The following is a 288358-nucleotide window of genomic DNA, read 5'->3' on the forward strand; positions in this document are numbered from 1 at the left end:
TTGCGCCTAGTACCTGATGATACACAGTGCTTTGGGGTAAGACAGGAAGGATCCTTATCCTACTTGCAGACTTACAAACTAAAGCTTGTGAACAGATCTGCAAGTCTTAATTACTCATTCTATAATATTTTGTGTATGTGTGTTTCATGATCTGGAAGCAAAAAATGTCGCAGTGTCTTTCAGTAGCAGTATCAGTTGGTTGCCACTGTACAGGAAGCTATGCTGCTCATGAGTTTTATAGGAGTTTCTGAGCCTTCATGGTCATGAATTGAACAGTGAGCTGAAGTTTCAGAACTAAGCCCCTCTTCTTCCCCTGTGCTTTTACCATGTTTCTGGTCATTTAGACGAATATGCTTGACTCTGCAAATGTAATGAGCTGAGAGATGTGGCTCAGCAGAGAGGTGGTAACTCAGCATGCCTCAATAACCCAGTCCCTTTGGCTCCAAAACTTTGGAGAGTTGTCAATGACAGAGGAAAAAATTAGCCTCTTGCTATGCTTTCTGTGGAGCCCATTGCTCACAGAAGCAATCACCTTTTGTATTTTTGGCTCTTGTTCAGATTTCTTTGAGCTAAACTAGGGACCTACTGGGTAAGTATTTCTGGCTGATGCCTTTGTAATATTTGTCTGTTGCACAGGAAGGCAAATTCAGGAAGAAAAATAAATGTATATCAAAAAGGATACAAGGGTCCATTTATACGTATCTATGCATGTATATGCAAATTTGAGGGGGTTCAAAATTCTAAAAATGTGGATTTTAAGAATATGTTTTTCTTGGCATTAAAAATATTTTTGTTTACTGTCTTAAAGAACACATGCCACTGAAAGTCACAGTAGCAAGAAGAAGCCTATGACCAACTAAGGATTGACCTTGAAGGAAAATAAAGTTATTTCCAAGAAAAAGAAATTAAGGTAGCAATTGATAAAAAAAAAAAAAAAAATCAATTTTTTTTTTCCTTCAGATGTCACCTCAGTTGGAGAATAAGGAATTAAAATCCATAATACACATTTCTACTCCTGCCTATTTTTTTTTTTTGAGAAATTATTTAAACAATGATGGCTTTCCATTTGAGACTGCTTCTGTAGTACTACACTAATTATCAAATGTATATAGGCATTGAACATTCCCCTCCATCAATATTGATGTTGAATTTATGTTTTAAAAAAGATGCCAGTTTGTACCATGTGTTTCATAAGCAAATGCATTGACACTTGCTTCAGGATTCTGGTTTTGCATTCTGTGGCTGAAGGCCAGGTATAAATAAATTAATCAGGTTATTACCTTGGCCCACACTATGAATTACAACTCTGCACACAGAGAGCAGAACATCTGACACTTGCCCTCCTGACCTGCAGAACGGCTGAAGAACTGGCACAGAAACATGGGTATGCTTTCCAAGAGATTTGAAAGTCAGCCAGCCCAGCAGAGCAGACCACATGCTTGAATCAAGGCAAGCTAAAATATTTTAACATAGGCCTATCAATGAAGGTCTTCGCTCTCTCCTCTGACCTTTATACCTTAGGTGAGAACTGTCTCCAACCATTGGTCCTTTCAATCCATAGGAAACATAACTGGCCATGACTACTGTTGTATAAATACAGAAAATACCACCTGATGTGATTTCAATGCTTTTGGTGAAGGCAAATTCAAGGGGTGATATTTGAGAGATTTGGGGTGCATCAGTTACAGCATTGCTAACCAGTCAAGGGAAGTGAGTGTCCTACTCTGCTCTGCACTGGTGCAGACTCACTTTGAGTAGTAAGTACAGTTTTGGGTGCCACAACATAAGAAAGACATAAAACTATTAGAGAGTGCCCAAAGGAGGGCTGCAAAGATGGTGAAGGGTCTGGAGGGTAAGAGATATGAGGAGTGGCTGAGGTCCCTTGGTTTGTTCAGCCCCAAGCAGAGCAGGCTGAGGGGAGACCTCATGGCGGCCTGCAGCTCCCTCACGAGGGGCAGGCGCTGAGCTCTGCTCTCTGGGGACAGCGACAGGACCCGAGGGAACGGCATGGAGCTGGGACAGGGGAGGGTTAGGCTAGGTGTTAGGAAAAGGTTCCACACCCAGAGGGTGGTTGGGCACTGGGACAGGCTCCCCAGGGTGAGTGGTCACAACACTGAGCCTGTCAGAGTTCATGAAGCATTTGGACAAAGCTCTCAGACATACGATCTGATTTTTGGGTGGTCCTGTGTGGAGCCAGAAGTTTGACTTAATAATCCTTGTGAGTCCCTTCCAACTCAGGATATTCTAAGTTTCTATATTTTTGTGCATTGTCAAAACGGCATAAACACATTTGAAAAGCAAAGTTGAAAATAAGCCATTCAAAACAAGCCTGTCAAAATAGCCAAAGGCTTAGTATGTATTAATCACTTTTGGCATGCAAATACCCCTCTGACATCAGTAGAGAAAATACAACAATACATCAAAATGATGGCAATAAAGCGCCACCCACTCATCAGGTGGAGAAGATATAATGTGGAGAAGACCCAGGGAGGTGTACAGAGGTCTTCTCATTGGTGCTTGGTCACTGTCCAACATGAGAGGGGACTTAGTCGTATGATCTCCTGCACCCCTCTCCCCCTTCCTTGCTGCAGGGTGAGTACTGGAATGAAGTCACAGCACAGCAGGGCCTAGGAGCACAGCTCACTGCTTTCTTTTCTGATGGAAATTTTGGTCCATGCAATGGAAGTATTTATTTGTGAAGAGGGAATCAAAGCTGGAATCTAGAAGTATCTCATGACACCCAGCCCTGCAGAGAAGGACTTGGAGGTTCTGGTGTATGAAAAGCTTGACATGAGCAAGCAGTGTGTGCTTGCAGCCCAGAAGGCCAACTGCTTCCTGGGCTGCAACAGAGCAGTGGCCAGCAGATCGAGGGAGGTGATTGTCCCTCTCTGCTCTGCCCTCACAAGGCCCCACCTGGAGTGCTGCATCCAGGTCTGGGGCCCCCAGCACAAGAAGGATGTGGGGCTGTTAGAGTGGGTCCAGAGGAGAGCCATGAAGTTGATCAGAGGTCCGGAGCACCTCTCCTATGAGGAAAGACTGAGAGAGCTGGGGCTGTTCATCCTGAGAAGAGAAGGCTCTAGGGAGACCTCATTGCGGCCTTTCAGTACCTAAATGGGGCTTATAAAAAAAGATGGAGAGTGACTTATTACAAAGGCAGATAGTGACAGGACAAGGAGAAACAGTTTTAAGCTAAATAGATTTACATTAGATGTTAGGAGGAAATTCTTCACTCGGAGGGTGGTAAGGCACTGGCACAGGTTGCCCAGAGAAGCTGTGGATGCCCCATCCCTGCAGGTGCTCAAGGCCAGGCTGGACAAGGCCCCAGGAAACATGATCTACTGGGTGTCATCCCCGCCTATGGCAGGGGGGGTGGAAATAAATGATCTTTAAGGTCCCTCCCAACTCAAGCCATTCTATGGTTGTATGATTTACTATGTATTGCTTTTATGGTATAGCACAATAGTTGTGCATAGCATTTTGATATATTAAGTGAACAGTTCTTATCTCATAATTTTATGATGTAAAATGAAATATATGTGAATATAAATAAATACATGTATGGGTGTACTTTTAAACACATAGAACCCAGTGCTGACAGCACAGAAATAAGGTTTCTCACTTGCTTAAAAGAGCTTAAGGTTTCTCTCAGTTTCTCACTTGCTTAAAAGAGCTGTCAGTTTTCAGCCTGTCCGGGGGAAAGAATAAAAAATAAAATCAAGTACAATGCTGAAAAAAAAAAAAAAAAAAAGGGAGAGTTGTTGTTAATGATTAGACTTTTCAAAATCTCCAAGCTGCGCAGAAACTGAACAAGTTTTTCAGAAAGAGAATGTGGATGTAAGATCTAATGAAGATGAACACTGAGCATTTCAGCTCTCTGTCCTTCGAATGGGAATATCACTTTCTCACCTCAGAGAGGTGCATGTTTAGGTTTCATAGCCAACAAACTGGGATGTCTAGCAGGAAAGTTTCTTTTAAAATTAAGGATTCACAGGGAAAGAAGGATATTGCATAAATAATTCAGTATCAACATAAAGGAAAAAAAAAGAGAGAGAATAAAAATTAAAAGCTCTGTTCAAGATTCTTCTCATCCTTCTCCTTGAAACCTGTAGAAAAATTAGCAATAAGCAAGCGAAATCAAAATTCATTGCAGACCTGTTGAAGGCCACCACAAGGGAAGTCCTTGGAAAGTGCCAGAGGAAATGTAACCTAGAGAAAGATTTAGGCTTCTTAAAAGAAGACTTCACCTCTCATCTAGCCTACCATTAACTGGACTTCCCTAGTGATAACATGCCCCAGTCATACCTTCTATCATCAATATAGTTTAAATGTTCATTTGTATTTCAGTGCTGGAAGTGCCACAGAACCTTCTGGGAGTCTCTTTTAACCCATACTTGTGAACATTGCTACAGTATAGTAATGCCCAAATGTTGTTCAGAACAAGATAGTAATATTTCTAAAACAAAATATGGAGTGCGTACAGTTTTGACATCCATAATATGTGGCTAAGCAAGGAGCAATATGCAAGTTCCAAACTTCTGTCTACTGGGTTTTGAAGAGATATGATGATTTTTGAAGAGAGAAGAAGTGCAGGAAGGAGATGAAAGCAAAGAAATATGTATTTTAGTCTTTAAAAGGACCCAAGCACATAGACAAATCAGCAAGGAGTTCTGCATTGTAGAGGAAAAAATGTGTTCTGTAATATTTCCTTAATATAAGTTAAAAAGAAAAAAAAATGTAAATATTCTTTGAAAGACTAGAGGAGTCCTCTGTCCTAACTTAAAAAGAGTTTGATTAATCACTTTAATCACACTTACTGCACTTTTCTACTCAGCTGCATAATGATTTCTATGCTTATGCATGAAAATGCCATATTTGTATTGCTTACAACAGCACAAGTAGCAAGCTCAAAAAAATACAGGACTGACTTCACTTAATTGTTATCATAGGTAAGGCTTAGGCTAAGTCATTCATCCAAGGTACTTCCAGATGGTGATTCAGAGAAGGTGGGTGAGGCTCCAACTCTAACTTACTTTCAGAGGATATTTCTTTCTCCACAACCACAGCAGAAGTTTGAAGAGACTGTTCTCATAAATCTGGTACCTAGGCATGACTCCTAATTTTGGTAGTTGTAAATGCTTTCAGTAGTTTCAGATGCTCTTCACGTGTGCTTTCCTTAGGACTGTGGCCAATGTGCAGAATGCTCCGTTGCTTAATGAGAGGAAGGAAACTACTGTTTGGCTCAGTAATTTGGATCCATTTGTGTCAACATTGCCCATCACCTCTCTTGCCACTCAGGAAAGTGGAATTCCAAATAAATCAGACTTCATTAATTAAGCCAGAATATGTTTTTTGGAACTATTACTGGATTACATTCAATAGGAATTGCAAATCATCTGTTACATGTCATAGGATCTTGCCAAAATATTTTCAAAAGTAATCATTTCATGGTGCCTGACTAAGTAACACAATTTGAACATCCCTTCCCAAACACATGCTGTGCCTTTTTAGATATAACTTTTCAGCCAACTGTTTCTCTGTCACAATCTCCTCAACTCTTCCAAGAAACTTCTCTACATAAAATTATCCAACCTTTCTTCACTGGGTGCACGTGTTTATTGGGCACTTGTTATCTCTACAAATATACCTGCTTGACACAATGCAGTGCCTCGTAGAGAAACTTAAATGAGCTCTGAAGAAATCAGAGAGGTATCCGCATCTGCATTAGACCTCTCTTTACCCAAGACTAAAGCATCCAGCCTTGCAAGTGTCCTCATCTGCTCTGCACTAGGGCTGCCACTCTGGCTCTGGTTCCTAAAGTAGATCATTCATTAAATTGTGCTGTCTACGTACCCCTTCCCCTCGGATTTCAAAGCAATGTTTTTTCCTCCTATGGAGACAAAATAAGTGGGAGCTATCAGAAGCCTGCAAAAAAAATATTAGGCTGAGTTTTATTTAGAGAAAGTAGTGAACACAAGACAACAAATCCCATGGAAACAGCCTCAAGGCAAATGTGTCATCTGGTGTCTTCATGCCCTCGGGTGGTAAAGGCTTCTTCCCTTTCCACATTTACAGACACGGAAAAGGGAGCCAAGCAGTGATACAATACTTGGAGCTGTGCTACAAGAAAGAAATGTGACTGTGAGGCATAAATTAACACTAGAGTGAATAACTTTAAATTATATTGAGAAACTCATTTTAGCACAGTGGAAGTTTAAGGCTGACATTTAGTTTAAACGTTGTCTAAACTCCCTCTTCCATGAGGATAGGTGGGTTCCTTGCAGATAACTATCTAGGGGGCTGGAGTTACACAAGATGGACACATGGAGGAAGACAGGCTCTGTAGAACTACTCCCTTACTCTTCCCTGCTAAGGGCTGCCACATCTTTCAGATCTGTCATGCGGGTTTTCCTCTAAGACCCAAGACAGAAAAAAGTCTGCCTATAGGTTCTCTTCAGCACTGGGAAGCTTCTCACACAGTCAATTCTTATGCAAAATCCTTTCTATGAAGCTTCCTTCAGCCTTCTCTCAAGATGTGGACTGAACAAAGGGGTAGGGGGGGGTTATTATTGTTATTATTATTTGCTTTTGCTTCTGCCTGTTTTCTATTCCCCTCTGTTAAAATTTTACAAGAAGGCCACTAATCAAATCTAAATTTAAATAAAAATCCTATTGCATTATCTTTTATTGTTGGTACTATTGTTCTCATAATGCTGAATAATGTTAATGGTGTGCAACCAAAGGATAAAGTAAAAAAAAAAAAAAAATCAATCTCATTCTGGCATTTCTTGTTTCACATTGAACTTAGGACAGATTTTGCTAGATCAAGTATGGTCTGGTCTATTTTATTGCAAAATAATTCACATTTTCTTTTTCATTTTCTGCAAAGGCTACAGATAAGCAATTATTTTATGCAGAATACTAAACAAACTATAGCCATATACATATCTACATAGCCCACTCATTAATACATTCATGAGATAGAACACTTATGCATTCCAAACATTTTTGCAAGTAATTTATACATTTTGAACAGGGATGTTGCATTTTCAATGCAAGGTCTAATTCTAAAGAATGCTACCCCCCTGTATCAGTGCAGTTAGCATTTTGCCAGCCACTCCTTCTACATCTTTGCTTTCATCCATTTCTACATGCCTTTTGTCTTTGCATTTGATTCTATTAGCACTGAGATCAATCACAAGATTCCTGCTGGGAGCAGAGGGAGATGTCTAAATCCAGTATTTATGATATATAAATCCAATATTTGTCACCATTCCTCTCTAACACCAGCTGCAAACCAGTGTCTGCTCTTCTAACTCATCAGTTTTAGATATTTAACTGTTTACCTCTTCTCGTGATTTAAAACAAACAAGATAAAAATATGAACATGAAAAACCTTTCAAATAATGTTGCCTTGTATTAACACCGTAGAATTTTTGCATTCATTTTCTAATTTAATTTCATATATTCACAGTTGCACTACTTTTTTAGCTACACAGTCCCCACAGGACAAAAGGTTAATTTCTCTCTGGTTTTTACAAGAGCTGAGCAAGCAAAGCTCATATTCACTGGATGTTTATGAGTTTTCAGAGTGCACAAAATGCACCAACTTACAAAAACATACCAACTGCAGCCATTCAGATGAGGAAAACCAACTTGAAGATCTGAAGATTGTAGAACGGTCTACCCCAGAACTTTCTTTTTGTGAAACTGTTCCTTCATTACTTACTGTGGTGACTCTTCTTGAGAAATACACTTCTGATAGTTTTCATATTGGGTAGAAAAAGTTAAGTATATTTTTTCTCTTTAATACCAGCTCACTAGCAAAAGGAAAGTAATTAAAATCATATCTATTCTCATATCATTTTTATTGTCTGAGTATGTATAGTACATGTAAGATTGCTCATCTTAGTAAATATACTTGTAAAAACACTTTAATTATGAATACTTGCCACTGGATTTCATTTTTAATCCAGTTAAGATTGATGATGGATGACAGACACGCAAAGTAAATACCATTTTAATCAAAACAATTGTTGTAACTGAACTCTGTTATTTCACTACTGTCATCCCCTTCAGTAACATGGAAAATGAAAATTATTTCTCTGATATTTCCAAACTTGGAATTTCAAGACTGTCACTACTATGAATTAAACAAATCTTTTCATTTGCTTTTTTTTTTTTTGATTCAATGTTTACTCTTGTTGTAAAACAGATTCCATGGGAAATATAATTTTAAAATGTCTTTTTTGTTAGACTGGTAAATTAGCACACAATTCACTGATGTTTTAAGTTCCTGTGTTACCACAGTGTTTAAGATAATTCTGAACAACACATACAATTTGTATGCATGTATACAGCCCCATCTTCCAGGTTCCTAAATTAGTCCCAGGATTACCACAGATTTCATTAGGTGTTGTTTAGACCAGGGTTGTTATTTCCAAACAAATGATAGAGAATGAATCAGCAGTGAAGATGGTCTGTGGATATGAATTTGATATAATCTGGAAGGCTGGAGGACTTTCCAGAATACTGGAAAATCGCTACAAAAAACAGTGTGCTTCCCTAGGAGTGACAAATTGATTTGAGGGTTAAAATGAGGACCACAATCCACAAGGAGTGTGTGGCTATGTACCTCACTGCCTTATCAACATCACCTTTATCGATTATAAATATTCAAAACCTATAAAGCAGACAAGTGCTAGAATTTGGCTTTTAAAAACAATAAATGTTGGATTGTTTTTACTTACCTTCCGATTTGTCTTTGGAGAAAATTAGAGTCATGCTTTTGAGTTTTTCACTGCAACCAGTAAGACTAATAGCTGTTTATGGACTCTTTCTTTTTGAAATAAGGGATCTATCTCCTGTAACCACTTGTTTCCTGGAATGAAGGCTTTGACTGAAAAAATAACCACTGCACAACTTGAGATCTATTGTTCCCCATAAAGAGCTGGCAATTCTGAAATGCAGTGCAGCTTTCCAGAAATAAGAGGGAAACTGGAACTACATAGGGGTTTTATCAGATAACATAAAAGAAAACAAAAGTGTTACCATCCTTGTTAGTAGGCACAGAGAAAAACAGGAGCTGCTTGGTAGCCGAGTACCTCCTGTGCTTTAGGGCTGTTCAGAACATGGGATTGTTCCCAGTGTTACCTTAGTCATCTCCAGTGCTGGACCTGAGAATTTTCTAATACACACTGGCCCTCAGAAATCTGGGGACAATGATGAAGACAGAGAGAGACAGTATCTGTGAAACAAGGAAGTATATTAAAGCATATTAAACTCTCATCTCTATGCCTCGGTATCTCTAGGTTGAACTAAAAACATATGGGGACAGCTCAGGAGCTCCTGATATCAGAGCTTGTAAAAAGAAGACATTCAGTTGACTCTCTACACCACCAGAGAAACGTCCATTCACCCTTGAAAATAAAAAATAAAAAAATTTAAAAAAGTCAAAACATATACTAATTGTCTTTTTAGCATACATCATTTCTGATAAATTTTACTGCTGGTTCTCTTCTACAACCTAAATAGAAAATGAGTTTTAAGCTCTGAATGGGGGTGCTGCATGTGGTGAAGGTGTTGTGTGATTGTCATCTTCCAGCAGCTCCATAGCACTGACTTTCACATATCACCACCACTTGGGATGCCTAGGAAGAGGACAGTCACCTATCTATTATGCTGTATGGATGCATGGTAGAGTCTAATTCAGTTTGACTACCACATAAAAATGCAGCTTGTGCTAGATGCTAATGACAGGCTTCTGCAATTCAATGCTTTCAACAACAATTTATTATCTTGGATAGAATCTAGCAGGGCACAAGGCATTTTATTCATGAGAATATATTGTAATAAAGGAGAAATACCATCAAAATGCAACTGCTGTTTTCATGACCAATCTGTGGGGGCTTCCACCTATTTAAAATTTTAATACTTTTTTAGAGCTCCCAGCAGCACTAGTGACTAAAATGTAGGAAAATGGCTCCTAGGGCAAACAAAGGGGCAAGGACTTTCAGGCAAGGTGACAAAGCAGAAAGAAAACCAAGAAGTCTGTTGTTCTTCCAAGCATAGCAGCCCTCACTCCTGTTATGGGATTCAGCTTGCAAATACGGGGCTGCCACTTACCAGCCTTCTCCACTACCATTTATTTATGTCAGGGTTTTATTCTGTTCAGTAAAAAGGGCATATTTAAAGATGAAGCATACTGGATATATATACAGAACACTGCATAGCAATGGTTTTTGCTAGGTAGATGCAGGCTCAAACTGATCTCTGGTACCTGCAAGAGACTCACACACAACTATTTGGCAGCGGCATAGCTCACTCCCACACTGCAGACACCCAAACTGCGACCAATGGCATGGCCAAGATGGCTTACGCATCACTCCAGAGACTGCAGAGGAACACATCCATGAATAATATGACAGGAGGGTGGCAATTGCTGAGGAAAAGGTGGAGAAAATAACAGTGGGCAGTCACCTCTTCAGCCCCCATAGCATCACTGTTTGCTGTTTACAAGTCAGCTTCTGTCATGGGCCCATGCAGTGCAAGGCACCCGAAAAGAATAGGAGAGGTGTGAGATCAACATAATGAAATGTGGACTTCTAACCCTTGTTTCTCCCTGCTTATGAAACAGCCTGCCTCGGTGAAATTCAAATAAAAGGAATGGCCTCTTTTTTAAGCTTTTAATAGCTACTCATAAAAAATAACAATATTAAAAAGAAAGGCGTAACATGAAATTGTCTAAATGGAGATACAATTTTGTCTTGCCTGATACACGAGTTGAACACTAATGACATCTCAAGAGTCCCATCTTAATTCCAGTCAAACCAAAATCATAATTAATTACTTCAGGAGGCTACTAAATGCCCACAGCACTGGAAAGTCTGTGGAAATCACTTCAGTGCTTCTGTGCCTTAAGTACAAAATCTCAAACATGTAAATGATTAACTACGTCTTGTCAGTTTTCCATGGAGAGACTGGCTTCTCCCAAAATTTCCTACAGAGCCTCATTCTCACAGTGTGCAAACACACACGCACACACACGCACACACACAGACTGTTTGCATGAAGTGGTTGCCACAGAGCTGATTTTACAAAGCAACATGCAACATAACCCATTAGAGAATATTGGGAGAACTTGTGGGAGCAGGGGGATCAACCCCAGTTCAAGCCACTAGTGTTAGTGAGTTCATGATGCACTTTTGGTGAAACCATCCACAATCAATTACTGAGGTATAAATAGGAGTGTGGAAAGCAACCCCCTTTAAATAAACCAATGATGCACTTAAAGCAAGGTCCTTTAAGGAAAACTCTTCCTTACTTTCCTTTCCATGGGAGAGAACTGGCTCCTATACACTTCCACACATCCTGTGCAGTCCTGGGGACTTAAGAACCAGCTTTGATCACTTTTCTTACTGTGGCAGCTTTCTGGTTAAATAAGAGGCCTTTAAACTAAAGAAGGGATAGTATGAAATACACCTAACGTCTCCCCTTTAAGGAAAATATTGTTTAACTGAGAGTTGCTAGTGAAAGCAATGACATGCATTCAGATAATTCAGAGATGCATTCAGATTGCTCAGACACTAACTCATGTTTGCTGCAGCTGCAGCCTCAGGTAAAAGCCCTTAAGATTTAGGGAGCATTGCTGAGTTTTTCAGAAACTCCATGTTAACATTTTCTACCAGCTCACCTCCCCGAGTCTCACATTTTACAGCTGAGGCAGGAGAGCCTGCAGACCTATCGGGACCACCAGCAGTGCTGCCTGCTGCCCAGTCCTGCCCCCATGCTGGGGGTGGCACTGGCCCAGCCCCACATTTCAGCTGCTCACTAAAGCACTGCCTTGGGACTGCCTTTGGCACGGAACACTGCACAAACTGGGCTGACACGACTCTTTTCCATCACACAGCTTTTGTCACGCGTCAGTTGAAAGCAGCATGCAAAACAAAGATCAACTATTATGTAAAAGAAAGGAAAAAAAAAATCTTAGGGCTTACATTTAAATCTTTAAGCAACTACCAGGAAATCAGACTGACTGTACCGTAGAGATAACCTTAGAAGTATGATGCCTGTGTTCTTCATTTCTTTGAGTTGCATTTTGCTTTAATAACCTGGTAAAACAAAGTATGAAATAGATTCCGGCAAACGAACAGGTTATTTCATATTAAATTAACCAGTATTTAATAACTGCTTGTTTCAGATACTATCTCCTTTTATAAGCCAGGTTTTTGAATGTTCAGAATGTATGTATTTCCAACCCTAAAAAGGTTTCTTTTGTCATTTGACAGAAAGTCAACCTGCATTGGAGCACAAGAGCAGGAAACCAACACAACAGAATTCCCTCCCAGAAGATATTTAAATTTTATGTAATAAGCAAGGCCTATGACAAAAGTATGTGTAATGTAATGTAATTGTGTCATTTCTCAAAGTTTTACATAATGATTTTCTGTTTCTAAATTGTACTTCATTACTAGGAGCAGGAGAAGGTAATTGTTCTCTGGGTGCTGCTGATAGCTCCTAAGGGTACAATCAGTCCTGCTGAGACACATAATTCATGCACTGTTTGCTTCTGATACAGCTACATTTACGAAAGCAGTGCTGTGATTAGATTCCTCTGGAATAAATGTGCCTATAAATCCCTGTGTTGTGAGTATTTCTAAAAACTACATCCACTAAAGGACTTGGGCCACTAACATAAGGCTGAGGCACAGCTAGCAGGCCTCCAACCAAACCATAATTCAATAAATAAACAAATAAATCTCATCTATTGCTTAACCCTGGGCACAGTTTCACTCACGCAGCACCTTCCTGTCTAACTCCAGTCCACTGGTGCCTGAGGCACTGCCCCAGCTCCTGCTCAGCACAGACTATCCGAGCTTTTCCTACATATGGGAATACAGTCAGGGCATTAAGCCCTCCTCTGCTAAGCTTTTGGAAAGATTGAATCTGATAGGTATTTAACACAGCACAAGCGGAATCAGATGTCTTCAAAAAATGCAACCAGGGACACTCTTATAAAAAATAGTTGCCACTTTAGCTGTCAGGAGGTGATCACGAAGGGAGATTGCCTTCTGAAACACCTCAAGCCAGAGGAGAACAGTGCTCTCAGCTCCATTGGGCTAAACACTGCTCTACATTACAATCCAGGTACACAAAGAAATTACACAAACAGAGCAGAAGGTCAGATTCATCTCTCCAAAATAAGACATCTGCATTGGAGCTAGCTGGAGAAAGATCAGTGTTTTAGGGAATAATTCATCTTACTTAAGGAACGTACCTAAAACTCATGATGTGTTTCACTCCTTAGGGTTGTCTTTCCCATACCAACTGTAATGGGAGCCCCCAAAAGCTAAATCAGATGTAAATGTATGCACTGCAGACTGCTACAGTTAGCTGAAATCAGTCTTGCACTAAGCATATATTAATAATTTAACTAACCAGAAACACAGACAAAAGTGAGTCGGTGCATTTTTTTTAATATTATTTATGTTATCATTGGACTGAGCAGAGAGCAGAAAGATTAAGTACTGAAAAGGCATAAATATTTCCTAACCATGGAGAAAGTCATATTCAAAGTATATCCTTGTAGCATATTGATTTCCATCAATTCCACATAGGCCATTAATATAAAGAAACCAAATTCTGAAGTCAATAATTAAAAATAAAAAATAAAAAAATAAAAAATAAAAAATAAAAAAAGTATATGGGAGCCTTGATAAGCCTATAGGACTCCTATGGGAGTCATAATAGTTTCATATGAGGCAGTGTAGCCACTAAAGTTCAAACTGGGTTCCATGGACACAAATATAATCAATTTGTTTCAGTCATTTCTGACTCAGCCTTGAAAAAGATGGATTTATTTTCATCTTCCAGTATAGTCAGATTCTCAGAGCTTTCCTCCCATTTACGACCAAACTGTATACTGCTCGGGTACACCTGTGCTGAGTTGTTCTTTCCACCACTGCCTGTTTCCACCATGCGTGTAATTTAAGAAAAGACCACCAGTATGAAGGCATATTTCCATTGTTTTTACACCGTCTGGTAGCATGAAACCTCAATGCAGAACTGATTGAGACTTTATGGACAGTATTATATTAAAAACATTTAATAATTCCCTCTATTAGCCAGACATCATGTATGCAGGCCATCCACATGAAGACAGACTGAAGGGTATGTGATTTTTGCCTGGTGCAGTGATCTGTTCATATCTTTACATTTGCAAAATTTATACCAAGATTTCCAAAATGATGACATAGGAATTTTTATCCTTTCAAGCAAATCAGAACTACACATCTGCTTTTAAGAAAAAATAACAATGCCCTGTGAATCACCTCTTGTTGACACTAGTCTCTAATTTTGAATATGTCCTCCCCCACCCCATGAATCTTGCCAGTAAAACCTTTCACTCGCTTTGGTACATAGTCTGACTTCCAGGACAGCATCACTGACTGTTTTCCGAGTGTTCAATTAGCTGGTACTTCAGACAGGCACATAAAGTAGTTTTCCTGCAAATGAGTCATTTAAGAAGAGCCAAAGATGATAACTATCAAATGTCATAGAGGAAAAAAAAAAAAAAGGGAAAAAAATGGTCGGTAAATCCCCACTAGAAGAAACAAAGATAAACAATCCTTAATTGAAAGAAAGCAGGACTCAAAGACCAGCACTCACGTTTCTTTGGTTTGAGCTCTGTTTTCTCCCTGAGCACGCACCAGCTGTGGCATAGCTAATATTGACTGTGATCATCTTTTATGGTCTAATTGTTGCCTACATTTGTGGCTGCATAGGGCACCACCCTGGGCCACAAAACAGCCTATCCTGGTGTAGGTGGAATATAGCATGAAGTATATAGTATATATAGAGCAAGGTAGAAGGCATGTGAGCTCATCTGGCCATTTCACAGAAAGGTAGGGTGCTCCTGTGCAGCCTCCATCTTTCAATGCTATCACAGCCCTGACACACATCAAGACTTTTTCCCCCTTTTTTTGATGTCTCACAGTTGCTTTAGCTCTAAATCAAACTCCTCCACATTCAGGCATAAGCGTCTGCCATCTTCAAACATCATCAGTGGCACATTCTCAAAAAATTACCCAGAAAGGAGGAGGAGTTAATGTATTTGATTCCTAGTTTGACAGGTTGGGTCCTCTCAAAGCTCTCAGCAGTCTGCAGCAGTTATGTTGACAACAAGAAGCCAGGAGCACAAATATTAAAAAAACAAAAACAAAAACAAAAAAAACCAGCACTGGGTAATCAAATGGAGGTAATAATTTACCTCACCCAGCAGACAAGAAAAATTAAAAACCTCAGAGGAACACCTGTGAACCCCTGGATCATATTCAGTAACCTACTGTCATCTCCCTTGCAAATCCAGACTTATGAAGGCTAATCGTGCTTGTCCCAGTTAATACATTGCAACCCCAAGGAGGACTCTGAAGATTTAGCTTCTGAGATCTCATATGCTAATTGTCAATCCCCTGTAGGAAAAGGAAAGATAACGCCTGTCTCTGCCATCTGTCCAGTATCAGCAGTGCACTGCAGCTCCAGTACCATACCAGATCCAGTTGTGCTCCTTAATATAAACAGGACCACAAAGAGACATAAAACCTTACTAACTTACCCCATCCCTCTGTATTGTGCAACTGTAGACCGGAAGGGAGCTGAGGGCTGAAATGGTTTAACGAGAGCTGACTTGGACTGGAAGGAGACAGACTGGGCGTCCTCCTGAGGTCCCTGACATCCCTATCTCCTGTGATTGCTCACTGGTTCAAGTAGTGTAGCTCCTATCTGTACACCTAACTTCAGACTTCAACCTATTAAATGAAGCAATTTAAAATAGATAAGAAAACATTCCCCAGCATTCCATTCAACTGGAGGATGTCTCCCTCTTTAAAAAGATCTGTTCACTTAGGCGACATTCCTAAGCTATGCTCAGGCACTCCTTTCCTTAGAAAAGTTATAGTACTGGTTATTTTCACTAAAAGTTAGTAATATTTATCATTTTCACATGTTTTTTTTTTTATTTTTATTTTTGGATGTCAAGACCCTTAGCAAAGGTAAATAACTGCAAAATTAACCTTTAAAGAAGTGCAGTTCAGCATACAATGGTTTCAGTTCAAGGGACATTGAAGTTCCAACCCCACTAGACCAGGTTGCCCAAAGCACCAAGATGACCTTGAACGCTTCCAGGGATGGGACATCCACAGCCTCTCCGCACAACCCGTGCCAGTGCTTCACCACTATCAGAGTAAAGAATTTCTTCCAAATATCTAATCTAAATCTACACTTTTTTAGTTTAAAGCCTTTACTCCTTGTTCTATCACTACATGTCTTATAAAGTCCTTCCTCAGCTTTCCTGTAGGCCCCCTTAACATACTGAAGGCCACTATAAGGTCTCCCTGGAGACTCCTCTTCTCCAGGCTGAACAACCCCAGCTCCCTCTGCCTGTCTTCATAGGAGAAGTACTCCAGCCCTCTGATCATAATCATTGAAAATCACCTCCCTTGACCTGCTGGTCACACTTCTCTTTATGCAGCCCAGGATACAGTCAGTTTTCTGGGCTGCAAGTGCACATTGGCAGCTCTTGTTGAGCTTCTCATTTACCATCATCCCCAGGTCCTTCTCATCAGGGCTGCTCTCAATCCGTTCTCTGTCCAGCCTGTGTTTGTTCTTGGGATTGCCCCAACCTATATGCAGGAGCTTACACTTGGTGCAGTTCTAGTAACTATTTGTTGTATGAGAAATTGGTTATAAATGTGTAATTTCGGGCTTCGAGGAAAATTTTAAAGCCAGGTATAAATTAACAACCTAATACTGCTGTCACTGAAGTCTGTTAGAATGTGACTAGACTCTAAATGACCACTGGAAGTTAACGTTTCCCCACAGAAATTCAGTGAGTCAAGCACTATGCTAATTCTTCTCAGTTATTAAGGACAGACATCCTTAATATCAATAGCTGCAAAATGCTCCCACATATGGCAAGCTGTGTGAGTGTGCTTGGGGCATGCGTGGGTAGGGGGGAGGTGGTGTTGTATTTGAGCATGCAAGCACAGAGAGGTGTTTGTAGAAATATTTTTTGTTGCTTATTATTTGTTATAAATAGCTTTATTACCCCAGAACCTAGAAACCCAACATCTCGTAGAATCACAGAATGCCTTGGGTTGGAAGGGACCTTAAAGATCATCCAGTTACAACCCCCTGCCATGGGCAGGGACACCTCCCACTAGACCAGGTTGGTCAAAGCCCCATCCAGCCTGGCCTTGGACACCTCCAGGGATGGGGCATCCACAGCTTCTCTGGGCAGCCTGTGCCAGTGCCTCACCACCACCAAGTGAAGAATTTCCTCCCAACATCTAATCTAAATTTCCCCTCTTTCATTTTAAAATCATTCCCCCCTGTCCTGTCATTATCTGCCTGAGCAAAAAGTGTCTGTAGAGCATGTCCCTGTGTGACATGCTCTACAAAGTTGGAAGGCTGCTCTAGCCACCCACAGCCTCAGGGAAGAGGCAACAGAGCATTAAAGGCATATAAGAACCGATCAGACAGTATTGATTGGCCTGATAGACAACAACATCTGCATGCCAGCAGCCTCATCATCACTATGTCCTGGCAGAAATTACAGGCACAGAGAGATATTTTAAGGTGCCATCCAAGAGGGGATTACAAAGCTGTTCTGTACGTGCTTTCAGAAGCTATTCTGCAGCGCTTTGGCAACATGAGCTTTATTGGTACACTTTTGAAAACTGGTGAGCAGGCAGTCTTGACTTTCTGGGATGACTGGGTGCAGCAACCAACATCTTCAGTACAAATGAGAGATGCTAGCCTGGCTAATATGACTGATTATCTCTGTTTGCACGTTTTAGTTGTTGTGGATACCTTGTATGACACCATGTGAGGAAGAGACACCTCAGCAGCTTTAGTACCAGAACACAGGTAACCACCTTAACACACCACTTCACCTTAGAGCTTGCAAGAAGGTGGTTATTTTAGGACAGACATGGTATCATCCTCCTTTGGCTGTATTACTTTTATTCAGAGCTTGCTTAGTTTTTTAGTTTGTTTGGTTTTTTGTCTATTTGTTTTTTCTTTTCTTCTGTACAGCACTCAAGAGCCTTAGGTTCCTACTGCAAATTGGGGATAATAATTGTATTTTTTTCTATTTCACTCATTCAAAGACAAGCTCTGGGAGGCAGGCACTGCCTTTTAATATTCATGTGTGCAACAACTGTGCAAAAGAGCCCAGATATTGGTAAGGGCTCCTAGAAATTCCTTCAGTACAAGTAGTAAAAGCAATAATAAGGTAATCCTACCTCTCAAAATATCTTCAACAAGTAGACATGGACTATAGTATTATCAGTCATGTCAGGAAGAACCTAATGGCAGTTTACCCACAAGACCTGTTCTTCTCACTCGCTACTGGCACTCAGGGGCGCCTAATGGCATGTTAGAGGCAGAGCAACAAGAGAAGATCAATGTGACACAGAAAGAAAAAACCTAACCCAGTGGTGTGTGGAGAAAGCATTCAATCAAGCACAGGGGAAGCAGCTGCTTTGTCATCTGCAAGTCTCTGTAAAATACCACAATATAAAAAGAATAAAAGAATTTTAAAAATAGCACTCCATTTTCCCTTCTTTAAAGATTTTTCACCCCCATCATTTTCTCTTCTGCAGAGTTCTCACCATCAAAGCATTTTAGCTTTAATATTAAAGTGACATATCACTTTCTTTGTCTTTCCTTTTATTTTAGGGGGAGGAGGGGATTTGAATACTTTCCTTCATTGTTGGATTTATTTTCTTCAATCTAAAAATGGTTTTGAAATTCTAAGCAGGTTGAGAAGCTCTGGTAGAAATTCAACAACTTTCTATTTATTTTATAATAAAAACAAAAAAAAATCTATTATATAAACCTCTGTCATACTGTGCAAAGGACATTAACAAACCCTTTGCAGCTCTTGCACTGAAAGTCTTTCCACAGGTAAAGCAGGACAATGCAAAAAAGGAAGCTCACCTACCAAGGTCCCGAGTCTGGTTGTCTTACAAATACCTTCCTCCTGGCACAGACAGGCATCCTCACTTTGGCAATAGGATATTCTCCTGCCAGTTGTCATTCTGAACCTGGGTGAGTGTGGCAGTGGATGGTTACCACTGCCTCTTAAACAGGCTCTGGAAAACCATAGCAGGCCAGACTACTCTTGGGGCAAGTCATTTGGTAATCCTTCTACCGGAACTTGAGTGTAAACAGCTGTAGGTGTGTTCACTTTTAAGGGTAAATCACTGCTAAAGCACCATTCAAGACCTTACTCAGAGACCAAGGGATATTATACTGATGCAATGAGCAACGCAAATGACTCAGAGATCAAACCATCCCCACTGGCAACTACAAAATGAATAGCTTAACAAGCAAATATTTTTATTAAAGGGAGAAAAACAAAAATGCCTCTAGCAGGCGGATAAACAGGGTAACAATAAGTAATCCTCAAAGTACAACTGTAATGTATAGCCTTTTCCTCTGCAGAGGGAACAGCTATGCCAGCTGGGCGCCTTTCCCCTTCTCTGCCAGCCTTCACTGACGGGGCAAGACTTTGCAGCCTTTCAATGCCAAATTTCAGTTGGGCAAGCTGGTTTTGGGAAGCCCTTGCCTCTGCCCCAGCTGCTCCCCGCTGCCTGGGGCTGGGACAGAGCTTTGTGGTTCCTGTCTCTCTGCCACCACTCTGCCTAACCCCTGTGGTGTATCTGACGGGTTCAACTCTGGTGCCCTGGAGGCTATGGGCACAAACTGGAGCACAGGAGGTTCTCTGAACATCAGGCAGCACTTCTGTGCTGTGTGGGTGATGGAGTACTGGCACAGGTTGCCCAGAGAGGCCATGGGGTCTCCTCCTTGGAGATCTTCAAAAGCCACCTGGACATGGTCCTGGGCAACCTGCTCTGGGTGGCCCTGCTTGAGTATGGCTGCTACCCTCAGCTGTTCTGGGACTATATGGTTTCAGCTGGAGGAACAGCCCACAAAGTCACTAACAGGCCACCATGCCATTATCCTGACAACTCACTGACGTGTCTCGGGGCTCAGAGCAGGGGAAGGAGCATGGGAAGGTGGATCTGGAGAGCGAGCACACCCATGGTGTGCACTGGAAGTCCTATCAGGCTTTGCTCCTCCATGGCCATGCAGAAGCTCTCCAGCTTCTCCCGCCCCTTTCCCCACAGAAGAACAGGGCCCTTCCCCTCAGTCTCCACTCACCAATGCTCACCAGTCCCAGCCACAGCTGGCACCTGCTCCAAAGACCTCAAATGCCAAATGTCAGGGCACAGATATGCCCCTATATCTGGATATGGGGAATATATGGGCCTATTTGGGCCCACCTCCCAAAGACACTAAGAGTGGTGGTTTTTTGCATGTGTCACATACACAGCATTGAAATATTGCTGGGTTGTACAAGGGACTTAGCTGGAAATTGCCATCTCTGGACCCTTGTTCCTGACTAGCCCATACAGAAAGCAGATGTCCTTCACCTGTGAGAGCAAAGGCACCCAGCAAACAGCCCTCAGGGCAAGATGACATGATGATGGCTTTCCCTTGTCTCAAGAAAAGCATCTTCTGCATGGCAGGCGAAGAGGAAACACATGGGGCAGAAGGCAGGAGCCACATGTGGGAGTCCCCTAGCAGAAGTGAGAATAAACACTCGCAGCCAGATGCCCAACCACAGTCACGATGCTGGGACTGGAAAGGAAACAAGAAAACTCGATTAGTGTCATACTTTTTCTTTCTTTTTTTTTTTTTTTTTTTTTTCACAGGTCCAGGAGCTCCCAGGGGGGTGAGAATGTAGCCTCCACAAAGCCTAGACAATATTGTGTTTTATCGAGGGCAGAATAGAAAAAAAATAAAATAAAAAAATAAAAATTAAGGATTCTTAGTTTCCAATGGGAAAATCATCCCTGTCTTTTATTGCAAGTATGACTCAATGAAGAATGCTGCTACCGATAAAACCTCACACAAAGCTCTGAAAGAACAGTACACAGGATCCTTAAATACTAACATTATAGGGCTCAGTTTATGTCTTCACTGCAGAAAAATATAAGGCATATATTATATAAGGCAGGACTGGTAAGTTCTGAACCAGCTCCTCTAACAGTGCAGAGATCTCAAGAGCAAATAGCATCATTATCAATAAAATAAAAATAACTTTTCATTTACTGCAGTTTTTGTAAGAATGCCTATTCTGTTCACAGAAATCTGCTGTTGATTGAAAAAGCCAGCGGTTTTCAAAGTAGTGACAGAAATTACCTGCCTTTCTCTGTATGCAGTGTTTGCTTTCTCCCCTATGATTTAGCTGCCTTGATAGCAAAACTGTTTTGACTAAATTACTGCAGCCTGCTTAGGCAGACAGTTATATCAATATAAAGGAGGTAATATATTTATAGGCGGTACCAACAAATATTCACATTGACATAATGGTTATACAGATTTAAATACATTTGTACTTCTCCCACAGTCACTTCACAGAGGTAAGACTTCTGAATAAACAATAGCTGTATTAACCATGTACAATTGTCGGTAAACTTTTATATCAGCTTCATTTGATTACTAAAGTTGAGATGAAAACTGTCGTCCAGGCTTCCAATGCATGAAAGTCTAGTAACAGCCACAAGAGCTTTTAAGGTAAAAAATGGTATTTTGCTGATGGAATTATTTTAACTCTGGAGTTAGATAAATTTCCGACTGTGCAGACTGACAAAATGACACATTTGGTGGTTCCACTTTGACTGCAACCACTACTGTGTTGCTTGATCCTGTCTTTCTTCTTTTAAAGATTTTTTTTCCAATGAAACAAAAACAAAAATATGTGGAGCCTGTCTTTCTGTTCTACCTTTGAGCAGCACTACGACAGCAAGAGGTTAGCTCACAATAAAGTGAAATAACCCATAAACAGATATATTGCAGCATAGCTTGCAATTATCAGTTGATAATGAAACTGTCAAGGGTTATCTAAGAGGAAAACACATCTGGCCATGCAGAGCATCCCAAGTAATCCATAACTTTTTGTTACCTTATCACCAAACAGTCTAACAAGTATTCAATAACATATTAAACTGAGCTCATAATAGAGGCTATATGTCAAAACATTCTTCAAAAATTTACTAATGAAATTTTTATAACATAAAATATTCTTGATAAATCAGGCCATTAATTTGGTCATATTTTCTTAAAACAATATTTTCTTTATTCTTTATTTGTAAAGAAATAATAATTTATTTTCAATAAAACATATTTTCTTAAAAAAAAGGAGCAGTAGCTGTTTGAAGCCCAGGGCGTGCAGTAGCCAGTCCAATCAAGATGAAAGGAGGAGCAGGGACAATTTGCCCATTTCAGAGAATGCTCTTTCTAATCACGATCAAAGCTATTGAAACCTTCTTTGTAGTGCAGGTGAGAAATTTTTCAATTAATGGTTCCCACCTACCCAGTGGGAAACATTGACTTGCTAAAACTTTTTGTAGAAAAGACTTAAATTTAACTGATTTCTTCATAGTGAAAAGAAAACAAAAAAAAAAAAAAGGGAAATGTAAGTTTTCAAATTGTTGTATGGTTTTATCTGGGAAAAAAAGTTACAATTTGTTTATTCAAGCTATTTTGTTTTGAAATTTAAATAAAAACACCATTCTTTCACCAGAACTGTGTGATCTAAAGATTTTTAAGCACTAACATTACTGAGATTTAATTATGCATTGCCACCAAAGAAAACATTTTTTTAAGCTGAAAATTCTTCCACTTGCTTCTCTATTGTTTGTTGTTTCATGGTTTTTGTTTCATTTTGTTTTTCCCCTTAGAATTAGGAGATTTTTAAATAAATTGAATACTTTGATTCAATGGACATAGAAGTTGCACCTGGAGACAACTGTCAATGCAATGTTTCAACATGCTTTCATCTTTCTTCACCAAAACTAGTTTTCAGCAAAATAAATAAAATTTCAAAAGATAGTACAACTACTCTATGCAATTTTTCTTATCAGATTTAACCATGTTATTTATCTTTTAATCCACTAACGTACTAACATACTGTCTGCTTCTTATCTTTATTTTGATCTCTTCAGGTTTTCTACAGAAGCTTGGCTTCAGAAAAATACCGCCAACACATGAGAGAGGTCAAATATCTGAGTGCAGAAAAATGGGACACCCAGCTCATTAATAAATTTCCGTGCAGGAGAGGTCACTGCGCTACTCTTGCTGAACCATATACACGTACAAAGTGTTGCAAACTTACCATGAATGTCTTTAGGCATAAGAAAGTAGTTATTGTAGCATTTCAAAGCCACAAAACTTTATGAAAATTGTAGATATTAAATGTTATTGGTTCTACTAAATCTGAGATCATGCAGGCTGAAAGTTTGTTTAGAGAGAACTAGAGAGATATGTCCCCGTAACTCTGAGAGAGTACAGCTTTACTGCCACCTTTTTCCAAAGCACAAGCTAGGGCCCTTATTAAAGGAAGCACATAAATTCGTAGCTTACTTCACTTACTCATAAAAGAATAAAACAAGTTTGACTGTTTAACACGTTCTTCCATTTGGAAGGACACTGACAGCCAGTAGATTTTAATCTGGGTTTTCCAGAAAGAAGATATCTGCTTTATCTCTTTTGATACACCTCTCAGTAGAAATAGACTTTAAATGAACAAAATCACTTCTTTTTATCTTCCAATGATGTCTTGAAAAAGATGTGATGGTAGAGGGTTATTTCATAGCTGAGAGAAAAATAAAATAAAAAAGAATGGGATCACTATTTCATAGTCCATCAAAGTCTTTCTAACCACCACCTTCTTCTCTGGATTATGACTTCCAGTTCTACTGCCAATAAATTTCAGGAGGTTTATTGTGGTTGCAGCTAGGAACCTCAGCCCTATTATTGCTGGTTATCTCAGTCTCACAATGCATTTGATGCAACCTAATCCATGAGTAGTAACTTTACCATTGGTTGGAACCATTATAGTCTCTCTAATAAAGAAACAAACATAAAAATAGTGAAAAAAAAAAGAACAACTCAGGTGACAGAGTCCACATTATAGAGGTCACAATCAGAAGTTTTCTATGCAATAAGCATTATCAGCAAAACCTAAATTAACTATAACTGAGAGCACAATACCATCAAAAGGAAATAGTTCAAATAGAACAATGACACCCTAGCAGTAAAGAACAGTTCGTTGTTACGCTCTTTTCTCTGAGGAGAGAGAAACTAAATGCCTAGCTCCATGAGCAGCAGAGATGATGCAAGCTGGTTTCCTACAACTCCGTATCTCCAGACTGTGTTCTCCTCTGGATTCTGTGATGTCTGACAACACCACTCCACACCAGCCTCTCCTCTGCTGGGGCATGAGCCTTCCACCTCCTCCACTTGACCAGCTGTTTTCACTAAACTTGTAGGGGGGTTTTGATATCTTTACCTTTCTGACAAGTCTGCATGAAATCAGCTCACATGTCCAAAAGTTTTGGGCCAGTACAGGCAGGACTTTGGGCAACTGATCAACAACCAGTCAGACAAATGCAACATTTTTTCATAAGTTTTGTTTTCCTGTTTTTTCTACCTGTCATCTTCCAACTCATGCTGCTTTTGATTTATCTGTTGGAAGGGGAATAAATTATATATCAGAGAAAGGGGTGAGGGAGGGAAATCATCAGCTTTCCTAAAAATTACAGAGAAGAAGTGTGCCTGTAGAGGCAGTGAGCAAGAGAGATGCTTTAATTTCTGTGCCATGGATGTGCCATGGGAGAATACTGAGAGGCAGATGGCCAGGGAACAGCAACAACATGTTAAAGAGAAGCCTCTGGGAAGACTTTATAGTGGCCTTCCAGTACTTACAGGGGGCCTACAGGAAAGATGGGGAGGGACTCGATCAGGGAGTGTAATGATAAGACAAGGGGGAACAGTTTAAAACTAAAATATGGTAGCTTTAGATTAGATATTAGGAAGACATTCTTTGCAGTGAGGGTGATGGAGCAGGTTGCCCAGAGAAGCTGTGGATGCCCCATCCCTGGAAGTGTTCAGGGCCAGGCTGGATGGGGCTTTGACCAACCTGGTCTAGTGGGAGGTGTCCCTGCTCATGGCAGGGGGTTGGAACTGAAATATCTTTAAGGTCCCTTCCAACCCAAACTGTTTTGCAATTCTATGGTTCTAAGGGAAACTCATGTTCCACACCTGAGAGTTGGAAAAGAGGTAAAGCCTCTTGACATCTACATCTAATGCTGCCACGAGAAACCCATTCCTTAGTGAAGACAGTGATAATTTACTTTCCAACAGCATGAAAGCAAAACTCTACGTTGTCCACGCCAGAAATGGTCTGAATCACATAGCTGAGAATGACAAAAGGAGTCACAGACACAATAAGTGCTCCTTATCCCCAAGCACTTCCATGACTCATCTGCTGGTACATTTCACGTCTAAATGATTCTCAGAAAACTTCTGAAGCTCCCTAAGGAAGAGAAAGAGAGAGAAAGAGAGAGATTGGCAATAACATTTGCCATTTTAATAGCATCTGACTTCTTTGAGCTATTCCATGCAAGACAAGGAAAGCTGTCTGCTTTCATTTACCAACAAACTAATATGAGTGTAGAAAGAAGCAGTTTTTATAAACATGGATTCCTTTTGGGTGATGGATTCTCCATATGGGATATAATAGTGTTTGAATGCCACTGCTGCTTAAAGTGAAGGCAGAAGCACTGCCTGCCCCCGCTGCAGTAGCTCCAGAGCTACCAGTTTCTCTCTGTCTCCAGCACCATGTATGACCATGCTTCTTGCACTTGTCTCAAAGCAAAGGGAAAGGTTGTGGAGCACTGCTGACTGACTCAAGTTCAGCTTGTGTTACTGTCTCACTGCTGGCCTGTACAAAATTAATTTGCCTTCATAACATTTCATTATTTCATTAACAATTAAACTCAATCTCACCTAGCTCTATGCTTGAATAAGATGTATATCAGAGGACCACTCTAGTTAGAGATGGGCCAAAATTAGTGTCAAACTCTATGTCACATTAGGTTTCCAGGGTGTTGAATTTTGAGGTGTGAATCCAGACTGGTCTCACCAATACTTTGCAGCAGAAGATGAGCAAACAATTTGTCCAAATATAGGAGCCCCATCTCCACCCAGACAGAAATACTGAATTCAGCCACTCCTCCAGCATGGGAGATGTAAGAAAAGGCCCACTTTCTCTGTGTGATTGCTGTGGAGATCAAAAAGGCATCCATAAATCTTTCTTTCAGCAGCCTGAACAGACATGGGTGAAGGTATCAAAGGCTAGACATGAGCCCAAGTGGATCTCCTGTCTTTGCTCACAGAAAGACATGAATGTGCTGTTGGTATCTGTGCCCTCAATGGTAGGTTAGCACTTACATTGAACTGGACTCAGCAGAAGTCGTGCAGATATTTGCCTTTAAGAATCTAAGCCCTAAAGCTGCAGAGACGAGTTCCTGTATTGTCCAACAGTGAAAACTAAATTGATTTGGATTCAGGATTTAAAATAAAATAAAATATAAACTCTATTTAAATTAAAGAACATAATTAAAAAAAAATAGCTGTTCCATCTGTTTCTAACTAAAATTTACTACCTCGACCTTAAAGTCAAAATTTTAACAAAGATTTGAAGATTGAGCTAAATTAACTTTTCTTCCTGAGATATAACCCAGAAAGAACTGTGGCATGTGATTCTTTGGAGCATACTTGTGTTCTGAAAGGTTTTTTACAGAGCTGAGAAATCAGGCTTAGCAACACAGTGTTTTCCATTTTAAAGTACTTCAAAGGCTATGCCCTGGACTACGGCTCTGCGAGCTGCTGCAGGACTTGCCTCTTCTCAATCCCCTGCTTGCCAGGACTGGCAGCACTGACCTCCCCAGCACATTCCCCAGCTGCAACCTGCCCCAATGCCATCCTGAAAAGCATTCCCAGAGAACACTGAGATGGGAAATTACGTTGCACAGCCATGTATCAATTAAACACAATAGCCCTGCAGAAAACACGAGGCAGCTTCTGGAAGAGTGAGCCTCTTTGTGGTATGCTGTATAGCAAACCACTCAACCTTTAATTTCATCCTGCTCCCAGTGCTGTGGGGCTCTGAACTTCATCAAAAAAGATGCTTGTTAATGACTCAGCTCTGGGAACCCTGACTGATTTAAAGAAGAAAATGTATCCTTTGAAAAAGATCTAATGGGAATCTTCTCTTTCAAATCACTCCTCAAGATCTGTCTGTGCTGTGACATCCATCAGCGAGACTACAATTGTAAGGTGTGATGGCAGACGGACAACCCGCATCCCCTATCAAACATGTTTTCAGACAATTCAGAAACACCACGCTGGGTGTATAGTTTATGTAATCTCCTTTATAGTTTATGTAATCTTGTCATATCATTCTCATCTCCTTTCCTTCCTTATTACCTCCTTTCATTTTAAACATATTTGTTGTATTTTTTATGAGCCCCTGCCCTCCTCTGGTGTTAGGGCAGCATGAGATGCTGGCCAGATTGCACTAATCCTGCAGCTGAAGCTCTGCACTGATAAGTGGTTAGCTGCCTATGCATATATACTTAAATGCATTTATAAACACCCACAGGTGAGTTTGTATATAGGCATATATGTGCATGCACACACCTATACAGCCCTCCCCACATACCCTCTCGGTTCCCAGAAAAACTACCAGGAGCTCCCTACAGCAGAGCTCCCAGAGGTGAAATGATTCACATCATTGACATGGTAATATGTAAAAATCTTAAAATTCAAAAGTAAACAAGACAAATTCCCTTAGGTACATTTTTAATATCTGACAGGAAGAACGTTTGTTTTTTAAGGAATATGAATTAATTCCCCTAAATATACATAACTACTTCACTGGAGAAATGGAATATACTTAGAAGGATCAAATAAGAGACTAAATCTGCCAGAAGAACTCTCTTTAAGGAAAATGTTCAAACACATAAAACTTTTAATACTTTTTTTCCCTTGGAAGCCACACAAGATAAAAGCAAACGTGTCACCATTCTAAGTGAATTTTAAAAGGTGAAGAATCACTGCATGTTTTACTACATCTATATACATTGTAGAATTACTTACAGCATGAAAGATGTTTGCCAATAAAATGGTAAGTAAAGCACGAGAAAATAAACTGAACATACTTTGGGGCTGTTAGGACCAGGATTATTTATTGCAATGGTTGACAGCCAGACCCTTTGGAATCAGTTAGAGCTTCACCACCCTGACTTCACCCAGGCATCTGCGCTGGGACATGGGGCCAGGTCTCAGTCTGATTACCTGGCATGAGTACTTCAACTGGTAACACTGGTGGATGGAAAAAATAAAGGCAAGCAGTAGTGAAGTGTCCTCTCATTGCTGTATTAGGAACATAAATCTCCAGTAAGTTCACATGGTTGGGTACAGCTGGATTCTGGCCCTGTTTGTACTGGTCACCCCAGTAAAGTTGCTGGTGCATCTGAGAGCTGCTTTACCAATTACCCAGCGAGCTCCCAGTTCACTCACTGTGCCTTGAGCCTGTGGCAGACTACCAGCTTCTCTGTTTGGATGCCCAAATTCACATGCTACCAACAACTTTTCCCTAGCACTGAGTAACAGTGGATGAGTTTCGCCCTTTGGCCATGAAGAGAAAGGGCAGAGCAGCACAGCCACTGTCCTGTTAAGACACCAGGCAGCAGTTTGATAGATTCCTGATCCTGGCTTTGAACACCTTACCACTTTTCCTCCCCTTTTGAAAGCTCTTTAACACTTTCACATCTGGCTGAATGCTACATCAGTGGCAGATTATTTAGCAAAAGCAGCAGAGTGGAGCTGAGGAGTACAGCCAGGGGGTACAGCAGAGATTTAGGAAGTATTTGGAGGCACCTACTCAGAGGCTAGCCCATGTCAGAGCATCCCTACCCAGCACTGTGCCCCTCTGTAGGATTTCCAGCCACATACCAGCAACCAGGTGGAAGATAAGAGCTGAAGTAGTAGTTTCATTCCACATGGATGTTTTATTGACAAAGCTGAAGTCCATAAGCCCAGGGAAAAAGTGAGTTTCACACTGTCCACATAGCATGAAGCTACCTTCTAGGGGGAGACCTCTGCAATGGTCTGTCTTTACATTCCCAAATAACTTTTCCTTTATCAGGTTAACTAGGAACAGTCTCAAAATTTACTACTATCACAGTCTGTATAAGAGAATATCAAGGTCAGACAGCCAATTTGTAAAGCTGAGTTATGCTAAACTGAATACTATGCTATAAAATAGTATACTAAAGCCTTTGCCACTGGAAGGCCTTCAGATACCTTACTCGTTATGTGTCAGAACCAATCTGGTCAGGATCACTTATCACCTGTAAATCAAGCTAACAAATTAGACGTACACGGTAAAATGACTTTATTTTTGTTAGAGGCTCTTACGTGTCACACAGATACAGCAGCTGCTAAGAGGACTGCAGTAGCTGCTGTGGCTGAGATGCTGTCAGCTCCTGTTTCAAGTCATTTGAGGTATTCTGAAAAATCAGCATCAAAAGTACATACCAGAAATCATGTTGCAATATACTCACCAAAGATAAATAAAAAAAATACCTGTCAAAGAGATATAAGAAGTGGAACAGCTGCATGAAGTTGATGATTTTAAAATATACAAAAGCTATAGAAATCGGGTGTTAGGGAGTTAAAGTCTGTTTGGGGAGAAGCTTGCAATGCTGCACAGAGAAAGGTCAAAGCTCACCTCCTTCCATCTGTCTTTATTCTGGTTGTCTACTCACTTCTTGGACTACATGGTGTGTTTGTGGCTGAATCTTCTGGATAAGCTGCAGATTTTCTCTAAAGAGTGTCTTACTTCCTTGAGACAAATCCAAGCTGGCACCTTGGACTTCCTGAGCTGGAAGGCATCCAAACACCTGGGTCAGTCTCTGGTGACACAGATATGAGAAGCTGCCCAGCAAAGTACTTGCCACTGATGCTGAACAACAGAGCTGTGGACCAACTCCAGGTTTTTATGCACATGATGAATATTTTGCCTAATAGAAGATAAAATACTTTGCTATCATATATCAGAAAAGCTCTTGAGCAGAATTTAAACAAGCTTATTTAAAGAAGACTTGACAAGCTTCCAGATCAACATAAGCCAAGTGATGTTCCAAAATATGTCCTCAAGATCACTATGACCAACAGAAATTACTTCAAAATTACCTTATCTGTGCATTTAGGTCATAACTCTATTCAGACTGAATTAGCTGCCATCAAATATAACCATGACATAGAATCGCTGCCTTCATCTAATATTTGCTGTCTCCTAGAGTTTGGGGTTTTCTTTATTTAATAATTTACAGAAAGGGACAGATGTTAGTGTCCTTGTAACTAGCAGGCTTTCCATAAATTCTTAAGCCCATATTTCAGCTTCAGCACTGCTTAGGTATTGCTTTTACTGCCAACAAAAAAACAAATAAACTTTCCCCGTTCTGAGAATAAATTCACTTGATGGTGTAGCAGCTTCCACCTCTTTACGCCATCAGGAGGAGAAAGAATCATCTGCTGATGATTAAAATAAAATAAAATAAATCTCCTCAGAGGGGAATTTGAGGTGTATTAGGCAATCATGCATCACACAGACTCCCAAAAAATTCTCTCTCTGCTATCCTGCAGTAAAGCCTATGTCCCCAGAGTGCATCTGCCTGCCAAAGGAGGAAGCCATAGGAAAAGGATTTATTTTTGTCCCTGTTTAAATAATCACATGCAGCTAAACGTGTGCCATGCTCTGCTACATGGGAAGAGCGGTGCCGTGCTCCACGGACACACATTGCTGCAGAGATGGTGAACAGCAAGAGGAGGCTGGGCTGGGCTCACCACAATCCCTTAAGGTGGGACAGGGATGAACCTGATGTGTCCTCTGCGAGGCCCTGGTGGTCACCAGACACTGCTCTGGCTACACTTTGTGCAGCTTATTTGTGTGAGGAAAAATAAAATCTATCAACTTGAAATAATGATTAAAGAAATCTAAAGGAAAGGAAAGTTTCTATGCATCTTACAATTGCTGTAGTCTCATGAAGTTAAAAAAAAAAAAAAAAAGTATACCATTTGGTGCAATGCAGAGTATTCCAAGGGCAAGAACTTTTGTTCTTCAGAATTCTTTTTATAATGTCACCTCTGCCAGGAATGATTTAGGAGTTTCTAGATAAAGGAACGAATTTCATCAGAAGCAGAGAGATCACCTCAAGACTCTCTTCCAATTCTTGATGAATAAAATCCCCAGCCCTTTCCAGCAGCTTACTGCTCCACTCAGAAGCAGGACTTTAAAGCAAGGGAAATTATTTCTGAGTCTCAGTCTAAAGAACATCCTAAAAGAATTAAGAAAGTACACATGAGCGTACTGAGTAGAGATGAGCTTGTTGACTAAGCTTCAGACACTTTTAAAAGTGAAATTCTCTTAAATCAAGTGTGTTCAATGTACCTCTCTGAACTGTTATTACTGCATGGCACCACCATGCCCGCTGCAAGTGGGAGCAAATAGTCCCTCACATTTTCAGAAAGTGTCATAGCACTTCAGGTGTCATGCAAGTAGGAATCCTCTCTATAAAACTAACTGACACTTCTTCCAGTGCTAGACACAGCAGACTATCAGCTAAAAACTTAAATAAAGCCAGCTCCAAAAGGATTTAAATATAAATCACCCTCACAGCACAGAGGAGGTTCCTACTGAGTCTTGCTCACCAGGCATTTCCTTCTCAGTATCAGTTAGTTCCTCTTAGTAAGCACAAATAAATGGGCAAAGGAGAACTAGAGCTGGGAAATTATTTGCAATTTACTCCTGCAGCCAACAGAAGCAGCTGCTAAAAGAGTACGTGAAAGGATTTCTCCTCCATTGCAACCCTTCTAGCATAGCTCCAGTAAGGGAAAAGGAACCCTAAACATCGCATGCTCCCAGCCACGAGTCACCACAAAAGGCAATACGCTGGGGTGCCACCGATCCTGGCCACATGTTCAGGGAATACTGCTTAGATGACTGAAGAAATGGAGAAGCTTATCTTGTAAGGGGACACCACTACAAATTGGCCTACCAGCCTAAAAAGAAGCAAAGATGCCACATCCTGAGACCGGGTGTGATTGTGTTACAAATACATAAGGGAGAAAACACAAGAGAGAAGAACCTTCCAAGCTCACCAACAGTGTTGGCATATGAAAAAATGGTTATGAAGAAATCAGATTTCTAGACATCCAGAGACTGAAGTTCTGGAACAGATTTCCAGGAAAAAAAAAAAATATATATATATATATAAGGAAAATCAATCAAACAAACAAACAAGCAAACAAAATAGTTTACAAGGTAGAGCCAACTGTGTTTGCAAAAGGGAATTACTTGGCTTGGTTTCTTGCAAGGAAATCCACCTCGGTACTTTATCTGCTGCTCATTGCTACTAATAACCTATAAACAATTCTAGGGAATCAGAGCACCGAAAGGCTGTTCGAGAAGAGCATTGGTCACATCAGCCTCTACATCAAAACACAGTGCCAGCATAAAGATTTTTTTGCACTCTTCTGCCCCTCCGCCTTCACTGCTGTAAGTTCTGAGTGGCAACTTTGTGAGGTATCATAGAGCATTATATGCAAACAGCACAACATATTTAGGAAAAATGTATCTGAAATATCTAAAGATGATGAAAACATGCAAAATGAAAGTTTTAAATGTTCATTTAGGGAAAAGAGCTATCTACAATGCACAGTATGCTGAAAGGCAAGGAATGAAATTAGCATTTACTGCTGTATTTCAAGAGCCTTTGATCATTTCTTCTTAGCATATAATTTACATATTAATAAGGGAAATGCCATTTGTTTGTCCATTGCATTATCACTGTCTGATAAGCAAGTGTCATTAATACGTACAAATAAGAATCTCCCACCTGTCTGCTAGGACTCATAGCCCAAGGTTCTTTACAGAGGAGTCACATCCAGCCTGTTTCATACTGTCATGATTCAGCTGCCTCGTTAGTGGACACCTCTCCTTCCTCCACGCCAAGTCAGCAGAGAAATAGCTTAATGCATGCTGGGTAATAGCACAAGTCTTGAGATTTTTAAATCTAAATGCTGCTTTTCTGTGAGACCAAAATAGAGACGTGCTGGAATTGTACTCATGTGCCTCTTCAAGCTGCACCCTGTAGTTGTGCTCCTTAAAAAGGAAGGAAGCTAAAACCCAACTTTTAGTGAAATCAAGGCTTGGGAAAAAAATAAAAAGGAAAAAAAAAAAAAAAAAAGGAAGAAAGTCCAGGACAGTGACAGAATCGGAAGCTTTTGGTAAGCCTGAAAGCAAGGCTGACTGAGAGCTCACCAGAGCCACAGTTTCCTTCTGGCAGAAGATCTGAGTCACAGTAGACACCTGAGTCCCTTGGCGTTTGGTCACTCAGTCAACAGCAAAGATCAGGGTTAATGCTATGTAGCCGACAGAGTGGATATGAGGAAAAATATTTTAAGACTTTTTGGTCAGACTGAAGGTCCATTTGTTCCTGTAGCCCTCCTCTGGCAGAGGCTATTAGCAGATGCTCCTGCCAGGGAACATGGCCCATAGAGAGCTCTATTGACCACATATCATCTTCCAGCAAGCGTGTCTGAGGCTGCTGTGTGCCAATTTGTTCTTCATGGCCTTTCTTCTCCAAATCCATCCCATCCGCTTAACACATTCCTACCTTTACAGCTGACACTTCACATGGTAATGAGTTCCTAAGCTGTATTACAAGCTGTGCAGAAAAAGTACATGTAATACAGATGTCTAATAGTACCATTACACTGCCCGTACTGCAAGGGTTGTGAGATACAGGGAACAATCAACCCTGACTAGCCTTCTCCACATACATCTCAGTAGTTTGTTTCCCAGGCTAAAGGGCATAACTCATTTAATTTCTCCATATGCAAAAGCCATTTCAGATTCCTGGTTAACCTTACTGTCCATCTCTGTACCTTTTCAATCTCTACAATATCTTTTCAGATGGAAGAATCAGAAATGAATGCCTTATTCAACACCCTGAATATGTAAGCAGTGAGAAAAATGATATCCATTCCTTTCCTTGTCACTTCTAGCATTCAGCTTTCCTTTGATTCTCATTGATCATTATAATGATTCAGAAAAGTATGTATAACTTCAAATTGTTATAGCTAATAAGAAAATTATCATTTTGTACATATAGTTGAGATTGGTTTTCCCATGTGCATTACTTAGATTTTATGGGCACCAGATTTCATCTGCCATTTTTATCTTAGAGTCAATTAATATCAAGCAATGATATTAGAATGAAGAAACAAAAGAGCGTCCTTTAAGGAATGAAGAGCATCCTTCTGATGCTCTTTACAGTTGGTTTGAATTTTGGCTGCTCAAAAATATCTTGTTTGACCAAGTAGCAGTTGTCACCACATCACCCACCCCTTTTCTCAGCTCATTTATGAGTATACTAAACAGCACAGAACTGGGGCTATGGACTTTCCACTCTATTGTGAAAATGGAGACCATTTACCCCTACTCTGTGCCTCCCTTCATTTAACCAATTGTTAACCCGTCACAGCTTAATCCCATCCAGAACCTTTGGTAAAAGGCATTGTTGAAAGTATTTTTGTAAATTTGTTATTAACTGCATCACCGTTACCTACACATTCTTCAAAGAACTAGATCAGATTTGTGAGGAATGACTTCAGCCTACAAAATCTGTTTGAACTATTTCCCCTTATGTTGTATTTCACATCTCTACTAACTCTATCATTTGTTACAGCTTTTACTGATTTTTCCAGTACAAAAACCAGACTTACTGTTCTGTAGTTCCTTAAATTCTCTCTGCAGCACTTTGTTAAAAAACTGGTGCCATTTCTCATCCATACAAAAGGGGAAAAAATTAAAATAAAAATAAACAATAGGTTGGAAGCCACAATTAATTGTTCAGCAAATTCAGCCCTGAGTTCCAAAGAAAATACTGGGCTCATGCTATCTGCTGCTGCCACTTTGATACTACCCTTTCCACTGATTTTTCAAAAACCTCTTCTGGTGACATTTCATATTGAGAGCGTTCCCCAGGCTCACCCCTGAAAAAGGAAGGTCTTACAGTAGAGCATCTTCCACAGTGGCCGTCATTGAAAATAATTCACTTTAACTTTTGTTCCCTACTTTCACTGGGCTCCCTACAATTTCCTTCTGCTGTTTGAGATATCAGTAGCTTCACCTAAAACCAGTTATTCTAGTCCATACTTCATTTTTCATTTTCTAATGCTGGTAGAAAAGTACTCACATTCATATGATTTTTTCCAGTACATATGCATTTTATCTAGCTGCCTATTTCTATGTCTCATTCTTAACCAGACTTTATTTTTTTAATGATGATTGATAAAAACAGGGACCTTATTTATCCACACATGCTGTTATGCTGCTTCATGTTTTATAGTATCCTGTATTTAAGTGTGTAATCACTTTATCCCAGAACATTTAACAACTCTAATGATGAAAGAGAAAAGCACAAAGAATAAATTCAAGACAGCCAGCACTTTCACTCTTTTGTACATTAGCTGTTCTCCCCTGAGCACCACCACGACCAAAAAAAAAAAAAAAATCTGTATTTAAATTAGAAGGCTAGACTATGTTACTTAAGCACAGCCTTAAATGTGAAAGGAAGATATATATTTCTGCTCTGGGTTTATCATTAGTCTTTGAACATAAAGCAAATGTTCAATGTCATGTTTATATTACCACAAGCTCTGAGAGACTCCTGGGAATTTGCTCCCTGCTCATCTGAAGTGGGAAAAGTATTTGAGCTATCATTTGTACAGCAAGCCAGTAGTAGGGAATGAAAGCATTAAACCATGCTTCTAAAACCACGTGCAATACCTTGGTTGAAATTAACACCAGCACTTCAGTGCTCACATACAAAAAGGAAACACTGAGTTCTCCCTCTCTCTAATGTTACTTTTTCTTTCAGAAGTTACCAAAATTGGATATTGTTTTCATGATGAAGCTGACAAATGATTTCTACTCACAATTCAGCATCCCCAAATATTTGTCAGCAGCATTTTCTTCTCATTATTCTAAATAAGTATTTTCTAACAGCACTTTGTTGAGACCTATGAATCATAATGGCATTCTTATCCAGGCCAAAAAATATGATGATGAGCTTTTTCAGATACATTTATGAGTATCTATTGAGAAACAGTTGTGCGGGTACAAGCTCTGGAGAGCACCTTTTTAGTGATTTACCTCTGTATAGAATTCCCTAGCAGCTAAAATCTATGATCCTTTCTGTCTGCTAACCTCAGCAGGACTACTTGTACAATTAAGGATTAATTGTTTCAGAAGGGATTGCTTACAATGCAAGCAAACATAATGAACATGTAAGATGTTCTTATATTCACATGGTTTTGGCCAAATCATCAACTGATGTACTTAGCACAGCTCCAAAGAAATCAGTTAATTGATGCTGAAAGTCTGGTTCCTACTATTTGTGTGATTTAGAGGGAACATGATAGAGAGGAAGAGATTTTTGTCAAAAAAAAAAAATGTCTCTACTAACATATGACAATTTTACTCAGCAGACTAGTAAGAGAAATAGGCTGGTAATGTATGATTTATTTCATTTTTCATTAAGATCTTTTTAAGGCTATTAAAGACACTGATAAATCACAGGTTAAATGTCAATCCTCTGCCCTTGCTGGGATTTGAAACTTTTTGAAAAATAAGAAGATATAGAATTTAAAAGTAGCTGTAGAGTGGCAGTATTATTTAGGATATATAAGTTATTAATAAATAATCAGGAGATGATTTACTGGGAGTCTATATGGATGACAAAAACGTTGAGGTGCATCAAGTCTGAAGGGGCCTGAGGGATTAAAAAAGGTGTAAGTACATAAGGTAGTTACCATTTCTAATACAAAGGGACCCTGGAACACCCTGCTCTTAATAAGAGAGAACACTGTCCTCAGCTGCCCAGAGTTTAATATACTGTGTTTATCCTGGGTTGCGTTGTAACAGTATTTTCAATTCCCCTCATTTTGCTTTGTCTTTTCTCTTTTTCCAGAAACTGGCATCCTTCTCTCTTACAAAAGATAAGACACTCCTGAAAAAAAGTTCAGGGCTGAATTTGGTTTCTTGTGCTTTAAATGGTTTTATAAGAGAGACAGGAAGCTCTGTCCTCACCTTCTACTGCCTGGTGTTAAAAAGAGTTTTCCTAATGCTGCTCCAACTCTAAGAAAAAAAAATACAATAAAACTATTGCCACAGCCCAAATATGTCATCAGAGCTAATTCAAATCCAGCAGGACACCCAGGACACCTGCAAGTCTTTGAGGCTATAGTTAAGTCTTGCCGGTGTCATTCAGCAGAGGACTCTCGGCATCGCTGGCTATCTCTTCATGTGGCCTGGGGCAGAAGCAATAAGAAAAGCTATGAGCTAAGTGCTTGCTTCAAATCAGCCCTTGTGTATGTGCTGCCAGAAGGGAAAATGACTCACAGCACATGATAGTCCTGAAGTGCAGTGGAGAGAATGGCTTTTCTTCTTGTACCCTTCCCAGCACACGAGGACGCTAGAGCTTTTCCTTCCTTTCTTCCTTCCTCCCACCTTTCCACCCCTCTTCCCCTTCTTTCTCTGCTTCCTTCTGCTATAAAATCTCCATGGGCTGGACCACTACCATTGTGCCTCTGTTCAGAGATACCCTGTGCAGCTGCCAAGGGTTGACCTCGGAGGAGCAGCTGACTGTAAAGGAAACAATATCTCTTTTAGTAATTTTTCTCACCATTATCTCACATTTCTATGGGCACAGCAACTTCAGAGGTGAAGAAGTCTTGCATACCAGCATTTATAACGAAAATATATATATATATATATTCTCCACTGACCTTGGTCTTCTACATCTGTGGGAGGTGTATGGAACATAACAGCAGCGCGTGGAAAAGTTCAATTCAGTCAGTCACGGCTTTCACACGGTAAATGCATGTTATTAACTATAAGCTTTCATTTTCTCTCGTGGGTTCACAGGAGCCTCATGTGACACTTATCTAAGGAGAAAACAGAACAGAACAATCTTTCAAGAAAAGAACACCATAAAGCTCACAATTAATTCAGCTCTAAAATATGCAGAACACAGGCCCAAAAGCCAATTTAAAATCTTCAACATAAGATCAAAAACTACTACAAAAGGATATAAGTATTTTTAAACAGGAATGTTCTCTTTAGGAGTCAAACTGTTTCACAAGTTGACAACTTTCTGTGTTCAAACCCAGTAGCTTTCCTTTGAAGCAACATTTCACATAGAGATCTGATGGAATCATTCAACATTACAAAACAGGAAAGTATTATTAATTATTCTTATTATTTTGAAAGTTCCAAAGCTACAGTCACAGTTAAAGGTCTCAAGATGTACACAGCCTAAAAATAAGAATTAAAATTAAAATTAAATTTAATTTAAAAAAAAAAAAGGACTAGATCCTTCCTTATAGATAGTATAGCTGACACATTAGAGAGCAAGTAGACAAAATATGTCTACATATGCAAAACAATGCAATGATAAGGAAAAAAAAAAACATGAATTTGCATCCTGTTTCACAGGGTCATATATAAAGAAATAGCAGGTCTACCAAGTATTTGTAGAAGTTCCCCCTTAAACCAAAGCATGGTTGTATTCCTGCAGGGACATTTGAAATAGAAGAAATGCGCTGTCAGACCCTGCCAAACGCAGCCTCGTCATCTGAAAACAGCATGAGACAGAAGGAAATAAAAATCAGTCATCTACAAAACTCAAAGCACTGGCAAGTCAATCAGCCAGATGATTGAACCATATGTGTATAAACACACAGTCAGCGAGGGGCATTAGCAGAATAATATCTTGTCATTTTAGTGTTACTAGCACACGGTAGGGGTATTAACTTAGCTAAACTTAAAACTGTGAACACATAGCAAACCTAAAGCTCAAGTTCTCCTTAAGATCAGACACGAAGTGGTGTTTAGACTTTCCATTAGACTGCTACACAGAAGTGAACTTCATACATTTTTTTATCAGATCTTTTTACTTTTGCACTCCATTTCTCCAGCACGTGTGTACCTGCTGCAGAGCACTGTGAGTGCCACAGCCTCACGGGTGCACAGGTGGATGCTCTGCAGCCAGCTCACAAAATCTGCTCTGCAGAACGTGTGACCACATCACAGTGTTGTTGTTATCTCTTTGGCATTAGTTAACAGCTTGCTGGAGCAAAATGCACACTTCGGGTTGTTCATGACATCATCTATCATTTTATACCACTAAGCCCTGGTCTGGGGATGTCAAAGGTATGAAGTCATCTAGAGGCCCATAATATTTATATGTTAAACACGGAGAGGTTCATACTCAGCAGCTAAAAGTATAAAGGAAAAGTCACTTTTTTGAGAGATCAAAAAAATTGAAAGCAACGGTTGTAAACTTTTGTCTCCAGCACCTCCTCCATTTGTTCACTATTAGATTAGCAAAATGATTTTTTTTAAAGGTTTTTGCTGTTTAAGAAAAATGAAGTGATCTATGGCTATTTCCATGGCTCCTGCAGTGGAATTTACCTATGGGATTAGCTCCCCAGACATGAGATTGGAAATAAGGGTGCTGCATAGGATGATATACCATGCTGTCAGGATGGTGTGATGCATTCACTGCTTAAAAGTAAGAATTTATTCGGTGACACTGTTGCTTTCTGATTATGTGACACCGCATGGTAGCAGGGAAAAGCAGAAATCAAAGGGAACAACATGAATAGAAGAACAGTGCAGCTAAAAGCTTCAGCAGAAACACTGAAAAAAAATAGGGGCGGAAAGGATATGGGAGAGACCTAAACAGCATGCATCTCCATGAGTAACGGTTGCCAGAAAAATGGAAGGATTGTCAAAGGATGGGCTTAATTCTGGAAATCTCTAGCTGTGAAGCAGTGGATGTGCTTTGCAAGTTTGAAGTAATCTGGGCAGAGGAAGCTAAATCTGCAACAGCAGTACATCTTTTGAAGGAACTCTTCCTTCTATGCAAAAGTGACATTCCTTCCTGGCTGGGCACCCAGAGGGTGGCAAGCAGTTTTGCTCATTCCCCTGTCCCACAGAAGTACCTTAATGATGATCACAGACCCATCCACCTTTAGGCAACCTTAGAACAGAGGTAAATAGCAGACGTTTTCCTTCTACATCTCTCCCTTCTCCTCCCTTTCATGCACATGTCATGGTGTTGTATCTCCCGGAGAAGCCCTGGGGCTGGCACTGACACCCCAGGAGCAGAGCGTACAGAAAGCTACACAGCTGCTGCCGGTGCCATGTGTGGGTTAAAGAAATTTCTGTCACCGCTGGGGCCAGACAGTTTAACAGTCTTTGTGAACGCTGTGCTTGCTTTCTTAAAAAATATTAGGACTCTGTCATTAAATGCTCCCTGATTTGCGCAGAATTAAACTACATTGTGCTGTAATTTTTGCTTTGTTTTCTTGCATATTGTTTCTACTGTTGGCACAGTCTTTTGAGATTTGTCATCTGCACCCTGAGCATTAAAGAACTCACTGGGACACCACTTATCTTAATCTTTTTTTTGACAGTTTTCATATACAAAGTCCCCTGCATAATAGCAGGTTCAATATTGTTTAAAAAAAAAAATTAACTAGCAGTTTTCCACAGAGTAAGGCACATGTGCAATATGCTTGCTAGATTACTTGCTCTGTCCTTGCCTGTACAGGACATATCCAAAAGAAGATTTTCCCCCTTGGGCACACCTTCCATACATATGTAATTAGTTAATTTTCGCACATGCATGATTACAGGAGGAAGACTGGACAGATATTTATGTTCACAGGACATCCTGCACAGCCGTAGGAACATCTCCTCCTTTGAGACCCCATTTGCACTTCAAAATCAATCATATTAAGGAACTCCAGGCATGATTCACAGTGAACCCAAACTCTGATTTATAGCAGACCTGGAGTGCAATTTGTCTCCTGCCACCTCAGCTGTCCACAAGCTCAGCACCTAGGGTAAGCAAGTCTTCTCCATTCCCTCCATACTCCAGGGAGTATCTTTTGATACAGGTAACTTTCTGATCGGTGATTCGTCAGCATCTCTTTTTTTTTTAAGGACAAGCTGAGTCATTTCCTGGATGTCTCTGCCCACTGATTAAGAGCCTAGATCACTTTCTCAGACTAAATAGCTAACTTCAAAGCAATTAATGTTAGGACAGATTAATCCTGCCCTCAGTTAAATCACTGTTCTTCAGTTCAGGTACTGTTTTCATCTTGGGAAAGAAATTTCAACTTAAATCTCGGGGAATCCTGGCAAAGTAACACTCCTCTGAGAGTCAAGAGTCCCAGTGTCTCAGGTGTTATTCTCTATTCCAACACTATTTATGTTCTAGAAACCAATTAGAAAGAAAAAAAAAAAAGGAAAAAAAAAAAGCAAGAATAGTGATAGGAGGGACACCTGCCTCCCAAACCATGTCTTTTATCACTACACAAGTGTGAGATCCCTTTCCTCACTGTGTCCTGGGAAGATTCCAATCCCAGTTCCCCACTGGTCCAGTCTCAATGGGACAACTGCAATCACTTAGAGCAGTTACTGTCCCAGCACCAAAGGCACTTTCATTTGCAAGAAGCCTTGAATCTCATTATCCCACAGCCTGTTTGAGAGCTAAATTATGACATACAGAAAAAGCATCTCTGTTGCTCCCACAACAAAAACATGAAGGCTCATCACCTGAGTCCATGAAACAGTTTTAGGCTGCAAATTCCACTCTCATCTAAGTATCAAGATGACGGGGAGGTAGTGAGACACAGTTCTGCTTTCACAGGCAGGTTTCAACATATCTCTGTAGACTGTCTAATGTTAACACCAATCCTAGATGCCAAAGATCCCTATTAAATTCAGAAAAACAGAAAATTCGTACGTAATGTGAGCTTACAAATTATGTATCCAAAATGAGTGCTTAACATTGGGTCCAGTGTAGTGAAAGAGAATTTGGGTGCCTGCTCCTGAATTGCTGAATACACTTTTCTTGGAGTCTGGAGGCACCTGGTGTGGAGATCACAGATAGGTATCAATGATGCCTTTTGCATACCGTAAGCACATTATCCATGAAAGAAGCTGTAGCAACCATATTTTCAATCGATTGACTTTGGTATTTGGACAGAACATTCCTTTAAATGCATTATTGTGTAGACAACCTACTGACCTTTGGATCTTTAAATAGGAATATTTTTTGCCCATGCTGAAGAAAAAGCATAAACATCCAAACTGAGAATTATTTGCTCACTGCACTGCAATAGCCTCATACCATGTAAGTGAATTTGTTTGCTTTTTATCTTACACAAAATCACTATTAGGAGAGGAGTTCAGAGGGTCTGTTGGCTGGAGGTCTATTGGCAGGGAAAATAATTTTGATATTTTGCCAACAGGCAAAGATTTAAGGGAGAGACTTAAAAAACAGTGGTAATAAACCCTCCCAACTCCCAGGTGTTAGACAGCTCATTGCAGTGCAGTCTGAGGGAGACTAGGGCTGGAGGAGATGAAGGTATAAAATAACCTGTAGTATGAATAACACTTCGGAGAATCCTGCTTTATGAAGTTGCAAGGTTTTCCTCCATCCTGCCTAGTAGGTAAGTCTACAACATAATTCAGCACAGTGGTACCCAAATTATTCACCTATCCTGTTTACTGGAAACAGTGTAATCATATTATTGTGATCATATCCTAGATATTCTGGTCCTCAACAAGAATGGCTCCCGCACTGTCCCAGCTATCCTGCTCTGGAAAATGAAGCTTTTCAACATTGTTTTGTGCCCTGAGCACTGACCCTTAGTGCCACTGGAAGTACCTACAGGCAAAAGGGAAGAAGAAGCAACGCATTCAAACATAAGCTGCTAGCCCACCATAGATTCTCTTGACTAAATAAAAGACTAAATAAAAGGGCAGAGAACAAGAGGAACTATAAAAGTTTTACAGAGAGGGGAAAAACTTTGGTATATCCCGCATGGGCAAGGACAGAATAAGCCAGGACTGTTTGCTGTAAATGACACATTCTCTTACCAAGTTCTTGCTTGAACTTTCTCTTGCTCCTGGAAATTTGATCTAGCATCGCTCTTATTAAACCAGAACACCATTCAGAAATGATCAATAAAATAGACCAAACAATCTTTATTTAAACATCTGAATTTGAAGATTTACGAATGAATAGTGTAAAGTAGCTGACATCAGGCACCTCCATTGGTAGCTAGAAATCCCCACAGGATGGCATTCCTGAACTAGAATCTACAAAAGGTAAAATATATTCATCAAATAAAAAGGGTTGCTTTTCCTATTTTGCACTCAGAGAATGAGAATTACATTTCAAAGGACTGAATGTGCTTCTAGCTTGAGGGAACAGATTTTTTTTCACCTTCACTAAGTAAAACATGCATTTATGCTGAAATCTTTCATCTGTGAAGCCACTGCTGGAGTTACATAAAGCATTTGACTAAGTACACAAAAGCCCATGAACCCCCCATTCAGTATTTGGGTGATTATGTTTGCTCACACAAATTGTATCTTACTTTTGTAAACAGCTAGAAAAATGATGTCATTTTGAGGGGAAGTTTATACATCAATATTCAGGTATCTTGTTTTGCAACTCTTACTTCCAGTTATTAACTAAGTCCAAGTGATCCTAAACTGAGCCAGCAGAGCTGGTCTTACATCTACCTAGCCAGAACATTGCACCTGCATAAATAGTGGCTCAGCATAACAGAGGGCCTAAAAATCTGAATAGAAGAAATTTATATATATAATAGATTTTTTTTTACTGATGTATTAGTTTTTAATAATTTAGCTCATCTATAGAGACTAATGAACAGCATACTTAATTTTAGAATGGTAGCTGAGATACTGTAGCTTACAACACCATCTGAAATCAGTTCTGTTTCATGCATTCACATTAATAATAAACTGTTCGACTCTATTTTCCTCTGTACCAGAGTTATGTGTCAGGTCTGTGGCTGGAGCCCATGTCTACAGTTGTGGTCCAGGTCCATGAAGACACAGACACAAAGACAGACAAGCACAGTTGTTCTCCTGCAAAGTCTTTAAATCTTGTCATTGAGAAGGACATGAACTACTGGATCTAGCTATACCAAAGGTAAGGTATGGAAAATGAACCCAGGAATGGATACAACTTCTATACAAATATATTTCCATCTTCCTCTTTAAACCTAAAGAGAATAAGGTGCACATAGTTTGCAGAGTTAAAACTCTGAAATATGTTCTTCTTTCATAATGTGTTTTTTCAGTATTTCTCAATCTCAGAAACCACAAGAATTTTGGGGAACAGCCCAGTCACTGAAGATCATTAACACTTCCTCTAGCACTAGCCTCAAAACCAACATATGAGAGATAAAGAAGAAGAAGCTTTTTCTCTGACATTCTTGCTTTTGGCTGATTTGTTTTTGCATGCAGATATGTTTATAAGCAACTAATAAATATGTTAATTTTATTCAGAAGTTTACTAATCCATCTAATTCTAAGGCCTTTGTGGCTTTGGTGGAATTAGTGCAGGGATTCAGAAAGGATAACAAAAGATTATTTTGATGAGTACCAGTCAACATATTTCTAAAGACAAGAAATCTAGCCATTCTTTAAGGAAAACAAAACAGATAAAGTGAAATTTACCTTCACAAATTTTAATACTAATGCATTCCCACAAGTGCTTAAAATTCCAGTTAACTAGAGAATTTCATTGAGAATAAAATAACATCTTTACATTTGTCACATTTTTTTTTTACTTATAAGCATTTCATTTTATTAATAACAATCTGGTAAAACACAGAATGGACTATTTTATTATTTTATATATTTTACTTTCACATTTTGCTGACAGTTCACATTGACTTCAGTAAGAAGTATGTCTCTATAATCAGACTAAATGGCTTATTGTATTTTTCTGAAATACCTATACATGCAGAATTGAATATTAAAAATCTAATTACAATCAAATTAATATTTCTATTAGTCACAGAGCTGACTTTTTTAATATGTGATATAGGTAGGATTCAACACTACTTGCTACCCAAAAAGTGACTTTAATTTATGTATCTGACTTAGAGATGAATCTGGCTCCATATATATTTAAACAACTGTCAACTTCAACCTCCATAATGTCCTACCATAATTAATGTTCACAGTATTTCATGAGCAGACTGACTTTATTTGCAGTTACTTCTCTTTTTTAGCCTTACTGTAACAAACTGTTCTCTCTCAGTGAAAACAAAACAAAACAAAACAAAACAGAAAAGAGGTCAAAAATCCAAAGTTTGTATCTCAAGTGATGATCACCTCCAAAACAGGTCATGTGTATATTAACACAGATACCTTCATTTGGGCTACTCATTTCTTAAGAATTTCTGATGGCAATGAAACAAAATGTAGAATTCTAATGAAGAGATGCAGCCCACCAGAAATAATATTTCTATTCAAATCAAATAATTTTATTTCAAAACCAAGTACAAAACCCTAAGTGAACTCAATATAGTCTAAATTTCCAATAGTGTATGTGGACTACCTTATTAATCCACATATATTTTGATATTTACCATAGAAGCTTAAATCTCATTGACCATCAATGAGATTGAGGGCTCTGTAGGAAGATTTTGGTCCTTCAAAATGCAGTCGAATGGAAAATCCCACTATGTAACTACATGTATTTTTAGTAGGTAAATACCTTTAAGAATCCAGCTATATTTAAAAAAAAAAAAAAATTCTTTGAAAGCGTGAGAAAAATTACTGAGACCAACTCAGTAACCAAGCTGTCTGAACAAATAAGGTGCCAGAGTTTTCACAAAATATGCATATTCTCCTCGGTAAATGTTAGGCCAGATTTCTAAAGATATGCACTAAACCCAAGTCAACATTGCCAGTCATTGATTTCAACAAGAATATGTTACCTCGGCACTTTCTTTAATCCTGCCTTAAGAGCAGCTGCTGGCATATAGGAAAACCATATCTGAATTTATGCTAATTTAATGTTAGAAGAGGTGGAAGGAATAATAGGAGATATCTAAACTAGTTTTAGATGCCTGAATCTGGTAAGTTGAATCCTGCCCTAGTGTTTTTTTTCACTCCACTTTGAAAATTCGCTTTTGGATTTTCTTCACCTTTGTTGTATTACTGCCTTTGGGTCTTGGTTCTGTTTCTTGCCTCTGCTACCAAGCTGTATCATGCCTGACCCAACCTCACTCACTGACCCAAACCAAAGCCCACTGGAAGATTCTCTTTGATATGAATGATCTTTGGATCAGACTGTAAGGAAAAAGCAGTAGAAAGGCAAAACCATTCATCAAGATTATTCAGGAACAGCAAGCAAGTCAGTTTACTCCAGTCTCTGAAGGAAAAGTTATCCCTTAACACTGCCAATGCATCAGTTAGCCCACTTTGGTCCAGAAGGTCAGCAGTTTTTTGATCTCGTATCTTATGCTGTCACAGATAATTTGACAAATGCATCAAAACTGATCTTTATGGCTGTTGTTCACTTCTGGCCAGTAGAAAGGTCAATGAGAGGTGTATCAAAAATCTGTACTGCAAGAGTCTTTCTGAATTCCAAAATTCCCTCTATTATGGAGTTAGTTAAAAGTTTAGAATCATAGAATCATAAAACCACAGAATGGTTTGGATTGGAAGGGACTTTAAAGACCATCCAGTTCCAACCCCCTGCCATGGGCAGGGACGCCTCCCACCAGACCAGGCTGCCCAAAGCCCCATCCAGCCTGGCCTTGAACACCTCCAGGGATGGGGCATCCACAGCTTCTCTGGGCATCCTGCTCCAGTGCCTCACCACCCTCAAAGTGAAGAATTTATCCATTCCCATTTCTCCCATCCCTACACTCCCTGACAAAGAGTCCCTCCCCAGCCTTTCTGTAGGCCCCCTTTAAGTACTGGAAGGCCGCTGTAAGGTCTCTCCGGAGCCTTCTCTTCTCCAGGCTGAACAACCCCAGGTCTTTCAGCCTGTCTTTGTAGGAGAGGTGCTCCAGAACTTTGATCATTGTCGTGGCCCTCCCCTGGACTCAATATAAAAGATCCATGACCATTTTATTAGATTTTAGCAATACTTAAAATATTGCTTTTTAAATGTGTCCATTCTTGTCACTGAGGCAAAATCACATGATTAACTGACTTTTTTTCCACTTCTGACAACAGGATCAGTTTGTTTAGCACATGAATAGTCAACTATTTCTAGTATCATACACCAGTACCATGAGAAAGCAATTATAGCGGAGGCTGCATTCAGTGACACTGTATGAAAGTCTCTCAATTTTTCTACCCTAAGATTAGTGGAAAAAATTTCATACTGAAATCAAAAATAGTTTGTTCAGTGCATCGAAATAGCTTGTATTCTTCAGAATTGTGGGTAAGGGAAGCCAGAAAATAAAACAATCTGTTAAATGTGTTATCAACAAAGAGAAGCTGTCAGTCATGGTACTGCACTGTACATTACAAAAATGGAAAAAATTTGAACCCAGACTCAAAAGCATCCATTTATTCTGCATATATGAGAAAAACAAAGCTGTTATATAGATATTTTACTGATTTCCTTATATTAACAGAATTCTTCTTGAGAGGTAGCTGTTGACAGAACAAGAATCTAGAATCTGGAAACTTGTTTGCAAGTTCTAGTCAGAAGTGGTCCGCACCTGATGAAGTGGATGGGTAAAGATGAAGAAAAGCAACAATTAAATTCTCAAAAACTCTGGAAGCGTATCTGAGAGCTTCCAACTCTGAAGATTAAGGAGGAAAAAAATAGGAATAGGAAGCACCATTGCATTTAAATTTGCAAACAATTACCATGTAAATAATAAGTCTGTTTAGAAAACCCATCCACAGTTGAGAATCATTTCTAAGCAGACTGGAGGAAAACAATTTGCATTTTTAGTTCAGGTATGTCTGCCTACGTATTTACTCATATCTATCTATCCATATGAATCTATGTGAGTTAAACACACAAATAAGAAATTCATTAAATGAAACTTTGATGGTTTTTACATAATTTAATCAAAACCTAAGGTTCTTTATCATTTTCTCATCAGAATGAATAGGATATAGACACAGTAAAATGTCCCATTATTGGAATTTCATTATTATGCAGTGCCATGCATTTACTATTATAATGTAAAATAACATAAATATTCAAATCTCTCTGTCCAATGTGGAAATTAACAGAAATACATATATATATATATTAGCAAAAGGAAGGGAAAATAATAAGTTCCAGAGCTACTCTGTCTTCCTCACAAATGCAGAGTAAATGGATAATTTAAATCTCAAATCAGTTTCCATTTTTCCTACTAGTACTACCTTAATGAACATTTGGAGTTTAAATCTAGTTAAATAATGACATCTTATGACATGTGACCTTTGATCTCCTACATACATAACTGTTATACTACCCAGTTTTATTTTCAGTATGAAAGTTAATCATGTTAGTGCAATATCCTGTCACTCCATGCCATGTAGTTGAGTTACAAAAGTTTTGCATGGCTTTTGTTAATAGAGGAGTCCATGTCCTTAATAATAGATACGGTCATCCTAGGACAGTTCATCTAGCTTAAATTCCTGTCTCCAGATGTGGACAATAGAAATTGCTTAGAGAAAACACAAACATACAGGACTTGAATGAAGTGATTTCTCCAAGCTATATTTGCCAAGTAACTAGCTGAATTCTTGCGACTCCATCTTCAGAAAGTTTTACCTACACCCTGTCTAGAGAAAGAGGGAGGAGGAAAACGAGAATGAGAATAAACAATGTAATGAATGTTCAGCAAGGGGAGCCCACAACAAAGTAAAAACACTGAGGGTAAACCTATGTTAGGGTGCCAATGCAGCCAAGGAGAGTGGTTTTGAAGAAAATCTTCATTTGTCACCATTTTGTGTGCTTTGGTTTTCACTGTGGAATGGTCTCTGACCATATTAACCAGATCCTTTTTGGATGAAAATAAATCTGAAGATGCCCTCTAGGATAATAACCTCAGCCCCAAAAGAGTAAGCAGTCTATAGGACCACCCTAGGCTTAGTCTCAAGTATGTGGGCATAGTGTAGCCACTGAGTCCTCAGCAGCAAGCATTCTGCTCTACAGGTATAGCTAGTGGCTCTTACTACTTACCCATGAGGATGGAGCCAGAAAAGCTCCCAAATGGAGCACAGGCTGGTACAGCCCACCCCCAAAGGTGACAGGGTGACCAGAAAGGACTGTACAGACTGTGCTAAAACCCACAATACCTCTGAGTTGACTGAAACTATGCTAGGGAGCAAGGACCTGCCTTCAACATTGCATTGGGCAGGGGAAGATGTTTTTCCAAAAATATTTTTTCTTCTGTATTTTACCTAGTAACTTTGCTTTACTAGAAAAATAAAACAAAATAAAATCTAGGCAGATCTATTCAAAAGCTCTGACTAGTTCCAGGTCCCATTACAAAAAAAGAATAAAAAAAATAAAAAAAAAAAAGTTGGGGGGGACACGACGTTTTAAATAATGGATCATATAAGCCAGTTCTGACAATATTTATTACTGCAATTGTAAACACCTTTAAGCTGAAGCACTCCTTTTGATCAGTGAAATGAGAGTATAATCCACACGTACTCTTTTTCTGTGAATTGCTGCCAGTTTTCCCACAGGACACTGGGATGATGCTTACTGCAGCCATATGCATGATTGGCATTACTGATGTACCACTCATGCATCATGGTCTAAAATAAAGAGAAACTGTCTATGCCACATGTGATCAAGCACTGTACTGAAAAGATGTCCAAGAAAATGCCCATTTGACCTCCCCAGAAGCATCATTGTTAAAAAAATTGCTGAAATAATATCGATTGACTTTTGCTTTTTATTTCCAGAAATGTTAAAACCTTGACTGGGAGGAATCGGGCACATATGAACTACAGTGAAACAAATCTTACACTTCAAAGATGAAAATATTCATAGCTCATCGCAATCCATCTCCTGGCTTGCAGACCAAGGCCTTCAGGGAGCATGACAAATTCCCATCACCTTTTAAATGCCAATTTTGTGTTTTGACCTATGGCTTAGATAACTGATAAAAATCATATATAACCATGTAATTCCCTAGTGAATGCAGATGCTGAAAAGAATAAGTTACTTGAGTGAAAACCTTCATGAACTTAAGCAAACATAAAAATTGCTTCCAAATCCACCTTTCCCTGATAAAACAGAGGTTAGGCAATACATTGCTGGGTACTTTAGAGAAAAGATTATTGCTCATTGTTGTTTTATGCTAATTTTACTTCATTTAATCACCTAAATCCCTTTTTGGTAAGTGGTAAGTACATTTATAAAGCTCTTTCAGTTGCAAAGATGAAAAGCACTAGCTAAAAATGCTATCATCATTTTCACTGCAGAGGATTCAGAAGATGTGATTTTTTTTGTCTGAGAGGAGCGTGAAGTATAGTCTGAGGCTACAGAACATAGCTTTCAATACAAACATAAAGTCATTACTAAAAAATTCAACACAGATCTAACGGAATCATTGGCACTAAGAAATTACACACCTAAATACTGCAAGTTACCCATATTTTCTCTCTCTTAGCAATGTATGAACTGGAGAAATCCTACTGGACTCAGTTATTCAGAAATACAGCCCTCTTTTTCCAACTTTGGCTAACTTTGCCAAGAGGGGGTCTACACCCACAGTAAACTGCTCTCTGCACTGGGGGTTGTTGTGGACCACCTGAATAGCCCCTTGGTATTAACAGGGATAGTGGCTTTACAAGTCCACATTGCCCATGACCCACTAGGAAGGCTGTAAAGTTCCATGTGCATTACTGGCATGATTGTTTTGACCTACTTCATTCCTACCAGCATACGATGGCAAATTTAATGTGCCTCTAAATTTGGAGTAATTTTCATGCAGCAGATAAAAAAAATATGAGCAGTAAACTTCAGGCACTTTCACACAGATGGCAATGCGGTGTGAAATGTTATTCCATTTTCCCACACTAAGATAAGAAAGTATAAATGTCAAGTTAACTGGAGGTTTTCCTTTGGGGAAAAAAAATGCAAAAAGTTAGACACCATTGCCTAGATGGTGCTCAGCATCCCCCATTTTGTCACTTGTTATACAATCCTGTTTTTTTGCAAGCCAGTAGTTGATTCACTGGAATGTGTCACTCCAAACCACTATATTTTGCAATCTCTTACTGCCATCTTATGCCATTTTTTGTCACTGCACAACCCATGGCTTACTAAAAATTGTTAAAGAAATGTTTTCTCACGTATATCATTCCTTTCATAAGCATGTGTCATCCTATCAACTCATTATCATCTGGCTCTCCTTTCTGCACCCCCAATTCTGCAAGAAAATATTGAACACTGAATTCTCTTTGAAGTTGATGAGAACTGAGAGACCCCAGCACCTTTAAGGATTGTGTTCGAAAGGGTAATAATAAGCTCTCCCCTTCAAAACTGTTTCTTCAGTTGCTCATTGCTTTTCGAACATTTCCCATTTGCACTCCATGTTTCTCATTCCAGTACTGCACCGGGACTACAAAGTAAATGAAGACAGGCCTGTATTCTTCCCTCTGTAAAGAGATGGCTATAAATGGTGACAACAGACTCACAATATGCATTGTTCATGTCAAAAATATTTGGAAAGGTTGTCATTTTAAACAGCTTTAGATGCTAGAACAAAATGAGTGAAACACAAGCAAAATTAGTAGTCTATAATGTGATCTTTTAAAACAGTGGGTTTGTTTTCTTTGTCTAAAAACTCGTTTAATGACTTGGGACCTCTGTGCGTGTCCTTTTTCTTGAATTTCACATTAAAATTCCAGTTTATATGTAAAGGAACACTGCTGGTGTTTTTCCAGCAAAGCATGAAAAGTCATCTTTAAGTATTAAAGTGTGTTTTCTTGTTTTCTTGTCCCATCCACTCTAACAGATTTTCCACTAGCCAAGCACTATCCCCAGCACTATCCATAAAAACCAATACATTTTAGTTCTGTTTGAGACATTGATGATTAGAGTTTAGTAAAAAATATACCTTGTGGCTGGTATATTAGGTCAAATAGATTCATTTTTCTCCCATTCAGTTGTGGTTTTGTTCTGGTTGCTGCACTGATGAAAATTAAAATAGAGCTCAGCTTCTCAATACAGCTAATGCAAACTAACCTTCCAATTCACAGCAAACTCTGCAATCACATTTTATGCCACATAAAGTCAATTTTCTTCAAATGCATCGACTTCAACCATTCCCAGCTATCGTACTCCCAAAGCACAATGTTGCAAGACGACTAACATTTGTATTGATTTTTCAATATGCACTAGAATAACTTCTTTTAAGCACACTTCAGTGATCACTCTAAATGACAATGCAATCAAATGAGAGCTGCACAGTATTTCTGTCTGGTTCTCCCTAACACTAGAGCAACTTCTGTATCTCACTTAATAACAACACATTCACAGGAGAATCAACTAATGCATTAGGGACCTTGCCATCTAAAAGCAAAATTATATTCTTCTGTACTAAGATTCCTGAGAGATATTAATGTAAACTTGTTTTACTAAAAAAGGACAAATTGATGGCATGTTCTCCACTCTTAGACATCATTTGGCGCTTGTCACTACTCTTGCTCTGTGGCATACTCCAGTGTGGGGAAATCTAAACAGCTCAAAGTCCCATTTTTTTGCTGACTTACAAGGAGGAGTGCAGAATCTAACCGTGAAAACTTGCCATACATGTCAGATTGATGTAAACAGAATCATATGATTAATCTTGCACCTACCTATTTTCATAAGTATTTGTATAACTCCCCATGTTGTGTATTTTTAAACATAAGAGACCTAATTTGCCATTTCAGGTACAAAACAGGGACCCATTGAAAATGGATATTAGAGTCATTAGGTCATTCAAAATACCAGTTTCTTTCTTTCTTTCTTTCTTTCTTTTTTTTTTTTTTTTTTAATCTAAGCCTAGTTAAAGTTGTTGTGGTCTTAATTCTACATAAAGATGAAGAGCAAAAATTAAGAAAGGTGGTGTGTTAACAAGGCCAACCTCTTTCTCATTGATAACACTGGTCTCCTGAAAACTGTGGGGGAAGACAGAAGATATGAGGGAAAAAAAATCATTTCTTAAACAAAATGTAATATGATACACTGTTTTGTGCTGAGGGAATAGAGATTATTCAGAGAAGAATTCAACTCCCAGTAAGGTCCATAGATGTTACAGTACCGAGACCCACAATAAAATACTTTGCCATTTTGACTTCAATAGCAAGCAAAAACATACTCTAAACCAAAGATGATGCATTTATAAGGCTGAAGGGTATTCTACACATCCCTAGGTTTATGTAGAGCAAAATGGCCATGGACATTCTATATTAAAAAAAAATAATAGTTTCATAGCACAGAAAATAGCCCTTCCGTTGCACTTTGTAGAATATAATTTCTTGCTTGGAAAAAGAAGAAAAAAAAATCAGAAGAAAAAACAAACAAAAAAAAAGAAAAAAAAAAGGAAAATGAAAGTATACAAAACAAGTGATGCACAATGCAATTGCACACCACCTGCTGACCAATGCCCAGCCCATCCCCGAGCAGCAGAGGCTCCCCCAGATAATGCCTCAGCTTTTATTGCTGAGCATGGCACCTCCTGGTGCGGGCCATCCCTTTGGCCAACCTGGGCCAGCTGCCCTGGCTGTGTCCCCTCCCAGCTCCTGGTGCACCCCCAGCCTCCTCGCTGGCAGGGCAGCATGAGGACAAGGAAAGGCCTTGGCTCTGTGCAAGCACTGCTCTGCAACAACTAAAACATCAGTGTGTTATCACCATTATTCTCATCCTAAATCCAAAACACAGCACCATGCCCACTACTGGGAAGAAAATTAACTGTATCCCAGCTGAAACCAGAAAACTAGGTAATCTACTTTGTGTGTTGAGTTATTGATCCCAAATCACATTACACTACTACTACTATTTCAAACCCTAGAAGAATCTTCTCTGCTAACCAAAAACAAGATGAGGAGACACAGTTCCCTCTACTCCATCTGTTGGCAGTCGCATGGTTTGAGGACAGGTCAGGAGGCTGCCTGATCAAGGTGCCCCGGTGGTACGTAACTGCTGTGACAAGCATTTCTACCTGGGAACAACCATACTGCTGCACTGAGAGTCTCCTCTGGGACTCAGGAACACAAAGATGCCTTAAGGCACCGTCTGACAACAGGAACACCACCTGTGTCATGTAGGGTGATACTTGGGGCAGCTGCTCAGGATGGGCGCTGTGGTCCCTTGCAAAGGCTTATAGCTTCAGGGAGAAGAGTTCTCACCAGCAGAAACCTGATCTCCCCTTGTATTAGAAGGCACGCTGAACTTCTGCCAGAGACATTGCTTCTAACAGCTCAGATAACAATCAGTCAAGAAGAGGAATGTTAGTGCACACCAGTATGATCACTATTCATGGTATCACTGCAAGCCCCATCACTGGGTACAGTCTGAGTGCTAGTCTAGGTCTTTGACATCAGGCTTAACTTTTCAGAAGGAACAGGGTTAGAATTTGCAGGAAAACCTTTTCTGAGGAAGGACATGAAGAGTGTGTTAAGACTGTAAACTTCATCCTCCAAGAAATTCCAGGAATGTGGAAGAAATCTATGAAAGGTAGAGAGAAATTCAGTGGATACGGAAGTGGCTTGAAGGCTGCACCCAGAAACCCAAGTCAAGGTCTTGATGTCCAGGCGGAGGCCGGTGACGAGTGGTGTCCCTCAGGGGTCTGTCCTGGGACCGGTACTGTTTAATATCTTTAACAGTGACATAGACAGTGGGATCAAGTGCACCCTCAGCAAGTTTGCAGATGACACCAAGCTGAGTGGTGCAGTTGATACAACTGGAGGAAGGGATGCCATCCAGAAGGATCTGGACAAGCTTGAGAAGTGGGCCCATGTGAACCTAACGAGGTTCAACAAGGCCAAGTGCAAGGTGCTGCACCTGGCTCAGGGCAATCCCAGACAGGAGGACAGACTGGGAGTAGAACTCATTGACAGAAGCCCTGCAGAGGACTTGGGGGTTCTGGTGAACAAGAAAGCTCGACATGAGCTAGCAGTGCATGCTTGCAGCCCATAAGGCCAACTGCGTCCTGGCTGAATCAACAGAGGAGTGGCCAGCAGGCTGAGGGAGGGGATTGTCCCCCCTCTGTTCTGCCCTTGTGAGGCCCCACCTGGAGTGCTGCATCCAGGTCTGGGACCCCCCAAGAAGGATGTGGGGCTATTAGAACAGGTCCAGAGGAGGGCTACAAGGATGATCAGAGGGCTGGAGCTCCTCTATGAAGAAAGGCTGAAAGAGCTGGGTCTGTTCAGCCTCAAGAAGGCTCAAAGGAGACTTCATTGCAGCTCTTCAGTACTTAGAGGGGGCTTATAAAAAAGATGGAGAGCAACTTTTTGTTCGGGCAAACAATGTCAGGACAAGGGGGAATGGTTTTAAACTAAAAGAGGGGAGATTTAGATTGGATGTTAGGAGGAAATTCTTCACTCATAAGATGGTGAGGCACTGGCACAGGTTGCCCAGAGAAGCTGTGGATGCCTCATCCCTGGAGGTGTTCAAGGCCAGGCTGGATGGGGCTTTGGGCAACCTGGTCTAGTTCAAGGTGTCCCTGCTCATGGCAGGGGGGTTGTAACTGGATGATCTTTGAGGTCCCTTCCAACCCAACCGTTCTGTGGTTCTATGATTCTGTTAAGGTGAAAACTAAATCAACTGGACTGAGTAGATGGAGTCAAAAGGCATAGGATATAGCCAAACCCCAAGGTCATCAATGGCAAGAATTTGAACTTTAATCATGGAAAATCTGAGGGGTAAAAAAATTAAAATTTGACAAAAATTGGAGAGAAAACACTGTGTCATTATCTGTTTCTAAAGTCAATGATCTCTCTAGTTTTCATTCCCCTGGGTACAAGAAAGCACCAGCAGTCTCTTGCTGTCAGCTATCCTGGTCTGAATCTCCCACTCCTGCTGCTTTTCATCCAAACTCCTGCATGCAAAATCTCAGCTAATTTCTGAATTGTCACACCCTCTCATGGCTATTCTTACATCTCTCATTCCCATCATCTGCAGCTTACCCTTTTAACATGTGCAATTTAAAGCAAGTATCTGTTATAAGCTTTACCATTCATCAGTATATTCATCATTTCAGATCAATAGGCATCATTGAAAATAATCTTAAATAAGTAATTTACAAGATCCCTAATAACACCAAACACTAGTTACACTTTGCTGCAAATATTAAAAAAATGAAATGCCATGTATTAAAAAAATAAAATAAAATAAAATAAAATAAAATAAAATAAAAATAAAATAAAATAAAATAAAATAAAATAAAATAAAGGTCAATGACTAGCAGAGATCCAGAGAGTTCTGTTTTTGCCTTGTCCTCCTCCTGCTATGCAATAGTGAGATCTCATTTGAGTTGACAGCTTGGAAATGAAAAACTAAGGAAAGGAAATTTTCAGTCAGTATATAGTCAAATTATGGATTTCCTTGCCGCAGGAGATTCCTGCTACAAATTATAGGGTCAAGTCTAATGACTGCCTGGGTAATTTTCTGAAAGCTAACATTTGTTGCATTGCATACCTAATTAATCTTACGCTTCAACACATTAAATGCCCCACTGAAAAAGAAGCTGTTTTTTGTCGCGGTGTTGTGAGACTAGGATAGGTTCAGTATAGTTAAATAAATAAACAACATGTAATAGAAGAATCATTTTTAATTTTAATTATATATTTTTTTCTAATCCAAGGTGTAGATGGACAATTTTTAAGTATTGATTTCTACAACATCTATCTTCCATTGTGTAATTTCCATTACATTAACAGAACCATAAGTGAGCAGACAAATTCCAGGAACGGGACTGATAAAAGCTGTTCGGGGAAAAAAATACAGCCTTGGGCCCGCACAGTTAAAGATTGTTGGTAAATCAGACCATAGACATGAGCAAAAAAGTGTGTCTCAGAACTAAGTCTCAGAAAGAAGTCCACCTGGAATAAAAAAGCAAACAAACAAACAAATAAAAAAGCAAACAAACAAACAAAAAACCTCCTTTTTTTGCATTTTGAAGCTGGGACACAGGTCTCTGAAATCAGTCATGAGGAAGGGAAGTCAAAGAGATGGTGCATGGGATAGCTCATCTGAAATTTAGGAACTGTGCTTGTAGAAAGAGGGAGACTGCATCTCTTAAAGCAGTGTCTCTTCCTTGCTGCTGGTTATCACAGAATCACAGAATTGAAGGGGTGGGAAGGGACCTCGAAAGATCATCGGGTCCAAACCCCCTGCCAAAGCAGGTTCCTTAGAGCAGGCTGCCCAGGTATGATGTGTTGAGTCAGTGCATTACTAGCATCACCTGACAAAAAGGATGTAAACGAGCAATAGACAGTTAGGACAGGTAAGGCACTGGGAAGTGAAAAAAATCTCTACCATCAGAGGGGATTTTGAGAACCAGGTAGCCAAAAAAAAAAAAACATCAATGACTGCTTGGAAAAGAATAGACTTGCTAACTTTTAGCCTCCTCTAACTTGTATTTTCTATTAATCTACATGGCATACTATTTCAACTAATTTTGAAAACAATCAGAATAATTAATCGATAAATATCTGATGAAGAAGAAGAGTAAGAGGCTCTCCATACCACTAAATCTGTCCATCAAGGTAATCCAGTTTTCTAAAAGTTCAGCCAGCACTCTTTAAAACTTCTGAAAGTTGCGTGACTTTTTACAGAGGTCAGGACACAGGGATTTCTTTTGGCCTTAAAATACTGCATTCTGTAATTCTCCCCCGTTGTATGGTTGCCGCCACAAAGCTCCTTTAAAGTGTTTCTGCTGAACATGTAATTGCTGGAACTGCCAGGTTCCCGGTGGTCAAATTACAGAGTCATATTGCCTTGCTAAAAAGGAGCATTTGTGGGCAGTTAACATTAAGATGGCTAGCAGTGCTTATATATAAGAAGTATACATGTGCATTCATTCACAGCTGTTCTGGATGCCTAAGAAAATATAAAATTATAGACTGGGGAAAATATGGATCATTTCCTTCATAAATCATGAAAGTTCTAATGACATTTTAAGTAACAACAAACTGAGAGGAGTATTAAACTTATTAAGCACGTACGTTTTAATTAAAAGTTACTTATAGTATTTTAAATTACACTTTAATCTTCAGATCCTACAAAATTAATATTTTTAAGTTATCAATTTATATATATATTGTTTCTTTTGGCGCATAATTTTTGGCTCAGATTTATTGCCCACAACAAATAATTCCAGACCACTTCCTCACAAATGTACTACTGAAGACCACTGCAAGGAGTCATTTAGCCTTTCTGTAATGTTTGTATCCTTGAACACAGACTGACTTTTTTCTCTTTTAGGCGCTGCTGAACACAGAACACGAGACATTTCAGTGAAATCTACCACAGAAACTAGATTTAAACCTCATTTCTACTAGTCTTAATTTAACTTTCTCTCTGACAGCTCTCCGCATTAGTAATACTGATACATCCCATGATTTAGGGCTTCATTCAGTTGTGACCAAAGACAACCACAGCCTTTTAATTGATTTCAGGAGCAACCGTATTAAGCTCGTTACAGTTTTACAGAAACCGTCAATAATGATGTTATGAGGGCTTTTTGTGTGGTGGGCTTTTCCCTAGCAGGCTAAATCTATCAGCTCATTTCATCAATAGCTAGCTACCGCCAGAGAACAGAAAACAATTTCGTTGTTCCCATTATACGCTACATTTGACTTCAGAAAATAAAGAAATCTCCACCTTTATTAACAGGACTAATTTAAAACTAGAAGAAGTCAGATCACATCTGAGCCCAGCCTGAATCCATGGTTTTGAAGGGGCTATTTCTAAAATCACTTTATCTGGTCAAATCAGTATTTAGGTGGAAGACAAGGAGGAAAAGAAATGACTGGTGTCTTTTCTGAGCCTGTGAGGTGCTGAGCTGTTTAAAGGAAGGTAAAAATGTGATGAATTCATTCTTACTTTCAAGCAATGCTGTCTCTTCTCATGCTTGGGCAACAAATTCTGTTCATAAGAATGGTGTCTTCCAGCTGGCAACATCTAGAGCAGAAACAGACTGGCTTAACCCTTTTTGACCAACCTCCCTTGCTGCAGAAATTATTAACATCCCTTGGGAATTCTGTAGGCAAGCTCAGGAAGCTGCGAAGACTGGAGGCATTTCTCTTTCTCTACAGACCTCAGTGGGTTGTTAAAGGAAAAAACTTGGTTTTACTTTAAAGTTCTGACTAGTTTCATCAACTGTGAGCCCTACTGTGTTCCCTTCAAGGCTCAGTATGCCTGTCAGTGATTTCCATTGGGAAGGAAAAAAAAATCTTTTTCATGGGAGTATAAAAATTCTCCTGAGGACTCACATTTCCTTAACGTAGGAGGTTTCATAGAAATCATCTAAGTTCTATATTGGTGCCAGCTTATCCAGTAAATTTTGATCTTGGAAATAAAATGCCAGCAGGGGCAGGGCTACCAATTTTGCTCTCACTTCCACGCATGGCATACGGTTTTGAAAAGGCTGACAGTGGATATTTATTTGCCCTACAGAGTGATTTTCAAGGTCATGTAGAAAGTGGGTGACTGACTTTGCAAATAAATATTGTAAGGAATAACCAAGTAATACACACAAGATATGACATAGGGCTTCCGTTCATGAAATGTTTTACAGCACAATAAGTTAGTTTAACAAACTTAAAAAAAACAAAATCTTTTTTCTAACAAAAAATCAAATCCCATGTACAATTAAGCACCACCTCCATCTCTTCATAATCTGTAGTTAAATTTTCAATTTTTTAGTTGAACGGTAAGTTAGCAGAATGCTGTTCTCAATTATGTTAACTTTTCCAACACTGCTTTTCCAACTGTGTAATCCATCATTTTCAAAACTGCTTCCTACTCAAATTATACAGCTTGTTATCTGTAGATTTGGCTTTATCTTCCAGTTCTGAGTGACAGCTTATCAGTATACTTAGACCAGTGCTTTGCGAAGCACCCCTAAAAAGACTGCAAAGTAAATGTGGCTATAGTTATCCCATTATCTTTAGTGTACATTGTTCTTATAGGGCATACTGACTACTCAGTATAGAGTAATTTGCATCTAAGGTAATTTTGTAACTGGCCTTGGAAAAGGTCTTCTAGGATACATCCAATTAAGCTCCTCACTTATAATACCTTTTTGTGGCAGTTACACAAGAAACACGATGTTCCCAGAAAGTTAAACATTGTACAGCATCGAATTAGGAAGTGCATAATGCTTCCTAATAACACATAATTTCATTGCACATCTGCATGTATGTGTGTAACTACTATAACGGATTTTTTTTTTGGCTGTTACAGGCTGTTTTTCATAAAAAGGCAAATCAATTTTAATCAACAGTTAAATCAGAATAGTTTTAAACACACAAAAACAACCTGGAGAGTATATCGTTTGGCTTCATTACATTATCTTTAAAAGCTTTATTGATTATTTCTTAATGAGTGGCATTCAATATTTAGAATGTGTCTATTTATACTGGTACATTTTCAAGTAAATTTTCTGCAAATATCTCAGTGAAACAAAAAGCACTGCTGTGACAGAATAATTTCAAAAGCATTTTAAACTCCCTCTGTAATGAAATAATTTATTTCAGAGGAATATACATTTACCTCATCTGTACAGATAATGAATACCTAACAGGTATTTCATCTGAAGCTTTAAGTGTTCAGCATGTCTAGAGGGAAAAACAGATTCAAGGGCACAAGACTCCAAAAGTCATGATGCATGCAAGTCATTGATACCTCTTAAAGTAGAGGTGATATTAATGATGGGAAAGGCATTTGGTACAGATTCTCTCTAATGACAGGACATGAAGCACATGCTGCATGATGATCAATGAGGGAAAAAAGACAGGACTTCAATTCCCTTAATATTTCTCTTCCTGCCACCTCCAGTGAATTTGCATCTGATTTGTAAAATCAGGTCTTGATGTCTTTACATGTCATGTTTTTATCTAGAAGGAGAGTATAGCAATATTTATCTGTATCATTTCAGGCAGATATTCTCACACAGATTCTGAAGGCTGTAAGAACTTATATAAACATACAGCACTGTTTGATTTCAGCCTCTGTGGCAGATTCCAGATTTCAATTAACCAAAATAAAATGTACCACAAATGTAGACAATAACAACATACTAGAGACCTCTCAAAAAATTCTCATGCAAATGAGGTCAGACATACAGGCCAGTACTAGCAGGATACACATTCAGAATTTTGGGTTTAGATTTTTAAAATAATTTGTTGAATTTGAGAATTTCAACAAATAATTTTGGAGAATGGAGACTGTAGAGTCTGCTGAGGCTGCAGCCCAGGGTGCTGCTGGTCATCTTTGCTGCGAGGGCACATTGCTGGCTCATGTTCAACTTGGTGTCCACCAGTTATTCCAGATCCTTTTCTGCAAAGCTGCTTTCCAGCCAGCCAGCCCACTGACTGCATTGGTTATTCCTCCTTAATGGTAGGACTTGCTATTTGTCCTTCTGGAACTTGATGAGGTTCCTGTCAGTCCATTTCTCCAGCCTCTTCAGATCCCTCTAGAAGGCAGCACAACCCTCTGGTGTACCAGTCCTCCCAGGTTTTTATCCCCAGAAACCTTGTGGAGGGTGCACAAGTGGAGGGTCCACCCCATCACCCATCTTATAAAGAAAACCGTATTGGCTTCAGCCTCTGGGGTACCCCATCAATGACTGGTCTCCAGCTGGATTTTGCGCTGCTGATCACAAGCCTCTGAGTGTGGCAGCTCAGCTAGTTTTCACTCCATCTCACTGTCCACATGCCTAGTTTGAACTTCATCAGTTTTGTGTGAGGGTGCTATGGGACAGAGTTTTGAAAATCCTGTTAAAGCTACAATGAACACGTCCACTGCTCTCGCTTCATCCAGAGAGTGAGTCATTTCATAGTCACTTGGACAGGCTGGAGAACTGGACTGAGAGGAATCTCATGAAGCTGAGCAAGGGGAAATGCCAAATTCTGCATCTGGGGGAGAATAACCTCATGCACCAGTGCATGCTGAGAGCTGACTAGCAAAGAAAGTCCAACAGCCTTGTGGGCTGCATTAGGAAGAACAGTGCCAGCAGGTCAAGGGAGGTGATCCTTCTCTGCTCAGTATTAGTGAGGCCACACTGGGTTTCAGCTCTGGGCTCCCCAGTACAAGGAAGGTGTGGACTTAACTGGATTGAGTCCAGCACAGGGTCACAAACACGATGAAGGGATGGTGCATCTTCCACATGAGGAGAGGCTGAGAGAGCTGGGACTGCTCAACCTGGAGAAGGGGAGGCTCAGGGGAATCTCATCAATGTCTGTAAATGCCTGAAGGGCGGGTGCAAAGTGGAAAGAGCCAGGCTCTTCCCAGCGCTACCCTGTGATAGGACAGGAGACAAACAGCACAAACTTAACCACAGGAGGTTCCCTCTGAACATCAGGCAACACTGTGAGCATGGCTAAACACTGGCACAGGTTACCCAGAGAGGCTGTGGGGTCTCTCTCCTTCAAAATATTCAAAACCCAACTGGACATGATCCCAGGCTACTAGCTCCAGCTGAGCCAGCCTGAGCAGTGAGTTGCACTAAATCTCAAGAGGTCCCCTCCAGCCTCAAGAGTCTTGTGATTGCGCCCCTGCATCAGGGATACCTTCCCTGCACAGGACATGCATCCCTGCGCCCTTCCGAAGGAAGGGGTGGCACTTAACGCGACTTGGCCAGCAGACATTAGCAGAGCCAACACGTGCTACAAGACTCCACTGTGGAGAAAGGGCCGGTTTGTCAGGAAGGGCAGCACCAAGCTGGGGCTGGTTTGTGACCATCCTGCCTGGGTGCCCACAGAGGAGGCACGGTGGCACTGCCCAACCCAGGCTTCCATGCACAGGGATGGACAACCTCCCTTTCCCTTGAGTTCTTCGGTACGGAGTGTGCCTCTTGGGCTCTACTATGCCTGAAAAATAGGATAAAAGTTGAATCATAGAATCATAAAATCATTAAGGATGGAAAAGACCTCCAAGATCATCTGGTCCTACCACCAATGTCACCCACTAAACCATGTCCCTAAGCACCACGTCCAACCTTTCCTTGAACACCCCCAGGGACGGTGACGCCACCACCTCCCTGGGCAACCCGTTCCGATGCCTGACTGCTCTTTCTGAGAAGACTGAAAACAAGCCAGAAACGGGGCAGCCTCCCTCAGAGGCCGCGCGCCCCGCCCGCCATTACGGGCTGCCCCGCCAGCTGGGATGGCGGCGCCCCCGCGGCGGCGGGCGGGGCAGCTCCCCCTCGGCACCGACCATGTCGGGAAAGCGAGGGGGGTCGCGAGAGTCGCGACATGGCGCTAGGAGGGGGGTGACGTCGGTGCTTCCTTCCCAGGGTGCAGCGGTGCAGCGGTTACCATGGAGCCGGGAGGGCCCCGCCGCCATGGCGCTACCCGCGCCGCTCCCCGCCCGCGGTTTCGAGCTCGCCCCGTCCCCGGTGCCGTCCCCGGTGCCGGTGCCGCCCAGCCGGGAGCTGCATGTGAGCGGCAGCGCGGAGCTGAGCGCCGGCCCCGACCGGGCCCGGGTGTCGGTGCGGCTGGGCAGCAGGAAGGGGGCGGCCGGGGCGGCGCGGAGCAGCGTGTCCCGCAGGCTGGAGTACATCGCGCACAGCGCCCGGCACCGCGGCGTCCCGGTGAGGGGCCGCCGGGGAGGGCGGGCGGCTCTGTAAAGGCGCCAAGGGGATAGGTTTCCTCCTGGCAATCCTGCGGGTGGTGTTTGGGGATTTTGTGAAGCGGTTCTGGAGGGTTCTGCACCCGGGGCTCTTAAAAACAAAACGTGACAAAGCAGATCCTTGGTGGGTAGGTGGCTGGGTTTGGACTTTTAAAAACAGAACAAAATAGATCTTTGGTGGGATAAGTGGGTGGGTTTGGACTCTTAAAAACACAACAAACCAGATCTTTGGTGGGATAACTGGCTGGGTTTGAAAGTTTCTTACTCCTAAAGTCCCCCAGGAAGCCTGTGCCATTTCCATGCATTCACAGATGAGCTGGGGAAAAGGGAGATGATAACTTACTCCCAAATTATTCAATATAGTAATAAAAGTATTGCAGAAGTATTTAGTGATAGTGCATGATGTTACAGTGGAATTCAGTATCTGTAAATACGAAGTAAGAGTGAGTTACTCAGCCTAAACAGTGATGTGCTTACAGTGACAGGGCATGCCCACAACTCAAATGCTACATGCATTTGAAGATAAGTACTGACTCCAACTTTTCTTTCCCCTCCCCAAAAACTAGGATTTACTGTTTTATTTCAAAGTGGATGGCAATGCTGCCTGTCTTTTCTGTAATAGCTGAACAAAGCATTCCTTCAGGAAGAAGGAAGGGGATAAGAAAGACCCTCTAGCCCCCCTGTTTCGGGAAGGGTCACATTGCAGCCATGGGGCTAGATGGCAAGGAGGCTGCTGTGGGCCAAAGCTATCACCTGTGTTTTTCCCTACACACAGCTGTGGGGTGTCTGTCACATCACACAAGCCCTGCTCACACTGATCACAACCGGGAGGAGGATTCATTCACCATCAGAATGACTTGCTCAGTCAGAAATGGTGCATTTCTGTGAGGGATTACAGGCTGAGTGCCTTCGGTTTCCATCAAGTGAGTTGGTAGGAGCTTAGTCATGGATTTTCAGAGGAACAGGGGAAGACAAGGCAATTTATCATTTGTCCATTTTTATTAGTAGAGAGAAACAATAAGCCTTGTACCCACCACTGTGGGGAGCTATCAGGTCATGGGGTATTTTTATCCTGGATGCAATTAAATAGCATTTCAAACTGTGGGAAGGTGAGAAAAAGTAGTTGCAGCTGTCTGCCCTACAAGGAACCTGAATAAGTGACTGGTTTTTGGCGTGAACCTGGCTGAAATGGGATTGCGGGGAGCATTCGACTTCATGGTAGGTGACACACAAAAGGAGTACACAGGCTGTTAAGTCAGTGAGTGTGCTTTTGAGGTGCTGTATATACTCACACAGGCTGGTAAAAATAAGTGCAAAATGAAGTGTGATCGGGACAAACATGGTGATATTTGGGTATATGCAGAGAGGAATGTAACAGGGGCATGTAAACAGTGGTGTAAACTAGGTAGAAAGTGGACTACTTTTGTGTTGTGAGAGCAGAACATTCAGTGGGTTGTTAGTTTCACAGCGCTCTCTTGCTGTTTCAGGCATAGCACATGTTGGAGACGTGTTCTGTCTGCAGACTGGAGAGGCTGTGAAATGCTGCTTAAGTTCTGGGCTTCTCGGCGTTAGCAATGTGTTAGCTCTGGGGGACAACAAGGTGGTGTGTTTTTTCCAGAGTAGTTCCCTATGGTGTAATTTTTAGTGCTTTTTTGCATCCGATTGTAAACCACTAGTGCTGGAGCTTTCATTTGCCCTCTGGCTTTTCTCCTGACTAACAGATCTCACTGCTGGCAGTTTGCTCCTAACTGCATTTCCTAACATCACTTGTAGCTAATGCCTTTCTAGACCACTGTAAAATTCAGCTCTCTTCACAATCTTCATATGGTTCTAGTTCTTGCAAGGCTGTCTAAGGCCCCTTTAGAAATCAGCAGGTTAGACCATATATTTATTTTTTAATTAATCTGTAGAACCGTTTCCTTAGCCGTTCGTGCTGCTGCTGTAGGAAGCCTGTGAGATCAGGAGTGCGTAACCTCTGCAGCAGCAGGAGTTTGCATTAGCAGCTTGTCAGGATGCCAGGGGCTGCACCTAATTTCCATATATATTTACACAGGTTTTTAATCAGAAGTAGTTGCACATAGTAGCATTTATTTATAGAGTGCTGTAAGTATCTACTGCACTTAGAGCACAGAATCTGCTTTGAGGGCTGCAGGGAAAGTACAGTCAATGGGGAAACCAATCTCTTACTGAGCCCAGCTGTTCAAAAGCAGCATTTTTTTTTCCTTCTCTAGAAGCAAACTGATTTATATTTACAGCTTGCAATTTATGTGGGGGGTGGTGTGGAGATAACATTTGTTTTCTTTAATCATTGTATCTAAAAATTATCTTTGGCCATCTTGTTTAAAAATAGCAGTGATTGTACAGGTTAGCTGAGGCTTTAGAGAGGGGGTGTTACTTAAGGAAAAAAAACCAAACCAGTTCACAAACTGTATCCAGCAGGCTCTGTCTTTACTAGGCTGTGTCCTTGGATATACATGCACTATTCTCCGTATTTGGAACCTGTTACTCAGGAGTCACAGCCATGGATGCATATCCATATAGTCAGTGGAAAAAAGGTACCCGCAACAGTGATAGTTTATATCACTGCTGGATCAGAAAATACCCTATATAGGCAGCATACAGGTGTGATTCTGTTAAGAATCATTCAATGGTTTCTAGGGGTAATTGAGTTATCATATAAAAATAATGTTATATATATATAATCATTTATTTTTTATACTGTGTCTCTTGGCCCACAGATTTAGAAAATTGAGAGAACTATTCCAGAAGTCCAGGACACCTGACACTCTGGAAGTGTAGTTTTTCTTAAGGCACAGTGAAAACTACTTTTTTCCTGTGGTTATTGCTATCAAATGAACAGTTCTTGAGTCAAAATATAAACAATAGGCATAAGCAGTAGGAAAAAAAAGTCTTTTGCTTTTGATGTAGTCAAAGCCCTGATTTCAATTTAAAATTCTGCCATCACCTCTTTGTCTTCTCTGTGTACTTGTCTGAAGATGGAACAGGCTCCTGAAAAGGAGCAAAGCATCTGGCAGAAGATGTATCAGAAGAGGCCACATCGTTATGACTTCAGCAATTAGGTCTTCCCTTTGTCTTCAGTAACACATACGGCTACTGTCAAATCTGCTGGGATACAAATTAGCAATGAGGGAAATTTTCTAGTAGATGGCACAAGATGGTTTTTCACTCTCAACTGCATCAATCTTGCAGTAGTGCCTAGAACCACAAGATGGCACTGCCCTTAAATAAACAGCAAGCGAGTGAAGCGCAAAAACAAACAGAAAAAGAAGCAAACAAAGGTTTAGAAGAAGACTGACCTGTTCAGAGGAAAAATATATTTTTTAAAGGGATTAAGGAATGGAGACAAGGAAAAACAAATGCACCTTTTCTATTTTTACTCTCAAGTTTTATTACAGTATCGTTATTTCTGTAAAATAGGAGTTTTATGTGTGGTTATTCCTATAAGACATGGATATATATCGCTAGAAAAAAAAACTTTCCTGATAATTGTATCAACAATTGATTCTATTATAAAAAGTATGGTTTGCTCCATCTTTCTCTAACGAACCACAGCCAGCCATGCTTCCCAAGTACCTCAAACCTATGACTGTAAAAAGGGGAAATATGGCTTTTAGGGACCAACTGTCTGTGGTCCTTGCCTTTGTTAGGAGAGATTTTCCAAAAATAAGGATGTTCCTTCTTGTATTTGAGCCTTATTCGTCAATCATAAAATTGAAAACTCAATTTTTGTTTTTCAAAAAAACCAAAAGCTTCTTGTAGGCACTGTGCAATGATAATTATAGGTCTGGTTTCCATGTGATATTTTAGAAGGAAAATGCTTCTCGTGATTAATGTCATTTCTAAAAAAATATGCATTCCACACAATAAACTTGAAGATTTGAGTCCTCTGTAGAAAATATTCTGACACAGAACATCCTTTGAAATGTGTCAACAATGAAAGCAAATATTATGTTCCTATGCAAATACATTTAGTAAGTAAAACTTTTTCAGTAATTTGGAAGGCTTGGTATCTGCTTCTCCACAGCTCCTGACTATTAAATTCAAACTCATACTTAGAATTAAACTGTAAACTGTGCTTTCTGTTATGTTGTAGTAATTTTACAATAAACTGTTCATCCAAACTGTTTACCAAAGAGGGCAGTGGGTGAAAGAAATGTTTGACTGCTAGCAAGTTGGTCAAATATTCAGAGGTAGCCAGAGTTGCTCCGTGTCGTAGTTTCATATCTTGCTTGTAAATCTTAAAGTTTTTGCTAGTGCTCTGTACGTACCTTATATTGAAAATATAGCTGGTATTAATGCAAAAGGGTCAAAGTGGAATAACCTCTTTTAAGGGTTTCCTTCCTGCTGAATAACCATTGATTAGTCATTGTTTAAATCACAAAAACGACTGAAACATCTTGGGTTTTGTACCAGGTGAATTGACAGTTACACACTGATACACAGAGCCTCTAGCTAGCAGTTGCTTTCAAGAACTAATTCTTCTCCTCGAGTGAATAGCAGCAAAATTGCCTTATAGAGCTACTGTATAATTTACTTTAAATGATATCAAGAAATCTTTAATATCCAGCCTTAACTGACGAGATTTGCATGGAAAATTCCAAACTTGTGTTGCTAAGTTATAAGTTACAAGCCAAAACAGTTCACCTTTTACAGAACGCAGTGTACATACATTTCCAACAGACCCTTCATTTCTGTCTTTTAAGATTATATTCTTGTATTTTGTTTTAGGAAGAAAATATGACTGTAACAGAGGATTTTAGTAGACTAGAGAACACCTACCAAATGGAAGCAGAGGTACGTATTCAACCCAAGAAAACAAAAAATGTAGCAAGGACCAAGGAAAATTTGCAGACTCTTTCCTTATAACTAGATGTTCTCTGTAGTAAAGGCAGCATAGTCCGAATAAGCTAATGAAAGACTGCAATTTAAAGCAGAATTCAATCGTAGTCTTCTGTTGTGTGCAGAACTTGTTTTCTGCTACTGTAGCATGGAAAGGATTATTTTCTTGTCAGATGATTGCGTGCTGTGATTCTGTGATGCAGCAGGAGGGACTCTAAGGTTGTCATCGTATGGTGGTGTAAGCAAACCTATGGTTCTGCTCTCTCCTCAACCCCTAGATGCCCCTGCCCTCTACTTTTTTGACAGAATTTGTACGTACGTGATGAGGTAATAGGCAAGTTTGGAAAGCTGCTCCAATTAAAAGCTAATCTGGAAAAAAAAAGTGATTATTTTTTCCATTATTTTAGCTCCGTAAACTGGAGACAGTGCAAGGCAGAGGACAAGAATGGATGGGGGACAACTGTGGCATGGCAGCCCTAACCTATATCTGCTTAAGCCACAGTTGAACAGCACCTGGACTTTGGTCTATTCTACATTACTCTGCCATCAGCTTGCTGCAAGTAAAGCAAAGCTGATTGTTTCCTAGGTAATTCACTTTGAATTCTGTGGGTAAAAAGTGCTGTGTGAAAGTTAAATATTATTAGAATAATCCCATTTTCTTCAGAATCAGCTCAGGGGAGTTTATTTTTGCACATCTGTACTATAGCAAGAAGTAAATGCACTGAAAATATTCATTAGGGGAAATAATGTGTTTTCAATCAATGAATCTTTTCAGATTTAATCACTTCAGTCACTACCCAGCAACTTCAGTGATTCTTACGAAGATTCTTATAAAGATTCTTATAAAAGTCTGCAGTAAAACTATAGCAGTATTATAGAGTTATAGTTTACAGTCCCCTAAATCAGAGTTCAGCCTCTTTAATTTGCATGTTTGTTTTAAGATATATTCTCATCTAAATAACAGCGATAAATATACAAATAAATGAGAATTTGGAGAACAAAATTAGATTTTAAAATGAGTCCTCAGATACTTAAATGTTATCATTAATGTCATCTGCTGAATGACTTTAACTTTGCAATTTAGACACCTACTATCATGAGAGCTTCAATTATCAAGTCTTTTAGATAAGCTGTACTTAAAAATTAATACAACTACATACAGTTATTATTTAGGCTACAAACAAGCTTAGGGCTACTACTTCAGCCCTATGCGGTAACTAAACCAATCGTCAGCCTTCTCCTGCCATCAATTTTATACAACAAAGATTGTAAGTAAGTGGAAAGCAAATTACGTGGGCCAAGTTTACACCAGTGGGCAGTTTGGACCAGCTGTAATTGTTGTTCAGAAGTTCTGTGGTTTCACAGGGCCGGAACTTGAAAATCTGGCCGCAGTACTGTTGCTTTGGGCTGCTTGAGTAGCAGTACGGTAGCGCTTCATGCAGAGGTTAGTTTCACCTTGACTCCCCCTTTATATAAGCACTAGTTTTGTTAGTGCAGCTTCATAAAACCAATGGAGTTCCATTGACCAGTGTGTGAGACTACTTTAGCAATACAAATGAATTTTAAATTAACTTACACTGGCTTCTGTACTAAAGAGTTTGCCGTTGTATTTATGTTACGTATCAAATCACAGAAATCATGCATTATTTCACTCTCTACACTCTCTTTACCATTTGTCTACTCTAACAGTTTTTAGAAGACTGAAGAAATTCCCGGACAAATAGCTGTTTTAGGGTGTAATTAAGAATTTGAGACATACTTTCAACTGTAAGCAGATAAATTCTAATTCATGCTTTAACAAAGGAAAATACACAGAAGAATGAAGTTTTGTAGGGGATCACAAAGCTCTGTAGTATCTTAACCATAACAGTTCATCTATTGCGTGATGATCTCGTGGGACGATTAGATCGTTCTTGTGCATATCTTAACACACTTGCCTTTTCGTAAAACACAACTTCTTGTCCTTTACAGCCTTACCCAAACCTTACAATGTGTCTGTAATGGTTTTGCATTCCTCATATTATTTTTTCACACTTTTTAACCTTAATCACAATTTTATTGAGGAAATTGAAAGACTGCTTTGCATTTTAATGCTCAGGTATCCTCTGTAAATCCAGGTGGAATTTATTTTATTGGATCTAGCTCCACATAATTTAAGTGAAAACTGTGATTGTGGCTGGGGAAACAAAATTCACAAGTGTTGCTCGGTTGTTTTCTGCCCCAAGGGCACCTGATCACATGCTGCTTTTTTACCAGTAAAGCTCCTGAGTGCCCAGAGCTGCCCCAGTCTGAGCAGTTTCCCTCTTGGTTACAGCCCACCATTATTTTGTTTGACCAGACTTCTGTTTCATCCCCTTGAGGGAACTAATCTTTTAAACACTGGCAGCCATCTGGCAGACGCTATGATGGTCCACATAGTGAGACCGTACCGTCAGCTTTCCACAAAACACAATTAGGAGTTTTCTTGCAAAGCAGCATGAGAGGCTGTATGGGTTTTATATGTGGCAAGAGCTCTCACTGAAGAAAGAAATCCAGGTTTAGTCTCATCTTTGGTCTTAGTTCAGGGTAGCACCGCACTTTCCAGAAAGTGATCCAGCCACCGAGTTACAGATGAAGGTGCGTACTTGGTGCAGTTTTGCACAGCAGACCTGGCCATTCGTCCTTGCAGAGGTGGAGTTGCCCCGTCACTTGGACAATTTTTAAGGCCCTAAGCCCAGCTTGTGCTCTGTGGTGTGATGAGGTACTGAGCCAGAACAAGAATTCAAGCCAGGATGAGGTACAGTGAGAGGCTACCAAGGGTAACAAGACGTGCATTAATTACTTTGTGATAATTGTCAGTATCCATTTTTACCTTACCCTCTATATGAAGTAGTCCTGTCTCACTGAGGGATTCAACTTCCTTGAGTGATCCTACTTACCACGAGGTAAAGGAGAGGTTTTCCCACAGGACGTTACTGCAGCACAGCTGACAAGCAGTAGCCCCTTGAAGCTTCATTTCTGTGCAAAAAGAAGTGAAAGAGTCAGGGGTACGAGATGGTGACCCTGGCTTGGTGATGAGAGCACTGCACTGCAAGGTGAAGATGAAGACTCTTAAAAAAGAGTTTGGGAACTGGGATTTCTGCTTCCTGAACAGTAGCAGCTGGGCACAATTACTTGACTGCTGACAAGGGTGCTCTGCTACAGAGGAGGGCTTGCTCCTACCTGGAAAGCTGCCACCTGGCTGGCACTTCCCTGCCGGGAAGGCTGTAGGGCTCTGGATCCTGGGCTGATAGCGATGCCTGCTTTGTAGCAGTTGGGAAAACACCCAAATTCCTGATGTATCATCTGTATGTAATGCTTCTTAATGCCAAAGGCACAGACAGCTAAACGTTTAAATTGTTTTTCATCCTAGACTGAAGTGACTAGTTCTCTGTAGGCACTGGGGCGAATCTGTTCACCCAGCGCAGGATTTTGAGCAAGTTAGATGGGACTGGGCTAGGCTTCTTTTGGTCTCATACTTTAGGTTTCTTGAACTTAATGTGTGGAATTAAAATGTAATTTTCCTTCCTGTCCGATGTTTTCCACATCATTTTGCTTAGGCTTCTGCGTAATTAACATCTGGTAATCTAAGTTCAAATTTAAAAGGGAAGAACTAAGATGCGTCTGATGATGTGTCACACACAGTACTTGTTCATTCTTCAAATTGTCTACATACCAAGAATGCCAGACTTCCTCACAAAAGAGAATTTTATTAATCCTCAATTTTAAACTGTTTTATAAGCTTCTTTCTGTTGGAAAACAACTGATAGTTTCTAGGGCTATATAAAAGTGTCTAACTCAATAAATGTTGGTGGTATATACAGGACTAGTATGTTTAGTTAGTTTGTACAAATCTGTCTTTACATTGATTTAATTACAAGTGTTGGATCATAGGAGAAAAGTTTTAAAAAAATTTACTTGTCTGACATGTGTTCGTTCCAGGTCTCTATTATATTCAGTGATTTTGGAAAAATGCAGAATGTTTGCAATTTACTTACTGAAAAATTAGGGACTTCTGTTACCATCAGTCCACCTCATTTCTACCACACGCCAGAAGCCGTAGACGCCCTTCGGTAAGTTTTCTCTTATGCCACAGATTTTACAGCCTCAGATAACATTTAATATGAATACATAATTTATACTGTTTGTAATGGGAGCAGTTTCCTTCATACCTATTAAAATTTATGTTCAGATCTCAGCATTTGTTCTAAATATAACTTAGAAATTAATGTTGTTCAGCCTAGAAAGATGCATCTTGTTCTTTTTGCAGTGCCACTGTGCAGAAGCAGAATGTAATAAATACTTTCTCACTGATTTCCATTGGAAGTATAATCTGCTGTGAATATTAGGTCAACATAATTTGACTTTGGTTACATCAGCATGTGTAGATTTAATTTGAATTTATTCATGGAGGTACAAATGTGTTACCAGATGTTGATAATTGTAAGTACCCTTGCCAATTCCCATTACTTTTAGCTACTGACATGCTCTGAAGTGAGCCATGTACAGTGCTTGCTCAGCATCAAAATATGCTACTTTGAAGCTCATGGTCTTAATATTTTAGGTGTTTACTAATTATTTGAATTTTTGCATATCCCACTAATGTTGAAGAGGGTGGGAGAACCAGAGGAACGTTTAATCTTGGTTTGGGGCTTGCCCTTTAAAGAAATATGCCTGGGCTAAGAAGGGAGCTCAGCTCACTGCAGGTAACGTTTCTGGAGATGTCAGAAGTGTATCTCAAAGGTGTCGACACAAGAGTCTGGAAATCAGGCCAGTGAGTTCACGTAGGTGCTGGCATGACTTACAGCTGGGCACCCAGATGTTTGGAGCAGGGCTTGGACACTTGCTCTGCACCACACACCACCAGTGCCTGCAGCATATAGGTGTTTGAAATGCTTGATTACAGCTGATGAGGATGCTCACATTTTCTCCTCTCAGTTTCCCCTCAAACTTTCAATCTACCATCCAGAAGGTGTGGAAAGGTGTGATGGTCCTTACCCCATGCAGTTACAAGAACTGAAACATAGGAAAAAAAATGTTTGGCATGAATATTTGTGCAAGTTGACCCTGCTTGTTATTGTGCTGCATTCTCTGCCTCTCAGCCGTCAAGTATGCGTCACTGCTGTTGCAAACACACGGCAGAAAGCTCAAGAAGTATGTCGACTGCTTGGCCAGTCACTGGGAAAACCTTTATTAATAAGAGAAGAAGAAACAAAAGAATGGGAAGGACACACAGACAGTCATCAAGTTAACTCCCCAGATTCACTGACTCTGCAGGAAAGAATCCAGAATGCTACTGCTTATGCTTCTTGTAGAGTGTTTGCTGTGTTTGAGATAAAGGGAAAAGAGACCAGAAGAAAGAAGTTGCTCTAAAAACTTACAAATCTTACACATTTTCTTAATAAATTTTTATACTTTCTTCATTTTTTTGTTTTCCACTTTGTTACAATAGCAAGTATGGTTAAGACAGGATATTAAGAATATTGTTTAACTACTGAGCAAAAGTAGAAAGTTTCTTAATTTGCCTGTCCAGGTGCAAAAAATGACATTTAATAGTTTTATGTCTCTCAAAGCTCTTCCTTTGCACGGATCATTTGAAAGCAGCACAGTGCATGCTTTTGTAAAGAGAGTAGTCAAACTATTGCAGGAATACTTTACTGTAGCTCTCACTAGAAATATTTCAGTTCCAGTTGGCCTTTAGTTAGGTCTCTCCTCAAAAATTAAGATTATTAGTTCTTCAAATAGAGTATTTAACTGTTTCATCTATTCTGCTCCCCACCCCCAGTTCAGTTAATGATGGTAAACCGAACATGCCATTTGTTCACTTCTAATGAAATGAATTCTTCAACATAAAACTTGCTTAGGAATGTTTTATTTCATCATAGGAAAAAAATATACATTAGCTTTATCCCGGTGTCTGTTTGCTCGAGTTTAAAAAGGAACCATGTTGTCCAGATGCACATTACATGTACAAATAGTTGAATACTTAGTCATGAGGATAGATTTTTTTCAACCACGGCTGCATAATGTATTTTGATCCATCATATCCACTGAAATAGGCTTTCATATCAGGGTGGTGCACCTGAGAAAATCATATTTCAAGTTGTATTAGCAATGAATACAAATTGATACTTTAATAATTTAAGTTACTAGAGTTAACTTTTTGAAGACTCCTGATTAGTTTAAATGCATTGTGTATATAGATACACTTTCAGTGGGATTTTCCACACTTTACTGTAATTTATGGCATAAGAACAGTGGCTTTCTCAGACTGTCAGTGCCCTGCAGATGTTGAACACATCTTCTGAGACGTTACTGGCTAGATCTATACCAGGGTTGATGATTTAACCTCAGTGCTGTTTCTTATTGAAGTAGTTTCCACTCGTTTGTGGCTGGTACAGCTTCTTGTTATTTTTTTCAGCTGGATCAGTTATCTAATCCAACTAAGCAGACAGCAGGAACACTAAAGTAGTCAAGGAAATGGTGAAGACACACCAAGTTGATGGTCTTCTATACCACAGTGTCTAACTTGAAGATCCAACGCTACAAAGCGCAACCCAAGTTACGTGCTTTGTTATGATCTGGAAAGCCTACAGTGAGTGGGTTAGATCTGTGAACTGGGAAATGGTTAGGGCAAATTGAAACATTTTCTTGTCAGCCTCAACTCTTTAGGAAGTAACTGACTATTAGGCTGGAGGACAGGCTGTGGGAAGGCAATCCGCAGACCTTTTTGAAATTGAGGTATCGGCATGACTCATCATCTGTAACTAATCTCACCTAGACAGTTTTCAACTCTCTAAATTTGTGAGCTTGTTACCATCAGTCGCCCTAACAGTCTGTGGGAAGAGTAAGCTTCTCTTGTGGGTCAATAAAGCGATCTGATAACTTAAAGGCTAGCTTTCACAAGGTAAATGTTTGTGGTGAGGCATTTGTTTCTCCCCGTGGACTGTAAAGGTCACCAAAGGTAGGCAACTGACTGATATAATAAAAGGTGCATTTTTTAAACGTGAGTCAGAGGGCTCAGAACCCAATTTTAAATCCTTATGTCACGTATCCGGGTTAGCATAGTTCCTACTCCTTTGTTCAGGCACGTTAGCACATTTTATGTTACAGTCACTGGCTAGAGCAGAAATGTTTTAAGGAAGGCTGCCTTCTGGATCAGAGCCTTTGACTAATTGAAGAATCAGGTGCGCCTTGTGTAAGCTAGAAATCAAAAGCGACCAAGACTGTGATACACAAAACAGATTTTTAGGCTCACAGAGAGTTTTGCAGTTAGAGAAGGGAGACATTATTCCATCTGGGCAGCAACTGAGCAAAAGCTTTTTGAAAAAAAAGCAAAAGGAGATTTTTCAGAGTGGAATTGTGAAACCAGTGTGTTTTGCTAGATCCAGTAGAAAGGGATGAAAGGAGTTGCCCAACTTTGATCGGTCAGTGAAATCCTAAAACAAAAGTCCTTGTCTGCAACAGCCTGTACATAACGGAAGCCAAAATGCTAAGACTTAAAGGCGAAGGAAAAATTAGGCAGTTAGATACTTTTAAGTAGACAGCACATGGTTTGAGTCATTTATCACCTTCTAAAAACATATATTTGAAAGTACAGCAATAGTTTATGCGTCTGCTTTCTCTATTAGTTTCACTACCTTTGTAAAATAAATAGTATCCATTAAGCCAAAGGTCAGCCAACTTTTAAACACAGAGGATAACAAGCAAGTTGCAACGGAATAAAAATAAATACTACCTCTAATCCCATAATAATCGTTATCTCTTCCTCAGGAATGTAAGCAGTAGATTTGCCAAATCCATTTGCTTTGTTAATTAGAATTCGATAGTGAGGAGTATCTTTTACATCCTGTAAAAATAGAAGGAAAATAAATAGCCTCGAGAGGAGATGACGACTAAAGACTACATTATATAATCAGTTAACTCTCACTAGACTTACAGGGCCTAAAACCTCTCAATGTATACTTACAACGGGTTTATTTTTATGATCGTACCAACGTCAGTTTGGAAAAATAAGTATAAAACCATCAACACTGTAATACATGAAGTTCTTCTTCTCAAATCTTTTTTGATTTTAACAGCCAAGATATTAAGCAACCTTTTTGTTCATATATCTTGCAAGAAATATGACTTAGAATATCCCTGCTTTTTGTAGATAGGTCCCACAACAGTTTGTTAGCCCCCCCTTCTACCTTCACAAGTGGTGACACTGGAGAGAAAGGAGCAAATTCAGAGCATAACACCACCTCTTACAGCCTCAATCCTAATCCTGGATAAAGCTGAGGCAACTACCACGTATATCTAAAGGTCCTCCAGCCAAGAAAGAAGTGTAGCTTATGATTATTTTTGTAGTGCCTATAAACCCCAGTCACAGGCCAGGGTCCCACTGTGCTGACTGCTGCCCATAAATATTCCCATCAAAAGTAACCCACAATCTAAACACGAAAAAGTGATGGATGAATACGGGCAGATAAATGGAGTTTATGCAGCAGTTAGTATTGATCAACGTGACAGGCAGTGGCCTCTGCTCAGCAATGTGGTGATGAACTGCAAGGCAGAGAAAGGCTGGGCTGAAAGCCTGGCTAATAATGCCGGGGGGGTGGGGGGGGGTTGCAATGACCAAGCTTAGCAGCTGCCTCTTAACGGTCAGAGGACATTTTGCATAGCTGATGTACAAAACATGAAAAAGCAAAGGGAAGTTTAAAATAATTATAAAAAAAATACACTTTAACTACAGTATCAATATTGAATTTAAATCCATAAAGATGAGCACAAGATGTCATTGGGAAAACATTAAAATATAAGATACATAAAAAGATTCAGAATGCCTGATGGGGAATGCATAGGTGTGCAGTTGGTGACAATGCCACCGAGAGGAGAAAAAAAGAGGGGAAGAAGCAAGGCCGCAGGTGTTTTCGAAGCCAAAGATGAATAGCAGGTGGATAAAATTGCAGTGGGGAAGGGACAAAATGCACCAAACAGTACTGAATGTCTGCTCCCAGCTGAACATGGATTCTCGTCTACAGGCAGAGCTTCTCATTTTTTCTTATTTTCAGTCCTTTTTGGCTTACTGATTAGTGCCTTCCTGCCACTTAGGCAGCACATCAGCGGCCAACCCACAGGGTATGTAGCACTGTATTATCAGACCAGCACTGTCAACAAAGATTTAGCATCTGATTTTCAAATGCAACAAGGACTTTGGCTAGTGAATTTCAAAAGCTTCAAGAATCCTAGCAAAAACACATTGTTAAGTAGATTTATATTCCAACTGTCCAGATGCCCCAAAACACAGCTTTCTCTATCTGAAATTGTTTAAACACAAAGGCTTACTTGCACTCCTTAGGTGCAGTGAAGATGTTACCAATTGAACCTATGCTGGAAGATCAGATCAGATACTTAAAAGCTTTTCAACTTCAGTAATACACCATGAGAAATTTGCTCTAACATTATAGGTTGACACTGCTGCTTTAAATGCAACACTGCATATTAAAAGTAAGTTTAATTTGAGAGACATCTAGTACAACCCTGACCGGTGAAGTTTAACCAATCCGTGCTGCAAAAGCAAAGCTCTCCTGTGACAACAGAGAGAGCAAACAAACAGCTTTCTCTCAGCTGCACAGGTGATCGGGGATCAAGTACTCCCTATTAGGCTAGCAGGAAGTCCATAGCACTGTTAGAGGTTTTTTAACCTGTGTTATTGAGTGTATGCATTGATAAAATAAGAGTTTAATACAGTCAAACCTGTTTTGCTGGAGGATATTTGTGTTGTAGCCATTCTTCTGGAGCTTTAGCTTTTACATCCCATCCAACAATGACTCCCGAATAACCAAGTCTTTTGTGAACTATCACCTGTCCCACACTGAACTGGATGGATTCAGGCTTTGGACTGCGAACCTGAGTTGATTCTAATTTAACAAAGAAAGAGACTTGTAAAGAAATGTTTTATCAAGCATATTCAACGTTTAAACAGACATTCACATTCTTTTGATTTCTACCAGAAGAGAAGTGACAGTTAAATTGATAGGCAAAGTAAACAAGGAAACATGTACTTTATTTCTTTTCCCCCCAGAATATTACTACAGTTTTTGACAGACCAGCATCCACTAAGGGAGGTATTTTTCTATTTGTGTGCCTTTGACATCACATACGGGTCTTAACAGAAAGCATAAACACATGTATGTATTGGCAATTGCTGTTTAACTGCACCTTTATATTCAATATTTCACAGTGCTACACACAATAACTAATTTTGCCATATTTTTTTCCAGTTTGGGTCACAGAATTTTTCTATTCAGTCTGACTGCAGGGATTTTTTTTGTAGGAGCAGACTAATCAATGGTTTCTTTTTCCTCTTAGGAAGTCGTTCTAAATCCATTCATTTGAATCAAGTGAAAGCTATACCACTGTTGTTCCACACACCAGTACAAACTAGGCACACTCAGATCTACTCCATGAAATAGATGGATACATGTAGTACATCATGTTGATACCCTTACACAACACAGGGCAGAAAGACTTCAGATTTTACATGTCCTGTTTTGCTGACTGAATACGATCAGACAGGAGGAAAAATACTAACATTTACAAGAAAAGTTTTGTACCCCACAAAAGACCTTAGAATGCAATACCACCAGCAAAATACAAAAGGATTGCAAAGACTTTGATACCTGCAAAATAAGAATGGTTTTCTGCTTCATTGTTGGCACTTTTAATTTTCTTTTCTCCGAAGTACCAGTTCCTAAAATGTAAAATTAATAACCCAGCATTCAAACAAATTCTTTAGCAACTGAGTTTTAGGATAATCAGCCTTCAGGTTATTACTTTAAGCCTTTGTCTGAATAGAGGAATAGTGCAAAGCCTTTGACTCAAAATTCTTCACAACTTGAAGCCCAAACAGAATGAGAGTTTTACATTAACACCACTTCTAGGGAACATACAAGACAAAGAAATTTGTTCCAACAGGAGAAAAGAGTATGAATATAACTTTGGATATGTAGCACCACAGCTGTATTATAATTTTTATGTCAAGGAAAACCCATTTACTTTATATAGGTGAGCTTGATACTATTCTTACTTCCAAGAGAGATTCTTCTGTAAATTCTACTGTGAAATCTTTAAAGATTGGTTAACTAAAGTATGGACAAGGTATCTGGCCGCAACTCCCACCTTTAGGCTACAGTAAAAGTATAATTTCATCTGAATTTCACAGGTAGGGGACTCAAGGGTTTTTTTTTTTTGGTGGTAGGAGCAGCAAATTTATTTGGGTAAATGTTCTCCATCCATACCAGTTAGGAACCTGTCAGTGCCAAAGAGCTAGTTTGTCCTAGCCTCCTTCCTCTTCTATCCTCTTCTGTGGTGTTTACCACTTTCCCTTTCACTCCCTTCACCCTGCCTGGAAGAAATTTAGAGTAGCACAACTGTGCAAACAATACTTAACACACACACATGCGTGCAGAAAAAAAGAAAAAAAAAAACACTTGGTTTAGCTCAAACCTGTAGGAAGAATTCAGGTTGACAAATACCTTTTATCAGGAGCAGGAAGGGGTGAATAACCTGACTTGTCAGACTACAATGTTGAGAGCATAGCTTATTAGCTTCTTTATTAAGAAGGCTTGGAATGCTACAAGCGCCACCATATTTTTAGGATAACCAATTCTTTATAATAATGTAAGATATTCAGAAGAGGTAAGCTGCTCCAACAATGTACGAATAATCAAAGGATCTTTTGGTGTTTAGAGGTTTTAACTCTACACATGCCTGAAGCGTCCTGCAAAGTTGCAAAGCAATTTGTGGTGAACCTGAGAAAAGCACAGTTTCTGTTGTCTTTTGTACATCCCCTAGGCTTTCCTGGGGGCAAAAGTAATTCTGAATTTTCCACGGTTCAGAGGTACTCCCTGACACCCCTGATCATTGAACATGAATCAATAATAAAGGACCTTTGAAGATCCAGACAAGGTAAAACCTTTGGAGTATTTCTACTGCACAAGAATTAAATCTCACAAACAAGCCCTTTTAACCTCCCTGAACAAGTTCATGTAACAGTCATCTTAAACTAAAGTGGTACATATGCAAATGGATACAACCTTACTTCTTCTAGACCAACCCATTGTCATTTATTCAGTAATCACACTTTCCCTTCATCCTAAACCCACAGATTTCCCATCTACATTTTCTAGAACCACCGTACACAGCGTAAAATATCCATCCCATGTTGTGGGATCTGATCCTGTAAACGTATCACGGTTTACAATCAGTAATGTGGTTAATCCTACAGACAATCAGATTTCAGAAGCAGATAAATTTAAAGTAGAGGATAACACATATAGAATTACTGCCGTGATTTATGTTTAGTTTCACATGGAGTTCCAATTGCATGTTTGTGTAGAATACGTACAAAAGCTTTTCTTAAACTGGTAGGAAGTCCCAAATCAGTCTCAATAGGAAAATGAGAAGCATTTCCCCTTTGTTACTCATTTCACCCATGCAGCATGCCTTCCTGTTTAAAAATAGACCATGTTTGAAAGATACTCTTTAATGCAGACAGTATGCAACATCCTACCTTGTCTTCAATAGCCACAGCTTTAAACGATCTGCCCACGCATCCACACTCAGGTAAGACTTGGTAAAGCTGCTCCCACAAGCAATTAGCCTTCAGTAGTAAAAACAATCACCATGTTGTTTGAAAAACTTTCTATCGTGTTTTTTTTTTTTATATATTTACTTATTTGCTTTTTTTAATATTTAAACTTTAAGGTTTCACTTCTGTAGCAAACAGGAAAAAGAAGTCAGTGGCCAGGAACAAGTTCCCCCCAAAGATTACTACCTACACTGCAAATGAATGTCCTTTCAATCATCACTTGTACCAGTAAACTGTATGTAAATTTTGGAAAATGCCATTTGTCATGACAAAGTTGCTTTTTTTTTTTTCTGTAGTCAGACCACAGGAGTTGCCAAATTGCATCAGATTCCGCTGTTTCAACTGTTACTTGAGAATACTGAGCACAAGACATTTCAAAATTTGTGCACATAATCAAAGGACTATTCAAAAATAGTAAAGCAAATTCTGCATAAATCTAAATGGTTAGTAGTTGACTCATGCCATGAAACCCTGAAAGTGTTTTAAATCTGGGTCCTCGCCCACAAAGACAGACTTTGTTCTTTTTTAATCCAGCTTAATCTTTTGCTCTCATTACTTCACGGACTTGAGTTCTACAGATGAACCACACAACGAATGCATTACACAGACCATATTAAAATTCTAAGTCATACACATCTCCCTTTGCATGGTGCATCTTCAAGATGCCAACATTTGCCAATGGTTACCACTATTAAATACTTGGACCTGATGCACTATTCTTCACTTTACATTTAGAACAGATACATGTGGCCCTGTCAGTACATAAATTCCTAATTCATATACAATATTGGGACTATTTACCTAACTCCACCGTTACGACTGCCTTAAGTAATTTTCTATCTAATAATTTCTGTTGCTTGAGACACTGTACTGAGTCACCTATGCAAGAAAATCTATTTTAAGAATAAGTGTCAAAAAGTAATGGAAAGTTTAAAATAGTCTTACTAATAAAACATTTAATTTCCTCCCCTTTTAAAGGGATTTAATCAATAGTCACAAATATTGGAACGTCCAAAAGTAGAATGAGGTTAAGACACAGCCATGCAGTCATGCAGATCATGCAGATTATACACAGATTTTTATGGGAAGAAAACAATGGTTGTTATTCAAATGCTGAAGGGCCGCTTTAAACAACTAAATACAGTCATGTTAAGCCACAAAAATGTCTGAGGTATGATTTGAATGTTGTTTTCCTGCAAGAATGGGCAACACATTCCCACTTTCCAGGACAAAGTGTCATTGGGGATGAGAATGAGAACTCTTATAGATGAATATAGTAGGGAAGGACAGACTTACAACCTTTCAGTTATTTGGATGCGCTGAGCGGAGTCTGTTCCATACCACTGGGATAGGAAATACTGTGCAGGAAGCGCAGACAGCAGCATGCAGAACTGCAGAGCTGCAGCTGCATTGATGTGAGGCATTCCGACAGGAAGTTTCTTCAAAGACTCTTCCCTGCTCTCTAATCTGAAAAAGAGGGCAAAAAAAGGCAAAAAAAATGCAGCAGCCAGCTTTGCTGGGTGTGTGTACTTAAAAGTTTGCTTCAGATTGGTTTGTTGCTTCACAAGATAATATACAGGCTGTCCACACACATTTCAGTTACATCCAGAGCATTCCTAAATTACGTCTCACTACATTAAATTTGAGGGCATTTATAGAAACTAAAAGAAGACTAAGTAGACTAATTAAGCGTATTAAACACATCTGACACATCAGATTGATGGCCTCAGAAAAGTCTGCTTCAATACAGTGAGTATTGCATATACAGAACCAAGGGATTTTTCTTTCAGATCAGAAGTGTGTATGGCATTATACCTGGACAACAATTATGTGCCATAGTCACATCACTAGACTAGGAAAACATCCAACATCACCGTTCATTCCAGTGGCACGTGCCGCACCTTTCCAATGCGGGAAGATACTCGTGACTCTTCTCCCCTTCCCCACCAAATTAAGACACTTGCCTTCAGACAAGGAGAGCATTTACTGTCCTTTTGCATCTGTAAGAGTTCTTCAAATCAGAACCTGAACTGGTAAGAGATAACCTCTTACCCAAGCATTCACAGACTGTACAGGCTTACCACAACCTTCAAAACATAACCTACATCGCATGCACTCTGCATTCTCTTTTATTAGTCTCCAGCAGAGGCTGTTGTTATCTCTTGCTCTCTAGCAGAGTATTCAGCTTGCAAACAAATACAAAATGTTCAAGTTGCTTCTAGCTTTTGCTGTCCAACTTACTTCAGTTACAAAATAATGCAGGTTACTGTAACATATGCCGTACAGGTGCCTGGGGGAAGTTAGATTTATGAAAACTGCCTAGAAAAGATAGTCAAGATCACAAAATTATGCTGAAGGACACCTAAGGAATACCATAAAGAAGACGAAAACATACACGCCTATGACAGACAGACGGCAGAAATCACGTTTTTCTCCTCTGCATTACCTCCTTTAGAACCTATTGAGAAAATAATGATAATATTAAATGTTATCAGCAGTTGTGCATCTCCAGCACTTGTTTATTTGGGAGGAGGGAAGAAAGGAAGGGTCCAAAGAGTAGCAGAGTGGGGAGCTGTCACCAGAGCAGCAGGCGGCCGCACGTCTCGGGGGGCTGCAGGTGCCCCCCGTATTTCTGCGAGCAGCCCCCCGAGCGAAGGACGGGGGCAGACGGAGGTAGCCTGGCCCCAAGGTGGATCCTCGGGGAGCCAGGGACCCGGCGGGGAGCGGCAGAAGCGGGCAGGTGAGGCGAGGGCTGCCAGCCGGGCGGCTGAGGGGAGTCGGCGGGGCGCTGTAGCAGGTGCCCCGCTCCCCCCCACTTCCCTCCCGGCCACCCTCTCCCGTGCCAGGCGGGTCCGTCCCTCCTCACCCGGCAGTGTCCGCGGAGCTCCCCGCTTCCCTCGGCGGTGGGTGCCGGTGCCAATGCCGGGCCCCGCTCCGCAGCCCGGTGAGGGGCCGATCCCGCAGCGGGGCGGGCCGCGGGGCTCCCACTCAGCAGCGGCGGCGGCGCCGCCCTCGCGGCAGGTGGCGGCCATTGGGGCCGGCGGACATCTTGTGCGGCTGAGGGGAGGCAGCCCGCCGGTGTGCCCGGCGCGTTAAGGGAGGATGTACATCAATAAAACGGTCTTAAACTGTCTTAATTTGAGAGATCCGTGTCTTTCTTTAATCCCTACCATACGTAAAAGAAGCACTGAAATCCCGCGCTTTGTGTTGGGTGGATTATGGTACTTTAAAGTGTGGAAAAGCTGTCCAGAGTCTTCCGCAAAACATTGGGGGAAATTTTGTGGGTTTTGACCTGGAAGACGAACCCAGAGGTGCAGCCACCCCGTTCCAATGCTGGGGTGCAGGCTGAGGGGGTCTCCCCAGCTCCCGACACCTTACGGGGTTGCTTGGGCCCTGATTCCTCCTTTAATGAAAACACAACAAGACCAACAGTTCAGCAGACTGTACACTCTTACCCTTCTTAAGAGGAATATGAAGAAAGAACAAAAAAGTTCCATTCTATTTTTGCAGCTTAGTTTTAAATAAATATGCACTACTCCCCTGAGCATTCATTTAAATAGTTTTTTTTCCAGGAAAGCAAAACAGCCGGTGTACCCTGCTATGAATAGAAGCCAGAAGAAAGTCCCCTAGTATGAGTTTTATGCAAAAAGCATCACGGTTTAACATAAACTTTAAACACAGAATCACAGCGCATCTCAGACCACCCTCCTGGTGGTTCAGAGAGTACTTCGTGGTGGTCCATTGGCTGGGCTTTGTGGCAGATGGATGAATGTGTAATGAAACAAAAGTCTGCGGCGCAGTTTCAACAGTGCGCGTGTTAGACTTCAAACACAGCCTCCCCCTGGGCCTGGGATGGCTGCACTGGGGTCGAAGCCTCTGAGCAAGTCTCTTCTTTGTCAGGGATTTCTTTGGTGCAAATTCAACAGCGGTCAAATTTGTTGATGACACCGAAATCAGAACGGGAGCCAACAGAGGAGGACAAACTCAAACTGCAAATGACCCCAGGGAGATTAGAGCAACAGGGAAGTTACAGACAATGGGGGAAATTCGGGAGCAGCAAATGCGAAGTCTTACCAGGGAGAAGAAATGTTCATCTCTTCTCGCTCGCTGAACACATCTCTGTAACGTGCAGTACCATGAAAAAAAATAAAAAAGGTTATCGAGCCACACCTAATTCAGTAATGTACCTTACTTTTCACTGTCTCTTCAGTGAGTAACATATTGATATTTACACTTTTCAAATAGCAATAGTAATAATAATAATAATAAAACTATAGAAAGCACTTTTTCCTGCATGCATATGGTAAAAGTGACAATGGTCTCAGAAATAACCTGAAAAATGCAAGAGCAATGACATTTGATGGCCTGAACTACCTCTTGCTTTCCCTTGTGTCTAAAATCAGCAATGTATACTATAACTACCAGCCCAATACAAAATATGTTAGACAGCTAGAGTCATTATGCCTCTTCTGTAGATACAAGACAGTCATATAGGGTCTCCCATGCTGTGCTGGACAGAGCAGAGGAGTGGCATTATCTTTTAAGTAGAGCGCATTGCTGGCTGGAACAGTTTGACTTGCTTGGGCTGAATTGAGTTTTCTTGGGCTATGGATTTGAGCCTGGGGCCCATGAAAGATAATTAAGAAAAGCAAACATAATATCCAGAGGCTTACATTCAGCATCCTGGAGCATGCAGTCAAACAAGGATAATCCATTTTTCTAGTGCAGAAAGTGCTTTGAATTCCTGTGCCTTGGCTATGCAGGAAGCTGAAGAAAAACATGTCAGGATTTGGCCCTGTTTCTTTCACTTCTCCCTTGCTTGATGTTCTTCTGTTCTCCCACAGCCTCAGGGTCTTCCCAGAGACCTTCCTTGCTGTGGGCTCTGCCTGCATTTGTCAACTCTAAGTTCGTACAAAGATGATGAAGGGTTGGCAAAAATTACAATAGCAATTTCAAGACAGCATTGTTGGAAAATAGATCATTTCAGAACTATCGTCAGCCCCAGGTTTTAGTTTGCTGATGGATTTAAGCCTATGCAACGTGGCAGGTCTGCCCAGGTTAAAACTCATCTAAGTAATGACCCAGACTAGAAATACTAATTTAACATAAGAAAAATGTTTTAAAAACATAATTAACTGAGTTGTTTCTTTATAGGTAAAATATAGTGTAAATAGCTTCAGTTGGATAATTTAGCCATTATTCTTCCACCCAATTAAAATTTCATTATAGGGGGAACACAGCATTAAGTTTTCTGAAGGTACTTAGGAGTAGTTTATCATGAAGGTATCCCAGAGCATGGCCAACTCAACAAAAGAGAAAATCTATGTTTATTCCCTACCTTGCCGTCGCAGTAACAAGAGTGAGTTTAGGACCTATGTAAATAGGAAAAATAAAAAGAATATATTTCTTCTAGGAGTCCCACTTTCCTTCCAGCCCTTCCAGCATCATAAGGCAAAGCAACTTCAAACAATAGGATGGAAGAGAAAGAGAAACAGAAAAGCACACTTTTTTTTTTCTGGAAAACCTCTTTCTCCAAGTGGATGTTTGGTGCTCAGACTGCCATGAATAACGATTTTAGCATTTAAACGGACTAGCTGGATGTGAAGGTAGCAACTCTTTGAGGAAGAAGTGATAGAGAGGTTGAGGTGATACTTTTCCTGTTACTTGAAGAGAGACAATTTCCTGCAGGACAGCATATTCCTCTCTCGTGGTGGAAAGGTTATCAGTGCAGCGACAAAGTTTCTCTGTATAGTAATGACGTGAAAAAGGTTTAAGTTATCAGTGAACTGCTGAGGAAGTTATTCAAAAAGGAGTATTTTACAATTTTTTAGCATTTCTTGGCTCACACCACTGTTCTCTGCAGTGATCTGGGCAATGAGGGTCTGCCCAGCAGGTAAAGAGCAAGGCTTCTAATATAAATAGATTGTTATATATATACTTACATGCTTTTTCTTTTAAGGAATAGGCACATCACCTCATGTAATGGGCTGAATTGTGTTTTATTGGCTTCTGGAAAAAAAGAAAAAAAGAAAAAAAAGCCTGTGACTTGTAAGCATCAGTGGGGTATCAGGTGGTTGGAAAGCAATCTAAATCCACACTTTTTTTGTGTGAATGGTACATAACGTGGTGAAGAGGTGTTGAACTTTTTTTTTTTTTTCTCCCAGCATCAAGTCTTTATGTATTCTTGGCAATGGTAGGATTTGCAGCCAAGGTCACTAAAGTCAACCCTTTTTCTCCTGGATTACATATGTACCTTTTCAAAAATGAGAAGATATTTTCTCCCTCTCATTTTTTTTTTTTCCAGCCTGGGAACAAAATATATCCTGTACTGCCATGAAGACCAGGTGCTGTTTTGTAGGCTTCTTTTATGTAGACAATAGAAAGACTGGGGAAAACAAAATGAGAACAATTTGCCATCATAGCAAACAAGTCCAAAAAAAAAAATCAACCAAGCTTGTAACTGAGTGACAGCAATACCAGCCTTAGCATTTTAAGGGCACTGGAAGCCAAACCACTATTGCATTTACAGTCCCTGTGGTCTCACTTCTCTGCTGACTGCAGTTTACCATTCTAATTGCTGGCCAAGATTTATAGATTTAACCATGATACTGACTGAGCAGCCTAACAATGTTCATTAAAGCAGAGCTAATGCTATTTCTGATGGAAAGTCAAGTTCAGTGAAACTCAAACCTTTGAAAACCAGGAAGGAAATATCTAATGTACGTATTCTACACGGGCTTAGCCCCGTAGAAGAGTTGACTGAAAATGCTCTCCAGCTGCAGTAGGTAGCCGAAGAGCCACTTTGGAGCAGATGGACAGAGCTGCGGTTGCAACAGGAGATGAGCCTTGCTTGGAAAATCAACGTATGGGAGTAGGGTCGTACACTTGGTGCCTCCACATGGAGGTCCATGGGTTTCACGTCAGTGGTTCTGCTCGCTCTCCTTCCCAGGTAGCTGATGCTATCTGGCTGCTGTAGTCCTCTTACAAAGGGTTTTGTTGATGTTTTTGTGAGCATCGATCTCTTTTATGATCAAGAAGAGATTTCCAAAGAGAGTTAGGGATCATTTTGTTGAACTTGTTTGCACTTGAGGTAGTGCTAAGCAAAGATGAAACATGTTATCTAAATGCTCCTTACCCTCCTGTGCACTTTGCATTAGTAGAATGCAAATTGATAACATGAGACAGAATATATGGCTAATGTACATGCTAGCGGGCCTGGCAAAACAAAAAACAACATACCACCACCACAACAAAACCACAGATCCATGACCTTGGCAGTTTACTCAGATGTCATCACCACAGCAGGAGGCACAAGCCTGAGTTGTTCACCTTTTTTGGTCCAGCTCTGTCCCTCCACCCGTCATTCTTTCCTTGTCGAGTTAGCAAATATGTTTTTTTGGCTGTCTGAAGCGCTTTTCTATTGAAGTGACTCTTCGTCACCCATCACCCTTAAGATAAAAGTACTCCTGCATCCTTTCTCTGTGTTAGCTTAAATTTGAAACTCTCGGGGAGATTGGAAGTCTCTAGGTGGGATTCAAGCAACTTCTCAAACATGCGGACACCTTCCAGAAATGCGAGGTAAATCAAATTGCAAGCTGCTGCTGTTAGGAAGCAGGTTGTTCCCCATGCACTTGAGCAGAAGTTTGTGGTGTGGGAGCTAGAGACCAGCCACCCGTGCACTGCACTGTGACCCGGAGGCATGCAGAGAGGAGGACCATCTATCTCGTCCTCCTTCACTGGAGCACAGTGAGGTTTCGGTACTGGTCTGACTCAAAGGACGTCCATGGTCTGAGCGACTGGGTTCCCGCACAGCATCGCAGCGGTTTCCCCCTTACCAGGCAGCAGTTTCTGCCCCGACTTTCCTACCGCAGCTGGGCCACCGTGCAGCCAGGCGTGCAAGGGCCACCATGCAAGAGCCAGCGCCAGAACATGCACAGGCAGAGAGGCAGCCCAAGCACCACTGCCCAGTCAGTGCAACTGTCTGGGAAGGGAGTCACCTCTTCCCAAACCACTTCTGTTTCATCCTGGAGAAGCCAACACAAAATGCTTGAAGAGAGCTTTGAGCACCACCTCTACCTTTCACTCAGCAGTGACTGAGAGAAACACCTCTGAGGGCTGCAGTGGTTAAATGTTTTCTTTTCCCTGGAGACATGGAGCAGCCTGTGCAGGATGGTGTCTATTAGAAGATCTTTCCAGAGACAAATGCCGGACATCCTTTTTCAAGCCCAGGGCTTTCACTATCACCATGTCCACGAAGAACTTTAAATTTTGGTGCTGCTGAATTTCACGCAAGCCCAACCTGATACATTTGCATACGACGGCAGATGCCGCCATTTTGTGGTTACTTAAACAGGCTCCTCTCCCCCAGAATGGGGGCACGCCCTGACAGGAGACGGCAGCATCAGCGGTCAGAGCTGCTTCAGTATGAGCAGGCTTGAACCATGTCCTTGTTCCTCAGTGGATGGTGACAAAAGTGGGGCTGTAAGGTCCCTAAAAGCGAGGGCAGTCGCAGCCCCTGCCAAAGCAGGCTCTTTGAGTGGTCTTAAGAAACGATCATAAGAAAGATTGTGCCCCACAGCACATTTGGGTTTTATTTAATTGGGTTCCTGGAAACAGTCTTGGACTTGTGTCAAAGAAAGCAGAGGGGTTTTTTTGGATGTTTCAAACGGCTGTGGAGGGGAGGGAGAATGACACAAGAGCTACCATCCATTTGGGGTGATCCCAGTTTGAGCTGGGGGAAGATCCCAGGTTTAGAAAGCTATTTCTTTGCAGAAATTTTCTTGCATACATAAAATCTCTGGGTTTCTGCCATTCTTTTTCTCCATGAAGGAGCAAGAACTTGCAGATGTACAACCATACCAAATGTCTCTCACTTGATGAGATAGGCAGAGTTTCACAAAGCTGTGTGGAACAACAGCGACTGCCAAGATGTAGAGAACTTTGTGTCCTGAGAAGTTCAAAAGGGCCTCTTTGATGAAGACTGGGTTCTCCATAAACGTGGTGCAATCTAATCACAGGCACAGAGGGAAACTGGATTCTCCACCGACCTGTTAAGCCTGGATGAGGGTGTTCCTCAGCAAACTGTATTTCTGCCATACAGGTGCCCATGAGTCTTCCCTGGCAATAACAATCCTCTAAGAGAGGAAGAGGATGCTTAACAAGGAGTCGGGGCACCAAAACAAGTGCAAAAATAAGGACCAAAACTCACAAGAATTTATATAAAAACTTAAGTTTTGTAAAAAGGCCAGACTACTACACAGACTAAAGCATTTTCTTGGAACACTTCCAGAGCCAGAAGAACATCATGGTTTGATAAATTAGCATGTAAGAAGAAAACCTTGTCCATAGTGCAGTTTCTTAAGAGAAAGCTTATATGAATTTTCTAATCATTTTCCTAAATAATTGAAAACTCATTTCCCTTATAGCTTTAGTTATCAGGAGACTTTAATATTAATGCACATTTTCCGACCTCAAACCCTTTACAACCATTAAACAGAATAAAAATTCCAAGTGCTAGATTTTCACTCCTTCCCAACGTACTTGTGTATGAGGAGTTATCTGATGCCAGTGAAGGACAGCAGCTGTACATCAAGTGCTCCTGCACCCTGGTCTCCACGTTAAGGCTTTGGTTGGGTAAAATTATGCAGTGCAGTGAAAGTTGCTGGCATGATCACAAGATAAAAAAAACACCTCTGAGTAATTTTGTTCTGTAAGTGCCATTAACATAAAACCTTGGCGAATGGGAAGTTTCTGACAGCTGTATTCCCATTTTTAGCCGTTCATGGCAGCTTGCCCCAATCCCCTTCATAATAATGAGAATTGAAATTTTGAATTAGGGTTTATAATATGGGGAAAAAATAACCCCACCAGATTCCCCTACTGTGAGATGTAAATCAAGTAATCCTTTCTAGAGTTTTAGCCATATTCTAAACTAGCTTTACATTTTAAGTCATAGTCTTTATTCTTTCAAACATCCTTGTTCAAACACAAAATCAGAGACCTGAAACAAATTGCATGTTAACAGATAAGGCTGCATGGCACCTTGAATGCTAATATTTACTTTGAACTTGGTATCTTCAGGTTTCAAACATGCCTCTGCAGAAATGTGACGCTGATTGAATTGATTACCTGCCTCGGCTTTTGTTTCCTCTTTCTCTCTCTCTTTTTTTCATTGATGTACCTAAAAGATAGTACATCAGATAGGACCAAGTTTAGGTAAAACCTCCCCATTTCTGAAAGGAGAAAAAGAAGCATGAAGGAAATTTGCACGCTTGTTATCAGATTAGAAACAGCACTCCAGAATTCTCTATCCTGTCTTCCCTTCAGCTAACACAAAGATTTCAAAGCATGAGAGAGGATTCATAAACCCTTACTACACTTCTGTCAAAATAAATTAAGCCTGTTGTGCAGAGATCTGGCATGCAAGGTTCCTCAGAGCTAGAAAAACAGCCTGAGTGTTTGGGCTTTGAGCTTCCTGTCCACATTAGCAAAACCCATAAAAATTACATTCTGCGTGGTAATTTTATGAACAATGAGTCAACTATAAGCTATTTAAATTCCAGTCACCTTCTACATTGCTTGCTGTATTTAGTTTTCTGGCACTTGCTTTATTTCCACATATGCTTCAAACAGAAACATTGATCAATTTTTATAGCCGTTACACTTTGCTTATTTGTCTTTGGGAAAAAATGACAAACACGCTCTTTTGTAAAGCGCATATTGATTGCCAGGGCAGGAAAAAACAAGAGTTTTCATACAAGAACTTTTCGCTTTGAAAACAAAATGGCCACCTTCAATGCTAGTACTTACTTTTCCTTCATTTAAAGAGCATTACGATCCAACAGGAGTAAATGGTTTTAATGAGGTAATGAAGTCTTAGTACTGGGGAAGCTGGCATATTCTAGCTGCCAGACTCCACCATTTCACAATGTCTGCTAATCCTAAACAAAATCTCGATTCCTACTTGAAGTAGAGTAACTACAGTAGCTTTCAAAAAGTCACCTGTCAGACACGATGACAGAGAACTAGGATATCATGGTATTTTAAAGTTTCTGTACAAAGTTATGCACTAAAAAGACCTTTTGAAAAGAAAGACCATAAACTTCCTACAAAATTATCCCGTGTTCATACCCTAGAAGAACCAACCAATCAAAGTCATTAACTACTCAGATACATGAATGGTAACAAAACTAAAACCAGGCCCAACACTAAAATCCTGGACCCAGGGTAGCTTGGTTTTGGAAAAGCACACCACTACTTGAACATAGTAATACTGGAGATGCGTATAAAATAGAAACACCACCTCCAGTAGTCCATGTACATGTGAAAGGAAAAACACATTGCATTTTCATAATTCTAGAATTCATTCTCTCAAAGCAGAGCATGTCAATGACTACAACTCGCACAGGTACTTGAGGGAACAGAGAAATTTTCCTAAACAATGCTAAAACAACTCTTTCTTTTGCCATAGATTCCATCACAGCCAAGTCTGATATGCACAGGTCTTACAGGGATCCCAGTTGCTACGCCATGACTGTCCGGTCCCGCTGCTCAGCAGCACACGTACCTGCATCTGCTAGGCTAGAAAGGATTTCTTCTACCACTGTCTTGGGATTTCAGATAAGGTAATAAGGAGGAAAAGATCATCTGCTAAGCCAAGTAACAGGTGACATTAAACAGAACCCACACGGTGCAGTATTTGAGATACCAAACATTTCTTTTGTATACCTATTCAGCAGAAACAAGGCAGATATAAACAAGCAAAACCCTGTTACTTTCCGAAGACATCCTTTATTGAGCTTTCTGTGCACCACCCATTCAGGGCAACCAGGCTGCAGCCCTGAACTCTGCGTGCGGGGAGGCAGGGACCTTCTCTCTGCCTGGCTGGTTTAGCTTCTTCTAGAGTTGTCGAGAAGCAGATTTCCACCCATACTGGAGGTAGCTCTGGTACAAACAGCTGTCACCTGAGCAGGGATGGCTTCCTGCAGGATGAGGGCTACCCTGCTGTACATGCGAAAATGAGCTAAGAGGACCGGGCAACATTGTGTCTTCAGTGCCAGATGCTACTGCCTTTATATTGCCTCCAGATCTGTGTTTTTTCAGTAAAAAAAACAGACAAAATAGCAAATTTTGATCTCTATCACAGATTTCTTTGGCTGCAATTGTCTCTTGCCACATAATGCACTAGGCAATACCAGATTCCAGAAGGAATCAAAATGAGCTGATTTTAGGCTGTTTTGAAGAACACATACAATTGTCCCCAAACACAGTAAATCACTAGATAGAAACAAACACTGTTGGACAACTTAGAAAAACATGTTTTCTATTTATTTAAAAATAAGTTTGTAGTTACTACATTGCAGTGACAGTAATTCTTACACATACATTCTAGTTTGTATAAAAGGATTCAAAGTATTATGCATCAAAACTAACATAGAAAGTGTCCACATAACAGTAAAGAAATTTCCAATCCTTATGTACAAAAAGAAAGGGCACTGTTATCCTGGTGAGATACTTCAGGTTATAACATGATAATCCAGATTTCTGGAAGGAGGAAAAAAAAAAACTCAATAAAGCTAAAGAATTATAGTTTTCAAAACTGTTACTCATTACATACAACAGATTTGTGTTTTACATAATTCTGTACAAAATAAGTGTAATTTTTTTAATCTGAAAATGTGTCAGTTTCAAAATTAACCTTTCAAGGTCATTTCCGTAAGGTTGAGCTCCGTTCTATACATATTTAAGGATTATGACAGAATTTAATACACGCATGATCATTATCCAGTTGTCCGCCACAGTTCTGCAGTTTTAGTATGGTCCAAAAATGTAACTTCTGTATGGTCTCAGTCTATCAGCAAACCAACAAACGCAGTTGTAAGCACAAAATAGTACATGTACATCATACAGGCATGTGCACACACTAGGTGCTTCTATTTCTTCCTACTCCTAATTTTTATGACCTTGTTCTTTGTTCTTCCAGGGTAGAAACTGATAGCATAACACTACCTTCCCTCCTAAAATGTATTATTTGCAGTATTTGAAGTGAATTTCCTGATGTATTTATCTGCATTAAAAAAGGATCCAAATGCCTACTTGCCTCACTATCTAACCCCTAAAAGCTAAATTTATTCACCTTTATTTTATTGCAGCATATAAGGTTTCTCTCTAGAATGCCCTACAGCCATTACAGTTGGGGGAGGGAGTGCTAATCTCATTTTTCTGCAATTTAAGATGCCTTTCAACCTAGCTTTCCTGGAGTGTTTCCTTCTCTAACACGTTGTAAAATGACATGGCCAATTCCCACATTAAAATTAGCACAAACGCAAGAGCACCTAGGGGTTAGCTCCAGTTTAAAGGCTACCTGTTATTTCCCCCAGACGTAGTAGCAAGTGTACAAGCTGTATTCCTGATTCAAAAATAGTTAAATACAGACGCCGTCATTACCAGATTTGTTATTGGAAACACACTGTCAGCTTTGGCCAATTTTACAAAATGTAGTACAGTTTATTCTGCATATGAACAAGCACTTATTTACAATAATTTACAGCAGAAAACTAACAGCCCTTTTATCAGTTGAGTATCCAAGTCCCCTTGGAAACCAATCTGTTACAAGAACTTCAGGGAAAAAAGAAGCTACGTAGTAATTAGTAAACAGAAAATGAGCTTTTGCTGTTTCTAGGTGAGGTCTGAAAGCCCTACCTTCTGCTTCACAGCGTTGTTGCAGAGATGCATTAAAAGTCTTTATAATAAACACTCAACAGTGTTATAAAAAAAATGAAAAATAATGTGGACAAAATGCACTACTTTAGTCAGATAAGGACTCAGGACACAATGCAATTGTTGTGATATGGCTGTATCTTGATTGACCAGCAGTATGTTAAAATTACCTCAGCAAGATTCGTATGCTTCAAATTAAATGCAAATGTCGATGAAAGTGAGCTTGAAATCATCTAACCTCCAACCTACTATTTAAGTACAGGGTGAAAGGGTCTCCAGTTAAGCCTATTGCTTTTGTAGAACCAGCCAACCATTTAACATGTCCCTAAATTCAAATTAATACACTAAAGCATTTACTTGTGGTCCTTGGTCCAACTAAGGTGGGAAAAAGATTTACCAAGGTGGTGCAAAAATTGTAACAAGCTTGACATTACCGAATAGACAGACTGTTTGCTTATGTTGTATGTAATTTTTTTTGGTAAGGCAAAAGAATCAGAATTGGTACTTGAAAAATATTTGTACAGCAATACAGTGAATAACTTGTCTCTACACTACAATTTATTTTTTATCGATATTAGTATGTCCTACGTGCTGAATCAGGGTCCTTTATCAATTAATAGTTTTACAAATATTAAGCCATAGTAATATTTAACTCAACCAACTCAATCTTACAAGTCTAACAACAAACTGATCACATGTACAAACTGGACACTGTACAAATAAACATATGTAAATATATATCACAGCAGTCTAATCACTGGAGGAAGACTTTTCTCTGTAAGGTTGTATCACTGGTCATTGTGAGTGACAATGAACTCTAGTTCAATTGACAATAATGATCAATATAGTGGTAAAATTTTAAGTTCATTTCCTGGATAACACATTAACAACAGAAACAAAACGTCTGAAGAGCTGTTAAATATGTAGGCACAAGTACAATGATTTCTGTTAAACATTTAAAGCACACTGGTATCACAGAAACACAAGTTACTTCCTCGTCTGTAGGTAGAGAACAGGCTGCTATTGAGATACCACTCAGTGGTAAATACCAACTTTAACGTTTCCCAGTATACAGCAGAATTATCGGAACAGTATCCTCATATTTATGTCAAATATAAATGAATTTAATGAATAAAACTGTATTAATCGCTGCCAGATCTGTAAGATCATTTGACGTTTGTATACGACTATGAACCTGTGTAATATTTACAATGGGTATGAGAAACAAGCATGTAAGATTTTGATACTCCATTTTGTGAATTAGCTGTTAGGTACTTGAGATGGCATTACATAACATGCACATAGCTACAGTTCTTAAATTATTTCAGAACACTGACCAATAGTTTATTGCTCACATTTAAAAACTTAAAACTTTGTAATCAAAAGCTCCTGTGTCCATACAGTATGTCACAACCTCGAATAATACATTTTTTCCCAACCGAAATGCACAGTCTGATGGTGACTAAAGTCTCATAAATAAAGTTTGCAATCTAGTGAAACTAAATTACAAAAATAAAACTTTTAAATAAATCTGGTATTAACTTCTAATTTTATTTTTTTTAGTGTCGCTTTTATTAAAAACTATCTAAATGACGCACAATTTATTTTAAAAGGAAAACCATTAATGTATCTAATATGAATTAAAAAAATACTGGCTAAAGTCACCGGTATTACTGGGTGGGAAGCAGTAGCCACGTTCTGCAGGTAAGGCCTTCTATTCTTGTAAAATTAAGATGTATAATTTTCCACCTAGTGTTAAGGGAACGCGTATTATTTCAGTCTCCAAAACTTACATACAAGGTATTTTCGATATATAAATATATACATAAACATGCCATATAAAACATTATTACAAAGGGAGTAAATACAAGTTGGATTTTAGATATAATCTATTTCATATATTACAATGCAGATAACATCAGGAAATTACACATTTTCAAATGATTGCCTTCATCAGTGAGAACTGACAAATTAACAGGTAGAATCAATTAGCTTTGACTTATGAAGCTGTATTGCAACTGTATAACCATAGCTTTTTATCTTACCACGTGATCAGTGATTCTATTTTAATTGAATAAAGACATACTTGTTTAAAAAAAATAAATAAATATACCCACAAATGAAATGCAAACTGATCCCTGTTCCCCAAATTCACAACCAAAACAATTCAAAGAGGATCTGGAAAATATTTTAGTCATTTTTTGTAACAAAATCCATAGTGAACTAAATAAAACTGAGTACAGTGGATACCAGTTTGCCATCCACAATAGCATATTTCTGTTCCTCTTGGTGCCAAATATCAGTGTTCTTTGCTCAAATATTTTATTTTGTAACAGAAAATAAAGGGTGAAGAATTCAGCCCCAAATAAGTATACAGAATCTGTGCAAATTTAAGGTCTTAATTCTGTATGCCCTCCCAGATATTGCAGATGTTGTTTGTTAAGAAAAAAAAAAAGGAAAAAAAAGAAAAAAGAATCATTGTAAAGTAAGGGTGTACAGAACTGAGGTTTCATTTCAGGTTTATTTCTTCAGCTAAGTTAGGGTCACACAAAAATCTGTAACACTACCCAAAGTTCCAAAATAATGTATAAGCAGAAAATTTTGGTTACATTTTTGTACCATACCAGATTTCAGAAAATATGATTACTTCCGTATTTTTTCCTTAAAACTGGACAATATTTTTTTTGAAGTGATAGAAAATGGTATTAAAGTTTGTTTGTAAAGGTATAAAATAACTAAATGTACCATAAACAAATAAATAACTGCTTTTCTTTTCCATAGCAGTACATATAACAATACATTCCCCTAAGTCATATAGTTATCATTTACAATAGACAACTTAATTTCACTAAGGATGCAAGAAATAATAGAATACAAGGCACAATCATTAAATGGAATTTTTCTTTAGGGTGAATATTGACTTATGTCAGCGTGATATACCATAAAAAGTGCAGAAAAACGCAATGTGCAATGAGACCACTGTATAAAACATGATTGCATAAAAAGTGATTTGGCCTTTTTAACCTTAATAATTGAAAATAACCAATCTTCCCCTTAAAATTAAACTATAAAGTATGACATTTTAAAATTTATTTTCAATTCTAGTGCTATCTAAAAAATCCTGAAAAAAATTTATTTACCTGGGAAATATTTTATACGTGTTTATGTATATATTAATATATACACATACACTCTTCTTTGTAGGTCATTTTAGCCTTTTAAGCATGTCTAAAGTTGTAGAAACAACAATCAATCTGGATCAGAAAGTAAACATCATAATTCCATACCTGTCCTGTAATTTCCTTGAATCCTTTAACCAATTATACATTTTGTCTAAAACATCTCTGTCAAAGGACCCCACCAGTGCATTATTTTCTACCAAAAGTACCAAAAAGGATACATTTCAGAACAATGTTAACAACGTACTATTTAAAACAATACACAGCTTTTATCACTGCAAATTGTATGCTGTACTGACACTCAAAAAGAAAAAAAGGCTTTCCACTGCACTGATTCTCAGTCTTTGGCACAATAAACAGAGATTTAGTGATTGATACAAGAATCAAGGTCTGAAAAATTAGACATTAGTCAAACTTTTTCCAATGTGGATATATATATATTTGTGATTACATTTTTGCTATGTTTGGCAGAACTTGGATAAACCAACAGCCTGCTAGGCTTCTTTTGCAGTTGAATGTTCCGTCACTACTGAAATTAAGCATTTTCAGATTAGCAAAGTTTGGTATTCTTGTATTTGTATTTAATAGAAATGTAAGTAAATTTACTGCCACTTTTTGCCAAAATCTGCCTTCCTAAGCGACTTGACTTTACAATCAAAGTGTACCTTGCTTGGTCAAAAATAGACTTCTGTTTTCAGTTTGTGGCATTAAAAGTTCTGTCACCTTTATAATTACGTAGAGATACTACGCACTACTTGAGTAGAGTAGCTCTCAATTCTGTAAGTCAGTCAGAAATTGCTTCAATTATTCTCAACTATGAACAAAATGACTGTTGAAATGCATAACCTATTTGGAGGGCAATAAATAGCAAAAGTTTAAAATATATATTTCTTTCAAAGAATGTTCGTTCAGTTTATTTTTTGCTAAATTTTTCTCCCAAATCAGAACATATTCTTCTAACCCATAATAGCAGCAGGGAAGCAGAAGTCTGTTCTGCTGTTCCTTAACTGTACCTGCTTCATAGCATTCTGAAGTAAAACCCTTGGTAAAAGTTACCAACCAATTAAATTAGCTTTTGCTTTTTCAGTCAACTTTCGGACTCTGCCTCTGCTAGATGTTCCAAAAGTTAAGGAGGTGTCTTCAAACAATAGCTGCCTTTGCTCTTCCTCAGAGTCATCTTCATTGTAAAAGGCTGTCCTCCTACCCTGGTTTCTAGTTCTCATGTGAGGTTCAGAATCTTTAAGCTCCTCAGACCCTTCTTCCATAGGCTCATCTATCTTTTTCCTCCTGCTTCTTGTTTGCATTTTAACGTTTGCAGGAACTAAAAGGTCCGAGCCTGGCTGATGCGTCTTTATCTTTCTTTTTGGCTTTCTACCCCCACGGCCTTTTTTTTGTAACAAGTCTTCCTTCATATTATTTTCAGAAAGAGAATTGCAAGCAGTAGAAGCAGAGGCTTCTTCTGGTATATCCCTTGTGGTCTGGACTGTATTCTGCTCTGCAACCTTCTGCTGTTCAATAATTTGTAGCTTTTTTGGTTTTCTGCCTCTTTTCTTGTGCACCACTTCGCAGCTACTGTTATTAGTCTCCACCTTCGGTTTCCGTCCAGGACCTCTTTTAACTGGAGGTTTTGAAGGCTGCCCTCCATGTCCGTTTACCTGAACGCTTCCTGATGCCAAAGCGTTGTTCTTGCATTCCGCTGTAAGAAAAATGAGAGCACGGATCATGCAAAAGATTTGCATTTATATTCATTTTCACACTGTCCTAACAAAACTCTTCATAAAATATCTGAATGGATTCAAAGTGATTATCAATCTGTCCAAACCCAAGAGACAGACACAAAGTAGAACTTAGTTTCATGTCAGTACACAATGACGATTAACTGTCTCAAGGTAGCTTGAGACAAAGAAAAAAAAAAAAAGCCAGAACAGAACAGGTAAGGTATTTTTCTTGGCTGATGCAACACAAGTGGCCAAAAACTCATACTTGGTATCTGCAACAGCAGTTTCTCAAGAAGCACTGCCATAAGGATTAGCAACGCTTCGCAGTAAGTCAGCTCTGGATAAACAAAAAACCTTCTTTCAGCCCAAGGTAGCATCCTTTACAATGAGTTCATTAGACCAGGGTTATTTCAAAAATAAGTGAGGACAAGTGTAAAAATTTGGGAGACTTCAAAAAAGAACATACACGATCCACACAAATTTCTTACATGATAAGACAAATGTCAGAAGGCATTTGCCTGGAGAATTGTACAAGCTATGAGATTTTCTTAGCTGAGTGTTACTGAACTTTCTCAGTGGGGTATGTCACAAGACCTCTTATGGAGGTGTTCTGGTAACATCGCCCTTGCGTAAATAAAATATGACCAAGAATAGACCAATACAATGAAAAATATGACCAATCATAGCCAGCAATGTGCTGCAACCACTTCTTTGAGTGAGTGTCCATGCACACTGTGGTCCTGCTGTGACTAAGCGTGCCCCATAAGTCTACTAACAGCACAAGGTTCCACTTTCATGAGTGGTCATGCAGGAGAGAGGATCAGGTAAACAAAATCCATCTATCTGTGACATTACCGATCCTCCGGTCACAGGATGGGTACATATTCTGCCATGCCATACAGTAACAACTGAGACCTTTGCGAGAAAGCTGGCAAGGAATGGACAGACGATTTAACCGATCAGACCACAAGTTGCGTGTTCAGAAGCATGGAAGGGTAAGAAAGAAGAAATAATCCTCAGGGATAAGAGGGCTACAGGCAGTAACAAGATTAATTAGGTGGGGCCCAATTTGCAGACTACCATTTCTCCATCTCCAGAAAATAAAAATACTCAAGAGGATCTAGCTCTTCATAACAACTTTGTAATACTTCAAAGCTCCTTCATAAGCAGGAGAGCTTTTATGTCTGGGAGATCTAATTTCAGTCTCCACAGAAACCTTGTGTTTGAACATATTCAGACATCAAAAGACAAGCGAGTTCAGTCAGAAGATTACATGAAACTGAGTCCGATGAACCCATACAAATATGTTCAGCAGAAAGAGTAAACACTACACAGTTCTATCTTGCTGTGACAGAAAATGAAGGAAAAAATGCAGCTGGAATGCTCCCATATTTATGCTCATGGTTGTGGGGAGTGACATCACACTCAGTGTTAATGAGCCAAATATAACCTAAACAAACAAATGCAGGTAAAACCCACAGGGTTTCAAGTGTGACCCTGCAAAAGACTGCTTTGGGGTTTTAGAACTCATAAGCTAGTTGTAATACATTGAAAGTATTACCTTTGTAGTAATTTAAAAGAAGGTAAAGATAATTTAGCATATCAAAATTGGCTAGACAGCACTTATCACACTGTGTAAATCATGTTGAGAATAGTCAAAACCATCGACTACTTGGCTAATTATCAAGAAGGACACTAACCGTAACGGAATTATTCCATTAGACTTCCTTATTCTGCTAAATCACGGTACATACTAAATGTTCCACCCCCAAAATATCAAGTCTAAGGTGCCACAAGAGCTACTACGTCAATATCAAGGTGTGTGTGAGGTAAATATTACAAAAAAACTCCATACCTTGACCTTGTTGATTAACAGTGGAGGATTTTACTTTGCGTTTGATTTGCTTCTCTTTCTCAGGATTTTCTTTTGTGGAATTATTCCTAGTGTTATGACTGTTATCAGATTGGCTAGGGATTGGTAAAATATTCTGATTCTTGGAATGTTTGGTTGAATTCTCCAGTACTAGAAGAAAAGAAAAAAAGAAAACTTATGTATTTTTAGAAGTACTTTATACCATGTCCAATCTTATCTGGCTAAAAAGAAAGTCACTCATGTTCTTCTACAAGCAAGCAACTTGAATCAGTGATCTGGAAGTAAAAGTTTCCTGCATTAAATAACATAGCTTAACCTTTCTTCTGACAAACCTCAAGGCCGAGCAGCTTGAAAACAGCACCCAGTCTTAACTGAGACAAATACATTTGATTTTTAAAAAAGTACAGCTTATATTTAAAAACATTGTTTGTGAAGGAGAAAGGAAAAAAAAAGCAAAAACTGAAGAAACAAATACCCCCAAAATCAACTTACCTGACTTTCCTGTCCCTGCAGTAGTATTAGGTTTTGTAATTAAAGGCTTTATCATTAAAGGCTTTCCCCCTGAAGAAGTAGATGGTTGCTCTGTAGCAGCTGCATCTGTTATACCCCTATTGCTTCTAGTCCGCACAAGAGAAGAGGTTTCAGCTGCTTTTCCATTCATCTGAGGTGGAGCATGTCTCAGTGCTGTTGATCGTGCAGGTGCAGAAGATGAAGAGGAGGCAGAAGTTTCTGCCTTCAGTTGAGGTTTTATTAATCTCCTCTTCCTTTCAGGGCTGCAAAAGGAGCAACAATTTGAAATCTGGATGACCACTTTCATATTTTACAGGAATAAATAAAATTTAGTGCTAGTGTCTGAGACTGTGGAAGAAAAATGATCATCTCTGTATGAAGCAAGTTAAAAATATGACATTTTTTGTTGAAATTCATGCGGTTGTGAGCCTCTGAAAAGTGAATCTTCAGTGAAGGGTCATAAAAAATGCTATATTTATATGACAGAGCATGATGCCATCACTATCCTAACGATGCTGATTTCCTGTACATGTTTAGCAGTTATTTGAATTTTAAGCACTTACACTAGGACAACTCTAGTTAAAGTTTAAAAATCTTCCACAGCAGAGGGACTTGCATTTCAAAGCTATCATTCTGCAATACAGGGAATAGTAAAAGGAAGTATTAAAAAAACACCGCACTAAGTTCTGCTATTTAGGAATGTCAAACTTGCGCAGCATTTCATGAATACAGTAAAAAATGAATGTACCTGGATGCAACGCTACTGGAAACTGAGCTGCTTCTACTTCTTTTTTTCCTCCGTTTCTTTATCGTATTTCTTTTATGAAAACGCAGGGCAGATTTATAATCTGATAAAATAGAACTTATGTGTTCTTCAAAGAAAGCAGAAAGGCGCAAACTCATGCTGTAGATCTAAAAAAAAAAAAAAAAAAAGAAATACCAGGGAATGAGGAAGTTTTCTAGTCTTCCAAAGTATCATCTGTCATCTTACTTATTTACAGTTGAGCAACAGCTAGGAAAGGATACTGGTTAATATGGAAAAGTTTTAAGGAAATTTACAGTTTCTCGCAACAAATTTACACTAATCCATGCAAAGGTTTGCATTAAGTATTTTCATGGTTGGAAATGTGTACTATGACTGAAGATCATACACACAAGCAAAATGAAAAATCAGAAGTGACATGTTTCCAGCTGTCACTTTCCAACTGCCTTTCCAGAATGTGTTCCTTTCTAGCTTCTGTGGAAACAACAGAGATCCTTAGTGGAATTTACTTTGTCATACTGAGGGTCAAGAAAACAAATCTTCTGCATTATGCTGCACCCATATATCCTATATTTGAACATCACTTTATTCCTCTTATGGATGGATTGATACTACTGGTGAGTTGGTTGCAAAAACTACAATAGATGAGTTAGAATTATGTAGACACACATTTTTATTTTTTTCCTCCAGCCTTGGATGGTTTACAGAGACAACCAGTCAAATTCAGTTCAGATCACAGCTAACTAATGGCACACAGTTGCTATTAATTCTGGAAACAGAAACTCATAAATGAACTGAGTAGATAAATTAAGAAAGGAAACCACAGTCTTGGAATATGAAACACAAAGACAATATTGTAGCAGTAGCCTACCTAAAGACACAGGGAATTATCTGAGTGCCAGCCTAAACAGTGAAAGTGACAGAAACTGAATGTGTTTCTGGAGAGGACATCCAAGGAAGTTTTGTAGGAAGATCTGTAAAAACTAGACAAAAACGTTATGCCTGATGTGTCAAGAATAAAAAGCTGATGGGTTTAGGATTACTCTTCCAGAAAAGCATCAGTGATGTAAGGTAAGATGTTAAAAATATCACTGAATGACAAGAGTCAGAATAAAAACAAGAGTCCAAATAAAAACAGCCATTCAACAATAAAGTATTGCAAGCCTATGCATGAAAGTACATAGGTTCTGAAATATTACAATTCCTGACACCAGAACCTTTCTCTATTGCTTCTAAGTAAAAGAGAGAAGAGCTATAATCTTAATTCTAAACCAGTCAGTTTAGAAAAATATGAAAAAAATACCAAAATGTCATTTAAATCAAAAATGGAGCTGAGACTACGGCCAGCATTCCCGTCTTGTTTTTAGGAGAGAAAGAAAAAATAAAAAAAACAAGCTAGATCTATCCCCAAATCCCCGCACTTTGATGTGATGAAAGGACAAGGGACTCGAGTTGGACAATTACTGACTGAAAAGAGATCAATCACTGATCAGTGCCACCTACTTGCTAAGGCCACCTACTAAGACATTTTGTACATGCATTTTAAGACAATGAAGTCCTGATGATTTATTTGCTGTTTAAAACAGCCAGGCATGGAAGCTAGTGAGGATTTCAGTCTAACATCTAAACCATTGTAGCAGAAGAAAAGCTACACAGTAGCTTTGGACATGCCTAAGGAGCCCTGAACAAAAGCTACGTTTGTACCTTTCACCTCTAACAGATACTGCACCTACATGTCAATGTGAGAGAAAATATTAAAAACTTTACCACTGGCAGGGCATTTCAGTATCAGCTCAGTAACAATGGCTTTGTAGGCTCGAGTTTTACATAAGATTTCTGAGAAACAGAACTGTTTAAGGGACTCTTTATAATATCAAAATATTCACTAGTGAACTACATAGAATTTCATTATTCTTTATTCTCTGTGATAATTCAGTTTTGGGCAACTTCTAAAGTGGAGGAATTTGGGAGTATGTAGGTTTGTGAATCTGCATGCACATTGAAAATCTGGTTTCTTCCCCAAAATATAATCACATTTCTACAGATCTTTCCTTCAGTGTGGCTCTCCCTCTAGATCCACCTTGAAATACTTTTGAAACACACTTGCACAATATTAGATTTCAGACATTTAAACAGCATGCACTCCTTTAAAATACAAAGTTGTAATATTTTCTCAGAAATATTCATGTCTGACAATGAGAAATAAACTTTTTTTTTTAAGTAATCAATTATGTTATCTGTTTTTCTGTCCTTTTTTTTTTTTCCCCCAACTATATTCTTTCATACAAAAAAATAAAGTCTTACCCTTGATCTTTTACTTGGTGTATAGGCCTTGGAATTGCTGAAAATAAGTCTCACATCTTTACATAGCTCCATTGGTGACTCATAGTTACCAGCTTCCAGTGTTTCTCTAACAGTAGCAAAATCCATAGGAGTGTCAATGATATCTCTATAATCCTGTTAAAAAACAGCAAAACAACCTATTACAATTTTTTAAGGCTTATTTTCATTTGGATGCATTTGATAAATCTATTAAAAGCAAACCGTTGTCCTTAAAAGTACATATGGAAAACCACTGAAGACATTTGCTCCTTCCTACTCATACATAACCTCACAGACATACTCAAAAGAACCGAATTTAGAAGTTAAATGACACAAGATTTAATTCATTTTGTAAAAAGATTTCTGGATATACAGAGCTCAAAAATTTCTGGCTCTTAAAGGTTAAGTACTGACATACTGTCATGAAGATAACTGATATAAAAATGAGACTACAAGCACTCTGGATGGTTTAACAACTCAGTGGTAGTACTAAACCTAATACTGTTCTCACATACTAGCTTTAAAACGTGAAGTTATAATATTTGAAACTACTGACAGTCTTGGTGCATCTCTGCTGAAACCTGAGCAGTCTCCCAGATGGAGAGCTGACAATTTAAGAAAGTAATACTGAAATAATGAAAACTCCACAGGCTTAAATACGACCTCGTTCAAATCAACCACTGAAGTTTTTTCTAGGCTGGGGAAAGAAACAGGAGAGCATCCACATAACAAGAAGCTCAAATACCCATATGACAAGAAGGTGAGGTAATCCACCAGAACACATGGAACCTGTGCAAGTACCTCTGAATGTTAAAGAGGTCTGTGACACTAGGGAACAGAGCGTTTCATGCCCAAGCCTAGTAAGGTGTTCTCTATCAGATCATCTGAGGATCTGAATTGCAAAAGGTGGCTCCTTGTAGCTAGCCACAGCATGAAGTTTAGCTTACTTCGAAAATTTTGGTGCCCAATGGTTTGCCAGAGCATCAACACAGACCTACCATCAACTTCCAAAAGATGAGCTTTTCTTTTTTCTAACTCAGACAAATAGTTTCCCCCAAGCTAATCACCTCGGAGTGGTATTTTAAAGAAAAATTTACGAAAACCTTTGCTTTGTTATTTAAGGTAAAACTAGTCTAGAAAAGAGATCCAAGGCAATAAGACTTTTTGTTAAAATATTCTGTAGTTACATCTGAACTCCAGTGAAATCACCCAGGCAGAAAATGAAATTGGACAAACTCAATTGTTATTACAGCTAATATAATAATAAAATATCACTACAATGCTTCAGTCGGTACTTCTTCCCCAACAGCCCCGATGATTGTGATATGAAAATTACTCGTATTTTCTACACGTCCAAAATGAAAACCAAAAATGTGCCATGACAACATTTGTCACAACAAGATTTCAAACATATTCCATTCATATATGACTATTTTTCACTCAGAAAGGGAAACAAGTGTCTTAATTGCAAATGTTGTTTACTCAACAACATAGTCATCCCTTAACATAAAACATTTTGCTACTACAGTATTTAAGAGAGTAGAGAAGTACAATTTATTTTGAAACTACTTTAAAGAGACAATGAATATCACCATCAGGTGACAACCAAGCAATGACAGAAAAGTTCTGTGAATAACGCTGCCTGAAGTTTCAATTAAATGAGTTGAAGAAATAGTCACAATGAAAGAAGCTAACTGTATTACAATCAGCCTTCCTGTTTGAGAACACTCACCGGATATTCAAGGAGATCCACTGGTTGTCGAAATGGTTCAGAGTCTTCGCACTGAAAAATGAGATTCAACAGCTCCTGACACTGCTTCTTCCATGACTGAATGTCATACGACTGGGCTCTATTACGTAGCCTCCGCTTCGGCTGATGATCCTGAAATGACAGTATGGTCTGTTACTTATTAAATAAACTAGCTGTTTTTACAAAATCAAATGGAAAAGGTACCTGCAGGATAAATTCTAATTCATTAATTAGTAATGTGCAACAGCACATACAGAAATGCTTTTATACTGCACAGCTCAGAAGAGTAACACTTCAGTCACTGTAAGTTCAAAACTTTCCAAAAGGTGATTACACAATAATAAAACATTTTCAGATTTATATTTGTTTGTTTACAAACGCACTGTGAATTATTTACAGCACTATAAATCATTTTAAAAAAAAGGGAGTATGATTTTACCTTTCTTTTTCTAGTGGAAGTTCCTGGCACATTTGTATCTTTCTCTTCTTCCTTTGAGCAAGATAATGAGTCGCATAAAAAGGTTAAAAAAATATAAGCATATATGAGTAGGTGAGTTCTTTTATACTTCACTTTATAATTTGAGTCTTTACAATCCTATCCCTATCTCTTTGGAAAGCATTTAATGCAACTGTCAGTTTGAGAACCTCTCAGAAGTCTAAAGAATCTCCAATAAACAGTTAACGCTCTCTGCAGTACAGAAGGAGAGGAGGCTGGATTTTTACCAGTTTCCAAGCTAACAAGAAGAAACATCCAGCTGTCAGTACACTGTACTTTGTTACAGTGACTGAATACCATACTTTTACATCAAGTGGGAAAGAGGCATCAGTCCCATTTCTCAGGTCTAGCAATGCCTTTGTCTAAGACATAACCACTTACCTCATCAGAGTCAGACAACACTTTCTTCTTCATTGAATTGTATAATGGAATGATGTCATAGCAAGTCTGGTCTCTGTGCAAGAAGAAATACACACTAACATTTATTTTCTGTCTTAACCTATGGAATCAACTGTATTTTGCATAGAGTAAGGAAAATATTTATGAATTCATTCCTCCCCAAAATGATAAATTGTTTGGTGCCAAAAGAATACTAAGAGGTCCACAGTACTAGGAAAAGCTAATCTACTGTTCAAAAAGCTGTAAAATATTTTTTGTATTCCATAAAATATAGAACATTTAACAGTGACATTTCAAAATAAAAAACCATAATCCCTTACCATGAATTTATTAACATTAGAAAAATCTACTATTATACCATCTACATAAAAGGTTTGGGGGCCTATTCAGCTTTATAAGAAACATTACACTGGATTTAGTGTGTATAGGTGTTTATGATATTTGCAATGTAAGAAATTAGAAAAGTAGTATTTATTTGTCTGAGGACTAACACTGTTATTGTATAAACCTACATAATTAACTTCACAAAACAAAAACAGAATTTTGTTTCTTGTATAACATGGCAAACTCCTACACAGAAAGGAAAGTTCAAAGGTGTTCTACTATTCAGAATTGCAAGCCACTAGGAACAGAAAGAATAAACGCCCAGCAACTCCACACTGGAACTCTAATCCATAATATTGGCTACTATGATTAGCAGTGGGACTGGGTGTGGAGTGGGTGATTAAAAAACACATCAGGCTGAAAAAAAACCATCACAACAACAAAACGAAAAACACATTTTGCTTTTAAGATATATAGTTAATTTTAGATACTAACCCCTTGATTGTCAGAGATATCTAGATATTTCACTCATTAGAACCATGGGGTTGACCTTTGGTGGTCTAGGTAGAGTCAGAAGCCTAACAAAATCTTTGAAAGCCTGGGCTTTGTATGCATCACTAGTTCACTGAAATTAGTACAGTAATAGGCACAAGCTATAGGCTGCTATTAAATAAGAATAACTACATGGTGCATTAATTTTGATGTCAATTAAAACTACACACTTAAAATCCCCAAACTGCTTAATTAATCAAAAAAAGAAGCCACGTCGGACAAAGATATTAAAGAACAGAATTATTAACAGTGAAACCTTTCAGATGCATATCTGTCCCTAAAAGTGTTTCAATAAAATATTAACATCTGAAACAGTCAAATATTTTTCACTGTTCAGCCAGTATCAGAAATCAATGACAACAAAGATCTCAAAGATTTATGTACAGTTACAGAAGTCTTAGATTTCCAAATACATAATTCTAATGTTTTTAATGAACACATTTAATGTTTTTCTAAACTAGTAATGTATCTTGCCATTTTTACAAAGTAGGAACAGCAGCATTTACTACATACAAGCAAATCAAGACAGTAGACATAGTAGGCTCTTACAAACTTTAGGTCTGCAGATGTCTGCAGATCTGAGTGAGAACTCTGAAATATTTCTCACTGACTCCATTTTTCTACAGGCAGTAATGAAAAAGAAAGTTTGAGATGACTATTTCTTTTGACTACAAAGCTTCCAATTTTAATTTTATCAACCATCATTTTCAGACTCATCCAGTTGTAAAGATTCTAGAATTAAATTCCCAGTTATATTAACACAGGCAGCATTAAAACTTGATACTAGAGCTCTTAACTTACCTGTAAATATATCTATTGTTCCATGAAGATACTAAGACCCACTTTTATTATTTAGCAAAAAGTCTATAAAATACACTGTTGAAATAAAATGCCAATCTATACCAATCAATATATTATAAAACTTCATCTTGTTTTGCAACCTTATGTACTCTCGTTTTGTAAACACAAATTTGCTTCTTTTCTATCCCAACAGCAGACAACTGGTTTATTCAAGCTGCAGAACTACCTCACTTTAAAATTAGTATTTCAAAAAGCCAAGTACCTTGATCAGAGGCAGAAAAATAGTAGACCTACTAAGCAACTCACTTTATGAAGTGCAGCAGAAGATCTGTGACAAATTTGGCAGACTTGACAATAGGACTCCCTGGCTCGTTAAACGTGCGAGTGTTATGCTCTATGTATCGGACTTCCCACATTAATGAAGAAAGTCGCCTGTGTATGAAAGAAGTGGAGAAGGGATGAGGAAAAAAAAAGTATCAAAAAGATTACATTTCTGAAAATGTATTACAAAACAGGAGAAGTATTAAATCGTTCTTTAAATCTTATTATCCCATTCACCACATTTTGACATTAAAAATAGAAAACATACAGGCACAGACATATTGCCCTATATGACCAGCAGAAGGCAGCTTCCTCAGGCTCTTTTTATTAAAAAATATATTAAATTTATTAAATAAAAAAAAATATTAAAAGAACATATTTTTTCTGATAGGTAGACAAGACCAACATTCCTCACATAGCTCTGATTTAATGACCTAACTACAGAATTGCCACAACATTGTGAGAAACAATGCACAATCAGAGAAAAAGTGAAAAAAAATCAATCTAAAAAAGATACAACAAAAACAAAAATACGTTATTTCAAATAAAAGCTCTGACAGCACAGAAATCACAGATATAGACCACCTTCTATGTTCATACTAGAAAATATAATGAAAGAAATGCTGTACAAGGGCTTTAGAGATTGAAGTGGGGGATCATTTAACATATTTAAAGTAGCACAAGCATTTAGATACCATTTTATCATTTTTATGAGCCCAATGTTTAGCTCTACATGATGCCAGAAGTGACAGGGAATCTTTTTTTCTTTTTTTTCCTGGTGTGTGTTGTTTTTGTTAAAAACAAAAACATTCAGGCAGCCTAACACTCCTGTTTCAGAGGAGGAAAAATGTTCTAAGGTAAGCCTCATGAAAAGCTACTTAAGACAACTCAAACAATCTTAACAGTCCCTCCTACACAAATTAAAGAAAAAAAAAATCACTAGAAAGCACAATACAAGGCAAATAGCATCTAACCATGCCTTGGCAATCCTACAAACTAGTAAAAAGTGATTTACTGAAGAAGGTATGATAGTGACCAAAAATAATTGCTACTGTTTTTGACGAGAGAAAAAAAAACACAAAAAAACACAAGCGACTGAAAATTCCTTGCCACCTCTGACTGCAAAACATTAGAGAAGTCAAAGATGAATTATATCTTATCACACAATTAACATGGAACAAAATGTATGTGCATTATGGCATCATAACATAATATCCAGGTTACTTTTGAAAATGAAAAGTGATTTTAATTTAGAATGCTATTTTTAGTTAGTACACTTGAAGTGCTACAAATTAACATTGAAATTTGGCTGAAAACATTATCCACTTGTGTCCTACAAATGAAGTATTAGAGGGAAACTAAATTCCAAACCAGAAAGTTTCCAAGATCCAAAGGAAACAGAAGTATATTAAAAGAACATGCTCCTACACAGATAACATTTATTGCAAATAAAATACAGCAATTGCAATCATATTTTAGGAAAAGATCAAAACTGTATCAAAAAGTTAAAACTTATTTTTGTTGCTATCCAGCCATTTAAAATTTCAAGGCCAATTATTTAAGCAGCTATTTTTCATCTAATGTCTTATGCAAATTTAAAAACAACAAAAAAAATAAGTCTATTAGGACAAAAACACTTTACATGTGTCTATGGTTTCTCTTACTAAAAAAAGCGATAAAGTGCACTCACTGTTTTGCAGTTTGAATCTGACATGGAGCAATTTGCATAATTAGGAATTTATACCACGTAATTCTAAAATGCATTTAGGAGAAGAGATATTCAATCCTTTTTAACACACCTTATAAGATAGAAACCTAGGTCAAGGATTAGACAAACAGAAAGAGCACACCTGTACCCATTCCAAGTCAGGTATTATGAGACGAACAGCTACCAAAACCACAGTTGGCAGTATTTCACAGCAGTACCTGAGACTTGAATCTAACCTGTAAAACCTGCTTTCCAGTCTTTGTTTAATGGTACTGAGGTCCGTGGGATATGCCACGACAGTGCAATACATTGGGTAAGCTTGAAGATCCACAGGTGCCACAAACGCAGATGCAATATCTACACAGAAGTTAAAAGGAATCAAAGTTATATACCACAGAACAGTCCTTTTGGAGTCTCAAGAATTTCGCCTCCCCGCAGCACATGACTTTTCTTCATGCTTGAAATGCAGGGCACTTTCCCAAAACCAACAACAATAACCACTCTACATATTCTGAACATTTTGTAATATTAAAGTGCTTGCTGACGTGTATGCTGCAAGTACAATCGCTGTACTGAGTACCCATTCTGTTGTGCATGAAGCGCCACGCTCTTCAGAGACATGGCGAGTGCATGCAAAATATACGTGTTTGAAAAGTAAAATTAAATGTATGAATTATACATTACAAAGATATGCAATTCAGCATTATTTACAAGACAGGCTCATTTCATTTGGTTTTATATTGCCACTCTTCCAATTTCAAACAAGGCAATTCATTAAATTCTCACCATAAATGTCATCGTAGTATTTCGATCTCATTAAGATATGAGGAAAAATCACTCTCAAAACACAATCTCCTGTCCCCTCCAAAGAGCAAAGAAGCCATCTCATACCAATCCACCATAATGCCAGAAGACTGCTGAGAAAGCTAAGTCTATGCACCTACACATTTCTTTCCTCCTGTGCTTAGAAGCATCATGCATGCTTAAACATGTCATTTGAACATTTTATACCTCAAGGGAAAATGCGGTAATAGAAAAGCATCAAAAGCCTTTAAAAGTCTTCCTTGAATGTCTTTAAAAACAGAAAATTTGTTGTTGCTAAACAGACTGCTCTTCTTCTAAAAGCTGTTTACTTACTCTTATGAATGTTCTAGCAACTGCTGCTTTGGACCAGTATGTACCACATATGCTATAGTCAAATCCTAAACTAAGCAGTATGCCATACAATGTAACACAAAATGTAAAACTGTTACTCTTAGATGAGACAGTGAAAACAACCAAATCTTCATTTTCTCATTTTTTTATGTCATTCTGTAAATTTAGATTACTTCACTATGTAGGTATTTTGTTTCCTTTGGAAGCAAAAGGAAGCTTCTTACTAAGTGTGTCACCGAAGAAGTCATAATGTGGGATATTTAGGTATTAGAAGTATTTCAATAGTTTTCTGGGATTTGTGAAACTTGTCACTTTGAGTAATTCAAAATCATAAAAGTAATCATCTGTGACAACCTATATATATGTAATTTATGACCACTGTTACCCAAAGAGCCAAGACTGCCGGCTTATCACAGAACACACAAGAGATTTGTGATTCAGCCTGTACTTCACAATGTCAAAAATCAAGTAGTTGTTTTTATCAAGACCCAAACCCCTAGTATATGTCAAATTATCTACCAAAAAACTATAGTTACCTTTGAAATTAAGAGAAACTGTAGGCTTTTATGTGTACTTACTATATGAAACATTTAAAATGTGCTAACAAAGTTCTGTTCCAGTTAATCAGGAAGTAAAAGGTGTATTTTTCCCCAACATAACAGTTACTGATACTGGTAATTTCAGAAGTACACATGAGCATAGTCTGTAAAATGTAATACAAAAATGTTTCTTATAATATCCAGGATTTACCTAGAGTCATGAGTTGGTTTATCCCTGCAATAATTCTGTCACACTCCTCATCTCGTGTCCTGGAACCCCATTCTCCATCCAGAGGTTTGTAGAGCAGTGTTCTACGCTCATCATCTGTTAAAGGAACACTAGTTCCTAGTTCTTCTGGAAATACAGCTAGAATGTAACATGAAAACTAAATAAAATACAAATCTTTGTATCTTGTGAAATACATAGACCCATGTAACTAAGAAAAATTAATTCAAATATACATAACATCCTTCTACTAACCAAGACAAACGCATAGTTCTTGATTTGCTCAAAAACATTTTTGATGCATTCAGTATCCCTTCTATTGTTGTATGTAAAATTTAAATCTTTATGATGCAATTTGGTGTGCAAGTCCTCCATTAAACAAGATTTACTTTCTTCAAAATAGCTAACCGTAGAATTTATTTTAGAACCAGCTAAGGTAATCCTTTATCACAACTGAAGTTCATGTTGCTTGTTTTTCTTAAAACCCTAAATTCTTGGTAATGTAACTAGGATTTGCGGTTGATGATTTTCAGATGGAATTTAAGATAATGGCTTTGATGTTAGACAATAAAACAGTCTCCATTTAGTGGTTCTACCCTGCCAGTTTTGTGAGGTCAAATGCTAAAAGCAGAGCTACTGAGCAAGCAAACTGAAACACCATCACCCTGGCTTTCTTAAGGGCCTGCTGACTTCGACTAAATTCGTAATGTAACAGCTAGATTTTCAGTGAATGATGCACAGTGCTCCTCTTTAACGTTTTTTTGTTTTTGCTTTTTTGAAAGGAGGTGTAACAAAAATCAGTATTTATGGACACAGCAACAAATTCAGGTTCAGTTGTCTGCCTGTTTTAGTTACTTACTTTAGTCATGTTATCACACTAGCTTCTGTATTTGACTTGTAAGAGGTACTCATTAGAAGAAGGGTTGAAATTAGAATTAGAAATTAGAAGAAGGGTTCAACAAAAAGTTGAAACGTGCACAACTTAAAAGAATAAAAAATATTTATGGTTACTTGTGGGTGACAAAATTGTCAAAACCTTCCGGGAAAACACAAGGAAAAAGAGGCTAATTTTGTGTGTGTATGTTTTTAACCAGACTTTAATAAAATCTTCAAAAAATCTGAGTAAATAAGAAATATAATATTCTCATCATGATCTGTAAACAGTGCCCATGTTATACTGCCCACTCTGTACAATGCCTAACTGCAACAACTTCTGAACCAGACAGGCAGCAAATCCTACTATTATCAAACTCTCTCACTGGTGCATCTTGAGTCTTCAATGCATTGATTACCTGCTGGCAGGCTAACAGCTTGCAGAACAGTCAGCTTCCTTACAGCTGACATGGGCACAGGTCTATCTTCAAAGCTAACTGTACGAGAAGTTAATTGCAGCTCTATGTCATCTATTTTGAGGTTTTGTACCTCAAAATAGATGGTTAAATCTAGTGGTTAAATCTAACATCCGTTTTGTTTGTCTAAGTATGGTTGTATGTCTTTCCTAAGGGAAAGATCACAGTTTGTTTATGTTGATCCGTATTTATTTTAATAATTCACAACGTTATTTAGATGCAACTGGTTTGTGGTACTTCACTTCTTAACAGGTGAAATCACACAACATTTTTTTACTTCTTCATATAAACTCTTAAAGCAAATTAAATTATGAATGTACCATACCATTACTTGGTATCAGCTCCATGTCCCAAGGACTCATCTTCTCGGTATCCCCATTGTCCCAGCTTAAAAATAACCACATTTAAATTATCTACTAATATGGCTTAAACGAAGTAATTATTTAATGTCTGTAACAACTTATTTATTAGAGAATATTAAAATAAACTGGTACAGTGAGATGCATGATTGAATTTAATAAAAGGAAGTTGCTCAGTCAGTACTTCAAATGAAATATCTAATTAAAATAAAAGATTTTAGGTAAGTTTGCTAACCAGACATTGTAGCACTGAAACAAGCTGTCAGGATAATCGGGCTGAAGAGGTTCCTGGCTTTCAATTGTTCCAAACCACCAAGCATCATCTATTACTGATCTGAAACGATCACCTAGGTAAGAACACAAAATAATTACATCAATACAAGGCTCCTTCCTTCCTCCTCCTCTGAAAAGCAGTTTTCAGATACATTCAGCTAGATCTTGAGTTCAGAAACCCTTTTAAACATCTGCAGCATCGACAGGCAATTATGAATCATATTCTTAAAAAAAAAACAACTATTAAATTATTTCTGAATGCTGCCTTTAAACCTAAATGAAACAGTTAATAATCAGCATAAATAGAAGCAATTGATGATTTGCAAATATATCCACATAACTTTTATATATGAATTTATTTCTCAATTTCATATAAATGTTATATAAATATATATTTATATTTCATATAAATGTTATATAAAGATATAAATGTCATATCTTTAAAACCACAATCTACTTCTATTAAATACTACACACTATCTTAAAATAACTGCACACTGACACCCCTGTACAGGGAATACTTCTACATGCTGCTGAACTCATCCTCCTTGGTTCCTGGTGTTCTTCAGCTGTGTGTATAAACAACTTCTAAACACAACTTAGACAATTATTCCCTTTACTAATGCAGGCAATGTGACTGATAGAAGAATCAAATTTATTAATGCTTCTTCAAAAGGTTAGCAAAGTCACTTAGGATGATTTGAAATGGTTTCACTACTGCAAAGTATTCATATTGCTGAGCAAAAAGGTCAGAAGTGTTATTAAAAAAAATTAGACATCAGAATACATTACACACATCATAATTTCTAACTTTTTTTTCTGTAAAACAGGCTACAAAATTTAGAAACAACTTTTTTTTTAGTGGAACATTCAGTTAACTCAATCCAAGAACAAATGGAATTTAAATCTGAGATTCCCAGACCAGCATTTTTTTGTTTTCATGGGATTTGAAGTCTATAGATACTTTCTCACATTCTGTAGGGCTTCTTTTCCCAGTATGTCCACAAAAGGGGGAAAAAACACAACATTCTGCTCAAATTCTTGCTGCAGTTGTCTGAATTATTAGCAACTACGTATATTCTCAAAATGTTCTCAAAATGTTTACTGATTTTTTTTTTTAATTTAATGGATTAATTACATTTATGAAATTCTAGGACAAACACAAAACTTCCACTATGCCCTAGTTGTGCTGAATGTAAAAGAACCAAGTCATTCATACCACAAATATCTTAAAAGCAAGATCAGAAATGTAAACAAGGGCTGATGATCTATTTTAAAGGAATAAAATAGTCGGCAGAGCTCTTAAAGATCAGTCTCCCAACCAGTTTTACAAAGAAATGTGAGTAGACACAATTGTGAGTGCCTTTCCAGTGCTAAGCAGTTCAAAACCACTTAAAGGACTGTATACACTGGCAGTCACTTTGGATTTCTCAAAAGCCAGAGCATTCCAGTGCTAAATAAGAATGCTAAAATAAGTGCATGTGAATGAAAATGCTCACAGAACAGTTTCTTCAATCATCATCTCTCTCCAGTGACCTCTGTGTCATTTTATCGGTGGGATACAAGAAAGCCATCTACGTGGACATTAGATGGAAACTTCTAACTAATGGAGGGACTTCGCGTAATTTTCCAAAACTGATTATCACCAGATGATGTTAGCTTGGTGGAGGTTTAAAATATATGTTGAACTTAAAGTAGCTGATACATAAGAGACACGTACACCTATCTTATATGTACACCTATCTTATATGTATAGCAAAAGCTCAAGGAATCCTATCAGAATAGGTTTTAGCCCAGATATTTGTATTCTAGTTGAACTATAAGACAATGATATGCAATAAATAGAATCTGAGTAGAAATAAGAACCCAACACTTCTCAACTTTTAGAAATGTGCTCTTTTTAAAAGGATTCATACATTTAAATCACAGGGTCCCTTAGTATTAGAAAATATAAATGCTGCAGATAAGTAAATATTCTTCCTCTCACCACCACCAAAAGCCTACCACAAAAACAAAACAAAAAACACATAAAAAGCCCACCACCAACAACGATTGTTAAGAGATCAATATTTTAATGACTTAAAGTGGAGCCAGAAAATTTAATATTCAGTGACTCTCTAAAGGGTAGCTCTAAAAACATTGATTTGCAGGCTAAGCGGCAGAAATCATAAAGGAATAAGAAATGATAATGACGGTAGTCCTGAGAAAACAAACCAGAACTGCATGGAACATTTATATATTGTGTTATACACTGCAACAAAACAGGGCAGGGTTTGTTCCAAGTAAATAAGCATACACTAGTAAAGTATCTATAGTGTCAAGTAGAGACCAGGGTAGCGTTTCAGAAGATTCCTGGAAGAGCTGTAACAATTTTATCAGTGTTTTTGCTATCTCTGCCTTACCATTTTGTATGGTCTCACAAAAGGAGACTATTTTACTGCTACTCTTACCACCCAGAAGAGGAACTGAACAATGAACTCTAAAACACAGTTGTCAGAGTTATAAACTCTGTATTAGTGTTGACCTGAAACTCAAGTTATTTGCACTGAAGGCTTGATAAATGCTTCTGGTACTTACAAAAATACTTTCCACACTTCAAGTTTCTGGAAATATACTTGCCAGCCTAGGAAGGAGATGCTACCCATGCTCAGAACCTTGAGCCCTTGTTAGAAGGGCTAACAATTTAAATTTCCTCCACTACTCCTGAATTTCTGTCATGACAATTGACTTCTGGCTAGGCTGTTCACATATGAGGTATGGCACTCATTCTTTTACTGCTGCCATAAACTTGTGGGAAAACATTTACATTGTGGCAGAGGAGACCACAGATCCATACCTATCAAGAAACAGCAAAGCATGGTGACATCTTAGTAGGTGTTAACCAAGCTTGACACTTAAGGGATCTTTCAGTTGTAATGATCTTTAAAGAGGAAATTGAGGGACATTTTCCTACTGATTCAGAAGCCAAGAGTCTTTATCCATATTCCCTATAGATCTGAAGGCTAGCTGTTCTTTTTGACAAATTCATGTAAAGTATTAATAGGGCATTACGTAATTTATATACTGCGAATGCATACACACACTAAGCAAGGATGTCATGATGTGCAAAGGACAGGATATCAATTCATCTTTTCTGGCAGAAAAATCAGGTAAAAATCAATAAGAAAGAGCATCTAACATCCATCTGTGCCACCTCTTCAAGCTACTTAAGTCACAATGAACTTAGGAGAGGACATCAAAAATGAAATAATGCGTATAGATGAAGGGATGCAGTGTATTTACAGAAACATGTATTATACCAGTTCCTTCTGAACAGGCAATCAGATGTACCATCAGGTTGTTACAATAAAATCCTCCACTCTTTTATATGATGCTTTGCCTGAAGCAGTAAAAAGTGCCACCAAGTCAGCTGTGTATATGCTAGTCACAGCTCCTGCATACGAGAGCCGAAGGAATTGAATGCGTACATCAATCATTGCTAGTTTACAGAAGATGTGTTTAACACTGAGAATTGGTTTAAAAAAAAAAAAGCTAGGCTATCGATATTTCACTTTCAGGAGCTTGTCACTACAAAATATACTGAGATACTAGAGAGGACTTAAAAGGTGTCTGGAAATCTACAAACATGGTATCAAAACCAAATTTCTCTCTTAGGGGAACAGAACTCATGTTGAACTCCGAAGAATCAGTAATACTTGCTCAATCTTTTAAGTTTCAGGGACAATCTAAGGATGTTCGTAGGAATAAGAACATGTATTTCATGACCTCCAGAAAAAAAAAAAAAACAAAAAAAAAAAACAACCTTTAGAGAATCATTTTGCTGTACTGCACCTTTTTCTCCCCCTAGTTAGATTTCATTGTTAAAAGGTGATCTTTTCTACTGCACAGAAAAGATGACTAGGAAGCTGATCTGACTGGAGGACTTGCCTGTCATTAACATTCTCCAGTATACAATGCTTTACTCAAACAAGTCAAAAATAGATGGGAAAGGCATTGTCTTTGTGCAATCTAGAGGATATAAATACCAAATGGTTGAGAAAGTGTTTCTGTATTTTCAGAAATAAGCAGGCCTGAAAATCTGGGGAAAAAACCTCTAATAACAATGCAGTTTTAAGAGGGCCTTCAATCATAGATAGGATAAAGTAAGTTATCAGTTACCAATAAACACCTGAACATCATAATAAACACCAGATTTCTAAAAATTTATTCTTCATTCCTCCCTGCAAACACACAACTGAGATTTGTTTTTGTACTTTCTTTTACAAAACACCTTTAATATTTTGTTTGCTTGCCTGTAGCTTCAGTCAAGGACAAAGTGGGACTCCATATCCAAATATGGCCAAAGCTTTTCCTCCATTTCCAGCATAGTATTAAGGATTTATTTACCACAACCTACTTTGTAATAACTTATCATGAAACCAGGGAGACGTAAAAACAAACAAACCCTTAAAAAGCCCAAACAAACTCACACAACTCACCTATATTCCATCGTCTATGTTTTGCATCATCAAACTGCTGCCTCAAAACTAGGAAATCTATGACATCTGGCATGTCATGGTACCTAATCACAACAGAACACAAAACTAATAAGCAATACAATAGCAAGAGCAGGAAGTAAAGCATAATTTAACATTTTGAATTCAAAACTTCAAAAGCAAGAGTTCCAGTCATGACACTGACTTTCACAACAACCCAAAATTACAAAAAACGTAATTTGAATATACTAGTGCTTACTTCATGGTGAATGATCCTCCAGTTAGTTTACCCGTATCTGGGTCAAGAAAAGCTAGTTTAAGACAGCATAGTGTAGGCAATCCCACTTCATACTTAATCCCAACTATCTTCATCAACTCTTGCTCCTGGAATCAACAAAATATTACATACCATCACGGAAGTTACGATGACTAGCAACTTTCTGAAACGTGAAAATATAGGTATACTGAAAATACCGTATTTCTGCCAAAACATGTCAAAATCAAATATTAGAAATTTAGTCTTTCAAACCAAATTATTATTTTGTATCGTAACTTGTTTGAAAAATGTTATGAGATGTAACCAAAGTACACATAAAATCAGCATAAACTGATAAAGCATGATTTTAGCATAACTTGCTAAAATGGTTCAAAGAAAAAGTACAGATTAAGATTTGATCTCATTTGACTATTAGGTTAACTTTTTCCCCTTATACCTATCTAAAATATTAAGAGCACAGTATTAGAAATATGTATCAAGAATCTTTCTACAGTTAGTTTCTAAACTTATTTTTATATTCAGATGCCAAACAAAAATGAAAAAGAAATCATACCCGTAATTCCATTTTATGCCATGGCTGTTTTTTGGGATTAATACTATATATTTTGTTCTTCTTAGCCATTACAACATATGCTTCATGACCTTGTCGGAAATAGTAGACCTAAGAGTGAAATGGGACAGTTATCTTAGAAGTTATGAAGACTTTTAGAAGTCAAAATGCTAGTGTATTGCTGCCATGTAATGCATGTATTCTCTTTCATCGTCAATTCTTTGCTGTCTGTTTTTCCTGCATAAGTCACAGGTTCTCAAATAAAATTAAGTGGACAGTCAGAGCAGGCATCACAGAAACTTTTCCTCATTTACAGAAAAAGTGGGAAAGGATTTACAACACCATTTTCAATATGAACACAATATCCTAGATTGCACATGCGAAATCAGAACAACATCAAGAGCAAAACCAAAACCATCTATTAATCATTACACTACAGCACAATTCAGTGACAGTAACATAAATCCCACTAATACACCTGCTCCTTCACCACTGTAAGACAACCCTAAGATAACAATCAGCCACCACTAAATTGAGTTAATTGCATCTTTTTTGAACAAGATATATATTCTAGAAGGAAAATTCAGCTACTGGCTATTCTACTGGTAAGATCTTGGTGTTCATTTCCATACCACCAAACAGCCTAACAAAGACAAGAACAAACTAAAAATAGATGTTTCAAGTGCTTATGACAAATCCTTTCAAACCCATCCATTACAAATTTCCACAGACTAGACTCTTGTTTGTTTTACCTGATCCTGATACCACTTGGATGAGGGCTTTTGTTATAAACCACTACTGCAATAAAGAAGTAAGCCAAAAATCTTACACTTACATTCAAGGAATGTTTCTGAAATGCAAAACTGAGCTTTTTGAAACTAATTAGAACAAAGATCTTATAAAGAAGTATATTCTAAATACAATGCAAACCAAATACAAATCCTCTAAAAAGGTCCCAAACCATAAACATGAGATTTCTATCAAGTAGGATAAAAGAAGAATAACTTAAATGCAAAGGCCTAAAACAACAACAACAAAAAGTAAAGAGCCCTGAATAAGTTTTAAAATACATTTATAAAGACCAACACTAATATCTGTATTTCCACATGCTTCACAAAACTATTGTATCATAAAATACCATAAAGAGTATCTGCCAAGTTTCTACATTAACTGTTACTGAATTTTCTTGCTGTCATATGGCATTTTTTTCTTTTAAATAGAGGACTCTTAAGCTTTACTTCACACCATAAACTTCTTATAAACTTGCTTTTCAGGGTATTTGACATGCACAATACCCTGAAAGCAAAAAAAGAGCACAGCAGTTACAGAAGGCATGGAAGTCAATGCACTGTCAGATCCCAACTGGCAGGAAGAGGAACAGAGGCTTCTAGGAGACTCCTCTAAAATAATAGCAACTTAAATTACACTTTCAACATTGTGATAATTGTTTCCTACACCTTAATGGTTTTTGTTGTTATTTAACAACAACAACAAATTCAGCTGAGTGGATCAGGCTACAAATTGTTCCTTCTACGTTTACTGTTTCTGCTAAACCTTCAAAAATACATTGTTTACAAAAGCAGGATATTTTTCCTTTGAAAACTGCTCCATGCATTGTGCCTTCCATCAAAACAACAATTCTGAAAGACATCTGTGGAAAAAATAATTTGTGCTCTTTTCCAGGAAATTGTATTTTTAATCTTGATCAAGATTTTGCTTCTGGATGTCTGTGGCAGTACCCAGACACAAATGTTCTTTATCGCGTTAAAAACAGAATATTACAAAGACTATGTATTGTACTTGGGTAATCAGCCAGGCAAACTAGAGTCCCGTGTCTTTTGTATGTGTCCCCTATTCCTCAAGACACATGACAAAGGTCTTTAAATGGCAGTATTCAAAAAGGGAAAAAGGATGGTATGTGCTATTCTTATATACTCGGCATACCTAAATATAGCACTACTGTTGTTTCTTACTTGTTTGCACAGCTGTAAGAGAACAAATTTGAAAACTTTCTCCTTCCAAATCTTACGAAATGTATCAACCATCCCACCAAAATGTTCCAAGCCCACAGGAGACTTCTTCTCTCATCATATTTCTCTAATTAAACCTATCTTTTATTTCTGTGGATCTCAAAAGTAACTTTCTAGTGAAAAGAAGCTATTTATCATCATAAAGCAAATCCATGAAAAGCAAACAACACAGAGAATTTTAGACTAAGCAGCTTGATTACTAATGTATTCTCTATTGATGCAACTAGTCCTACTTTCTAGATGCAGCATAGGAAATTTCCTGTTCACCAATATAAAGAATTTTTCAGCAAAAGAATGTAGCCTACTTAAATACTCCTAGTACACAGTGCATAAGCTATTTAGCAGGTGCCAAACCAAACACCGGAGTTTATCTTACTAAACTGGGGTATGATGACGAAGTCTCCTGGGTAATGTGGTACAGATAAATCCCTGGCTGCTTCACCGTAACCAGATGCTATCAGGCACCAAATGTATTTGTTTGGATTTGATCTTTTGAACAGCACAGTCTCCAAAACATGTTTGCTGGAGGTTATAAGTACGTAAGCATGTTCTCCATTGCAACTCTGACTTGAATTCCTATTTCCCTTGCTCACTAATGATGCGAACATAATTCTTGCTCAGTTATGCTGCAAACTGGATCAGTGAGGTTGTCCAGTAAAAACAAAAGCAAAACTTCTTGTACATGCAACCACTGCTCTCCATTCAGTTTCTAAGGTGATACCAACAAATGGCTGCAGCTCAGGAGCAAAATTAATCAACTTTGCCACCAAGTCAAGTATTTCTCCAACTATGTTCTAAAGATCTGACCTACACAAGAACTCTGTTTAGTACCTCAGAAACACACTGCTCCCCAAAGAGCCAACAGACTACACATTACAGAATAAGCCAGCTATTTCCTCTTATTTTAATCTGCGGGAATTTAGGAAACATGCATGCACAGGCTCTGGTGTTCAATATTATTTTCTACTTCATAATACTTATTCATGAAATTCACCATACTGTTCACATTTCATATATTCCAAAGTAGAAATTGGTGAGTGTCCTTTTGATATTATATTCTGAGACATCTGAGCCATGTTTACAAAATGTTTTTAGTTTAGTTCATGTAAAATGTATATATACAAAATTATTCTTGTGGTTTTCTGACTTAAGAGACTAGCAGAAGTTTTCTGGCATTAGCCACGTATGTGAAAAAGAACAGCATCACAGATTGTTTTCAGATTAAATGAAGTTTTTGAAAAACACCACCATCACCTTTTTCTTCCTCTCTTCTTTAAAAAGGTTTCATTCCCAGTTTTTACTTCAAGTCCCAAACAGAAGTTTTCCAAACAATACTTAAATTTGTATTTAATTTCTCATACGTATTCTTCAAGGTACAAGATGCTCTACCACAAAGGCCTAGTTGTACTAGATAAAGCATCTCAGCTTGTATAAGTGTGCCCCAAGTCACACACTGAATATAGTACAAGGAGGAATGTTACTGTAACAGCACGGAAGACAAAGGTCAAAGCACCATTGTGTGCAGAACATTTTTTAAGTATGGGAAAGACTATTTGAAGCAAATGCAAACTTCATCCTGATCAAAGAATGTTTTGAAGAAAATCCAAAATATTCCAATAATAAGTGGTACTAAATTTCTGGAAAAAAATGCAAAGACAAAGACAAAAAAAAAGACAAAAACAAGCTGAAAGAAGGAAGAACACAGTGGAAAAACTACAATACCTCATCCCCCATCTGCGGTACAAATGGACATCGACGAGGAACAGTGTCTGTAATCCATGCTGAAGGCAGCCATTCTTCCAGTGTCAAACCATTTTCTGCCAGAACTCCTACAGCCAGCCTCTAAAGAAAATACACACAGAAGATTACTATGAGAAAAAAATAACATTTGGGGAATTCCTGTGTTTTGGGAACTGCTTTTTAAAAAATTGACTGCCATTCCTTTAATATATTTAAAGTAAAAAGGAAAGTGTGAAAATAAATCTTAATTACAGCTTACAGTAAAAACATCAAGACCAAAAAAAAAAACAATCTAAAGAACTAAGTTGTTTTTAAATATCAATCTTTTGCATTTAAGATTGAATTTAAGAATTATAACTCATGCCCAGAAAAATAAAACTGAAATACATCATTCTTTTTAACCAATTAGACAAAATATTGAAAGACTACAACAAAAATTGTTAAATATGATCTAAAAAATTGCATGCATGCCTTCACTTTTAACCTTTTTGTATTCAGAAGCCATAATCACAAATGTGTATTTAGCAACAAGATTCAGTAAGCAGAGAACAGGTTCTACAGTTACCTTTCCCATTCCTTCTCCTTATTAAAGGTATGTTTCAAACCTCCATCCCTCAAAGATAACAGGCAGCAAACAATCAGGCATCTCAGGAGGACTGAAAACTATTTTTGATCAAGCTTGATCTAACTAGTGAGATAATGTGTCTTAGGCTGAAAAAGAGTCTAACTAGTGAGATAATCACATGGTTGCCTTGGCCCACAAGACACTACAACTATACAGTTTCCTCCCATTAAGGAACTCTGTAAAATGGGGAGAAATAGATTAATGAGTGTACACAGAGGTAAAGCATGTGGAAATGACATGGATTAGGTAAATAAAGGTTTCTGCACAACCATCCAAGCAAGGTTGCTTTAGAATTCTTAACAGAACCTTGTACGTGTACAGAAAGCTACATGGCCACTGACAGAAGACCCTGCACCACCAGACTGCAAATATAATACTCCAGATGTCATTCCAGGGCACAAATTCAAACATGGTTTCACCAGGATGGGACCTGCTTTGAGCGCAACACTGGAATTTATCGCAGGAAAAAGCGTACACACAACTAAAAACAACAACAAAAAATCAAAACAGAACCTTTCCAGTGTAATAAATCACTAATAAAAAACGCGTTATGGATTTTCAGGTTCAAACAGGTCTGTCTTGTGAAAAAATGATGTAATGTCAGAGCTAATTCTGTCCAGCTCATTGGTGAATTATGGGAAGGAAATAAGAAACAATCTTTAAACAAATTCCTCCCTTGTTATAATTTCACACATTAATCAGCAGTTTACAACCTCCTCAAAGCCGAGCCTGAACTCAGGCCACCACAGTTAATAATCACACTGAATAAGGAAGAGACTAATCCCCATGAATTTGTCTAGTAATTTCTGAAACTCTACTAAATCCCTTACTAATCAGCTCCATAACCAGATTCTATACTCAAGTTTGGTTTCAGGTTTGGTTTTGGGGGGTAGGAGTAGAATGGGGAAACGATCTTTTTTGAGTTTCATGCCTGTTGTTGGAGGTTTCACTGCAACAAAATAAGGAAGGAAATCATTCCGTATATATTTGTTTCTAAACCATTTACAGGCTTATAAAAGCTTTTTATATCATCTCTCTCCAAACTCTCTCCCTGTCAGAGTAAGCATGTTTGAGTCTGCCCTACCAAAGAAAAAAACCCTGTACTCTTGTGCAAATATCACACATGATGGAATTGACAAAAAAAAAAAAAGACATGATTGCTCAGTCTTAAAAAGAAGTTGTAATAAAGTGAGGAGACTGTCAAGTACAGCTGAAAAAAAAACAGGCACATGTTACACCAATACTCAGTATATCCCTATAAAAGGAATATCTGGTCTGAGATAACATGGCATTAAGGACATCAAAAATGTCCCGTAAGTGAAATGTCTCATATTTAGAAAGCATTTAAGTACAAGAATCTATCATCTGACTTACAAGAGTCACTAAAGACTAGTAAAAGACACGTTTTCAAATTACACAATATTAAGTTGCATACATAACCAAATCAGTCATCTAACTTTGTCTAAGACAGTAAGAGTGAACATCCTTTAATATACGAAGTGCATCTAACCTTTTGTTTTCTCTCTTTGGGTTTCCTCTTCTTTGGTGACGTTGATGGTCCATCTTTCTCCTCACTGCCTTTCTTCCTTTCCTTTTTAATTTGCTTCTTTTGTTTTTCAGGTCCTTCCTCATCTTCTGAACTACTTTCTGCTTTCTTTGTTTTAAGTTTAGGTATTTTCTTTGGTGGCTGCAGATTGATTCCTGCATCTGCTGTCCAGTCAGAATAATCACTAGAGTAGTCACTATGTATGACATGCAAAAGATAAAAAGATATTAAAAAGCAGAAGTTAAAAAGCTATTCAGAGTACATAAGTTTATATAATATGATCCAATCCAAGATTAGAGTTAACAGTCTAGATAACTATAATTTGTTTAAAAACGCTTCCTAAAAACCTATATTCTAACTACAAGTTAAATGGTAGTAAAACAAAAGCCTTGAAATCATTCAATCTTGTAAGAAGCATCTTTTAGTATAACTAATAAATCTTAAATTCACTTGGTCAGTTCAAGATGATACATTTTAAAGCCTGGATATTGTTCTCATGACTTCCGTCTTTGAAGAACTTTGAACAAATATTAACAAAAAATATCTGCTCAGGAAGAAACAAAGAATGGGTTGAAATTACTTCAATCTTTGCTTTAATTTCAAACCAAGGGCCAGTAGAGGAAGTCACAGGAATCTACTATTACAGGCCTGAAACGTGCCTGCAAAGCACAACCTTCCTGCAAAACCAATGCGAAGTACTTCTGCGGCTGGCAAACAAGGGTGAAACATTTCCTGAATTTTAGTTAGTCAATAATACAGATGAAATCGAAATCCTGAAAGTTTTAAGTTCTCTGTCATCTTCTAAATGTACATGTTTTAGTTATTACTTAACTGTTTACAGAGAAGACAAGAATATTTAAAATTTATAAGCAGGACTTTGTAAGGTATATTGTCACTTACCTAGAACTGCCATCGCTGTGCCATGCTCTTTCATCATCTTCTGATGTTCCACCACTGGCAACAACTACTTCTCCTTCCTAAAAAAGGAGTGGGAAGGAGAGGGAAAGGGTAGGGAGAGGGAAAGACAATGCGTTTTCTTCAGAATTCAGAATTGATTAAGACTCTTCTAGGCTTTACATATCTTATAAACACAGAGCATTAGAAAAGTTTTACATTGTTAAAAGACATTTTAATTTGCAGATATTCACTTTACTTTAACAGACTAAATGAAAAGAAATAAAGTATCTATGCCTGGAGAGATGCACAATGGAGAGCAACATTTTTGAAGATATAGGCAATGGAACCATAAGTGCTTCTCAATCTCCATTTAAAAAGGCTAGCTTACCTTTTGAAAAATGATTTCCAAACTTTTTAAATGTGGTACTTCTCCATCTTTTCAATTACTATCAAATGAAAATTAGGACAAACCTTAAATACTCATTTCTCCACTGTAGCTACCTCACAGAAGCACAGGCTGGAAGGGACCTCTGGAGGTCATCTTGTCCAACCACCCTGCTCAAGCAGGGCCACCTAGAGCAGGTGACCATGCTGACAGACTATACAGGCCATACTGATTAGGCTCACATATCTAGGAAAGATTTAACACCACACACATTGACTTTGCAAAATGCTTTTGCAAAATCCCATTTGCTGATTTTTTTTTTTTAGGCAAAACTAAACACATGCAACAGGTTTTGAAACATGAGCCAACATCTACTTTTAAAGAGATGAAAGAAAGCCCACAATGAAAATGTAACCTGAGTTTCAACTAAGAACTAAGTTTAATTAGCTGAAGCAGAAGCTTAACAAATAGAAATGGAATTTATAAGACCGCCTTACGACTAAGGATCTTACATCTGAGGAACTGTGTCCATTTTCTAACTCTTCAGGAGGTCGTGCAGTTTCTTCTAATGCATATCTTGTACGGTAGTTGTGCTGGTTAGCTTGCTGTTTTCTTGAGTCACTAGTGTCTAGTAAATGATCATGAGAATGGTTCTGTGAAGACATGAAAATCAATACAGATCATTTTTGAGTATACTTTTTTACTAATACATAGAATTTTATTTAGCAGTAGTACTGGAGGAAGAAACTTTTGCAGTAGCAAAAGGATGCAAGTTTCAACATTAGAAAAATCAAAACAAGTCACACATCCACAACTAAAGCTGATGAATAAAACACATGCATGAATATCTGAATATAAGCACCAAGTAGTTCAGTATATTCTGGGCAAATTAAAATTTATTCCCAAATATCAATAACAAATTTGTATCTTAATCATTAATACTCATCATTCTCAACAAGGTACACAGAGAGTTAACCGATAGGCTGCTAAGAGTTTATAACAGCTCAAAATTACACTAATGAAAATGCCCAGCAGAAAGGGGACTCCTACAGAGAGCTCTAGCATGTGTTATATTGCACCTGAAGGGTCAGATCTGTTAGAAGAGAGAGACCATACAGTAATGCATCCCTTAGTCGTCCCTGTATGACAAGAAATGGCCTTTAAATGGTAAGATGATGCACAGAAGAGTTCAACTGAATGCAAGTCAGTTGTAAAGAATCTGAATTCTTACAAAGCTTAGAATATGTAACACAAACACTTGCTCTAAATACTTGAATGTAATCCTGTATTAGTCCCCCACCCTTACAAAAATTTAAGCACTATGATCTCAATTTCAATAGTTCTGTTTAATTTTTTTGGCATGTGTACTTGAATTTTGGACTTGATCAATCCCACTGAAATAGCTTCTGTACACTTTCCTAGATGCCACACAAGGTGGTATCCTTCCCCAGTGCTCTAATTCTTCCGGAAGGGAAATCTCAGATATCTATTAAGTGCTGATATGTTTAAATAAACAACACCAGAGATGAAGCAAAAAGAACTGGAACAGACCACAGAAAGGTGCTGGTATTATCTGAGCATTCTAGTAGGATAAGTTGCTTGTACCTACTCCTCTTACATTTTTTCTTCTGGAGCAGTGAGATCTTTCCTGTCCCAAATGATGAAAGTTGCTACATAATGTTAAAATTTCTCACCAAAAAAAAAAACTACTTTCTGTTGAAAACTGTAGTAAAGCTTGGCTAAGCAGCTGTGTCTAAGATTTGGTTTTCCTAAGCTGAATGCAGAAGACTGACGGTTACAGCTCTTCTCCCACTCTCCACATTGAAAGATGCATGCCTTTTTCAGGAATGACTGCGCTTCTTCACCTGGATAGATCTGTGCAATTACACTACAGTTTTCACCAAAGCGCATAGGACCAACACGCACTGCTCTATGCTCTCAAAAGTGAAATCTCTATTTCTTTTGTTCTGTCCAGTGAAAACTGGGGAAGTCACCAGTGTCCTCTTCCTGAAAAGCTGACAGCACAGCTACTGGAAGACACTTCTATCAGGATTGCTCAAGTAATCAGCATTTCAAGATTGCCCACACTTTTGAAACCTGGGGCATTCCTTCTTCTGGATTCAAACTGGCAGCACATTGCAGATCTCCTCAAGCTGCTTTGACCTTACTCAGAACAGCTTTAAGGCAGCCCTAAGACTAGCTGCTGAGCCCACCACACAGTATGTTCTGCCCCCCAGCCTTCTGGGGCTGCTCACTTCTTGTCAAGCTCTCAAGATCGGTTGCTGAAGCAGACAGGACACAAAAGCCAACATTACAACAACTTGCTTCTGCTACTTTCATAGAATGCTCGCTGGGAATCACTGCTTTTTTATAAAGCCCATGCAGCTCCTAGCATCATGAAACGCTGCGTGAGGAAGCACAGACAACACAAATGGGATCACATAAACCCAATGAAACCAACCAGTCCAGTACTGTTTATAATAGCAAGGATGCATTTTGCAGAAGTTACATTACAACTACACTATTTTTGTCTTCTTTCTAGAAATAAAGCCTCTAAAGTTGTACACCCACACTTCTACTCAGAAGTAAGGTTTCTCAAATGGTTATTATAAATATAGCTTTACACTACTTACACTGGAACTATGGATTCCCCGAAAAACTGAGGTGCTTTGCACTGCTGTTTGGTTTTGGAAAGAGTTCTTCTCTTTTGGCAGTTCAGAGGTTCACAAAAAATAAATAAATCACTCCCGCATGGAAGTGCCTATCAAAGCAAGTAACATCACTGTATACATATTGCATTGTGGTGATGCCAAAGCCTAACAGACTGCTTTGGGAAAGATACAGTATCAAAAAAAGAATTTTAAAAACATTGGTATTCATGACACAATCACTGAAAGGTTGAGGTTGGAAGGCACCTCTGGAGCTGATCTTGTGCAGCTGCCCTGCTCAAGCAGGGACCAGGAAAGGGACCAAAAGGTATATATCTTTCGCATCTTGCCAAAAAATGTAACTTAACATCACTCCTACTCAACACAGCTTTACCAAAACATGATTAGAAGCTGTAGGTCAGGCAGATTCTCATTTATTCAGTGGTAGTTGAGTGGCAGTAGGATAGAGTATGAAGGTTTGACTGGAAAGAGGAGGTATTATAAGCTTTTCTGGCAAAATGGAATCCATCACCAAACTCTGCAACAATGACTGAGGAAACACAACTGACAGGTTTCTTTTTTCAGTATATACCCTGAAGAAAGAGCTTGAAATTGCACTCTTAACTCTAACGGGAAGTTTGAAAATAAAGCCAAGATTACCTATGATTTGAGGCTCAATCATCACTTTCTCTCTCTCTGTGTACTTTGATGAAGTCATACTTGCTGACAAGTACCTTGTACCATATCCAAGGCTTCCATTCAATATTAGAGCACATCTATAGGTACATTAGAAATTACAGCTCCTGTCAAAACAGTTTTTCTGTGAAATACAAGTAATGGTATTCCCTGTATTTGAAAGGGACAAATGTGTCATCTGGACGGAGCTGAGGGACTTGTTAACACCATTTATGAAGGATCAGTTGATACCCTGGAAACTCACTGGTGTCTGAACAACTTCCACATCAGAGAACTGAATTCTACTGTCCTTAAGACTCTTGAGTCTACCAGGAAGCACAGATTTGCTGTGATTTTATACAGGGTTACAGTAATTTTGAGAAGCTAAAGCTAGAAAAATTTCATAGCATTTCTTCACCAGCAAGATCTACTCTCTGAGAGTTGTTCCTCTTTCCTCAAGACAACAGGAATTAGCCTTTACTAGCAAGTCAAATGGCAAGAGTCACAAACGTGTCCAGTAACAGAACCTCAACATCAACAGATGCTCACAGCCTCTTTGAGACAAAGAAAGGAAATTCTGGTGTTTTTGGGGGTCTGTATATGATTTTCCCAACATTGTGATCGAAACATTATGATGAGAAACATCAGTTTGCCAAATTGTCTATGTAATTGTTATAATTACTGACTAGATAGGCTATTTAAATGCTTCTACCCAACCAGAACCAGTTCTCTGGAACTTACATTTGTAATGAATGTCCATTCTTATTTTTCTGGAGAGATACGTTTTCATTACTGAAGTTGTCAATATAAAACTTTATCTTAACATTCTTCACTGACTGAGTTCTCCCCTTGATGACAAATAAAATACCCCCAAGCTGTTAGTGCATAAAGCAGTTTTTATTTCACAGAATCCCAGAACGAGTGAGGTTGGCAGGGCCCTCTGGAGGCCATCGGCAACTGGGCTGGGGCAATCCAAGCACAAATATAGGCTGGGTGGAGAACGGATTGAAAGCTGTCCTGAGGCGAAGAACCTGCGGGTGCTGGTTCACGAGAAGCTCAACATGAGCTGGCAATGTACGCTTGCAGCCCAGAAAGCCAACTGTATCCTGGGCTGCATCAAAGGTAGCGTGGCCAGCAGGGTGAGGGAGGTGATTCTCCCCCTCTACTCTGCTCTCGTGAGACCCCACGTGGAGTGCTGCGTTCAGCTCTAGGGCCCCCAGCACAAGAAGGACATCAAAGAATTAGAATGAGTCCAGAGGAGGGCCATGAGGATGATCATGGGGCTGGAGCACCTCTCCTATGAAGACAGGCTGAAAGACCTAGGGTTGTTCAGCCTGGAGAAGAGAAGGCTCTGGAAAGACTTTACAGCGGCCTTCCAGTACCTAAAAGGGGCCTACAGAAAGGCTGGGGAGGGACTCTTTGTCAGGGAGTGTAGGGATAGGAGAAATGGGAATGGATTTAAAATAAAAGAGGGTAGGTTTAGATTAGATATACAGAATAAATTCTTCACTTTGAGGGTGGTGATGCACTGGAGCAGGATGCCCAGAGAAGCTGTGGATGCCCCATCCCTGGAGGTGTTCAAGGCCAGGCTGGATGGGGCTGTGGGCAACCTGGTCTGGTGGGAGGTGTCCCTGCCCATGGCAGGGGGCTGGAACTGGATGGTCTTTAAGGTTCCTTCCAACCCAAACCATTCTATGTTTCTATGATATCATTTGATACGTACTCATTTCCAAATCCCTCTAGGACTTATCTCAAGGAATTTTAATTATTAGTAAGCTTCTCACCAACCCAAGTCCTCCAAAAAGAGAGCTTTAAGAAAGAATAAACAAATTAAGAGTATGAGTTTTCTCTTTGACGATGCTATCACATATCTTTATGGTTTAAGAAGGATTTATTTAAACATCTTTAGTTACTGAATTCACCAACACTTACTGTATGGAAAATGTATTCACACACTTGAGTGCAGAGACCTTGACTGTTTTCTATTTCCTCAGAACAAAGGTGGGAAGCCACTGAAGGATTTGTTACCAAGTTATCTTAACCTTATGTTCAGGGCATAGAATCCAGATGAGAGATCTTTCAGATCAGAGATAAACGAAGGGCACACTCTTCTCTGGGTCAACATAAGAAAATGAAGAAAGGTTTTCCTATGCTAGCTTCCACTCTTTAGGATTTTAAGGGTACAAAGATCCACAAAGAAAATATGGGAGTCCAAAGAGTTCAGTGCTGCCTTTAAATTTAGGAGACTAAAAAAAAAATTTATCTGAGGAAAGTTCTTTAAAAGAACATCCACATTAAGTTTGTTTTGTTTCAAAGATGTAATAAAAGCAATTGCTGAAATTGAAATGCTGGACCAACTAGTCTACTCTGCTATTTTTATGTCCCAGTGATATTTTAGGAGAACTATAACCCAATGAGAAATTTAAGGGTAAGCTGGTAGGAATTCACAGAGCAGGAAGGATTTTTTAATTGAGCTGTAGCTAGAGAAAAGGGGAAAACTCTTGAGCAATGCAATTGTTTAAATACACTGAAGAAAGTCTGTAATTCAACACCAAAATACATCCCTTCAATTCAACAAACAACTTTCTTAAAATCTGAATTTGTGAGGGCCCTCTTCTATTATTCCTGAGAGAAAGAAAGAGTTACCATGTTTATGGTACCCTGGTAACCCACCCATTGACTCTGCCACGGCCATGTCCAAAACAATATAGGACAAAGAGCTTCACACTTCTGTGTACAAAAACTGGCAGATAAATAAAACAAGCTATATTTATTTAAATAAAAATATTTTCATATTTAAAATCATTCAAATCTAGGGCACTTGTTTTTAATTTTAAAAATTAAAAATGTCTTAACATTTTTCACCTTGAATCCTGTGATTTTTACTTTTCAATAGACAACATGCAGGCATTCTTGGAGGCACAAATTTTACTAAGGTTCTAATTAAGGGTTGAAAAGTCTCATCTTGAGTAAGTGTACTACAAAAGCCAAAGCATGGGTTCTCCTTTCAAAGTTGTTTAACATTTACTTCTTAAATTACACAATCTGGCTCGTTATTTGGCTAGAAAAGCACAGATATGCATGTGATGCATAGATAAAAATTTGTTTTAATAAACAAGACATAAAAAGATTTTTGTAAATATGGAATGTATATCCTTCCTATTTTCTTACCAGTATAATGATGTAAGATTAATTTTTAATACGTTATATGAAAACATCAAGTCAGTTACGATGACAGTTTCATTTTTAGTACAATGCATTCCCTTCTATCTATTTTATCTATCCTGTTTTCCTCTTTTTTGAAAAATGCCCTCCAGATCCAGCAAAAAACATGACTTAGAAAATCCCATAAAAATAAATACCTACATCTTTATTTGTAATGGGAAAAGTATTTAAATGAATTAAAGAACTATGACTTAAGTTTTAATTGAACCTTTCTACAGAACAGCATGTCGAACAGTAGATAACAGCATTAGGATGTAGTGATCAACAGTGACAGCCAGCCTACAGCAAAACTTGTTCCCAAAGCTAGATTTACAGGGTCCCCACTTCAGGGGCTTCTAAGAGCAATCCCAATTTATTTAGAACATAGTGAAACATCAGTATAAACATGTGTCCTCAATCTGGAGAGGTAAACAAATTCCTGTACCCGTTTTTCAAATTCAAAACTGAGAAGAGTAATATAAATTCACGTGGCCTAAGAAATTCAATTTATTTTTATGCTTCTTACTGTGATACAGTACAAATGACTATTTACCTTAGAGAAAGTAGGTATTTTGTTCTCTCTCTGAATGTGACTCATTACATGTTTTCTTTTCTCTTCTGATCGATACACCCTTACTTCTTCTTCTCCCTTTGCTGTTCTCCATTCTTCCTGCCTACTGAAAATAGAAAATTAAGATGTTAACTTTAAAGCAAAAACACTACCACTGACAGAATCTCTTACAAATCACAGAATAAATGTTCAATGGTTATGACGTGCTTTGAACAGTAGTTTCTTTCTTTAGAGACAGAATTTGGCTTCAAATACCCTTTCTGAACAAAGAAAGATTTCAAGTGGCAAGGATTGAATACATGGTTGTGTTCTGTTCAAAGGACATCTGACTTAACTATTCCCAAAGCCATGACTCTAAATTCGAAAGCAATTTTCTTGAGAAATATTCACAGAGTATCTAAAACATAATTGAAAAGTACTCTTTCTTGTTCATTTACAAGATACCAACTTTAAATCTAAAGAAAATCTGCATGTTTATACACCAGCATTGTGTCTTAGGACAGTAACTGTCCTCTCTTAAAAAGATTTCAAAAATTTTAAGCATTCACAAAAACCCTTGGTTATTTAAGAATTTCAATCTTGTTTCAAAAAGCTAGAGCAGTCTGAGTATAACTAGTAGGGTTTTTTTGCCTTATTGATATAAGTATTCATCACAAGACAATGTTACTGAACAAAATAAAGTTATTTCAGGTTTGAAAAATCAAAATTCATCTCTGGCACTTAATGCCATGTGTCAGTGTTCCGGTTTAAAATGTCAGAAACAAATGCAGTTAAAACATACCATAACCTTAAGCCACAAATCCGAAAACATTTAGGCAATTAGATTCCACTGCATATACAAGTTAAATTACTCTGTCATTTATTAAATGGTTATTTTTTATTTGCATGACTTGTGTAAATCGATGGTTTTACAAGTGACGTGCAAACAGATTTTGTAAGAATTATGAGACCAGAGAACAGGTAAATACCACACAAATAATGCTGTGACAACGTGACTTTCAAAACCGTTCAATTTAACAAAATTCACCAAATTAAAATTCACTGCAAACTGGGCCTATGTTTACCTGGCCACACCAGAAGATAGTTCAGGCACTACAACCCTTCGACTCCAAGCGACAAGGTCCCGTTCAGTGGCTATTTCACTTCTTGGTGCATTACTGTGCATCTGACGCACACCTTCAATTTGTCCACTACGTCTTAATCCTATATTTGGGGGTGAATGAACTTCAGAGGTAGAACTTACAGATCCTAAAATGTCAAGAAGTGATAGCTGTACTCAAATGGAAATTTTACGGGCAACAATTAAAAAGAAAAACTTGAAAGAAAAAAGAAGTATTTAACCTACCATATTACTTCAGAAGAAGGCAAATGTTAAATTAACTATTTCAGCATTTCCTATAACTTCTAAAATGTGCACACTGGAATATGTATAGGGCTGCAGTACACCATTAAAAGATATATATATATATATATATATATATATATATAAATAAAAGGAGCAGATGCATCAACACTCAAGTGAAGCAAATATCTCATTGGTTCACTGCTGTTTAAAAATGCTTTTGAAAATGTTTACAAGAAGCTGACCAGTGCTAATGCACTCTGGACCCATTTTATAGAACTGTGGGCTATCTCACTCCATTCACATACTCCTCAAACTATCTTCTACCTTCAAAAAAACCCAAAGCCACAACATTGAGAAGTACTAGAAACAACCAACCAACCACAACAACAAAACATCCAAGTTCCTCCAAACATCTACAGTTATAGCAAAGATTTCAACATTTTTTCACACTTTTCACACACATTATTCTTACTTACTTGGATAGATTCCCAACCATGATATTTTTTTTTTTGAAAGCATTGAAGACTACCCCGTAATCTACTGCAAGATATTAAAGCATGGAATAGCTGTACTGAGAAACAAGTTGATCTGTCCCTTTTTCTCCCTATTTTCTTATTTGAGACAATTCAGGTTTCCCTCAAACAGATGACCAATTCCAGATTAAGCAGCAGAGTGGTTAAGCCTAAGGGAACACAGTTACTGCAAGTTCCTTGAGCGAGCATACAATAACTTTAAGAAAGATAAATTTGTAATGTTTATAATTCTGAGATTTTGCAGAAGAAAAAATAATAAATGGGAAAACTGAATGATTTTCTGTCATCCTGTACCTACTTTCTAGTAGTTGAACAAAGTCATGCACAATAATATGTGATTTACATTTTGCAATTGTCAGCTGGTTCTGTTGAAAAAACAGAACACCCTCTCCTTACGTAATTTACCTCTGCTTATCCGGCTGGTACTACTAGTTCCTGCCTCCCCAGAACGTCTCTGATCCTGCTCTTGCTGAAGTCTTTGAATCATGCTATCCAACGGACTAACTTCTTGATTTGCTTGTTGACTAAGAACTTGATTCAATCCTGTAAAGACACAAGACAATAACACAAAAATGTTGAAGAACCTTCTATCACAAACTGTTCACTTATGTTAGCTTGTCAATTTGCAAGTAGAATATATAATCACATGCTTAAGTACTAGCTAAAGCATATTTTTAACATCTTTTTTGTGTGTTTGTTCTTGTTTATAAAATTGGACAACTTTTTCTTAATATCAAGAGCGTTAAGTTTCCTGGAGCAGGGTGAAGATGATCGCACATAACTACTGATAAAGGCTTAAATTTTATCAAGTGCAAACAAGATACAGAAGCTTAATACAACTGTTGTCAACTCAGTCAATGTAAATTATCCAAATGTGCTCTTTGTCTGCCTCAAATGCACCATAAAACACTTTGGTAAAAATTTAAATGAAAGAACTACATCAAGACGGTCTAACTGAATTACAACAGTATTATCTATACTAGAGAACTGCAAGCAGTCAGAATGCTTGACTGAGTTCCATGGAGGCAGAATGATGACACAGGTAAGTAATACTGATTTTCTTTGGTACATAGAACAATCCAGGAAACCTCCTTTAAGGCAGGTCTCTTGAGTAAAATACTGGAAATAGTTCTAAAAGAAAGGATTACAAGCTGACAGTACTGTTTCAGTGCAGCAAACTATCTTTTGAGATAGCATGTAAGCATAAACAATGCAAAACCTCTTTTTATATTCACAAAAAAAAGTTATGGGAGAAAAAGGCAAGGATTACAGCACTGATTTGAAAAGAAAGTCAGATACCTCATTACAAAATACATGGTGGAGTGGAGTGGAAGGAAACTCTTGTTAATAGAAGCAGAACTTCCAAAAACCTTGTAATGAGGGACGACAATGTTCAAAGAAACAAGCTACAGAAATTATTTTCCCAGTATCATTCCAAAGAGATATGGTATAAACTTTGCAAGATCAAGAACAAGATACTACAGCAATTGTGCTGTGAAATAAACACCTTTGATTATGGCTAGAAGGAAGCAGCCATTTCTTAAAGGATGATGTTATGCAGACAGAATGTAAATATTTAAATGCTCTCAGAGTTTCAAAGTTAATTTAGTTGAAGTCAACTGCCCCAAAGCAGCAGAACCTTGAAATCAATGAAAGAACTCTGGTACAACCACAGCTGGGTGTTTTCTGACTTGTATAGTAAGGCAGTCAGATTTATTTGGTGATCTTATGAGCAGACATACTGTCTCACAAAAATAATAGGAAATACTATAAATAACCCAAGAATGATCTTAAAGAAACTACCACCTAGACAAAAGGAATGGTTTTTTAAGTATCTAGCTTCTGAAATGTTGCCTTCACAAATTCAAAGTTCAAACAGATCAAATAGTAAAGACACTGGTGTAAACTTGATTTTTTTCCTACATATTTGGTTTAAAAGATCTTCAGGTAACATCTAAGGAGTAAATTGAGCAAGATTATCTGAATTCCCCCTACTCTTCTAGGCCCCTACAGAAAACTTCTTGACAAGACATAAATTGCCAGTGCTCTGAGGGAGATCCATCAAATCCCACAATAAAGTCTCTGAGAGCAAGAACCTTCGTTAGTGGAGGGGAATATATGACATACACCAGCACAGTTTAGCTCTGTATAAGACTGCATATACTGTTGCTAAACTGTAAAGATGTAGACAAACACCCTTTGTCTCTCCATCTCTCTGTCAGCCCTGCTGATGGCTTCCTGCTATTAAACAAAATGCTATGGGTATCATCTGGCACTCATGTGTCACCATTAAATTTAATACTGTTGAGTCTGTGTACACGGTCTGACTTGTTTCAAGATATTATATTGGAGAACATGCCCAGGACATTTTCAGATTTGGAGGACTGAAGAATGTCATGGCTCTATGCTGCAACTGTAGCAATGAGGTAAAATCATTTCTTGGAACTCTAATTTTGCTTCAAAGGCATTAGCTGAAAATTTAAGAGAGAAAACATGGCATATGTTCACCAGAAAGGCTTTTTTCCTTCTTATAAATGCTTCTCAGGTAGCCTTTCTTTCTATAACTTTGGAGGACATGTTGAAATGCTCCTTAAAAATGATTATGTAAGTAAATATTCAGTGACTTGTCACCCTCAGGTCTACAAATGAGGATAAACATCTCTTCTGGGAACAACACTGACAGTTAACTTTCCTGGAACATCTGACATACCACAGACTTCAATATACATAAGCCACTATTTACAGGTGCACAAAGCTTTCCTATGTTTTCAAGGATATCCAAATATTAAACAATGCCTATCTTGAAAACATTTACAGCTACTGTCACCAGTTGCTGTTTGCTCATTCATACTGATATTGAACTAGTAAAATGTAATAAGTAGGCATTGTTTTTTATATCCCCACTCATGTGGACCATATTTAAGCAGTTTCCAATAGCCACTGGCCCATAGTATGCATGTTCCTCACACATAGTACACATGGAGAATATGACTTTAGAGGAATGTCCTACATTTTTGCATTCTCATCAAGCTTTGAGAGCTCTCAAACCAAACCTTATATTGAATGACTGTCTTCATCTACAGAAGAAGAAAATTTTGCATGTTTCAGGTGTCCTCTTGTTTTTCTCTTCTTGTAGGTATTATCCATTCCAACTGATCTGTGGAAGATCAGTCTATTTCCTAGGCTTTTTGAAGTAGGAAGTCTTACCCCAAGGAGATCAATTGTAAGCTCACTCAACATCATCTACTGTTTCAATAATGAAACGAGCTCCAAGCTAACTTATGTTGTACCATCAGCTAGGACTGACTTGATGGATGACAACACTGTAAGTAAAATAGTCTATCACAAGCAATCAGTGTCAAGCTTGTCAATGTTATGTGAATGACTAGTCCCAATAATGAAGAAAAAGAACAGAGTGAGAGGGAGAATGTAGAGCACCTGTAGGCAACTGCATAGGCTACGGTGTACCGAACTGAAGTTTTCCATACCTGAAGATGTCACTCCCATCTGAGGAATAAGTTGTTCCTCCCTGCAGTTCTCACGACCAGGAACTAGCCTTTGATACCTTGCAGGATGAGGGTTGCCATCCACATCAACCAAAAATGGGGGAGGCATAAGGTGTGGAGCCTGCTGTGTCTGTTCATCCAGGACGAAGTTGTTGGCGTCACGGATAAGGGGCCGATAATCACTATGAAAGAACATCTGATCTGCTATCTGTAAACAAAGTCATTTTGTAATTTTTTAAAGAACCTATTAAAAACCATACAGAAGATAACTGCCAAAAGTATTTTTAACAATGTTATTGATGGTCACTTTTGCATAAACAAGGTTACAAACTGATCTGTTCATCTCACTTTCAAGGGGAAAAGTAAATTACTTTTTTCCCTCTAGTATGCATTTTCTATATTCTCACAAGGAGAATAACCCACAGGTTTGAGGGTGGGGAGCATTTAAAGAGCAGAGGAAGGGGGCAATATATAACTACTTGTAGACATTTGGCAGAACATAGCATAGATATATTAAATAGGTTACATATATTGATGTATATACATCTGATAATGAAAAATGTGTCACAGACTTATGAGCTATGGTGTAGGAAGAAGAGAAAAAGGAAAATATTTATCACATTGCGTGACTGCCAAATATTTTAGCACCAAAAGCCAAACATGTATATTCTTATTATAAAGCTAGATATGTGAAAATGTCCCCATAGAGAAAATAAAGCTGAACTAAAGTTGAATTCTTCAAGCTCAAAATTATTTATTTTCAGTCCACCTGCTTGCAATTTATTCTAGGTGGCTTTCCATTGACAGTGAAGACTGAGGAATTCTTTTGTCCAAATTGCATGTAAAAAGGCTTATGGCACTATCCCTTGCTGGCACACACATCTCAACATTGTGCAATCAGAAAGACATTGAACCACAAGGAGAAAAGAGAAAGAGAACAGAAGACCAACTGCAACATGTACTACAGATCCCAACACTACTTACTGGCAAGCAAAACCCCTTGGCAGTTCACATACTCAGTTTAACTTTAAACAAGTAAAAATAAAGCCATGAAATCATCGTTCACTCAAATTAGATTTCCAGTGCAGAATAAACACGATTGAACAAATGACCCAAGGCAGAGAGATATCAAAAAAAAAATCTTGTCCTAGCTGTTAAGAGACAGGTATTTTAGCACAGTCAGAGGAATGCCCCAGTTCTAGTAGAATATACGGCCTTGTCTGAAGAGCATGCTCTATCATGACCAATTCGTAACACAATTTCCTGTAACTTGATATGTAGAAATCAGTCTGGCAGAGGTTATAACATTTAAATCACGCTCAGAGGTCTAGACTCTCAATGACATTAAGTCTGCTTGTCCAGGATGTGAGAAGACCAGGAAAGAATGATTTCCACAAACATGTCAGTTACAAAATCAGAAAGTGCCTATGTGCACCGACATGATGTGAATTAATAAATTAATAAATAAAGTCATAGGAATCTTTGGATCTGGATCCCACACAAATTCTAAAAAGTTCCACCAGGAAGAAAATTGGGAAGATGCACGGAAAGATGCAGTAGCAAAAAAATTTACTTCAGGGTTACCCTTACAAAGCGCATGTGCACAAAGTGACATCTTACTGCAATAGGAAGTCCTGAGTGGAAGACGTACTGTTGCCAGATTCTCAGTTAACAAAGGCTGAATGAGAAAGATGCAAACATTTTCATGTGTCTGAGTGACAGTCAAAGCCTGCTTACCACCTCTGTTCCTTCAGCTCAAACAGCTAGCTCAATATGATAAAGATACAAGTCCTTTTTGAGGTTTTTGCCCAGAAATGTAATGGTAGAATATCTGTTACTTCCACTCAGTGCACATTTTCCTATTAAGTACTTCCCATACTGAGAAAGAAGAGAATCCAACAGCATAATTGCACAGACTGTGAGTTTTAACATGCTGTGATTTATGTGTATAGTGCTGTCTACATCCTGTGCTTACAAAACTTTGTATCAAAGAGGAGATCTGAAACTTCTTCCTCTCCTAGCACAATAGTCTCTGGTGCAAGATCAAGATGGAATTCTTTGCAATTATTTTTCCTGTATACTCTGCACTGGTATGGTAGAGAGAGTAAACAACTATTTTTTTATTCCATGAGATAAGAATGGCATTTCATGGAGAACCCAGGCTCAGACCAACTGTCAGGTAGAACTCCAACTGTTAGGTAGAACTCCACTACTGTCAGGTAGAAGTCCCTACTGGAACCTCAGGAAAGATCTCATCCCTCAGGCTACTCCAGGTCCACAGAAAAATCAGAAGAATTACATGATTTAGAGAATCTTAAATGGCTATATTCATTTGCTCATACGTTAAGCAGACAGTTAGAAGTACTAACAAACAGATGTGTTTCTTGATATACTATCAGAGAGCAAATCCACTACAAAAAAGAAGATAAACTACCACTGGGACACGAGTCCTCTGTACATTTGACTTTACAAACCCAACTTTGCTGTTATGGGAAAACCTTCCACAAGGTCAGAGCTCTACCAACAGACCGTCCTTCAGTAACAACACTACACATTCATAATCGCCAGTTTCTCCAACCAGGCACACCTACATAAGTGCAAAGAGTATTTTTCCCCACTACTGCACCAATGCACCACACAAGAGCAGTGAACTTGAAACAGGGAACTGTGGTTTGTGTAGTCTATAGGTACTAAAGCCTTAGAAGGCTCAGAGATACAGTCCAATGCAATATTTAGAATCAACATAAAGGTACGTATCTTTAGGTCAGTTATGCATTTTTGGACAAGCTTCCATCTACGCATGGACTTCTGAAGTGCGTGTGGCCTGTTGACAGTGAGCTCAACTCACCTCTGATGATCTTCACCCAGTCAGAAATCTCAGTTAAGACTGGCTCACATACAATTCCCTTAATTGAGTCAAATACTGAAGGAGCTCAAAGCAAACAACAAGCATAGTCCTTTTTCGACCACAAAGAATTACTCCACAAAAACATGTACCATCAAAAAAGAGAAAAAGAAACACCATCACCCCAACACCATCACAGCCAAGATCATACCAGAAGAAGGGGGGAAAAAAGGGAAGGGGAAGGGGAAACCTGGACAGTGGTTCCAATCAACTATAAGCCAGATACTATTTGAACCCAACATGAAAAAATGTTTACAGGGAAAATCAAGAGCCTGTTCTCTCAACAAAACTAACGTCGTCTCAGCTAGAATCATTGCTCTGAGCACACTTCACAAATACAAGAGTACAGGATTGGTTATCATACTCCTTTCTCTTGTAAAGCTCATTCCCCGAGATGCATGGAAACCACTTTAAAGCCAAAAAACGCACAACCTAGCAGAACGTATTCTCACAAGATGTCTGGAAACAAATGAACAAGGAGCTGAGGGTGGGACATCAGAAAACAGAGCACCAAATCTCCAGCACCTACCCACCTGTAGTTACCTTTTCTACACGGCAGGTCAGACAAAAATGAAAGAAGAGATGGAATCAGACAAGGAAGAGGTCTGTAACTTCTAAGATGAGATTTAGGACTGAGAGGTAAATCCTCTTTGTTCCAATTTTTTCTGTGGTCAAGATGGGATTGGCACAGTAGTAACTGGAGAGAATCATTGTAAATCATCCAATAACTGAAAAAAAAAATCCTTTTTTTTTTTTTTTTAGAGACTGCAGATAAAATCCCAAGAGAACAAAACAAAGGGTCTGTTGTGTTCAAGAAGTGAAAACCAACTGGTTTTATTCAAACAGGTCTAATCCCTCACAAGCAAAGTTTTCAGATGGCTACATAAAGGAGAACCCTGGTCCATCACAGCAAAGATAAACTGGCTCTTGGTTTCAATTTCATTTTCAGCATTTATGAGTTGCAGAGGACTATGCACTTTCAAAATGACTGGAGAGAAAAAGAAACCAATGGTTGGAGAGAAAAAGAAACCTCAAACAGTACATCAATATAGTAAGAAAACCCTTTCCATCACAACATGCTTTAAAGTTTAGAAGAGTAAGAACACTGAAAGATGGAAGGACCTTGAAACTGATCTAATAGCGCCCGTTTTCCTTGCTTGTGGTATCTTTGCTCCTGTTCACTGTCTTTGGAACGAAAGGGAAAATGCTCAGGTGAATTAACTGTAGTAATAGCTGAGGGATAGCAACAGCAGCCAAGTACTTCAAGTTATAGTTGAGAAACATGACAAAAAAAATCCTAGTATAAAATGCTGCTGTAATGGGCATCAAAACAAGAGCTGGAACACTACAGAAAGAAATAGAGTGGTTTACATGACAAAGATTAAAACTGCTTTTGCTCTCCCTCCTTCAGGCCCCTCCACACTGATGTTTGCCACAGTGATTTCAAGGCCAGTCTGAGTCAAAAGATCCACAAGCAGGAGGAGGCAAGATCCAGAAGCCAGCACTTCATCAACAACCTTCAAGTACCAGATATGAAAATGCAGATATGAGAATCCTAGAGTAGGTATGTTTGCTTAAGTTTTAGAGGGAGAGGAGAGACATATCACCTCTTTCCTGGGTGGTAAAAGAAGTAAGGACCTCGTAGGCACTGCAAACTGTGTAACTGGTACAGTTCAAAGGGCATGCTCATCAACAGGGGAAAAAAAAAAAAAACAAACCTAAACTAAACACTACAAATCTTCACTGTCGTGACAGTCTGTGACAAGACACCCATACTTAGAATAGACCATGTTGATTATGACTTAAGAATAAAGATGTAATATTTTAACTACACAGCAATAGTAGAACACTGCTGTGTAAACACCACAGCATCCATGACAGCAGAAATACATTAGCAGACATAAAATTTTTAACTAGAACGTACAGTGCATGTACTGTAAATAACTGTCACTCAGGCTATGCAGCATTTAAATAGAGGTATCAGCAATTAGTTCTATTACATGTCCACCCATCTTCTGTCTTAGTTAGGAACCAATATATATAAAGCAAAATATTTAACTATTTTCATTTCTAATGCTGTTTACTCATTATCCATGTGGATCCATTAGCAGACACTTGCAACCATCTCATCTCACTTAAGAGAGGAGACAGTGACTGCATGGTTTTTATTTATTTTTTAATTTCCCATGCAAAATAGCATGTTTCTGTAGCTTGAAACAAGAGATAGAGAAAGAAAACTCAGTGTCAACAACAGGAATCTGAAACATCCTGTATTCATGGCTGAAAAATGTGTTGAGATACAGGCTCTTGAGATGAAGCACTGAAGGAAAGCTTGCACAAACGCATTCAAAACAGACAAACATTCTGATATTCATCTTGTACTGTACCTTGTCATATTTGCTACTGGAACCAAAGCCAAAAATCAGAAGGTGACCGTGAGAATCAGTACATGCAAAATGCTGTCCATCAGGAGAGCACTTGCAGTCAAAAACTGCACCGTGTCCTTGTCCTTCAATCTGAAATACATCAATATACAAAATAATTAAGTTATCAGAAATAAATTGTTTTCATTCACGATTCTCAAATTTGTTGTGCTGATGTTGAACTTTATATAAAATCTGCAAGACAGTATACTGCTAGATGGAAGTTACTTTAAAACATAGTTTACTTTTTTGAACTATTCACTTTTCATTGAATTTTGTAATAATGCTCATGAAAGATGCCAAATTGATAGTAGTAGAAACTGACAGACTTTATCCACAAAGCAGGCACAGTATAGGAAGTGAAAATAAAAGCTTCCCCTTGAATGTCCTGCTAATAAACCTAACCAGAGAGCTGGGTCCAGTTCAGGGCTTTAGTCACTACACCCTTTCAATCCTCTGCCTTTCTGCTAAGCTAGCCCATTAAGGTTGGCTGTCGTGGTGTTTCAGGACACCTGCCCACTACAAAACGCGCTGACATAGACAACCCACATTACGCAACTTAGCAACTGCCTGTTTCTGGAATTCCTACTCCTAATTTATTGGAGTGGGGGAGGTTTGGATTTGTGTAAAAACTCCACTTTTCATAGGAGAACTGCAAAGATTTTAAAAAAGGAATTTTTACCTGATACTCATTTTCTGTTTTCCAGTTCCATTAAGCCAGAACAAAGGGGTTTTTGTTTTTCCCTGCAACCTGTCAATCAAGCAGAGGTGACCAATCACCACTCTGAATTTTCATGTCTTCAGCACCTCTTCAGAAAGCCCCTTTCTATTCTCCCCAGTAAAGCACTTTTGCATTTTCTTTAAAGCAGAACCAAAAATAAAAAAATAAAAAAAAAGCTTTCCCTAACTGTGGCAGGCCCATATACTGCCAGAAAAAATGATGGTGTTCAACCTGCACGCGGTAGCACTGTGCACTTCTGCAGCACCTTCCAGAGGCCATCACTCAAAATTTAATGAACTAAGCCTCAAAAATCCCATGAGGCAAGCACTGTCCTCACTATCTTACAGGCTGAGACTAAGACAAGAAGTCCAAGTCTTTGCCCCCGGTCTTAGAGCACATCCACACCCACACCCCTGCACGCACCCCCACTGGTAAAGGCTGCTACACCTACTACACCACTGCTTTCCATTATGTGACAGAGGTTGTTCTTACTACAGGTAGCTGCCATAAAAGTTTCTGGATTAGGGAAAAAGGAACATAAACCGATCTGAGTTTTATGTTCTGTTTTGCCCATTACTCCAGAAGGAATGGATTCTTAATAGAAGCATCCTACAGAAAAAGATGGGAAATAAAACCAGAGCTCCAAGTGAATGACACTAACATCACAACAGCTAGGAATGCAGAATTTATTTAGGCTAAGCAGGCTCCAACAACCAAGGCAAAGCTACAACTTCGTGGTGTGTTTTGAATGCAGAAAGCTCATCTTATTAAAGGGAGACGGTGTAGGGAGGCAGGTGCAAAGGGGAAGGAACTTCAGCCGAAGACTAAGCTTTACAAATGTACAGTAAAAACCTGGAAAAGGAGTATTTAGATAGAGATTTGCAATACCCTTCCCTTCCCCCAACAAAAGAAACAGAAAAGCATCGAGCTTCCTAACATTAAAGTTCTTTGTAAATAGAATTTCAGGGTCCTCTCAGAGCCTGCAATGTGAAGACTTGCTTTACAAGGAAAACAAGTCATGCCATGTAAAGAACTATTTGCTAACCATGGTGAAGGGAAAAATTAAAAACAGAAGAAAAAAAATCAGATTCTTAGATGACAGATCTTTTTAATCCTTCCCTGCAAGACATGTCTCAGATAGACCATTTTTAAGAAACTCCTAGATGTTAGACTGAAGTGTTAGGTGGATGACATTTATTTCTTATGTAAAGGAAAATACAGTGATCTACCATTCAGTATTACAGTGTAAATAGTTTTATTCTAAATATGGCCAGAGTCTGGTGTAAAACATGCTTTTGGAAAGGACAAATCTTTTAGTACAGCCCCTCAAGGCCGGTATATAACTACTTGTTAGAGAAAAGCTTCCAGGACATAATTGCTATTAAAATTAAAGGGCAAACACTGCCAGAGTGTGATAACCAGTAGATTTTTTTTTAAAAACAAAAATATTTTGGATTAATAAGTGATACTTCACAATGGAATGTCTTCAATAATAACACAGGAGTTGGTCATTTGGAACAGAAATTAAATGTTAACTTGCAAAAGGGAAGGTTGAAATAAATCAATGAAGCTATAACTTTGGCAAACTAGATGAGGGTCTTAAGCAAAAATGAAGCTTTCCCCACCCTATCCCTTTTAAATCAAAGATGCAAGACCTCTCTGAAGACTACATCCTGAAGAAGATGAACTGTTTATTCTGTTTGGAACCTTTCCCTGCTGAATGAGAGGAAATCAGTAGTAAAGAGAAGAGGCTGCCCATCAGAACAACAACAACAAAAAAGTTAATTCAGAGCTGTCCCTACAAAGTAATGACTGCCCAAAAGTGAGCGTGTTAAGACACTGCCGTTAGCAAAGCTAGTAGCACGGACTCCTCAGCCACAAGCAGGAAAGAACTCATGATGCTATACAATGAAGACTAAAGTCACAAAGAGAGGAATGTTGGTTAAGAGAAAGAAAAAGGGTAGCTCTTCTTTTCCTCCCAGTTTTGAAGAATTTGAAGTTCCTAAACCAAGGAGAATAAAGTTGTGAAACTACTATACAAAACAGTATTTTAGATCCTTGAAAATAATTTGCCGTATGAAAACAGAAAAGTATTATCTACAGAGGGAGAGAGACTGGAGCAATAACAAGCCTTTTTGAGTTGTTATCAGTAGGTGGTATGAAAAACTTAAAAACTAGTTTTTAAGGAGAGTAAAAAACAGAGCACGTGGGGTAGCAGTGGGAGGGAGTAAAATGCAGAATGAATCATAGAGTAGAGTATAGCAGCCAAATTCAGCAGAATTCCTTCAGTAAATTAACAGGTTTTTTTTTCAAGAAAATACAATTCATTCAACCTAGCTAGATTTCACAGCCATGACATGGCACTGAAAACTTTGTTCAAGTGGCACAGACCGTGACTAGTAGGAGAACTGCACAGTAGGCAGGCTTTCTAAGGAAAGAATAACAGTTACTGGTTTTGAGAAGATATAAAGAGATAAAAGAACGTGATTACTGAAGTTCCTTAAGCCAGGTGTTTCTATTAGTGACAATGGAAAAAATAAGAATTTGCTGATGAGCTCTTTGCTCTTTTTGAGCATTGGCAAATCATCTACTAAGACCAGATGTGAGACAGCACAAATGGTATCAACTGAAGTAATCAGAAGCCAACAGGACAAAATTCAGTAGGCCACCAATGTAGTAAGATTATTAGGAATAACTTAATGGACTTACTGACAGAAATAAAACTGGAACTGGGTCTATGCACCTCTATCTATGTACTATGCACCTCTATCACACCTTCCAACACAAGTCATCAGCAGTGCTTAAAAAAGTTGGTGAACTAAGTCTTTTCTAGCCTGAGGTAGATACTTTTTCTTCCTTCACATGAAGAGATTGAGGCCATTAGTTGGAAACACAGAGAGAAAGATCACTGTGTATTCATTGCAATGCATCACACACAACAAAAAGAAAACTATAATCCTAAAGCACACCAGAAGTATATCCAGACAAGAAAGAAAAAGCACACACACAGCTAGATAAGTAGACAGCGATAAGAAAGAGCTCTTCCAAAGCGACACAAAAAATCTTTGCTTCCCACGTTCAAGAGAAGTAACTCCTAACTGCAACAGCTACAGAAGAATGTTTTCACTCAGCACGAGAACGAAAAACCTGAGAGCTCAGCCTCTTAACACGGACACTTAGGAAAGAGGACCGCTCTGAATGCATGTACAAAGAGACCTCTAGCAGGAAGAGAGCGTGTCAACTTACATGTATGTGAACACGTGAAAATCAATTACGAACAACACTCAAACTTGAAAACTAAAATTTAGATTCTACCAGTCAGAATGCTGGTATGTTAGAGCAACTTTCTGAAAATAGAAAAAAAAGACAACTAATTATCATTAAAACGAATAATCTCTTCCATAATTGCTGAAAGTGCATGATAGCTGCTTGCACTGAGTCAGTCTCCAGCTTTTTTGAAGTCCCTTGCATATTTACGTTCTCTTTCACTTTAAGGAGCAATCTCTGATCACAGCATGCTCCCGTGATAAGCCAAAAAAATATCTACAGACTTCCTACAAAGTCAGAAGAGATTGCTGCAGCATTGGATGAGTGGAAAACAACATTTAATTTTTTTTAAGCCAGTTTAAAAAATAAAAAAATAAAAAAGGGCTTCTATACTGCTTCCAGAACTCTAACAAAAGATCAAACGGTAGGAAGAGGACAGGACAGTAATTTAACCGAGAGTGAAAAGTTTCCATATTCCTAGAATCCCATCCCAATCAGTTATCTATTCTATTCAGGAATATTCTGTGTCTTCAAAGATGAACATATCCATGAAAAGATCTGAGAGATTGCCCTAAGGCTGCCTGAAGTTATATAAAGCTCTACAAAACACTTACAATTTCTTTTTTCTTAAGGAAATGTTTGTTCATAAACATTCTGCAAACTCAGTACTGGCTTTTACTGGGACCATGATGATGGCTTTACTCTTCAGGATCCTTATGTGCTCTCACATACTATTTCAAAAACATTTCAGTAGGACTATGACTGACCAATTCAAAAATGTTGCATCTAAAATCTTATTTGAAGTCGTTCTGTATTTCAGATGTGGTCACTACAAAACCTGATCTAAAAATACAGTCCCATATAATCCCAGCAAAACAGGAGTTCTCTTCAGACTTTATGAAGGCCACAACACACAAAATAACTGGTCTTTAAATTTCCAGTACTGCTGTAGATTACACCAGGCTGTCCCTATGAGCAAGTGGTATGCCTTTTCAGACATTAATCCAAAAGAATCCCCTCATATTGGGAAACAAGCAATGTACAGAGCCCACTGCTGAGCTGCCCAGGATGGAATCTGATCTTCCACATTGTTCTTCTGCAATTTTTTTGGTATGCCATTTAGGCTAAAGTTCAAGTAGGCTGAAAAATCAACTAGCTGTCAACAGCTACTAGTTAGGCAATCCAAGTTTACTAATTAGTGAAAAGGAAACAATGTTGTAACTGATATGACAACACCAGAGTTTATCAGGTTGCATTGAAAGTGAAAGTAGGGTTACAAAATAATGAATCACATTGCAGAGATCAGTGAAAGAATATGCTTTCTTTTGTAAGATGAAACTGTCCGCTACATTTTCAAAATAATGACCAGACCTCAGAAGACAGGGTAGGAAAAACACTATGTTAAAAAGAAATAAGGAGGCACAGCATAGGAATTGCCTAGTAAAAGGAGGTTGGAAATAGATGATCTGAAGTCCCTTCCAACCCAAACCATTCCTTGATTCTATAAATCTCTCAAGTAACCACACAAAACTAAAAACAAAGAACATAGTCAACAACCAGCTCTCTCAAGAAGCAGGAGCACGCAGAAAAATCTGAATCACAAGTTGGTAGCCTCTGCTTGATTGACAATTTGCAGGAAGAAACCCTTTTCACCTGAAACAGTTGATGCTGTAATACTGACACAGTAAATTCTAAACAAAATAAGGATTAAATTGTAACAAAATACTTAAACCATCTTGGGAGTGGTTGGGGAGTCTGGCCAAATTCACAAAAGCTTGACAACACCTCCATTATCGAATGCATTACTACTGTCACCTCCACAGTGGTTCCCAAGTTTTCTCACTGATTTATATAAAAACACGAGATGTATAAGAAAGGGTACAGAGACTGCGGAGAGGGGAAAAAAATATCACAAATATCACTGCATCAAGGAGTGCAGCAGACTCTCCTTTAACTTCAAGGAGCATCAAAATTACACTCTCAACAGTTTCCACTGTAAAAAAAAATAAAAAATTAAAAAATGGAAATTCTTATGGGATGCTTGAACTTGTGCTTTACTTGGACAAGTTTTTCGTATGACACTTTTAATCACTGCTTACACTAACAGCTTCTAATAGATTTACAATACAACCAGAGATCAAGGCTAAGAAAGTGTTTCTATTGAAAATTTTCAAAAGATATAGTATGTGTAGCAAGACTGGGGAGTATGTAAAAGCTTGAAGAAAGAGCCATGCCACATGACTACCAAATATCTTCCAAAAGTAATTAAGGACCCACTTGGAAAGAAATGCATGGAACCAGGAATAGTACCAGACAACTTCACATTCTTAGATACCAGCTAGTTGCAGATGTGGAAACAAAACCTCAGATGTTAGCTTCAGCAATCTTGTCCTTGCTTCCTAATGTCTGCCTGGTCTGAGCTTTTATATTTTAAATGTAAAGCATTTATCTACGTTGACTGGCATACACAAATTAACTAATACCTGGCTATGAAAAGGCATATATTCACAACCATAACTTCATATAGTGAATGTAAAGCAAAGCTATTACAAGTGTATCCACCTGCTTGAAGCTGTCTCACTGGGTGCATGACAGTACACATTTCCAATTTCAAAGACAAGCTTAACTGTTTAAATACAACTAATGTATAATACATATCACTACATTTACTGATTCTATACCTGCATTTCTACAAGAGTAACTTGTTTTCTTACAATGCCATCTGAAACAGCAGCAGCACTTCAAAACTACACCATTATTATCATCATTTAACCAAAAGAGGGTGGCTTTACAAGGCAGGTTAACATCTGCTTGCTGATTCTACTCCCCCAAATGTTTTCAAAGGCAATCGAATGAAATTAAGTGATTTCCAAGAACGCCTTCAAAACAAGCATATCAAATACAATTTTTAGTTTCCTCAGCCCAAGGCTTCTTAAGGAAGAATCAACCTGAGAAAGAAAACTAAGGTCTAAAGAGAGCCACATTTTTTCGTTACTACACTATATGATAGATACTAAGAGCTTGAGTCTAAACTTTAAGACTGGTCAGAATACCTTAATGAACATAGAAATAAGTTGGTGAAAACAAATTTTACTCTTTTCATCATATGCCAGCATTACATACTTCACTGCATAAACAGTTGGAACATACTCTAATGGAAGCTATTGCACTGAAGTAGTAAGCAAATAAGGTGTGAAGACAGGACTGCTCCTTGACGAGACCTTTCCAACATGCTTTCCTCTACCTAACTTTTCTAGTGCTATCAGAAATTTAGTCATTCTCTAACCCTCTAAATGTGAAAAGCAGTTGCTGGATTATTCCTGTATTCTCAACTGTAGGCACACATAGATCTACTGAAGCAAAACATTTGTTCTTCATAACTATTACTTCAGCAACACCCAGACATAACCAATACAGCTTTTCAAAAATGCATATAGAGTTTTAGTTCCGTAACATCCTAGCTTCATGTACCAGATGCCAATGTAAAGACATTAAAAATAAATTTTAAATTAACTGATAATTAATTCCAAGGTAACAATATACAGTCCTTTCCTTCCAAAAAATAATACTGAGAAAGGCATTATGTACATTTGGCTGAAGACTGTATAAAGAAGCATTTGCATTTTCTCCCTTTTCAGAATATTTCCACTTTAATTTGTGGTGAAAAATGTGTAAGTTGGTCATGCTAAGGAACAGATCTTTGTCAGGCTAAAAAAAAACTTGGCCAGCTTTCTCACAAATACAGATCTGCTTTTTTTTTTTTTTTTTTTATTTCTCTATTTCAGAGAACAGATACTGTCCCATCAAAACTGGCTAGAGAAGCCAGACCAAGCTTCTGGTCAGCTTGGTAAGATAGATAAAGATACTCAATGCTTTGCAAAAGAAGTCATAACCCAAATAATTCAATAGTTACAAAGTTCACAGCTTCGTTAGTGTTTTTACACCATTACAAGTGTCCCCCCCCCCCCTTTTTTTTTGGTGGGGTGTGGGGAGGGATGGGAATAATCAACTTCTGCAATAACTTCCAAACCTCCAACTGAGTACATAAGTGTAAGATCAACCTACAAGTTCTTTAGCTCCAGTGACAGAAGCGCCTTAATGCTTGTATGCAATGTATGTTCAGCAATGGTGTATATCTAAGTATTTTGTAACATTTTTCCATACTGGGAACCTGAGAGTTGCCGTTACCCATTAATGTGCCTGTTAAGGGGAAAGTTTATATTTAAGCTTTGATGTGGCAATATAATGCAAAGTCAGAGTAATTTATTTTCCTGAAAGGGTTCTCAACTATTTACGTAAGGTTCTAGTAGTAAGGTTCTATCCTTTAATCTCTGAACCCCAAGGATGAAAGTTTTGTCCCCATTTTTCTTTTAGTTGTCAATTAAAAAATAAGAACAGTAGAGGAAAATAAAACTTTTATGTTTATGCAGTTAAATCCAGACTTTGGCCTAAAATCTCAAGCAAATTACTTCTGGGCTGACATTTTGGATGAGTAGGACAAAGATCACATACTACTAAATTGGCATTGTAACTGCAGCTGCAAAAACTTTAACTTGTTAGCAAATTGACACTTTTCAATTCAGCTTAACACCATACTTGTTTTAACGCATTGCTTTTAATACAGATGGAAGAAACCACACTCACCACACTAGCCAAACCTTTGAATAAGCTTTTTAACACTTTGTAAAGTAAACACGAAAGTCTAAGTCCTTACTTTGTTTAAAAAATGTGTTTATATTTAAAGTCTAAGTTTCATAATCTGTTGCTAATTAATAAGCATACTGAAAAGAACACATGCAAGTGATAAAATTCCTAGCTTTGGATATAATCATTGTTTACATAAAATACAAGTAACATGTTATATGAAAGTTTGGGATTATGCATCATGAACTTCCTACAGAAAAGTACCTAGAAGGAATGAAAGCAGCTAGGATTCTGGTACAGAAATTTATATGAAAATATGCCCAAGCTGAAAATGACAACTTATTTTTCCCGAGAACAGATGAAAACCTAAGAAGCCTCATCCTCCCTTACAGCAACTACAGCTATATCGAATATATTGTTGTCAATCTAGGTCTCAGTGAAAAAGCATGTTTTATGCTTAGGACTAGAGTTTTTCAAAAGCGGCAAAGAACTGCAAGCATACCCTATACTTTCTCCAGCACTGATGCAAGAGGCAGGTCAGCCTCCAGGTGATTTTGAAGTTATTTCTGCTGGTTTCCATCAAGCAGGACGGAGGGCCTAAGAGTGACTAACACCCATTCAAGCAGTAACAGACCGTGCTGTAACAAATCATCCGCTATTTAAGTACCAATCTGGTTTCCAGGGGAAGCAACATTTACTCAGTGACACAGAGAACAATCATGTTTCTTATTAACATGAGAGATTAAGGTTTTTCGTTCACAAATGTGATAGACAGCCTCTTTTGAAATAGCAACTAAAGGTGCAGGAGATGGAGAACCAGTTCAGTGAGGATTTTTTCCTCTTCCTCCTCAAAAAGAATCAGAAGGTTGCTTCAAATCACTAGTTTACAGAGCCCAGGTTGTAGTGCATTTCCGAATGCTCCTGGCACTCTGTGTGCTCTGATGAAATATGCTTTTGCATTTAGAAAAAAAGACTCATCAGCAAATTTGTAACAGCTGGACATAGACAGTGTGACCTTTAAGTGTCAAAGGCTAAGGTGGCTTAGCCTTTCAACAAGTTGGATAAAGCCACAAAGGTAGGAGGATTTTGAAGTATTCGCATCTGTCAATTTAATACAAGACTGTAAAAACATTTTTTCTGTATCAGTATTTCAAAGCATTCTTCAGAATATGATGAAAGGACTAAGGCCACCTTTGCACTGAATTCAAAGAGGCTTCCAGAAACACTATCCACCCAGAACGTGTTGCGAAAAGCACTGTAATACACAGCAGTGCTCAGAAAGACTGTCTTAAAGCTAAGGTAACAACAAGAATTGGCCCATATGAAGTCTTCACAAGCATTAGGAGGAAAACTTGAAGAATTCCAAGCAGAAGACTGACCTTAACAGGCGTTCAGGCATACAGGAGGCCCCTGATGCATACAAATAATGTGAGATGTAAGGAAGCCTACTAATGTCTTTAGCAAAGCCTTACTTTTCAAATATCAACTTGCCATGGCAGCCAATCCAGCAAGACAGAAAAGTGACACCTAGTCATGTAAGATCTTTGGGCTGGCTAGTTTTGTTTGGGTATCAGCTGAACCATTTTTTGTTTATAGGCATCTGTATTCCTACTTGATTTATTTCTACTTTATCCAATGTGTGTTTTTAAAAAAAAAAAAAAACACCATAAAGGTTAGTCAGCAAGACTTTATCAACTAATATACAAGCTTACAATACTTGCAATGCCTACTTACCATATCTGATTTAATCTGGTATCAGATTCAAGCAAAGCAATTACATTCGAAGATGCACTACAAAAAATCATATGCTCTACAGTAACAAGGATTATAGAAATCCCCGTCCTTCCCTAGTCTCTCATTCCTGATACTGCACTACAGTCACCATACTTTCAACAGCATACTTGCAAGTAACGGCAGTCACCATATGTTCCTACAACTGTTCATTAAACTATGCTGTAAACCGAATTATAAAAAATAAAAACACAAGAATTACAGGCCTTTCAATACATATCCTGAAAACTTTCAGGAAAGATTTTTTAAAAAACATACTTCTGCAGGGCGGCCCGTTCATGGGACAAGAACATTACTGTTACTGTGGGAGAAACCTACTCTGCAAGGCTCCATACAGAATGCCTCCTGCAAGCAGCCTGAACCAGCAGATCTTGGCCTTGTCACTTTTCCTTAAAGGCAAGTCTGTAAGGGAGGCCACAGAAGTCAAAGAAAAATCCAGGGCAGTACTGTAACACCATAAAGCTATTTGGGGTCAGACTCAAAGAACACCAGTACTTATGTCCAATTGCAATACCTACAAAAAAATCAATCACCAACCCCGAAACTTTTGCATCTACTTAGTGTAATTAGGCACCTCCTTTCTGACCTGGAAGAGTCTCAAGTCCCTGTGTAGTTTTCTCTTCCCATTAAACATTCTCAGAACTGAGGAACTTCTGCTTAAGGCCTACACGAATCACGAGCGTGAGGCCAAGCTGCAGCATACACCATCTGAGTGACAATCCTGGCATTCCTAATAAACCAACAGTATTAAGTCTAATTTAAAAGTAACTTAGTGAGAACACCTGCAAGAAAACAGGTATTATGACAACTGAGTGCTGAACAACTTTTACTTATGGCCTAACACAGCACTAATCCTGCAAATTCAAGCTTGTCCAAAGCTTGAATCCAAAGGCTTCAATTTACCTATAATAGGATTTCTAGATGCAGGAACACAAGCCTAGCAGAAGTGCCTGAACTGACACGCTGCAGATTCAAGATTCATACCTCTCCACTGCAGCACAACTTCAGAAGTAAGTCAGGGAAATAGTCCAGTGTAGAAATATATCGCTGAGGCACCCGCTGGGTAAGTGGCAGGTGTTGAACTGTACCTTGCCACCTGAGCAGACAACAGAATTTAAGTCTTTTATTTCCCAGCTGAACAGCTTAACTAAAAAAAGCCAAGTACAACTGCCACCGTTCCTGTGCCCTCATTTCAGGAGTGCAAGGCATTTCCTCCGCTCTTGGGAAGGTGCCTTACCACACCAGGGATCCAGATGCCACGCTGCAGCTTTGAATACGAAGTGGCATTTCAAGTATCTCTCTACTTACTCTACCACCAAATAGCTCTTGCTAGACAGCTCACCACCTGGTGTATTTTTCCTACATTGTCCACTAAGACATCCAAATCTACCATACTGCTCAGGCAAGTGAGGACGTGGAGGAATATTGCATTCAGCTGTGGGGACTAAGAACCTCACTCCGCAAGAGCTGAGGAGCTAAAACAGTCAAGTCCTTCAGTGAATCTAGGCCCTGGGTAACTAGCCACAGCGTAAACATTTACTAGGCCTGCCTTGTCCTTCTGTAACAAAACCACTGGTTCTGTGAAACATGTAAGCTCTAAAAGTTAGCTGTAGAAACCACTTAAGGTTTATTATCCTGGGTTTCTTAGTAAGTCTGCTCAATGCTTCCCTGTACGTGGGAACTACAACCAGTGAAACTGCCCTAGTATTATAACACCAAAGCCACAACCTCAGCAGTTCCTTGGAAAAATGAGTGACAAAAACACACGAAGAACACATCTTACATTAGCAGCTGTAGTAAGTCAAAAACAGCAAGTATATTATACAGGCTACAAATAACAATAAACACCTGTACTTGCACGTGCCATTTACAGCCCTCCCAGAACCTATTTGCTACGTCTCAAAAATTGTCTAAAAAGCTTTACAGACCTCTTGATTTTGATATCCCTATGGCTAATTTCACTCTTTGGGGGTGGGGAACATCTTTCTTCAGTCTAGCTGACTCAAGTCACTAAGTTAAGCTAGACCTGAATGCCCATGAACTACGACACCAAGTTATAAAAGAAAGACCTGTATAAATTCTATCACCACAGTGAAAACTACAAGTGAAAATGTCAAACATTTAAATTATATACATACTTACTGAGTAAACCCACGTGTCAGTCACTTATGAGACTGAGTTTACTATTAATTATAAAAATCAAAATCTGGTAAAGAGACCAAAGGTGTTTTAAGTTCAGCCATGACTGTGCTAACTTATTTAACAGCAAATCTTAAGTTAAAAAACAAAACAAAACAAAAAAAAACTCAGAGAGAATGTCACTACCACTCAGTCTCCTAGTGGCACCTACCTGTAACACATCAGGGCATAAAAACTTCGATTCCCTCATCTAAGTTCAATACAGACCAAAAAATGTATTTGGCTATTAAGGCTTTGCGATTTCACGTTCATTGACCGGATAAAAGGAATTAAGTCTCTGTAACTCAACTGATGAGTTGAGTTTTAAGTGCGACAGCACTTGCATCACTCAGATTTTGATTTTGATGCTGACAATGAAGAATTCAAACTGTGGAGAACTTAAAAATACCCAACTCTACTTCAGGGATTTGCCACAATGCTTTAGGATGCACCAGCTCTCCATCTAGGATGGGAATACCCGACTGGACTAATTATCACTAGCTAACAATCCTCTTTTTCTTATTCAATCAACACCTCCAAGGTCTGCACAGAACTTTTGTTACAACAAAATCATTCAGTACTCATTCTATACTACAGACACTGTTTTGTCAGGCAATGATGAGAGGTTCTTGAATGCTAAATTAGGTCTCCCCTGTCATTCAACGCCCAGGTTTGGTTCTTCCAGATGATGTTCCCCATCTGATCCAAGAAAACTCAGTCTGTAAAAACTTTCCCATCCCCCTGAATACCCTATTTTTTGGGAGTATGAGATGACAAACTGAACAAGTTAATGGAGGTTACCGCAGTTATCAAAATAATGTAATAGTGGCTAACCTAATGATGTTTCCAGTTGATATGCCAGTTAGGACACTGGGAAAAGACTGGCAGCTCTGCTTATTCACGCACTCCCTTAATAAACCAGAACTCTCAACATCTGCAGCTCTGCAGAGGTAACTATGCAATCCAGCCTCATGCTCCAGAAGCATCTTCCCCACAATCACCTAAAAACCCTCCAGCTTCCTCCCATGGCTTTTGAGGCATCAGCCACAGAAGACTGGTGAAATATGCAGACACTGTAGAGAGATGCCTCTCCTGGATATCTGGCTCATAGATCTTATTCATTCATTTGAGTCAAACTGATTGCCAGATTTACAACTCCCCTCACCTCACTCAGCAGGCAGACTTCTCACATTCATTTCTAGCATGAAGCACACACTATTAGCTGCTGGGAGCTTCTGATTATCTACACATTTCTCTACAATTCCCAAGATCTTCAAATGTAATTTTTACTCTTTTTTTGGTGTTTGTGCCTCTTAACACCCTTGCAACAAGTACTTCTATTTTTCAGGGTGTTGCCTAAAGTCTCAGGCACCTGTAACTTAGATTCTGACATCTCTTGAATGGACTTGTCTTACAAACAGCAGATGGACTCAGCCTCCTCTGACTTTAAACTCCATGAAAACTATCACACATCCACTACAAGCAGTAGTGGAAAGGCAACGTAACTGTGCAGTGGGGACATACACCTCAACTGGTAACAGGCAATAGCACTGAGTAACAAAGATCTGTACACGTAACTCCAAGCTGATTGACTGGGATCCTTCATAAATTCAGTTACAGAAAACAATGCAGAAGGAACAATACTGAACCTAGGTCATTGCTGTAGGAGTCTAGGCTGCTCTCTTTCCCATAAAGCTTAGCAAAATTTCTTCCTTATGAACTGTCCTGTATAGTGAACATCTCAAAAACTTCTCTGGGTTCAGAGTGACCCTCCTGGCTTGTGCTAAGTGTCTGTTTTTATGTTTGTTTGTTTGGTCAGTGTATCTATGGCAGGTGTCTTCTTCAGATCATCTTCTTTATGCTGGTTTCCAAGACCACTATTCCACTACAGCTGAGAGCTGCATGAAGCTCATTTGCCTACTCTCAGCATTCTCAATGATTCTCCATATTCTACAAAGACTTTTGAAATTTTCTCCAGTAGGCAAAGTCTGAATTGCAAACACATAATTACCTTTTTGAATTAAAAGATATGTACAAAGACCTACTTAATATCAAGAAACAGAAGGAAATACCTGTCTCATCCATCTTCTAGAAGAACTAGTTTAGTGCAGAACAGACCAAATTTGAAACCTGCATGTGGAGGAACTCTACACAGAAAGGCTGACAGTATTCAGTCAGGGCCAAGGCAGCATACAACAACATTGTATGAGATCAGGTGACTCCTGAAGAGCTTTAGCCAGATTAAGAATTAGTAATGCAAAAAATAAACCGGTTTTCATCTTGGTTTCCCAGGCAGGAAACAGAGCACTAAAGGAGGGTCTCTGTCACCCTGTCTCTTATGCATGATCTCTGACAATGTAACCTAGCACTCCAACTTCATATGGATGAAGCATATAGAAAGATGATTATGAAATACAGCCAAAGAAGCAACGTTTTACATTTTACAGATTTGATATTTGCCCCATTAAACTGAATAGGAATTTCTCTTGACTTCACTGGATGCCCTATATTTCAAATGCATGCTTCAAGAAGGCCTACATTAGGAAGTACTAAAAGCAAAAAGTTTAGAAAGGTTGCCTTGGCATATCTGCATAAAGCACAATAATTACCATGTTGAAGTAAGACCGGATTTTGACCCCTCTTGCCAAATCCCAAACTATGACATTTCCATCATGTCCAGCAGAGAAGAGAACTCTTGGATCAAACGGATGAGGTTCAAGTACAAACACTTCATCTTCATGGCCCTGAAATTAAGGATACAGCAAGAAGAACAAGAGAATTATCTCAAATACTTATGCAGGAATTCAAAATGATAACACTGACAACTGCAATGTTCATGTGTGAAAATGTCCAGCACATAACAACTACTTAGACTATATATTTTTTTTCAATCTGTATTATACTCTATCCAGTTGCAATTTTAGCTTCATAATAAGTATGTCAAGTATGACAACTTCTTAACAAGTTTGTCCCACAACTTTCATCATTTCATTTGATGTTTTTGATCTTAATGCTGGGCAGATTTCTATTTGTTTAGGCATGGTAGCAGTTAAAAATTTAATTTAGAGCCATGAAAGAATTAAGTATAACTAAAAGTAAGAGAACTACATCTCCAGAATTAACACTAATTTTAAGCTTTACTTGAAATATTTCCATTCCTAGTTACCTACACCTAACTATTTTTACAACTAAAAAAAAAGAGTATCAGACATTAGTAAAAACTAATGTTTGATTCATCCTCTCTAAAAGACTGCTTTTCAGTACCCATAAAATGATGAGGTTGCAGTAACAAGCGTCTGTGTTTAAACAGGGCAACTTTATCCATTAACTGTATTTCAAACATTTGTCACGCTAAAAAAGTCAAAAGTAACAACTGTTTCCTTCTCTCCTTCCAAGATGGCATTTTAGGAAAGAAAAAAAGTCCAAAATTAGTTTCAGACATCTCAAACAATAATGGTGATTTGCACTTCAAAGCTCTATTTTCTAGGAAGCAGCTGAGAGATACCTCAATTACATTTCGATTATCTAAATACATTAATTAAGGCTGCTTTCAGGTAGAAAAGATGCTTAAGGAAGAATTTTGATGACATATATATAAATTCTGCATTCCAGATTGATAAATGAAGGTGGAGCACCTTACCATGAGAATATGAATGAGTTGGCCAGTGAAAGAATTCCAGACTTTCAGTGTCATGTTATTGACTGCAGTTATAACAGAGTTATCATGGCGGTCCCATGCCACCATGGTCACTTTCAGTTTTGTGATTTTGTCTTCAACTCCTTGTGGATTTTGTCTAAAACAAAAGAGCAGAAAGAGCTTCAAAGCAATTCTAGCTTGCTAAAAACATTTTTATGTCTGTAACAACTGATAATACTTCTGTATTTTACTTTATTATTACGAAAAACAGCATTATTTCTTCAAGAACCTGGAGGAATGAAAGACATTTTCCAATTTTTTAACATATACAATCAGAAAAGCATTACAGATTCTTAAACAATGACTACAGAGTCCTCTCAATATTTCAAAGACTATGTTGATCTGTTCTTTCCAAGATAATGCTCTCTGATACATAATCTAACCCAATTAAGATTAAAATCCATAGTATCTGTTGTGTTATGTGAAGAACGGAAATCCAGCCTCATCAATCAGTGAACAGTAATTTGGCCTGTAGAATACCTGTATTAAGCAGTTATAAGTACAGAAAGAAGCATTCTCATACTTTTACGTTAATTAAAATTCTCAGGCCATATTCAGTACTATATCATTACCCTTACACCATTTTACTATCAGTAATAATTATACTTAATCTTGCCTGTATTTTATTTTTATCCCTATAAAAATGAAACACTAGCTACCTGTAATATCATCTATTGGAATACTCCAAAATTATTTTTTTTGGCCATGTGTTTTTAAAATGTATTGTCCTTGAATTCTCTTCTCTTCTTTCTTCTGTGAAAACATCAACCAAGTCTAACAATAACATAGTATCACCAACGAAGTGGATGAAAATATAGGATCTTCAATATGTATTCACTATAATACATTATATATCTATATATACTGTACAGCTTAAAAGTACAAGATGTAGTTGCAGACAGATTACTTTCTAGACCACTGCAGTACCCAGGAGGCTGAATTCTTTCTTTTCTCTAAGTGCACCAATTTCATTTTCTTTGATAAATAGTACTTATGAAGAAAAGATCAAATTTGGAACTGTCCTTTACACAGTAGTCAAAAGGGACAAAACAGAATTCAGCTACAGGTGCATAAATGAAACAAGCAGTTCAGTTTCTCAAAGAAGTTCATCATTTGTGACTGCAATTTAAAAAGAAGCCATTGTTTTTTCTCCAGGATCAGTTAAAACAATGATTTTTTACAGGCCATATTTTCAAGAAAAAGTAGCTCAGTCTTTGTTGTCAGGGTGCCAACGCACTATAGACTGTCATCCAACAGCTTTATATTCATGTTTTATTGCACTTGCTTAGGACAAGATACTTTCTGATCCAAACTTCTAACTATATAGCTTATTTAGTCATCTCTTCCATGCCTCTCTTGATCTTTCAGATATCTTTTCACAGGCTTACTCCTTATGTCTTTTTTTTTGTTGTTGTTGTTGTATTAAATATCCTTCTTTAAACTACTCAACATGATCAGTGAAGGGAAAAGGTTTACCCATTAAACCATTATAAATCTTTCTAATGACCATCTGTTGGAAAACATTTCCTCCAAGCCAAAATAAAAAGGTCTAAACCACAATCCCTACAAAGTTTTTCTCCATCTTCAAGCCTTTTTCGTTATTTGGTCTTGTGTACATAAGCTTTCTATACCTACACAAAGCCTTGCAAATTCTCAGATTATTGAGAACCCATTACATAGCAAGTGACTTATTTGCTCTGGCATGTGGTATGAAAGAGCCCAAAACTCCTTCTCTGGATACACAGATTCCACAATAACTTTTAAATACTACCAGAATGCGAGAAATCTCAGCAAGAGATCTGATCTGGTTTTCTTGATCCAGAAACAAATACCTACGTAAAAAGCATAAATTTGACCTTTAACGTGGTTTGTATATCTTTTACTCCTTTAATCAAACCAAAGAACTAGTGAAGCTACTATCTAGACAAACTAGTTTCCACAGCTGAATATATAGTCAAATATTTGCTTTCATTGGACTTCAAGAGCTAGACAAGCATATTGTAGATTTAATCCATAATCATTTAAGTTTATTTTTCTTTTTTTTTTTTTTTAAGTAAGTCAGCAAACAATATCAATAGACTTCAAGTATCTATCTGATAGCAGAATGTTCTATATTACTTACCCTGCTGGGCGAGTAGCCATATCCAACAAAATGCTTTTCCACTCCCTTCGTTTAAATTGCCAGATCCGTGCTGTTCCATCACGGCTTCCACTCACAAATCTAACAAAAGGGAAAAAGAGTTACACTGAGATTAACACAGGTCTGTGCAGAAAAGACCCTGGTAAAAAGGGATAGAAACTAGAGAATTCAGAATTCTAAAACGTAAGCTGAAGTATAAGGAGTGCAAACAATGTCAGAATGCTGTACTACTGGCTTGAGGTGAAAAAACACTTCATGTACCAGTAAAGACGTAAGGGTCTGCAAAAAGTGAAATCTGCTTCCCTAATATGAGCCCCTTCCAAACTAACGGTATTTTGATCCATGGTGCATCTTGCTTAGTTATCACAGTGCTCTGCCATGGGGACACAGCAGCCCAACAAGCATTGTAACAGCCTGCCCCTATCACTCCACATAAAGCTACTAATGGGATTTAAAATGCAAAAAATGCTGAAGTGCGAGGAGAGCTGCAAGCTGAAGTAGAGACTTGATTTGAAACAAACAAAATCTATTCCTCATTAGCTGTGTAACGAGGGTCTCTGAATAGTTGCAAACAAGCTTGAGCTTCTCCCTGACCTTTTTCTTTCCCTTTTTTTGGAGTGCAGGGTCAGGAGGAGGAGAAAGAGGTGGATGGAACACAATGAAGCCTGGTTTGCAACTAGCTGTATTGCAATAAAAGTGTATGTTAGAGCATCATTTAAATGAAATGTCAGAAATTTCATAATAAATAGAACTATTTTCTTTAGCATCCTTCACATCCAACATCTAGAACTTCAGTAAAGTATTAAAAAAGCTAAACAAAACACTGTTACATTTTGACAGTTTTCTCTTTATCTAGCAGTCACTTAACTGAAAAGAAGTTTAAACATTTAAATATATCTAAACATATAGTTATTTTACTTATGAATATATATACACATTTAATAAAAAAGTTAAAGTATTTCTATACTCCTTAATTTTGGAAAACTCAAAATACTTTAATCATTCATTGCAATGAAGACAACGGTAAAACTGAAGAGGGAGTATTATTTAAAACAAACTAGTGAGAATCCAATGATTATAGAAATTTTATTGCATGAGCCTCAAAACAGAAAACAATTTTTTAGAAACTGATATTTACAAATCTCCACATGGTCAAAAAAAATAGGTATGAATAAATAAATAGTTTGCTTACCTGCTACTACTATTAGAGAACTGAATGCTGTCAACTTTGTCCTATATAAAAAATAAAAATAAAAAAATCAAAAGCGATTCTAAATTATCCAAATTGTTCTTTTAATCAAATACATATGTAATTTAATAAAGTATTTACAGTATGAAACTCCAACTCTGATATCTTCTCTGGCTGACCTGATCCAAAGAAATAAACCCTAATGATGTGATCTGTACTCCCAGTGGCCAAAAACATTCCACCTGAGAAAAGTAAACACAGATAAGTCGTAAGAAAAACTGGCAATCTAATGTTATTACAGTACTTTCAAATATCTGTAACATTAAATATTTAAAGTTATTCCCTTAAATTTACAGCTGCATCTCATTTCATTTGTCTGTAACTGACCTTTAAGTAAAAACAACAAGGTTGAGAAACTCAAAGTGTAACTGGAGTTGAGTTAGCTCACATTTGTTGTCAGACAGATGTGCATCCAGAGATGTACCTGAAAAATTAAGCTAACTGAAGTAATTTGTTTGTGACTAAGCTCTTAGTGGCTCAATCTTGAAGAAAACTGAATGGAAACAGAGCCCTAGTACTTTCTGAAAATACTTTTCTGTCATTTTGGTATTGTATCTAATTGTTTATGTTGTGTTCTTTACCAACTGTCAACTCTAAGTATGAATGAAATTCAGACTGTGAGAACCTGTTAATTAGCACCTTCTTAATAAAACCTCTATAATCCTATCTCAGATAAAGCTAACTTTCAGAATCACTCTGAGGGAAAATGTCACATTTTAAAGGAACTGCAGACACAAGAGACTTACTTTCAACACTTTATGTTCAACTGTTTTCAAGAATTTCCATATCACCAAGAGTTAATGCACAGATTCCGAATATTAATCATTAATATTTGCTGTTTTTTTCAATAACCATTTTAATTCAATTCCATCTTTTTAACAAGAAATATGCTACAGTAACTGCATTATAATTCATTTTACTCTCTAAATGACTTCTTACATTGAGACAAAGATATATACATATATATATAAAAGTCTTTTACCAGCACTAAAAGAAGAACAGATCATTTGGACTCCAGGCCGAGGGCGTTCTGTAAATTTTGTTGGCCTTGGACTAAAAATAAAGAAATAGTTAAATAATTTCCTAATACAGTTTCAAAAAACAAGTCAGTACGTTAGAAATAAAGCACACAAGGACAAAATTAAATATGACGGAACAGATGGCTGCCCATCTACAAACAATTTACTGCGACTATGCTTCATGATCTGATCCTTAGGAAACTAAGACATACAGACAGACCAAACAATCTATCCATAAAGGAGAGCTGTATTGCAATTTAAATCCCTTGTCCCTCTCCCCTCAAATATTGCTATACAAAACACTTTCCTTTAAGTAACCTGTAAAGCAGAAGACAGCAGAGCCAGATACCCAGGAGGTTGTTTTAAACCATTGAGTGTATCAGAGCTCTGGTTTTCTCCTGCAAAACATAGCTGCTTTTACTACAAGAGAGAAACTGAGGTTGGTGCTCTTTGTAGAAAAGGATACAAAAGAAATTTAAATAAATTTGAAGTATTTCACAGCATTAGAATACACCCGTTTCTTCAGAAAGCATGTATTGTTTGTGGGTTTCCAATAGCCCCCACAGAAAATTAGGACTATAGCTAGAAGTTTTAAAGAAAATTTTCTTTATGCACTGTGCTTCCATTTAGGCATTTCAGTACCTGATGTGGAAGCAGAACTAAAGCTTCATGATTTGGCACTTTAAGAGTGTGTGTGCGTAAAAACAAAACAAAGATCTGGTCCTTCAATCATTACATCAGTTCTGCTCACGTACTGCAGCAACCCCAGCTCAGTAGGTGGTCTTGCATAGTATGCCATCTGCAATCCTTAGTCCTCAAAGAATAAACTTACTAGAGAACAGCAGCATTACACCCACAAGTGTCATCACTAAAGATCTGTTTTAACATAAAAGAATGCATATTCATGACATCCAAAATTTTCTCTTTTAGAAGCAAAATGGCTTTTTTTTTTTTTTCAGCTGAAGGCAGATGAGTAAGAGACCTTTCTCCACCTAACAGCTATTGCTATCTCAAAGAAAGGAGTAAGCATTACACCTTACTGGTGCCTATATACAAAACAACATAATAAACACACTGGGAACAGCAGTTAAGAAATCTTTCTCCGAATTGTCCATTCAATATAGGTTGATTCTGTGAATCTTCCTTCAGGACTTTTAAGATAGCTCCTTGCAAAGACTTTCGGCAGCGGATGTTACAAGATACACTAAACAACACAGATCTATTACACAAAACAGTTCAAACCCTTCTTAACTGAGATACTAACTTAAAAAGAACTATCAGATGATTCGATATGCAGCTTACATAATACGGAGCAAGTGTAAATAGATAAATAGGCTGCTGTTTTCTTCCACTGTGGTTTGTGAACTCTGCCTTTGGAGTTAGGACAGCTGCAAAACAGAGCAAGTACGCACTTATGTTCTAGTTTTATAATCATGTTAAATTCTCCAACTTATGTCTCTCTAATGTGTGTTATTTAAGGCATTAGGAGACAAGATTATGGCATTCTTTTACACTACAACAGACCGTAATCTTTACAAGATAAGCTGGACAATCAGTAACGTGGGGAAGTAAGGAAGGTGGCTGAAGGATAATTTCTTGAAACATACAGAAACCAAGTCAATCATTTTGCTTTAACAAGCATTCTCAATCCAGTCGTGTAAGTGGCTGGAACATATTAAGACACCTTCACAAACATTTCACAGAGAGGTCCAGGAAAGCCCTGGTAAACTGTTTTCCTCCCAAGATGAGAGGCTACAGTCAGACCAGAGCCTGCACTAAGAGCCACAGACAAAAAAGCAATTTGCTCTATGTGCGTCAACTAAGGGAAACACTCACCCATGGAAACATCTCTCAAGTTCACCTTCAAAATGCTGTCCTGGTGCAGGAATGGCTGCATAACCCAAACCCTACAGACTAACCTCACTCTGGACATGCAGGGGCTTAAGTAAGACTTCTCCAGGAAAAACAGATGTGCGAGGCAAGCCCTCCAACTCAAGTCTTGGCTTAAAAGCCAACAAACATGGTCTGGCACATCTGAATCCTAATGCACGAGCAGCCCCTTTAATGTGAAGTGCCTTCTGCGTAAGAAAGCAGATGTGGAGTATGCTACCACCCCACAGACAACTGAGGAATCAACGTCTTCTTGTCCAAAAGATGAATGTCAAAATCATCAGCACATGTTTTGTTCCATTTTTTTTCCTGTTTTTAAAATTATGGGAAGAAAATTAAGAGCTGCTAAAAAGCAGTATAAGTTGTTCCCCTATCCAAATCTGCGAGACAGTTCTGCTGCCTTGTTTGCGTGGTCTGCCAACAACAGATTAACACTGGAAACTTGCGATTCAAATAGGTGGCAAAAGAATAACAAGAAAACTCAGTATCTTTCTCAGCAAAATTTCATATGCAAATATTTTTAGTGCAACTGATTTAACTTTTGCACAGTGACCAGTTGTAAAAATTCTCCCTCAAACCTGAGGCAAATTATCCATCAGTTCCTGATGACCCAAGGTTGATTTTCTCTCTTCTCCCCACTGTCAACTGAAACAGCATGCAACTTGTATTTTCTGCCCTGATCCAGAATAGTAACAGCGTCTAAATGTGAGGGAAGGTCTTGATTACCTTATTTCTTAATTATTTTTCCACCTGCTTTGGACCACTTTCCTTGTCTTCTTTATCTACAGGAACAACAGCCCTACTGTTCCTCTACTTAGAAACCAAATTAACCTGACTGGATTGTTGCAGCTTTTGGGCATACATGATAACTGCCTGGTCAGAAAGCTCTTCACTGAAAGCACAGGAGCACACAGGAGGCTCTAGCATTTGAATCTTCTTCACTATCATAGCCACAGAAGCATATAGTAACAGAGTCGATCCCTCTCTTCTGAACAACACTGAGAATTTTGCGGTCAGCCACGCCATGCCTGTGTTTCACCCTATGGCACAAAATCTACTGTAATGTCTCCTTCTGCAGTTTATCAAAACAGAGCCAAGTGTCTCCCGTCTGGGCCATATGTGTAAAACAAATACTTAACAGGCCTCAATTAATGAGGTTATCCAAAAACTGGGAGACCAGCATGGGAAGCCTCTAATTTCAGAGATACTATTAATACTGCAACAGATCTGCTGGCAAATATGAACACAAGGTTTTCTGCAATCTAAGAGTGAAACAAATAAATATTTGCAGAGAAAAGAAAAAAAAAAGGAAAGCAGAACTAAAAAAAAAGGAAAACAGAACTGGGATAGGACACTATTAAAAAAAGAAAACAACAAAAACTTACAAAGGGTCTTAGGAATAAGATTGACAGAAATCTCTTTCCTTTGATGCTCTTATATTGCTACCGCTCATTTTCCCCCAGCGCATCACTGAGTGGATGTAGAGGGAATCTGTCCCATTTCCACAGTTCTGGAAGCAGATTCAGATCTAGAGGTGTGAGGAAGAGTGATCACCTCATTTAAAGCCACACCAATCCACACCCATTACTGAGACCCTGTGCCCATACAACGTGGCATCCTTGTGAAAAATAATGCCGGATTCTTTGTTTCACAGTATCACTTACTAGGATTTACTGGAGCAAGAGTGGGGAATCACAGTTAGAAAAGGTTACAGTTTAGCAAATTAAGTAAAACTTCCTGTAACTAACAAGCTTAAGAAGATCTACAATAAGACTTCCCTGAGTGTCCAACTAATTCAATATCCTAAGTGACATACAATTACGTTTCCGTCCCAAAAGACATGCCTGTTTCTTATTTAGACTTACCATATGTTTTGGCTTTGATGATAAAGCATTGATTACTTCAAATAAGTAACAGCTCTACTAAATTAGAACAAAGATCTAACAGCAGTATCCTGCTTCCAAGTGTAGCCAAAACTGAGCAGAAAAAGTATACAGCGATACCTTTCAGTATCTTCATACAAGTTTTCAGTGCATAATATTCTGTGGCAAGGAGTTTCACAAGCTTAGCTGCATGTTTTGGTAAGAACCACCTCCTCCTGATTTGGAATTGGCTACTCTCACTTGATACCCTCTAGCACAGTAAGAGCTGATGAGCAATTGGTCATTGTACAACCTCCTCAAGACACTCGTAACTATACAAGATCTCATCTTCACGCTCTCTTCTTCCAGTCTGAAGAGACAGATGTAGGGCCGGCCCCTCTGTCTTAAATTCAACATGTAAAATACCTCCAGAACAGAAGTTGAGGATGGTACAAACTCCAGTCGCAAAGCTTACTCTGCACTCTGTCATTATGCAACATGAGTCACTGGCATGGCTTGGAGTACCAGGCTCCTTCCTTTCCATTCTGCAAGAGACATCTGAACTCATCTGTTTTCTCTGTGCCACTGCACTGCGACTATTTACATGTGAAAGCATTACTGAAAAAAACCACTTTCTTCTTTTAATATTTGCTAGTGCATCTCACTTAAATTTTGCATTCTACATTTACATATCACCATGGATAGGAAATGGCTGAGAATCCTCTACAACAACTGATACCAGCTTTCTCACTTCCCAAGTTTTACCTCAAGACAAATTCCACCAACTCCATGAGTCATCCAACTATTCATCTCCCAGCTCATGTAGTATAACCCATTTAAGTCTCATTAATTCCTCTATTCTCTCATTACGAAAAGGGAAGAGATCTCTTTCTCAAAACTGAATTATCAGTGATTATTAAAACATCTATTTCCAATTTTAAGGTTCCAGATGCTTCACAATTAAGAAGGAGCAAAAAGCACTTGAAAGCCATTGAAGAAGTTATCTTTAATAAAAAACTAACTCCATTTAAGGGTCCTGGAAACATTTTTCATATCTTATACTTTGAAAACAGAAACTTCAGACTCAACTTCATCCACTGATACACAACTGCCCACGAGTACTCCTTCCTACCATGCAACAGTAAAGAGCAACTAAGAAAGGATTTAGAGATGAGAAAAGAACAAACCAAAAATAATCCCATCCTAATTTCTTGCTAGAATATTACCTTTTCCCACCAAAATTTGGATTTTGAAGTATCAATTGCAATCATCTTGTAGTGCAATTTTTCAACACCATTTTCATTTCATGTGGGATTAAGAGATGAGAATAGAACAAAAAAAGCCAACTTTGACATCACGTTACAAAAACATCACTGATTTTTTTTTTACCCGGTTAATAGTTACAGAAAAGAAAGGGTATATATTGATTTGTTTCCCTGAACAAAAAACCTCAGTGGTTGCTTATGTTATTAACTTAGTTCTTAAAAGATAAGCAAGTTACAGCTACCCACAGAAACAGATCATATCCAACAATTGCAGACAGCAAACCAACCAGTGACAAGGTTTTTCTCCAAGGTTAGTAGGTCATTCTTGATTACAAAGTAATAACAAGAAATAAAACAGCAACTAACTTTATTTTAAGGGTGCCAGCATCCCACAGCCAAAAGCATATTGTTCCATCTGCCCCGGTTGAAGATAAGTATCGCTTTGAGCCACTGCATAGTGGAGAGAACTGGAAGGGGAAACGGGGGAAGAAAAAAGAAAAGGTCTGTTAATCTGTCCCAGACATGCTAAGAAGTTCCTCAAGTCATTGGTTTCTCATTTAAACAAAACATAAAATAAAATAAAATGAAAAAAAAAAAGAGAAAAGTATCAAAACATACTGAAGAAAAAAACCACAATAAACTGCAATAAATACCACAATAACAATGTTTCTCAGAATAACTTTCTATCTTCAGAACAATCTTTCTGGGTTACCTGCCAAAGCACTTCGGGTTCTCCCTCCCCACAATCCAAACCATACAATAGCATGCAACTCTAAACAGAAACAAAGCAAACCATATTCAACACTGACTTTAGTCAATGTACCTGTAAGTCAGAATCATGGTCTGCAAAGAAATCGTATTTCACAAAGAACTGTCCCCATGCATCATGCAATTTTTATTTCGAACAAGCATTATGCCTGGCATTTTTCAAGGGTCAGATATTGTGACAATAAACCTGCCATTTTGCAGTGCGTACCATGAAAATTCCTTCTCCCTTCACAGCATAGTTGCCAAATATGCATTTTCATTGTATTGAACATTCTCAAGTGGTTTCTTTTTCAGACAAACGGTGCGTGTTATTGCTTAGGTGACTTTGCAAAGCAAAAACCTACCTGCAATGACGTTATAGATGCACTGTGGCCCTGCAGAACTGCTAAGGGTGCACAAGTTCGAAGGCACCAAACTCTGATCATTTTATCACAGCTCCCAGCAGCTATCATGGTGTTTTCGTAGTTCACTGCCATATCAGATATTTCAGCTGCATGCCCTCTCAGGGTAGCCAGCAACCTCCCATCATCTGTTGCCCAGATTTTTACAAGGCAATCATCTGATCCCTGGAAGTAAGGTAGAAATAAATCATTTCAATCATACCATTAGTTGTTTCGATGTTACAGTTCACAAAGACGAAGAACTGAACAACACGACCAGTATCACAGAGGATTATTTTTTTTCTTCTTTTACTGTATTCTAACTGCTTTTCAATAGCTTTCCACTCTGCAGTCAAAACACAACACTAGATTCCATTAATTCTCAACAGTAGATACAAATCATGCATTTGTAACACAAACAACAAATCTTATAGCAAAGTGGATTTAACCTTCTCAGCAAGACATGACACTTCTTTTCAAAACTCCAGCACAAACTGAAGAAGGAAACAGTTGCAATACACTGAAATGCAAAGGTATATTAAAGGTAATGAAGGTATAAAGGTATATTAAATGTGAAAATGAATTATGAATTGCTACCGTGTTTTTCATTTAGCATTATACCCGTTTCACAGACACTGAACAGTAACAAAGTTCCATAATTACTGATTCAAACCGCCTGTGAGCTTTGAAGGCAGCCATTCCTGTATAGGCTTTGTTTATTTGCTCAGGTTCAGAACAAATACAAATATGAGTGTTGGGTTTAGCACCCAGAGCACTAATGGACATGCACAGATGCTGCAGCAAGTTATAACAAGACAATATTGTCACAAAATTTCACCTGGGTTTTTCCTCTTCTGTCTACCCGCAGTGCATCTGTGCAAGTTTATCTAGCCTGCTTGTTGGTTTGTATTTTGTTTGTTTGTTTTTTGAAGAAGTGGGAAGGTAGGACAATACTGTTGTCTGCATTTCTAAGAAAGGTATCCAAAGCACAGAGAACAGCCACCACTTTTTCAAAAGACTGGCAGGCATTTGGTGAACAGGCCTGCAACCAGAAGTCTCAAAAAATATTTAGAAAACTACTGATAACTGTTTTTCAAAATTACTGCTTTTGTAAGGCCATAAATGATACATATTTGGCTTATTTCGTAGACTCCTTAATCTACATATACGTAACTATTAAAAGCCCACGCTGCTGCAGCTCAATTTAGCTACTTTTCTGGACAGCCCGATCCCAGCACAGCAACACCTCACTTGGGAATTGCTCACCAGCACAAACACTAGGTACGAAGTAGAACCATTCCACCAAAGAGCCAGGCAAAAACACCAGAAAATGCTTTAAAAAGGAACCCAGATACATCCTGCAGTTATTAGTTATTGGAACGCATACAAGATTTTCTTTTTTTAATAGATACCAACACATCTGTTCACATTATGTTGATGTTGAGGAATGGACGATCTCCCCTCATTTGCTTAACATATTTATTAAAAATGCTGCAGTTATCTACTTGAAAAGGTAGCTAAAATTTACTCATTACATTAGGTTAGATTCAAAACTGTCATCTGGGAGAAGGCAGGGAACAGCATCCTTGCAGTTACCTGAGAATTACACATCCATTTGCATTTGTACCAATAGCCAGCAAACCAGACAACTTCCTCAGGGTTCCTTTTTGTTTAGTGAGCAAGAAGTTATTTCTGACTCAGAGTTATTCACAATAGTTTCTCTCTTCCTACATTGTTTACATCAGTTTAGACAAGACGATGTATCTCTACACACAGGGATACAACAATAGTCACAGTTTTTGAAAGAGTAAAAAGAAAACTGATTGTATTTAAGCATACTGAGAGGGTGCATTTTTCTATAGGTATACTCTTTACAGAAGGTCTTTTTTCTCCAACATGTGCAAAAAGGTTACTTTGGACCTTTAGTGACATTTTAATTCTGCAGAATGCTTTGCAGGGAACTCCAGACAAGTGAAATCAAGATAACTTAAAAATTAACTGCACATTTGATTTCTGGACTGGCTTGGTGGGTAATTTTGATTTACCACCTGTCATTCCTCTGCTTTTCCTCAGATGGGCATGACTTTCTTACGGGAATGACATTTCTTTCTTCCCAGCTCTTCAACAGGTGCACCCATGAATGCAGAGACAGTGGGCAGGACAACTTCTCCCATACCTCTGCCCTACTCATTTTTGGTATAAACTTAGTTTGTGCCAATTGCTCCTTGTCCTGTCACAACCCTCTAATGAGTCTGGCTTCCATTTCTTTTTGAGAAAGTTGAGAGAGATGAAGACTCTCACATCACATATTCACACATGCTGATAAGATCCCTGCAAGCCTTCTCTTCACAAGGCTAAGAAATCACAGCTCTCTCAGCTTCTCCTTCTATGTCAGATGCTCCAATGCCTCCACCATCTTCCCAGCCCTTCCCTGGACTCTCTCCAGCATGACCATGTCCTTCTTGTGCTGCAGAACCCAGAACCAGACCAAACAGTCCAGACATCATCCAGGTTGAGTGCCCTCAAGGGCACATTGCTGGCCTATATCCAACTTTTTCTCCCTCAGCACTCCCAGGACCTTTCCAGCAATGCTGCTTTCCAGGTCATCAGGCCCCAGCATCTACTGGTGCATGGGGTTATTCCTCCCCAGGGGCAGCACTTGGCATTACCCTCGGTGAAACTTCATGAAGTTCCTGCGAGTCTGTTTCTCCAGCATGTGAGGTCCCTCTGAATGGCAGTACAGCCCACACAAACTAGCAACCATACTTGTTTTGCTCTATAGTGTTTCTGAAAGTGAGCTTTTTCCCATCACCCCTGTCATTAAAGATGACATCAAGCAATACTGGCCTCAGAACCAAACCCTCAGGTGCACCACTAGTGTCTGGTCTCCAGCCAGACTTCACGTCACCGATAATGACCCTTCAAACCAGGCAGTTCAGGCCATTTTTGGTCAATCTCACTGTCAACTTACCAAGCCTGTACTTCACCTGTTTGCCAGTAAGGATGTCATGACAGTGCTGAAAGCCTTGCTCTAGTCAGGACAAGCAACATTCTCACTACTGTCCTTTGTCCACCAACTTAAGTTGTTTCATCATAGTAGGCTCCAAGTTGGTCAGGAATGATTTCCCCCTCACAGATTTATGCTCATCATCTTGCTGTTGGTATGTTTAGAAATTGCTTCTGGGAGGATTTGCTCTGTCACCTTCTCAGGGACTGAGATGAGACTGAATGGTATAGAGTGCCCTGGATCCACCTTCTTGAAGACAGGAGACATTTGCTCTCTGCCAGTCCTCAAGACCCTCTCCTGGTCATCGTGACCTTTCAAATATAACTGAAAGTGGCCTCACAATAACATTGGCCAGTGCCCTCAGCACTTACCAGTGTCTCCCATCAGGCCCCATGAATCTTTGTATGGCCAGTTTGTTTAAACAGTCCCTAGCCTGACCCTCTTTTCCTTTCACCAGACTTTCCATCCGGTCTCAAGGACTTGGGATTCCTGAAGACAATTCTTGCCAGTTAACACTGAGACAAAGAACGTATCATGCATCTCAGCTTTTTCCATGTCCTCTGTCACCAGGTCTCCTGCCCCTTTCATTAGCAAGCCCACATTTTCCGTGTTCTTCTTTTTGCTGCTGATATACTTGAAGAAGCCCTTCTTGCTGCTCCTCACATCTGTTCTGGTTTCAGCTGATACAGGGTTAATTTTCTTCCTAGTAGCTGGCATGAGAGCATGTTTTGGATTTAGGAGAAAAATAATGCTGATAACTCACTGATGTTTTAGTTGTGGCAGAGCAGTGCTTGCACTGAAGTCAAGGCCTTTCCTGCTCCTCGTGCTGCCCTGCCAGCGAGGAGGCTGGGAGTGCACCAGGAGCTGGGAGGGGACACAGCCAGGGCAGCTGGCCCAGGCTGAGCAAAGGGATGTCCCACACCAGGAGGTGTCGTGCTCAGCAATAAAACTGGGGGGACTGGCGAGGGGGGAGCTGCCACTGCCTGGGGACAGGCTGGGCATCGGTCAGCGAGTGGTGAGCAATTGTGTTGCGCATCATTTGTTTTGTATATGCTTTTTATTACTATTATTATTTTCCCTTCTTTTTCTGTCCTATTAAACTGTCTCTCCTGCAACCCACAAGTTTTTACCTTTTTCCAGTTCTTACCGGGGGGGAGTGAGCAGACAGCTGTGTGGTGCCTAGCTGCCTGCTGGGTTAAACCACAACAGCATCCCTTGCCGGATTCAACTCTTATCTGTCTTCAGCTTTCCTAACTCCATCCCTCAGTGGTCAGAGAGCGGCTCTGTATTCCTCCCAAACCACCTGTCCCTGCTTCTTCCTCTTGCACCCTTCCTTTTTATGTTTGAATTTTGTCAGGAGCTCCTTGCTCAGCTATGCAGGCCTCCTGCCACCTCTGCTTGTCTTCCTGCACATCAGGACAGACTATTGTCAAGTTTGGAAGGAATGATCTTTAAAAACCAACCAGCTCTCCTGGACTCCTCTTCTCTCCAGGACCATAACCCACAGGACTCTTACAAGTAGGTCCCTGAAGAGGCCCAAACCTGTTCTTCTGAAGTCCATGGTTGTGAGCCTGCTTTTTGCCTTGTTCCCTTCTTTGCAGAATCACAAACTCCACCATCTGATGGTCACTGCAGCCAAGACTGCCCCTGACCTTCACATCCCCAAGCAGTTCTTGTTTGTGTGACCAGACCCAGCAGTAGCAGTCCCCCCACCTCACAGGGTTGCTTTGATGGCTATCTCCATTCTACCACAAATAAAAGTCTCGGGGCTTCAAAATAATTGCAGCCAACTCCAAATGCTCTCTCTCCAGCAGAAAGGAATAGCACACTTCTGTTTTCCTGCTCAAGTTACACAGATTCAGCTTGGGACCAAGACCTCTCCTGTTCATCAGGTAACAAAAAGAAACTCATCCTCTCAGGAACCCATAAAGCACGCTATTCTCTATTTTCAAAGTATGTCAGCATTGACCCATTGCTCCTGGCTTTCTGTGCTCTCCCCACCTCTCTTTTCTGGCTCATGATAAGTCTTTTATTTCTTCTTTGCCAGAACGCGATAGATATGAAGGGATGAAGTTTACAGCTTGACTGATAATTCAACCTCTCTTCACATGTTTCGGTAGTGAAAACATGATCTCATCTGCAAGGAAGCAATCGTTACTGTGGTAACTAAAGATCACAGAATGGTTTGGGCTGGAGGGGGCCTTAAAGCCCGTCCATTTCCAACCCCCCTGCCATGGGCAGGGACACCTCCCACCAGACCAGGGTCCTCAAAGCCCTGGCATTGAACACCTCCAGGGGCGGGACATCCACAGCTTCTCTGGGTAACCTATGCCATCACCATCCCTGAGTAAAGTATTCCTTATACCTAATTCTAAATCTACCCTTTTAGTTTAAAACCATTACTCTTTGTTAAAGCCATTACTCCTTGATCATGCAGATCACAAGATTTATAGCAATACCTAAGTCGTAAAATGACCTTATAAATTGTCCTTAAGAAATTCATGCTTCCTGTACTTTCCCTAGTAACCCAAATAACAGAATGAATGAAGCTGCTGGAAACCTGACAAAACTGTATCACTCTCAATAATTTGATGTGGTGACAGTTTTGGCCCCACACTGCTCCCAAAGTAAGTGAGAAAGCACTGTAATTCATCCTCAGGATTTGGGCATTTTATCCTTTAGCAACAACTATTTGGCTGACAGTCACTGCAGCTTCAGAGATACTGAAAACCACCATACTCCATGAAAAGCTGAATGAACATAGTTTTCTTGTAGTTGGCTTTCTTCCCAATCTCCAAGGGTACCCATGGCATTCCAGACCACAGGAAGGAGATGTGCAAAGGGCACATTCACATTGCTGTTAGAACAGGTATGACATCTCAGCTGCTAATTTCTGCAACCTTCACAAGGTAGTCTTTAGGAATTCCCAGCTGGAGTCCAAGATGTACAAATGTAATCTTACTTTCTGAATCTCTTCCCTCCATAACAAAGAATTACTAAGACCCACGTGGAAATCATGCCAGTTATTGCTCAGTATCGCCAACAGTGAAAAATATATGCAAACTCCAACTCAAAGACAGAGGAACACAACCACAAGTAAGAGCCCAGATTTCTAAAAGCACAGTCCGTATATCCATTGACTACTCACCATTCTTCCCACCTTCCTCAGAAAGAGGATGGTATACAGAAACATGTTTCTGATAACTGCTCCCTTAATCTAAAAACTTCTGCCCCCTGGTTCACAGGAAGAGCCTTATGCAATGAGATACTGCTTTCCGAGACAGCTGTTCTAAAGACACAAGAGGGGCAGGGAAGTGCAACTCTAGGAACAAGGGATGTGCAGTAGTGAATCCTGTGACATCAGTATCACATTAATCCCCTCCTCACAAATGTTGGGTTCATCTCTCTGGGTCTTTTATGAGAAAACAGTTGGCTTAGACAAGGAGACAGAACAAAGGCTCTACAAGCCAAGGCAGAGAACAAGGCCAGACACAAAATCTGGGGACAGATGTCTTCACCCCTCCTCTGCCTGCATACATACCATACACTGTAACAACCTGTGTTCAATTCCTTCTTGAAGTTCAGTAATTTAAAAAAGTTTACCTCTCAGAAAGCTAAGCCTTGTGAATTAAAAGTATCCTTGAGATAGTTAGGCATTACCAAAACCCTTGAAGTTGTTCTAATAAGATGTTCCTCTATTAATTTTACACTTTATTTTAGTCTAAACTTTTCTTCTACTTCCATAAAGCAGTTATAATATAAACAATGAAAGGGAAAAAAAATCCTCCGTAGATAAAACCGCACAATGATCCAACCACTCTTTTACCTTTAACCTAGAAGCTCCAAACCTCAGTCATGCTATAGCACCTTAGTAGCAGCCATTATTTTCCACAACTTTGGACACTGCCACAACTTTTTTGAGCATTTATCTTCATTTTTTTTCCAATATCCTTAGTGTGTTATCATTTAAAAAAAGAAAACCACAGCATTCTAGCAGCAAGTACGATGCAATTTCTGTAATTTCTCTTAATTTCATCGTCTAAAGTAGGACCTTGCTAGCCATTTTTCCCACAATACAGCAATGTAAGTATACGTTAAACCAATTATCTGGCAGAAACCCCAAAGGTTCTTTTGAATTACCTCATCATTTCTTCAAATTCCATCCTCACAAAATGCAACAAGAGTCTACAGTCTTTATTCTTTGCTGCACCACGTTAGATTGCATGGGTATGAAAACCAAGTGCTAAATACTCTATATTTTGTTATTTTTCTCTCCTCCTCTCCCAAAACCTGCATCAAACCCTTGAAATGAGCATTTGCTTCTTGATTGCTGATTTATTTATTTTTATTCAGACCCATTAAAGCAAGACTCAATGAATGATATCCCTCTATCCATCTACTCCACCCTTATTGCTACATTGAGTTCAGCTCAAATACCTGTATGGAAAGAAAGTAAATAATTTTCAGGAAGTTTTCAGTTTATAGATAGAATTTAAGACCCCCCCAGTAAGGTGCTCAGAACTTATACAAGAAGAAAGAAGATTTGGGTGTCTCTTAAATTCATTTGTAGTTGTTTAACTGCATTTATAGTTGTGAGCATTTAACACTTTTGAAAAGGCTCCAAATCTCACTCATCCTGAATACCTTGATTCAGGCTAATTTCATTTATCGCCTGATTTATTCCCTTTAAGTTGCTGAGATGCTAAAGAGAACAAAAAATAAAAAAGAAACAAGCTCAACAATAAAGTTGGGAAACAAGCTCAGTAATTCACATTTTCAAATCAATTCCAATGAACAAGTTAACAGGGAATTACAACAGAACTAGCAAACTTGCTGTTTAAAGCTTTATAACCAGAGTTAAGAGAAAAAAGGGCACCATTTTTTCCACTAAGCTCTGCCTGTAAAGCTTTAAGCAGATTGTTTTAATCCCTTTGTTTCCTTAAAACAAACATATAAGCAGTCTATAAAGCAAATGTGTCTTTTTTTCCAATACTACTCAATTAGTAAGGTTCCATAACTGTTCCTGTTTTCCTAGATTCACATTTGCACTTCTGTACCTAAAACATAAGAAGCTTCAAACTCTACATCAAGCTCAATCATTTATTTAAAATTCCCATGCCTCCAAAAGTTAGAGTCATTAATGCACCAATATCTTCATTTTAAACATTCTTCAAACATTTACATTGTTCTTTTTAACTACTGATTAGTGGAAGTTTTACAAATGACAAGAGCACTTAACACAGATACTGAAACATACTTTTGCCACTTATTTTATTTCAAGTACTTTTTCCTGCTAGCCCCCTGGGTCTGTGAATGTTTAACTAAAATTTGGCCAAAAAACATTACCTACTTAACACAATGATGATCTGAAATGCATTATGAGCTCACTCTGTTCTACTGCTTTCACTGTGTAAGATCTCAAGAACGAACAAGTTTGCGTATTCTTGAGGGAAGCGCAGTCACCACCAAAACAATCAACGGAGGAGACATAAAGGGCTGGGGTGGGTGGGTGTGTGAAACTCATGGTGACAAATAATACCCTCACCCCTCGAGACCTGAGAGTGTAAGAAGGGAACGGGGAACCTAGAACTTCTGCAGCGCTCTAGGAGGGTGGGGATGGAAATTGTTCACATGTGGGTTGATCTCTTACACAAAGCAATAAATGCATGAGAACAGAGCCAAGCCATTAACATTAATTACTTGCATCACAGTCTAGAAGTCTCAAACCACTATCCCGTTTTTCTTCGAGCTGCACAAACAGTACTCTCTGCAGCACAGTATATATTACAGAAAACATGCTTCTGCAATTTTCACGTTGTAAGGATCAACATTATGAATAAGCTACTCACTTACAGCTTGCAGCCATTCTACTGGATGAACAGATTGTTCAAAGCAAATAAGTAAATAAATTAAAGACACCCAATAAATGAAACCTCATATTACAAGACCCCTAAAAAAGCTGCTTGCAGAATATAATTGATGGAGAGCAATCTGTGCACAGATAACTTAAGGATGTAAAAGAGTCAGCAATAAGGGGAAAAAAAAAGCGGCTAGTTCTAGGATTTACTGACAGCTGGAGAGACCTCAAAGGTCAATTTAACTACATTGAACTAAGGAAAGCAGAAGACTAGGCTTCTCCCTATATATAGTATAGCCTATATAGCTATAGGATGGTTATAGAGGCATGTGTTATACCTCTCCATTGTAGAGGAAAATTAAACTGTTAAAAAGTCTCAGCAAGCAAGAAAGCAAGAAAAATGTGTAAAGTAGTAAATTCTGTAGCATATTGGCCAGACAGTAATATTAGATCTCAAATAAATCCATGAAATTCTGCCTGAACTTAATGGGACAATTCACAACTCTTCAAATACTGCTTCAGTTCTACCAGCAAGGGCATTGGCTTACTCCACAGCTCACGTTTCCAAGGTTTTGTCTGCAACCGCTACGCATCATGCACCTATTAAAAGCATTTGTCCAAAGTGAATCCTAGAACAAGTTCAGCACCAACAGAGAAGTGATGACAGCCTTACCAAGGTATGGAGCAAAACTGGTTCGTCGCTTTCCTACCACTACACAAACTTGTGGGCTGCAGTGAAACCGCCAAAATTCCAACAAATCAGGCTGTATAAAGTTTCCAACCACAGGTTATTACACACCCTTGTTTATTATTCCCTAGAAAGAGTGTCTCAGAGGTGATAGGGAGATAAAGGTGGCGGAAAAGAAGATGGCAACTTTCTGACTGTAAAGAAGGACGAAGTAGCACAAGAACCAGAAGAAGCAATGCCTGTCCCTACTACCCAGCGTGGGTTCTGCAAGTCACGCTTTTCGAGAGATCCAAAATACAGTCTCAAAAATAATTAGGTTTTCTTCACTGACAGCTGGTAGTTCTAGTTGGTAGTTGTGTCTTTGCAAGGAAAGAGGTTGCCTTCATTGCAGTTAATTTAAAAATAGAAATTACCAAAATATCCCAGTTTGTATATTAGGAATATTTTTGTATATTCAGAAAAAAAAAAACCAGCTAAGAGGCTGATCTTCAGAAATCTCTTGTGAAATCTTTAAAAGAATGTAAATAAAACCAGTCATTGCATGACCTACTAGCTAGTAGGAAAACTGCATAATGTCCTGTTTTCAGTGCCTCCAGGCAAACTAAGAGCACCTTCTTCCTAGCAAAGATAACATCTCTCAGAACAGTATGACTCGAAAATGTGCTGAGATCACTTCTTTCTTTTAATTTGAAGCAGCACATAAACAGAACTTGAATTTAGAGGCTTTCAATCCTTCAGAGGTCAGAAGGAAAATAGTTATGATGCATCTTCTACACCCAATTATAAATCAAAACCAACCTCTTTTATCTAGCTAATGTCACACTAAATGCTAGAAGTTAGAGTAAAACCAGAGCAAGAACGATCCCCTATTGAAACATATAAATTTATATGCTGGTAACAGACATCTAGAATGAAGTCTGCTTTCCTTCTGATTATAAATTCCCAGTTCTACTGACTACATTGGGGGCTTAAGAAACAGCAGTGGTCTAGACTGAAAAGAATTGTCCCAATTTCATCATAAAGATGCAACTAAAAGAAGACAGTTCATCACCGATTATCCATTGACTACATCACACCAGCAACTGCAACTTGTATTCCATTGAATGCAGAATAAAACACTTTGGTTTTCCATTTATCACTAATCACTTAAACATCTAGACAAAACCCACAGGCTTTACCTGAGAATGCTGAGGTAAGAAGTTCTGCCCCAGCCCCCCAAATGAAAATTCACCAGCTACGATTACTTTCTACAGACAGTTTATTCGACACTGGATTGAAATAATCATGATGTGAACTTGTGACCTTTTTCAGGCAATTATACTGGCAATTATACCAGGACACCAGTTTATCTCTCACCAAAGGACCACCAGCAAAGCTCTGGGGTTACAGAAGCAATATTGCTCCCCTCTATTTTATTCCACGTTCTTCCACTTTTATTTTGGAAATACATTGTTGTTATAGCCCAGAGAACTGTCCCTCTGTAGCCACTTTTAAGTCACACTGCAAAGCACAAGGGAATGTGCAACTCTACTCTTCCCTACAGGTGCACTCAGGGGAAGTTTAGTAAATCCATAGAATCACAGAATGGGTTGGGTTGGAAGAGACCTTAAAGATCATCTAATTCCAACCACCCTGCCATAGGTAGGGACACATCCCACCAGACATCCCTCAAAGCCGACAGATCTTAGGAACATGGGATTTAGAAAAATGAAGAATCATAAGACTTAGCAAGGACTTTCATGCACTTCTGTTGGTGCTTCCTTGAAGAAACTTTTATTTAGAGGTGAACAGGATGAGTGTGGGGGATTTTTATATTTTCACACAAAATCCCTAACCCATTCTACCTTGTCACGTATAAAATAAGCCCACAACATCAGAGAGACCCTTTTCCTGACAGGTTAATCACGCACAAACTAGAGAAGATGGTAAGAATTTAATGCCTATGACTGTTGAGGGACTTAGCTTGTCAATGAAAACTAAAGAAATACGAAGAAAATCTCTACTGTGAACAAGTGAACAAATACAGAGAAGTCTGTTCATAACTCTCTAAGTGCCCCAGTCCCTACAACCACACATCCTTCCACGCCAGGAAGTAAAATGTATGTGGGCGAAAGGGCAAGTTATATTTGCGGCTGTGATGAAAGCATTTGAGCAGTTACGACTGCAATACGTAGCATAGAACTGAACTGTACTTTCATCTGCATTGTCGGAGTTATCTGTCACGAGCTTCGAAAGGACACAATCAAGCTCCTGAATCCACAAAGGCATCAAAAGTATCCAGTACTTGTGGGAAGGCAATAAATGCAGCTCAAGTGGCCCACATTGACATGAGGTATGCATTTATATGATCCTTTGGTTCATTAAGATTGACTATTGCTGAGGAATCCAAATTATACTGGCACCTATCTGTTTTTGTAATTCCCATTATTTGGGAAAAATGCACTTTCAGTACTGATCTCAGACATCCTCCTTGTTTTTTAAACTAACAGAACAAAACCCAAAACAAACAAAAAAGAAAAAAAGAAAAAAAAACACCAAAACAACACAATGAAAATAGCTACAAATACTGAGAACACTGGCACTAAAAACAGTTTCTGGTCTCATGGATCACAATTCCTTGTGACCCAACATCTGTTGAAATGCACTATGCTAATTTTCAGGCTTCTAGTTTCCACCAACATGCTATACAAATGTTAAGTACATCACCAGACTGTTAAACTTAATAGTCATGCTTTAAATTTTAAAAAAATAACAGAAAAAAAAAGTCAAAACAGTTTTTAATTACATATTGATTGTCCTCTCAGACTTCTAAAATTTTGTGGTGGTGGTCCACTCTTTTGCTATGTTTCTTCCCAGAGAATACAAGTCTACACATGGTAATTTCACTGAAAATTACCTGTTTTCTGACTAAACTGCATGGATCAGCAGTCACCGTCACATTTAGTTGTGGTGGTTTTACCCAGCTGGGCAGCTGAACTCCACAACTGCTGTCTCACTCCCCCTCCTCAAAGGAAGAGGGGGAGAAAAAAACAGACTCAGCATAGGGAGATTAATGTAATTTATTGCCTATCACTACCAGACTAGAGCAGTGAGAAACTAAAAACAAAGTAAATCCACCCTCTTCCACCTCCTTCCCCAGAGCTGTGCAGGGGAACGAGGACTGCGGTCAGTCCCTAACGTTTCATCTCCGCCGCTCCTTCACGGTCACTGTCTGTCCCTGCTCCACGTGGGGTCCCTCCCACGGGATGCCGTCCTGCCCGAACTGAGCCTGCGGGGGCTGCCCACAGGCAGCAGTTCTTCAAGCACTGTTCCCGCATGGCTCCGTACCACGGGGTCCATCCATCTGTCAGGGCCAAACTGCTCCAGCACAGGTCCCCCATGGGCGGCAGCTCCCCCCAGACCCCCTGCTCCTGCGTGAGCTCCTCTCCACGGCCCAGGGCCTGCTCCTGCGGGGGCTCTCCATGGGCCACAGCCTCCTCCAGGCCACATCCACCTGCTCCACTGGGGGCTCCTCCACGGGCTGCAGCGTGGAGATCTGCTCCACGTGGGACCCATGGGCTGCAGGGGGACAGCCTGCTCCACCAGGGGCCTCTCCACAGGCCGCAGGGGAACTGCTGCTGTGTGCCTGGAGCACCTCCTGCCCTCCTGCTACACTGACCTGGGGGGCTGCAGGGCTGCTTCTCTCCCATTTTCTTACTCCTCGCTCTCTCAGCTGCTGTCACACAGCAGGTTTTTTTTCCCTTTCCTAAATCTGCGCTCCCAGAGGCCCACCCAGCATCACTCCCTTACTTGGCTCTGGCCAGCAGCAGGTCTCTTTGGACTGGCTGGAGCTGGCTCTAATCTGACATGGGGCAGCTGCTGGGTACTTCTCGTAGAAACCACCCCTGCAGCCCCCCACGACCACAACCTTGCCATGTAAACCCAATACGTTAGTATGCTGAAACTATTTTAACATGCAAACCAGCATGGTCATTAAAAAGCATCTGAGAGTAACAGCAGTAAAGAATTCATCTGCTCTTAATATGCAACATCGGTACATTTAGGTTTGGGGAACAGTTAAATGACATGCTTACTGCACTTCAAAAAATTATACAATAAAAAATTTGTACTTACAGTAAATATTCTCCTGCCAGTCCGATCAAAAGTTACACAGTATACAGAAGATAAGTGTCCTAAAATTCGTTTATGCATCTTCATATGTTGATAGACTGCAGTTGGAACAAGGCGTTCGAGTCTGTATTTTCCATTTAGTTTTCTCGAAAACAAGGTATCCACTACAGAATGGGAAAAAAGAAAATAAACAACATTTGTATTGCGTTCATAAACTACAACATTGCTCCAGAATTGAAAGTTCATTTCAGCACTGGACCACTTCTCATATGAACACTTTACTACAGTCATTCTCTCATTTTACCATAATAAGGGAAAATTTAATACAAAAGTAGCCTATGATACAAATGTGCAACAAAGTAGTAAAGTGCAAGGCAGAGTACAAAGGTATTATACATCAAACTTCCACTTTTAAGTGCCTAAATATATGCTTTTTGCTTCATGTCATAGTGTAACAAATTCAGGAGGACCAAGACAGCTTCCTTGGAGGAGTAAACCACCTCAAATATAAGATACGTACAAGCTTCCCCACAGCTATTAACTGCACACCATAAAACATTCAAATCCTCTCCAGGGCAACCTGTTTTTAGACACCTGCATAATCAAACATTTATCCACCCTTTGCAAGATAAAATCAGTTCTTGTTTTGAAGAATACCACTGCCTACTATGGCCGAAAAAAAAACAAAAACCAAATACAAATTTAGCAAACCCTGATTTTGACTAACAGAACTTTGTTTAAAGGGTTTAAGATTTTTTTCTTCAAGTTTCAAAACCAAAAAGCTTCAGGAGCAGGAATCTACTTTGTTGTAACAAAATAGAAAGAAAATAAAGGTCAGAGTTATTAATTTTAAACTGCTACTCATGCAATGATAAAGCAGCAAAGGGTAGCGCTTGCATGCATGGATACACATTAGTCAAACAGTTCCCCATATTGTTATTAGAGCAAAGAAACAGTGGCAATATATTTTATATTCCATAGAACTGTGATAAAATTTGCAAATATATCCTGCTTCTGAATATGTGAAAAGTAAAATAATAATAATAATAAATGCCCAGCAATATCCACAGCACTACACTGAAAAACAAGATCCATCACTGTCAAGACAGGTAGTTGCTACTCTCGTCACTCCCCTGGTTAGTCATTCTTTACACTCCACCAGGTCAATGTGTGTGCTAGTGAACTAAAGGGGACCAATGACGCTCACTGACTAGCATCAGCTGTGAAGAGCTACAAGCCTCTTGCACTGCACGGTTTTGGCCCAGGCCAACTAGACAGTGGTTCATGAGTCAGCACAGGTCAAACTTCATTCATTATGCAAACTGGATAGTAGCTACTCTGCACGGGAGCAAAAGCACTTAGTGGTATGGACAACTGCCAAGCCCACTGGCTTCAGGCCATGAGAACAGCCCTGAAATATTTCAGTTCCTACATATGTAGCCCAGGGATTCAAGGAAGTCTTCCTAGTTCAAGATGCTTTGTGAAGGAACAGGATCCTTAGCTGCGGGGTGAGGCAGTAACTCGCTGGGCCACTACTGCCTTAAGGCTCTGCAATATCCTCTTCACCCTCCCCCTACACAAGAAAAAGATGCAGCTGCATTTGCTTTATGACAAAGCTTTTCCTTGCCAACAGACAGTCTACTTTAGAACAGCAGGAAACCCAGATTAGTTCAGTCACAAGATAAATCGTTTCTGTTTCTGACACATCATCCCATGGTAAAAAGAAAAAAAAAACACACACCAAACACACACAATAAAACAGAGTACGAAAAGTATTTGCCACAACAATAAAGAGATCTTACACAATCTCAACCTATTCAGAAGTTACCTTTTTGTTTGCTCTTAATGTAAGTAGGTTGCTTGGAAATCAGCTTCTAGCAAATTATATAAAAATGAATCCATAGCTCACATAAAGAAAAAAGCTAAACTAAAAGTTAACTTGCTGAGATGTTCTGCCAGTAAGTTCAGAAGTAAGCAGACTCTTTAGGAGAAAGCAACCAATGACTTCATATAAGCGTTTAACTTTTAATATACAGACGAATTTTGACTTTTTTTTTTTTTTAATTTAATAGTCTCCATTAGTGATTTAACATAGCCTAAGCCAGTATTTCTGCTGATATTCCTGTTGATGGCAAGTGGTGATGGGCAAATTGCTACTGGTTCATGTATCTCTGGGGAACTCAAGTGTCCCTTGTTTAGTGACAATCAACCTACTGCACAAAACAGAAGCAACACAGCAACAGTGGAAATGAGAAAACTGGGATCTTTCTCATTGGCTTTGAAAAAAAATTTAGATAAAAAACACACAAAAATCCCATTACCATTTAAAAATAAATTTAAGGGAACTGAAAAATGGTTTTATAAGGCAAAAAGTAGCATTATGACAGAGCAGAAGATTTTTAACCAAGATCATGCTTTTTAGAAGAAAAAAAAATGAAACTTCCCATAGGTTTGGACACTGTCCATTAAAATACTGTATTTTTTAGAAGACTCCTCCAACATTTTTTTTTTAAACTAAATGCTCACATCCATCATTGTTCTTCAATACAGCCTCCCATTTAACTATAATTATATTTAATCTCATTCCCTTTGCCAAGGGATCCAGCTTGATTTCTGAGGCATTCCCATGTTTTATTCCAACATTTACAACTCCAGTGCACGCCTTATTAGCAAAGGAAGTACTCTTTTTTTTTTTCCCTTCAGAGTAAAAATTAAAAATAGCTGCATCTTGTGCAATGGAACAATAAAACTGATTTTTCTGGTGTGAACCAAGGTGAGAAAGACTACCAATTGCTAATAATAATACCTTTGTACTAATTATAGGTCTTACGATTCAACATGATAGATACCCATATCTGGCCTCAATACCTTTCAGACCTTCTGTGGTCTTTAAGCTATTTTAGCTTGATTTTAACTGTATTTTTGGGGAAAAAAAGTGATTTTAGGAACTCTTGTACAGCGGTTACTCCTGCAACTCTCTTGTTTAATCCCTATTAGAAGTTTTGAGTCTTTGCTTCAGTTCTGCCTGGCCTCACACAATTGGGTCAGCATAAGCAAAGATGTTGATTCAATCACAGGAAGAGTGATAAGGTTTAAGTACTTAAACAGCTGCAGGGGGAGCCACAAACAGTACCTAACAAGCAAGGAAAGGACACAAACTTTATCCAAGGATGGTTAGAGAGCACTGGTTGGGCCCTACAATGAGTCAACCAAGAAAAGAAAGAAGGGTTGGATGCAAGAAAGAACAAAGCTACACAACAGATTGCTTGTTCCTTACTAGAACATCCCTGTGAAGTGGACACTACATGGAAAAAGCTACAACCCAATGCTTGGCCAGCTAAGGGAATTAAAATTATCTTATATTTGTCTGTCCACTACCCATGCGCAAGATTCTGTTTTAAAAAGAAGGAAAAAAACAAACACAGATGTTATCAGTTGCGTGTGCGACATGGAACAACACTCCACTACTTAGTCCCAGTTGACATTTTGGTTTTCAAATATCAGTTCTTCGTATTTAATAGCGAAGCTAGCTGATCAGTAAAATTCAACACCTAAAAAAGCTACATGCTCTGTAGATGTTTGAACGTGTAAGAAAACTTTTCCACAAAAAAAAAAAAAATTAAGTTACTATCAGTTGTTTACCAGTTGCTTATAAACACAACGAATTGGCTTGTAGCTTTCAGGTAACTGGGCTCGTCTTCACTCTACATGACCAGCCTTAAAGACCGACTCTTGATCTTGCCACAGAATCACAGAGGTTGGAGGGGATGTCTGGAGGTCAGCTGCCCAACCTCACCGCTGAAGCAGGTTCACCTTGAATAGGTTGCCCACGATTGTGTCTAGTTGAGCTTTGAGTATCACCAAGGATGGAGACTTCACGACCTCTCTGGACAGCCCATGCCAATGTTTTGACCACCCATAGTAAAAAGGTACTTTCCAATGTTTCAGTGGAAATTCCTACACTTTGGTTTGTTTCCATTGCTTCTTGTCCTATCACAAGGGACCAATGAGAAGAGTCTGGCTCCATCTTCATCACAACCTGCCAATTAGGTATTTATACCCCTTCCTAAGATCTCCTTAAGCTTTCTCTTCAAGGCTAGTAAATCCCAGCCCTCTTGGCTTGTCTTTGTATGATAGACACTTCAAGCTTTTCACCATCTTCCAGGTCCCTTGCTAGACTCACTCCACTATGTCCATGCATTTCTTGTTCTGATGAGCCCAGAGCTGGACCCAGCACTGCAGGTGGGGTCTCAGCTGTGCTGACTAGAGGGAAAGGAACAGCCTCAGCCTAACAACAATGCACTAGATGCCACTTCTTTTCTAGATCCAACAGAACAAGATGCCACTTCTTTTTTCGTACAATGGGGACTCATGTCTGATATGTTGAACATCAGGACGCCCAGCTCATTAAGCCCCTGTTGTGTAATTGTGCATGGAGACATTCCTTCCCATGGGCAGGACTTCTGCACTTCTCTTTGGGGAATCTCTGTGAACAGAGCCCAGCAGCTGCCCCATGTCAGAGCAGAGCCAGCTCCAGCCGGCTCCACAGGTACCCACCACTGGCCAGAGCCAAGCCAGGGAATGATGCTGGGTGGGCCTCTGGGAGAGGAGACTGAAGGAAGGGGAAAAAGAAAAGGCTGTGTGACAACTCCATCCTGGTGGAGCAGGTGAATGTGGCCTGGAGGAGGCTGCGGCCCATGGAGAGCCCCCGCAGGAACAGGGGGTCTGGGGGGAGCTGCTGCCCACCCGTAGGGGACCCGTGCTGGAGCAGTTTGCCCCTGACAGATGGATGGACCCCGTGGTACAGAGCCATACAGGAGCAGTTCTTGAAGAGCTGTTGCCTGTGGGCAGCCCCCGCAGGCTCAGTTTGGGAAGGACGGCATCCCGTGGGAGGGACCGAGAGTGACCATGAAGGAGCAGCGGAGATGAAGCATCAGGGACTGACCGCAGCCCTCATTCCCCTGCACCGCTCTGGGGAAGGAGGTGGAAGAGGGTGGATTTAGTTTGTTTTTAGTTTCTCAGTGCTCTAGCCTGCTAGTGATAGACAATAACCTATATTAATCTCCCTATGCTGAATCTGATTTTGTCTGTGATGGTAATTGTTGAGTCATCTCCCTGTCCTCATCTCAACCCTTAAGCCCTTCTCATCGTATTTTCTCCCCCTTTTCCTTTGAGGATGGGGTGTGAGACAGCAGTTGTGGTGGAGCTCGGCTGCCCAGCAGAGAGAAACCCCCACATCTTGCTCATCCATTTCTCCAGCCTCTTAAGGGCCCTCTGAATGGCAGCACAGTCCCTTTGGTGTATCAACCACCACCCCTCAGGCTGCATTGTCTGCAAACTTGGTGTTCCATCATCCGAGTCGCTACTGAAGATGTTAAACAGTGCAGGTCCCAGTATTAGCCCCCAATGTGCACCATCATCAAACAGCCCATTTGCCAGTCAATCCTTTCAGCCAAGCATTTCTGTTCATACCAAATGCCAGAACAGCTGGGGTTTGCAGGGCCCTCTGGAGGCCACCTGCTCCAACCCCCTAACTTAAGCAGGGCCACCCAGAGCAGGCTGCCCAGGACCACATCCAGGTGGCTTTTGAAGGTCTCCAGGGAGGGAGACTCCACAAACTCTGGGCAACTCTGTTCAGCCACCAACACAGTGAAGAAGTGCTTCCAGATGTTCAGAGGGAACCTTCTGTGTTCCAATTTGTGCCCATTGTCTCTTATCCTGGCACTGGGCACCACTGCAAAGAGCCTGGCTCCATCCTCCTTGCACCCACCCTTCAGGTATTTATACATAGTGATGAGATCCCCTGAGCCTCCCCTTCTCCAGGCTGAACAGCCCCAGGTCTCTGATCCTGACCCCATTCAGCAGACAGCCCTACTCCTCCTCCTGATGATGCTACACCTGTAGAAGCCCTTTGTGTGTTCCTTCACACCCTTCACCAGATTCAATGCCAGAAGAGCTTGTACTTTTATTACTGCAGAGTCGCAGAACGCTACAAGTCCTCTCCAACCTCAGGAAGTCACCAGGTCCAGCCTCCCCTTTGAAGGCAAGGTTACCTACAAGTTACTATGGCCCTTTACTAGACTAAAAAAAAAAAAAAGTGTGTGGGGGGAGCTGCAGATGAGGGGAGTGAGAAACATGGGATTCTTTACCCATCAAGGCAAACACTTAAATACATTTATTTATTTTTAAAAGTCACTTAGAAACATAAACTGAAAAACAGAGACTTGGGCTCTTTAGACAACTTAGTAAAATGGAACTTTATTTTTAAAATCTCACTTCTACTGTTATGATTCACTGCTACTAACAGCATTAATCTGAAAACCACATCTCAGAGTCAAGATCACCTTAATTTTTTGCTTTCCCTCAGAACAATTTAAAATTTAACATACATAAAGCTGCTGAATGTAAAATGGTAGGAGTTTTCAATAGAACTTGTGAAAGATTGTATCAGGCTTTCTCCCACTCAAAAGGCACGTGGCAGGCACCAACCTGAATGCCTTCAAAGTTTTAGAAAGTCTCTAGCTCACTCTGTACCCAAAATAGAACAAGCAGCTCAGAGAAATACAGCAATCTGTAAAGATAAATTCTGGTGTCTGAAAGACAGTGCAGTATTAGCTATGCTGACCTTTTTTTTTTTCCCCTTGGCTTTTTTTATTTTACTTTATTTTTTTTTTATCCAAGTGACCAGCTTCATCACCTTATTTACACGGTCTTATCCTTGAATGTGAAATATGCCTTTAAAGATGGGGGAGAGCAACGTGCTTTACCTCATATAAAAAAGCACATACAGTAGTCTTTATGGTTTATTTTTCATTTTCTTCCCTTCTGGAGTCGTGTTTAATTAAAAGTTCTATTCTGAATAACAGAAACCAACTTTGTTCCCCTTCCATTCACACAAAAATGAAACCAGGTTCAAAGCAAATCTTGAAGGACACTTGAGAAACGCATTTTATTCACAACTCTTAGCCATAACGAAACGAGTTGCATAGCTTGAGAGCCTAGGCACACCTATAGTGAATACTGAGGCATTTGCAGTTGTTTAAAACAACAAGACTGCCAGACTCCTCCTGTCACTGCCTAAGCGAATAACATTAAACTCCTCACGCACTCAGGTTTTCTTCCTCCCTCCTCCACCCCTTCTGTCAAGATGTCCGGGATCAAAAAAGCAGCTTGAGCTGACTTCTACCTTCCCACCATTTCTCTGTTTGACTTCCAAACTCTAAGCAGTACTCCACGTCTTCTGGCTTATAGGCAATTTTCATCACCCACCTAAAGTGAGATAAAGCTAGCAACTGACTGAGCCAGAACTTGTCTCAGGACACAGTAAAGGCAAACTGATTTCTCACTGGAGCATATCTGAGTGTATGCAAGGTCTACATACACCCAAAACTTTACATATAAAATTTACTTGCTCAGTGAAAGTAGGTGCCAAACCCTTACCAATTTAGAGAAATGGGGGGCGAGATGCTTGCAAAGGTAGCATGCAACAAATGAAAGCTATGCAATCCCAAGCATTTCCAAACTCTTCCCTAACTTCAGTATAATCCCACTTACACCCAGCATATTACTTGTTACATATCTCAGTCAAAATATTAGGACCTTAGGACTTCTATAACATTTGGTTTTGCATAAAAAGAAGGTATTTATTTTAGTATAATTCACTTTGTACTTGAATAAACACACATAACAACATTAGTTTACACAGATAATTTAAATGTATTGCATCGCTAATATTCAAAACCTAAAGCTGGTCTTTCGGGTTAGTTTATTTTGGTTTTGTTTGTTTGTTTTTACTGTAACAGGAGTATACTATGCAAAGTACTCTTAAGTTAGCTTTTAGGCCTAAAGTATTTACTAAATTTCTAAAAACAAACATCTACACCACTAGCAGAACATCGTGTTCTGTTTACAGCTGAAACAGCAGGATCATTTAATATAGAAACTGTGAGAAAAATAGAAAATCTCTCAGAACGTTTCTTGAAGCAGACTATTCAGCAAGACAATGAAATAGTATTTCTCAAAGGCAGATATATGTTCATCAATCAAGAAAAACATTCTTCATTATCAGGGAACGAGCAGCCAGTCTCATTCAGCTCTTCACACATGAATGACCAGCTTCCCGAAGAGCTTTGAACTCACAGCTTTAAGCTTTGGTTCTGTGCTTTTTCAGCAGTTCCTGAAAATTACTGAAAGAGTTCTATTTCTGTTTCTGCAGGGATCTTTAACAATACAAAAGAACATATGACATAGCTCTTTGTGTTCTTAATTAACTATCTTAGTGCTTATGTTGCACAAACAATATCAACTGGAAAAACATTATTTATTACTCAAGTTTGTTTCTCTTTATCATATTCTACAGATACTTTATAGTTTTCTGCTGAAGCACGTATTTGTACAGATGTATTTTAACTGTGTAAAGAAGTCACAAGGCAGCTGGCACAACATGCACGAAATTTTTAAACTAAAGAATATCCTTTCAGCATCGTAATTACATCCGTCCATCAAACTAGGAAACGTGCAAATATGCTTAGAAAAATGTAAACGAAGGAAAAAGCTTGCACAACATAGAAATACTTCTTCCCATTCCTCAACCATTAGCGGGCTCTCCATATGAAACACATACAGCCCTGAGAACATGAGTTTCCAAATGTTTTGTTGCACAAATATGTAAAATATAGCTCTCCTAGTGGAAAAGGGGCTAGCTATGTAAGAAAATGCAATCTAGTATCTAATGTTATTTATAAAAGTCATTCCAGTTCCCAATTTCATTCAAAGGATCAGACTAGAACAGGATAAACCAAACACAAATGCTTTAACACACAGGTCTGAACCAGACATCCAAAAAATCCAAATACACTTCACAGTTGAAAACATGTAGTTACCAGCACTTATCTCAACGTTTGGAAAAGGAAATTATTGGTCATGAAAAATGTGGTATGTTGAAATAACTATAATTTTGCAAATATTCAGAGCTCTGCAAAAGGTTCAGTAAAAATAACATTTACTTAGAAAGCCCTACTTGTTCTTCCTATAAACAGCCTGAAAGTTATTTCTCCTAACAGTTAACTTCTCTACCGTGGCAACTACAAGTTTCTTTGCTATCTAGCTGACAGAGACTTCATGCACTAGTCTTTTCCCCTTAAAAAAAATATGTACCGTGGATTAAGTCAAAGTACAAAGCAGAACAGTCTGCGTCTTCTGCTGCTCTGATTTCAAATATGTTTTAAAACACATTGCCAAGCATTGAAAAAGTTAAGACAACCACTACTAAGGAAATCTAAGCTATTAGACAGCTCTGTCCTCCAGACACCTTGCAGATAAAGCTGCTCATCCAGCCCAAGATTGTCTAAGTTTACAATGTTCACAACAGCACACAGGCACTCAGAAAGGGAAATACTCAGCCACAAGCACTTCTTCCTCCACATCTGGAGCACAACATTGGAACAATTCTTTAAATGAATACCAAAATAACACCTGTAAACAAAAACCTACCGAATTAAAGTAGGTACTACAGGAGGGTTTTGGTGAACTGCCCCAGAACAGTATGCACATTAGCGGAGGAAGCTCTGAAAACCCAGCAACGCCATGTCCTCTCCCTATATACCAAACACCTACAAAAGCATCATGGGAAGTATGCATCTTTCACCTTAAAATAAAACAAGCCACTAGAACACCAAATACTTTGCCATCTGACCAAGTCAAAGTTGGCAGCGCTCGACTTCAAAGCTTCTTAGCTGTAGCATGCCTCTGCTTCAGCTTAAGACAGAACTGTAATCCTTTGGGTAAAGTGTGATGGTGTGCACTTTGAGATTTGACTTGGAGACTCTTAGAACACTAGGAATAATCTAGAGAGCCCAAATTGAGCAGTCTCAATTTATTTTTATTTATATATAAACATAATACATGTTTTTTAAATATCCCAATTTACGGAAACCTTACAGGCTACCAATATTCCTCAAAAGGAGATCAGACTTCAAAAAAACTGTAATGGTAAGATATCTCATTTAAAATAGCTCTGTTCTGTACAGCACTTAGCTGTATATTTGTCCATTGCTACTTAGTAGCTCACCCAATGTATCTTCAGTTCTCTCTCTTTTACCATGGCCTTCACAACAGCCCATCTTTTATCAGTGATGCATTGCATCATAGAAGCACAAAACTGAAGACTGCTTAAGCAATGAACTGTTTGATTTGATCCAGAAATCTGCTGCTGCACCATTACTTACTCCTCAAGGCATCTCAACTTGTCCTCTCACCTCCAGCAGTTTCCCAGGTTCTTAAACCTCCCATGTGTTAAAAAGAGCCACTATGCCCAATAAGTAATTGTGGATTACATATTTATGTCCTTGCTTTGTGATTTAAAAAAAAAAAAAATTAAAAATGTCAGTATATCATTGCTGTTGCTCATGAAATGTAGAGAAAGCTTCTGGGAATTTTTTTCCCTCCTCTTACAGCCACATGGTGTTTATACTTCACAGTGACTAAACAGGTGCTTAAATAGCTTTCAGGAAAGGAGGTGTAAATTAGCTTATTTGAGGCCTACCTTTGACTAACCACTGTCCTGTTTCTTTTAGAAGCAGTTAGATGCTTGATGTACTCTGAAGACTTGTAAGAATTTTTGAATATGCTTTTCTGAATATTCATGCACATATGTACGGATGAAATATCAGGCCCCTGACTGAACTATGGAGAAATACTAGTATTAATATACATCATATTTTCAGATTTTCTTCCTACAAATAGTTTTAACATAGAATAGATTACAGATCAAAATAACACCTTAAAAAGATACTAAGTATATCTTTGTTCACTCGTCTTAAGAAGTAAAAAGAATGGCATCCTGTGCTAGTTGTTCGCTAGATCTCATCAAACTTTACTTATACGGGAGACAAGAACAGGGGTGCAAACTAAGGGTCAACAAGTCATCAATCACTGAAAACTACAACATGCCCTTGTAAAGGTGCAAAGACCCGCCTCTGAAAGGGGCCAACTCTAAGTGCCCACAATGGAGACAAAATGATCAGGGGCTGAGTGAATGTGAATGAGCTGATTAAAAACTGGGTATCTACCCTCCTTCCAACCTCATCCAACACTGCATTTGCACCTGCAAATGCTGCCTTGGTATAATCCTTGCTGGTAATCTGGCCTTAACCTCCCCCTAGACATCAGCAGAAAAAAGATGAAAAGACAAGTGATTTTGCACAGTTTTCCCATTCACAACAAAAGGAAAAGGATGCTCTTTAAACAATCTCCTAAAACACCACATCTTCATTCTCTTAGCAATTGAGAACAAGAAAATGCAACTTCTTGTTAAAAGGTTGAAAGCTAACAGAACATATTTTAGTGACAAAGATATGAGAGCTTAAAAATACCAACTAGATATATATTATATATATTAATTATATGTGTATATATAGGGTATACACACACTAGCCTCCTCCAGTTTCTCAGCAGGACAGATAGCACATGCTTGGTGATGTAACGCAGCAAACTAAAGCAGAGCTACAAAATTACTGCATAGACCAAAGAGCAGAGAGTATCACTTCTACAGGACACTTAAATTTTTCCAAAGAAAACCATCACCAGTCTGAGACTTATTCTGTCCAACAATGGGTGCAGACAATGTCATTCTGGTTTTAAGTTGGTCCAGCATATGAATTATTCATCTACTGACAGCATTACTACATCTTTAATAAATTCGTTTTATTTGTATATATTCACTGCTAAAATTAAATTTATTCAGTTGCATGCTTCAAAGACAAAAATAACTAATTTAAGAGCAGAACTGGTGCATGAATTTACAGAAGCTGTTTGTTTTTTTTTTTTCCACATACAAAGTTGAAAATATGGCCAGTTATGACATCTTAGTAAAAAGTAATATTCAATGCAAGACATGACACAAACAGCCAAACAAACAGAACTACTATCTAGCTCTCATCATTACTATAATCAATTACCCTGGGAGCCAGGTAGTACAAGGGTAATGCTGTAATAAAATTGACTTACCTATGCTAGGTGGACTGCCATAGTTTACAGGTGACTCTGGAGGCCTCCCACAGTGTAATGCAGCAAGAGCAGATCCCTTCCATACAACGTGCTTGCAACCTGTTTTAAAAGAATTACACAACAGATGTTTTTCCTCACACAAAAATGCAGAAGAGGCATGAAATACAAAGAACTCTCAAAACTCTCGCACAGTTTTCATACTTTTGTTTGTACGAAGCAAAGACTGTCTGCCAGCTCCTAATAGCGTCTGCACTCCAGGGACACTTTGGGGAATTTCTTGCTCTAGAAGTGGTCCTAGTCGATGACATATTTGAAGCAAGTGATCAGGTGCCAAATGTCTGTAATATTTCACCTATTATGAAAGAGTAAACAAAACATTTGATAAGAAAGAACGTAATATTTTTGACAAATTACCACACTTTTTTGCTCAGATCATTACACGAATCCTGAAGAAAATTAGAGTATATGAAAGATAAAAACATAATGACCTTTAAGTACAATAACTCATTCCAGCTGGTCCCAATTAATTTCTTCTATTCAGAGCACGCTACTTGTACAGAGAACCGTTGGTATCTACTACTGAGACTTTAAAGCACAGTTGGTCAAAGACTAATAAGCTGCTCTGTAACAGTGAAAAATGTAAAGAACATTCAATATTACATTTAATTATCTGTCTGGTCGATTTCAATTACTGTAACAGAAGAATGAGACAAGGATTCTAAGGACAGCAATATTTACAGAATTGTTGGAAGATTCAAATATATTAAGTAAGTAACATAGCTTTGTGAAAGACAGACACCTGACACAGAGGCATTCTGCCACAACTTGTCTAAGTTTACAAGACCTCGTTGAAGCTCCACAACTGGATTTTTTTTTTTTAAAACATCTAAAGCACATAAAACAAAATGTTGACTTAAGAAACACAACTTTAAAACTGGTATACATGTATACCAGTTTTGTACTAAAATACTATTTTGTATAAGACTACGAATATGGCCTTTCTCTCACTGCTCAGTTTTCAGCTACAGGGTACCAAAGCATGCTCCTATTATCCACAACAGACCTCACCACATGATTATACCAATGCCAAACCACTATTAACAGCAGCCCAGACAAAACCAGTTCATTCTTTTGAACTACCATTATTATAGATCAAAAGATCATCTTGTGTAACATCATCATATATGTCTTTACATAAAAGCTTTGAAATATATACAACAGTAAAATCCCATTAACACAAAGCTTTCTGTTAAGAAAAAGTATTTTTAAAATGCATGTTATTGTCAGTTTAAAACATAGCAAAGAATATTTAAAACAAGACAACTAAGATAGAGAATAGAAATTCAATCTTCTTCTGTCCTAGTACAGCAGTTGGCATGTAGTAGTTTAAGTCCTCATCCAGCCTAAAATGTGTCTTCACAGGTTTACATTTACATTGCAGAAAACAAACAAAAAAACCACAACAGTATTGCAGTAAAAGCTTGTGATGGTTTGCTGCTCTGCAACTACAAAAGGCCGTGACTGACATTTTAGGCAGACCGATGCTTCTGTACTACAGCCAATTAATAGGAATACACCTCATTCTTCTTCAGACGTGCTCCTCTCTTGCTGACACACTGTAATCGCTTCATGTATCCCAACAATCTGCTAACGTAAAGGCTGCTGGTATCTGAAACAGGCTCTGGAAAAGCCCTGCTTCCACAGGTAATTCCCACCACCCCAGCCTTCCAGTGAAGGAGGAAAAGTTTCCTCTTCTGGTACTTTTTTATGAATCACATTTCATCTGTAGAAGGCCTTGCAAGCTGCTGAATTTGACTACCCCAAAGTTAAATGACTTGCAAAATTCACACAAGTTAAAAAAAAAAAAAGGGCTTATTTTTTTAAAAAACATTAGAAATTATTTAAGGAAGACTGAAAAGCTGCAGTTGATTATACAGATTAGTTCATTTGGGTAAATTTAATGACATCAGAGAGGCACTCTTAAATGAGAAAAAAATAATCTCACTGAACTGAGAACCTGCGATTCTGATTCATTTTTCTTATCAGTAACATGGAAATGAAACTCGCTTGTCTTTAGAGAAGGAGGAATCACAGTCAAAACACACACTTGAGTGCCCTAAAATATTAGAATAACTGCAAGTAGTGACAAAGCTATGTACGGTTCCCACTATCAACATCCCAGATCTATTTCCTTGGCTTTTATTCTCCTTTGCTCCTATGAAAAGGAGCACAAAAACTTAACGAATACAGCTCTTTGTACTGATCTATCTGCATCCAGACTTCACATCTCTGGAATCTGAACTTACCTCTCAAAGACTAACAACTAGGTTTTGTTGTTGCTGTTGTTCGAATAGCAGCACTAAGCTACCTATGCAATGAGGTTGTCATTTTATCCTGCTCAACACATTTTTTTAAAAAACATCCTCACAAGTGCACAAAATCTAAAGCAAATGAAGCAAATCAGCGCTGACACATTCCCAAACTACAGCTAGCTTGCATCTTGAGTCATCCATCTCATGATTTGTCAGAAGCCATGTGTTCATTTTTTTGTGGTTTAGCAGAAACAAGGTAGGCTCAATTCTTCCTGCAGTTTTTGAAGCAAATGATTTGAAAAAGAGGGATCTATTCGTATTATTCTTAACATTTTTAGTAGGTACGATCATCTTAAAACATACCTTTCACCCACGCTACAGTCTCTTCTTGTCCCTTTGTGAGAACACAGCCATTCGTGCCATGTTACGCAGCAGTACCGTGATACTTCTGAACAGCATTTTTCTGAGTAATCATTGTTTGCTACTAAGCCCAGCTCATTAACAAACTGATTCAACAATACTAAGCGAGCTGTATGCTAAACAAAAATAAAATTGAATGAGTGACACAGGCCATTTAAACGCTTGGCAGTTCAAGGAAGTTTATAAAACGAATTCCAGGAACCATATATAAGAAAGTACCATTGATGGTGTAAGACAAAAGCACATAGAGGAAATTTTTAAAAAGTAAAATAAGGCTCATTTCACTGTACAAATCTGCTAAGGTAAAAACCTCTTCTTTCATTTTTAGTTTTATTTAGACCTTCTCCTTTCCTTTTTCTCCTTCCATAAAAAAAAAGTAAATGAGGGAACTTAAATTATTTGTTAAAAACACACTATTAGGTAAGTTTTCTCTGGGTACTTTCTTCTCCTTGAGGGAACAAAAATCTCAACACTATTCATTTCTGTATGTGAGTACTAGCATTACAGTAGAAGTCACAAATGAAAAAAAATATTTAAACAAATTCATCTTAGTTCTACAAATTCCTCCCTTTTTGACAAACCATAAAAAAGCTAAAACCAACATAAAATATACCTACTGCCCTCTTAAAAATTAAGTACTTTCAAGTCAGATTTAAGTGACAAAAAAAGAAATAAAATTACTCTTTAAAAGGATACTTTACGAGCTTTGTCAAAAATAGAGAAGCTCGTGACAAGCCAATAGAATGATGGAAATTTGTTTTGATCCCAGGAGGAGAAAGTAGAAGGAAAAAAAAAAACATGACAGATGTACAAGTATTTAAAATTCATACAGCTCTAAATGAAAAGCAGACTGGACTCTACAAACACGAATTTTAAAATTTTATGCCAAAATTGTGATGTCAAACAGTAAATAAACACAGATTTTTTTTCCTGCTAGCCCCACCTAGATGAAATTCTAGCTGGTTTCTGTCCTCCTCCCATTAGGCTGTCTGCAACATCTAACTCTGCCCTGCTCCTCCACCAGAAATGCAGAAGACAGGCTTTTGTAAGGAAAAGGATGAGCTAACTCACTTCTAGTTCAAAACACAAAGAAAACAAGTCAGTAATATTTCTTAAACGTTACTATAATAAGAATCAGAACCGTTAGAAAGCGCAAAATTTTCAGACGTTAAGCATGAATAATATTTTCTAGACAATATGAAGCTGCATTACCCTCAAGTTCACCCTTCATCTCCTACCCCCAACTTTACTTATCCCAGATGAACTGCATGAGAATACACTAAACACTGCTACACAGCTATTTGGACTAACATTCAAAACATTATTACCTTTGAAATAGACATAAGTGCTTATATGTTCATTCTGCATGACTCTGCAGAATAATTCAGCGTCAGAATCACAATGAATGAATCAACAGAACCATAATTTAACCTAGACTCTTTAGTTAAATTTGTAATGCATAATTCAGTTACACACAGACTCTTTTAGACACCAAGTAAAATATAACCCTCTTCTGGAGCCTCCTCCAAGCACTATGCATACTGAAACGTTTTCCAAAGTGTTGCTGGTTTTTCCCCCATGCTAACAGTTCACATCCTTTACTGCAAGTCTAACGGCACACATCTTTCTGAAGAGCACACTTCCACGCAAGAACATTTAACAGGATCTAAGTCAGTCAGCTACTTTTATTTCAAGAGATCAAAGCTCAACCTTACTAAAACCAGCAGCCAAGCCAGCTTTAACTACTGTGCTGTACAATTTATTACCCAAAACAAGCTCCAAATTGAGTTACAGTAATTGTTGTACTATATCAGACCATCCATCAAATTGAGAACCCTGTACTGCTAGCTACTGCCTTAGTGCTTTAAAATTAGGAATTGCAATAACATGCAATTACTTTTCTCTGAATCATTTTCATGGGGGGAGGTGGAACAACAAAGGTGAGAGTTGGAGAATTAGCGATTTTCCCAGAAATATTTATTTCTGGTGTACCTTCCAACGATGCATGATCTAAAAGCATGCGGATCTTTAGCCAGTACTCCCTACAGAATGCCTTTTATTTTAACATGAAATAGACCCATATGAAAAACCAGCTGTCCTAGGAATACATGATCTGTTTTTCAACTACTTAATACTTTTAGTGGTTAAGACCAGAGCAGATAAATCCCCACAAACCTTAGTATAAACAACCTGCTGCAAGCTTGCTACTTACCACATGGTAAGTTATGAACAACTGTAGTAGCACTTTCAGCCTCGTGGACCAAAACTTTCAACTGTATGTACTACTGTCAGCACAGATGCACCTATATGTCTGTACTAGACTCATTCCAAACCTCTTTGTGTTTTTTTTCTTTTTTTTTTTTTTGTTTTTTCTTTAAAAGAAGGTGCACCTTAGAAACTTAATAGTCCCCTTTAGTCCATCTTTCACAATCTTAGTCTCAGCCTGAAAGAACGAGTGTAAAGCAGCTCACTGACATACACTGGCTTGCTCCTGAGGTAATGAAAGGGAATTGGTTCTTTGCACAATTTATCATTAAAATATAATGGTTTCAACAGAGAGGCTGTAACATCACCTGAACTACCAGCTATGGGAGTAATCTGTAGGACAGAAACACTGGTACTGTAGAACTAAAAAGCAGCTATTTAAGTTTACATATGTCCAACAGCAACACCAATAATGAGACCAAAGACATTGCTAAGGATCCCAACTGTTTCACAGGTTTTCATACCACCACGTCTAAGTCTTTCAGGCCACCTTCCCAAATACCATACAGACTTTCCTCAAAATAATGTAAATAAAAACTAGATAAGGTAGCTTTGATTTAAGTTTCATTTTTCTTCCCAGTTCTATTGAATACCTTTTCAGCACAAGACTTCGTGAAGAAACAAGCCACTTACTACTTGGTTACTTATTAAAAAACAGAATTATTAAACAGTAACCACAACACTGCCTAGAAGACCTTACTGTGTTAGAAAGTATAAGAACAATGAAACACAGTGACATTTTACAGTGTCAACATCCTGGTCCCCCGACACTCTCTTTGGTTACCCAAAGGTGCATGAAGTTACAAAGAACAAACGTTAGAATGGCCTAAATATAAAGCCCGTCATTTTCACTTTAAACCACATTTAGTAATTCAGGGCAGGGGAAGAGGAAGTGACAAATGTCAGCAAAATAGGAATAAACAATTTCTGAAAACAATAAAGCATGTTGCACTGTCTACTAAATCCACTGCACTATCATCCTATTCGATGGGGATTCTCTGCCTTCTCCCTCCTCAGCCATCACCAACATAAATAAAATCCTGCAGAGAAACTCACAGTTACTTGAATATTTCAGATAAGACAAAGACAGTTAACACAATAGTTCTGAGTGTATACACTGTGGTGCCTGTACGCTAGAAGACCTAAAACATCCCCATGATAGTTTTGAATTGCTACAGTGAATCTTAACAGTCACCTTCAGCCAGCCGAAGTCCACCTTGCCCCGAAAAGGAACAGCCCCAGCAGATCCCCCAAACCCTCCCCAGGCCCTCCGACCATCTCCCTCATGATGGTGTAAGGCCCACGTGGTGCTGAGCGCACAGAGCCAGCTGAATCATCTGAAAATCATTGTTGTACTGCTCATTTTTCAGACAGTTCAGCTCCCTTATCTGACTGACTGCACACTTGGATGAGCACACAAAGGATGCAGCAGAACTGGATAGCTTTCAGCAACAGCACACAATTAGATCAGCTACACCCACAGTGAAACTGGAACATGAAAAAACAATTACCCTGGAGTCAAATGATGCACCATAGCTTGTTTGTGTGTCAGGGCCCTAATAAACATGTTTTAAAGCCTATAAGCAATTCAGAAGGCTCCCTCAACTCTGCTGAAGTGAGCCATTAACCCTCTCGAGAGCCCTCAATTTTCATCCCCCATCATGAGAAATCCTCTGCCTCTCAAGAAGAAAAGAAAAATAGCAGTTCAGTAAGTTTTCACAACTGATACAAGAAAATAAAAACATCCTGAGACCTGAGGAGTCTGGCCACCCTTGGTACTTAGGCTGTATGTAGAGTACTAGGGACACCATTCTCAGAAAGTCTTTGGCCCTAGCACACAGGTGTAGTACTGGCAACAGAAACACTAGCCTTGGCACTCTGAAATAAGAGACTTCAACCTCAGAGCAAGAATCAAGTAGTTTATGCCCCAAATAGTGACTGCAGGAAAAAATAAAATATAGAAATACTAGAGTTTAAGAAAAGACACTGAAGAATACAAAACACAGAACAATGACATTTCTGAGCTCATGCATTTTTCTGTGGCATTACAAGCCTGCACAGCATGGTGTTAGCTTATAAGAAAATGAAATGTTTGCTTTCATTGGCCAAAGAGAAAAACTTAAGTAATTTACTAGATGAAAATTGCTTTCAATTTAACATTATTTGCACAAATTAAGCCACAGAAATAAAATATATTAAGACTACATGTTTTGGTTTAATACTAGAAAGTTAACTCTAATAAGATTTCCTAAATAAATGTTTCCAAAAAGAGGACAAAACCAGGAACAATGTCTCTTGAAAAGATACGCTCCACTAGATCCACATAATTACACCGGTAATAAATGGCATGGGTTTGCAAATAATAGAACAGGAGCTTGGGGTTAAATCCCATCAGCTGTTGCACAGAGCCTTTACTCCCTTCTAGAGTAAAAGTCGCGCCTCTAACATTACACTTATCAGGACTTTTGATTCTTAGCTTTTCTCAGCCCTTTCTGTGAAGTTTAGTGAAAGTTCAAGGCATTCAAGTCAGGGGAAGGGTGCCAGTGCATGACAAAACATGCCTTCTGCAGAAAGAAAAGTCAGCATCTTAAAGGTAGAAAAAAAGATACACATATCTTATTGCAATTCTATCATTAGAAGAATGAAAGAACAGAGGGCTAAATCAACACCAACTTCTAGCTTTGCAGCTAAAGATTCCTGGGTTAGAGTTAAATGAGTTTTTGTTAACGAGAACAGGACATTGTAAAAAACACTTCTTTTGTATGAAACAACCTTCACCTTGCAAATACACTTCTCTGCCAGTTTTCACAAGCCTAAAATGTCAAGTGATACAAAGTTCACACGTCTTTGACAACTGAAGCCAGAGCAAACATCCAGGAAGGAGAGAAGTATCAAAGTAACCAACTGCTTCCCCCCCCCCTCCCCTCCCCCCCATTTCCAGGTAGGGGCAAAGTGGAAAAGGACACATAAATGTTTACCACCAGTCTAAGAAAGCTTTGTTAAGAAAAGAAGAGTAGGAAAAGAGAAGGGACCCAATTACCACCATACGGATCCAATTACCACAAACACATGGATTCGGAATTAAGTCCAAATTATGAGATGTCCATCTTATGTCATTACGTACCTATTCTAAGTTAGTATCCATCTGCATTCCAACAAAGAAGGGTTTGAATGAACTTGTCATTAAAGCTTCTTAGCTTAACTTTACCCATTATACACTGAGACTGCACCCCCATCCCTTTAAAGGATAAAACACAATAAGGGAGTGACTTGTGCCAAGTTTTACCACTCAGCTTGTGACCGTTGCTTGGAATGGAAAATATGGCCTTCAATAACCACATGCATTACAATGCCTCAGCGAATTCACCTCTTGGTTCAGGAAAAAAAATACAATAAACAAATTGTTCCAACCCTAAGAAAAGACCATAACTCACATTGTAGCATTCACCAATGTATGTTCAAAACAACCTCCATGCCACCCGGTGTTTACTGGCTGCATTACGGATGGGAGCTGTTCCCTCTCTTTTTGTACGAACTCAAAAGTTCTCCACATGTCTAAATCTCACTTGTGGAGGTCAGAACTACTACAAACAGCCCAAAAGCTCAAAGGGAAACCTTGCTTTGATGACCACTACAAACAGGGCTCACTCTCCCCCTGAAATGTTATTCAGAAATTCAGAGACTAAAGTATACAATCGCGCACCTGTGACGAAAACAATAGTGGCAACAAGTTGTTAACAGGCACAATTCAGACATCTTAACTGCTGTCTTCCCAACTACCACAGTTCACAGGATAACAAAATACACATGTATTTATGTTAGGAGAGAGCGGCTCAAACTACAGTAGGGGAATTAGTACCTTTTCTATCACAGATCCCCACCTGAGATGCAAAGCACACACTGGGAGATAAAAGATAAAAAGGAAAGAAAGGAAGAAGGGGAGGAAAAAAGAGGAAAAAAAGGCAAGAAAGGGAAGCAAACCTGGGCTGTGAACCTGGCTGCTCCGGCTATCCTTGTGCACAACAAGCAGCAAGCCCTGCAGGGCATCTTGGGAGCAAACCGGGAAGCCTCACGCTGCAGCTCCCAAGCTGGGGGAGCAACGGCGAGGATGTGCGTGGGCACATAAGCGTGCAAGTCCGCGTGCAAGCGTGCAAAAGTGCGTGTGTGCGTGTGCACGGGCGGGCAGCGAGGCGCGCCCCCGCCTCCCGCCATCCCGCCGCCGCTGGCCCCGCCCACCTTGGGGCTGGCCCCGCCCACCCACGGAGGCCCCGCCCCCTGGAAGCGAAGCCCCGCCCCCCGCGGCCCGTCCGTGACGTCCGCAGCGCCTCCGCGGCTCGCGCAGTGCGGGCGGCGGCCCCGTGCCCCTCACGGCTGAGGGGGCTGCGCGCGGCCGCGTGCGTGAGGGGGAACGCGAGGGGAAGGGCCCAGTTAAAATAAATAAATAGTAATAATAATAACAAACCCCCCAAGTTTTTTTTTTTTAAGTCTTTTTTTTTTTTTTTTTTTTTTTTTGCGGGAAATTCAATTTTTCGGTCGGGCTGCTGAGGGAGGGAGGGAGGGAGGAGAGGGGAGGAGCAGGAGCCGGAGCCGGGCCGGCGGCCGCTGCCTTACCAGGTTCTGGTAGCTGCGCGGGTGCTCCTTGCCCGTCCAGTCCGTGCGCTTGGGCAGCAGCTGCGGGGGGCGACAAGAGGGGGGGGGGGGGGCAGCGCCGTGAGCACCCCCCCACCGCCCCCCGGCACCGGGCGGGGGGCGAGGGGAGGGGAAGGAGAAGGGGAAGGTGGGGGGGGGGTGAGGCCGCGGGCGGGGCGAGCGGCGCCGCTTACCTCTTTCTCCGCCACTTCTCGGATCAGGACCTGCGGCGACAACAAAAGGGGGACGGGGACAATAAAATCGATAAATTCGGGGAAGGAGGGGAAGGGAAGGGAGGGCCCTCTGCTGGGGCCCGGCCCGGCCTCCCCCCTCCCCGGCAGGCCCCGGCGGCGCCATCCGCCCCCTACCTGAGCCGCTTGCTGGCAGGGTCCGTCCTCCAGAAAGCGGGCGATGAGGAAGTAGAGCTCTGCGGGGAGAGCGGGGGAGAGGCGCTGAGGGCTGCGGAGCCCCCCGTCTTTTTTTTTTTTTTTTTTTTTCCTTCCCCCCTCCCTCCCTTCCTCGTTCCCTCCGCGCCCGCCGCCCCGGCACTCACCCGCTCGCAGCTCCGCCGTGTGCCTGCTGCCGCCGTCCCCGGACATGGCGAGGCGAGGACCGGAGCGGCGGGAGGAGGAGGAGGAGGAGGAGGAGGAGGAGGAGGAGGAGGAGGAGGAGGAGGGAGAGGGGGGTGGGCGGGGGGGGGAGGAGGAGGAGGAAGGGGGGGGTCGGGCCGCGCTCCCGCGGCAGCGCCGGGGCCCAGCGGCAGGCGGCCGCCCGGCGGCTGTCACCGGCGGTTCAGCGGGACGAGGCTGGGCTCCACCATTCGAGCCCCGGGCAGGCAGCGGCAGGAGGAGGAGGAGGAGGAGGAAACAACAACTCGCGGCCGCCCGCGCCACCACCGCCGCCGCCGCCAGCCAGCCAGCCAAAAGCGCGATCCCTCCGCCCGGAGAAAGAGTCCCCTCCTCCTCCTCCTCCTCCTCCTCCCTCCGCGCCCCCCGCCTCAGCCCCGCCGGCCCCTGGCGCCGCGCCGCCCCTCCCCCGAGCCCCCAGCCCCCGCCGCGGAAGATGGAGGAGGAGGAGGAGGAAGAAGAAGGGAGGGGGGAGGGTCTCGCTCCTCCTGCCCCGCTCCTCCTGCCCTCGCCGCCCCCCGGCTGAGGGGAGAAGAGGGAGGGCGCCGCGTGCTCTGTGTGTGTGTGTGTGTGTGTGTGCGGGCGGCTCGGGCAGAAGATGGCGGGGCGGGAGGGCCGCTCGGTGTCGGAGCGGCGCTTTTCTCTGCGCCGTGCTGGAGGGAGGGAGGGAGGGCGGGCGGCCGGAGCGCGGAGGGATACGGAGGGAGCTGGGAGGGGGGTTAGACGAGGAGGAGGAGGAAGAGGAGGAGGAGGGGCCGCGGAGGCTGGAGGTTGCCGAGCCTCGGTGGCGCAGCCACGGGAAGCGAGCGAAGCCAAAATGCCCCCGGGGAGCGCGGCCCCGCTGGGGAGGCGGGCTGGCGGGGGAAAGCCGGCCCTCCTCCTCCTCCTCCTCCTCTTCCTCTACCTCCTCTTCCTTCTCCTTCCTTCGCCCCCCCCTCAGGCGGCGCCACCCGGGGGGGGGCTCCGCTGCCCCCCGGCACCCGCGCATAAGTCAGGCGTGTTGGTTTTAGGACAAAAAAAAAAAACGAGGAAAAAAAATGAAAAAACAAAACAAAACACCAACCCTCCCCCCCCCCCCAGCCTCGTGTGTGGGCGCCTGGTTCCTGCCACGGGGGCTGGGGGGCGCCTGTAGGTTGAGCTCATCCTCCTCATCCTCATCTTCCTCCTCCTACTCCTCCTCCTCAGGGCGCTGCTCGTTGTCCTCGCCTCGCCGCCGGAGCCGCCGGCCCCCGGGAGCGGAGCCGCCGGACGAGCGGGGAGCGGAGGTAACGCGGGGCTGGCCCCGGGGGGCACAAAACGCGGCCCCGGGGGATCCAAAACGCTGCCCCGGGGCGTGCTGAGGGCCCCTCGGGGCCGGGAAGGGGGAAACAAAGCGCAGGCCCGCTGGTGGTTAGGTTTAAAAAAGGGAGGAATCTTAAAAAAAAAAAAAAAAAAAAGGGGGGGGGGTGAGAGGAGCGCGGCGGTTTGTCTGCCTCATGGCTCGCAGCGAGCCTGGGCGTTCTCAGGTCGAGCCGCGGCCTTGCGAGGAGGAGCAGCTTTCAGGGCAAAAACAGCGAATTTAGCAGGGAAATCTGTCAGACTTTCACACACACGGTTGTTAACGAACGTAACTGGCCAAGCCAGAAGCGTGTCTGAGATGGTAGAGAAACCAGGCAGAAATACGATGTGCGCAATGAGCCTTCGGGCCTCGACTCTGTAACTTTGGGACAAATCGGGTTTAATCCGTATTTCTGAGCAGCTGAGGGGAGGCTTTAGATGCCTGAGCCCGAGGCCCACGAGCTCTGTTTGAGAGCCCGCAGCCGGAGCTTTGTGCTGGGACTAGAGAGGGCTCCCCGCAGCCGCCCCTCTGCACAAACGGAACCGTGAAGGGTCACAGAAAGGAGGCTAAAACCTCGCTGATTTCCCTCGGTTATTTCCAGTCATCTTATAAAGAGGGATTAAAAACTAGATTTATACAGCAGGAGCCCAGCTTCCACGCATTTTGACGTACAATGATCAAATTCCCTAAAAAAAAAAACAAACCCAAACCTTAAAATCCTAATCTAGCATGGTCTATAATCATGAGGGTAAAAGTGTTCCCTGTTACAGATTTTCCTGAAGCAGTAAAATTGTATGTACTAGGTTTGATCGGTTTATCTGTAGCTTCCCTTGTTTTTAAATTACGAAATGTCTGGGTGTCTCCCTTTTCCCGGTTTTTACAACAATAACCATTCTCTGCCTAGGCTTTATTTCAAATAAACACTTCAAATAATTGAAATGGCAATGAAATCATTTACCACCTAATAAAGATTTAAAAAATAAAGTGACTGGAGTCTCTTTCTTAGCTATGTAAAATATGTATCGTAATATCTCGTAGGTGGTTCTCACAACAAAGGACTACATGAATAATGTGATTAACATTTTAATTTCCCTTGATGTTTACATATAAGAATGTATGCTTATGTATGACATCACTAAACCTATAAACCAAGGAATAGAGAATTTTTAACGGTCAAAGAGTCTGAAAGTAGAGGAAAACTACCCTGAATATATCGAACTTCCCCGTTCTTTTGGCCACTTGTAACTTTTCCCGATGCAGATTAAAATACAGCCCACAGAATCAAAATGTTCATGTGTTTTGTGACTAAAACAAGGATTGTGTCTTTTATTTTTTTTAGAGCACCTAGCAAAATGGAATCCCAGTCCCCGACTCAAGTCCGACCACAGCAGTGCTACAAATAATAATTAATAAGCACCTTTTACAAACATACATTCCTCTTCTCCTTACAGATAAAATCTGATTTTGTTGATGTTTATATGTGGCTTAACAGGGAAGTCACAATGGCCACAAGAGAAGAGGCAGCGTTATTATTGTTTGGTGATGCATGTTAGAGTTTTAACAATTCCTGCAGCAGTAATATATATATATATATTTTTTTTTTCCACAGATTAACAGGGCGTTTGTTTTTTTTTCCCTGATGAAATTCAATTGAGGATGTTTTTGTTACATATACTAGTGGAGAAATATACCCTCATCTCTGAATTTTTACAATCTTGAGTGCTGGGCTTTCAAATAATTCCCTTTCTTTTGTGTGATGTTGTCACCTTACATTATCCATAAGTAAAAATACATCTCTTCTAGTCTGTCACTGAAATTTAATGTTTTTAAAGAGATGTTTTCATTCTGTAAAAATCGACATTAGGAAAAAAAGAGTGGAATTACTTTCCTTCTTCAGATATAACAATTGTTAGAACAAAAAAGAAAATCTCAGATTTTTTAATCTGATAATTTGATCGTTTTAACATCTATCATTACATATTGTTTTTGCTGATGTTAAGTGTCCTGTTATATTTTTGTGGCTTTCAAATTTGAATATTCATACATGTTCACTAAAATAATTTTTAAAAATAATAAAATTTACTAGATTTTGCTGTTAATAAAGCTGAAAACTTAGTTATGGACTGATCCAAAGACTTTTTAAAATTTCTCCTAGCTGTGTTGGCATTTTTCTTTTTTCTTTTTTTTTTTTTCTCCCAGAGAGTGTTTGGCACTATAAGTATTCAAATACAGATATATTCGAGAGAACGCTCTTGAATTACTGCTTATGTTTGGGAAATAAAAATGTAGTATCTTTGATTTCTTCTTGATTTGTGTGTCTTGATAAGTTTTTTTGTTTGTTTTTAATTTGTATTCTTCCCTCATAATACTTTATATCAGTTATCAGTGTAGTTTAGCAATCTTGCAACCAGAAAGTGCATTACATGTTGGCTGCAGTTCTTGATATGAAAATGCTTTCTCTGTTTCTCATGAAATCTGGTCTTTTCTTTATAGACAAAGGAAAGTATTTATGGCTTGTAAATTGCCAAGCCGGACAATGTAGCTAAATACTTGAAGCACAATATTGGGGGAGTGGGGGTAGGTTATGTGAGTAACATAAAGCATTCACTAAGCTTTCTTGGTTGATTTTTTTTTCATTTTTTCCCCCCTCAAATGGGAATTATCACCACCAGTTACTCGTCTTTTTGTGACTGTTGGTTCTTACTCTTGAAACCAACCATTAATTTGTCAAGGGTGAGAAGAGTGATGTTATTATGGAGCCAGCCAAGGGTTTTTTTTTTTTTTTTTTTTTTTACTGTTGTTGTTGTTTTGTATAATACATATGCACATAAAGAACCAAATGTGTCAAAATACAGTACTACCCTGAGTAAATTCCTTCTGCAGCTTTAAACAATAACCTACAATTTAGCTAAATAGCTTCACATTGAAATGGTCTTAAACACCCACTTGCTTATGCTTCATGCTTAAAAGATCCTTTCTGCACTCTACGTTGGTAACCTAGATGAACTTTCAACTGGAGAGCTCCTTACGGATGGCGTAGCCAACATGCATTCTGCCTGGTCCAGATCCTAAATACCAAAATGTATGCTTCCATTCTTGACCTTTATTTCCTTTCTCCAACTTACCATTACCATTGAACATGGACGTCTTCCCACTCAACCCAAAATATACCATTTCGCCTTTTGCTTTCTTCTCTGTGATGGTGAAAAGTAGCGTAGCATTAGAGATCTCTATTACCCAAATTAACATCATTGTTGACAAATTAGTGTTTTATAAAAGCACACAAGTCGATTCACCCCTAACAAACATATTTCTAAGTATTCTTCAATTCTGCAGGTAGAAGAGTAAAATGAACTCAGGTCCCCTATGAAAACATAATTCACTTTTGTATAAAAATTAATAATAAACCTTGAATCTCCCATCAAGAATCTGAAACCAGATCTATACCTCATTTATATTTTGAATGGAAAATGAGTCTGGTTGAAAGTCATCCTCTTTAGTCTACTGTTATCCAAATACATGTAGGTTGCACTAACTATGACATCCTTTCAGTTTCACTATTAAATATTTCAATGAACATGAAAAATTGCCCTTATAAAGAGAAACTAAGAAATAGACCTATGTAATTCCTACTGAATAAAAGACTTCTACTGGTTTGTTTCCTTTTTTCTTTTAAGTAATTTAATTTTTGCCCCTGTATGTTGTAAATGAACTTCAATTAGAGTAACTGAATCAGTTTGACAGTACAGCTTTCTATGCTGACTACATTTCCTAATTATCCAGAGAATTTTAAGAAAAAGATTAAACTGCTGTACTTAACTGTGCACTATTAGGCTGCTCTTCACAGAGAATTTGGGGTATTTGCCATGTTTGGTTTCACGTCCATTTGATGCCTTTCAGGTTTTCTCAGAATTCTAGAGATTGTTTTTGTTTGCTTCTTAAGCAGGACTTAGGAAAAAAAAATAATATGCAGGGTCTATTTTAGAGGAACGGTAGTGCAAAATGTATATAGGAGCAGGAAAACAACGTTTACTATGTTGCTTTCTATACTGGTAGGCGTTTTCTTATGTCATTACTTCTACAAAACTTTCAAAATAGTTTGTTGTTACTATTCTTTCTAGTAAGGTACTCCAATACACCAATGCACTTTCCACTGAGCACAAGAGTTAAGATGTATCAATGGTTTGTTTCACTCATTTCATTTCATAAGTCCTCAGAGGACTTATTTTAAGCCTAAGTGACTTTTTTTTTAATGTTCACAAATTATAAAGTGTATTCAGACACATTTTAATAGTCTATAAATGACTATTTATCTTCCTGTTTCTTCAAATGAAAATCTAGATTTCTGTTCAACCAAGTTTCAGGGCCATTTGCGATTAGGGGGTTGGATCTGATGTTCTAAATTATTGTAGTAACCTGGTAGAAGTGTTAGAACTTTTTAAAATGCAGGTGAGGGGTTATTTGTCTGAATCTTCAGAGTGGGGCTGGTATCAGTAGCTTTGGTATAGACTTGGAGTTCCCCTGAAGTTAATACAGCGGACTACTACAATTTACATCAAAGTAATAACTTCAGAGATGCTGTCATACTTTTATCTGAGATAGTCTGATATAATTACAGGAAACGCTGAAGGGAACGTATTTCAGTGTTTACAGATACTGTATGCGGTTTAGATAAAACCAGAGGAGGCCAGGAGAAATATCAGAGATCTACCCAGAGAAGAGTAGAAGAACATTGTAGGTAAAATTTCATGATGATACATTCAAAATAATCGATCGGAAGAAATAATGGGAGTCAGTTATGCTCCTTATGGGCTCCTAAAGAAATAAAAGAAAGCAAGCTAAATTCAATATCTAGCTTTAACTTTAAAAAAGGACCATTCTATTTATTACATACTCACCATCAAGAATGTGATTTTTTTTTTTCTAGAACTCTAATATGAAAACAGTGAAACAAACCAATGATCCATCTTATGTTGGAATATCATGCTGAGTCTTTCACCTTATCTCAGAAGAATTAGAATTCAGAGATACATGAGGAAAATAGGTAAGATCAAGAAAAAATATTATTTTACGGATAGAATTAAAGACCAAGGAAATGGAATAAAATATTTGAAGAAGGTAAGATAAAAAATGGCACACAAAATATCTGTTTCAGAGAAGATAAAGCAGGATCTTCAGTAAACTTTAGGATATAGTCCAAGAACTGAAGTTGTTGAAAGATTGCAAATTAAAAATGATGCTTTTCCCCCCATCACAAAATATAGCCATCTTGGCTTCACTTTTGCCTCAGAATCACCAAGGCAAAGATTTTAGCAGTCTTCAGAAGAAAGAACTGACGCTTCTGTGGGCAATCCAGCGAGAGTACAAGTGCAGAATGGAAGGATCATTAGGCTGATCCACTACCGCACTGCCCTGTTGCACGCTTTAAGACAATGCCTCGTTTCTCCTGAGTGTTTCCTTCAAATGTGGTTTGATTTCATTTAGAGCTGTCATGTATTTTTATTTCTATGTAGTAGAAATATCTGCTTTCCCCAAAACAGCAATGATGCAATGCAAGGAGTACCAATATTTGCACTTACAGTAAAGATTTTAGTGCTGTTAGCATCGAACCATTTGGCTGACAGTGCCTACTTTGCATAGCATATGTGATTTGTCAATCATCCATGAAATACACATCACTGAGATTCTGATCTCCATTTACTGTTCAGTCTTCTGAGAAAATCCTGGGCTGCAGATCCAGATTTCTTAATATTTTGTTTTCCTCTCTAGCATCCAATTGATGCCTTGAAATGATTATTTTTAATTTTTCAGTTTGCCTAGATAAACTGGAGAAGGGTTTTGGTGTGCCAGGTAGGCGTGGTTTATTAACTGAGATATAAATCGTGTAAGGCAGCTGCTGCTGTAAAATCATTGGTTCCATCTCTTGATTTTACAGATTTTAAAGTACAAGAGACAGGAAGTACAATTACCCTTGCATTACATGATGCTGTTTTTTTTGTTTGCTTCCTTGTTTTAAACCCAGTACTAATTAAAGATGGAGATTGGCACATGGGCTTCCCTTTTTTCCAGGTAAGGACCTACCACAAAATTAAGAGACTGCTCATTCTAGCTCAACTGATCTTTAGTTTTTCCATGTAAAGTGGAGAGGCTCACTTAGCGAAGGCCAAGAAGAACTCTCTTTCAAAGGTGTCTGCCCGGATGGCTGGCTCGTTCTCTCTGGAGGTACAAAGTACTTATTGTGTTTGCTTCCCGGAGGAAGAATTTGAACTGAACTTGGATTTCCCAAGCATCCAAGTGGGTGAAAACTACAAAACTGATGGATAAAAGGCAGGGCTACCATTTGGGTTGGGGGCTAGGGTGGTAAATGGGCTCTGGAAATGTTTAATGAGGGGGGCTTGCAAGCGAGATGAGCAGAAGATGTGTGGATCCTGAGTGGGAATAGACAGTATTGGGGACCCTCAGAATTCTCTCAGATATCCAGAAACTCTTACTGTTGGAAAATTAAGCATCTATGTTTTGAATGGGAGTATCTCCAGATTATTTCCTAGTTAACTGCTATACATGTTCTCACCCAGCTTATCACAGCTACCCCATTAGGGTAGGTGTTCCTGAAGCAAGATCTAGAACATGGGCATACTGCTAGTTTTTGCATGGGTGCATTCTATTAAAGCTCAGGCTTCTGAGATCAAATAAAACAGAAGGAATTGAACTTGATCTTTCAGCATCAAGTTTCACTAGTACTAATTGCCTCTCAGCAGGCCCTTGTAAGCAAAGCACTGAATAACACTAAAACTCAGTCAACTTGCATAAAGAAACAAGATGTTTTACGATGACTAGATCGAGCATTCAAAGAAATGCCCAGGTATTTGTCTTTAACACAGTTCTAATTTGGGAGTTCATTATTCTGGCCATAATAAAAATACATTTACTTAGTCCGTGCATAAAGTTTTTGCACGTATGTTTGAAAGTGCTTTTGAGGAGAAACGACTGTACAGGATTCATTTTACCTTCCATCTAAATACAGCTGAAGTTTGAACCATCGAGTTAAAACACAAGTAATGCTAACCCAGCGTGTCAGCATTTGAAGAGCTGGGACCCTCCAAAAACCTCACCTTATTTTTATACCGGGTTTCTTTTTGTTTGCATGCCAGGTATGCTTGGTCTTATAAAACAGCTGGGTCATGTTTTAAGCTTTATCTGCTAGACATTTATTAGAAATGAAAGCTGTGGTTTTTACAGTTTATTTTCCTCTAGATCTAAGCAATAAGGTAGAACATTGAATTCCTGCAAGCTGAGAAATAAAAACAGAAAACATAAGTTCTCCTATGTAATCTGATACAATTCATAAAAATCAGTAGGGTTTGAGAAGAACAAGCTGCAGGAGGAATTACTTGAAATCTAAATAACATTTAAAATAGCATACTGACATTTTAAAGGAGGGATCACCTCGATCCTGTTGATCGAAATTTCATCAGAACTTCATCTTTATGTCTCAGATTAAATCTTACATTTCAACACATGGTTAAAATTCAGAGAATTCTGGAAAATTTGTTTTGCACAAAACAGAAAAGAGAGTTGCCTAATAAACTACCAAAAATATTTCCTGGCGAGCCTGCCAGCTGGCAGTTTCTGAGTTTTGGTTTCGCTGTGTTTAAGGGATGAAAAAGGAACACAGAGACAGAGAGTAGCTGATGAATCAGCAGAAGTCAGGGATAAGACACCTGTGCTGTAGCAAACTCCAGAACAGGACGTAAATCTATTTAAAAACTGGGAAAAAAATATATAAAAAAAAAGGGCATTCCCTTAGAATGCTGAAAACAAATAGTGTCAGCTTTCCAGCCTTCAGGTAAATGCCTGACTTAAAGAATTGATTTATGCCAAAGTTGAGAGTCAGAAACTTAAAATCACAGAGGCTCTCACTGAAGTTTCAGTATTGATGTTCCTGGTCACTGAAAGTTAAACATTACAGGCAGTTCTTAAAACCCAGCAGAACATGCCTTTTTCCTCAGACACTGGATAACAGTTGCTGACAATTTTAACAGTATAGGCAGCTGGGTTTGAGTGCACAGACCTGAGTACTGGTGTTGTTTAAATTATTACTTAAAATTCATTTTCAAAGTAGTATACATTCTTAAAAAAATAAGAGACATTCATGCACCTAATCCCATTTAAAACAACCAAGCAAACAAAAAAAAACACACTGAAACCCCACAACACGATTCTTAAATTCTAATAACAGGGCAATGCTCTCTGTTTTATCTCAGTTAAAGTCCTTTTTCCATTGGAAAGAAAACTACCCAAATTAGAAGTCCTAACTCCCATTTCTTTCTTTGGATCTTTAAATCTAAAACAAATAAAACTCAAGTAAAATAAGAAAACCCTTCAACCCTTTATGGTCCACCACTCTCAGTGCACCCAAGACCTTATCAGACCAAGTATACCCTGAAATACGTCGCTTGTGTATGCTCCCAGCCCTGAATTTCAGTTTGTCATCTTTCGGTAACCAGCATGCCTGGATTTTTCTTCTTCCTCCAGGAGAGGTGTGTGTGCCTCTCTGGTCATTTAATGCTGGATGTTTCTAACAGCACAGGCCTCTCTGCGGGAGGGCAGGTCATGGCATAGTTACAGAAAATACCAATTTGAATTTGAGCATGCAGAAGGTAGGGAGTACTTGTTGCTATATTCTTCAACTCTGAATTTTACCAGCGCTAGTAAACTGATTTGCACTGGTGCTCACACTCTTCCTGAGGCTAACTGCCTTGCCCCGGCCAGGCTCATACTATTAAATTCTTGACAATGCAGATGCAGCTGTCCTGTTCGGGTGGTTAAAATTTGGGCTGAGCTAAACCCTGAACCATGCCAAGGGTTGCCTGGGAGAAAGCTGGTTGGCCTGGACCCAATGCTGGGACCGTGCTGACAGTTCAACAGGGTAAGCAGCTGGGTTCGAGTGTCTAGCCCTGGCACCCTTTGGTTTGCTAGCTTAGTGACAGTGTGACAAACACAGCGCCAAAGACCGCCATTGGGCTTTGCTTCTTAAAAATAAATAAATAAATCAGATTTTACTATGTAAGCTGTATGTGACTGTAGTATGTAAAATATGGAACACGTCCAATACGAATGTCCTTTGTTCAGAAGTTCGAGGCTGAGCTAAATCCTAGCTAGTTTCTAACAAAACCCTAATACATCTCAGTACATTTTTCCACAGCATCTGAATTATTCAATCCTTCCTTTTGTCCAGCAAATAATGACAAAGCTATGAAATGCTTTTTTGTTGTCATTTTTGTTTTAAATACAGTGACCACTTGAATTTTGTGTGTTTTTTTTTTCTTTTGACCAGCCCATGATTTAGAAAAAATAGCGATAAGTTATTATACGTATCATACTATATGGTAACATATATGGCATATGATATACATCAAAACATTGCTATATCATTTGGTCTGGGTCTGTAAATATTGATGAGAATTTGGGTGCAGGGATCTTAAGCTTACAGATCACTGATTAGAGAGCCCATCATAGTTTGCATTTCCCGGTTCTTACGGCTGATGAAAACCCCAGAAAACTTCAGATGCAGGGCAGCTGAGATTCAAATAATTGACCATTGAAGCTTCTCAGGACTACATTAAAGATCACTGAAGGAAGAGTTGATGTGGAAAACAGAAACCTGGAAAATAGAAAGCGTAAAGCTGCTAAGAAGTTGGGAGAAAACAATTTAACATTAGATGGAGGTAAACATAAATTAACAGCCACCAGGGAGATTCACGGTGTGTCTCAAACTTCTACGCTGTTCTGAACTGCTAACTCCCTATCGTTAGAGGCAGCAAACAGCTGGTTGCAGTACTTTGCAATGAATCTATTTAAAGTGCTTGAGGCACATTGCAAAGGAGATGATGCTATGGTAATCAAACACTTGGCCAGACCGTACTAGGAACAGGAAGGCTAGTTACTGCATGAAGAGCACTGAAAAGAATCCTTAAATGGGATTTAGGCTGAGGGCTTCTTGCTGTCTTATCTGGCCTTTTGAGCAGGAAAAAATCCACCCAGTTTTGAAAGACATAACAGATAACAGAGCCCTTCGTTCATGGCCCAACAATAACTTAGAAAGCTCAAACTGCTAAACATGAAGATGCATTGTTGTAAGGAGATATATGGTATCAAGCGCATCATTGTCTAATTGCTTCATGAAATAAAGGGGACAGTCAGTGTCTTCCACGTTTACTGATATAAAACAAGGCTCTTGTTTTTAGTGATAAATTGAGTCAGCCACTGGATTTTCTGCGAATGCAATATTTGCACTGCAGGCTACTTTACACGTATTACTTCATGTGTTTCAGGGCCTATAGACCAAAAGCACCAGCCCTGCTAGTTGATGCATTCATCAGGTGAGGAACACAATCACTGTTTTCACTCAACAGACAGCATTTCAAAAAGAAGTCAGACGCCTGTGAGCATGCAAGCGTGAGTCGGACAGGGACTTTACTGAGCCAAAGAAAGATAAAGAAAGGTCTTCTAACAGCAGTTACTTAAGACTCGTGTGGCAGTGATCCTCCTTAAATTCTTGCAGTTTCATCACTGACAGTGACATCTACTTGGAAATACGGTTTCATTTTACCTGGCCTTTGGTATGCTTTTACAAATGTATATACAACTGCTGCTGTAACTGGAGATTGCAACTCATAAATTTCATACATTTCCCATAGTCCTAATGCCATCTCTACTGCCAGAGAGGCGTCTGTACCCACATCACAGAGGATTCTCTGCTACTGGCTTTGGGAGTCTGAGTTCACTGTGACTTGTCACCATGAATGCTGCGCTTAGCTCGAGGCTCATGTGCTAACAGTGACAACTAACAAAGAAAAATCATGTCCCTCGACAGGGAGCTGCTATCAGAGTAATGAGGTCCTAGAGCAGCATTCCAAATGGAGCCAGCTGAGGAGAGAGGGGGAGACCATGACATTTAAAAATTGAATATGTTTATAAAACTCTGTAATATGATATGGAAGACTTTAGTAACAGGTTCCAGACTCAGAATTACCCTATAGGTCAAAACCTTCACATCCTAGCTCCCTCGGCTGGCAAAGCAGGCAAAGCTTCCTGAAAGACTCTGGAAGCTCATCAACTAGTAGTTATCCTCGAGGTGGAAATTTGGCACTGATGCACAAATGATACTTAATTGCAATGAAGTACATGGCAGCTTGATTCCTCTATTGCCCTCAAGGAAATAAACACAGTTACAAGATTTACCAGAAATATATCCCAGAGGGAAGGAAAAAATAAAGTAGACTCAGTAACTGAATTGTTGATACAAGGCTTAAGGGGGAAACAGACTTGGTGATACTCAAGTCTTGCTTGCATGTGCAGAGAATTTTGCAGTGTTTTTCTCTTGTATCTACTCCTAGAAAAATCAGTTTCTCTTGTGTTACACGAGGTCTCTTCCTCCACCCCTACCTGCCAGATTACAGGGTTGAGACTTTTTCCATCTCTTACCTTTTTCTTCTTTTCCTGGCTTGCCTTCCACAGACTAACGCTGCTTTCAGAGTATTCACGCATCTTCTCTCCCACGTGCTGCTGTGAAGGAGCTTTCTTCCAGCCTCATCCTGGGACATCCCCCGGCTGCCTCTTGTTGCCACAGCAGCAGCAATCCTCCCTCTGGGGCCAAATAGGCAGCCGGCTTTGAAGTGACTGTAAACAATCTCAAAAAATTCTCCAGACCCACCGCTTCTTTCTTCTCGTCAGTTACTCTAGATGCAAATGACATATTTACATCTGTTTCTTAATCTCGAGTGGCAATCAATCCCTTCGTCTTATTGTAAGAGCTCAAGTCTTCTTCCATTACAGAATATTATCAGAAATTAGAAGGGGGTTGGTTTGTTTTTAAGACATTAGATCATTACAAGATTTTATTCTGATGCTTTTAAGAAAAGCTTAGAATGGCCTTCCAGCTGTCCTAGATAATGCTAAAGTTCTTGTTCTAAAACCTTTACTTTGGGAGGAACTACAGTAGCATTTTATGCTGATTTTGAAAATGGACTGAAGACTTTGACAAGGTCATTACTTCCAGCCTCTGCATTGTCTCCTCAAGTTCTATCACTTTGCATTAAATTGTTCATTATTAGAGTAAGACTCGTAATCAGGCAGCATAGTACCTGAAACCTTCCAATATAAGCTCGTTTTTATAATCCCCAAGTCTGAAATTTGTTTCTGAATGAGAGTCAAAACAGTGATAAAACAATTCCTACAAGTTACACTACACCAGTGGTAAAATTAAGCACAGTGGGCCCATGCACTCAATTTCTTGTTTAAGCAGGAATTTAAATTACTAGCTTTATCCCCCTAAAAGGTATTAAACTACTCTTTTCTATTCGCATTTAGGGGGGAAAAACGACTAATTAGTATCAATAGACAAATTTGCAATGTAGTGTTAGTGAAGTCATTTTGCACAAGAACTTATTATCACTATCTTTGAAGGTGCTTACAAGAAAACGGTATTTTGCTATACCAGTGAGTCTCTGCTTCTTACTTATGCACTACTTTGTTGCTAATACTATGGTTCATCATAAAGGAAGTAATATGTCAAAACTATTTATTTCTCATTCTGTCCGTTTTCTATAGAAAAGCTGTAATTATTTTGATTTATTATAAATCCGGAATTGGTTATTACAGAAGGCAATCGGTGGGTCATAATCTAGGTAAATAGCAGCTTTGCAGTGAGTTCAAAGTTTGTGAATAAAGCAAAAAGTCTGTTTATTACAGAGAACAGCAGTAGAAAATTCTTGCCTTTACAAAAATCATCACACTGAACATTTTAACGGTGCTCCTGACCATCACGTTTGTGGTAATTTAACCAGCAGTAGAAGTATTGCTCTAGTTTTCCTACAGATAAAAGAACCATAATCCTTAAATTAGGAGGATGACAGAGTTCTTGCTACTGAACTTGTTTATAGACAGTCTCTGCTATCTTTTTACATTTTGATTTAAATGTATAAGTTTACTGACTCATTTAATATAAATTAAGATAGTGGGCCAAGGTGTTGGTTAAAATCAGATACCGATCAGCTGCCCAGCAGCATTCCACGTACAATGACCTACGTGAATATAAAGATCCCATGAGGGTTCCAGGTCAAAAGCAATTTATTCAGGGGAGACACATACTCCTTCACATTTCAGATTATTTTCCTTTCTCATTTGATGACACCTTATCTTTACAGCATACAGAATAGTCACTTGTTTCTCAGTTGTATTATCTCCTTCGGGTTATATAAATTTCTGTATAATTGTATTAGAAATTTAATTAATATTGTGGCTGTTGAGGTTTAGTATCATGATGCATACTTCAGTATAGTATGAGTGGTTTAATTTCAAACTGTGTTCTCCCTTCCCTCTCTTCCTTGATTCTCCTGAAGAAAGCGCACCAAAAAAAAAATATTGTTCCTATTCTACTAGAACTTTAACTGTTACATATGTATATTTTGCTGTTTGTTCTAATAAAGGAACTGACACATCCCTTAAGTTCCTTAATAAACAAACTTCATTTTCTTGCTATTCTTTCTCCTTTTGCCTACTTTTTTTTTTTTTTTTTAAATGAACAGACCAAATAACTCTCAAAGTGTTGGGAGTTGAGCAAAACATAGCAAAACAACTAAATTTTCACTGCTGTTTAGCATAAGAATTAATTTTCCATTAGCACCCCAATAAAAGCTTACATCTCATCTGCAGTTCTCCAACTGGAAGAAGCTGCATTTGCCATTTCAAGAGTCAAAATATCAAGAGCATCCTTTGGCTAGCATATGCAATTAGCTCAAGTTCACTCAAGGACATGGAAAAAGCAGAAAGTAACAACCAAGAGAAATCACATAAAGGTAAGGGAATATGGGTCTTTGACTACACAAGAGTGACATTTTCTGATCATTCATTGAGTCTTGTTTCTCATGGGCCTGCCTTCTTTAAACTTGAAAACAGTCCATCCTTCTCAATAAATATATACATAAAATTGTTGTATGTACCCTGAACTACCCATCCATTACTTCCCAGAAAGGCCAAATATTCAGGGATTCTTCCAAATCTGGTGTACAAGCGTGAAGCAGCCAATCATTAAATACTGATGATGCAAGTTTCTTTAAGGCTAAGATGCAGCATCTGGCCCTTTCATAAAACACTTCAAAACTAAAATGCTTACATACTTCCTGAAGGTGCTCTGAGGATCACCAGCTGCCCACAAAAACACCCTAGCCACATATGTTTGAAGGCGCTATCATTCTAATTTAAAAAAAAAAAAAGTTCTACAACTTGATACAGTGCTTTGACAATTTTCCTGCATCTCTGAGAACTTGACAAATAAATGAAAAAATTGCAAAGCATCACATTTACAAAACACTTCTGAAAAATTAGAAATATTAATTGAATCAGCAGGATAGTGTGCTTCATTAAACTTCATCTAAGTGGATTTTCTATTGTTAAATGCTTCTAACAGAACTCTAGCACTGAACTGAATCTACTAATCTGGTCAAGCTGACATGAGTTTTGTGCCAGAATTGTTACATTAGAATGTCCAATTAATTTAAGGACCAACTTCTATCTGCCAGAGGTTTAGTCAAAGGAGCTCCCCTAAAAGAAGCCTGTCCAGAGATGTGTCAGTGTCTTATGATGTTACATCACTGCTGTGAAGGGTCATTTCAACAACTCCACCTGGCTAGGTAAGATTAAGCAACTAATCTCTTAGTTCTCCACAAAAACTGGTGTGAGTATAACATCATGAAACCAATCCCCAGGAATGATAAACCCATAAATTAGCAAATGCTTATAAAAAACACCTTGATGATTATGTGAAAAAGTTCAGGCAGATGAAACCTCCCAAGACCACAGTATCTAAATTAACAGACTTTTCAACAGGGACAATAAGAAAACAAATCAGAAGTACTGTGCAGGATTACTCAGTACATATCCGTGAAAAACCATGTCGACTTTCCCTCTGATTAGGGTACAAATTTCGTTACAGCCCTCTACCTTCCATCACCATCAAAAATAGAGACTTACTTTCAATTTTCTTCCAAAACTAAGACCACGATGCAGCAAACAGACTCCTTTTATTTGGCTGTAGCAAGCCTAGCACAAGAGCAGCAGAGGTGCTTATCTTGATACCAATCTTAACTACTATTCTAGCTAGCATATAACAACGTTATTTGTTTTTGCATTCAATCTCAACTTTTAACTTTTTAAGAATTATAGACAGACTTAGGGTTTTCTGTTTGTTTTAATTTAAAAAAAAAGCAACTGGAGATTTCTTCCCAAAGAATAGATAGAACACTAGGTCAAGCAACAGTCATTCATTTATTGACTTAAACAAGCAAGAAGTATCCTCAGACATAATGGCCACCACTTGAGCAATACAAATCAATACTACTGAAGAACAGGGAACATCTTTTTCTCTCACCCCTCCCATCCCAGAAGTAACAATAGAAATACCAGGGCCCCTAGAGAAAAGAGAAGGAGAAAAATTATAAAAGGCGCTTATAATGAGCTGCAGAGTTGAAACATGGATACTAAAAAATCATTAGCTACTCCACCATATCACCACAATCACCTCAAAAATAACTTTCATTGTTCCATTTCTACCAGGTAACAAATATATAGCGCTGTTTAACAGCGATTTCAATGTATTAACAACTGTCCTCAGCTGAAGCAGAACAGCAATTACTTGTTTATATTAAATTTGAGACTACAGGTAGAAAGAAGTGTTTCCAGAGAATATGATGCAAGTCTTCTCTAGTTAATGAAAAGGGAACGGGAGGAGAAACAAAGCTGTTTTTGACAGTTACTGTATGTCTGTAGCAATCAAGCAATTCATTCTCTGTTGATATTTCATTACAGACACAATATTCTGATAGAGTATGTCAGCTCTACTCACCCTATGACAGAGTATCTGAAGAATGTATCTATAAAGTCGCTTAGGTTGTGGGCCACTGAAAATCCCAACCTGCTACTCCTGTGCGGGTATTTTTTTCATCAGACACCAGCAAAAAAAATAAAAAAAAATCCGAACAGGCTGCATGCAAAGCTATCATTGCTATATCATTTAGTCTTCCTTGTAACAGCTGAAAATATGAGTAAGGCATTCCTCAGATTTAGAGAAAACATTAGGAGGCTGTAGTTTTGCAGGCAAGGAGACCTTTTATTTTAATCCATTAAAAGAACCCAAAATAGTCAGCAGGTGGCCACATCTATCCATGTTTCATTAAAATCACATAAACCCTAAGTACAAAAGCACCACTGATTATTGCTCTAGAAAAACTGCATGAAAAATTCAAATACGCACAGTAAAAACATCACCATATGCACAAGACTTAATTTCTTAAAGCAAGTGTATGGAATGCTGATCCAATTTTACACATACCTTGCAATATTAAGTTGATATTTATATTACTTGGCAACAATGGGAATTTCTAAAAGCACTGTTATGAGAAGGGAAATGTTCATATACAGTTTAATATGTCAACTATCGTAGTCCTAAAAAAATTAGCATTTACAAAATACTTGATAAAAATATCTTTTAAAAGTTGTCCAAGAGGTACATAAAATCAACCCAAAATTTTCATGATATTTCATTCCTTCTTGTCACCTACAGATTCAGTTTTCTGAGCCTGTGGAGAAGAAAGAAAAATTAATTACTATAGTAAATTGCTGTTATATATGTATAAATACCCAAACTACTCTTACTCCTTCAATTTCTTACTTTTAAACAGCTCAATTTCAAACCTATGTCGATATTACATTTACACAAACAAAACAGGTACACTCACACACTTCTCTTAATTTATTCGTCCCAGCTTTTCAAAAGCAATACAAGCCTTACCTGTCAGCTTCCATTGTTCATACTGAAAAGCACCACACTACTACCTGTTTCTATTCACTGCACACATGCAGAATGCTCTACCGTACCCTTAACTTTCACTGTTTCAATCTGCCCTTTTACTGACAGTGTGCTGGGTGGGGCACCTCTGGATGTTGAAACACTAACAGTTGAGCGAGAGATGCGAATCTGCAATAACATTATGGGCAATAAAAAGAAACATTATGAACATGCTATCAATGTCTGAAAGGCTGAATAATTAAAAAAGCACTGATTCAATCAGCAGGAGGTATGTGTGGAAAGTACCTCTTCAGCTTTATTTTCACCATTTTCAGATGGTGTAGTACCTTCCTTTGCAGCTTCTTGCTTTTCATCCTTCTTCCCTTTAGCACCTTTGTTGGCCTTTGTTCCAGGTTCCTTCTGACAGAAGATTAAAAACATGGGCACAGATGTTGCATGAATAGCCACAACTCTACATCTTTAACAAAAAACCTTCATATGAAGTATGAAGCAAATTCTAGCAAGCTGCACGTGCTGGACTGAAACAGAAAACCAGCTAAATACCACCTGAAAAATTTATATCCAAAGTTATCCAGACTCCCTAAATTTCTAGAAAATTTGCTTCTTTGTTTTTTCTCTTAATTCACAGGGATACAAAAAAAAAACTCGAACTATTTTGGTTGCACTGATTAAAAATCAGAGGTATCTAAAATATCTGTATGAACAAATCCAATTACAGTATATGGAAAGCTTATTTAGCCAAGCACAAACACCACACTGCTTGTGCAGCAGCAATACAGTTTTGATTAACATGAAATAATAAATTAGATTAACAAAATTAAGCACTTTTGTTGGCTGTCCTTTTGTTAGTTTGGTAACATCTGTGATGTTCATTTCATGTCAATGAAGAACCAACCAACACATTAGAAAGGCAAACTGATAAAATTCCATCTGCAGCAGCACAAAGCAGAGAATTTATCAAAAGGAACTATCCTAACATCTACAGTTTCATTTGGAGATAAGCTCTTGAACAATTCCTATGTTGAACCTACTTTTTTTTATTCCTTGCTTTCTGTATGTATTTATATTTGTGATCTAAGAGCCGTAGAAACATAGGATAAGGACAACAGCATAAGTAATGAGATAAAAATATAAATCATGTTTGGCAGAGTATTTTTTTTTTTACATTGGTAGCTAAAATAGTTCTGATAAACCCTGTGAATATCTTCCATGGGATCATTCGCTCCAAATTCTCCATGCAGAATGGCAACAGTAGCTGGGAGCAGGGATATGAAGGTCAGTCTCCCTTTGCATTGGAACATTAGCAACCTTTCCGGAGGGGTCCCCACAGAGCAGTGGGGCAAGGAGGAAGGGATGTCATTAATCCCAGTTACAGGGCAGCCTGAATTACTCCTTTCACTCTTGAGCTTCGATGTTACACAGCAGCTGCCATGCCTGACTGAGACGCTTACTGGTGGTGTATATCATCTTAACTCTTCAACTACAAATGAACGAACTGAGACTTAGTAAATCCGTAATTTGCAAGCTTTGAACAATAAAAGGGATCCTGAAGCTATATTATCTTCAGTTGTTTATTAGCGGGGTCAGAGTACACACTTGCTGCTTTTTGTTTAGGAGACCAAGATTAATATACTCCTTAAAACATGATCCGGTTAGAACTCAGAAAAAGAAAAAAAAACAGATTACTGTATTAAAAAAATATTTAGAGTTACATTGAAAAGGGCTCCAGTTGCCTTGGAAGTCAATGCAGCTTCATCTGACTCATAACACCACGTTCATTTTGTAACACGTGCTGGAAGATACAGAACCTACCACATTCCCTTCCTTTACTAGTGCTCTTTTTAAGAGAGAAGCAGGACAGACTCAGCAAGACATTGTTAGTATTTTAAGTTAGTAAGTTATAATGTGTTCAAAGTCATAGTTTTACTTTCACACATGGACTTCATATTCCGATACTTGCCCAGCTAAGATACCAATACAAGGACTTGAAAAATGTAGGCAGGAAGAGTGCTAGACAGGAGTTTCCAGCAGTACGTTTTTTTTCTGATAAAGCAATTGTTCTTATTTAGCATTCCCCTTGGGCGCAAATAGATCTACAGTTCCTGAAGTACATGATTCACATGCTGAAATCCTGGAAAGGTATTTCAGACTCTAATAAGATTTTAATTTGACTGTAACTGACCTAGAAAACCCAAACCATTCAATTTAAATATATTTAATTTCACCTTTAATTATAATTGTGCATTCTCAGCAATTGCCAGGCTTCAAGAAGAGATAAGAGTATCTCACTATGAAATGAAGTACTGCCCCTCTAGACAACGGAACAGGATGGCATGGAGTAATCTCAAATCCTATTGTAGAAACCAAACCTGTAAATTTCAGGAAAGGTGTAGGAAAGGTGAAGATTGTTTTTGAAGTAGAAATTAACTACAAACTAACATAGTCTGCATATCAAACAGGCAAGACGTTTTGTTTGGGCCAGTAATGAGGCCAGGAAGGGGTGGAACAGAAAGAAAAGAATGATCTAATTTGTTTTTTCTTTGAGGGGAGAACTGGGAGGAGGGCAGAGGAGCTGATGCCTCTCACAAATACTCTGCGAATTCAACTGTTTGCAGTGCAAAAAGGGAGTGTACTTGCTTATTATTGGCTACAAGGATGGCAGCTGAAGTATATTTACCTTAGTGGTTTTCCTTGGCTTGGGTTCAGGTTTTGGTGGAGCAGGTTTCTAAAAAGACATTTTTAGTTGCATGCTGTATGAAACACATTACCAGAAGCCAGCAACCCAAGCTCCACGCAGCTTCCCCCCACCCACCCCTTCCCTTACTTCCCATTCATTACTGTGCACCTCGAAAAAGACTGAAAAACCTTAATGCACCTCCTCACCGTACACACACCTATTTTCATTAGCTCTATGGAGTTACACTTCAGGAGTCAAAAGCAGTTCGAGGGTCATTCAAAGAGACAAACACGGAGATTAGAAGTAACTACTAAAAAAGGCCTATCAGATGTGTTCTAATAGAGAAGAGGAACTAAACCCAAGTACTAGTAGTGGCAGAGAATGAAACCCTCAAAGGACAGCCTTTTCTCTTTCACAGACAAGTTGCACTTCCACAACTAACAGCCTGCAAAAGGATACTGAGTCAATGCTGAATGTAGCAGACAGCATTGCACTGAGGTGGGGAAATGCATCTTCTGTCAGAGTAACTTCCCAAAATCAAGAAAATGCAATTATCTTTAGCTCTAGAGTTCTTAAATACCCCTCAGCAAGAATTAAAATTCAATCAAGCAAAATGTAACAAACCTGCTTGGTCTGAGAAAGCACTAAAAAAGTATACACTAAGAGCTGTCACATATACTTACAGCTGACAATCTTGCTGATCGTCTCGTGGGCTACAGAAAAGGAAGAAAGAAGACATTTTTATAGGCATACAGCAAATAGTATTCAAATCAACACAGTATCAGTCATGATGACAGCATAAAACATGCCCCTTCCAAAATACCTATCTATTGCCAAACACAATTCAGGGCTTCCTCATCTTGGAGGACCAAAAATTTAAAAGGACAAAGTAATGTGTAATTCCTGATAAATTCTCCTCTAAATCTACTCTCAATATGGTGAAATACTATTTTCCCCCTATTTTACAAGTATTTCTGAGTCTGTTGCTGCACTATGAAAGGTTCACAAATACATTGTGTGACTACCTGTGCAGAGGACACTGAATCTTTCTCAAAAATACTTAAATTTCATAAATACTTAGAATGATGTTTCTGTAATCTATTAGATGTTATTTGTAATAGCTGGTAAGAAATACTATCTGATAAACAGCAGAATAAAGATAACACCCTTCCCTAGAGGATATCAGACCCCTAAAATTTCAAAAATGAAACTGAAGGGCCCCCTCACTTCCACATTCCCCCCCAACACTCAGTCCAGGAGTGCATATAAAGAAGCATACAAAGGCAGCTGCAGAATCACAGGGGAAAAGGATTTCTTCTATTTAAACAATTCTAAAAAGGAAAGAAGAACGTCAAATATTCTGCTTTTCTTCCTTTTTCCTTCATCACCGTCCTTATTAAGCTTTATTTCATTCTGTTCTTTCTCATAAATTTACCACTGAAGATGAGTTAAGTTTTCAAAGCATTTGTAAGCTTATTGGTTTGCTAACAATATTTTTTGCATTCATTAAAATAGATAAACCCACGATCCAGTTACACAGCATGGTTAACAAACACGATTAAAGTTTGGCCTGTATCATAAAACTGGAATCACACTTGTAATCAAAATAAAGAGACAACTCAACTGCAACAAATATCCCATGCAACGCAGCTGAAACAGTGAATCAAAAATACCTTTTTAATTATGCATTAAGCATTTAAGTTGAGATGAAAAATCACGGCTCCACATATCTCTTGCAACAGAAAAAAAGCTGTTGTTTATGTCTGAAGAATGCAGGAGTTTCTATTCATTGGAGCCATTTAAGTATCCTTTGAGGAAAGCAGTAGTGAAAAGTTCAGATCTGGGTTCAGCAAAATAGAAGTCTTATCAAAAAACACCTAACGATATTCTTAGCTATCAAATACTTACGCATCTTTAACAAAAAACAAGCCTCTCTTTTCTTACAAACAAGTTTATTTTCACAACTGATGATTTCTGTCCCTCAATGTCTGGGCATCAAAACGTCGTGTTAGCATTTACTTTTCAAAAGATACTGTGGTTTTCTACACAAATTAAAATCTCTCCCATATCCCCCAACTGTTCCAGTTCCATGACTGGTTTCATATATGTTTTGCATTGCTACGAGGAACTCGGCATAAGCCCTCCAGCTCCTTTAAAAATGCCTGAATGCCTGACTGGTGTGTCATTTTAATTCTCATTCACAGCTTGTACGTATGTTGTGTTATCTGCTTATACGGAGATAATCAGAGTCAAGTCAAAGGCCACATTTTAATATGATTTTGGAACTTTTTTCCCCATTCAAACAGTTGTACTAAGACAGGAACAATCAGCTTGCCCAACTGTCTGTTTGACACTGGTCCACTAGCAAACACCCATGGAAAGAGTCCATGAAATGGAGCAGACAGAACAACACTTTGCACTTTCCAACTCCTCCAGCTTCTGGCAATCTACATTTGCAAACTTTCCAACCTGGATACTACATATACATCACATGTTTAATAGCCCCCAAGGGACACTTTTTCCATAAACCTGTCTAAGAAGCTACTGAACTCCCTGGTACTTTCGGTTTCGATAACATCCTGTAGCAAGGAGTTCCATAATGGGATTACGTGCTGTGTGGAAAAGAAAAAGTAAAATCTCCACTGTTTGTTGTCTTTCCTCTAAACTTATTGACTCTTACTTTCACTATATCCCTCTTGTTCTCAGGTTACTAACTGCCTTTCTCTGTGTAACTGACGACTTTATCCCCTCTTATACGAAAAGTCCAGAATCCTACACCATCTGCTGGAACCCACTGAAAAGCTGCTCCACACCCTCTGTATGTGCCACTGTACTTCGTATGCTTTTCATTCTATCCTTCTTAAGGAACAGCCAGGAGAATTTCATTTTGTAGTTCACATCTGAGTGCCCAACAAAGTAATCTTGTGATACACTGATATTTCCCACTCTGTCCTCCAGTATTTTTCCCACATTCTATTTACTTTGTGATTAGAAGAACCACTGTTGTCTAACAACTACTCACAGTGATTCCATAATCTGATTAACAGCTGATTTGGTGACAATCACTGCCATCTTCCCCTTGCCACGTGAATTAATTCACGTTTCTCCATATTGAGTTAGCACCACTTACGTTTTATCACCTAGTTATCAGTGACATTACATCCTTCTAGGTCCCACTTCTAAATTTTTTCTGATAATGTTTTGCAAAGTTTGTCACTTCTCCACTACCCCCTCTCTTAGATTATTTAATGAATATATTCAGCAACACAAGCTTAAGCACAAATCTTAATACTCCACTGATAATTCTCCAATATGAAAATGAACTATTGCTTTCCTACTTTCTTTATTTGTTATCAGTTGTTAGGAATATCTTCCTTTTAATCCAGGCAAGCTTAGTTTCTTGAAGAACCAGGTTGGGGAGCCTTATCCAAAGTGTTCTTTACATGTAAGCAGGCTGTACCAATTGGTATGCCAGCATTTATACACCTGTTGTCTTTTACAAACAACTCAGCCATGTGAAGTATAACCTCTTTGCAAAACTGGTGTTGACTCCCTCATTATACTACATAAATTATTATATATTTGTCCATATGTATGCATTCTAGTGTTAATTTTTCCTTATATTATTTTACTAGTTTTCCAAGTCAGATTTACAGCCTTCATTTTCCAGAATCCTTTATCTGAAGTCTTGGGAGCATTTCATTACCTTCAGTTAATCTGGTACTGGGGCCAATGCAAGCAGTAAAAGTTACATCCTGCATGTAAAAGTTTGGCTATTTCACATTTGCGCTGCTGGTGAATACAGCCAGGCTGTCTAGATCTCACTCTGACTCAATTCAAGAACGTCCTCCAGATACTGCACCCATGGGAAATGGTTCCACTGTGAGAACCTCTGTAAGAATTACCCACAGCGGGAGTTTCATTACTGTACTTCAGCTTCACATTTTGCTTGCTGGAGGGTTTGCTCCTTCTCTCATTATTTTCCATCTTTATAAAAACGCCTTTAAAAATTATAAATTTCCTTTAATTTGCTGTTAAGCCATTCTGATTGGGAGGGCTTTTGAAAAATAGCATGCTTTTCTGCAAGCCTCTAGCATGGAGTATCACATAGCCTCTCTGCCACCTGCAACCATTAAACCTTCTGACTGCTGCTTTTAATAGGCTATCATTTTTAATAAAATTCCCTTTCTTGGTATCAAAACGTACCATTGTGGAGTTTATTTGGACTTACATTCCTGCAAGGATGACGAACCTGAATATACTATAGCCACAATTACAGATTAGTTCTCTGCTAACTGTCTTTTTAACTAACTCTTACAATACTACTGAAGAACATTGAGGACTTATTATCCTTTTATTGGCCCTTTGATTTGTTCCTCCAGGAAGCAAGCACTTACAGTTTTAACTTTTTTTTTTGCCTTTGTAATGCCATCCTGTGCCTCTTACCAAATCTCTGAAGGGTAAGTGAAATCTCCATTAACACCATGGCTGTCCTCAGAACCTCTCTGATCTCCCTTAACATCCCACTGACACTTTTATTATTGTGGTCAAATGATACCAGGCCCAATTTCTACACTATATACATCCCATTAATGCATGGCTTGGCAACCCACAAAGGACTTAGCTGTAGTTATTGATACTATTAATCTAGAGAAATATTAATCACAAGTAAGGCACGTAACAATTCCATCCCATCTCTAATGCAATGTAGTTCTCCAAACTGGATAATTTGTGCCCCAGCATCACAGTGCCCCAACAAGTTTCCATTACCTACTGATGTCCTCATTTAAAACGAGCAGGTCCAAGTTGCCCAAATTTCGATTTGCTGTTCTTACAATGCAAGTTTGTTGCCTGTTCTCACAGGGGTGACTTAAGCAGAGCTTTACTTCTCAGTACTGCTCTTTGACTTTTCAGATGTCAACTTCTACAGTTTCTGTGCCATCTCCCTCCCCATCCCGCTACCCAGGAGCACTGACTTCATCCCATATACTCTTTCAAACTATTTTAAATAACAAATCTGAGGGAGACTGACAAGTTCTTCAGATCTCCTCAATGCCATCCATATGGGTCTGTTTTGGTTCAGACTGAAGCCACCCTTTCTGCACAAATGCCACCTATTCCAAGAGCTCCCACAGTTTCTAATCTAATCCCTTCAACTATGTTCCTCACTCACCCACTGAGAGCTACAGGTATGTCTGTTGAGACTGTATTCTTTTTTTTTCTCCCCTCCTGTAGCATCATCAGCCACTATTATCTTGACTGAAGACTACTCTAAGAGCTCTCACATTTCAGAGTAAGCAGCCTCTCTCTAGAGAACCTGTGTATTTCTGTAAGTTTCTTGGTCCTTCTTTATACAAGCAATCAGCTCTCAAACTTTTAGGGCAAAGAACCTTACTTTTCTGTCCCTTGAAGAAATAATATTTAAACTGGGACAGAGAAAACCATTAATTCAGAGCAAAAAAGATTATATTTTTACGATGATTTAGTCAGCCTTTTCATACTTTGTGAAAGAGAAACTAATTGGTCTTAGAGAAAATTTCATAGGAAGATACTGAGATACCAAAACCCATTCTTCTCAGACTTCCTTTCCAGTTATTTTTTTTTTTTTAGGAGCTCATTATAATCGCTCCTATTGTTTGAATATTTTGACATTTTCTTTGCATCTTTTTTCTGCTGGATTGACCAGCAACCAACTTCTCAAGTCACAAAATGTAAAACTTCATTTGACTTTTTCCCAAGGGTTTACAAGAAGAGCACTTAAGCACTTATTCATTTGAATATTCACCCGTCAGGTCCTGATTTAACTTTGTCTGCTACAAAAGATGACAATCTAAGAAAACAAATCCCCATACTCCCTTAGCCCCTCTTTTTTTTTTTTTAAATTCACGTTAAGGCCTGTGACAGACAAACTCCAGCAAACCTTACTGTAGTGGTCAAGACACCACCTGCTACTTCCTTGCCTTTTCTGACAGAAGTTACTGTGCCCTTAAAACGAATTCAGACAAAGAAAACACACTAATGTGTCAGCTGCTCCAGTTCAGAGCCTGGTATCTGAATTCAAGACACCCTTCCATCAGTCACTTAAGCTAAGAATAGCTTTGATGGAGAGTGGCTGAGGTGCATGTATTAACCCTCTTCTGCCAACTCACTAGAGACGCAGCAACACGGTTCCAGGCAGTGACACCCCACGCTGCTGCATTACCAGAGTTTATCTATAAAAGTCCTAAATGGTTCTGAAATTTATTTTGTGTATCGGTTAAGTCCTATGAAACCTTAGCGCACCAAAACCAAACTATGCCAAAAAAAGCTACAAACGTGGTTTGCTGCTGGTTTTAAGCAAACTGTCTTTATTCCCACTGAAAACACCTCACCAGAAGTGGCAGATCAATGCGTAGTCTTCTGATATGCAAGACCACAGATCTCCAGTTAAATAAATACATGCCAAAATGAATTAAAAGAAAAAAAATAAAAAGGAAATATACTTGCCTCTTGTTTAGTTACTTTTGCTGCATCCTTGCCTTCAGCACCCTCTGGAGACTAAAAGAAAATATTAAGTCAGTGCTTTTATTACAGACTTAAAAGCATCTAAGCAACAGCAAACAAAATTGTGGTGAAGACTCTTCTTTCTATACATTGCAGCAACTTAAGGAAGCCTGTTGCAGGCACCATTGTACCAAAGTCATTCTAGATTTTCCAGGCAGGAACGCCAGGACTGATCATCACCAGGTACACATGTATCATACCACACAGCGTCCCCCAGTGATCCCTGCAGCCAATTAACCAAAGCATCTGCAGGCTCCACTGGGAGTTTCACCTAATCAACAGTTGGCAGCACAACAGTATGAACTGGAAACCTGAGGTTTGCTCTTCTAGGGCTTCTGAAATCCCCAAGAAACTTCACATGTTTCTTCCCAAGCATGAACTTCACTGGTAATGAGATGAGGTGAACCAAAAAAGCCCAGCATTACTGAAATGAGTGATTTCTTTATCTTATTTACTCCTTTTGTGCCTCAGGCTCACTCAGCTGGAAGCTTTAACAGTATTTTCCCCTCATCTCATCTCCACCATCAAAACAGCAAAAACCAGTAAAACACTAAGACTTCTTCAGGAACGCTAGGGACAAACATCTTTCTTCATAAGAACAAAGCCTCAACCTGGCTGTTGTTGTCTGCCAGAGGTACCAAGGAAACTTTAGCTGAACCACTGCTAGAAATCCAGCTTCTGTTCTTTCATTTACAACCCAAGATGCATTACTTTACATTTTGCAAACGACACGGTTTCCACCTAGATGCAAGAAATTCATGGAAAAACAGCACACAGTAGCAGTTGGAGGAGAACTACAAGAAACGCATGTTTTTAAAAAAGGTGTTTAACAGGCAGCAGAGAAGGCAATTTGGTAGCCCTTCTGTTTTTCAATCAGTAAAGGAGCAGGCTAGTTATCTTTTCCTTTCTCCTTCCAATTCACCCTTAACACATAGGTTTTGACACGGAATTCCTTGGAGTTACGCAGGTGGGGGTTGGAGCAGAGAAAAGGACCGGCGGGTTCGCAGCAGCTGCCCACTGCCTTCTCCTGTCATTGGGCACTAACATACTTACAGAAAGACACTTTGCAACTCCCCGCTCGAAAATAAAATGTGGCTTTGTTACTCGGTGCTCTCCAGCCAGAAGCGAGGCATGCCACAAGAGCAGCTGGTTTAAAAAAAGCCGAGGAGCGATCGTCTAAGCAGCTAGCAAACAGCAGGAAGTTAAGCAGCACCAAGCGGGGTAGAGCAACTCAGAATAGCAACAGTCAGGCATCCAAAATGGAGCCTGGCTGCTCCCCCAGCTACTGCAGCCCCAGCGGCCTCCCGCAGGACTGCTTCAGGTTTGCATTCCTAAAAGCCTCTTGGTTTGGTTACGAAAGAGCTGCTATAGCTCGATGGTGTGATGCGGGGAGCATAAAGAGCCGTAAGCAAAACAAAAACAAGCAGCTCCACGATCATTCACTACCAGCCTTGTTCCTACAACTTCCCTCTTCAGCGCACAATATGGTGCGAGCTTCGAGCACAGCCTTCCCATAGTTCATGAATTCGTAACATCTGTTTCTCCTGTATGAATTTTCTCTAGTCTTAACAAACTTGTGCTGCACCCTTTCTGTTACAGGGAACTCAAATAGCATCCTTCCTGCACGGGGCACCTATTCATATATGAAACCTGTGAGAGAATGTCTCATCTTGGCCCCCGTGAGGAGAAGAGGCTCGAGATTTATAGAGGCAGGGACAGAAAGACGGCATGATTCATTTCCTTTGGAAGCCAGGCTGAAAAACTCCCCATAAACTAAATGAAACTGATTCACACTCCACAAGTGGGCTGTTTTACACCGTTTCACTTTTAGGAGCCACAGAGCTTTGAAACAGGGCTAAATCTTCACCAGACGGCACTGTCACATGCCAGCAGTCTTGCAGTAATCGCCCGGGAGCAAACTCTCATCCTGCAACACCATATAGTTAACACACAGTAATTTACCCCATTACCTCCAGCACTAACGAAAGACACGTCCGCGTTTCTGACAGACGGGGCAGTCTGTTTTTAGATGTCAGTATTGACGACTGATTTAAAAACTGAAAACGACTGATTTAAAAACAGCTTGACGACAGATTTAAAAACTGCTCACAAGGCTAACCACATGAAAAAAAAGTGAAGTTATATTAAAATATCCTTAACGCAGCCACAACCGCTGTACAGCATGACGATATGTTACATAACAGCCCGATTAAGTTAGCTAATTATCCCAGAATTCCTTCTCAGGAAAATCCAACAGTGATTCTGAAGGCCAAGTGCTTTCCTCCACGGAGGGAGGTCCACAGGAACCATCCAGAGGTGCGAGCAAGCAGCATGGGGTTGCACCACGCTCCCATTTCCACACCGGCGCCGATCCCTCCCCTCTGCGCTTGCCCTCCTAGGGCCTTGCCTCCCCAGGAGGCTGGCAGAGCTGCGGGGGAGGCCGTGTCGCCGATGAGGTAATCGATCCAGCTGAAAAATAGCCTGCTGCTTAAACAAGTGCATAAATATTATAAATACAGATACAGATTATAAGTATGAAGCCCCCCCGGCCCGCTCCAGCGGACTCCTTTGGCTGCGCAGCTGCACAAACAATTGAGGCAGCGCCACGGACAAGGGCGAAGTGGCACAGGCAGTCGCAAGCAGCCCGGGACTCTTTAGGCTGACAGACACCAAAAAACGTGTCAGATAGTGCTACAACAGATTTGCTAACGGAGGAACAGAAGCTTGTTTTCCCCTCTGTGAGCCCTGCTTGGGCATTCCAGTCTGACGTGGATCTTCATGCTAGTTTCCACTGTGCTTTCTCCTCTCCCTTGGGATCAGAGATTCGTATGTGAACGGATTTGAGCCAAGCACAGCTCCCAAAGAACTTGGCATGCCACACGCAGTGGTAGCCTGCACCCGTACCTGGGAGTCACCAGGCTTTTACGTAGAAACCACCAAAACCTTCAGGTCCATGTCCCAGCTCTTGCCCTTTCTGCTGCTGCCAAACCACCAAAGGAACCCTGGTTTCAAGGCCACCAAGTGTACCGAGTCACCCATCCTCTTGGCATGTGGCTCACCATGTTTCACATGACACCCTGAGCACATTAAAACGTGCCCTGGTTACCGTGCCTTGCTCTGCAAACTGCCCAGGGGTGGGACCATCCACACGGTGTATTTGGTGATGCAAAATCAAGATCAGTGCTGGCTCCGAACCACAGAGATGGGCACAGCACAGCCTTGGTGATTCCCCAGCTGCAGCCCCTCGCACACCCACATTGCGCTCATAAAGCGGCCTCTGTAGGCCTGCTGCATCTGACTCTGCGTGGATGCCTACGAGAGACAAGGCAGATAATAAAAGAAACAACAGATAAGGCCCAGATAATGGTGAATTTTTTTTTCCAGTCGCAGAGGTACACAGAAGGCACAGCAAAGGAGCTGACTGGCTAACTATAAATATGCTTTTGACATTTAATCTAACGGCAAGTTTTAGGTTCAGATGACCACACATTGTGTCATACCTCCATTTGCACTACGTACTGGCAATACAATTGGAAATGAAGCTGCATCTAAGCTTTGCGAGGTCTGTCAGATCTGCATAACTTTTATACCACAAGATTAACCTGAAAGGCTGCTTGCAAAATTCCCCATGCCTATCAGCAATCAGTTGGATTTTGTGGTGGGTTGGGTTTGTTGTTTTTTTTTTGGCCTTCTCCTCTTTACAGTATAACCTAGAAAATGATTTTGAGAAGATTGGAAAAAAAATATTAAATTATTGAGAGCACTCAGAACAAAAGAAAAAAGGTAAAGGAATATTAAAATTGAGCTTGTTTACATAGACAATTCTTGCATTTCCCCAGCTGTGAAGTATGCACAAGAACTGGTGTTTCTACACACCACAACAATACGGTGGTACCTGCAATGCCAACACCATTACAGAACTGTTGAGTTGAAAAGAGAAAACTAGATAATTGTTTTAAGAAAACATGTAAAAGAACAAACTGACAAATTTCCATTGTTGTTGTTCTGAAGGCTAGATTACCTGGTGGAGATGCACCACAAAAGAAAAAGAAAAAAGCTTCAATTCTCTAATTGAAATCCTGCAACATAAGCAGGATTTAATGGGGACACAGTAACCCACAGTAGTGAAGTTATTGATGTTTGTTCGAGAGATCCAAAGGTGCATGTTTGAACCTGCAGTGACCAGCTACAGGATAAACACTTCATACATAAATGAGTGGGTTGCACTATCGTAAAGGAGAGTACATTAAAGACACGAAAAGTGAGAATACAAGAATGTGAGAAGTAACAGTTGGCATAGGAGGTGGCTTATAAAATGAAACAGATCATTCATTCTGGGAAGGATCCTATTACTAGCTGACACTCAATATCTCAGCTCTGATGGGACAGAAATTAGTCCTTTCATACCCTTGGAAAAAGCAGATACCAATTTCATAGTTACTACCAGGTTAAGGAGTTACAAAGGCAGAAGGCCTTCACTGTCCTACCACATGAGGACTCTCTGTAGTGTTTCCTCCCTTCTTTGCAAGCTGTTTTGCTCAGCCACACCTCAATACACTGCCTGCAATGGGATTTGCCTGTGGATACTTTCCTGGCTCACTGTTCTAGCTGTGATTTCCATGACGTAATGCTTTGGTCATTCCTCCAACAACTTTTTTCACCAACCAAAATATGATAAAAGCTTGCAACAAAACCACTGTAGGAAAAAAAAAGACATCATATTAAGCCCTAAGCCTTTTTTTTTTTTGAGGGGTGGGTACTGCAATGTTTTCCTAAAATTTCCACTCCACTCACTTCCCTGTGAATAGAGTTCTGCTTTAGCCTAAATTTAATTCAATGAATTGTTTCCCCATACGTGCAAGATCTTCTAATTACTTCTGTTTTGTGCCATTTCATAAATGTAATTAAAATGCTGTTTGTTTCTTGTTTTAGATTAACAGAGACTCTGCGTGTTGACTAATTTAACACCAACCAACTCCTGCACCATCCTTCTAACCACTGTTTCCTCCTTCAGCTCCTCCAGGATCTTATCATTAACCTTTGTTTATAGTTGGTTCTTCGATCTGCTTTCAGCTGATACAACTATACTCACTGCCAAGGAAATCCGAATGAACTCTGCAAGTGGAATTAAATCACCCTATTAAATGCTTTAAGAAATCACGTATTCTTCCTACTGCACTCCTTCGTTTCTTTTTTTTCTACAAGCCTGACCCTGGTTTAAAAAAAAAAAAGCCATTAATGTCAAAAACATGTAATTCTGCCAGAACCATGAAGTACAGAATAAATCTGTTTAGTGGCTGCATTTTTTAAATACTTATCCAAACTGATGTCTTGTACTCTTCCAAAAATCTGTGGGTTTTGTTTTTATATATATATATATATATATATATATATAAATATATATAATATTTTATATATATTTAAAAAAAAAAAGAGTTCCACTATGCAGATTCAACTTCGGAGGTGGGGGTACATTTATACATTATTTATATAACATATATCTGCACACACATATATATGTGCACACAAACATATGTAGATATAAGTTATACATATGTATAATCTGTGCAAATTTTGTATGTGTATATATACTTACATATATAAATAAAATCTTGATTCTGTACAGGGGGAGGCTGGGAGCTGCATGTTCCTAAAGCTTGTCAAGAAATATTTATAAAGCTCTAAAACATGCGTGACATAGTAACTCCCTCCTGCTCCAGACACTAAATTGCCAAATTACATTTTGCTACTTGTAATAAATCAAAGACATACTCCTTACTTTACAAAAAAAAACCTGTTTAAATACTTATTCTTTAAATCTATATAATATTTAATCTTTTCTGTTAAGAAGCATTACAACATTACAATGAAATATTACACAGGACGTCATTTTTAGAATATTAATCCCTTTACTTGTGTCTACTATGAGCAGAATATTTAATTTCCTAATCCTTCGGGGAAAATGTTGTTGAATCATGAAGTTCTGAAAACACAAACAATACTTAAAAGTTTAAATATAAAGAAGGCCATTAATATCCCCTGGTATTAATGTGCAAGTAGACAAAAAAAAAAACAGTGAGAAAACAGTTCCTGATCAAAATCTCTGTTCTTCATTAGAAATTGAAGCCAAACAGAATAAAGATGCATTACATTTTCAAAGAATATGTGAGAAAATAAGAATACAAACAGCCTGGATATAATCAAAATCACTAGGCTCAGAAAACAAAACAAGCACATTTTATTAAATTCCTTAACTTTCAAACAGTTAAATTCTGTGAGCTTTATGCTTTTCCAGAGCAGACAGACGAGACAGAAAACAATTTAGGCCTGGGGTATTTCTAGATATCCAAAACCTGCCAGAGTAAGTACTTTTCCTTCATTGTAGATAGAGGCTTTGCTATTCCAACTGAATGGGAACGGCAATGATTGACCAATATAATTTAAACCACACTGAAATTTGATGGCAGACTTTGAAAGTCTCAAAACTGGCTTGGCTTTTAGTTTTTATACCCTTTACGTGAAGGGTTATATGATTCGGACTGGGACAACAGACAAAAAAAAACAGAGGCAAGACCTTCCAGATTTGTCTTCCCTCAAGTCAGGTTTCGGAATGGGCCATTTTCTACCTGTAACAGTGAAGGAGTAACAGCAGTTTTCAGAGGTTGCAGCTCAGATCTTAAAAACAGCCATGTAACTTAAGACAGTTCCTTATTCAGACACTGAAATAATTAACTGTGTTTTAAAAAATGCCCATCAGCCACGGGAGCAGTGAGCAGAGCTCGTCTATCTAAAGTCATCCAGTTTCCCCTGAACTCCAGACCTGAGAATTCAGCTAGGTAGTGAGTAAATTCCTGTCTCAATATTTGCTTAGCAACTTTACTGCCACCATAAAATAAAAAGGCAGATTCAAAGAATATGATGGATGACATTCAACCACTAATAATAATATTTCTCTGGCCTTTCAAAGCTGGTGCTAGTTCTGCAAGTGAGATGGAGCTGATTGACTCACGCAAGTCTACATGCACAGCTGGAGCTTTTAAAACCTTAAAGGCCAGGTTTTGAAATCACCCGTGTCTGAACAGAACTGATCAGGCCTACAAAGCAAAACAGCATCAAATACTTCTGAAAAAATATGGAAAAAAAAATCATCTCCTTAAAGACAGAGATTAATTTATGTAACTATTTTCAATAGCATAATTGATTCCCAAAAATAGCCACCTCTGACAAAGATGTACCACGAATGACACAAAAAAGGTGTGCAATTCCTCCCCTCCCAGAGGACGTAACTGTGATAAAAACACAGAAATCTAGACAAGAGCCTTTGTTGTTTTTATTGCAACTGAGAGGTGCCACAGAACATCAGGCACCTCGGAGCTGACAGCAGCAGGGCCCCAAGTAAGAGGGGCACGCGGTGCCATGCCCTAGACCCACCAATCTCTTTTGTCCCAGTAATGCTTCCAGCTGGGGTTGACAAGAGTATCGCCCTACTACAGCAGGCAGAACGGAGAGCTCCACAGACAACCTAAATATGTTTCAAAAGAAGATAAACCAAGGGGCTAAGTCTGAGAGGAGGACGCGGGTGGGATAAGAAAGGATGCGGGGCAGTGACAAAGGATGCTCCTACTACGAACAGCACCAACACCTCTCTTCAACTCTGCTTGAGTGGAACAGAAGAATGCAGAAGTAAATGTCATCAGACACTCGACTTCCAGCCATGGAAGCACCCTCTGCTGCTACTAACTCAGCATTAGGACAACAGAGAAATCTAGGTGGGAAGAGCTGACATACCTACACAGTCCCAGTGAAGCTGGTGTTGATGGGAACGCACATGATCTTCCTGTGCAGACAGATCCTAACACTCTTGGGGAATTGCCTTCTATATTTGCAGCTTTCACTGTTACCAAGCACACCCACTCTTTACTACAGGAAGACAGGAGCGGTATCTCCAAGCTACAGGAGTAATTAATTGAAAATTGGTCACCAAGGGACACCGAGGGAAGAAAATAACCAAACAAGCCCAGCGCATCTTTTTCCATGACAGTGCCAGGATACGATCTGACCGCTGAGTTGTTCTGAGGAGCAGTGCCTAATAAAATAAGGAGCACCCCTCTATATTCCCTAACTTAGGGGCTTGGGGACAGCCAGAGGAAGGCTGGCTATGGCTGTGCTCTGGTGAGCGCCTGGCTGGCAGCAGCAGCCATGGTGCTAGGGAGAGTTCTGCATGTCCCCACCAGACAGCCAGCTTCTTCTTCGTGCCAGCCTGTGGGAAGCTACAGCAGCAGAACGGCCTGCACCAAAACTACCTCAAACGTGTATGATGGCCCACAGGTTAAATCTGGGTAAGGAGAGGAATGGGTGTCTGGAACTGCTTCTTTTGGTCTGGATACGGCCACCCGAAGTATCTGTCAAACTGCAGTCTGACCTGTGAAGTCCCACAGCACCAGTTTTGCTGACAGTAAAACTGAAATAAGACGATCTTACTTCTGAATGCAGCCAGTTGCTCATTCCCAGACCAAATCCCTCCTAACGGGTTATCGCACATTCGTTGCACCATCGTGTAGCAGCATCTCAAAACTGGAGCAATAAAATGATCCAAGGGAAAAAAAATTCAAGGGCATGTTCACATCTGTTGAGTAAGCACGCTTTAAGAGGATCACGGCCTGCAACCTTAAGTCCAGTGCCTGAAAATGCCTTTTTGGCTAATGGACCATGGCAATAGTCACCGTTCTACCCGAGCTTGGTTAACAAAGAGAAAGTGCGAACTTCTGACAAAAGCTGTAATCTGGTCTACTTACACGCTGCACTAAAGGCACACTTACATCAAGCAAAAGTCAACTTCATATAACTTCTCTGAAACAAGGATAGGTCTTGGTACATAGCAGTTCTGGGTACTGCTTGGGTACAAAATAGCAGAGAAAGTAACACTTTTTCTAGTAAGATAGAGAGAAAAACAGCACTAAACTGCATGGCATATACCAGCTACATCCAGTTACATAAACAGGACTTCTTTATTTTTTATTAAAAAAAAAAAAACAAAACAACTTAATGCTGATAATTCTAGAATGAAAAATAATACCACCACCACTGGCTGGAACACAAAATAACAACAACCCCACTGGCTTGTTGAACTACTATCAAGCTTATTTTTGATTTTCCTTACAAGCATCACTAGGTACTTCCCTAAAATCCATGTACACAACAAGATGGCTTGCATCTGGTTAGTTTTGATTTGGAAGGTGATAACTTATAAAGCAGACTGTGTTACTGGCTGCACCTCATCAGACAGCATGCTTCAACACATGGAGAAGTATTACGAATGACTTAATTCAGTGAAAAACCAAAACTGTTGAGGGTGCCCATTCCAGTTGCACTTCAGTGTGGTCTAAGAAGAAAATTTTTATACGTTGTAATCAATTGTTATTAGATGGGTCAGATTTTTATGGAATTGTATAAAGTAATCAGAAGCATTTTAGATCTATAAAACCTCGGTCGATGAGTTTATAATCACCGTAATTCTAAAAATCAGTCATAGCTAAAATTACATTAATAGCTCTTTTAAGCTTTTTAATATAAACCACGGACAAATATATGTTGCATGTATTTAACAGCCCTGTAATATTATTTATTGCAATGTGGCATAGCAGCTTTATTCAAGAATGGCTTTTTTTTTTCAGTGCCACTCAACGCTGCTACACTGCATTACATCTAAATGTACCATACGCAGATAAAAACATGATCCCTTCTGCCTGATTTTTATATGAAAAATGCAGGTTCTTCAAGTCGGTCAAGGCCAATCAGCAATTTTGTTTTGCTTTAAATGCATCGGGGTTTAAAATTCTCAGTGGTTACAAATTTATTACTAGCGCTGCAATTTCTAAAATTGAAAAGCCATAATAAAACATCCTTTTCCCCTGTATTAGAAGAGTCCTGCAGTCTTAACATGCTCTGGCACCTCTGTTCTGTTTGCATTGGTCGAATGTAAGTTCATCCCTGACTGCACAGCAAACATTGTGCCTGTGCCTACAAAGGATGCCCAAGGCAGAAGCCCACCCAAGGACTCTGCTAGCACGTTAGGCAGGAGTTTTTTGTTTTGTTTTTTTGTAATCAGGGGTACCTCAGTGACACGGATCCAAAGACAGGCTTTTTCTGCTGTTGTCTAGCCTGATTTCCAGCAGTTACTGAATGACCTAGGATTGATCCATCCAACACAAAAAATGGAGCAGAAACTACCCTTACAGAGCTCTGCCTTCTTAGTCCCCATGTAGCAGAGGGAGAAAGGAGGAAGTGGTCAACACGAAACACAGGGGGGAAATTTGGAGAGAGAATGGGAGGGAGTAGCAGACAAGACATTAAAGATCTGCTGCTGACTCCCTTTGCCCTTGTAATGTGTAGCCACCTCCCGACCATGAAACAGACCACAGAATTCCCCCATCCCATGCCCTGCTGTGTTTGAGGATGAACCAAAAAGTGCCTCTGCTACAGACCAGGAGCTTCCAAGCCCAGCACGGGGCACTTAGACCAGCAAGGTGTGAGTCCCCGCAGCATCGCTGGAGCTTCTGCCCTGCCAAGGAACTTTGAAAGTTGATGCAGTCTGACGCATGCCTGGAGTATTAATACCTGGAAAGGGATAGGAATTAGAGCCCTACAGCCCTTGAGTGTACTTCACGCTGCTGCACTACAAACACAAACTTGCTTACTGCTTTTGCCACAAGATCTACACCTCACCCTGCAGACTGAATAGCGACAGCAGGATCAGAGCCACAGCAAATGAAGCTGTCATCTGCAGGACCTTTGGCTTCATTAGCTAATTGGCGTTAATCACAAGTTGCTCCAACATTTCAGAGAACCGGTTACTATTTGAAAGTTCCTCAGTTTCTGTGTACTTACCGTAAGGCAGGACTAGAAATTTGGAGAAGTAACAACTGCACCACTCAGAGCACAGGCAGTGCTCATTAAGAAACCATCATTTCAGACATCTTAAACTGAGAATCCAAGATGAGGGGACCATTCCAACACCTTGTCCATTTATTTCCATGCCCCATTTCCCTTCCAGCAGGGCAGGAACACATGCCTCTTTGGATATCCACAACATTGCAGAAACAGAACTTCAAACATGAAGAAGTATTTCACAAAGAGCACAGAGTTTAGGTCCAGAGGAAAGAAAAGACACTGGTGAAATCTAACAGCTCTAGGCCAGTACATGTGAGAACCTGCATTTAAACCCAAGGATTAGAAGATATATTGAGTAGACACCTGGTTGGCAAAAGAACTAGGAAAGAGAGTCCTGCAGAAAAAATGATCACTGGATCACATAACTAAAAGCACTACAATAGGACAAGCCCGAAGTACAGCACCTTCTCGCTTCAACTGAAGGAGCAGCAATCCAAACCAAATATTCAGAAGTTTCATTTTTCTACTGACTAGCTGGGTGTATTTACTGACTTTAGAGAAAAGGAGTTTGCATAACGGAACAGGAACCTGCCCCAGATGTTCTCCATTACATTTTCACAGCTTCTGCAGTACAGTCAATGTTAACATCCTTGGCTACAAGGGAGCAAATAGTTTACAGAAGCGGCTAATTAGATCACAGTGTTTTTATTTGCTCTGAAGCCACAGCAATATTCAAAGATGTTATTAAAAACAAGGCATCAGAAGAAAAAGTTGTAACTAGTCCCCCCACCTGATCCAGCTTCAAGTGTTTTCAAAACAACATGTGAAGCGCAGGTCATGTTGCTTAGAGCCGGATTAAAGAACAAGTATCATCCCGGAGCATAGCCCCAGCTGTGTACAGGATGGGTCACGCCTGGCCTGTTCACACCCCCCATAGGTGGTGCACGCACTGCTCAGAGGTGCAATGCCGTTCACCTCCATGACGCCGCCGCCAAAGCTTACGTACGCACACCTGCGCGCATGGGTGGGTATATGTGACCACACCGTGGCTCTCCTCATCAGCAGGCACAGGACGGCTCCTCATTCTTCCATGGCTAACGCAGAGATGTTTTTACTGGGGCGGTTTCAAGGTCAAGGAGTTTTCCAATATGACCCAAGAGCTAATTCCAGTTAGACAGGCAACAAAACAAGGGGAAACACCCTCGTCCATGCCAAGGTGTTCGCTGCTATCGATACCACAACAAGCCTTCTAGTTTACCCCACACTAGCACGCTGCTCTTCTTGTGAAAGGCCATGTTCACACCACAACATGTTATTACAACAGACGAAGCACGCAGAAATCTGACAGGAAGAGTCCAGAGTTCAACCTCTTTTTGTTTTAGTGCAGTATTTAACACCATCTGAAAACAGGGTAAGTTCTCCCTTTTCCACACGAACCTCAACCAGCTAATGATATACCAAGACTTTATGCCACGGCCCTGCAGAGGACAGACAGCCTGATGCCGTCATTCGCCATATTCACCAACAGCATCGTACCAGAGACTCAGCTACCCGCTGAAGTTTGCACAGAGATGCAAACTTTGTTCAGAGACGGACAGAAGAGCAGAATAAAAAAAGACCAGCCAGTTGAGGTAACCAAGGCATACGCAAAAGCAGGTGCGAGCAGTAGCAAGCCCTTTCTGCGATATTATTTATTTACTTATCCACAAAACTATGAAATTTTCTCATTTTGATTTTTAGGGTTTATTACCCAACAAACGTTCTGGTATTGGCAGTCTTTTCCTAAGCTAAAAATTTTGTTTTGAGAGCAGAATTCACGATTAGCTGCATGCGATGGCCCTCTGTCCAGGTGGGAGCTGACTGATGTAACTGTTCAGCTACAGCTGTACCACTGACTTCTCGCTCTGTGGATGTCACTGTGGAAGAAAACTGACCGTTGTGGAACACTTCAGCAACTCCACTTTTCTCAAAAAGTGTTGTTCAAATGCTTCCTGGACCCAGAGCTTCCCAAAACCTGTATTATATGAATAATCTTAAAATGCAAGTGCTTGCCTGTACAGTACAAAGCAAATCAAAATTTACCAAGTGAGCTTTGTCTCCATTGCTTTGGCAACACACGTAAATTTTTTTACTAGTCTTCTAAAAACAAGCCATGTTCTCATGGACCTACTATCCAAAAATAAAGTTTCTCTCGACAAACACTTCGCCACGGGCAGCAAAAACCTCCACGGACAACTTTAACCCTCCTCCCCATTCGGAAGGGCAGCCTGACACTTTACCACTGACCTAATGCGGAAGGGCAAAGGAAACGGGGCGGGAGGTCTGTGAGATCCCCAAAGTTGCCCCGAGACCTCTAATTGTCAGCTTCTCCCCCGTGGCAGGCGCTGGGGGCGCAGAAGGCCGTGGGGAAGGAACAGAGGGAGGAAAAATGCTTGGGGCTGGCTGCCTTCAAGGCGAGGCATGCCAATGGAGGCCACCAGCCCCACATGGCTGGCTGTCTCCCCATGGGGAGCGAGGTTTGTCTGCTTGTTTTCAGCTTGGGGTGAGCAGATCCAGCAGCACGCTTTATGTCTCGACAGTGGCAATGAGCAGGGCTGGGGGCACCCGGCAGTCGCCCCTCCATCCACCTGTGGCTGCACACCACGGGAGGCCGCAGGTCACCTTTTGTTGGGGCCGGCTCCCCAAACCCCAAAACCACCGCCCACAGCCCCCAGGGGGGGCCCAAACCCCGCAGCACCACGGCGCCGGGAGCCCCCCGGCCGCGGCCCCTTGGCTCGGGAGGCCGGGGGGGGGGCCCGCAGCGGGTACATACGGGTCTGCAGGTCGCTTCTAACATGGCTCGCCTCTTCCTCCTCCTCCTCCTCCTCCTCTTCCTCCTCCGGGCCAGGCGGGACGAGCCGCACCACGGGGCCGGGGCCGGGCCCCTTCCCCCCAGACCCACCCGCTGCCGGACTTCGCGACTGGGCCCCCCCTCCGCGGGGCTCAGCCGCAGCACGGCGCCCCCCGCCCGGAGCCGGAGCCGGGGCCGGGGCCGGGGCCGGGGCCGCCCCCGCCGCTCCCCGCTGTCCCCTTTCTCCCCCTTCCCAGCCCCCTGCTGTCACCGGGAGCGCGGAGGGCAGGGCGGCGGGGCGGTTACCGGCCGGCCGTTACCTTTCTCTTCGGCATAATGCCCGCCGGCAGCGAGGCGACCAAGCGGCGAGCGCGGATCCGCCCGGCGCTGGCGGCTCTGCCCGCGGCTCTGCCCGCTGCCCGCCGCCCCCGGCGGACCCCCCTCCCCCCGCCCCCGCCGGCGGGGGGCGGGCGGAACGGGGCAGCCCCGGCCGCTGATTGGCTGCTCGGCTCCCGCCCCGGCGGGAGCGGGCTAATCAGGGGCGGCCCGCGCGGGTCAGAGGGTGGTGGCGCGCGCGTGGGGCGGGGCAGGGTAGGGTAGGGCGGGAGCGCGCGCGCGCGCGCGCGGACCGTTGGGGACGCGGCCCTGAGAGGAGCTTCCCCCGGGTTGCGGAGGAGGGGCTCCCGAGGGTGACACCACGCGCCGCGCTGGGCAGCGCTTGGTGGGTGGCTTCGTCCTGTTTAAACTGGCCTTCGCTTTCTCCTTCCCCTATTTGTGGTTTCTCCTCCTCGGTTGAAACCCGCTGCAGCCTGTTCTTCTCGTAACCGGTCTCCCTTTTCAGCCCCTGCGCTGTTTTCCAGTGTGAATCCCCCTGCCCCTCCAGAGGTGTGGGGGCTGTGAGGTCTCCTCACGCTCCCTGTTCAACCGCCACCAACACCAGACACCTCTGGTGAGAGAAACACCGCAGCACTAGGCTGTAGGCTGCACGGTCAGTGAAGTTGGAATGCCAACAAACACTTCTCAAAATATAATTTTAGTAAAATAAAGAATATAACTTTAATAAAAAGTAATAAAGAGAATTCCCATGAGCTGGATACCACATGATCCCCCAAGCACTTGCAGGAGCAGCAGGACCAAGTCCCATGGGCCAAGCTCGGTCACCAGGATCCCCACAAGGATGCGGCAGCCACAGGCCTTGAGCTCCTTACCTGAGGGGACTGAAGCTCGTACCTCTTGTTCTGCTCTAGCGTTATTTTGACAACAAACTAGAGGATCTCGGAACTAGGAAAGATTAGATTCTCCAGCTGATATTGTTGTAACGGCTTTGTATTAATTTGACGGAGCAGGAATCCTTTTGCTCCCTGTTAAGCATGTACACCACCAAGCTAGAGTCACCCCCACCTGGTTCACGCTACCTGCGTACATTTAAGTAGCTTATGGAGGCGATATAGTTCCATACAGAAGGACTGAACAGCATGCATTTCATGAGGCCTATGTGAGTCAAGGATTGAGTCCAGCCTTACACGGTGTAACATCTAAATATTAATTAACATAGGAAGGAAATGAATCAGGATGGCTCCATAGCTTAACCTTTCCCTGTTTCTTTTCTCACCTGTTCTCCAGCATTTATCCCATGTGTCTTTAATTATTTGTGGATGATGTTATCAACCTCTACAGCTTCACTGTAGGCCATCCATTCAGGAAGAGAAAGCAGAGCTAGGCCTCCATTAATACAGATGAAAACTATTAAGAGAAGAACTGCATGCAACCGCAGTAATGAGCACAACCATAATATTTTCTCCTATGCCACACAAAAATTTGTTTTAAGCCCACATCTAATTCCGTACCATTCCATAACTTTGGAGGAACAAATTAAAAATTCTGACCACCTTGCTGACTGCCTTCCTCCTTGTTCAATTCTTGGTTGATCTTGTCCTCCTGATTTTAGACTCACTGGATAATTCAGGTTGGAAGGGACCTCAGGAGGTCACCGAGTACAACCCTCTGCTCAGTTAGAGCCAGTGGCTGAGGGCCTCATCCAATTTTGAAGAAGATAACACAATTTCTCAGCAACCCACACCAGGTCTTCACTTCTTTCCCTGCTTACACATAAGTTCAGTTCCAAAACCATCCCACCTCCTTTCCACAGCCACTTACTCCGGTTTCTTTAAACTTTCAGCTAGCAGAAGACAACAGTTCTGAGAGCAGTAGGAGCCTGGGAAAAGGAAGAAAGTACAGTAGACTTGAGGGGATAATTTTGTTTGGCTTTGCAGGAAGGGGGGAAGAAATCCTGTTCACATCATGCTTATAATTAGCTAAAACTAATGAGCATTGTGAAGGAAATGCAAAATTTTAGCTGCAAGAAATGAGAGAAAGAACTAGGAGCTGACAAGTTATTTGCAGATGATTTTCTTCCTCTATTGAACGAAACTCAGATCCAATGGAAACGTTGCAATTTAGGATGAAATCACTGAAGACGCTGCTCTGTAGAACAGTCTGGAAGAAAAAACACATTAACATGAAGGTTTTCAATGGAATCCAAAACCCTTCCAGTAGGGAGAATGCTCTCTTCCAATATGTAATGAAAAATCCTGTACTATAGATGTAGGCCACGCTAGAAAAGCCATATTTTGATCGTACTTTTTGTTGTCATAAAAATTAGTTTATAGCTTATTTTAACTTCACAGCTATTACTACTTACTAACAACTATTTAGGAAGTACAAAGATCAAAGTAACATAGCCTTATATCACCTTTCTTGTCCAAGGGATGACATTTGTGATTCAGAACCACCCAAATACCCCAGGTAGTGGCAGATGGATAGTTTCAAGGCTATCGTGGTCCATACCCTATAACTGGGTGTGTGGCTGTAGGCCAACAGTGGAGGTATCAAGGTAAGGGGATACAGATACAGAAAGTAACAAATCAACACACTCATAGATCAACATTTTCAAACATAGGTCCCCCAAAGTCAGGAAATTATTGTCTTTTCTTATCACTATTTTTCCTTTTAAGTAGCAATTCTGAAGTTAGAGAAATTTCTAACTTCAGCACTGGATACTAATAATCTGTGACAGCTACCTTTGTAAAAAGGCCAAGCAGTTCAATCAGTATGAAGGAATTCCCATACACTATATAAAATTTTGTAAATTAGCTTCAGAACAGCATTATTGTTTATCTCTGAATAAGAATAATGTTCAAGCACTCCAAATTCACCACACTACTAGCATGATGGCTTATCAAGCTTTTGGAACATAGAATCATAGAACATGTCACAGTTTTCAGCAAAGCTCCTTCTACCATTGTTTCAGGGACACCTGTACCACCTTGAACTACTACAACCACATTTTAAACCTCTCCTTTAGTATAAAAAGTCAAATTTCATTCAAACATGCTTTGCACAAATGCTGCAAGGAAAAGCGAAAAATAGAGACACTTCATAGCTAACTACTACAGAACAGAAGGCAAGTCTAACTTTTCTACTATATTAATCCATAAAAGTGCAATGAGTTCCTCATATGTATGACTTAGACCCCACTCCCCCCCCTTCTGGGATCAGTTTGGTGCATTTGGATCATGACAGTATATTAGAAAGGCGGTTGAATTTGGAAGTCAATTAATTCTCATTTTCTGCCATAAATTTCTCCTGATAATTTGCAGAAGTAGAGCAACTGGTATACACAGTTTCCATAGAAGTCATAAGGAACCACACCAATAAAGCTTGGAGCAGGATCTGGCTAGTACTTCTCCAGAGAACTTGGACCATTTTGGACACTGCATGTTATGACCAGACTATGAGTTGTTAACGTTTAAGGTCACAGAATCACATAATGATTGAGGTGGGAAGGAGCCTCTGGAGATCGTTTGATCTAACCCTCTGTTAAAAGCAGGGTCAGCTGGAACAGGATGATAAGAGCTGTGTCCAATCAGGTTTTGGATATTTTTGAGGATAGAGGCTCCGTAATCTCCTTGGGTAACCTGTTGCAAAATTTAACCACCCTCACAGTAAATGTTCTCTAACACCAAGATGGGAATTTCATTGTAGTTTGGTTTGTGTCCATTGCCTCTTGTCCTGTCACTGGGCACCACTGAAAAGAATCTGGCTCCAGCTTCTTGACAGCCTCCCATCAAGTGTTTATAGACATGGGTAAGATCCTCCTGAGACTTCTGTTCTCCAGGTTGAACAATCCCACCTTTCTTAGCCTCTCCTATAATGCTCCAATTCATTCATCATTTTTGTGGCCCTTTCCTGGACTTACTCCAGTATGTTCATGTATCTCTTGTACTGGGGAGCCCAGTACTGGACATGGTACTCCAGGTCCCTCTAACTAGGGCTGAACAGTGAAAAATCATCTCCCTTGACCTGTGGAAAATACTTTTCCTAATGCAGCTTGGCACACCATTGGTCAATAAGGACACATCGCTGCTCATGTCCAATGCACTGAGCAGCAGGACTCAGGACTTTTCTGCCAAGCTTCCTTCCAGCCCATCAGCCTCCAGTATCTGCTAGTACATAAGGTTATTCCTCCTCAGAAGCAGAACGTGATATTTCCTTCTGTGGAATTCCTCTCTACCCATTTCTCTGCCCTCTCAAGGCCAGTTTTTCTGAACTGGCAGCACACCCATCTTGTATACCAGCCTCTGAAACCAGTTTTGTATCTTTTGCAAAACTTCTAAAGGAGGATTCTGTCCCATCATCATCTAGGTCATAAATGATGTTAAATGGTAGTTGCTCCAGCCTTGAGTGGTGTCCCTGGGGTACACCACTAGTGACTGGCCTCCAGAAGAGCTTCATGCTGCTGATCACACCTCTGTGACCACACATGGCCAGCCTTGGACCTGGCAGTCCAGACAGTTTTCTGTCCATCTCACTATGTAGCCTGTACTTCAGCAGTTTGTCAATAAGGATGTCATGGGAGAGTGCTGCATCTCTAACAAACAACATCCACACTCTCCACACCAGTCACCTTATCATAGAAGACTATAAGGTCTTGATGATTTTTCCTTCATAAATCTATCCTGACTTCTCCCAACCACCTTCCTGTCCTTAATATGTTTGGAAACATTTCCAGGATTATTTTCTCCATCACCTTCCTAGGGATCAAGGCAAAGCTGACCAGCTTGTAATTCCTCTTTCTTGAACACAGGTGTGACATTTGCTCTCCTCCAGTCCTCAGGAATCTCTACCAGTCATCACGGCCTTCCAAGTACAGTCAAGGGTGGCCTCATGGCAACATTGGCCTGTGCCCTCAGCATGTCCCGTCAGGTCCTGTATACTTGCATATGGTCAGTTTGTTTAAATGTTCCCTAGCTTGATCCTTCTCTTCCACAACAAAGTCCTCCTTGCTCCAGACTTTCTCTCTGATCTCAGAGGCTTAGGATTCCTGAAGACAATTCTTGCCAGTAAAGACAGAAGCAAAGAAGACATCATGCATCTCAGCTTTTTCCTTGTTCTTCCTCTGGCAATAGGTCTCCTGCCCCTTTCATCAGCAGGCCCATATTTTTCTCCCTGTTCATCTTTTTGCTTCTGACTTATTTGAAGAAGCCCTTCTTGTGCTCCTCATTTTCCTTCCCAGATTCAGCTTTTTTATCTTCAACTTTCCTAACCCCATCCCTCAATGTTCAAAGAGTGGCTCTGTATCCCTCCCAAGCCATCTGTCCCTGCTTACACATCTTGCACCCTTCCTTTTTATGTGCAAGTTTTGTCAGGAGCTCCTTGCTCATCCATGCAGGCCTCCAGCCCCTTTTGATCATCTTCCTGCACATCAGGATGGACCACTCCAGTTTGGATGAGGCAATCCTTAAAAAAATCAACCATCTCTCCTAGACCCCTCTTATCTCCAGAACCATAACCTACAGGGTTCTTCGAAGTAGGTCCCTGGACAGGCCCAAATCTGCTCTTCTGAAGTCCAGGGTTGTGAGTTTGCTTTTTGCCGTGTTCCCTTCTTTGCAGAATCATAAACTCCATCATCTGATGGTTATTGCAGCCAAGACTGCCCCTGACCTTTTTATGCTCAGTCAGTTCTTCCTTGTTTGTAACTGTCAGATCCAGCAGAGCACCTCTTGCTGTCAGATTCCCTGTGACCTGTGCCAGGAGCCTGTCTTCAATGCACTGCAGAAACCTCCTGGATTGCTCGCACCCTGCCATGTTGCTCCTGTAGCAAACGCCAGGGTGGTTCAAGTCCCCCAAGAGGACCAGGTCCTGGGAACATGAGGCTTCTTCCTGTTGTCCAAAGAAGGCCTCGTCTACTTCTTCCTGACCAGGCACTCAGCAGCAGACACCCACCTTAATGTTGCCTACATTGTTCTGCCCTTTAACCCTCCCCCATGAGCTCCCAGCTGGCTCATCACCCCTCCCTGGGCAGAGCTCCATGTAGTCTGGCTGCACTTTCACACAAAGGGCAGCTCCCACTCCTTGCCATCCTGCTAGTCCTTCCTGAAGAGCCTGTATCCATCCACTACATGCAAGTTCTCAAAATATCCAAGCAAAACAAGTCCATTGGGAAACTCCTTGTGAATCTCTTGGAACCACTTTGGTTCCAGAGAATAAAGAATAAATGAAATCATGGAAAAGAATGAAACTTCTAGATAATTCTCAAGGGATTGTAAAACAAGTACCTTTTTTCAGATGGGTGAGAAAAGTCCTGTCAGATACCTCCAACAATATTCACTGTGACTTATAAACAGTCTTTTTTTTTTTTTTTAATAAAAAGTTCGGGAGAATCAGGACTCCATGACAATCAGATCTGTTAAGCCTTGGTGCAGGAGTACAGTAGAAACACTCTGGAGAGCCAACTGCATATTAAAATTAAATGAGAACCACACCATGCAGTTATCCAGCCCACTGTCAGAGTAAAGCAACCACCTGCCATTCTAGCTTTCTTACTCTATTACGTAAAACCATGAGGCAATTTGTGACCTATTTGTACAAGCACATTGTTTTGCATGACTTGCTAATGCAAGAGCAAAGGCCTTTACCTGTCTTAGGTTCAGCAACACCTCCATTCATGTTGCCTTCTAAACACGGACACTGAGCTGCCACAACTTGCAATATTCTTGAAGTATTCTCACTCTGCCTTGTCTCAGCATCTTACCTGCTAATCTTCTTGTGCAGAGAAGCTGGACCAAGAAAGATACCACCTTTTGAGATAAAACAGTAAATCTTGAATTAACCTGCACAGCCAGGGTAAGAGCCTTTCTGATCTCCATTAGAAGGGAATTTCAGAGATTTGTATCATCTTAAATCTTCTCCTGTGTCATTCTGCTTTGCAATAGCCCTGTCCTCAGGACCTTTAACTTTATGCAAGCCTTTTCTAAAAGCATCTACAAGCACATAACTGAAAGTATACGCTCCTTGTATTTCCAGTGTGATGGTACTGTTTATTTTCTGAATGCAAGAGATTTACCTTGAATATGCTAATATTTCCACTAATTATTCCCACATTTATTCCTAGCACATATAAGCTCTCTAGAATGAAGTAGTTGATAAATGAGAACCAAGAAACACCCTACAGCGCTTTCCACACTGTGGTATACAACAAGCATGCAAAAGCAGACCTGACCCCTCTTCACAGGGCTTTAACAAAGGTCTCACATGTTGCTCCACCTAACTCTGAGCCAGGTGAAGCTAGAGACTCCTCTCAGGTATATACCTCTCCTCAATATACCAATTTATGTGGCCACTACTATCAAAACGATTGGGTTAGAAACACATGTATTTAGAGGTATTTAACTAACCCAAACCATTTCATAGGACTGAGAGCAGCCACACATGCAGTGGGGGGTTTGGGAGCATATTAATCTCCAGGTAGTGATGCAGAGCAGTAACCTGTAGATGGGGGCAACACCTTGCTTAGCTGCTGCAGGAACAGCCTGACAACAGTTGTGCTGCAGAGTTGTTCTGCCTTCTAGCCTTTAGGCAGTCAACTGAGGTGACGCCTATCCTTAGTTGCACCTTTGCTAGGTTAAGGGGCCTCCCTACCCCATCCAGCCTCTTGTCCATAAAAATCTAAGAGCTGTTGCCCCCAATTCTGTTGGCCCATGCTCTCAAACAATCACTCTATTTCAGTTTGGGCAAACCAAAGTGGACCTGCAAAGATGTGTCATTGAAAGCGAGCAGGCCTGGCTAAATGATAGGTCGTCTATTAACATACAATGAGGAAAAACAAACAAACAAACAACAACAAAGAACAAGCAAACAAACAAACAAAAACAAATATGTAAACTAATGACCTATTTCTCTTCAAAGCATTAAGCCCAGCTGCTCTCAATAATCAGTAAGAATTTATCTGTAAGGAATATTATAAGCAAAGGGTAGGTTTGTTGTTGTTTGATTGTGGTTTTCTTTGGTGTAGACAACATATAAAATTCTTCTTAGTTGAAGATATGGGGAGCGCATTCTGACTAATGGCAAAATGCTGCTACGACATAAAAACAGTAATATTTCTAAGCTTGTCGTTTAGTGAAATTCTGAACCGCTAAAGCAAATGTTCTGTTGAGATTCTGGACCAGCTAAGCAAAAGAAGCACATCTGTACCCCCTTATTACTAGCTCCTCACAATCTCTGCACAGAGTTTCTCTGCAATTATTTCATCTGCCTCAAACTGGAAGGGTAACAACCATACAAGAGAACACAAATTGTAGCTGCAGTTGTCTGGCATGGAATTCCTGAGATTACACTAATGAGATTGCTCTCTTCCCTCCTTTACTCCGAGGCTGTATCCACTACTAGGTAACAGTCAGATGTTAGACATGAATCAATCTGTAAGTTTTCACCAGGGATATGGAGGTTAGTTTATTAGCTATTTTCTAGCTAGAAGGAAGTGTAAATGTTAATTCTTTCCCTCTTCCTCGCATATGTTTTTCTGGGCTAACTGTATTTGTTCCTTTTTGTGTTTATTTTATGATAAATATATCAATAAATAATTGAGCTGACAAGAGGAAAAAAGCAATGCAATGGAAATCTTGTCAAGTAAGGCCTTTAAACAGTCAGTATAATTTAAATGGGAAATCTTAAATTAACTGTTGGATAATGTAGCAAGTAAATATATTAACCAGCCACAGTCATAAAATTATGTTTGTTGATATATCAAAGTCTACTCATAGTAATCAAAAAAAAAAAAAAGATGAGGAAGTGTTATTGAAATTCAGGAAATAAAAACAGCAAATTGTTGTATGGAGTTTCTAAATTATGGCTTCTAAATGCTTCTTTGTAAAAAAAAAAACAAAAAAACATTTTCAGGATGCCATTTTAGAATCATTGTTGACAAACGCGTTTTGTTCTCAATAAGACTTAACCACTTGGGAGATTTAGAGGCATTAATGCTCAAAGAATGCTTTAGGTCAGCAGTGCATGATAGAATCCTTATTGGAACAGCACTTGGTCTTACACAGCAAATAGGATATAGTTAAACAGTTGAACAGGAAAAGTATTTGTTGGTGAAATTTTGTCACTTAAAATATATATATATCTGTATATGGATACAGGCAGGGTGTTTATGGTATGCTCTAGTAAGATAACTGACCAATAACTGACTGACCTTTTTAAAAAGGTGTATATAGCTGTATTTACAAAACCTTTTTTTTTTTTTTTCACTTTTCAGCTTACTTGCATCCATTCATATTTTTTCATTGCTCACGGATCTTGCCTTTCCTGGATTGTTCTTTTAACTGTCCCCTCTAGAAAGAGCAAATTTGAGAATATAACTTAGTCCGTCCATTTCTCCTACAAGTTAGTTCCTAACACCCTAAAATAAGTAAAACCAAATAAAACTAAATCAAGTGTCACCACTCCTCAAACCCACGAAACTTTATATCATGCATCCTCTTCAAACCGAAGAGACATCATTGGTGGGTTTTCCCAAATATTTGCCCTCAGCCAGCTGCTGCCACTGAAAACCATGAAACCATTCTCTTTGGTAGCTGACTTTGGGCCTAGTTTTGCTTCTGCAAATCCTTTCCCTGTCAACTGCAAAGAAGAAAAACATTTGAGAATAAATACTTAAAATGTTTATAAGTGTGCATGACTAACTCTGTAAAAGCCCTCTATCACAAACAGAACTAAAAAGAAACCACTTTTCCTGAAAATTCATATCGCTGCTTCTCGTTCCCAAGTGATAAACGATTAGCTGTTGTATGCGTTGTTATTTTAGGGGAGCCTGCACAGCTGGGTGAACACTGGAAGTCAGCAAATGCTGTAACAAGTGTTTTCGGTGGGGAACCAAATGGATCCCTTAGCTGTTAACTTAAGCATTTGGAATTTAAACCCTGGAGAACTTTAGTGAGAAGAGAGTTAGCCGGAGTTGACTAAAGATCTCTGTTTTGTTTTGTTTTTGTTTAACGAACAGGAATCTGTAGCTGAGGTCATACCTGATATGGCCTTTACTGATGTAGCAATGATAAAGTCAAAGCATTCTAAGAGAAAACTTCAGAAGTTTATAACATATATTGAACCATACTCACACTTTTTGTAACGTAAATTTATTTTTTTTATTTTTAATTATTTTTTTTCCCAGTGCGGTGATGATGTCAAAGGCTTAAGAGATGTTTTTGGCACACAGTCACCCCCATGAGGATCAGCTTTATATGTACAGCTAGCGTGTCCCCTGGGCTTAATTTTCTTGACCCTCGCTGCCAGCAGAAGTTGTGATGATAATACTGTGAACCCTCAGAAAACAATCTTCAACAAAGACATTAAATTATTAAAATAAGTTGGTAAGCTGAGCCTAGACATGCTATTAACAGTATTTCTTCTTACCACCTGTGAGCAGAAATCAAAGCTGCTGAAGCACAGTGTGCTAATGTATTCTCAAAGCACTTCTGCATTGTACTTTGTACTGTTAAACTGCCTCAGTGTTTTACTACAGTATTCTCTTCTGCAGTTTCTCTGTATGCCAGAGACGTGTCTTTGGAGGGGAGGAGAGGTGAGGTTACTTTGTTATACTGGATGTCATTTGTGTTAAAAAAAAAATTCATTGAATTAAAAAGTTAACTCAATTTCACATTCATATTTATAATTATATATATGCAAAATCTATAAATAGGCATGGAGCACTATATAATAGGAAATATAATATGACATATATTATCTATTGTAATATGTTACATTATATTTTGCATATTACAATTTGCAATTAAATATATACAAAATGTATTAAATATACAAAATATATTTTTGTGTATATAGTAAGGCATACATTAAGAATTACATTGTTTATTTAAGATTTCTCTGGCTTCTTAGCTGGTAGTTTGTTTTGGCCCTTAAAAGGGAAACAAATGAGGTCACAGCCTCAAGCCCACTTCTTCAGCTTCATACATCTGCTGTTCATTTACTTCTTTGTTTCCCTTCAGACACCTTATCTAAAACCTAAGTACATAGCTAGGTTATGAGAGAAATTTTCTAGAACTGCAGTTACTTTGTAGTGTAGATGCAATACCTCTGTCTGGATCCAGCGTGCCTGAAGAGTGCTGTAACGCACAGAATGTACTTGATGCTTCAGCACAAAGCAACCAGCTTCAGTCGTCTCTGTTTGGTAGCCCTCTGTAACATCCTTCATTATGCAGTATAGACAGGCTCTACACCACTGGCTGAAAATGTTGCCAAGTCTGACCATCATGCTGTGAGACACAGAGAAGAGATGTCTGAAGAATGAAATCCTATCCGTATTGAAACTAAGAAAAACCCAAGCCAGCAAATGAGCAAAAAGCCTTCCATTGAATTAGGGTCAAAATTTCAAAACACAAGACATGCAATGATTGTCCTATTGCCTTTGGAGAAGATTGTTGCAATGTGGAGTTCAGGCACATTAATAGGACATACCAAGACATGAAAAGACCTGGGGTGGTTGTCCTTGAAATGGGCATGAAATGTCCTCAGGATGACCACAATACAACCTCTCTAGCTCAGAAACCATTATTTCTCTTGAGACCTTGCATCTGCATCTAAAAGTGAACATCACAGTGTTGAAAGTTGCAATCTTTTTAATACCACACAGACTTTATGAACTTTCTGTATAGCATCAGCTCAGCTCCCTGCTCTCTCTGTGGTCAGAGGAAGGTGGCACTAAGATGTCTAGCCAATGCTGATGGTAATTCCAGCTCTGCTCTGGGACTTAGGCATTTAACATTATGAGAAGGCTCTCTCCTCTCCTCAGGCCATGTGGCAGCAATGTCTTTTTAAGAATAGAAGCAGATCTACAAACTTGAGAACAGTGGTCTTTTGGCTAGGATTTCGGGACATCTGCAGCCTGTTGGAGCTGCAACTGCCAATAATTTATCAGCACCAAAGGAATGAAAAGTCTTTGAGTTCCACCCAGAGGAAAGGAGGATGTGATCCTACACTTAGCTGTAGGGCCTCTACCCAGGAGGGGGGAGATCCAGTTTTTCCGTTTTTGCTCCAAGAACTGTTCATGGATTTTCCTCACCGACTGTTTCTTGTAAAATACAGAAACTGTCAAAGAAGAGCTCAGAACCCAGATGTTTCTCTAAGGCCAGCCAGGCTTCCTGACTATATTTCCTCTTTCTTTTCAGGGAGTTGGAGGAATATCATGGCTCTGGTACTACTGCTGGTGCAGATGTGAGACAGATGCTGAGATGCTTCATATACACCTACAGAAGAAAGCTGAGAGATTTATAGTGGTATGTTCAGAATGAATAGACTTTTTCACATTGTCATTTTGGACTTGGACACCTCTTATCCATGTTTTGAGCCTGAAATCACTGTTCTCTCTCTATTTTTTTTTCTTCCATGTGCATATCAATATTTGATTCAATGCCTATCAGCTCAATTTAGCTAATGTCACACAATATGGATGAGATAGCAGAGAACATAAAAATGAGACAAACAATTTCACTGCTGAAAGCTGAAGTCAGCCAAATTTTTAATAACCTGATTAGCTCATTCATGGAGCAGGTAACTGAAGAATGTCCTCCCATTTCAAAATCAAGAACAGAAGTTTGGCCAGAAAGTATGTATTGCCCAGTGCTGAATTACTGGATTGGGGTACCAGAACCACAAGATGAATTTCCATGGCTTGGTGCTAATATTTATTAATGTCTTTAATATTAGACTTTTATGGACAGTGCCCCACTGCAAGTCTAAGACCTATATATATTTTTTTTAGGAGATACAGCTTGCTTATTCTGCCTGTTTCTGGATTTTTATTCTATTTATTTTTCTGGTCTCTTCTGGATATAACTGCACAGTTGTGAGCCTTCACTCTGGATGGGCATGAGTCAGCTCCAAACCATAAACAGTGTAGCCATGGTTAGTAAGCCTGAGCTACTAAGCCCTTGCTGATAGCGTGGGCACAACAAGTTGCGTCTGCTTGGAGTACAACCAAAGCAAGCTCACATCTGCTTAAAAAACAACAACAACGATAACAAAAGTAAATATCTTCTCCTCTTCGTTCGGTTCTTGCTCTTCCCCCTGCCTTTCTCCTTCCCTCTCCCTTTCTCTTTCTCTCTCTCCCACCCACACACATCCAGAAGAGCACTCACAGAAACCCCACCTATCTAAGCCCTCCACCCAAATAGTTCAAATTCCTGAGTGGGATCTCACAGGGCACATGTTTATTTAGAGTGGTAACAAGTGGCTGTGTTTTGGTATAAAGCCGCGGTTCCTTACAATTAATTTGAACAAAGAGCAGTTACGTTCATTGTTTCAACAAGGTTTAACTCAGCCTATTTTTTTTTCCTACTACAGCTGATTGAAACCAGAAAATGGTAATATGGATTATGGGGGGAAAATGCCACTATGTTGAGCTCAAAAAGCTTTTGGGGGAGTTCCTCATTTAAAGAGACAAATTCACCATAACTTTAACTGACCCCAGTATGTCAGGATGTCCCTGCATCTCACTGCATGGATAGTAACTGCAGCAATGTCAATAGCAGCCCTCCTTTGTAGCTGACAGTAACATCTAATGACATATGAACATTGTGTGACTTTTTCATAGGGCTACAAGATCCAGGTTCCATGTTTTTGTTTTGTTTTTCTTTGTTTTTATATCATGCACATGACAAGAAGCAGGTTACTCTTTCCCTAAATTTTCTTTTCATCTGTCTTTTCTTTCACTAGCTAGGTATTAATTATGTTGTACATCATCCTCTGCCATTTTGCTGGCAGAAGCAGCAGGCTATCACAAGTCAGTGGAAACTCAGTGTTCATTAAGGTTAGACTGTGTATTTCCTGTGTATCCTGTGTATCTCCTTTGTCTTTTTTTTTTTTTTTTCCCCTCCCTAAGATGATCACTTACAAGAATGAGACCAACACTTCATTTTACAGCAGGATTTTACAGCAGGAAGCCCTCCATGTTAGACAGCAAGCGTATATAAGCTGCATCTTGGCTATTATCTTCTTGATGCTAGGGATTTAGTGTTTCCAAGATTTGGGGATTTTTACTAGTAGGTTTTGAAAAACATCAACAATCTTAGTCACCTACACACTTGCAGAAGGACTGCATTCTCAAAGCAATGCTTTTTGACAGAACAACCAGGAAAAATGCTGAGAAGGAAAAGGATCATCACAGAACACATCTTTTTTCTCTTTTTTAAAAGATATAATCCTTATGGAAGATTGATGATAGGTGAACATTAGAGCTGCTCTGTCTTCTGCCTTGAAAGCTTGTTTCTCAGGGAAAGCTCTCTTTTGGTAAATTAAAGGAAACTGGTTTTCATGGGAACCCATTGCCCCCATTTCTCCTTCTCCACCGGAGAAACTGATATCAGAGGAAGGAAGCTTACTTAATCCTCTGAATCCTTCCTCTGTGTGTGTGTGTGATATTTTTTCTTAGTGACAAAACCCAAACATACCAGGTACAGACCCCAGCATTTTCTTTTCTCATATTCTTTGCATCTCAAGCAAATATCAGGAAACTAGATGAATATGGTTGTTCCTCGATCACTTTTCTGCTACCTCTTGGATGTCACAGGCTCTACAGCTTCATCTACATGTTTTATACCTTGGCTAAACATGGGAGTAATATTTGTATTGGTGTTCTAGTTGGAAGGCACTTACACAGCTCCTACTGTTACAGCCTATTCATAAAGTTTAATATACATATCTTCCATAAATCTGTTGCAGTAAGATTTGCACTGGTATTCCCATTTTACAGAGAGGGAACAGACAAAGAACGTGTAAATGACTTGCCCAATACTACATATATACAAGGTCACACAAAATCACATTTGTTCCCTGACAGAACAAGACTTGGTTTGTTTCACAAGCCAAAACAGTGCCTTAATTTGTTTAACAAGACCAAAATAGTGCCTTAACCCTTTCATCTCTAGATTAGCACCTTATTATGGTGGAATTAAGTATCATGTGGTACCTAAAACAAGTACAGATTTCTCATGTCTGACAAGTATATATAGAAACTTCACAGTATTTGGGCTAAATGGGACAGTCAAGAATAGCAGATGGAGTGCAGAGCTCCTCACTGTCAAAACAGGTTTGGGGCTTGGAAAGGTTACTCAGAAAAACCATCAAGTCCCACCTGATCTTCTCTGCTAAAGAAGGTGAGAATTCCATTCCTATGCTTTCTACCAGTTAATTTTCCATTCCAGCTCAACATCCTAAACCTTCACAGTCTGCACTCCAGGGCTATGCTAGTGATAATGGGGAGAGGAGGGAGAATCCAATTAATTATGTCCTACCTTGCATTCAGCTTTCAGAAAGCAATTATAAGACAAAACCTGGTTGAGGCCTTTATTTGATTTAGGGGACTTGTGTGTCTTGGCATTCATCATGATTTACTGATGTTGATAAATTGCTCTTCCCTGTCATGGCTCTAAATAGATATATCAGGTTTGTCCCAGGCTCCTTGCTGAGCCTTGATCTAAATGATCTTTCATCTAGGAGTATGGAGCAGTTGTTCTTTCATCTGGAACTGTGATATGGAGGTCAGAAGTAATGAAACTGGCATTTGTCTAATTACAAATTCCATTATTGTTTTCCATTTCTATTATTTTCAAGCAGCTGGGGGTAGATCCACGAGTCTACTTTAGTAAAGCTCTCTTGAACTAGCATAGTAAGATAAATTAAAAGTAGTGTGAGCCAAGTTTCTCTTAATATATCTCTACATGCAATATCTAAGCAAGCCCAAGTTGAAATCTGTAGACATGCTGTTGCTAATGAATGTGGCAGTATGCATGTAACTGCTTGGTAGTACACCATCAACCGATTGTACTAAGTTTGCTTTAGTTAAATTTCAAGATAATTGATGGGGTGCCCAGAGCCCTGGAGCACTTCCATATTTCAAACCAGAAGAAAACCACATAAAGAGAAAATAAAACCATAAAATCCTCTTTGTCCCTCCTCTCTGCCTCCCATGGTACCAACCAGGAGCTGTGTGAAGTACTGAAACTTGTTTTTTAAGACTAGTTCTTGAGATCATAGCCACAATGGACAGGATTCTGCTTCTTCTCACACAAGACAGGTTTTTTCCTCCTAAATTCTGATTTCTTGTGAGTCACTGTGTTACTTGACAGCTGCATTTAGTGTATCTGACTGTCAAGTTCCCTAGCTGCTAATGTTCAAAGATCACTTACTGACAAATACCATGTAACATCTGTAGCAGAATTGCTGCGCTTACATGTTAAATAACTTCTCAGTGTTTTTTGTTAATGCCAGGTAGTTCAGGCTAGATTTTTTTTGATATAACCAAATGTAAAATCTAACCTGTTCTAACCAGCTCCATCCCTTGTTAACGTTTAAATATGTTCCACTTTTACACCATTTATGAACTTCCAAATTCCAGAGAATGGCATCATACAACTGAGCTTGTGACCCAACTGTCTTCTTTATCAGGAGGGTTTTAAAAGCTCAGAACAACCATCAGTTTGTTCCTTATTGATGAAAAAAAAAAGGGCTGTTTTTTCACAAATAGTACTTGCTATTCATTGTTTGCTATCTAGCAGTTCCAGAAGTTTGCTGTCTGACCAGTAAGTAGACCAGATGTGAAGAACTGTCCATCACAGATGAAAACCAGACAATAGTTGCACTTTTCATACTTTAGAAAAATCCAGATAGATTTGGTAAAAAAAATAAAAAAAAAAATCAGTAAGCATTTGAAAATTGCAAATGTAAATATGTCTACAAATGTTGCTGAAATAGTCACGAGGACAAGAAGAGCTTAAATTGATGAAATGTGATTACGTGGCAAATGCCATGACTGCACAACTCCATAGTCTCTGAGCAAATTTCCTGATGCAGAATTTCATGTCACTGAGGTGGAAGTGGTCCTTTCTCCCTGTATCACTGCACACCACCTTCTCGGGAAAATTCAGCTCCACCCCACCAGATCATGGCCTCAGCCAAGCCTGTGGAAATAAGGTAATATTCTGGTGCTGAGTGTCTGTATATCACCTTAAACTTTCTTATGTCAAAATGTCAGAATGTACTAGATACTTTTATAGTGCTTAGCTTCGGTATTATTGTTCTTTTATATGTCAAACTGAAGATATAACATATCATAAAGTCATCTAGATGTCAAGGTATTTCATTATTATTTGATAGCCAGTGCAGTTTGCTCTGCTCTCCTGTAGCTTTACAGTAAAAGTTGATATATTTCTTTATAAACCACTTATTACTTTACATATCTGATTACCATAATACCAGACCATACGTTTAAAGAAAAGTTGTGTTGGGCCTAGCAACTTAAATAACCAAACAAAAATAAATACTTAATTGAATTATTTGCTGCTAGAATAATATTTTCAATAGCATTTTTTTGTATGGACAATTAGAGGAAAAAGCATTCCTGGCTCGAAGAAAGAGGTGATACATTTCTAATCTTCTATTGACTGCTTAACTAAGAATATAGGAAAGCAAGGTTAATAAGAAAAAATGCACCATGAAGAAAGCAAATGTTTGCTTTTTTATGGCCACACAAATTTAAGTGAACCATACAGCTTTAGACAAATATGTGTTTATTAGCACATCATTTTTGCAGTGTGTGACAACTGAGTAGTTATCCTTAGTAGATAACCTTGTATGAATATACACCAGCTTATATGCACCATCTTATGTAGAGGACTCCAGAAACTATAGTATTCTATACAAAAGCTAACATATAATTTAAGGCAGGTATTCACACACTTTTTGAACTTTTTGAACTATCATTGTCTTTTGCACTTAATATACAAAAGTGTCGAGGGATAATACTATTCACTACCAAGTGAATCTCACTACAATTAATTAACAGTGAACTAAAAATCTAGGTAACAGAGATTATCTTGACTAAGATAAGAGCATGCTATATGTATCCCATCAAAGGTTCCACTAATCCAATACCCTGTCTCCAGCAGAGGTAGCACAGGGAATCCACAACCTCAGTAGCATTGGAACAGGTGCAAGGTGCAGTAGTTCATTTCAGAAACCACTAATTAAAGCCCTGCCGGAGTTTGATTCATCTCTTTTAGCAGTAGCTATTTACAGTGTAGATGCCTACATCTGAGCTAACTGTCTAGCCTCCCTATCCAAAATTAGTCACTCGACTAGAATTATTCATTTCTGATTTGCAGCCTTAAAATGTCTGTTTCTCTTCAGGGTCTGGAGGAGGAACCTGCAGTGACTATCTCAGACATAAACTTTTACATGACTCCCTCCACAGGACCTTTGTGCTTGCCTACCTTATGTTCGAAAACACTCAGATGTTTATACATGCAGATAGGACATGAAAGCCAGCAGCACTACATTCATCTTATCTGCAAACAAATGCCAGGGAGATGCCTAAGGTAAGACAATTTCATTCAAACTCATTCATCTGGACTTATAAACTGCAGCCAAAGCTAACAGACCTCATACTGTTTTAGACAGAGAATTCACCAAGGAGCTTATTGACGTCTGGCAGAGAATGGTGATGAAATAGAAGAATTAACAAAAGTGACCTGTACCAACAGTAAGGATTTCAAATAGATAAACTTTGATAAGCTGGGAAGACTATGCAGTGAAATGGGATGGACTGAAGTGCTTAGGGAAAGGAACACTTGAGCTGGATTTTTCTGAAATCAAAAAAGTGCAAAAAATGAGTACAGAATTTTCATCCAGAACTGTTAAGAAAAGGTTGAGATGGACAATTAACCATCCCAGAAGGATATTAGAAATAAGTAGACACATTTAGGGAAAGAGAAAAAGAGACTGAACAGTTTCCTGGAGGGCAAGAAGAGTAGAGCTCAAAAAGAAAAAAAGGGGCGGGGGGGATAGAGGAGAAGAAGAAAAGGGGGGGCATCTTGAGTAGTAAAGCTTATTTTATTTTATTTTATTTTATTATTTTATTTTATTTTATTTTATTTTATTTTATTTTATTTTATTTATTTTTTCCCAGTATGTCCAGGATAAATGGAACAACATTTGTTCTGTGTTCACCAAAAGTATATTCTACCATAACAAAATGATTTTTTAAAGACAAAATTATTTTCTCCATGCTATCTTTCCCTAGAAATACAATAGTTTTAATCAGCTTGGACTTTGCTAATTTATCTTCTATACCACATACAGGATCATCAGTTTAAGAAGAGGATGTGTATAGGAACTGAAAAGAGGATAGTTAGAAGGCAGATGATAGGAGTTTATGCTGAAAAGACAGTCATAATACTAGAGGGAAGTATGTAGCAGAATTCCTCCAGGAGCAGTTTTTGGTCTGTCTTGATCTCTAATTTAATATTTTCATGTAGTATATATTGTCATGGGAAAATGTATGTCTCCTAATGAAAACTGATGATGATGCGAAGTTGAGAGGCAGCATCAACATACAAAAGATTTGAATATTGAGGGTATAAAAGAGGATCAGAAGGGCATAAAAGAGGATCGGAGAAGCATTTGAGGATGAAATTACATTTATGAATGCCAAGTACAAAGCAACAGACTTAAGGAACAAAGAACAGGAGCCTCTGCTATTACATAGGTTGTCATCAGATGACCACGGGAGGACTACATGGTGCCAAGATGATATGATTGTGAAAGAGGCAAATGTGATTCCAGAATGTGTCTGAATCTGTCCCTAGACTCTCGTTTGAATTGATCACCATTCCCTGGCTTAGTTCTGGTGAAAATTTGTCCCAGGGACTGTTTGCAGACAAAAATAACTTTTAGTTGTCGGGTGTTGTTTCCTCAGGCCTTCAAGCTTCTCCAACACTAGCCCAGAAGGCTTAAGGCATCCTTAAACTCCACTGTGCTGATGCCAGGCCCTGTAGTAAGCAATACATTCTTTACCATCGTACTATAAAAACCACTCTGGTGGGCTCCAGCACAGTCCTCACGTTCACTTTGCACTGAAACCCTGTCCCACCACACACACAAGCACACACATAGTTATTATTATTATGCCTTAGACCCACAGGGTCCCTGCACGGTCCCCAGGGATACCCAAGCCAAGTACTGTGCAGTGTGTGTAGGAAGGTGTGTACTCGAGGAGGTTTCATTCTGAACAATGTGGATGCTGACTTCTCACCCCACTGGGTCTGAAAGTCATCTGGGAGGATGTCTTCAGAGACAGACAGACACAAACTGCCTGTGGACATCCAGGAACAGCATCCACTACCTTGCTGCAGGCTAGACAGCTTTTCTGGCTGTCACTGGAACACACTAATTCCTTTCCTGATCTTTGTGACTCCAGCTTTCAAACCAGCTCTTGTAGCTACCATGATTCATTTTTCCTTTGATTATTCTAGGAAAGGTGGACAGCAGTTAAAATGCTGACTTTATGATTCATCACCCCAGAGGAATGTCTTGCAATTAGCCAGTTACTTTGATATCATCCATACCTCAAAAGAAGGAGAAATAAAGTGCAAATAACTGTATTAATTCCAAATGTAAAACAGAAATGAAAAAAAAAAAAAAAGGAAAAAGAAACTTTAATCTGCTGGCACCAAGATCAACAACCATAAATAAAAAACAAAAAATCTCTCTCCTCTACAGTCAGTGTTTTGTAGACACTCTGGTACCTCTACTCTGGTAAACGCACAGTGAACTTTAACACTAGACCCCGTGGAATACAATAGGATCCAGAAGAGAGTCAGTGTCAGGTACTCTGTAGAGTGATTGTGGCTGATTTCTCTAGAGCCCTAAGCAGTGGGAACCTGAGCTGACCCGTGCCCTCTGGCCTCAGGGTCAGAAACTGGCTCCTCACCACTCTTAGCAGCACAGATGTACCCTTCTCTTCACTGATGCTGCCTCCTGGTCTGCCCTACTCTAATATTGTGCCCCACTATGAAAACCTCCTCCTAGTGTAACATCCTAACCGCTACAGCCTGAGTTTCTATTTTATATCAACCTGTAAATGACTGAATTTACTTCTTACAAACATTTAAATGAGTTTAGTATACCACATTCGTTATAGAATCTTGATTGACACAAGGAAAGATGATAATCTACCACCTTGGATGAACATGAGTTTGAGGTTCTCCTTTTTTTATGAGAGACAAAAAGCTTTAGCCTGGGTAGCTTAGCAAAATGAGAATTGAGATGAACAGAACTGTAGGATAATTCAGGCTGAAAGGGACCTCTGGAGGTCATCTGTTTGAAACTCTTCAAAGGCAGAGCTAAATTCAACGGTAGATTAGGTTGCTCAGGTTTTTGCCCAGTTAAATTTAGATTATTTTAGGGACTGAGATTCCAGAGCCTCTCTGGGCAACCTGGTTCAGTGCCTGGTCATCCTCCTGGGATTTTTTTTTTTCTTCTTGAATCCATTTGGAATTTCTTTGCAGCAATTTGTGCGTGTTGCCTTTCATCATTTTTCCTGACCACTTTGAAGATGCTGACTCTATTATCTCCTCTATAAGTCCCTGCTAGTCAACTAAACCTTCTTTCCTGGCTTAATGAACCCGCATCTCTCAGCCTGTCCTCATACATCCTGTGCTCCAGCTCCCTGACCATCCTCGTGGCCCTTGGCTGGGCTCAGTGCCGTGTGTGAATGTCTTTTTTTTAAGTCAGATGCCTAAAAGCAGACGCAGTATTTCAGATGATGTTTTGCAAATGCCAAAGAGAGAGGAAGAGTCATTTCCTTTGACCTAGTCATGACACTCTTGAAGTCTATCTTTCTCTGTAAGTTTTTGAGGATAACAAACACAAGGAAAGAGAAAATCTGCTTAAGTAAAAGGTACAAGAATAAATGAATCTAAACTGGTCATGAATAAATGTGTTATAGAAGTTAGAAAAAGCATCTGATAAAGAAAGTCCTTCAACTTAGAACCAGACGTCTGGTTGGAATAGCAAAGTAAGAAACTTAACTAGTTTTACATTTAAGTATGACGGATGTATAAAGCAAAGCAGCTGATGTGATTTATTCTTTCAGCATTGGATGCTGAATTTGGAGATACAGGAGGTCCCCTTCTCTTCTTTGTTCTGATTTCTTTAGAATTGGTTTTATTTATTTATTTATTTATTTTGGCTAGGGTGAAATTTTCCAACACTCTTTCAACTAGTTCGTGTTCACAGTCACCAGTGGTCCAGTATCCAGTGGTGACACTGTGAGCAGGAGTGGTCTGAAAATTTAGGGAATTTTGAAATCATTATTTGGAACAAGAATCAGATATTTTAGCTGCACTTAATTCTAACCAAACACATGTAAAAGTCCCTCTAATTGTGGCATTTAAAGATCCTTTTTTTTTTTCTTCTGGCTTCTAAAACTGCTTGGTGCATCCAGGTCATGCCTTCAAGAATTTTCTATACAAACACAATTATAAGAAATTTACATTAAAAAAAGAAGGGGAAGGGAAGGGAAGGGAAGGGAAGGGAAGGGAAGGGAAGGGAAGGGAAGGGAAGGGAAGGGAAGGGAAGGGAAGGGAAGGGAAGGAAGGGAAGGGAAGGGAAGGGAAGGGAAGGGAAGGGAAGGGAAGGGAAGGTCTTTATCGAACATCTCCTAGCAGCACATTCAGAATGACATTAAAAAGGAAATAATTCAGCTAGTGTACTGTAGAGCACTATTGCCTTCTCCAAAACTGCGGCAGTGCTAACTGTGTTCTCTAGACTTTAGTGACCAGATCATAGAGACTTTACTTTTGTTTAAAAATAATTTATTTTTGGACTAACAGCGTCAGTGCTAATGGTTTTGGGTTAGCAGATATAATCACGTCTCCCTTCCATGCCTAAGCTAATCAGCTGGAAATGAACCTTGGTGGGCAGGTTCTCTAAGGTGATCAGAGTAATGGACCCCTGTGTCTGAAATCAGCAGCATGGATTTCAGGAGCATTTTTCATGCATATAATACTCTACTCATATGGATCAGATTGTACAGTTGGGACCTATGATTTTTAGGGATTCAGACATTGTCAGTAGGGAAAAAGCATTTCTCTTTTCAAACAAAAAGAATTCTGCTGGCATGTTCTGAATAGAGCCCATTAAACCACCATGTTTACATCTGTTAATGACTTTCCTGCTTCTTTTGACTCCCACAGTGAATTCTTTTCTTCCTAGAGAAAAAATGGATAATATTATTTTCCAGTGGATACTTGCTTTACAATGGGAAGAGAAAGATTAATCACACAATAGAACCTCATTATGTGAACACCTGATTTCCAAACTTCTCCCTCTAATGAACTACCAATATCTTCCACTTTTGTATTGATTTGCAATTAGCTGCAAATCCTTGCTGTCACCCAGCTGATTCAGACAAACCCGTTCTCATTAGAAGGCAGATGCACAGCAGTGATGCTCAGGCAGTCTATAATGCTATTCTTTGCAGAGCCACACTAACAAAAGAAGCATGAACTTGCATCTCTAGTGTTATATCACTGTTATACTGTGTGTACTCATGTTATATTGCATTAACTGATTCAGGAAAGTTAAAGAAAAAAAAACAACAACAAACAACCTATGAACAGAGTTGTGAAATAAATGTTTAGAGTTATTTGGAAAGACAAGTTGAACTCCCAAAATACAATTATATTTTCATAGCTTGTTTAGCTTAAAGAGTAATTTGGGTTCGGTGGGATCTTGATTTATTCCTGAATTGTTTGTTCATCATTTGATATTAGATTGCCTAATGATACATAATTGCTCTTTTTAAAATCTGAGGTTACGGTTCAGTATGTACTGAATGAAAAGGCTCTGTCAGGTGTATGTTCTCTTGTCACCAGAAAAAAGAAAAAAAAAAGAAGAAAAAAAAAAGGAGAAATTATCAACACATCTAATCATGCCAGGCAATAGGACAGTAAATTGTCTTTGTGGAATCACAGAATGGTTTGGGTTGGGCAGGACATTAAACACCACCCAGTTCCAACCCCCCTGCCATGGGCAGGGACACCTCCCACCAGACCAAAAAGCCCCATCCAGCCTGGCCTTGAACACCTCCAGGGGATGGGGCATCCACAGCTTCTCTTGGCAACCTGTGCCAGTGCCTCCCTCACTACCTTCATTGTGAAGAATGTCTTCCTAATATCTAATCTATATCTCCCCTCTTTCAGTTTAAAGCCATCACCCCTTGTCCTATCACTCCACTCCCTCACAGAGTCCCTCTCCAGCTTTCCTCTAGGCTCCCTTTAGGTACTGGAAGGCCACTATAAGGTCTCCCCAGAGCCTTTTCTTCTCCAAGCTGAACAGCCCCAGGAGTCTCAGACTGTCCTTGTAGGAGAGGTGCTCCAGCTTTACGATAATTTTTGTGGCCCCAAAATATGTTTTGTGGCCCTTCACTGTGTTCTTGTAAGCAGCACATTTTTCCAGCAACTGTACCTGCATTTCAAATTACTATTATTCTTTTACTCACTGTTTCCATTCAAGTTCCAGTTGCAGGCTGCTTGCTCGTCACTGTTTTATATTCTTGACTTCTTGTCTTACCAAATTTCTGAAGATGAGGCAGGAAATAGAAACACAGCATTTGAATTCATCAATGACTGAAGCAAGCTACTAGACACTCATTAATTATAATAATTAAGGAAACCATTAAGGAAACACTTTAAAGACTTTTGTCTTTTTAAATAGTGTACTACAGATTCACTGGCAAATATAGGCAGATTGTTGGAGAGGCCCCTGTCCTCTCTTCTCGATGTGAATTCATTTTAGCTGTAAACCTAGTTCAGGCTCCGTCCAGATTTTCACTCACTTAAACTGCTCTTTATTTATTTTACAGAGGACTAACCAAAAAAAAAAAACAACAAACAAACAAAAAAATGAGAGCTGTATTGCTGATTTGCTGAGGAGCCCCAGCCACCTAGGCGTGCCCTGGATGTTGCACGCCCCTCCCTGCTGCACCACTGATGTTTGGGAAGCATTTCGGAGTGATGGAGGATGTTCACCCACTCATTTTCAAAATGCTTTCGGGAATAATGTGCTCCACTTCACAGGGCTTTCCTGCTGAATGAAGCTTGAAGGAAATAATGCCAGCTCGCTTGTGCTCTTTGTCTTTGTTAGCAATCCTGTGTTTTTGCTTATCATTATCTGTGTACAAAGCTCAATACTGAAGATGACTATATGCTGATTTTCCAGACTGACAAGCAGAAAATTGGCCAAATATATATTACTAAGCACATGTGAGACAGTGTTAAGCACTAGTAGTTTAAAAGATTGTAAAGACAAAGTGGCACATCCATCTTCAAGCGATGAACTTTTGAAAGATGATCTATTGCTGAGGAGACTGACTAGCACTCAGTGTCCCCCTTAATGAAGCGACATTGCACCACCGTGCCTAGCTTACAGCCCCAGCAGACAGAGCACGGATGGGGAAAATGTACCTCTCACTGATGTGCTTGTAAACGTGCTGGGTTAAATGAGCAGCCTTCTCACAAGTCCTGTGAGAACAGCAGTCCCATGAGGGTAGCTGTCTGTGGGGCTTAAGTGCAGAGCTTGGGATGGATGTAAAAGACCTGGCAACAACAGGGCTGTCTCACAGCCATAGGCAAAGTCCAACCTCTTTATCAGTGCCTGCCCCCAGCACCCCTCCAGCAGCACTGGATCTCTCTGTGTTTCCATTGCACCTGGGATGAGAGGAAAGGAGGTGGTAATAGAGTGGGAAATGAGACAAAATAAAGGGTGGAAGGCTTAAAACCTTCAACTCTTCCCTTTCCAGAGGCTAGGGATACTGCAGAAAGCAAGACTTCTCCATGTGGAGAGCAGAAACCTGAGGGGGGTTTAAAAAAATCATGTAGGTGGTAGATAAATTGAACTGAGTATTCGGTGAATCCTGTAATATTGGGACTAGGGAAATTCGCTGGCCAATGGGTTGATAGCCAGATCCTAAAGGCATACAGCTAGGTGGACTGCTGGTATGACCCATTTTTATGGTCACACCTAGAAAGCCAGCAGCAACAGAGGAACCTGTGAGGAATGTCCCAATCTTGCAAAGTACTGGTATGAGATATAAAGTCAGCAGCACTTTTCAGGATACACCTCACACCATGTTGTAAACATTGTCTGTTGAAGACCAGGAGCTGGAATGCAGTTTGGGAACATGCCCGTGGGGATCGTCCCTGCTCTCATTAGGCTGAGGAGACAAGTCTCCATGCTTGATGAGGCTGCCTTAGCAAACAACCACAAAGAATTATATTTACAAGTGCTGCGAAGAGGAGTTACAGCTGAGTCCTTGTCAGTCCCAACATGGAGAACGTCCTTCCTGAATGCTTCCCTTGGCCACAAGAAAACTGTGAGTTAATATCATACTTTAACACTATCCAGCTTGCTTAGAAGGTTGTTTTGAAACAGTTCTGATTTACAGCAAGTAATCATCTAGCTAATGAATATTTTTTTAATTGAAGAGAATGAGCATAATCTAGTTATAGCAACTTTAGAAAGTATGACCAGTTTTTACACTAAAGCCAAACAGGATGACCTGGCTAATTATAGATCTGACAGCCTGATATCAGTCCTGGGCAAATTAATGGAATGACTGATGCAGGACTTGATTAATCAATTTAAAAGAGGGGAGTATAATTAATAACAGCTAACAGGGGTTTACTGAAAATAGATTGAATTGTACTATGTTGATTTTTTTTTTTTTAATGAGGTTACATGTTCAACCTATAAAGGTAACAGAATAAATAAAAAATACATGACATCACAACATTTTTACTGAGAAACTGTAGAGAACTGAGGTCCATATAATATGTGACAGATGAAGGATAAACTGACAGCATCCAAATGTAGTTCAAAATGTGGAATCAAATGTAACCTGGTGCTTTTAATGGGTGCCACAGGGTTCAGCTGGGGGCCCTGGCTTGCAGCCAAATTCTGATTCTAATGATGCTTGAAGATCACACAAAAATGTGTGAAAGCAGTAAATACAAAGTGACTAAGGCAGACATGGATTGCTCTTCATAAGCGTTGAGCATGCCCTTCAGGATTGCCTGAGGGGAATTGTACATCTGCGGGGACAAAACAAGTGGGCCAGGCTTGAGGATGGGTGAATCTCTCCTGTCAGACAGTGGCTGGGACCAGAAGTGGTGGATGGGAGGTGGCAAAGACCCGGCGATGAAATCTGACTGTGGGACTGCAGCCACTGGGCCACAGTAGCACTTGGTGTAAGCTGGAGGGAGAACTGGTCAGTGGGACCAAGCCCTGGTGTGACAACAGCTGGAATATACATTGTCTCCATCTCCCGTTCTTAGACTCACAGAATCATTAAGGTTGGAAAAGCCCTCCAAGATCATCTGGTCCAACCGTCCCCCTACCACCAATGTCACCCACTAAACTATGTCCCTAAGCACCACATCCAGCCTTTCCTTGAACACCCCCAGGGATGGTGACTCCACCACATCCCTGGGCAATCCGTCCCAATGCCTGACTGCTCTTTCTGAGAAGAAATCTCTCCTCATTTCCAACCTGAACCTCCCCTGGCACAACTTGAGGCCATTCCCTCTAGTCCTATCACTAGTAATCTGCGAGAAGAGGCTGACCCCCAGCTCCCCACACCTTCCTTTCAGGCAGTTATAGAGAGCAATAAGGTCTCCCCTGAGCCTCCTCTTCTCCAGACCAAACAACCCCAGTTCCCTCAGCTGCTTCTCACAGGACTTGTATTCCTGGCCCTTCACCAGCTTCGTAGCCCTTCACTTGTCAAGAAACAGTTTACAATATGCTCCCCCACTGTGGGATATATCTCTTTTACCCTTCGCAGTCCCACCAGTGCTGCACTCTTTCTGGAGGAACATGGCACAAGCTTCCAGGAGAGGCAGGATGAAACATCTGCTAGAGGAGGCTGTGCCTCTACAGAGAGGAGGTGAAATCCAGAAACAGGCTTGGACTCAGCCCAGAGGGCTGAAATTGAATACCATGAATCCTGCCTGATAACCAGCATTTTAGAGAGATCACAGATCCTTTTGAGTGTGAATAGTGATCAGACTAGCCACCACTGAAGTTGATTAAGCTTTCTTCCTAGGAAAGATAAAACGACAATACTTGCTTAAAAGGCTTGAAGTGGTTGTCTCTGTTCCACCGAGCTGAGCTGTCTGTGATCCTTCAGACCAAAAGAACTGACAATAATGGAGCTGTTGTACTTTGTGCCACAAACATGTGACATGAAGGGCAATATAACGGGTTACAGAAGCTAAGATGCTGCAGGTTATTTCTGAGGGCTTGAGGGAGTTCAGCAGCAGAAACAGGTAAATTAGAGCATTTTTAGAAATGCCTTAAAGCCATTTTGAATCAAGAACCAGAACATTTAGACAGTGTTCAGTGCAACAAATGTTGGTTATCATCAAAGCTGCATTTGTAAAAGATGAATTGCTGATACAACACAAAAAACTGTCTCATCTTGTTTATTGTTCTAACTCGCTAACTCTCAGTTAAATGTCAGGAAATGATTGATCTTTCATCACAGATGCATTGTGAGCTTCATTTTATTGCATTGCAAACAATTTTACAGCAAGGTACAGTTATTATCATTCACCAACTTAAACAGCAAATATTTCCAATGACATAAATTAGCTCTATGGTACGAGTATTGCTCTTCCTCAGGTATACTGCAGATACCTAGACCTTATAGTAAAAACCATCTTTCTTGTACTCTGGGTGAAATCCTGCCTCACTGAAGTCAATACTTTCTCTTCAATGGAGGTGGCTTTTCATTCACTCTCTCCAGTATTTCTGAGTTTTATGAACACTGAATAATTACGCCAAGCCCAGCAGTAATATTTGCACATACTTGCAAGGTGGGACCTATGTGTTAGAGAAACTGGAGATTTCTCACAAGTGAATATTTGTATGGCTTGCTCAGGGTTGTCAAAAATCTAGTGTTGGAATACTTTTAAAACCATTTTATCAGGAGGAACTTGGTTTCTTAAGAACATTTCCCAATGTACTGATAGGACATTTGAAATATTTAACTCCGTTCCTTTCTGCTGAATATTCATTACCTTCAGAAGAGAGGTTCATAACTTCAGATTACTGCCATAATGTTATGACATCCATACCCTAGAATGACTGATAAAATGGTAAACCGTAACATACATATAGTGACAAATATTGTGCAATCCTACTCATTTTTGCCTCAAACTTGACTGAGTTAATTCAGCCTCTGTGCAGAGACTATACTACAAATATACTGATAAATGTTAAGTGACATACATCTCAGTGATGTCTTTGGACCCAGCCTCCCACCATTCAGGGATCAGAAAAGTAATGGTTAACTTAAGAAAAATACAAACAGAGTAATTCAGTACATTGAACTACCTGTCCCACAAAGTGAAGCTTCAAGCAAATTAATAAGAGGGTTTAGTGACAAAAGTGATTGCTGGTGATAAAAAAATAACAAAGGCAATCTCAAATCAGACCAGATGCATACAGTTGAAAGCCCCCACCTCTCAGTGAGCAGAATGATGTTTTTTGGAAGGCCTTTATATTCCTTTAGGAAAATTTTGTATGCACGAGTAAAATTATGCTACACCACCTTCCTCAGACATGTGACACAGAACTGAAGGGGACAGAGGATGGCAAAGACAAGCTTTTGTTTGTTAAAGGGGATAGCAAGACGCAGAGATAACAGGCCATGCAGCAGCATCTAGGTTTGTAAATATTCCATAAATAATCATATCAGTTTATTGTCCTACGCTCAGCTTAAAGGATGCTGAACCATTTTAAATGCATGGAGGCAATGCTGTTAAAAAATTATAAATGAGTCTGAATAGGTTATTCATACAAATACCAGGAATGTCAATGCCACTTATGTGTAATAAAGCATATTACAGGCAATCATTCAAAGATATGTATCATTTCATAGCTCTTGAAAAGGTGAGGTTTTTTCTTCAAAATAAAACAGCAATGCATACATATAAAACACAATGTACAAGTATTTTCCATATTTAGCCCAGCTGGCAAAGAAATTAGTATGGGAGGTTCACTTACACTGTGCACCTCCACGAAAATAGCTGATTGATAGAAACTTTTTGGTAGCACGGAAGTTAACTTCCTACAACCGTTCCTCCATACTCCCATTCCTTAATGTAATTCACCACATTTAATGTAATTAATTTGGAAAGAAGGAAGAACAATTTTCCCAAAGGAATTTGCTGACTGACAGCTGTTTTACATAATCAGTGCAGACACAGCGGTGGTGGAGCATACTCCAGCTATTACCTCCTAATGGACATTTATTTTGCTCTCCTACTGTTTTCCGCAGCAAGATAGCTAGGGAGATTCAATTTAAATTCCTTCCCCTGTAAAATTAATTCTTTAGCTAAGCATGTGTGCTGCGTTGGGGCAATAATGAGCACCCGGTGCCTGGTCAGTCTGCAGCTCACCAAGGGATTCCCCAGAAATATCAGCATCATGAGGTGTCTATCCCTTCCAAAATCTTACTTCCCAATGAGAAAATTGTAGCATTTTAGATACTGTTATATTTGTGTGACTGTGAAGTAAAGAAAATGCAAGGATGGCAATCATATAAGAAGTACTGGAGCATTTCTCCTATGAGAAGAGGCTGAGGAAGCTGGGACTGTTCAGCCTGGAGAAAAGGAGGCTCAGGGGGGACCTCGCCAATGTGTATACGTACCTGAAGGGAGCGTGCAGAGAGGATGGAGCCAGGCTCTTTTCAGTGGTGCCCAGTGCCAGGACAAGAGGCAATGGGCACAGACTGAAACACAGGAGGTTCCCTCTGGACATCAGGAAGCACTTCTGTGCTGTGCAGGTGATGGAAAACTCACACAGGTTGCCCAGAGAGATGCTGGAGTCTCCCTCCTTGGAGACCCTCAAAAGCCACCTGGATGTGGTCCTGGGCAGCCTGCTCTGGGTGTCCCTGCTTGAGCAGGGGCTGGACCTCATGGCCTCCAGAGAGCCCTGCCAGCCTCAGTGGTTCTGGGATTCTGTGAAAATGATTTGTGATTGCTTGATGAGGGCAACTATACCCATGTTAAGAACCATTGAAACGTTGGAGCCTATTTGGCCAAATACATGAAGTGAAATGGAAAAGCATTATAAAGAAAAAGCAAATCATTATTTGATACTTTTTTACAGTAAAGAGTACCGAAGGAGGAGTGGAGAGTAGCAAATATGTAATAAATCCAGTGTTTGATTCCCCCTGAATAATGTTTCTTTTATTTGTGGGAGGAAAATAATCATGTCTTTCACTCCTGGCTCATAAAATATACAGGTGGGTTGTGAAATGTCTCTCTAATTTTCCATTTTCATTCCATAAATGAAAAATTCTGTATTTTTCTAATCTAATTTTGTAAAGAACCATAAACATGTTAGGAGTGCCCTTCCTTTCCTCTCCCTCCCATTCCCCCATGTTCAACAGTAGGTGGTGCTCCCAGGGTAAAAATGTGCAATGTCTAATATGCAAATTAAAGATTGTTTTTCTGAGGAAGGAGAGATCCTTTGGGTTTTTAATATGGTAACTGAAGAGTATTTAAAGAACAAAATCTCTGAAAGGTAATAACTGATACTAACTGATTTTTAAATTCTGTGCAACTACATGATCATTCAAAAAATATGGAAAATACACATTTTTTTCGGTCTGTTTTTTTCCTTGCAAATATTCATCCAACAAATTGTTCATTCAACTCATAGCCTAATAATGGAATTACAGTTCATGTGCTTTATTGCCCAGATCTCACTCATATTTGCTGAGAATGTAAGTAGCAATTCCAAATTACTTATAAGGTTTCTTCAGTTGTTAAGTATGTTTAATCTGCTTTATTAGAAACTATGCTCATTACATATTCTTTCAAAATTAGATCCTAGATTTATAGCATATGCCAGAGGGTTCTTAAAAGTCTTAAAATCTTTTCAAAGCTGTAAATAGCAATATAAGCTAACATTTTCTGTTGGGTTTCTTTGCACTGTTCATACAATATATGTTTGCTTTCCAGTTTTGTGCTACAGATATGGTCTCACACATTCTTTATACAATGAGAGAGGTCGCATGAGGGACATACTGAGTGCACTCAAATTCCATCCACAATGTCATTAACAGAGCATCATACAAATTCTTAATGAAATATAGAACTAATGTGACAATTGCAGTTGAACACACCACAAAAATCAAGCATTCCAAGTAGCTTTCAAAGAGGAGGGTGTAGGGTTTTTCTTAGACTTTCTTTGTCTGTTTACATTTCTGTAGGATTTCAGCAATATTTGCATAATGTATTATTTGTTTATACACAATCTAACAAATCTGGTAATTTGCAAACAGTATATTTTGTTAATTATAGTAGGTCCATTGCCTATTTATGTATTTGAGCAGCTTGAGCTAAATTGAGGGAATAAAACCAATGAGGCAGGAAAGTCCAATTAAAAGTACATTAATCAAATGCCCCCCAAATGCCTTTCCTTTCTAACACATATTGTTGCACTTTATGTAGAGTGCCTGTTTGATGTCAATTGTCCTTCTGCATCTGATGCTGTATCTTACTCAATGTGCAGTAATAAATGTAATTGCCAAGTGCCTGGTCTTGGATACTTCATTTCATATTTTATAGATTTTATAGTTCATTTAAATTTTAAACCATTCTTTTTTAAGATTAATTATAGCCCAGAAATCAAGAGCAATGAGCAAATGACTACCATGTTAAGAATCGACTGTATAAAACATCCTGCTTTTAGTCTACTATTTTTTGCTGTAGTCGATCTTCTGCTCTGCACTGGAATAAGCAGATGCTGTTGGTTTTCATATAAAGTTCAACACAGAGAAGTGCTTCAACACAGCACTTAAAATTTGTTCCCTTAATATCTGATAAACATGATTAGCCTGACTCAGCTTCCAGTATAACACTATAAATCAGGAATAGGTCTGTTGGTGCCCATGTGAAAAGTATATTTTGCTGTACTGATGCATCTCTCAATAAAAGAATGAGGGCTTATGGTTGTTCTGAAACATGAAAAATGGGTTTGCTATACAGCAGTATTGTGAGTTAGAGACAGAATTCCAGCTCTTTGATCCGCTGCCACATCTTGACAGGCAAAACAAAACAACAACAACAAAAACAAATAAAGAAAAAGGAAAACAAACAAAAAAATAAATAAAATGATATTCATGCAGAATTTAGGATCTGAGTCTTTTCTGGTTAATCCTGGGAATTCCTCAAATCCTGCTATGTGCTTCAGTTCCTTATATGCCTAAGTCACACTATTTTGAGAGCAGCCCTATTACAAACAAGGCAGAGCAGTCTGGTGTCTGCCCAAATACAAGACCATCCAGAGAAGGGGCATTGTTTATCCCCAGGGGAAACTCTGTCTGGCAGACACTTTCAGAACATATCGAAGGCATGCTGACAAGTTTGGGCTCTACACAATCTTGTTGAGACCAGTGTTTAAACATAAACCCAGCAGGAGGGTACTCATGTGCTGATATAGAGAAAGAAGTAGAAAACTTCCAGAAAATAGCACATCAATTTAAAATATTCTTGTATTCTTACAGGCCTAGAGGCTCCAGTTCTCGTACAACATGTGGTGGCAACTTCCTCTTCTAATGAAGCTGGCACAGGGCAGAGAAGCTCTCCAGAAGCTGACGGCCAAATAAAGATCGGAAACCAGAAGAGGAGCAGAGGAGGTTGTGATGTGGGGTGTAAGTCACCCATTCTGGTCCCCATCCCAGGACTTTCCTGTACCTCACCCTGAACAGACATTGAGTTAAAATTCAAAAACAGGCTGAGGAGCAGGAATGCAACACAGCCTCGTCTCCTTCCGTTTGGTGTCCTCACCTCTGTGCCACTGGCTCCCTTTCTTCTATTTCTCTTTGTCTCCAATGTTTTTCTGCACAATGGCTTGGCTTTGAGAGAAGGGATGGAGGGTTTTCCTTCTTCTAGCATCTGGGGCACCCCTGAGAGGAATGATTGAGGTCTAAACTCTCTAACTAGAGAGACATCTGGAACAAGGTCTTGGTTTAGGTTTTTCACTGTCAGACTGTTGTAAAAGGGAAATGCAACGCCCTTCTCCTCTTTAGGTGAGAAACAGACAAATGCGTGCTCTTTGAGTGAAAGGAATGCAGGAGTCCACTTGCAGAAGCTGAGCTGTTGGTACCTTCATCTCTATGTGAGGCACAGGAGACAGACACAAGGTGGGGTTGTAGCCTAGCCATACTTTCTCTTCTCATCATTTCCTGCACATTGGTGCTACCTGGTGCTGAAATAAATGCAGCAACTTCAGGTAAAGGCCTGAAAGCAAGCTCATCCTTTGTATCCCTTTCTGAGCTACCTCGCCATGGGCACACCTTCCAATCCAGCTGAGCCAAACCGAGAGGCTTCCCTCCCTCGTTAGCTTCTGCCGCCCTCATCACCCTCTGCACTCCCCCATTACAGATACACCACTTTTTCTCTCCCTTTCCCCACCTCTTTGCATCAGAGGTTTCCATCCTCTTCAGCTGAGCTGCTCATGAGTTATTCCTGACAACAGGAGCCAAGCTGGCAAAGACACAAACTCTCTCTGCTCCAGCCATCCCAGGTGATGGCACCCAAGGCAAGACAACGAGGGTTCATATGAGCAGGTCAGATGACAAAAGTTTTAAGGCATGGTGGAGGCTGAGGGCCTTGCAGGAGATGTGTTTCTGGGCTAGCTAGCATTTTTTGTAGACAGAATAACTTTGGTAGGAGACTTAAATATATTGCTTTACATGGGCATTATATACTGGGCTTATCTTTTATGTTCTACTGGTAGAGACCATTTTGCTGTAAAGGGAAACAAAGGAGTCTGTTTCCTATTTCTAATCAAGTGATTTATGCAATTGTTTGCAATACCTGAGTATTCAATAGTTTGCATTAATATTAACTATTAAATTTCCTCCAGTGCAAGGATTTTTAGGAGAGGAATTCTGAATTAACTTAAAGGGGGGTTCATCATCAAACTTTATGTACCTAAAATGCAAGCATCTTTGGTGGTTTCATTACCACAGAATATTTATCATAATACTGGAGAAATGGCATCCCATGTTAAGCTAAGCCTTTTGTGGAAGAAAGAGGGTTTGTTGGAGTATGTGTTCAATATGCATACTAGATGCCATTTCACAGAATTAAAATTGTGGACTGCTTACCAGTAAATTTAAGCTTTCTGACTTGTTTTCCTAGATATCTTAGGTTCAAAGACCATTATGTTCCCCAGTTAAAAAACATGGAAATTGGACAAGTTTTTAAGGAGAATAGCTCTAAATAATAAAGCTTGAATGCCACCTTCAATTCAAGAAGCTCTTAAAAATAATTGCAAAAAATAACAAGTTAAGTTCATTACCAATGAATTTTCTTTTACTGTATGATTTTCTGAATAAAAAGACAGGTATGCTTTGTTCTTAATGAGAAGTAAATAAAATATGCCCAGGTAAATGATTGCCCTTTCCATTAGTAACACTGCTATGCAATCTGGCATATATTAAAAAAGAAAAAAAAAAAGAAAAAAAGCTGATAGTACTTTGGGTTAATTTGTTTGAATTTGAAATATTGTGCTGAACTAAAATTAAAACATATGCTCTGTGCATATGTTACGCAGGCAGGAAGCATTTTATGCATGAAGTATTGTAGATAGACGTTCTTCTCATAAGAAAATGAAGGCGTTTTTAAAAATGTAGATATGATATCTTTCTACGGATACGTAGACTGAGCAGGTTTGCCTTGCCTTGGCATTGTTTTAAAAGAAGACTCAGAGAAATTGGAATAAAATTTTTGATACAATCCTCTGGCATTCCATGATATATGTCATATTAGCTTTTAAATTTATTCTTTTATTGACATGTCTTCATATATATAAACACACACCAGGAACACTAGCAAACATTATATATATATATATATATATATATATATAATATTAGCTCATTCTGCCTCTTAACAAAAAAAAATAGAGCTTGTTACATATTTACAGCACTACATCCACCCTTCTGGTGTTCCAGCAAGGCAGTTTGATTTGTTGTTTTGCAGAAAGGGAAGACTGAGGGACCAAGATGGGAGGACTGCCCAAAGTCACAGAGTGGATAAAGTAATAGATGCAGATATAAACAAAAAAAGGAAAAAACTTTCCTGTTTATCTCCCATAGCAGATGAATAATTCTCTCTAGTACTATTATTGAATTATAACAGAAAGTCTTATATTCTCTGTTTTCTTACCTTCAACAGGATTCCCTGATTATCCAGTAACATTTTGCAAGTTAATTAGCTCAATGGTAGTTGGAAACCAGAACCTATTCCTCCGCCTATAAAATTCTTCTGTGTTTAAGTTGACATAACAAAGAATCATTTAAATGAGAGAAAACCAAAAATCAAGATTTCTTCCTCCAGGAAAATAAACACCGTAGGAGGCAATGACTGAGCAATATATGTGCCATCTATAGCTGTAGGCTTCAGCTGCAGTGTTGATTTTCCTCATCCAGGCATAAAAAATGATATCAAAACCCCACATGAATTAAACAAATAGAAATGAAATTATCATCTGACAAAATAATTTGCTTTCCACAGGATTTTCTGAACCTCACGCTCTAGATCAATGTTCTCTGTGTGTCTGGAAACTCTACTCTCTGTGTAGGCTCCTTGGCCACCAGGTCACTTCATGGAACTCTGCCATCCCGCTGAATAATATATCCTCCAGCAATACATCCTGCCTATTTGGCCTGTAGACCTGTGGGACTCATTGCCTTCCAAAATCCTAACTTAAGAGATCACGTACATCATGACTGTCCAGCATAGCCAAGGGTCTTAAATACAGAGCAGCTAAAATTATGGTCTCTGAGAATGACAATAGCATCTAATCCCAGTGCTTGGTTCTTGATCTCTGGGTGACTCCAGTGCATATGGAAATACCACAAATAAAAGTTTTTAAGTGGACTAAGCGTGGTCTTCACAGTTAGCCAGTCTTCAAACCATGGCCTGTGCTGGACAGTACGTCCATGTTGGCATTGCCAATGGCTGCGTCTGCCCCAAAACTGTCGGCATTTTGAACTCCAGGATAAGCCCCCAGTACTCAGTGTCTGTTCCTGCAGGCAGGATTAATTCAGCTAAAGCTCTGGATGCCCGCTGTACTGCCATTTCCTGAGGCAAAGAATGTCAGAGCTTTTTAAGGAAGGTCCCACTGTTTTCTCTCCCCATCTCAGGCCATCATTCCCCCTTCTCTTCTGGATCATGGCAATTGGGAAAACTACAGAGTAAGCTGTGCCTGATCCTATGGCAGACAACTGCACAGTGGAGAACAATAAATTCAAATGCAACTGAGATTTCTCCTGAAAGTAACAAGTGCACTGGGTGTTTCTGCAAGTAACTAATGTATTGGACATCTATGTCAGCTTTGAGCTCATGATAGGAACCTCTATGGAGCAGTGTAAGGGCACCCACTGAAAACCAGAGGTCCTTATGTTTAGTCCACATAGAATGGGGAGATTAAAAAAAAATAAGTCTTAATCACATCTCCAAAGTCAAACAACTGCTCTGTAATTTGATAGGAAGTATGTTATTTTTGGAGTAGGCCTGCATTAACTCAAAATTTGGGCATTAACTCAAAAGTTGGACATAAAATTCTTCTTCTCTCTCTCTCTTTTTGTTTCACTATTAAAATTAACAGATGCACTTCCTATAACTTGGTACTTTTTCTGTCAATAACACACAAATCCCATGGAAGCGTGCCAAAGATTTTCTTAGCAACCAAGCCTCTTGCCTGATATACATGATTAACTACAACAGTCTGTTAAAAGCTTAAAATAAACCTTTTTTATTTGGAATTTCATGTAGTGCAATAAAATTAATTGGTAATGAATTTAGCACAATTTCAGCAGAATTTATTTATTTTTATGGAGGCTGAGCACTCAAGGGATGTCATGGTAAAAGTAAACGTCTCTGTAAAGGCAAATCTGCTGGGATCGGTCCAATAACTGAGTTCAGGTAAAGTAAAAGCACTCAACAATTGATGGTATTGGCTCCCCTATGATTAAAATGTAAATTGATTCATTCCTTGTTAGTGTGTAACATTGCCGTAGAAACCATCCTTCTCCACCAAGAAGTAGTAAATTCCCTTATGAAAGATGGCAACCTGACAAGGCATTTCTAGTTCCAAGAGGGTAAATATTTTGGAGAAAAATACACAGACTCTGGGAACTGCTTTCAAAGTCTCTGGAAGGTGAAGATTAATCACATTTTCAGAAAGCAGAAGTTGCAGTTGTTATGTTTTCAAATTCAGATAAAGTAGAATATAACAGACTATCACAAGTTCTATCCTCT

The 288358-nt window shown here is 39.4% G+C and overlaps 4 protein-coding genes and 2 long non-coding RNA genes across 17 annotated transcripts; 2 read left to right on the forward strand and 4 right to left on the reverse strand.

The window, feature by feature from the left end:
* Positions 1 to 63206: 63206 nt before the first annotated feature.
* IRAK1BP1 (interleukin 1 receptor associated kinase 1 binding protein 1) lies at positions 63207 to 74017 on the forward strand. The gene is made up of 4 exons (XM_035571364.2): positions 63207 to 63678; positions 68466 to 68531; positions 72537 to 72667; positions 73697 to 74017. Exons 1-4 carry the CDS (start codon positions 63304 to 63306, stop codon positions 73965 to 73967), a joined length of 843 nt encoding a protein of 280 aa, XP_035427257.1. The 5' UTR covers positions 63207 to 63303; the 3' UTR covers positions 73968 to 74017.
* LOC118260841 (uncharacterized) lies at positions 65762 to 72530 on the reverse strand. 2 transcript variants are annotated; one of them, XR_004782317.2, is made up of 3 exons: positions 71778 to 72530; positions 71495 to 71573; positions 65762 to 66839 (listed from the first exon to the last, which is right to left on the reverse strand). It is a non-coding gene; the product is annotated as an uncharacterized LOC118260841 (long non-coding RNA). The 2 variants fall into 2 exon arrangements; XR_004782316.2 differs by having other exon boundaries at positions 65762 to 66842.
* Positions 74018 to 74450: 433 nt separating the features above from the next.
* Positions 74451 to 84209, reverse strand: LOC118260840 (F-box only protein 21-like). Its single transcript, XM_050709902.1, has 7 exons — positions 84098 to 84209; positions 82528 to 82698; positions 81154 to 81243; positions 79262 to 79332; positions 78336 to 78499; positions 76333 to 76443; positions 74451 to 74676 (listed from the first exon to the last, which is right to left on the reverse strand). Exons 2-7 carry the CDS (start codon positions 82653 to 82655, stop codon positions 74581 to 74583), a joined length of 660 nt encoding a protein of 219 aa, XP_050565859.1. The 5' UTR covers positions 82656 to 82698; positions 84098 to 84209; the 3' UTR covers positions 74451 to 74580.
* Positions 84210 to 93389: 9180 nt separating this feature from the next.
* On the reverse strand, positions 93390 to 209025 carry PHIP (pleckstrin homology domain interacting protein). 3 transcript variants are annotated; one of them, XM_035571353.2, is made up of 40 exons: positions 208621 to 209025; positions 208436 to 208494; positions 208262 to 208291; positions 208050 to 208109; positions 198643 to 198793; positions 198442 to 198540; positions 186439 to 186599; positions 172738 to 172959; positions 171992 to 172092; positions 166572 to 166642; positions 165671 to 165771; positions 165533 to 165573; positions 164323 to 164421; positions 162144 to 162297; positions 161113 to 161247; positions 145867 to 145995; positions 140557 to 140782; positions 137474 to 137611; positions 136255 to 136438; positions 135173 to 135296; positions 128605 to 128745; positions 127711 to 127787; positions 126775 to 127006; positions 124622 to 124741; positions 120873 to 120980; positions 120302 to 120426; positions 120046 to 120128; positions 115530 to 115641; positions 115261 to 115322; positions 113572 to 113727; positions 111903 to 112023; positions 109944 to 110069; positions 107943 to 108015; positions 107505 to 107555; positions 107048 to 107197; positions 105298 to 105450; positions 102979 to 103142; positions 102213 to 102493; positions 101703 to 101870; positions 93392 to 99825 (listed from the first exon to the last, which is right to left on the reverse strand). In XM_035571353.2, the coding sequence occupies exons 1-40, from the start codon at positions 208664 to 208666 to the stop codon at positions 99182 to 99184; spliced, it is 5478 nt and encodes a 1825-aa protein (XP_035427246.1). In that variant the 5' UTR covers positions 208667 to 209025; the 3' UTR covers positions 93392 to 99181. The 3 variants fall into 3 exon arrangements, with proteins under 3 accessions (XP_035427247.1, XP_035427246.1, XP_035427245.1); XM_035571352.2 differs by lacking the exons at positions 208050 to 208109; positions 208262 to 208291; positions 208436 to 208494; positions 208621 to 209025 and adding an exon at positions 207420 to 207656; XM_035571354.2 differs by lacking the exons at positions 171992 to 172092; positions 172738 to 172959; positions 186439 to 186599; ... (4 more) ...; positions 208436 to 208494; positions 208621 to 209025 and adding an exon at positions 167911 to 167987 and having other exon boundaries at positions 93390 to 99825.
* A 660-nt stretch (positions 209026 to 209685) lies between these two features.
* On the forward strand, positions 209686 to 212309 carry LOC118260838 (uncharacterized). Its single transcript, XR_004782313.2, has 2 exons — positions 209686 to 209958; positions 211351 to 212309. It is a non-coding gene; the product is annotated as an uncharacterized LOC118260838 (long non-coding RNA).
* A 13010-nt stretch (positions 212310 to 225319) lies between these two features.
* HMGN3 (high mobility group nucleosomal binding domain 3) lies at positions 225320 to 250261 on the reverse strand. Of its 9 annotated transcripts, none has more exons than XM_035571360.1 (7): positions 250139 to 250261; positions 236042 to 236092; positions 230239 to 230268; positions 229556 to 229603; positions 227164 to 227274; positions 226947 to 227046; positions 225320 to 226648 (listed from the first exon to the last, which is right to left on the reverse strand). In XM_035571360.1, the coding sequence occupies exons 1-7, from the start codon at positions 250151 to 250153 to the stop codon at positions 226635 to 226637; spliced, it is 369 nt and encodes a 122-aa protein (XP_035427253.1). In that variant the 5' UTR covers positions 250154 to 250261; the 3' UTR covers positions 225320 to 226634. The 9 variants fall into 9 exon arrangements, with proteins under 9 accessions (XP_035427253.1, XP_035427252.1, XP_035427251.1 ...); XM_035571359.1 differs by having other exon boundaries at positions 227164 to 227277; XM_035571358.2 differs by lacking the exon at positions 250139 to 250261 and adding an exon at positions 249801 to 249907.
* Between the last annotated feature and the right edge of the window lie 38097 nt (positions 250262 to 288358).

This window comes from Cygnus atratus, chromosome 3 (genome assembly GCF_013377495.2).
Source record: "Cygnus atratus isolate AKBS03 ecotype Queensland, Australia chromosome 3, CAtr_DNAZoo_HiC_assembly, whole genome shotgun sequence".
NCBI lineage: Eukaryota > Metazoa > Chordata > Aves > Anseriformes > Anatidae > Cygnus > Cygnus atratus.

Excerpts from the sequence above, each read along its gene's own strand:
- IRAK1BP1 (XM_035571364.2), top strand. The coding sequence starts at position 63,304 with ATGTCGGGAAAGCGAGGGGGGTCGCGAGAGTCGCGACATGGCGCTAGG. Across the intron at positions 63,679-68,465 it reads CCCGGCACCGCGGCGTCCCG|GAAGAAAATATGACTGTAAC; the intron begins GTGAGGGGCCGC and ends ATTTTGTTTTAG. Across the intron at positions 72,668-73,696 it reads GAAGCCGTAGACGCCCTTCG|CCGTCAAGTATGCGTCACTG; the intron begins GTAAGTTTTCTC and ends TCTGCCTCTCAG.
- LOC118260840 (XM_050709902.1), bottom strand. The coding sequence starts at position 82,655 with ATGCCTCACATCAATGCAGCTGCAGCTCTGCAGTTCTGCATGCTGCTG. Across the intron at positions 78,500-79,261 it reads AAACCATTCTTATTTTGCAG|AATCAACTCAGGTTCGCAGT; the intron begins GTATCAAAGTCT and ends TTGTTAAATTAG. Across the intron at positions 74,677-76,332 it reads CGATTATTATGGGATTAGAG|GTGCACCACCCTGATATGAA; the intron begins GTAGTATTTATT and ends TGATTTTCTCAG.
- PHIP (XM_035571352.2), bottom strand. The coding sequence starts at position 207,650 with ATGGCGGGAGGCGGGGGCGCGCCTCGCTGCCCGCCCGTGCACACGCAC. Across the intron at positions 135,297-136,254 it reads CTATCTTCTGGTGTGGCCAG|TAGGCAGGAAGAATGGAGAA; the intron begins GTAAACATAGGC and ends TTCTATTTTCAG. Across the intron at positions 120,129-120,301 it reads GGAGGATCATTCACCATGAA|GTACCATGACATGCCAGATG; the intron begins GTAAGCACTAGT and ends TGTTGTGATTAG.
- HMGN3 (XM_035571355.2), bottom strand. The coding sequence starts at position 249,824 with ATGTTAGAAGCGACCTGCAGACCC. Across the intron at positions 236,093-249,800 it reads TAGAAGCGACCTGCAGACCC|TCTCCAGAGGGTGCTGAAGG; the intron begins GTATGTACCCGC and ends ATTTTCTTTTAG. Across the intron at positions 230,269-236,041 it reads CAAAAGTAACTAAACAAGAG|CCCACGAGACGATCAGCAAG; the intron begins GCAAGTATATTT and ends CCTTTTCTGTAG.